The 278,601-nt window shown below is 47.6% G+C and overlaps 2 protein-coding genes across 2 annotated transcripts in view; both read right to left on the reverse strand.

The window, feature by feature from the left end:
- Positions 1-19,243: 19,243 nt before the first annotated feature.
- LOC121286889 (angiopoietin-1-like) lies at positions 19,244-174,200 on the reverse strand. Its single transcript, XM_041204112.1, has 9 exons — positions 173,907-174,200; positions 84,946-85,101; positions 70,051-70,172; positions 61,676-61,908; positions 44,358-44,473; positions 38,573-38,674; positions 30,290-30,456; positions 26,439-26,569; positions 19,244-19,404 (listed from the first exon to the last, which is right to left on the reverse strand). Exons 1-9 carry the CDS (start codon positions 174,198-174,200, stop codon positions 19,244-19,246), a joined length of 1,482 nt encoding a protein of 493 aa, XP_041060046.1.
- Positions 174,201-201,641: 27,441 nt separating this feature from the next.
- The window catches only part of LOC121287011 (R-spondin-2-like), a 144,625-nt gene continuing 67,665 nt past the window's right edge, over positions 201,642-278,601 (reverse strand). The window contains exons 2-5 of the mRNA XM_041204430.1: positions 236,616-236,804; positions 228,842-228,985; positions 219,095-219,283; positions 201,642-201,733 (exon numbers count right to left, since the gene is read on the reverse strand). Coding sequence (XP_041060364.1) covers positions 201,642-201,733; positions 219,095-219,283; positions 228,842-228,985; positions 236,616-236,804 — 614 coding nt within the window. The remainder of the gene's footprint in view (positions 201,734-219,094; positions 219,284-228,841; positions 228,986-236,615; positions 236,805-278,601) is intronic.

Consider the following 278,601-nt stretch of genomic DNA (forward strand, 5'->3'; position numbering starts at 1 on the left):
GGGGCCGGAGTAGGACTGGAACAAGGAATGTTCCACATACCCCATAAAGAGACAGGCATAGCTGGGGCCCATGCGGGTACCCTTAGCCACACCTTTTATTTGGAGGAAGTGAGAGGAGTTTAAGGAGAAATTGTTCAGTGAGAGAACAAGTTCAGCCAGACAGAGGTGAGTAGTGGTGGATGGGGATTGTTCGGGCCTATGTTCGAGGAAGAAGCTAAGGGCCCTCAGACCATCCTGGTGGGGGAATGGGTTTTTGTTCTCTAATTCCATGTTTATCGTCTCACCTATTCCTTCTGTTCACCTTCTCCCTTACCATCCTCTTTCAATATATTTGTAAAAACTTCTACTGCTTTGACAATACTTGCAAGTTTTTAGTTTGCTCTCCCTTCTTGTACCTCTTACTCTCTCTGCGCTGGATCACTTTATTGCTTTTAATAGTTCTTGCAGTTCAGAGAAGAAATGTTGGAAGTGCAGCAGAATTGGGTTAACTGGGACAAAAACAGAATTACCTGGAAAAACTCAGCAGGTCTGGCAGCATCGGCGGAGAAGAAAAGAGTTGACGTTTCGAGTCCTCATGACCCTTCGACAGAACTGTTCTGTCGAAGAGTCATGAGGACTCGAAACGTCAACTCTTTTCTTCTCCGCCGATGCTGCCAGACCTGCTGAGTTTTTCCAGGTAATTCTGTTTTTGTTTTGGATTTCCAGCATCCGCAGTTTTTTTGTTTTTATCTTTGGGTTAACTGGGCACTGGAAGGATTATTGCCTAACGAGTAAGCAAAATATAACGCATATCTTATCATTTGATTGAGGTAAATGTAGTCATTTTGTTCTGCAGATCTCCGTGGGGAAAAACAAAAGTGAATTTAATCGGAATGGATTTTTTGACTTCACTGTGTGTGCACTAATTTCACAAAAGCAGAATTCCTGCCCATCACTGAGCTCAATGGAATCTAAACTGGGCTGGCCCCACAAAGACAAGCGACCTGTGTCTTCAGATCATTACCAGGTTACCCTTAGATCACTGCCAGGTTACTACGAGGTTACCCTTAGATCACTGCCAGGTTACTGCCAGTTACCCTTAGATCACTGCCAGGTTACTGCCAGTTACCCTTAGATCACTGCCAGGTTACTGCCAGTTACCCTTAGATCACTGCCAGGTTACTGCCAGGTCACTGCCAGGTTAGTGCCAGGTTACTGCCAGGTTAGCGCCATGTTAGTGCCGGATTACCACTAGGTTACTCCTGGGTTACCACCAGGTGCAGAAGACAAATTTAACCCTCTTCAATTTAAACAAATTAATTCATTGCAAGAAAAGAGAGATTGAAGTGATTGAAGTGATTGGTACAGAGTGAGATTGATGCCTTTGGGAGGAATATTTGAAGCTTTTGATAGGTGTCCATTGTTAATATCTTTGTGGTTGCCATTGACATTTACTAACCTCCTGCATCCTGTAGATTTTATTCTGGGAATATTTGCATTGCTTTTTTACAGGGACTGAAAGATTTATATTTAATGAAAGTTTATTTTAATGACCTTTTCAAAAACGATGTTGTCATGGGTGCTGAGCTTTACCTGTTGCTGATTGGAAGCAAGAAATATAATTTACATCCAGCTTTCTTACTAAATTCAAAGAAAAACAAAATTAAACTTTTATGTGAATTATCTTTTGAGGAGTTTGTCCTTTGGCTGATTCCATTGCCTTTGTTAATTCATTATTTGCCCCCACTGTTTGTGTCATGCTGTTCTCACCAAGCTGGGCTTCACCTGAAGTCTTGAGTGAATGAATATTCCACTCCCTGGTCTCCATCGATGCTGGTTTTGATCCAACTGTCCAGACAGTGCCCAGCGGTCAAGTTCTCCTTGGATTTTTCTCTCTCTCTCTCACTGGGTAGAATTTACTGACCTCCACTCAACTCCCAACCCAATGGAAGGTAAACAGAGCAGGGCCAGGATTTTTCAATCAGCTTGCTGGGGCGGACACGCTGGTGTCTAAAATGACGCGCGATGATGTCGGGCGTGCGTCTGACCTCATGGTGGTGAGCAGGCAAAAAGGCCAAGCGGCCTTCACGATTTTTTAGGAAACCTCATCCCAAAGCTTAAACAAATTGAATAAAATATTTTTCTGAAAAATAAAAACGTGTCCCATCCCATGTGGCACAGTCACACGAGGGGAACGTGTTTCATTAAACTTTTATTCCATTTATTTATTTACTTCAAAAGCACTTCAATCTCCCTGAGGCTGCTTAATGCCTCGGTTCTTCAATCAATCCCACCCGACACAGGAAAATCTCAGGCCCAGGATTTAAACAGCAACAACATGCATTTATATTTCAAATTTCCACCATTGGCGGCTGTGTCATCAGCTCCCCAGACCCTGGGCTCCAGGATTTCCTCCTTGCACCTCTCTGATTGGCTAGCTCTCTCTTCCTCATTTAAAACTGACCCCTTTGATGGGGCTGCAGCTGTGATTAAATGTATTCCTGGAGGTTGCATCGTATGATTTACCCCCACCTTCCAGCCATTCATCGGCCAACACATCCATCTTGCATTTGAACATTGAATTAAACTAAAGCGTTTGTGATCTGGAATTTACTGCCAGGAAATGTGAAAGGAAAGCATTTGCAGGGCTGTGGGGAAAGGACCGGGAAGTGGGATTAGCTTGCTTGCTCTTGATTCTATTACATTTTTTTCATAGTTTCAGGATGTCTCAAAGCGCCAATGAGTTACTTCTCAAAAGTGCAGCCGTTCTCATTTTGTCGGCCGACACAGCAGCCAATCTGTGCACAGCAAGATCCCATGGACAGGAATGTCATAATGACCAGATGTTGATTGAGAGATAAATGTTGGTCAGGACACCATGGAGGTCTCCCCTTTCCCCTCTTCAAAATAGCGCCCTGGGATCTTTTACATCCAGAGGGAGACAGCTCCATGCATTAATTTTGAAAGAGCGACAGTACCTCCGGCAGTGAAGCACTCACTCAGTATTGCACTGGGAGCTTCAGCTTAGGTTCAGTGCTCAAATATCTGGAACAGGCTCTCACAAGACTTCCTATCCACTGTATGCCACTTTGCTTACAGCTGAAGAAGGTAGGAACAGGGGTATTTTTGTCTGGAGGAGGGATTCCATGTCCATGTTGATGAATGTGGACACAATGAACCTAACACCACCAACCCCCCCCACCACCACCTGCCCACCCCCCCCCCCCCCCCACCCCCAGAGAACTGAATGCCCAAACTGAATTCCCATATGGTTGAGAGATCGGGGGGGCTACACTCTGGTGAGGTTGCAAGGCCCCAGCCAGGAGTGGATTAATGCACAGGCCTGTGGGGTTCATGCTCCAGGGCCCTAGTCGAATATAGGCCCCAATGCAAGGGTAGTGCACATTTGTGTTTTTATTGGATCATAGGCGTGGGTGCTGTGGTTGTACAGGGATCACCGAGGAACCTCGAAAGTTCTTGATCCCCAGGGATCTGAGAATTCTTAACCTGGCTCCAGCCACATCAGCTCCTATTTAGCATCAAACCAACAGCCAGGTAGAGCAGAACCTCTCAAATTGTACCAGGAGACACAGTGTCAGCAAATATTGTTTATTTTTTGATGATTAATTATAAACACCTATAAAAACAATTCCATTCATCATTCTATTTTCAACCAGTCAGTTCAATGAAAGAAAGCAAATCTTACACATGCAATGTCATGACAGCTCGGAAATGTTAATGGGAAGGGCCCAGCATGATAGGAATCTGCCCAAAACCCTACACGTTCCTCACGTTAGGGGGCATTCCATAGGGCAGGGGGTGTGCCTGATCAATGCCCCAGATGTTGAACACCATTTCCAATGGCTGTTTCTAGATAGACCCACTTCAAAAAAGATATATTTTACTGCTGAAGAAAGAGACAGGTCAAAACTTTTTTGACTCATTCCTCAGGGCAATGCCTTGACCAATCAGGATCAAGCTGCCTGGTTTAAATTTCAGACAATGCTTGGCAGTTGACTGTCAGTCACCATCACTGGTGCATTCTCCATGGCAATGCCTCTATCAGAGTCCACTTGCCAACCAATCAGCACTCTCCTCACATACAGTATAAATTGTTGTTTTCCCCTTATATTGGTATTCTTGCGAAGTGTGCTGATGAGTGCAAGATGAAAAGCTTTGGCATGTCTCTTCTTTCAGCAACACTCAAGTTCTGTACTACCAAACGACTATTTATATTTTTAATTCCTGCAGTCATCTCCTAGTGTTAGGGCCAAAACTTTGCTTCTCAGTTTACAGTAGATAATTCTTCAGAGACTTATGTGCGTACGGCATTGCAATAAATAAAACAGCGACACTTAAAGAGCCGACAGCTCTTTACTGACTGTTTCCATTTGGTCTCTGAGCTCCCAACATACAAACCATGAGCACACACGGAAGCAACACAAGAATATTTAATTAAGCTGCCTGTGACGACTGTGTTGGGTGAGATGGTCTTAGTTGTGTGCAACTCGGGTTAATGGATAGCTCCCTGTCAGCTTGAGTCTGTTGCACTGAACCTACATTATAACCAGACAAGGTTGTCAACTCTCAGTTGCAAACAGTCCTGGGGTGGGGTGGGGGCTGGCGGTGCGGCAGGGGGGTGTCATCACATGACCACCACCTTCCAACTGCCACACCCCCTCCACTCTCCACCATTGGTCACCTGACGTGTCAATCAACAAGATGTCCTGTCTTCCCATGACCAATTGGAAATTGAACAGACTCCGTCTTCCTTGATTGGATGATTTCAACAGCCTATTTTTTTCTCCATGTCCATTATTTTGATAACAGGCAAACAAAAGCGTTAAAAAAATACACAAGGTTATTTAATGCCCCTATGACTTTCTCTTGGGATTGCTCACAGCAGTTTCCAGGATAATCTTTAATTCCGGGAGACTCCAGGGTGATCCTGGAGAGCTGGCCACCCTACATCAGGTGAAAGTTCAGCACGGAGTAGCTGCTGAGTGTAGTTGCCTCCACACTCTCTCATCCATTCTTAGCCTCATCCTTCTGAACCAGTGCCATTTGATTCACCCACCCTGCAATCTATCTGAGTATAACTGCCAATTCAATACCAATTTAAATCGCTACTGTACTGCGAACCCACTGAATATCAGGCAGGTTCTATACAGGCAGAAGGGACCATTGCACCAGATTAGCAGCTGGGCTGTGAAGACCACCCAAGTGTCACTGGGAATTAGGAACAGGAGGAGGCCATTCAGCCACTACTATGGCGTTTTTGTAATTGAATTATATCATGGCCAATCTGTACCTCGACTTGTTGACCTGCCTTGGTTCCATAACCCTGAGTAACCTCATCTAATAAAAAATTATCAATCTCAGTTTTGGAACCTTCAATTCAGTTCCAGTTTCAACAGCTTTTTTGTAGAGAGAGTTCTAGATTTTGAGTTCCAGTAATACCAAAGCTGTGAAGTTTCATGCTGGGTGATGCCAGCAGGTGGTGCCAGAGCATTGTGATGTGGCAACTCTTGACAAAGTGAAAATCCAAACAAGACACAAGTCAGGAGTGTGATGGAATACTCCCCACTTGCCTGGATGGGTGCAGCTCCAACAACACTCAAGAAGCTTGACACCGTCCAGGTCAAAGCAGCCCCGCTTGATTGGCACCACATCCACAAACATTCACTCCCTCCACCACCGACGCACAGTAGCAGCAGTGTGTGTGTACCATCTACAAGATGCACTGCAACAACTCACTAAGTCTCCTCAGACAGCACCTTCCAAACCCACGACCACTACCATCTAGAAGGACAAGGGCAGCAGATAGATGGGAACACCACCACCTGGAAGTTCCCCTCCAAGCCACTTACCATCCTGACTTGGAAATATATCGCCGTTCCTTCACTGTCGCTGGGTCAAAATCCTGGAACTCCCTCCCTAACAGCACTGTGGGTGTACCTACATCACAGGGACTGCAGCGGTTCGAGAAGGCAGCTCACCACCACCTTCTCTTGTACAACTAGAGATGGGCAATAAATGCTGGTCTGGCCAGTGAAGCCCATATCCCTTGAGAGAATTAAAAAAAAATAAACATTGGCCAACTATGAAATATTAAAAGTATTTAAAAAATAATTAGAAACTTTCGTTTCAAGTGTAAAAAATTCAAAAATTTCCAGTGGGATCACTCCCACTGCCAAAATATTTCTGTCTTCAGCGTTTGCCATTCTTTTCTCAGACTTCACTTTCTGATTGTATTTTCTCCTGAGCGATTGCACCCACAGTTTGAGCTAGAAAACCTCATGTGCCAGGGTTAGGATCGGGGCTGTGCTGGAGCAGTTGTCTCGTGTTGCTGCTCTATGTTGGTGTATTGGCTGGCTCAGCCTGGGGCTATCAGCTTACCTTGGAAAACCTCCCTCCAACAAAGGGCCAAAGTAGCAAAACGCCCTAGGAGGCTAGAATTGAACAACAGCATTTAGATTCCGTGAGGACACAATGTGGGAAACAGGAGCAACCCAGGGGACCCACTCTTATGAAATAAGATAAGGGACATATTGACCGTGGGACTGGGTGGGGTTGTGGGAGGTGCTGGTGAGAGCGGGGCTGTGGGGGGTGGGGGAAGAGGGAGGAGTTTCAACATGAGAGCGGGTAGAGAGGGGGTGTTCTTGAGACCATATTAGCGGGGGAGGGGAGGGGTGTTAAAATCAACTGAATCTCGCAACTTCTCTTAATTTGAAGGAGAGTCATATAGACTGGAAACTTATTCTCTGTCTCTCTCTCTCTCTCCACAGATGCTGTCGGACTTGCTGAGCTTTTCCAGCATTTTTTGTTTTCTTTTCAGATTTCCAGCATCTGCAGTATTTTGCCTTTATTTACTTGCAACTTAACCTGCTGAGTCACTACATTATCAACTCTCTGCTGGCTGAGTCACTCACCTACAGTCTCACCCAAGTCACAGACTCGCCCTAGAGACGACCAGGATCGGATTCCCATAAGGTGACCCAGAAATATGGGACAAAATCCCTCCCTTAAGGAACACAGGAAACCAGTCAAAATAAGGGACAGTCCCTTAAAATACGGGACAGTTGATGACCATGGGGCTGACGAAGGGTGGCACAACAATCTTACAGAATATTAGCAGGGTGAAGGGCCCTCAGAAAAGAACAGCGACAGGATGTCCCATGGTGCCTTACAACCAATTTGCACAGAGCATGGGATTGTTTACAGCCAGCTGAGAGCTCAGGCAGGAGTCCAATTTACTGAAAAATGTTACCTCTGACAGTGCAGCACTCCCCCTGTACCCCAGATTTTGTGCTCAAGTCTCAGGTGGGACTTGAACTCACAACCTTCTGACTCAGAGGGAAAGAGATCTACCAGCTTGAGGCACAGTTGTTACCGAACTTAAAATGCCCTCACTACTTCCTCCAGATGCCCTTAGCCCTCCCAGTGTCAGTATACAGAGCGAAAGGATCTGAGAGAAAGGAAAGATAAATGGAGACGTCAAATGCAATCACACTAAATCTCAGTCACCTGTCACCCCAATCCCTGGCATTCTCACTGACACCTGATAGCTCCTCGTCCCCCAACAAATTAATTTCTTGTCCTTGTCTTTAACCCCCCAGTGCGCTTTCTCCGCGTTTTACTCTGCCACATTTTCCAGCCTTAAATCCCCCTCAGTCCTCTTCAGCCCTTTGACCTCGGCCCTTGCTGTGTTCCTCTTTCCCTATTGGCAGCCGCCTGGCCCCTCAGTATCCTACACTATTTAATCCCACCCCCCCTCCCCATCGCTTCCTTTATAAACCTTCTTTATAACTATTCAGTCAGTCTGCTGCTCAGATCTGCCAATCTCTCTTTTACCAGTTTGATCCTCATTTTCCCATTTATATTTCCAGCTTTTAAGTCCATTGGGATGTATTTTTTTTTTACATTTAAGATACTACAAAAATGTAAGTCATCAGAACTGACGCTATTCAGTCAGTCGATTCTGTGCGGCTTCTTTGCTGGAGCGTTCCAAAATTAATCCTCCTGCCCTGCTCACTCCCACAGCCCTGGGCCAATTGTTTCCTCTCTTTTCACATACGGTGTAAGGGACAGAAACAGGCCATGCTGGTGTTTATGCTCCACCTTGAGAAACAAAAGATGTGAAAGGATTACAGAAAAATAGAACCAGGCAGATAGCTATTTCAAAAGGCCAGAACATAGGCAAGGGGCCAAGTGACCTTCCTCTGTATCGAGAAATTCTATGTTGCGATAAATGTCCCGATTTATTTATCTGCTAAAGCAGAGCAGGTTATTCCACTACCCTCAGCTTTACTGCTCTCCCACTCACTCCCTCCACCACCGACGCACAGTAGCAGCAGTGTGTACCATCTACAAGATGCACTGCAGGTTTGTTTCCCCTGTGAGTCACCCTTTTCATTTATTTATTTATTCTTTCACAGGTTGCGGGCACTGTCGGCTAGGCCAGCATTTATTGCCCATCCCTAATTACCCTTTGAGAAGGTGGTGGTGAGCCGCTTTCTTGAACCGCTGCAGTCCATGTGGTGTAGGTACACCCACAGTGCTGTTAGGGAGGGAGTTCCAGGATTTTGACCCAGCGACAGTGAAGGAATGTCCATATATTTCCAAGTCAGGATGGTGAGTGGCCTGGTGGGGAACTTCCAGGTGGTGGTGTTCCCATGTGTCTGCTACCCATGTCCATCTAGATGGTAGTGGTCATGGGTTTGGAAGGTGCTGTCTAAGGAGCCTTGGTGAATTCCTGCAGTGCATCTTGTAGATGGTACACACTGCTGCTACTGTGCATCGGTGGTGGAGGGAGTGAGTGGGAGAGCAGTAAAGCTGAGGGTAGTGGAATAACCTGCTCTGCTTTAGCAGATAAATAAATCGGGACATTTATCGCAACATAGAATTTCTCGATACAGAGGAAGGTCACTTGGCCCCTTGCCTATGTTCTGGCCCTTTGAAATAGCTATCTGCCTGGTTCTATTTTCCTGTAATCCTTTCACATCTTTTGTTTCTCAAGGTGGTGAATTTCTGAGCTGATTCTCAAACCCGCTCGCTGCAACTTTGGCAAAAGACTTGTAAAAATCTCACAAAAGACTACCTTGGTGCTCCATTTCCCAGAGTTCCCACAGCTCTAAGTCATGACAGACGATTGGGAGAACGCCAGTGGGTATTCACTCCCAAATATTTAACCGCTCCCTTTCCAAAAACTATGACGGGTTAATCTTCCAAAATTGATGCTGATTGGGCAAGTCATGCCCTCAAAAGCCTTGAAAAACATTGGGCCGCAGTCCATTGAGTTCATTGTCCACCACACCAGCAGCCAACTAATATACAGATAATGGAGTTCTTACTAATCCTAGCAATCACTCTCAATCAATGAGTCTACAACAGACCCAGATGTGAGGTGAGGAAAACCTCAGTGCCAAAAGATCTCATAAATTTGAATTCCTCTATTAGATTTCCTCTTCAGTTTGTATGTCCCTGGTCTTTCTTCTAAGGGATGAGGACCTTCAGCTATAGATGTGGAGAGACTGAAGAAGCTGGGATTGTTCTCCTTACAGCAGAGAAGGTTAAGGGGAGGTTCAATAGAAGTGTTCAAATGATAAAGTAAAGGCTGAGGGGGGAGCTCATAGAGGTAGACAAAATGATGAGGAGCATAGATAGGGTAGATAGGAAGAAACTTTTCCCCTTAGCGGAGGAGTCAATAACCAGGGGGCATAGATTTAAGGTAAGGGCCAGGAGGTTTAGAGAGAATTTGTGGAAACATTTTTTCACCCAGGGGGTGGTTGGAATCTGGAACACACTGTCTGAGGGGGTGATAGAGGCAGGAACCCTCACAACATTTAAGAAGTATTTAGTTGAGCACTTGAAACACAATAGCATACAGGGCTATGGGCCATGTGCTGGAAAATGGGATTAGAATAGATAGGTGCTTGATGGCCGGCACAAACACGATGGGCCGAAGGGCCTGTTTCTGTGCTGTATAACTCTATGACTCTATGACAAGTGTGAGCTGATTAATAAGAATGTAAGAAATTGGATCAGGGATAGGGAATTCGGCCCCTCAAGCCTTCTCCACCATTCAATAATGTAAACAATCCTGAACGTAAGGAAGCTATTTTATTAAATTTTGGATTGGTGGAGCAGTGAAGGGGGAGCACCACAGGCTCTCTGGGGGAGGGTCCAGCCTTGCAAAGTATCTCCTGGTAGCTTGGGACAATGGAGATGTTATAATGGGGAACTTTAAATATGCAAATATAGGCTGGGATAGTGGTGGTGTAAAGGGCAGAGAGGGGCAAGAGTTCCTACAATGAATTCCGGAGAATTTTTTACAGCAGTATTTTTCCAGTCCAACAAGAAGGGAGACATTGCTGGACCTGGCTCTTGGAAATGAGGTGGGTCAAGTGGAACAAGTGTCAGTAGGGGAACATTTAGGGAACAGTGATCATTGTATCGTAAGGTTTAGGTTGGCTATGGAAAAGGACAAGGAATAACCCAGGGTAAGAATAATTAACTGGAGGAAAGCCAACTTCAGTGGGGTAAGAATGGTCTGACCAAATAGATCGGTGTTCACATGGTGACGTAGTGGTAGTGTCACTGGACCAGTAATCCGGAGGCCTAGGCTAATGCTCTGGGGACATGGGTTCAAATCCCACCACGGCAGCTGGTGGAATTCGAATTCAGTTACTGAATCTGGAATATAAAGCCAGGCAGCTGCCTGCCTTCAGGGAGCTTTCTTGCAGTGTTCATCCACGCCCACAGAAACATCATCGCCCGCCCTCTGCCACCCACCACCGCCCCCCCCCCAACTCTGGCAGCACTGAGATTTACGGGGTGCGTTTCACGCTAGCTGGCCGTTAATTGGCGATCGAGGGTCTGCTTCCTGACCGCTCCCAGGCCTGCGGATAGTGCCCACCTGACGAGCTGAAAATTCAGACCCATGAAACTGCCAGGTTGTTGTAAAAATCCATCTGGTTCACTCATGCCCTTTAGGGGAAGAGAATCCGCCGGCCTTTCCTGCTCTGGCCGGCATGTGACTCCAGACCCACGGCAATGTGGCTGACTCTTAACTGCCCCCTGAAACGGCCCCGGCAAGCCACTTAGTTCAAGGGCAAATAGGGATGGGCAACAATTACTGGCCTTGAAAGAATATGGAAAAAAAGTACCCAGATGAATTGAAGTGAAAGGTTGGCACACAAAACTGTAACTGAGCAGTGAGCTGTCTTTAACGGAGAGGCAGTCAAGGCATGTTCCCACCAAGGCAAAAGGCTGGGCAGCAAATCCAGAGCTTCCTGGATGTCAGAGATTAAGATGACGACAGATATCAAGTGAGATACAGTTGAAAACCAGGCTGAACTTAGAAGGTTCAGAGGGAAACTGAGAAGGCAAATAAGAGAAGCAAAGAGAGACTATGAAAAGATACCGGCAGCTAACATAAAAAAAATCCAAAAGTCTTCTTTAGGCATATACATAGTGAAAGGGTGATAAAATGAAAGTGGGGCTGATTAGGGGTAAAAGGAAGATTTACACAAGGTGACAGGGAGCATGGTTGAGGTATTAAATTAATATTTTGCATCTCTCTTTACCAAGGAAGAAGATGCTGCCCAGGCCATGGTGAAGGAGGAGGTCAGTTAAACATTTCAATGGTTTAAAGTTGATAAGGAAACGCCAGATAGGCTGCCTGTATTTAAAGTGGATAAGAAACCAGGACCGGATGAGATTCATCCACAGATACTGAGGGAAGTGAGAATGGAAATTGCAGGGGCACTGGCCATAATTTTTCAGTCTTCCTTAGACTCAAGGGTGGTGCCAGAGGACTGGAGAATTTCAGACATTATGCCGTTATTCAAAAAGGGTGTAAAGATAAGCCCAGCAACGACAGGCCAGTCAGTTTAACCTCAGAGCCGGGGAATAAGTCAGACCAAAATTAATTGTGACTTGGGCAAATGCAGGTTAATTAAGGAAAGCCATCATGGGTATGTTAATGGCAAATCACTTCCAACTAACTTGTTAGGGATTTTTGATGGGTTGATGTAGATATTGCTGTCGATGTGGGTAATGCTGTCCATGTGGGTAATGCTGTCCATGTGGGTAATGCTATCGATGTGGGTAATGCTGTACATGTGGGTAATGCTGTCCATGTGGGTAATGCTGTTGATGTGTGTAATGCTGTCCATGTGAGTAATGCTGTACATGTGGGTAATGTTGTCGATGTGGGTAATGCTGTACATGTGGGTAATGCTGTCGATGTGGGTAATGCTGTCCATGTGGGTAATGCTGTATATGCGAGTAATGCTGTACATGTGGGTAATGCTGTCGATGTGGGTAATGCTCTCCATGTGGGTAATGCTGTCCATGTGGGTAATACTGTCGATGTGGGTAATGCTGTCGATGTGGGTAATGCTGTCCATGTGGGTAATGCTGTCGATGTGGGTAATGCTGTCGATGTGGGTAATGCTGTCGATGTGGGTAATGCTGTCCATGTGGGTAATGCTGTACATGTAGGTAATGCTGTCATTGAGGGTAATGCTGTCGATGTGGGTAATGCTGTACATGTGGGTAATGCTGTACATGTAGGTAATGCTGTCATTGAGGGTAATGCTGTCGATGTGGGTAATGCTGTCCATTTGGGTAATGCTGTCAATGAGGGTAATGCTGTCGATGAGGGTAATGCTGTCGATGAGGGTAATTTTGTCGATGTGGGCAATGCTGTCCATGTGGGTAATGCTGTCCATGTGGGTAATGCTGTCGATGAGGGTAATGCTGTCCATGTGGGTAATGCTGTCCATGTGGGTAATGCTGTCGATGTGGGTAATGCTGTCAATGAGGGAAATGCTGTACGTGTGAGTAATGCTGTCGATGTGGGTAATGCTGTACATGTGGGTAATGCTGTAAATGAGGGTAATGCTATCGGTGTGGGTAATGCTGTCATTGAGGGCAGTGCTGTTTTTTGTGGGTAATGCTGTACATGTGGGTAATGCTGTCGATGTGGGTAATGCTGTCGATGTGGGTAATGCTATCGATGTGGGTAACGCTGTCGATGTGGGTAATGCTGTCGATGTGGGTAATGCTATCGATGTGGGTAACGCTGTCGATGTGGGTAATGCTGTCGATGTGGGTATTGCTATATATGTGAGTAATGCTGTCCATGTGGGTAATGCTATCGATGTGGATATTGCTATCGATGTGGGTAATGCTGTAAATGAGGGTAATGCTATCGGTGTGGGTAATGCTGTCATTGAGGGCAGTGCTGTTTTTTGTGGGTAATGCTGTCCATATGGGTAATGCTGTCCATGTGGGTAATGCTGTCGATGAGGGTAATGCTGTCGATGTGAGCAATGCTGTCCATGTGGGTAATGCTGTCGCTGTGGGTAATGCTGTCGATGAAGGTAATGCTGTACATGTGGGTAATGCTGTCAATGTGGGTAATGCTGTCGATGTGGGTAATGCTGTTGATGTGGGTAATGCTGTACGTGTGGGTAATGCTGTACATTTGGGTAATACTGACGATGTGGGTAATGGTGTCCATGTGGGTAATGCTGTACATGTGGGTAATGCCGTATATGTGAGTAATGCTGTCGATGTGGGTAATGCTGTCCATGTGGGTAATGCTGTCAATGTGGGTAATGCTGTCGATGTGGGTAATGCTGTCGATGTGGGTAATGCCGTATATGTGAGTAATGCTGTCGATGTGGGTAATGCTGTCCAGGTGGGTAATGCTGTCGATGTGCGTAATGCTGTCCATGTGAGTAATGCTGTACATGTGAGTAATGCTGTCAATGTGGGTAATGCTGTCGATGTGGGTAATGCTGTACATGTGGGTAATGCTGTCCATTTGGGTAATGCTGTCAATGAGGGTAATGCTGTCGATGAGGGTAATGCTGTCGATGTGGGCAATGCTGTCAATGAGAGTAATGCTGTCCATGTGGGTAATGCTGTCCATGTGGGTAATGCTGTCGATGAGGGTAATGCTGTCGATGTGGGTAATGCTGTCAATGAGGGAAATGCTGTACATGTGAGTAATGCTGTCGATGTGGGTAATGCTGTCGATGTGGGTATTGCTGTACATGTGAGTAATGCTGTCCATGTGGGTAATGCTATCGATGTGGGTAATGCTGTCGATGTGGGTAATGCTGTACATGTGGGTAATGCTGTAAATGAGGGTAATGCTGTCGATGTGGGTAATGTTGTCGATGTGGGTAATGCTGTACATGTGGGTAATGCTGTCATTGAGGGCAATGCTGTTTTTTGTGGGTAATGCTATCGATGTGGGTAATGCTGTCGATGTGGGTAATGCTATCGATGTGGGTAATGCTATCGATGTGGGTAATGCTGTTGATGTGGGTATTGCTGTACATGTGAGTAATGCTGTCCATGTGGGTAATGCTATCGATGTGGATAATGCTATCGATGTGGGTAATGCTATCGATGTGGGTAATGCTGTACATGTGGGTAATGCTGTTGATGTGGGTAATGCTGTCCATGTGGGTAATGCTGTCGATGTGCGTAATGCTGTACATGTGGGTAATGCTGTACATGTGGGTAATGCTGTCGATGTGGCTAATGCTGTCGATGTAGCTAATGCTGTCCATGTGGGTAATGCTGTCGATGTGCGTAATGCTGTTGATGTGGGTAATGTTGTACATGTGGGTAATGCTGTACATGTGGGTAATACTGACGATGTGGGTAATGGTGTCCATGTGGGTAATACGGTCGATGTGGGTAATGCTGTCGATGTGGGTAATGCTGTACATGTGGGTAATGCTGTCAATGAGGGTAATGCTGTCAATGAGGGTAATGCTCTTGCTGTGGGTAATGCTGTCAATGAGGGTAATGCTGTCAATGAGGGTAATGCTCTTGATGTGGGTAATGCTGTCAATGAGGGTAATGCTGTACATGTGAGTAATGCTGTCCATGTGGGTAATGCTAACGATGTGGATAATGCTATCGATGTGGGTAATGTTGTCGATGTGGGTAATGCTGTACATGTGGGTAATGCTGTTGATGTGGGTAATGTTATCGATGTGGGTAATGCTGTCAATGAGGGTAATGCTGTCCATGTGGGTAATGCTGTCACTGTGGGTAATGTTATCGATGTGGGTAATGCTGTCGATGTGGGTAATGCTGTCGCTGTGGGTAATGTTATCGATGTGGGTAATGCTGTCACTGTGGGTAATGCTGTCCATGTGGGTAATGTTATCGATGTGGGTAATGCTGTCACTGTGGGTAATGCTGTCCATGTGGGTAATGCTATCGATGTGGGTAATGCTGTCGATGTGGGTAATGCTGTCGCTGTGGGTAATGTTATCGATGTGGGTAATGCTATCGATGTGGGTAATGCTGTCGATGTGGGTAATGCTGTTGCTGTGGGTAATGTTATCGATGTGGGTAATGCTGTTGATGTGGGTAATGCTGTTGATGTGGGTAATGTTATCGATGTGGGTAATGTTATCGATGTGGGTAATGCTGTACATGTGGGTAATGCTATCGATGTGGGTAATGCTGTTGATGTGGGTAATGTTGTTGATGTGGGTAATGTTATCGATGTGGGTAATGCTGTTGCTGTGGGTAATGTTATCGATGTGGGTAATGCTGTTGATGTGGGTTATGTTGTTGATGTGGGTAATGTTATTGATGTGGGTAATGCTGTCGCTGTGGGTAATGTTATCGATGTGGGTAATGCTGTTGATGTGGGTAATGTTGTTGATGTGGGTAATGCTGTCGCTGTGGGTAATGCTGTTGATGTGGGTAATGTTGTTGATGTGGGTAATGCTGTATGTGTGGGTAATGCTGTCAATGTGGGTAATGTTATCGATGTGGGTAATGCTGTTGATGTGGGTAATGTTGTTGATGTGGGTAATGCTGTAAATGAGGGTAATGCTGTCATTGAGGGCAATGCTGTTTTTGTGGGCAATGCTGTACATGTGGGTAATGCTATCGATGTGGGTAATGCTGTCGATGTGGGTAATGCTGTCGCTGTGGGTAATGTTATCGATGTGGGTAATGCTGTTGATGTGGGTAATGTTGTTGATGTGGGTAATGCAGTACATGTGGGTAATGCTGTCATTGAGGGCAATGCTGTTTTTGTGGGCAATGCTGTACATGTGGGTAATGCTGTTCATGTGGGTAATGCTGTCATTGAGGGTAATGCTGTCGATGTGGGTAATGCTGTCGTTGTGGATAATGCTGTTGGTGTGAGTAATACTGTCCATGTGGGTAGTCATTGTGTGTAATGCTGTCTTTGTGGGTAATGCTATCGATGTGGGCAGTCGATGTGGATAATGTTGTACATGGACCTTCCAAAAGGCTTTGGAGAAAATGGACAGAATGAACATGGATACAAAATTGGCTGAGTGATAGGAAACAAGGAGTTGTGGTTAATGGTTGCTTTTTGGACAGGAGGAATGTTCATAGTGATGATCCACAGGATCAGTGTTAGAACCCCTGCTCTTCCTGAGCAAGGAAGTTGAATTAAATTGGTCTAAAACTCTGGTTTGACCTTGTCTGGTATATTGCATCTAGTTCTGGGCACCACCCTTTAGGAAAGATGTGAAGGCATTAGAGAGAATGTAGGAAAGATTCACAAGAATGGTTTCAGGAATGAGGAACTTCCATCATGAAGATAGATTGGAGAAGTTGGGACTGTTTTTCTTGGAGAAGAGGTTGAGAGGAGATTTGATAGAGGTGTTCAAAATCATGAGGGGTCTGGAAAGAGTGGATAGAGGGAGAAACTGTTCCCAATCATGGAAGGATCGAAAACCAGGGGACATAGAGGGAGAAACTGTTCCCAATCATGGAAGGATCGAGAACCAGAGGGCACAGATTTAAGGTAATTAGCAAAAGAAACAACGGTGACATGAGGAGAAACATTTTCACACAGCGAGTGGTTGGGATCTGGAGTGTGCTGCCTGACAATGTGGTGGTGGAGGTAGGTTTCAACTGAGGCATTTAGGAGGGAAATGGATTATTATCTGAAAAGGAAGATGTGTCGGGCTATGGGAGAAGGCAGGGGGACAGGAACTGGGGGAATTTCTCCTTTTAAGAACCAGTACGGACATGTCACCTAAGTGGCCTCCTTCTGTGCTGTACCCATTCTGTGAGTCTGTGAAAACTGAATAGGACATCTTACACAGAGGTTACTGCACTGGAAACAGGCCATTCCACCCATCTAGTCCCTGTCAGTGTTTACCCGCCACCCAAGGGAATAGTCCTAATCGAGTTTACCCAATACTTATCCAATTCCCTTCGATCCCCATTTCCTTCAACATCCTGTTCAATCTGAATTAAACAGAAAATACAACCAGCTTCAATTCGGAATCATCAGTGACTGTTCAGAATATTGGTGGGGGTGGGAGGGCGGTGGGGAGGGTGGGTGGTTGTGGAGAGAGAGAGAGAGACACCTCTTAATACTCAAAATATACGTTTTACACACATACGCTCTCATACACACATATTCACTCATGCACTCATTCACTCACTCACACACACACTCATTCACTCACTCACTCACACACTCATTCACTGACTCACACTCACTCACTCACACTCACTCAATCATGCACTCATTCACTCACTCACTCACTCTTTTGCTCAGTCTCACACCCATTCACTCACACTCACTCACTCACACACTCATCCACACACACTCACTCACACACACACACATTCACTCACACTCACTCACTCACACACACTCATCCACACACACTCACTCACACACACACACATTCACTCACACTCACTCACTCACACACTCATTCACTCACACTCATTCACTCACACACACATTCACTCACAAATTCATTCAATCACCTACTCCTTCATTCATTCACTCACTCACATGCTCATTCACTCACATGCTCATTCACTCACTCACACTCACTCACTCACTCACTCATTCACTTGCAGACTCATTCACTTACACACTCTCACTCAGTTTTAAACAGCAGGGAACTCGCACAGTTTTTCACATATTGAGAGGATCACAAACTGCACTGGGGGCTGGGGCTGGGGCTGGGGGGGCGGCAAAGAGAATCAGTATGAGGGATTACGACAGTTCACAAAGCAGTAATTGTTTGCTGAGTGACTGTGTACGTTATGACAGCATCAGTGACAGGTACAGAACCTTAAGAGGTGATGCACAGTCAGGGAGAGTGAGTCCAGCTCTCTGAATGCAGAGTTTGCATTTGGGACATGCGTTGGTAGGCTTATATTCCTTCGTCTATGGAAGATTAAGGGGTGATGGAATTCAGATGTTTAATATTATTAAAGGATTTGATAGGGTAGATCAGAATGAAATTACTTCCACTGTGGGGGAACGTCTGGAACAAGGGAACATAACTTAAAATGAAATCTTGGCCATTCAGGAGGTGATATCAGGAAGCAATTCTTCACACAAAGAGTCGTGGAAACCTGGATCTTTCTCCCTTGAAAACTGCTGAAGCTGGGGTTCAATTGGAAATTCCAAAACTGAGGTTGTTAGCTTGTTGTTAGATAAGGGTATTAAGGGATAAGGAGTTAAGGTACACATCAGCCGTCATGATGGTGAAAAAGGCTCAAGGAGATAAAAGGCCTCCCCCTGTTCCCAGAATCAGGACTAAAGTGTTGTAACCCACACTCCCTGAAAGCACAGCGTTCCCTGCGTGCTCTGTGAGATCACGGAATTTAAGCAGCTGCGTTCTGGAGAGAGAAGGGGAAGAGGGAGATGGTGAGAAATGGTGATTTCACAAGGGGCTGATTTACTAATCGTGACCATCTCAAAGGCTCTTTGTACAGGTAACTGGGCCAGAAATCTCCCTGTTACTTCCCGCAGTTCCACTTCATGATCTAAATTATAGTTGACATTTTAAATTAAAAAGGGATGTAACTGTTCCTAATATCTTATACACATTTACACTGCTTAAATGTATTTAAAAAGAAACATGCCCATTAGTATTCAGAACTAGTCGTTAACGATCTTTGCAGAAGTGGTTCAGAAGCTTCTGAAGTGAATTAGTTCTCAGCAGGGGATTCTCTGCAGTTGATTATCAAAACCTTTTAGCCCTCATAATTTTTTGGCCAACCTATGTAAATTCCTTACAGCAAAGATTCCCCTCTCAGCCTCCTCCGCAGCACAACAATGCCAAACTCTTCGCTTGCTCGGGCTTAGGCCCTCGTCTGTGCTAGTTCCCCCCACCACCCCCCCAACCCCCCAAAAGAAAGGGCTAGTGTCACAGCTCGTCCGAGCTCCCCAACGAGGATCGCCCTCCACCGCTGGCTGTTGTCAGAAGTCCAAGGGCCTGATCATCATGCTGGTCGCCCGCAGCGAGTAACTGGGGCCCCTGAAGTAATGCCACTTGATGCCATTGAGTTTCCGTATGTTGTTGCCAGCTGTGTAGTACATCCCGTTCAGGTTGGACAGTCCACAGGCATCAAACCACCATCCTGCAAGGAGAGAGTGGGGGTAAAATAATCAGTGGCGACTGGAGCAATTCCACACTAACTAAAGACGACAGGGCTGACTTAACAAGAGCCAAACATTTTATGAATCAGTTTCTGCACATGTTAGGAAGAATTTGCATGCTGTAGCTCCTTTATCATATTTAAATGCCCCCAAGACATATCACAAGAACGGGATATCAGCAAAAAAATAGATGCCAAGCCACATCAGGAGCTAGGACAGGTAACCAAGATCTTGGTCAAAGAGGTTTAAGGAGTGTATTTATGGAAGAGAAAGAGGCAGAGAGGTTTAGGGAGAGAATTCCAGAGCTTAGGATTCAGGCAGCTGAAGGCACAACGCCAGTGGTAGCGTGTTGAAAACCTGAGATCTGCAAGATGCCAGAATTGAAGGAGTGCAGAAATCTCAGAGGCTTGCAGGTCTCAGCTGGATTTGAACTCAAGGTTGAAAATACACAAGAACACAAGAAATACAAGCAGTGGAAAACCTTAAGGCCCATTGAGGCTGCTCCACCATTCAACACGAACATAAGGACATAAGAAACAGGAGAAGGTGTGGATCATTTGGCTCCGCAAGCCATTCAATAAGATTATGGCTGACCTACTTGTGTTTCGATTTCCACATTCCCATCCAACCCCGATAGCCTTTGATTCCCTTGCCTGATGACTGATCTTGACTGATCTTGGGATTCAATTCCACTTTCCAACCCACTCCCCTGTGGCCTGATTCCCTAAGAGACCAAAAGTCTGTCTATCTGATTCTTAAATGTATTCAACAATGGAGCATCCATGAATGTTAATGTTTTGGGGGTAGATGGGGTATAGGTGGTAATGTCATTGGACTAGTAAAGCAGAGACCCAGGTTAAAGCTCTGACAAAGAGTCATATGGACTCAAAACGTTAACTCTGTTTCTCTCTCCACAGATGCTGCCAGACCTGCTGCATTTCTCCTGCGTTTGCTGTCTTTGTTTCAGATTTCCAGCATCCGCAGTATTTTGCTTATACCCGGGTAAAACCCCTGGAGATATGGGTTCAAATCCCACCTTGGTAGCTGGTGGAATTTAAATTCAATTAATTAATTTTTAAAAAGCCTGGAATTTAAAGCTAGTCTCAGTAATGATGCTAATGAAGCTACCAGCAATTGCTGTAAAAACTCATCTGGTTCACTAATGCCCTTTAGGGAAGGAAATCTGCTGTCCTTACCTGGTCTGGCCTACATGTGACTCCAGACCCACAGCAATGTGGTTGACTCTTAACTGCCCTCTGAAATGGCCGAGCAAAGCCACTCAGGGGCAATTAGGGATGGGCAACAAATGCTGGCCTAGCCAGTGGCACCCACATCCCCTTAAAGATTAAAAAAAAATCAAGGCATTGATGATCAGGAGCCAGTGTGGATCAGGGAGAACTTCTGGTAAACATCTGGGCTGGCACCAGGAAAATGACCATGGAAGCTGTCTGAACTTGTACAAACCACTGGTTCGTTAGTGCCCTTTAAGAGAGGGAACCCATCACCCTGACTCAGGCTGACCTACGTGTGATATAACCTCAATCGATCTAGTGGACTCCCCATTCCCCTTCGAGTGTCTCTCTTTTATATAAATACCACTGCAGCAGCAACATTGTCACCATGATGCAGCGGTTCGAGAAAAAGTTACCACCTCCCCTGCCCCCTGCCCCCTGCCCCCTGCCCCACCAGACCACACCAACACTTTTCGGGGTAATCCTGTTGCCTACATTGTCCACATATCCTGCAAGCAAAGTGAAGAGAAGGTACGTCAGTGTTACCTCTGAATGCCTGTAAACACTCAGACGTGACACAAGGTCAAACCTGTCACCTCCACCACCCAGAAGGGTAAGGGTGGAAGGTGAATGGGAACACCGCCAGCTGCAAGTTCTCCTCCTTGAGTATCGCTGATAAAAGACATTTTGTCGAAGCTTTTCGTCTTGCACTCATCAGGACAATCGCAAGAATACCAATGTCAGGGGAAGCAACAACTTTATACTGGATGAGAAGAGACTGCTGATTGGATGGTAAGTGGACTCTGATTGGTAGAGGCGTTGCCATGGAGGATGCACCAGTTAATGGTGACTGACAGTTAACTGCCAAGGCATTAGTATTCTTGCGATTGTCCTGATGAGTGCAAGATGAAAAGCTTGGACAAGAAGTCTTTTTTCGGCAATACTCAAGTTCTGTAGAATCGAACGACCACCTATGAATATATCACCACTGCTTATCATTGCACTTGGGTCAAAACCCTGGAACTCTCTTTAATGCAGGCTGGTGGGAGCACCTACACCGCACAGACTGCTGTGGTTCAAAAATGTGACCCGTTTGAGCGCAGAATCTGAGCAGGGACACCCAGTGACAGCGGGGAGGGGCTGCTGCACTCGCAGATGTGCCATTTCTCTGAGGAGACATTAAACCCAGACCCCAGCTGCCCTATCAGCTGGATGTAAAAGACCCCATGGCACTGTACCGAAGGAGAGCAGAGGAGCAGGGCAGTTTCCAGGCCAATATTTATCCTTCAACCAACTTCACTATAACGGATTATTTGGTCATGGATCTCATTGCTGCTTGAGGGGCCTTGCTGTGTGCTAATTGGCTGCCATGATTCCTCCATTACAGCAATGACTCGACTTCAGAAATGACTCCATTGGTTGCAAAGCACTTTGGCGCGTCCTAAAGTTGTGGATGGCGCCATATGAATGCAAATCCTTTCTTCCTTCTTTCTCAAGGGCACCAGGGACAGGCAATAAATACCAGCCTAGTCAGAGACACTCACGCCCCAAATAAAGTGACAGGCAGCTCAGAGCAGGACCCCAGTATGAGGCACAAGGGCCAACACACTCTCTGCACCAGCAAGGGAAAGATTTGAAGCAAAGTAACAGACGGGTTTGAGGTGATGACGATTTGGACACAGCTGCAATGAATATTTTACAGGGGCGAATGTTCCGAATATTTAGCCTGTTAGTCTGGCTGGTGAAAGCTGTCAAACTGACTAACTCTGCTGTCTGCACTCATTAAACACGGCAAACATGATGAAATATTAGCTCTCCTGTGGTGAAATTTGCCACTTTATTCCCTTTACTCATGACCTTTGCTCTCCGTTCAAACATTTTGCATGAAATCTTTCCCACATTTCAAATAAAGTTCCCTGGTGAAGTTTGCAGCCTCTCACAACAAACCCAGCTATACATTTACTGTGTGCAAGGAGCTGGATGGACTCAGGTTGTGATGCCGTGAGTTGTGAGATTGTGAGGGAAAAGGAAGAATTCTTTGCAGGACATGTGGGAATAGCCAACAAGAAAAGAGTTTACATAGTATTTACAGTACAGACATCTGGTCTATCAGGCCATGTTGAACTTCCATTTATATAGCACCTTTCACATTCCCAGCTCATCACAAAGTGCTTTGTAGCCAACAAATTACTTTTGAAGCGCAGTCCTCATTGTAACTTAGAAAAAAAAGGCATCCAATTTGTACACAGCAAGATCCCACAAACATCAATGCGATAATGACATGGTGACCTGCTTTAGTGATGTTAGTTGAGGGATAGACATTGGCCAGGACACCGGGAATAACTACCCTGTTCTGCTTTGAAATCATGCCAGGGAATCTTTGACGTCCACCTGAGAGGGATGACAGAGCCTCGATTTATCAGCTCATCCATAAAGGTGACCCCTCCGATCGTGCAGCCCTCCCACGGCACTAGCACTGGAATGTCAAGCCGGGTTACGTGCTGAAGTGCAGGGAGTGGAGCTTGGCCTTTTCAATGGGGGTGAGAGCGTCAACATTATGTCAAGGATGTCAAGATATGAGGAAAGTGGAACACTGAGGTGTGAGGAATCTGAAGGGTCCGAAGGATTATGTAGAATTTATAGCACAGCAATAGGTCGTTCAGGTCAACCAGTGAGTGCCAACATTTTATACTCCATTGGAGAAATGAGGTGGTTATTGAAGAAAACTGGGTTTATGAGATCCAGCGGAGATCTGGGTTTCTGCCAAGTGATGGGGACAGCAGGATGCGAGGGATTGGCTGATCTGAGGATCTGAGGGATTTATTGGGGAAGATAAGAAGCTCATAATGATTTTAGGGTGTGTGGATTCTGGAGATTTCTGGGTGTGAGATGATGTTTAGATGATGTGGGCATTATGTGGAACGTCTAGGGCAGAACTGTCTGCCTGTCGGGTGGGTGGGGATCGCCAGAGAAGCAGGCCCTGTTGCCATTTTGCGTGGGTGGGCCAATTAAGGCCCACCCAGCGTGATGCCCAGTGGGAAGTGCTATGCGCTCCCTGTGCGGGCGGTGGGGGGTGGGGGGGGTGGGGGATATCCCTGAAATTGAGAGTGCGCTCTTTCACACATGCACACGAAAGAGCGCACATCTCCCTGAGGCTAAGTGCAGCCTCGGGGAGATCACATCGATTTTTAAAAGTATTAAAAATAGAGAAAAGAAAAATCCCTTACACATTCCCCCTCATATGACAATGTCACCTGAGTTTGGACATGTTCATAATTTACAGAACAACTTTATTACAATTTTTAAAACCCTACATGAAACCTCAACCCTCCGGTGGATGAGGTTTCATGTTTTTTCTATTACCCGCCGGAGCTCCTGGCCTGCCCAAGAACCATAAGTTTGGATGGGCAGGTCCTTTAATTGTTTAAACGATCCTGTCGATGGCCTCAGTTGGCCATTGACAGGTTGGTGGGCCCACAGCTGATTTGGCTGCGCCCCCGCCTTCCTGAAAATTTAAAGGGGGGCGGGATGACATCAGGGGTTCCACCCGATATTCTCCCACGTCATTTTACATGTCAGCGAGCAGGCCCCGCCCCCTCTCTCGCCGACGGCAAAATTCTGCCCCCAGTCACCAAAGCAGCAAAATCCGCACCTTCGAGATTGTGACATTATCGTTCAGGTATTTCCTGGATGAGCCGCCTGATTGGCCAATGTAACTTTGGCAGAATGCCTGTTTACAAGTGGCGGCAGGACTCTGCTCCCAAGTTACAGCTGAGAAGCTCCCAGCCCTGACTGCAGAGGAACCTTACAACAATAAGACAGATCAAGGAACGATTGATAAGGAACAGAATTTTGAAATGAATGAACCAATATCCCGATAGTCACATGGTCTCAGTGCAACAGGCAACATCGTTCAGGGTAACTGCAGGAGAATCGGGAGATTTTTAATAACCGCAAACATTATTTTGATCGGTTTGCTGCCTCTCGCTCTGGATATTTCTCTCCCGCTGTATATTGTTCAATCTGTCCAATTTATTTAGTGATGAATAAACGTTTATAATGTCAAATAGAGTGGTCACATTCATATAAATGCTATGGTTGCAAGAGAGGTGAGATGCTGGGAATCCTGTGACGAGTAACTCACCTCCTGACTCCCCAAAGCCTGTCCACCATCTACAAGGCACAAGCCAGGATTGTGATGGACTACTCCCCACTCACCATGAGCACAGCTCCAACAACACTTGAGAAGCCATCCAGGGCAAAGCAGCCCATTTGATTGATACCCCATTCACAAATATTCACTCCCTCCTCCACCACACAGTGGCAGTAGTGTGAAATATATACAATATAGGAAACAGGAGCAGGAGTAGGTCATTTGACTCCTTGAGCTGGCTCTGGCTGATCTTTATCCTCTACGCCATTTTCCTATGCTATCCTCATATCCCTTCATATCTTTAATATCTAGAAATCAATCTCTCTCTGGTCTTGAGCATACTCACTGACTGAGCCTCTATTATCCTCTGGGTAGAGAATTCCAAAGATTCACCCACCTTCTGAATGAAGAAATTCCTCCTCATCTCAGTTCTAAATGGCCTACCCCTTATTCTAAGACTGTGTCCCTGGTTCTAGACCACCACCCCCCTCTCCAACAGCCAGGGGTAACATCCCTCCTGCATCTACCCTGTCGAGCCCTGTAAGAACTCTGTAGGCTTCATTGAAATCACCCCTCATTCTTCTAAACTCCAGAGAATACAGGCCCAGTCTCCTCAATCCCTCCTCACAGGACAATCCAGCCATCCCAGGGATTAGTGCAAGATGCACTGCAGTAACTTGGCAAGCCTCCTTCGACAGCACTTTCCAAACCTGTGATATCTACCACCTAAAAGGACAAGGGCAAGGGCAGCAGATAGATGGGAACACCATCTCCTGCAAGTTCCTCTCCAAGCCACTCACCATCCTGACTTGGAAAATATATCGGCTGTTCCTTCACTGTCACTGGGTCAAAATCCTGGAACTCTCTCCCTAACAGCACTGTGGGTGTACCTATGCCACATGGACTGCAGCAGTTCAAGAAGGCAGCTCACCACCACCTTCTCAAGGGTAATTAGGGATGGGCATAAATGCTGGCCCAGCCAGCGATGACCACCTCATGTGAAAGAGTTAAAAAAGAATCCTAGGAGTTAGGGACAGGGGGAAATGGAAAAAGGGCCTTACAAGGAGGGCGCATGGTGGATACAGTGACTGTACCTTTCAGGATGTGACTCACATGCATTAAAGGACAGGAATAAAGGTTGAGAGTTTCCTTGTGACGTTGGAACTTCACTGGAAGTGAGGTGACTTGTCCTAGAATATTCATAAGATCAAGAAGAGGCCATTCAGCCCCTTCAACAGCTCATGGCAGATCTGTGCTCCATCCCACCTTTAGCTGCATTTGCTCTGGATCTCTTCAGTTCTGAGGCAAAAACTTATAAAGATACGATAATCCAGGCATTCCACCTGCTCAATTGGTTGAGCCGGGAATTTTCTGGGGTGGACACGGTCATGAAATTTTGGGGGGAACCCTGTTTCTGCAGCTTATCCAGGAGTTTTTCTCTGTTGTGACAGTGGACTGAATCTGGAGCGTGTGCCACTTCCTTTCCCCAAAGGACATTCCAGGTGCATATGTAAGATTGAAGGGCTTCCTAAAACCTCTCAGCTCCAATCTTAAACATGCAACCTAAATGTGGAGTGTCGTCATCAATGGTAAAGGGCGCAAGAGCAGCAACTGCCCCCTCTCCTCATACCTCCGGTTAACATCAGTGCACACTTGCAGTGACAGTTGTCATTGTCCGCATCCCTTGTGCTGAAACTTGCTCCGTGAACAGACAGGCTGCTCTGGCGTCCAGCTGTTCCACTGTATCCTTTCAGAAAAAGCCTGTTGGAGAGAAGGTAGAATTATAAGCCGCTGTAGCCATTATTTCTGTGCCGTTGTAGGATGGCCATTCAGGCATGGGGAGTATCATTACCAAGGGTGCTCCTATCTCCACCGGACACAGACTCTAACCAAGCTAGCTGCATCCTGATAGAAGGCCAGGCATTTTAAAAAGGCTCAAGCTATAATTCTGCAGGAGGGTTCTTTCATCAGGATAACCAGAAACTTTACAAACACAATCTGTAAAAACAGTTGTCTGGTATTACAGGTTATTGCTGAAAATAGAGACATGTTGCTGAAGCTTTTTGTCTCGTACTCATCAGGAGGAATGCAAGAATGCCAAGTTTCAAACGATCACAACAATTTATATTACAGGAGAAAAGAGTGCTGATTGGTTGGTAAGTAGATTCTGATTGGCCGAGGTGTTGCCACGGAGAAAACAAAGGAGAACTATAGGCTCCCAAAGCTCCTGGGTAATTTAGAAAAGGTGCAAGGCTTGAAAATATTTCTTTAGTCTGCTCAAAACTCAACCTCACTCAGCCAGCCCGCGTTTGCAAAACTCAAAATATAACATCCATGTTAGTGTGATCCTGTGATTGGGCAGCACTTGCTGAACAATCCTAAGTGTGTTAATAGCTACACTAACAACCAATTTAAGATAACCAGTCAAACTCGTTATATGGCTCATTTTTGCTTGCTAGTAGCAGCATACATTTGTACTCAGGGACCCATTCTCTGCAAGCAAAAAGGATATGTTCAAGCCTTGTGCTTTTTTTGACTTACTCAGGAGCTTGGGGAGTCTTTTGTTCCCTGTTGCTCTATCAATGGTAATGCCTTAGCCAATCAGATTCGACTTGCCAACCAATCAGCACCCTTTTCTCCTGTAGTATAGATTGTTGAGATTGTTTGAAATTAGGCATTCTTGCATTTGTCCTGATGAGTGCAAGGAAGAAAGCTTCAGCAACATGCCTCTCTTTTTTAGCAATTATTTAAAAAAAACTGGCACCAACTTTTCTAACGAACAAAAGCTGATTTCTTTTCCAGCTCCTCGTCCCTCAGTTGTATCAATGTTGTTCTGACTCGTACTTCACCAGCAGAGGGGCAAGTATAAATAAATCAGTTAAGGACCATCCAATCAGGCATTGAGGAGCCTCTCTGCTTTCCAATTGTTGGGGGAAGATCTTAAGCCTCAAGGCTTTAGACAACCAAAGGCAGGAGCGTGGGGACAGGGCAGTCAGAGGGAGAAGGTCACGTGATGAAACCTTCAGGAATCCATCCAATCATTGTTGGCAAGCTGAGCGGTCAGGCTTAATGGATGGGACTAGAAGAGAGGGCGGGTGGGGGGTGGGGGTTTGGACAGGGCTGGAAGAGGTTTAGTGTTGATAAAGCTGCAGCCTCTAGGGCATAAGGAATAGAAGCTGGAGTGGCCATTTGATCCCTTGTCCTGTTCTGCCATTCAATAAGATCATAGCCGATCTCCTACCTCAACCCCGGCTGCCTGCACTGTCCCCATATCCCTTAAAGCCCTTAGTAATAAAAAATCTATCAACCACTGTCTTAAATAAGCTGCACCCCTGAGCATCCTCAGCTGTCTGGAGTGGAGAATTCCGAAGATTGACAACCTTCTGAGTGAAGAAATTTCCTCCCATCTCAGTCCTACATGGCTGACACATTATTCTGGAGACCATGACCCTTTGTTCTAGATTCCCCATAGAGGAAATATTTTCTCAGCATCTACCCTATCAAGACCCTTGAGGATTTTGTAAGTTTCAATCAGATCAACCTCCCATGCTTCGAAACTCCACGGAATATAGTCTCCTCAATCTCTCCTCGTGGGACAATCCCCTCATCTCAGGGCACTTGCAACACTCGATATGGTTTGTGAGATCATTGTACGCTGTGTGGTGCCCAAGTGAACGTGTAGAGGGAGAGGGAGAAAGAGAGAAAGAGAGAGAGAGAATGTTCTGTAGTTTGAAATTTTGCCAAAACTACATATGAAAAAGATGTTGGGAAGAATCATGAGGTGACAGAGAGAGTGACATGACTGAGATTGAGCTAGTGAAAAAACTTTTATCTGGAGAGTTTTATTGCACTGGATAAACAGTCAGTTTGACAAGAGAGCGATCTAGTTACATTCTTTCAGGTTACTCCACTGACTGAAGTACAGAACTGTGAGCAAACAGTCTGTCCCAGTAGAAACCATCTTAGAAAAACACATGACTGTTTGCATTGGCAACAAGATTTATTCCATCTCATTTGTGAAAATTCAATCTCTGATCTTATTACCATTTCAGACTTTTTGTGCTTCTGGATGGGTCCCTTGTCTCTCTCTCTTTCACACCTCCATCTCCAGTGAGAATCTCTTTCTCTCTCTCTCTCTGTCCCTCTTTCTCTCGGTGTTTTTCAATTTCTATCTGTTCCTCTATCTCTCGCCGTCTCTTTCTCGCTTTCTATCTGCCTCACTCTGTTTGTCCTCTCTCACTGAGGATGGTGGAGGTGGGGGGGTGGGGGGGGTGGTCAGGGTGGGGTGGGGGGTGTTGGCGGGGGGTAGGGGTCAATTTTATGGGGCTTCCAAAAGTGGGAAATGCGTTGGTGACTTAATTAAGTGGGAGCTGAAATTTCACCCAGAGTACATTCTGTGCCTTTGCCACCCTCAGTACTTCTTCCAACTGGAGTTCAGGATCAGCTGAGGGGTGCTGGTGTGGTGGAGGGGTGGTGGGCAGTGGGGTGGGGGTGGGGGGTGGGGTGACAATGGTATGTGGTAATCAGCAGGAGGTTTCCTTGCCCATGTTTGACCTGATGCCATGAGACTTCGTGGGGTCCGGAGTCGATGTTGCGGATTCCCAGGGCAACTCCCTCCTGACTGTATACCACTGTGCCCCCACCTCTGCTGGGTCTGACCTGCCGGTGGGACAGGACATACCCAGGGATGGTGATGGTGGTTTCGGGGACATCATCTGTAAGGTATGATCCCGTGAGGATGACTATGTTGCTTGACTAGTCTGTGAGACAGCTCCCCCAGTTGGGCACTAGCCCCCCCAGATATTATGGAGGAGGACTTTGCAGGGTTGTGTGTGCCGTTGTTGTCCCTGGTGCGTGGGTCAATGGTGGGAGATCTGTCCTTTTAGACTTCATAGCGGTATGATACAAGTGAGTGGCTTGCTGAAGTCACAGGTAGGCCAGACTGGGTAAGAATGACAGATTTCCATTCCATTTACGACGATCATTTCATGGTCACTATGACTGAGACTAGCTTTTAATTCCAGCTTTATTATTTGAATTTAAATTCCAGGGAAGTCATGTCCCCTAGTCCATTGGCCGAGCCCTCTGGAATACTTGTCCTGTGTCATTACCAAGGCACCACCACCTCCCTCGATTGTCCTTGGCAGGATTTATCTTCCAGTTGTCGCACACAGCATTCCGGGACGTTATTTGACAATGAATAGGTGCAAGCAAGTTCTAATCATTTACCAACTATCCATTTGACAGCGTTTTTGAAATTAATTATTATCAAAACAATAATTTTATCTGTGTGATCTGTCTTATACTGGACACGCTTGCAAAGCAATAAAATCTTGTATGCCAAGTTCAATGACTTCATGAGCCACGGGAGTTCTGGAAAGTTTGTAGTATGATATTTTAGTTTGGAAATCATTCATTTTACTGTGGGTGACTTTTACTGGTCCCCCAGTGACCGTTTTCAAACAAAAATAAACCCCGTACCTGTAACTCTGCTTCTCGCTCCCCAAGTGGAATTTCTCATACAAGGAATAGACCTGGTTTCCGTCCCAGTCCCTCAGCTCAATCCGGAGCGAATAGACCCGTTGACTGGTCAGCTGGTAGATGGCCTCATTCCCCAGCCAGTACTCACCTGCTCCGTCTCCAAAACCCTGCCAGAGAAACACAGAGATGGGTGAGACGGGCTCAGCCCCAGGGCAACACTCCAATGCAAACCAGAAGAAAGGGCAAATTTCAATTTTCCATAGCACCTTTCACATCACAGAATCACAGAAATACACAGTGCAGAAGAGGCCCTTCGGCCCATCGAGTCTGCGCCGACACGTGAGAAACACCTGACCTACCCACCTAACCCCATTGACCAGCACTTGGCCCAAAGCCTTGAATGTTATGATGTGCCAAGTGCTCACCCAGATACTTTTTAAAGGATGTGAGGCAACCCGCCTCCACCACCCTCCCAGGCAGCGCATTCCAGACTGTCACCACCCTCTGGGTAAAAAACTTTTTCCTTACATCCCCCCTAAACCTCCTGCCCCTCACCTTGAACTTATGTCCCCTTGTGACTGACCCTTCAACTAAGGGGAACAGCTGCTCCCTATCCACCCTGCCCATGCCCCTCATAATCTTGTCAGGTTGCTGCAGAGCATTTCAAGGGCAATTTGTACTTAATGTAAGAAAATTATAGAAAATTCCTTCAGACTTATCGTGATTTGCAAACATATTCCTTTTTAAAAAAAGCAGTCGGGAAGTGAATCAATGCTTAGCCTGCGTCCTGCATGTGCTGTTATTTATATATTTATTGTTTCAGCAGTGACCACTCCTCCCACTGCACATTTCTCCAAGATTCACCCACACAACCGAGAAATGAACTTAACAATCAACTGGATCACAGCGCACACCATCGCCTGCCAAAGGACACTATGCAGCGCCACCAGCATCAAAACAAGGTGCTGGATAATTTCAGTAAGGTTCAGGGGCTGATCGAAGGAGAAACAGAACAGCAATCCGCTCCAGTCCTACCCTTAAAATCATCGGAGTGTTGACAAGAGCTGGTGCGGTGGGGGGGAAGGGGGGGAGAGAGGAAGCAGGTGGGGGAAGGGAAGGCGAAGAGGCAGCAAGAGATGACAGATTTGAAAATGAATCTGATAACTCTTCAGTAAACTTGCAGGTGGTGGGTAAAAATAATATTTGCACAAAATGCCAGGATGAATTGTATCATAATTGACACTTTGGATGGAATGTTCCGCTCCCATTGGCGTCCGGCCTGTTTGGCGGGGCGATCGGACAATGTGGCAAGAAGGCCAAAGATTGGTTTTATGCCGTTGTGAAACCAGTTTGCGATCGTCCGCTCCACCCATCAATGGTGGGACACGTTCCTGCTTCCGCACATCAGGAACCTAATTTCAATACTTTAACCCTTCGTTTTAAGCCGAGCTCACAAAAACCATCCCCCCCCACGCTGGATCATCCAGGCACATCGGTGTGATTGCACACTAACGTGTTTCACAACTGTACATAAGAGATGTGCACCTGGTGAGCTGCACTTCACTCGGGACTTTGAGGTTTGTTTGCCCACCTTGCTTCAGCTCTCACACTCATCAGTGCCAGGCTTCACAGGCAGCACCACATCACTGTTAGGGGGGCTCACGGGCAGGTCTCTACCCACCAGACCAGGTGTAAGGCGGGGGTGGCTTTTCAATGGCTGCAGGGCTAGGGCTCGCTTGGGGAAGGGGGAGAAGTGGCCTCAGGCAAGGGAAGAGGCTGCAGGGCGAGGGCTGTACTGGGGAAGGAGGGTATCCCAGGGTGTGTGTGGGGGGGCACATGCTGATCTGTGCAAGTGGCCTCAAGATGGTGAGGGCTGAGGAGGCAGTCTCCAGAGGAGATGAGGCCAGATGGAGATGTGAGGGTGTGTGTGTGAGAGAGTGAGTGGTGATGTCCCTTGAGCTGGCAGTGAGTGAGATGCCAGTGAATGTGTGATGGGTTTGTGAGTGTGAGAGCTTGGAGAGATGAGATGGTTGCCTTACCCTGGCGGCATGGATGAGATCATTCATCCTCTTTGTGCACTGGATGACCAACCTCTTCTGTGCAGTGTTGGCAGTGACCACCACTGCCACTGCCACCCAAGCCGGAGTGTTGAGATTGCTGGACCTGCGGCCAGAGCTGGGGTGAAGGATATCACAGCGGGCCTCCCAAAGGCATTCCAGTGACAGGTCACTGAACTCTTCTCGGCTTTCAGGGCCGTGTCTTCACTGGAGCAGTCCTGGGCTGCAAACATTGAGAACTGTGTGTGTGACTGTGGTTTAGATATGGCACCCGGAGTGAGGAAACGGTGAGGTAACGGTGTGGTGGGTGATTCAGAGGCCGCCCGTCAGCGAGACAGCGTGTTTCCTGTGGCTGCATATTTAATGAGGTGGAAAACAGATGATAAGGCGCAAAAACCCACCATTGTGGGCAGCGGGTAAAATGTCGTTTTTCACACCCATTACTGCAGTTAGTGCAATTCTGGGACCATTCTGCCCTTTGACTCTAATAAGAAACAAAAAAAGACTCACGGCCAATTAACCTGCGCAGTCATTTGGAGGAACAGAACTACAGAACTGGGGGAAGGAGTTTGGAACAGCCGGAGCTCATGTTGTGAGCACTATGCGTACCTCACAGCTAAAAGCCAACACCAAGGATATCATACATGACAACAGGCTTGACACAAACATGACTCAGGTCGTAAGTGTGACAAACAGAAATATATTTTAGATTCAAGTCTTTTGGTATGTTATATATGTTTCTAGTAATACTTCCTCTACATGTTTGCTCTTGTACACCTGCAGTAACTTTCCTATCCTCCTTGTTAACCAAAACTAGCAGGACTGTACCTTTAGGTTGACTACTTTGTTCTTTCACTTATCATATCAATGGTTCAGTCGGTAGCACTCTTATTTCTGAGTCAGAAGGCTGTGGGCTCAGATTTAGGATCATTGAATGTTACAGCACTGAAGACGGCTATTCAGAGCACCATACCTGTGCCAGCTCTTTGGTGAAGTTGTAAAATTAGTCTCATTCCACAACTCTTTCGAAAGTCCCCATTGAATCAGCTTCCACCATACTTTCAGGCAGCATGTTCCAGATCACAACAACTGGCTATGTTAAAAAAAAGCTTCTTCACATTTACCTCTGGTTCTTTTGCCCATTACCTTAAATCTGTGTCCTGTGGTTTCTCCCTATTCACTCTATCAAAGCCAATCATGATTATGAACGCCTTAATTAAATCTCCCCTTAACCTCTCCCATGCTATGAAAAATAATCCCAGCTTGTCCAGTCTCTCCGAGTAACAGAAGCTCCACGACCCTGGCACCATTCTGGTTAATCTCCTCTGGATCGTCACCACAGCCTGAAGTGTGGTGTCTAGGACTGGACTCAATACTCCAACTGAGGCCTAGCCCCTGTTGAGCGCCCAATATAGGCTGACACTCCCAGTCCAGTACTGAGGGAGTGCTGCACTGTTGGATGTGCCGCTGAGACATTCAATCGTGAATCAGATCCCTCTCAGGTGGGTGTAAAAGATCCCACTGCCTCATTATGCAGAAAAGCAGGGGAGTTTTTCCCGATGCCATCCTGGTACCAGGTCAATCTCCTCTGCACCCTCTCCACAGCCAATGTTTATTCCTCAACCAACATCATTAATACAGGTATCTGGTCATTAGCACAGTGCTGTTTGTGGGAGCTTGCTGCATGTAAATTGGCTGCTGTGTTTCCTACATCACAACATTCTCTCCCTTCATCTGCCAAACTGGAGGATTTGGTAGCCCACAACACAAAATGAATGATATAATTAGATAGTGAGCAAACGCAAGAGTTGTAAATATGGCTGATAAATAGAGATGGGGGTGTAGAGGGGAAGGAGGATGAGTGAGGAACATAAATAGGGGGATAAAGAGAGAGAGAGAGGCAAGGAGTTAGAGAGTGGCTGACATGTAGAGAAACAGTCACAGGCAGATGGAGAGATTTCTTTTCTCTGCAGACATATGAACTTGCAGCGGGAGTAGGATGCCGACTGTGATCCAGCTTGATCCAGATTGGGTCAGCTTCAGAAGTGGATTTGCAGACTCCTGTAAGATGACGTTTTGCTGTGTGTGTAGAAGCAGTTTTCCCAGCTTGTGAGTTGTTTTTGTTTTCGGTCCATAAGGCTTTCTGCCAATTACATTTTTTTGTTTCGGAATGTTAACAATATTGGCACAATGAGCTGCCTCATGGGAAATCTCTTGTCTTTCTTTAAGGGAAGAAGATAAGGACGCTATGCTCAGCCAGGCCCTCCTTACCACAGCAAGGAGATCAAAGCATTGGGGGGGGGGAAAAGTTGCAAAAGGAGACTTAGAAGGACAAAACCAATTCTGAGAGGTTCCAGCTCTCAAGAATAACTGAACAGGCCGGGGTCCTTTTCTCTGGTAAGAGAAAGGCTGGAGGTGGCTGAATAAAGGTTTTTAAAATGATGAAAGTGTTTGAGGATAGGCATCATAGAGAAGATGTTTCCGCTTGCAGGACAGGAGAAAACCAGGGGCCATAAGTATATGAGAGTCACTAATAAATCCAACCGAGGATTCAGATGCAATTTCTTTACCTAAAGAGGGACATCATTTCTCTGTATGTTCAGTTACTTCCATTCCCTTAATTCACCAAGAGAGCAATTCTCAGAGGGTTACATACTTAATGTTTTGTTCTGACAGTGCTCACTGCATTCAATAAAACTCTGAGTTCAATGCTATTTTTAAACTCATTCTTGTGGGCCTTTAGCTTTCTGTGTAATCAGAGATCTTTCCCACACAATCAGCATTTTTAAAACTGGGCTGGTCACTCTAGGCCAGAAGCGCAGAGGGCTCCGGGTCTAGAATGGAAAACTCCAATTTAAAGACACATTGAATCACGTCAGTCTGGGCTAGTCCTCCAGGAGCAAACCCGAGCTTTTGAGAGGCCAAGGTAGTCATTGGCTTCAAACTCCGCAAAAGCGAATCCTTGTCTCATTTTATGATGGAGGATCTTTGCAGATTTCCTCCCGACTTTCTCTGCTCCTTTCCCGATGGGATCGACTTCTCCAGGAGCGCAGTGTCGTGGGAACCCTTCGCTCTTCAGGCTTCTGTCCAGGGGTTTGGGCTGCAAGGGCTGAACTTTCCTCCTAAGATATTGGGCGGAATGACATTAGAAAAGGGGCAAAATCGGTCTCTTTATCTCCTCTCAGCAGCTGTCTATTGAATTCTTTGTTGGTCAAGGGTTGTAAATATAAAATGGACACGAATAAATCCATTAGGGAATTGAGGAGAAACTTCCTACCCAGGGAGTGATTCGACTGTGGAACCCACTACCACAGGGAATAGCTGACACGAAGGGTTTGGATACATTTAAGGGGATGTTAGATAAACACATGAGAGAGGCAGGAATAGAGGGATATTCTGAAAGGGTGAGATGAAGTAGGATGGTAGGCAGCTCATGTGGGGCATGGACCAGTTGAGTTGCACCCTGTGCCGTAAACTCCAGGAAATTGGGTGGGATGATAGTTGAAAAGGGAGCAGATTGGATGAGTCTCTGCCCCCTCATCTTCTTCCTCTTTCCCCTCCCCTGCTTGGAAACTTAATAGAGATTCAAAGGTTCTGAGATTGAAAAGCGCTGACAGTGGGTATGGCAAAAAAACTGTTTCCTTTGTTTCAGCCTCAGTGACAAGAGCTAATCAATTGAAAACTGATAGGCAGGGCTGCGTTTTGTGGAGCCTGTTGGAGCGAGCAAGATGGTGGGTTGGAGTCTGAGGTAAGAAGTGACTAATCCTAACGTGTTAGTTCAAAAGTTTAAGGGACAGCGCAGAGCCAAGGAGCAGAGGGCCCACTCATGAAGGAGGTATTACACATCTGAGTGCCTGAGGGAAGGGACTTCAGAGGCTGCCTTGAAAGAAAGAGAGAGGGTGTTGCACAATGAGAATCATTCACCCTGTACTCCTTCATCCTCGAGAGCTGGAGGGGATCAGTGCAGCACAGGAACCAGCACAGGCAGCCCAGCAGCAGCAACAGGAGGCAGAATAAAGATCTTTCAAATTATGAAAGCATTTGAGGATAGGCATCATAGAGAAGATGTTTCCACTTGTGGGAGAGAACAAAAAGTAGGGGCCATAAGTCTAAGGTAGTCACTAATAAATCCAACAGAGGATTCAGATGCGACTTTTTTACCTAAAGAGGGACATCATTTCTCGGTATGTTCAGTTACTTCCATTCCCTTAAGTCACCAAGAGATCAATTCTCAAAGGGTTACATACAACAGGAAGCCATGCAGCAAGGCAGAGGGCCTGTGCTCCTACAGGGCCTGGATGATGCACCTACAAACATTGGACAGAGAGTGCCTGAGGAGACTCCACCTCTCTCTGGAGACCATCACAGAGCTAAGAGCCCTAATGCAGGACAACCTGTGTCCAAAATGATACTGTGGGCACCCTGTGGCTATGGAATTGGAGGTCACGGGAGCCCTTAGTTTCCATGCGAGGGATTGCTTCGAGCACTCCTCAGGTGGCATCTGCGGCATCTTCCAAGCAGCTACTCACCGCTGCATCGAGGAGGTGACAAATGCGCCGTCCAAGAGGGCTGGAGAATTCACAAGATCCTGGAACGATGAGGACAGTCAGGCGGAGAGGGCAATGGGATTCGCAGCCATGGCCGGCTTTCCAGATGTTCAGGGTGTAATAGGCTGCACCCATGTTGCCATCAAGGTATCATCTGCCTCTGCCAGTGAATGAATCTCCAGCACTGCACCCCCCCTGGTCTTGGAGCGCTCCTTGGCCCTCCAGCACGAGGGGAGGTTTGCAGTCACACGGAGGAGAATCCCTCACTGATGGATTTCCACCTGGTCCCATCATCTATCAGGTTTCCCCGCTGTCCTTCCAATCCTCACACTCTCAGGGAATCTCGAGGCAATTCATTCGCAAAGTTCCCCAGATCCTGAGAAAGCCCCATCAGATTGGAAAATAGCAAATGTGAATCCTCTACTCAAAGAAGGAGGGAGATGGAAAGCAGGAAACCGCAGGCCAGTTAGTCTAACATCTGTCATAGGGAAAATGCTGGAATCTATTATTAAGGAGGTTATGTGGGGCATTTAGAAAAGTTTAAGGCAATCAAGCAGAGGTAACATGGTTTTATGAAAGGGAAGTCGGTGTTTGACAGTATGAAACTCAAACTCACTCTTGCAGTGCAGAGGAAGAGTTCATTCACCCTCTATCGGCACCGGACCCTTTCCCTCAGACAGAGCTCATGGCCATTCACCTCTGTGGTGACCTACATCCACGCTGCTTTGGTCATTCCTGATGTCCTTTTGCAATCAGCTGGAAAGGGAATATCTCCATGTTCCCGAATGGCTCGGACGAGGTCAGGCAGACAGCTCTTGCCGAACTGGGAGCTGATGCGCTGGTGGATTGTGACACCTCTGAACACAGCTGGATCCATTGATGATGCCGAACATTTACTGCGTTGGAGGTTTCTTTTACCTGGACCCCTAAAAGTTTTCCGTTGTTATATTTACACAACTGACAGCGCTGACCAATTCAATTGCTGTCCTTCCCCAGAAGGACTCTAGATGGAATTTCAGAATTTAAACAGGGCTTTCTACCCTTTCAATTCGGCACCTTCTCCTGCGAGGCGATCAGGTGACACAGGTTTCCCGACATCAGAGCCGACCCCACCACGTGTTCTGGCGGTAAGCCCACATTAAACAAATTCAGGAGCTTTCCGGCATATGATTGGGTTCAGGTGGCTGCATCCTTCCTGCACCATATTCCTGATTTCTTCCAGGTCCACCGGCAGACTCAGTGATGGTCAGGCAGAATCCGGCCCTAAGGGTGTGAGGAAGGTGTCAGGAGAAGCTCCTTTCACGCACAGAGAGTGGTGAATGCATGGCTCGGAGGGAATGCTGCGTTGTTGAAGGTACCCTCTTTAAACTGACAGCCCGCCTGCCCTCTCAGGCGCATGCAGACGATCCAGAGCAGAAGGAGGGCAGGGGAGTTCTCCCCGGAATTCTGGCCCAATATGTATCCCTCAACCAACATCACTAAAACAGATTAACTGTAAATTTATCTCATTGCTGTTTTTTGGGATCTTGCTGTGTTAAATTGGCTACCTTTCTTCCTACATTACAACAGTGACTGCATTTCACAAAAATACTTCATTAGTTGTAAGCTGCTTCGGATTGACCTGAGGTTGTGAAAGGCGCTATATAAATGCAAATACTTTCTGTTTTCCTTTGACTCACCGTCTTATATTCCCTCCAATTCCTCTGGAAGTCTGTGCTGCCGTTAACTCTCCTCTGTATAACAGTCCAGCCCCCACCACTGGTCTCCATGTCACAGTAAACCTGCAGAGTAAAGGAGGCAAGATAGACGCTGACTGAAGCCATAACGGTGCAAAGTTCAACAACATTGGAATACCCGCTATCAAAATGGAGGGCCGATAAAGTTGTCGACAGGTATGACCAGTATGAGAGGTATGATCAATGACTACTCGATGGTGTGACAACGAAATGGGTTATTTTCTTTCTGGCACATTCTTCCATTATGATATAATTGGACGATGTAAGAGTGGACCCCACGGTGTCATTTCTGCAGTATGTTTGCGCTCCATCAGAGGACATGTGGTACTTGATTAACTGTGTCCACTGGAGCTCAGAAGAATGAGAGATGATCTTATTGAAACATTTATGACCCCGAGGGGACTTGACCAGGTGGATACTGAGAGGATGTTTCCCCTTGTGGGAATCTAGAACTAGGGGACACGGTTTAAAAATAAGGGGTCACCCATTTAAGACGGAGACAAAGAAAAATTTATTCTCTCAGAGGTTCGTTCATCTGTAGAATTCATTTCCCCAAAGGGAAATCGAGGCAGGGTGTTGTAGGGTGGCTGAGTTGTGCTATTAATGATAGAGTTAATCTGCAGACACTTCTTGGATGGGAACAATAAGTTTATTTACAATATACTCAGCAGTAACTACACGTGTGCTTTCAACTCTAACTCTCTCTACACTGACTGCTGAGGTAGCCCATGCTACTCTCCTATTGGTTACTATATGTGATCTTGCCTAACAAGTATTATTTTTACAGGTACATTACGCATTAAATAAAACCATAATTACCACATTCCTCCCCCTTTAACTCAGCTGTACATGTTATATTTACAAGTGCATATTTTTCAAGACAACATAATATTTACACTGGGTAAGGAATTTACAGGTGGTTTCCTGGTGTGTGTGGAATGTCTCAGCTCCACAACTTCAGATTCTTTATCAGGAACCTCCTTTTCCAGAGTTGCCCGAACATCAGGTGTTTCGGTGGCACTTGCAGCTCTGTATCCTCAACTCTTACAGGAATATCAGACATGTCAGTCCTGGGCTGTGTATCTTCAACAGGAAACGCAGACCCGGTCATGATCACTGGTGGAACCAAATCTTGGTAATTTGTCCCTCTCTTCCTTAAATGGTCCACATGTTTCCAGATGATCTGGCCTTCCACCTCCACGTGGTAAGATTGAGGTCCAGTCACCGCACTTATTTCACCCGGTAACCACCTTGGTCCTTCCCCGAAGTTCATCATACATACCGTCTCTCCCACAGTAAACTTCCTCTCATGCCTATGCCAGTCATGACTAGCTTTCTGGCTTCCCTGACACCTTTCCACCTCCCCCTCTAAATTCGGCATTATTAACCTCAATTTCATAGAATCACAGAATCACACAGTGCAGAAGAGGCTCTTTGGCCCATCGAGTCTACACCGACACGTGAGAAACACCTGGCCTACCTACTTAATCCCATTTACCAGCACTTGGCCCATAGCCTTGAATGTTATGATGTGCCAAGTGCTCATCCAGATACTTTTTAAAGGATGTGAGGCAACCCGCCTCCACCACCCTCCCAGGCAGTGCATTCCAGACCGTCACCACCCTCTGGGTAAAAAAGTTTTCCCTCACATCCCTCCTAAACCTTCTGCCCTTCAACTTGAACTTATGCCCCCTTGTGACTGACCCTTCAACTAAGGGGAACAGCTGCTCCCTATCCACCCTGCCCATGCCCCTCATAATCTTGTACACCTCGATCAGGTTGCCCCTCAGTCTTCTCTGCTCCAACAAAAACAACCCAAGTCTATCCAACCTCTCTTCATAACTTAAATGTTTCATCCCAGGCAACATCCTGGTGAATCTCCTCTGCACCCCCTCCAGTGCAATCACATCCTTCCTATAATGTGGCGACCAGAACTGCCCACAGTACTCCAGCTGTGGCCTCACCAACGTTCTATACAACTCCAACATGACCTCCCTACTTTTGTAACCTACGCCTCAATTGATAAAGGCAAGTGTCCCATATGCTTTTTTCACCACCCCACTAACATGCCCCTCCGCCTTCAGAGATCTATGGACACACACATCAAGGTCCCTTTGTTCCTCAGAATTTCCTAGTGTCATGCCATTCATTGAATACTTCCTGGTCAAATTCCTCCTTCCAAAGTGTCCTGAGATGGCTTTTCAACAATAACTCCGCAGGTGTGACACTTGTTGCTGTGTGAGGGGTAGTCCTGTAATGGAAACAAAAACGTGCTAGCTTAGTTGCCAAGAGATCGCCAGTTAGCTTTCATGCCAGCCTCCCTTTGGGCCAGTCCATTTGAGGAAGGGTGGGTACGGTGCAGTTTTCAAATGAGCGATACTGTTGAGGCTGATAAACCGCTGAAACTCAGCATTCGTAATCGGAAACGACTGCTTCTGGTAGACCGTGAATGGCAGAACTCTCATGTAGTTTCTCAATTGTAGCAGCCGACATCGGTGACTTCACCTCATATACATCCAACCATTTTGAATGGACATCGACAATGAGCAGAAACATTGTTCCCAGGAAAGGTCCAACGTAGTCAATGTGTAACCGCAACCCGGGTCTACCTGGCCACTCCCATGGGTGTAACAGAGCTGCCACTGGCAACTTTTGCAACTGCTGACATTGCACACAGTGCTTTACTAAACTCTCTATTTCACCATCCATCCCAGGCCACCATAGATAGCTGTGTGCTATGGTCTTCATTCGGAATATTCCTGGATGGGCATTGTGTAGTTCAATTAAAAGTGGCTCCCTTCCCTTTGGAGGAACTATCACTCGTGCTCCCCACAATAAGATGCCACCCTGACTGGTTATTTCATGTCTTCTGTTGAAATACGGTTTCATTTAATCAGATAAGGGCTCCTGTAACCAACCATGTAGCACTTGTTCTCGTACCTCAGATAGGACTGGGTCCCAACTTGTCCAGACTCTGATCTGTTGAGCACAAACCGGCAAGGAATCTAAGAAATTTAACAATAAAACAAGTTCCTGTGGAACTGGGACATGCTCATCATTTTCTTGTAAAGACAAACGACTAAGGACATCGGCGTTTGTGATTTGACTGCTAGGCTGTTGTATGAAAGTATACTCGTGTGCTGCCAAGCTTAAAGCCCTATTATTATTGCAGTATCTTATTTCTATGTGTCTTTGTCTTTCTCGTACAGACTTTAATCTCAGCTTTCTTTTTGACTTCAATGTTGGCCAGACTGCGCTCAGGTATCAGCTCAGTGGCTGAGCCTCCCAAAATTTTACCATTTGTCTGCTTCTTGGGAAATTCTGCGACTTTTGCTTCCAAAGCCTCTTTGGCTTCATTTGGCTGATTCTTCAGCTCTTCCATCTCTTTTTTGTACATGTTTGCTTCCTCCTGGAAAATTGAACATTGTTGTGTCTTCTCTGCCAGCTCATCCTTCAGTTTATTCAGAGAAGTGCTGAATTCTTTCTATTTCTCTTCACGCTTTTCCAGAGGTACAAACCTTGACCTGTGGGAACCTTTTAGTGTGTGAAACTCTTTCACCAAGTTTTCTTTTTCCCTGTGAAGGTTGCTCACTTCGCCTCGAACTCTGTCACCAAGCAGGGTCTCTTCGAATTCCTTCTGCTGTTCTTCCAGATTTGGCTTAAGACAGCCTGCTTTTCTCCAGGTTGTTGAATCTTTACACACTCCTTTTCCAAAGCAGAAACGCCTCCTGTTTCCTTTTGGAGTCTCAGTGGCCAATCAAGGTTGATTTCCCTTAGCCAATTTCACCCTAACAGGCTTGGCCCTCTGCCTCTCAATACCAACACTGGTAGCTTTGCTGATTGGCATCCATAATGGACAGTTATGCTGCTTATGCCTTTCACTTCAATGTCTTCACCCATATATGTTTTTAGCTTGGTGGCTGTTTCTTCTAAACATAATTGATGTTCACCATTATTCAAATATCTGAAGATATGTTCCCCAATTACTGTAGAGGAAGATCCTGTGTCCACTTCCATTCTAACAGATTTGCCATTTACTTTCACTGTGACCAATATTGGTTCTGTCTTTCCAATTTTCAGATTAAACAACGAGTAAATGTCTGAATTCGTTGTTTCAGACTCTTCTACATTATAGATTTCATTGGGCTTCTACATTTATTTACAAGCCTGCTTGAATCTTTCCTTGCACTGCCTCACTGTATGTCCATTTCTGTGACAATAGCAGCATTTGATTTTTTTTAACTGCCAATCGCTAAATTGGTTTCGCTGATTGTTTCCACCTCTATTAAAAGTATTCTTCACTGTCACTGCTAAGTCATTTTTCTTTATTCCTCAGCTAGCGGGGGCTGTTTCCCACTTCTCAGCGGAGTCTCACTTTTATGCACCTCTTTCGGTTGAGGTTTCTCACCCGATGTGGAGGATGGCTCCATTTTGCACACCCTGTATTGCTTTTGAATCTCATACTGCACTTTCCATGGCCAGCGCTATCTGTAGTGCCTTCTTGAAATCCAGACTCACTTCAGACAATAATCTTTTCTGAATAGTGTCCTCTTTCACACCCACACTAAACGATCTCTGAGCATGTCGTTCAGAGTCATACCGAACTCACGATGTTCTGTTAGCTGCTTAGATTTGCCGTGTAGCATGCACTTGTCTCACCCGGGGCTCTGTTTCGCGAATTAAAGCTGAAACTGCATCGTTACTGAGGACTTGGGTTGAAAATGGCCCTTCATGAGGTCCACCAACTCATTGAAATTCTTCACATCTGGGGCACTGGGTGCTGTCAAACTTTGAATCGAGCTGTAGGTTTTGCTCCCACAAGTACTCAAGAGGATCGCTCACCTCTTCTCTTCCCCTGTAATCTCATTCGCTTGAAAAAAGAATGTGAGGCGTTCTATGTATCGAGTCCAATCACCTGTGGCAGGTTCAAAAGGATCAATTCTCCCAAATTGTGGCATTCTGAGGTCCATTGAGATCTATCAATTCTACCGGAGCTTGCTACTTACAATCACTGGGCGAGGTACAGTGCCAATTTCTTTTTAACCTGATTTCTTCTGTTCAATCCTATCCCATCCTTGTCATCAGTTTGTTGTAGGGTGGCCGGGTTGTGCTACTAATGATAGAGTGAGAGTGAATCCCTCATCCATTACAGAGCGCACCTCACTTCCAGCTACACTGACCCTTTAGTGTTACCAACTCTAGTTGGACTCATTCCAGGAGTGTCATCACATGACCTCCTGCCTCAAACCACACCCACCCACAACACTCTGGCCATTGGTCACCCAATGTGTCCATCCTCATAATGCTTCACTTTCTTTCCTCCAATTGGAAAGCAACCAGACTCTTCGATATCCATTGAATGACCATTGACTGCCAAAGTGCCATATTTCCCATATCTAGTCTTTTTTATAACAAATAGATTAAAGTGTTTAAAGAAATTTGTTGTTATTACTTCCAAGGATGTTTCTCCATAGTATCCTGGAGATTATTCTTCAATTCCTGGAGACTCCAGAGCACTCATGTAGCCTATGCATTTCTGACCATTAAAATGATGTAGGAGTAAGATTTACATAGGAGTGAAAGATGGGAATGTTTAAAAGGATAGAGAGTGTATAATGTGGACATTAATGACACCCATTAGTACCTGACACAAAGTAATCTGTTACTGAATGGCTTGAATTACTTTTGGCATGGAGGTTAAGCCAGAGGTAAGCGAGTGGTTGATTACCTTGCGAGGGTTTGTCATGTTCTCAACGTGGATCGTGTAGATCCCACTCATGTTGGCCCCAGACTCCAAGGCATCCATGCAATCCCTGAAGATCTTTTCTTCCTTCTTAACCACTGCTGTTTGACAAAAGAGGAACAGGTCAATGAACTGGCAGAACTGAACAACAAGGAAAATGACACGTTTTAGAAATCTGGAGTTAATTTCGGAACATAGCTGAAAATAAACAGAAGGACATAAGAAATAGGAGCAGGAGCAGGCCATTCAGCCCCTCAAGCCTGCTCTGCCATTTGCAAGATCATGACTGATCTTCTACTTCAACTCCACCTTCTTGCACTATCCACACATGCCCTGATTCCCTACCAGTCTGAAAATCTATCAATCTGAGTCTCAAGTGTGCTAACAACTGAGCGTCCACAACCCGCTGGGGTAGAGGATTCCAAAGATTTAAAACCCTCTGAGTGAAGTAATTTCTCTTCATCTCAGTCCAAAATGGCTGCCTCTGCTATGGCACAGCTGATGGTAAATGCTGAGCTGTTCAAATCCTAAAGGGAAACAATGGCCACACTGTTTTGCAATTTGTATAAATTTTGAGATTCGTGCCTTGAATTCAGCAGTGATAAGACCACCAAGTCTTATAGGTTTTTACAAACCTAAATTAAACATTTATGAACAAGAAAAATGATTTTTAAGCACATACATAGGTCTACAAATTATTACCATGATAACTACTAAATCCTCTAATCAATCTAACTCCCAGTTACACTTTTGTTAAGGCAACAGTACGACACGTAGATTTTAAAAGACGCAAACAAGGTGACACCCGATACCCTGAACCAATCGAATTCAAACTGAGTTTTCTTAACTTTAGTTTTTTGAAGACAGCAGCTTGAGGCTCAGATGCTGAAGACCTTTCACACTTGCTAGATCTTAAAAAGCCTACCCTTACACACATCCCTCGCTCCTTTATACAGATTTTCCCCTTTGAATGCAAATTCCCATTGGGCAGAATTTTCTGCCTGTCGGGCGGGCGTGGAGCCGATCGCTGCCAGCGAAGTGGGCCTCACCGCCATTTTATGTGGGCGGGCCAATTAAGGCCCACCCAGCGTGACGTCCTCAGGGAGGTGCTATGCGCTCCCTGTGTGAGGGGGAGGGGGGGGAAGTCCCTGAAATCGAGAGTGCGCTCTTTTATACATGTGCATGAAAGAGCTCAGATCTCCCTGAGGCTAAGTGCAGCCTCAGGGAGATTGCTGACACTTTGAAATGTATTTAAAAAATTTTTTTAAATCCCTTACATGTCCCCTCATATGGTAATTTCAAGTGGCCACTGACAGGTCGGCGGGCCCACAGCTGATTTTGCTGAGCCCCCGCCTTCCTGAAAATTTAAATGGGGTGCAATGACGTTCGGGGTTCCACCCGATGTCATTCCGTGTCGTTTTACCCGTCAGCAAGTGGGCCCCGCCCCCTGCTCACCGACGGCAAGATTCTGCTCATTGTTTCACTGTGTCTTTGGCCTTTATCTTTCTGTTAATTAAAATCTCTCATTGCACCAAGTTTTACCAGTAATCTTTGGGAAAAATAAACACACTGTTTCTGAACTTCACCTGGCTGGGTGACACATTTCACCCCTCCTTTGATACCAATCTAGTCGGGTTTATTTAAAAATACAAATGTTCCCTTGACACCTATCTTTACCTATTTAACATTTCAAACCCAGCTTATCTCCTACCACATCAAAGCCTTTAGACCAGCTGCCTTTAATCCAATTAAGTCTCTCTCACACACACACACACACACACACATATAGACACAGATACCACTATTTTACAATAAATTCCAATAACATTATGAAAATTATTATATCTTCCTGACAACCCCTTATCCTGAGATTGTGACCCTGTGTTCTAGATTCCTTGGCCCGATGAAGGATTGGTCCAGAACTTCCAATCTCCAGAGGGTCGTACCCGGGGGACATCCCTGGGGGCACTGGGGGCTCCCAGAATTCCCTGTGCATGGGCTGCAAGGCATTTGTCCGGGAAGTTCAAACTCCCAATGGGTAATTACCCTGCACCGGGAACCATCCGATCCTCCAATTTAAATCGGAGACTTCGGATGGTTCCAACTGTCTTACAGAAATAGTTAATAGGCAGAGTTAGAAGAATTAAAACCACTTCTAACTCCTGGGTAACTATAGCACTGACTCCCCCAAATCCCCACTGGACCCCCAGGCTGCACCCCCCAACCCAACTGACTACTCACTGACTGTCCAACTAATGCCCACCCCCACTACACCCCCAATGTCCCAACTACCCCTGGCTACTTTCCCAATCCCTGACTGTCTTCCAAGTACCCCCCCACACTGGTACCAACCACCCCCTGCAACTGCCACACGACTACCCCTCACCCCTGACCACCTTCCCGATACCCCGAGTACCCCCCACTCCTCGATTACTCTCCTGACCCCTCAGCTATCCCCCTGACTGACCAGCCAATCCCCTTGACCCATCCCACCCTCCAAACTGACCACCTGTCAAGGCCCCATCCCACCCCCTCTTCCCCATCCCCTCCCCCCCCTCCCCCCCACCCCCACCCACCCCTTCCCCCCCCACCACCGCCCCAATCTTACCCACTTACCTTCTCCCTGGCTTCTCAAAGTGGCTGGGCTTTTAAACTTACCTGGCTTCACACAAAGGGTGGTTAAAAGGGTTGCTGGCCTCACTTCTTTCGACACTGCGGCCCTGCACAACAGAGTCCCAGAAGCCAAGAGGCTGCACATTTCACAATGGGGCCTGAGCTGGAAGGTTGGGTGAGACATGTGCAGCATCGCTCCAGTGTAAGTGAACAGGAGCTGAGCGGTAATCCGACTGGGATAGCTACTCCCCGCAAGCCCTGGCCCCTTTCCTCACTGCTGCCTTGTCAAAGCCCTGAAACATCATCTAATCTTCAACTGGATCACCTCTCTTCTAAACCCCAGGAAATAAAGGCCTAAGCAGACGGCCAGTATAAGGAGGGCCGGTTATCCTTCCAGATGTCGGGGTCTCCCCCTTTATCAGTTCAATTCCAGTGAGCGGATACAATCCTGGAATAATAATTGGGAATTTTCCTCTGAGATGCTTCTGCTCCAGCACTATTTCTGGCACAATTCTGCCAAAGGATGGGGCTGGCACTTAGGAAACCCCGGGCTTTATAATTTGTCCCTTCTCTTTACAAGTGCTGAGAAAGGGAGCTGGAATAAGAATGGTCGAGGTCTTAGGCAAGAGTAGTTGTGTTCAGTTCTGGACACGGGTCGTCAGATGGAACATATTGGTCCTGCAGGTGGGGTGGGGGGGTCGGTGGGGGGGCGGGGAGTGTGGGAGGCCGGGGGTTGGGGGGCCGGGGGGGCGGGGGGCGTTGGGGGGGGTGGTGGGGGGTGGGTGAGGGCACAGCACAGATTCAGCAAAACGAAACCAGGGTTGAAAGGGTTAAATTACAGAGACAGATTACATGAACGTGGTTTGTATTTCATTGAGCTTAAAATGAGAAAAAGGTTTAATATGTTAGACTATAGGGCAAGTATTTCCTCTGGTGGGGGATCTAGAACAAGGGGAACCATCTTGGAATAAGAACAAGGAATCTAGAACAATGGATCTAGAACAAGGGAAACCATCTTAGAATTTGAGGCTGGCTCTTCAGCATTGAAATCAGGAAGCACTTTTTTACACAAAGGGTAGTGGGAATCCAGAACTTTCTCCGGCAAAATGCTGTGGTTGCTGAGGGTCAAGGTTTAGGGGTAGATTTTGGTTGGGTAAGAGTGTTGAAGGGTATGGAGCAAAAGTGAGTGGAAAAAGGGAATTGAGGTGCAGGTTTTTTACGATCTAATCCAATAATACAATGCCCTCCTTCAGTTCCTGCTGGCCGAACTAAAAATCCGGCGCTATTTTGGAAAGCTTGTGGCAAAAACACCATGCATTTAAGAAGGAACTTTATTGTACAATGGGGGAGCTGTGGTGTGCTCCAACGATAGATGAATTAACATGCTTCAAATAGAATCTATAACTGTAATTAAATGTAATTAAAATGGAGAGAGATTGCAGAATTCGGTGGTACAGAGGGATCTGGGTGTCCTGGTGCATGAATCACCAAAATTTACTATGCAGATACAGCAAGTGATTCGGGAGTTAAGTGGAATGTTGCTGTTTATTGCAAGAGGAATGGAATATAAATGTAAGGCAGTTTTACTGCAGCTGTACAGGGCCTTGGTGAGACCACATCTGGAATACTGTGTAAAGTTTGGTCTCCTTATTTGAAAAAATATATATAATTGAGTTAGAAGCAGTTCAGAGAAGGTTTCCTTGACTCATTCCTGGGATGAGGGCCTTACCTTATGAAGAATTGTTGAGCAGGTTGGGTCTATACCCATTGGAGTTTAGAAGAATGAGAGGTGATCTTTTTGAAACGTATAAGATATCGAGGGATAAAAGCAAAAAACTGCAGATGCTGGAAATCCAAAACAAAAACAAAAATACCTGGAAAAACTCAGCAGCATCTGCAGAGAGGAACACAGTTAACGTTTCGAGTCCGAATGACCCTTCAATAGATCGGACTCGAAACATTAAAGATATTGAGGGAACTGGATAAGGTTGTTACTGGGAGAATGTGGGGGAGGCTAGAGCTAGGGGACATGGTTTAAGAATAACAGGTCTACCATTTAAAATGGAGATAGGGAGAAACTTTTTCTCTCAAAGGGTCATTAGTATGTGGAGTTCTCTTCCCCAGGAAGCAGTGGAAGCTGGGTCATTGAATTTATTCAAGGCTGAGTTGGACAGATTTTTGATAGACAAGGGAATCGAGGGTAATGGGAAAAGTGGTGAGACCACTGCTGGATCAGCCATGATCATATAGAATGGTGGAGTAGGCTCGATGGGCTGAATAGCCTACTCCTACTCCTAAATCCTATATGCCTAATTTTATAAAAAGATTTTTTCTCCCTGGATTAATGAAGGGAGCAAAAAGAGTTGACCCACAATCTCCTGGGAGGTTCACTCAAGAAATGATTGTTTTTTTTTTGCTATTTTGGTCTCTCAGATTTTCATTTCTACAAAGCACACAGATCTGGAGCAGGGGCAATGTTGTGGACTTTTCAGCCAGTCATGGAAATTTGAGACATTAATAAATCTCTGAGCGTGTATCAGAAATCTCCAAACAAGTGGTTGGAAACAAAGAGAACTCCAAGAGTCCATCACTCTCCTACCCACCATTTCACAAACGCATTAAACTGCTTTCCCTCAGTAACACTTGCCAAGTTGACCCATGGGAGAGCTCAAATTGGACATATTTTTATAGTGAATTTAAGCCAGGAATCCAATTTCATCACCATTCACCCTGTGATAATGCTAAATATTTGGACACATTTTACATTCAACTCTTCTCTTTTCTGTGTCTTGAGCTCTTGTGTGACAGGAATGAGCATGAAAGACGAGGTGGTTATTTTATGGGTGTGCAATGAATTACCCAACCCTCTGTAGGTCAAGTGGTGGACCTGGAGATTATTTTTGTAGTGATCAATATAAATAGTTGGAATGCTGAAATAATTTATTAAGGAATTCTCTGTTTGGATCAAGTATCAAGTGGCAAATGATATTGATAAAACAAAATTCTAAACCACTTGGTCAATGATTCATAGAAACATAGAAAATTTATGGTACAGAAGGGGGCCATTCAGCCCCTCATATCTGTGCTGGCCACAAAAGAGCCATCCAGTTTAATCCCACTTTTTGGCTCTTGGTCTGTAGCCCTGTAGGTTTTACACCACTTCAGGTTCATATCCAAGTGTCTTTTAAATGTGATGAGTTTTTCTGCCTCTACCAGAGTTCCAGATTTTCACCAGTCTCTGGGTGAAATAATTACTTCTCAAATCCCTTCCGACTCTTTCACCAATTACTTTAAATCTCTGCCCCCTGGTTGTTGATCTCTTGGCTGAGTGAAATAGGCCTTTCTTATCCAGTCTCTCCAGGCCCTTCATAAATTTTATATATCTCAATTAAATCTCCCCTCAGCCTCCTTTGTTCCAAAGAAAACAACCCCAGCCTATCCAATCTTTCCTCAAATCAATTCAATCCAGATTTCTCAGAATCGACTCTACTGGTGTGGAAAATCACCAGGGGATTGGCCTGACTGAGAGGTTCAAGGTCAGTGCGAAATATAGGCATTGTTCAGACATTCCAGGCTTTGCACAGAAATAAACGTCAGGCCGCCTGCCTCACCAGCAGTTGCCCTCAGGTAGGTGCCGAGTGCAAGCGGGGTGGGGTGGGGTGGGGTGGGGGAGGGAGGGAGGAAGGAGGGCAGGATGAGGGCCAGTTGGTGGCCAGAGTCTGGAGCGGCCACTGTGAAATCAGAAGGACAATTCCCACCTCAGGTTGCCAGCAATCCAGGATTGTCCTGGAGTCACGTGGAATGAGTGATAAATCTCTAAGACGCTGCTGGGAGGAAAACTATTGGGGCATTAACATGAATTGTGGCATTATTCTTCATGTTACTTTAACCCTCATTTATCAGTAATAAATAAAATGGGCACAGAAGGAAAGAACTGGAAACAGTCAGGCGCTGTCCAATCGGGTAATAAAGAGATTGGACACTTTCCGATTGGCGATGGAAAGGCGGGGCACTGTGGGGATGGACACATTGGGCCACCAATGATGTGAGTGTTGGGGCAGAGCATTGTGGGAATGGACTAGCTGAGTGACCAATGGCTGAAGAGTGGAAGACAGGCCAGTTGGAATGCTGGAAGTGTATATGACGCTGGTTAGGCTACAGCTGGAATTTTGTGTACCACATTACAGGAAGGACAGAATTGCTCTGGAGAGAGGACAGGGAAGATTTACAAGAAGATTGCCCAGGCCTTGAAAATTGCAGCCAAGAGAATAGACCGCTTAGGCTGGGGTTGTTTTCCTTGGAACTGAGGAGGCTAAGGGGTGACCTAATTAAGGTGTACAAGATTGGGAGGCTCCTCAATAGACTTGTTTCCCCTAGATGAGGGGTCAATTGCCAGGGGGCACAGACTTAAGATGATTGGGAGAAGGATTAGAGGGGACATGAAGAAAAACCTTTTTCACCCAGAGGGTGGTGGGTGTCTGGGATTCACGGCCTAAGTTGGTGGTTGAGGCTGAAACGCTCAACTCATTTAAAAGGTACCTGGATCTGCACCTGAAGTGCTGTAACCTGCAGGGCTACGGACCAGGGGCTGGGAAGTGGGATTAAAAATGAGCAGCTAGATTCTGTTTTTTCTCTTTTTTGGCTGGTGCAGCCAAAATGGGCTGAATGGGCCTCTTTCTGCACCATAATTTTTCTATGGTTCAATACTTACCCCTCAACCAACATCACTAAGAGCAGAAATAGCTGGAAAAACTCAGCAGGTCTGACAGCATCTGTGGAGACTAACACAGTTAACGTTTCGAGTCCGTATGACTCTTCATCAGAAGAGTGTTCCTCTCCGCAGAGGTTGTCAGACCTGCTGAGTTTTTCCAGCTATTTTTGTTTTTGTTTCAGATTTCCAGCATCCGCAGTATTTTGCTTTTATCACTAAGAACAGTACCTGGTCATTATCACATTACTGTCTGTTGGAGCCTCCTGTGTGCAAATTGGCTGCTGCATTTCCAAAGTTCCAATGGTGATCACACTTTAAAAGGTATTTCATTGACTGTGACGTGTGTTGGGACATACTGAGGCCGTGAAAGGCGCTATAGAAATACAGGTCTTTTTCTGAATTTCTTTTCTACAAACATGTCATTTTCAGCATTAGTTCTTTGACAAAGGGCACCAGGATGATTATGAGGCCTAGTTTTTACAGTGAGGATGGGCACAGAGGATGTTATATGGTTTGTTTAAAAGGGGAACATTAGAGCTTCAGGCACGTGTAATAAAAGTTTGTGTACGATGGACCAACAGCCTTGGAGAGCTGCAACCTTCTTAAAGAAAGACAAAGGGTGATAAGATGGTCATCTTTGCTAGAAGGTGAAATGTCATACACATGGAACCTGGCAGTTGAAGAGCATCTGATAAATTCTCAAGGAATATGTCCCGCCAGAGTTGTCAACACTGTTCCCGCCCCTGCTACAAAAAAAAGACTTGCATTTACATAGCGCTTTTCATGACCACCAGACATCTCAAAGTGCTTTAAAGCCAATTAAGTACTTTTGAAGTGTAGTCACTTTTGTAAAGTAGAAAATGCATCTGCCAATTTGCACACAGCAAGCTCCCACAAACAGCGATGTGATTACTGGCCAGATAACCTGTTTTGTGAGGTTAATTTGAGGGATAAATCTTGGCCAGGACACTGAGTGTAGCTCACCTGCTCTTCAAAATAGAGCTATGGGATCTTTCACGCCCACACAAGCAGGCAGATGGAGTCCAGTTTAATGTCTCATCTGAAAGATGACACCTCTGACAGTGTAGCACTCCTTCAGTACTGCAGTGGAGCGTAGGCCTTGATTTGTGTGCTCTTAGTTCCACATAATTTTTCAAAAAATTATAACTTTTCAGTGGAGAATTGCTAGGCCCCACCCACAGCTCGAAAGCCTGGTTGGTGTAGGCCAGATGCCTTGTCCTCTCAGGGCCTCACATAGGCAGTAGGGCCTTTATCAGCAAATAAAGGGGGCCTGACACCTACTTTAGTTGTCTGCTTGAAAAATCGTCCCGAGCGCCAGGGTAAAGTTTTGAAGACATTAAAGGAATGTAGATTGGGAGGAACTATTTCTGCCAGCTGGGGCACCAGGGACTAGGAGACACAGTCAACAAACTCGAGCCAAACCTTTCAGGAGTGAAATTAGGAAACATTTATGCAGATAAAGGGTGATCGAGCTTCGGAACTCTCTCCTCAAATGGCAATTCATGTCAGATCAAGTGTTAATTTTCAATCTGCGATTAATAGATTTTTCTCATCCAAAGATATTTAACAATATTGGGCCAAGGTGCATTTATGGAGTTAGGTCACAGATCAGCCATGATCTCATTGAAAGGGTGGAACAGGTACGAAGGGCTGAATGGCCTACTATTCTTATGTTTTTCAGGCATCTGAGACCAGGGCTAGTTGGCCATTGTTGCCCCTGATCAATATTTACCTCTACGTATTCAAGAAGGGTTTAGGACACAAACCTAGGGCTGGATTTTAAGGGTGGGGGGCGGTGAGAGGGGTAGAAGTCCCACACTGAGCTTGTTAAGGCCGCCTGAGGGTATAATCACTGCTGGGCAGCCTTGAGCAATCACATCACCCCCCACCACCCTCCACACTGGAAGGAAGTCCTGCCCTCAGGAGCTGGAGACCAATCTGATTGGCTGGCAGATCTTGCAGTCCCAGCAGCGCCAGAACTCAGTAGTGGGCACTGCTGGAACTGCAAACAGCCCCATGAAGATGGCAACATGGACACTGGACGAAGGTAAAATCTGGGCTTTTTCGGGTGAGAAGGGATTGGGCAACCTAGGGAGGGGGGGTTTGGGGTCAGTTTGGAGGCCGGTGGGGAGGCGCAAAGGGGGGATGTACCATTTTTGGTGGGGGGGGGGGGTTGCCCCTGATGCACACCAGGCACCCCCAGAGGAGGTAACCACCCCCCCCCAACTTCCTTCTTGCCTCGCCTGCCAACCATGTAAGGGGGTGGAGACGGAATTATGCGCTTAACTTAATTGGTCAGTTAAGGGCCTCAATAGGTCACAGGACAGGCTGGCTAGTGGCACCTTACTATGTCAGTTTTATGGGGAATGAGTCAGGGGTGGGTGGGGATGCAGTGGGTTAGCCACTTGTCATATTTTACATTCGTCCCTGTGTGGTGGAGTCTGTAATTCCGAGCTTATAAAATAAAGATTTCGAGCGTTTCCGGGGTGTGGGGGCATTTCCCCTCTTCCATCCCTGACCATCTCTCATGCACTCACCCAAATTCCACTAGTTATAGGCCTACGGCTATAAAAAGCAGCACCCTTTAGCGAGTCAGTGTTACCAGATCGACACCGCACTGAAATTCCCTGAAACATTCTAGCAGCTAGGCTGGAGACAAGCAACTGACAGACACGTCAGTCACACAGCTCTGAGACAGCTCCGAGAGAGACAGCTCTGAGAGAGACAGCAGGGAGTGTTCCTGAAGGTGAGACAGGAATGTTATTGCGACTCTTCCATTTCCAAACCTGGAGCCGTCAAAAGTAGCGTAACAGTCTGCTTCCTGTCTGATTTTGACTCCCACATCTGTCCAAATAAGAGCAGGGGAGTAGTGTCCTGGTTCAGTACTTACCCCTCAAGCAACACCACTAAAACAGATGATCTGGTCATTATTGTTGCCTGTGGGAGCTTGCTGTGTGTAAATTGGCTGTTACTTGTCCTACATTATGGCAGTGACTTCATTGGTTGGAAAGTTCTTTGGGATGTTCTGAGGTGGTAAAAGGTGTCACAGAAAAACAAGTCAGTCTGTCTTTCCTTCCTTTCTCTATCTTTCTCAGTTGGGAATCCGTGTTCCTGTCATCTCATACATTTTGCACCTTTTGGAAGATGCAGTTGATAAAAAGCATATTGTCCATTATTTCCCAGGATGTCAGTCACCTCAACCATGTAACAAAATGCCTAGGGTTAAATCTCTGTTGTATCATTAGAGGAGAAGGACATATTGATAAGAGTGAAAGAGCAATTTGTCAAGAAAGTTTACTCCAAGTGGTTGATTTCACCGCTGCTGACATTTACTTACTGGATCAATAACTGCCTCTAACTAGAAACTGGAACATGCATTTCTAACTTAAGTACTTGGGAGTAGCTGCAACATTTGAAACAGTGGTGTTCTCAATCAGTTATAGTTCCCTATGGTCGACAAGCTGCAGCAGACGATATGTGGGGACCTTCTTTTAAATCTGTTCTGGAGATGTTGGCATCACCGACAGGACCATGTTTATTGGCCAGCATTAGTTCCCCTGGGAGGGCAGTGGTGGACATCATTTATGCTCACTGCTGTTACACATAAATGGGCCACTTTGGAGGACATTGAGAGTCAAGCACATGGGATGGGACTGGAGACACGTGTAGACCAGACCAGGTAAAGTTAAGGGAAAATCTGCATTTATATAGGCTCAGGCTTTGTTTCTCTCTCTGATGTTGCCTGAACTTCTGAGTATTTCCAGCATTTTCTGTATTTATTGCACATTTCTATGTTCAGCCAACATATGAATACACAAAAGAGATAAATTAGCCAGCCCATCAAGCCTGACCCACACTGATAATGGCTGGAGTATCACAGCTCGACACTTGCTATCACTTATCACACCCCACCGCGCACCCCAACCCCTCCTGACCCCCACACATCTCCTCGGAAAGGTTAAAAAACCTGGGGCTAATATCTGAAAAAAATACATGGAAAAATTTCTTCCCGACCCCCTCAGGCAATCAGAATCAATCTAGGAGATCACATGAGCCCAGAATGATGTGTCTCCAAGAGCGCTTTACCTTCCAAAGGGAAAATGGAAGGAAGTTCACTTTTGGCAATCAGACCACATTACCTCAACTTTCTCTAATCCCTTTGATCTTCAGGAGAATGAACCTTGACTTTTATGAAGTTCATCACCAACCTGGACTTGGGAAAAACATGTCACCCTAACAAACAGGCTCATGAGGGTCAAACTATGGCTGCAGCAGCTGAACTCCAGGCTGTCTTATAGCAATGATTTCGATAAGATAATGCATCATGTCAGAAACCTAGGAGTGAGCGTCAACAGGGTGAGCATGTGGTAATAAATACAAGCTGTTGAAGTTTATATGTTCTGGCTTTTTGTTATTTATCTTGCAATCGTTGCTCAGGAATTCTTTCTAATTTAATTTCTTTCTTGAGCCAAACCGTAAGACACACACTGAGTGCAAGTTGGGACTTGGCCCCCTGACTAGCTAAAACATTCTTGTTCAAAAAGAAATAACAAGAGTTTCAGCTCCATTTTCGGTAGAACACTCTCTTACAGTGTTCTGCACAACACGTCTATGATGGATTATCCTGTTGCTTCAACAGATGAGTGTTCAGCAAGTGAAAAATGAAAGATCGGTTTACAGTCTAGGTTGATGTCATGTCGTGTGACGTTAGCCCAAGTGTCGATTTGCATAACCGATTGCAAACACTGCACATGAAGTCAGTATTGGGGGGTGTGGATGGAGGAAATGGCTTGATGCTGTGCTTAGCTGTCCTGAAGGTACTTGACTCTGTTCCCCTCAAATGTCCAAATTGCTTGATGGCAGAGACTTCTCCATTTGAGTCTGTCCAAGATTGTTTTCTCTCATGTATTGGGATCCAGCTCGCAAGATGGACACCCTGCGGTGTGGGCTCCTATGTGCTCAGCCTGCTGTAGGGTACTGCCTTTGGTATGTGACCCACATGACCGACCTAACAAAACTCAGCCCTTGGTGAGCGTGATCCCGGTGCTGGTGTGCAGCACTTTGCAAGAACCTCGGTGTTGGGGATTTTGTCCAGCTCCTAGATGTTGCGAATAGATCTCAGACAGTGAAGGTGGAATGTTCTAGTTGCTTCATGTGATGCCAGTAGGTTGTCTAAGACTCCCATCCATAAAGAAGTGATATAAGAGCCACTGCTTGGTAAGTTTTGATCTTCGTTCTGAGACAAACTCCATGCTCTTTCCAAAGTCTGTGAGTGAGCCTGCCAAACGCAGAGATTGCTTTTGCCAGGCCATGGTGACTTCAATGTCTGAGTGGGCATGGACTGTAATACATGGAGAGGGGCACTAGGAGACCACAGGACTGGCAGAGCAAACCCCGATGGCCACCTCCTTCTCTCTGAGTGCAGCGAATTTGACCGAACCATCACAAACACAGTCTTCCAGCCAGCGGGCCAACTGAAAACAATACGGATTCATCCCAGATCCAAACAGTGACACATGACGTTATTGTCCGACAGAGAGATTTCAAGGACACGTACTTTACCCGCTCCATTAGAGGTGCAGAATGCTGGTTTGACCATCGGCTTGTCAGGAATATTGTATCATTGAAGATAAAATCCAAGGTGCTTTGGCACAGAGTGAAGCCACAAAGGAAGCTTGATGTAACTGTTCTTAACGAAATGGCCAAGAGACAAGAACTGGAACACAAACTAGCCACAGGAATAGCTGATATCCCTGAGGACAGTATTACCAGTGAAGATTCTTGGAAAAAGTGAAACGTTGTTACTTAGAGCACAGCATTTGAGGTCCTGGGATGTCTCAAATGGAAGCACCAAGACTGGTCCAACAACAATGACTAAAACACAGGCGGGCGGAGACAAAGTACCCGGCGCTCACAGATCTTACAAATTTGACAAGAAATCACCAGGAAAACACAGGCTGCAGGCCTGACTAAGAGAGAAAGAAAGAATAGTCGTTTGGTGTTACAGAACTTGAGTATTGCTTAAAAAAAGAGACATGCTGTTGAAGCTCTTCATCTTGCACTCATCAGGATAGATTGCAAGATAAACCTACAGTAAAGGGGACAACAATTTATACTGCGCAAGAAAAGAGTGCTGATTGGTTGGCAAGTGGACTCTGATGGGTAGAGGCATTCTGCCTGTCACACAAATGAGTGACGTGGTATATGAATTCCAGTGCTGGTGTGATGCGAGGTATGTATGCCATCCATTAATGACCGGCAGATCGTATCAAACAGTCTGTCCCTTTGGCTGTCTGCAACACGAGTAGTACAGACTGTACCTAACCAGCCCAGGCTTAAAAAACTCAAATCACAGTGTCCAACACTAGATGTGATTCAGTGATTGGATAACACTTAGTTAACAACCCTGACTGTACCAAGAATTACACTGAAAGCCAAGTCAAGATTATCAGTTAGGCTCATGCTGTGTCTCACTTACGCATGCTAAAAGCCCCCACATATATTCACACACAGGGCCCTGTCCTTTGTACGCAGGAGGAGCACGTCCAGATATTCTGAAGAAGATTCTTACGGACTCAAAATGTTAACTTTGTTTTTTTTCTCCACAGATGCAATTAGACCTGCTGAGTTTTTCCAGCATTTTCTGTTTTTAATTCCACATATTACATCTTTTCCAACTAAACATAAGCTTGGGGAACCGCCATTCCCTGGTTTATTCCCCATAGCAATGCCTTGACCAATCAGAGTCGACCTGTCTGGTTTGAGTTTGAAACAAAGGCTTGGCAGTTAACAGTTAATTGTTCTCTGCTGCATTCTCCGTGGCAACAACTCTACTCATCAGAGTCCACTTGCCGACCAATTCTCTTCACATGCAGTATAAATTGTTGTTCCCTTTGCTGTTGGTTTTTCTTGCATAGCCGTCCTGATGAGTGCAAGTGGTGAAGAACCAACTGTGGAAAAACCAGGCCAATGAGCTTCAAGCAGCTGCCGATAAAAATGACCCGAAGGCTCCACATGAATGTCCATGCGATCAGTCCATGACCCCAAAACCAATGGAGCGACACCCAGATAAAAGCAAAACACTGCGGATGCTGGAAATCTGAAACAAAAACAGAAAATGCTGGAAAAACTCAGCAGGTCTAACAGCATCTATGGAGAGAAAGACAGAGTTAACGTTTCGAGTCCATTGACTCTTTTTTTTATTATTTAAAAAAAATGGAATCCTGCTGTCCTGACCTGGTCTGGACTACATGTGACTCCAGACCCTCAGCAATGTGGTTGACTCTTAAGTGGCCTAGCAAGTTACTCAGAGCCATAATTAAGGATGGCCAATAGTAAAATATTTATTTTTTAAATTTGCAGATCTCCAATGCTCTGGCACCTTGTCTGTATCTAGTGAGGGTTGGAAAATGACCCTCAGAGTCTCCACTATTTCCCTTCTTCAGAGCTAAAGAGATGTAAAAAAATTGCTGAAATTTATAGCGTTTAAGGAGGGGGTTGGAGCAGGTGAAGCTGGATAGAAGGCCAGCGATAGGTGGGGGCAAAGGAGAGGTTGACAAAGATGTCATGGACAAAAGGACAAAGAGGTGTTAATGGTAATGCTACTGGCTAAAGGAGGTGCTGATGGTGGCATTAAGGTCAGAGAGCAGAATGTGGTAATAGCAGGACAAGGGTAAGCACTCTGGACAGAAGAACATGAACAAATGACAGATGCCCCTAGTGGGGGTGGGGTGGGGAGAGGGGACGGTAGTGGGTAAAAAGATTGAAAATAGGATAAAAGGTGAGGATAAAACAATGAATAAAAATGAAAAATAGTAAAAATAAGTGGATAAAAAATAAAAATGAAAAATAAAAATGAATTTTGAGAAAAGGGGATTAAAAAGGGGTGAAACCAGAGGAGAGAGTTCATGATCTGAAGTTGTTGAACTCAATATTCAGTCCGGAAGGCTGTAAAATGCCTAGTCAGAAGATGAGGTGCTGTTCCTCCAGTTTGCGTTGAGCTTCACTGGAACAAAGCAGCAGGCCAAGGACGGACATGTGGGCATGAGAGCAGGGTGGTGTGTTGAAATGGCAAGCGACAGGGAGGTCTGGGTAATGCTTGTGGACAGACCGAAGGTGTTCTGCAAAGTGGTCACCCAGTCTGCGTTTAGTCTCTCCAATGTAGAGGAAACCGCATTGGGAGCAGCGAATACAATAGACTAAATTGAAGGAGGTGCAAGTGAAGCGATGCTTCACCTGAAGAAGAACCATACGGACCCGAAACGGTAACTCTGCCTTTCTCTCCGTGGATGCTGTCAGACCTGCTGAGTTTTCCCAGCATTTTCTGTTTTTGTGTGTGAGAGTGACACCCATCCTCTTAGCCAATGGCAATCAGCTCCTAGCAAATAGGCATGAGGTTGTGTCTCTTTGGGCCTATGGGAGGTTCCGTACAAATGTGGCTGACCTGAAAAGACAGTCAGCGTCATTCACGTGTTTGACCATAGCCTGATGGCCAGCGTGGTACAACATGGTGAGCCATCAGATGCCTTTCCGTTCGCCAACAGCACCACCTCTGTTTGCCGTATATTTCTCGGCCATGCGCCAGTATGCGCTCAAAGACCTTGATACAGGAGTACTCATTCAGTTCAGGACAGGCAGCAACCTCTTCAATTTGCAAAGGTTGAAGGCTTGCACAAAGGTTGCCGAGCAGCTAGTGAGTGAACGCTTGTTGGTGTTGTGCAGAAGCTCCCCATTGTCAGTCCTCTCACTGGAAGGCTCAGAGGGAAGGGAAGGAGTTAAGGTTTAGAAACATTCAGAAGAAAAACAAAGGATTCCATTGTTTCCTCAATGTCACCCTGTAGGGAAAAAGATCACAAAAGCTGCTGGGTCAGAGTTTCAGGCCGAGTAAATCGCGGCTTTTTTACTGAAATCACATTGAATTTTATCAAATATTAGGTTTTAATCAAGGTCTGAGTCTTGCCCAAACCTTCTACCATGATACTTCTTTACTGCAACTGACTATACGCATTAGCCTATCCAGTCCCTCCTTGTGGTTTTTTTATGAGCACAGCTCTGTTTGGTCTTTAATATTAAACCAAGACCCAGTCAGTCTTCTGAGGTCGATGCACAAGATTCTATTGCACTATAGTTCAGGCAAGCAGGACTGATTTCCCTGGTGTCCTAGTTATCCCTCAACCAACATTAAAAAAGCAGATTATCTGGTCATTAATAGCATTGCTGTTTGTGGGAGCTTGCTGTGCGTAAATTGGCTGCTTCATTTCCCGACACTGCAATTGTGACTACACTTCAAGGAAGTGCTTCATTGGCTGTGAAGCTCTTTGGGATGTCCTGAGGCACTAAAAGGTGCTATTGAAATGCAAGTTCTTTTTCTTTATTTCACCCTGCAATCGTGCTATTTGTGGGATCTGGCTGTGCACACATAGGCTGCTGCGTTTCCTACATTGCAGCAGTGGCTACATGTTGAAATATTTAATTGGATGTGAAGTAATTTGAGATGTTCAAGGACATAAATGTTGCTACGTATACGAGAGTTAATTCTTTGTGGCAATTTTATAGGTCTGGAGGGTGCCCTCATAAAGTGTCTCAGTGCTATAGCCTCGGAGCGTGTGTCCAGTTAGGACTGAGAAAAGGAGAAATTTCTTTAGTCAGAGGATTGTGAAACTTTGGAATTCTCTACCACAGAGAGCTGTGGATGCTCAGTCAATGAGCACGTTCAAGACAGAGGTCGATAGATTTTTTGACACTAAGGGAATCAAGGGATATGCATAAAATGTGGGAAAGTGGAGTTGAAGTATATCAACCATGATCTTATTGGCAGAACAGGCTGGAGTGGCCAAATGGCCTACTTCAGCCCCTATTTCTTATGTTCTCAAATATTTGATAGATCACAAGAGAACTCAAGGATAACTTGCAGGACAATGACAGCGCGTCATGTTCTGCCTGCCCCCCTGTCCCTTACCTTTGCCCTGGGAGACCAGGTTGATGAGGCGGCGGACAGTCTCGACTAGCTGAACCTGCTGGAGCTGCAGGCTGCTGTTGTTGCTGCTGGCTGTGTGCAGGCGTTTCTCCAGCTCCCTGATGGTGTTGATCTGGTGGGTCACCAGCTGCTGGAGCAGCTCCTTCTCCTTCCTGATGGATCCCAGCTCAGTCCGGTGCTTAGCCTCGATGTCGGAGATCTTCCTTTCCAAAAGACTGAGGAAAGCATTGCAATTAAAATCGCCTGTTTAAACCGATCAGATTCCACTGCATTTGTGTATTTAATACACATTGAGCTTTAATAGCGGGAAAATGTATAATAAATTTCACATTAAATATATTTTTTACATTAAAATTGAAATATCCTTAGTATCCTTAGTAGCAACTGAGTCTCTTAATTTCTGCTTCTGGTTTGGTTGTGTTGGTGTCACAGACTAACATCTGTATTCCACCAACACCTGTATGGTTAGCACTAGCAAAACCAGGCATGACCTACTGAGATGGTAGTCCTGGTAATGAAAAAAGTATAAATGGAAATAATCTGGAGATGGGTCTTGAAGGTTTCAAGTGATGGGGCGGTGACTACTCCCTTTTGCAGCTTGTTCCATTGTGGGATTGTCCTCAGGATGAAAGATTGTTAACACACTGTCTTAGATAGCATGGGTTAGTTACTCCCTCTACACTGGCCCATGAACAGGTCAGATATAGCACAGGTCAGTTGCTGAGCAAGGCTTTCGCTCCATTGACCCCATTAAGAAAAGCTTGAAAGAGTTATTTTATTATAATGAACAGCCAACAGGTTTGATAAATGTTAAAATGCACAGTCCCATTACTAAGTCCTGAGTGGAACCCAGAACAACCTCAGTCACATGGAAAAGCAAACGTGACCACAGACATTGTTTGATTTGATAATGGAGTTGGAGCCAGATATCAGGGGCAGAATTTTACGACAGTGGGATTTTACCTTCCCGCTGAAGTCAGGGGGGTTTATAATGACCCGCTGCATTTTATAGCCCTGTCCCCATCGAAACAGGGCTGTAAAATTCTACCCCAGCAGAAGCTCATGGCCCCAGAGTAATGGTATAAATGCAACATTCAAAAAACATTTAAGAGGCTATGTGTTTTTTAAGGCATTCTCAGATGGCTAAGAGGAGATTTAATTGAGGTGCTCATTGACACATAAGTTTCTTAGAGGGCTTTACAGGTTGGAAGCTGATAGGCTGTTTCCCCCTGGCTGGAGAGTCTAGAACTAGTAAGAACAGACTCAGGATAAAGAGGCAGCCATTGTGGACTGAGATGAGGGACATTTCTTCACTCAGAGGGGGTTATGAATCTTTGGAAAGCTCCACCCCAGAGGGATGTAGATGCTTAGTCTTTGAATACATTCAAGACTGAGATCAACAGATTTTTGAATTCTGAGCGATATGGGGCAGGTGGAATTGAGCTCGATCATCCACGATCGTATTGAATGGTGGAACAGGCTGATGGGACCATATGGCCTATTCCTGCTGCTGTCTCCGAAGCTCAAAATGATGAGGGCTTAGATGGAGAAAGCAGGAGAAACTGTTTCCAACCAGAAGGTACAAATGTAAGATAATTGGCTAAAGAATCAGATGGGTGATGAGGAGATTTTGGTTTTATGCAGCGAGTTGTTATAACCTCAATACACACAGCCTGAAAGTGCAGAGGAAGCAGATTCAAAAATAACTTTCGAAAAGAAATTGGATATATACTGGAAAGGGAAAAACGTGCAGGGCTATGAGGAAGGAGGAGGGAGAGTGGGACTAATTGGTCAATTCTTTCAAAGAATTGGCACAGGCGCAATGGGCCGAATGGGCTCCTGTGATGCGTCATTCTATGGTATGACCAGCTTGATATTGTTTTACCTATTAAGTCCTCATTGTGAGCCACTGGGTCTTACCTTACACACAAATAATAACAGATTGCACTAACTGTTAGAAATATCGACAAATGGATCACGTTTCAGCCTTATATCAGATCCTTGGTTCAAATCGCAACCCCATGATCTTTGGGGATATGTAACTCCCAGGGATAACTTGGCAGCAATTCTGGTTAATTGGGTTTGACAGCTTGCCCCAGAGCAGTCACAGATACAGCTCCCTCATTAATCAAACTCCTTTTGCTTCCACTCCTCGGATTGATCCTTACAGCATTGGCAGCCATTTAAGGACATTAAAATGTTAAGAGGGTTCATGGACATCGAGATGATGGATGGGTTTTCACTTTCCCTCTGGAGCAGCACTGATTGAAATCAAGAGTTTTCATTAGATATTATCTGCTAAAGTACAAATTGAATCATTTTGACCCTCGTTTGTTATAAGTCTCATTGTATTCAGATTTTTCACACCAAACAAGGCTCAAAGGTTTCTGTCAATATGCGCGAGATCTAACAGATGTAGACTGCAGGTCGAATTCAGAAATATGCAGCTTGCCTAGACCCCGGGCGACATGCTGAGAACAAACTGCATAATCGAGAGACGCCGTCCTCAAACACATACACACGCAAATGCACACGCAGACACACACACACACACACACACACATGTGTATGCACACGTTTAGAACAAACTGCATAATCGAGTGACGCCATCCTCAAACACATACACACGCAAACGCACACGCAGACACACACACACACACACACACACACACACACACACACACATGTATGCACACGGTTAGAACAAACTGCATAATCGAGAGACGCCGTCCTCAAACACATACACACGCAAAAGCACACGCAGACACACACACACACACACACACACACGTGTACACATATATGTAAACACACACTTACATTCAAACATGCTAATATTTACACACACACATGCATATACACACATACGCACAGGAACATGGGCACTCATATACACACTCACATTGACTCATCCAAACAGCAATTTCACACTTCACTCTCCCCCACAAACAAAACTCAATGACTGGTCAAGTTGAGAAAAGGCATCAATACAACTCCCTAATAAAACTTCCAATAAACAGGGAGAGAATTGCATCATTTTTAATGAAAGGGACCTCAGCAAAATCTCAATCACACCAAGGCACAAGCGTTTTTTTAAAGAGCGAAGCTACATTTAATGTGAATATGAGAAGCTCATTTTTTCAGTGAGAAATTTGCTCGGTGTCCTATTAACATGGGGACATATTTATGGGCCTGATTTTAACTCATTCAAAATCCACTCACGTAGACAGAGTTAAAATTGTGTGCAGATACTGGTGTAACCAAGTTGCCTGTATGCAAGAATTGGTTTGGTTTCAGGTTGAGAATTGCTGGCCTGAAGGTGTCAGCAGCAAAAGCCTCGGAAACAGAAACAAGTCCAAGGTTCTGGCTCTCAGCTCCTGTTTCAATCACTCCTTCCCTCCCCATTTTCCTGTCTCTGCCACCTGAACACAGACACCGTGGAATTTTTCTTGTGAATTCTTCCCAATTCCCGCTACAGCTTTGGCTCAGAGTTTAACATCCTCTTAACATCGTCCTCACCACTCACATTCCCACCTAGTTTTGTGTCTTCAGCAAACTTGGAAATATCATATTTTGTTTCCTGATCCAAATCATTGATATAGATGTTAAAAAGCTGGGGCCCATGCACTGATCCCTGCGCTACCCCACCAGTCACTGCCTCTTACTCTGAAAAAGACCCATTTAGTCCTACTCTCAGTTTCCACGCCAATGTTTCAAAGCAGAGCGTAAGAGTTCTTGTCATATAAAAGATTAACAAAATGGATATGCTAATGTATGATGTAAATGAAGATATATCAGTGATATCAGTCAGTCATGTGGTTAGTCTCTCTCTCTCTCTTGAGTGAGAGAGAGATTGGAACACTAGTTCAGGAGCTATGAGCCTACTCTGTAACCTGTTTAGATGTAGTATTAATAAACAAGTGTTAAGCAAGTACCAGCGTATGATTACTGTCCAACCAGTAACCAAGAACCACATCTAGAGTCCACAGATCAGAAGGACCATCACAAAACATGGTAGCAGCAGTGGAGGCAGTGATCTAACAAATACATTGGTGCCATTGAAGGAAACACAGAACGAAGAAAGGCTTGATAGCAGCTCGTATTAACAACTCGACAAAAAGAGGAGGCAAACTGGTGATCGTACCCAGTGAGTAGGCCCTGCCCCTACCCTGCCTGTTTGCCTGTTTGAAGGGCCCACAGGGAGGCCACCAGTGGAGTTAGGGAAGCAGCATTTCCTTCGATATTGAGCAGCATTGGGCCTTCATGCTAAAGAGCAGAAGCATCAATCAGTTCCTTTCTTTATGTTGTCAGACGACGTTCTCCTGAGGCGGGGTCGACCATGACTTTGAGGTCGTTTTCAAAGCCTTTGACACATATTTTAGCCCAAAGCGAAACTTAGCCATAGAACAAGCACGTTTTAACCAGAGGTCGCAATGACCTGGGGAATTGATTGAGTTATTTCTCACTGACCTATATGGCCTAGCTATTTTTTGCGGATATGGGTCACTGAAGGATGATCGCATAGTCGTGGGTGTCTGGGATGAAAAACCCTCCCACTTTCTGCAGACCAAAGATGACCTTACTTTAGACAAAATCGTCCACTTTGCGAAGCAGGCCAAGGTTAGAGCATTTAATCGAGCTATAGTTTGGCACAAGTCCAAGGCTTGGACTATGTAGGCTCACGGGCAGTAGCCCCACTGACAAGAAAGCCCACCAAACTGGGCGAAATGGTGGGAAACGCTACACCAGCAGCCATTTTGAGATGCTTGCGTTGTGGTCCGAGGAACTAACAGACATGAGAGGACTACCCAGCAGGGGGGTGTGGAGTGCTTCCTGTGTGGATAAACTGGACATTTCAAGCAATTCTGCAAATCCAACAACTCCAGCTAAGGTAGAAGACAAGAACATATTTATGAAACAGTCAAGAAATTGAAAATCAAGACAAAGCCAAAATGACAGAGTTCCTGGGGGAAGTTCACGGTCTTAGTCCAGACTATTGGTCAGTTACAATGCAAGGTAAAATTTCAATATCACCTTTAAAATTGATGGTGGAGCTGACGTTAATAGACTAGCAGATGATCTAGACTAGCTTCAGCCAATATCCCTTCATCCATCAGATGTTAACTTACAAGGTCCAGGCAGCACGGATCTTCCAATTAAAAGTGGGATTATTGCTCCTCTTTGTTACAAGATGTGACAAATCATTGATTCTCTCTATGTTGTCCACAATCAACATACATCCTTTTCAGTGGAGATATAACTGTACCAGGAATTCTGGAAAAACCGGATTATGCCCAGCATTTGAACAACTCAACATTGTTCATGGAACAATCTTCAACCTTTTATTCAGAACCAGCAGAACCTCAGCCTACAGCAGTTGAGGAGGTTTATTCAATCAGCAGTGAGCTCCTTTCTTTCACAGAGACACCATCTACTAGACCCAGGGTGGCGATTGAAGTTATGAGTCTCCCAGTTCGTCCTGAAGTCAGGCCAGAGGTGGGGGATACAGACAGCACTGCAGCAGATGGTGACCATCCCCGTGAGGAGCTGCTGTGCCTGAATTGGCTCTTTCCTGAAGGAGGTGATGAGGGAGAAGCCCTTGTAGCACCTGAGTGACCTGTTGGAGGATGAGGTCCTAGAGGTTGGTCTGTCTTTCCCTTTGATTGAAACACATTATGAAGTCTCTGGAGCCTTTCTGGAGGACTCAGCTGTGTTTCTAGAGGCTGAGCAGCATTCAGAGCTTTGTTCCACTGAACCTACCAACATATTGCCTAGTCTATCTCTCATTGTCCATGAAGAGTCTTCCAGAGAGGATCCTTTGCCTGAGTCCTGGTCAGAGTCCATAGAGGATCACACTGTTAAAGAGCTGGTAGATTCCAAGGGTGAAAGTCAATTGAGGCCCATACTTCCATCCCAGCTGAAAGTATTCCCTCCAGAGCTGGAAGTCAGCACAGAATCTATGGCAGAAACCTTAGCACTTCTGAAGCTGCAGAATCCTGTACAGCGATCTTGCCTCCTGCAGTACGTGTGGCTCTCTTACCACTGCCTCCAGAACGTTGACAGTCCTGCTGAAATTTCACTGGGAAAGCATCTCTTCTTCTTTTCCTGAAGGACTTACAGGAATTTTCTTTTTCTTCTTCATCGTCCAGATTCATTGGAATCTCGGCTCTTCAGTGGCTGTTCAGTCTTCGATGCAGCAATGGATGACATGGCTGTGACAATCTTCCCTGGAGTTGAAGATCATTCGTTGTCTGAAGCTCTTTCCCTGTTTGCTTTGAGAGAGCAAATTGTTCCACCGAGGCCTGATTTCTTCTTTTCTAGTCCCAGAGAGTCCAAGGATCGATGCCCTTCAGTCTTGTCCCTTGGATCGGTCTTCCGTTGAAAAATCCTCATCGTCCTTGCAGTTGAGTCATCCCGAAGCCTACACTCTGCTTCCAGCAATGCTGCAAAATTGCTGTCCCATTCTGCTGATGACGATGCCCTCGGAGACAAAGAAGAAACTACTCATGTCTCCAAAAAATTCCTTAAGGGCTGAGAATACTGTGGGAGATTGAATCCCTCAGGACTGTGACTTAGGGAGCAGAAAGAGGGGGAGTTGGAGTTTGGTAGAAGCTGTGGTTGCAAAAAAGGACATTACAGAAATGCAATGTAAATAGTTAAAGATATGGTTTCATATTATTGTTAAATTGTAGATGGCATACATAGGGGAGGTGTAGTATAAAGGGTTAACAGAATTGATACGCTAATCTATGATGTAGATAATGAATTATCATTGACGTCAGTCAATCATGTGCCAGACTCTCAAGAAAGAGGCTGGAACACCATGCTCAGAAGCATCATACCCACTCTGTAACCTCTTTAGGTGTAGAACTAATAAACAAGTGTTAAGCAAGTACTAGTCTACAGCTTGTCCAGTAACTGAGCACCGCGCCTAGAGTCCACAGATCAGAAGGACCATCACAAAACAGTTCTCGCTGGTGTCCAGGCTGACACCACTTTAAAACCTGGTTTTTTAAATAATCTGGTCACTACCACAGTGTGGGAGCTTGCTGTGCACATATTTTCTGTTGGAAATCCAGCCCAGTGATTCCAGTAGAGAAGGGCAAGAAATTCTGGGCAATTTCTTATGAGGGAGATTTGAGAGACTAGCTAGAACAAGTCAAAATAATCCCAGTTTATCTGTTGTGTGTGTGAACTTTGGCATTTATAAAACTGACCACTCTTCAGTCTTTATTCCCTCAATAAGTAAAAGCCATCACTACCTCAATGTCTTGGTCCTGGTGCTTGCTGGTATGGTCTTGCCCCTTGCACTGTATGTTTGGCTTTGTTTGTGTTTGTTCAACTAATGGTTATTTTTATTCAGTGAGCCCTGAATGATACTTTCACTCCCTAACTGACTAATGATTTTCAGGCTGCTATAACAAAATAATACAGTCGTGAACTATCACCTAGTCACTGGCAGCTGAGAGCAGGGTGGGTTTAATTTTAAAGCTGTGCTAATATTTGAAATACCCTCTATGCATACCACAGTCTAAACAGGAAATCTCACTGGCGACATGAGCATGAGTTATCCTGTGAGAATGGACTGTTGCCAACTGGTTTCCCAGGTAGTGTTAACAATGCAGAGTGTATGTGTCGTGTTGCCAACCCTCCAGTATTGTCCTGGAGTCTCCAGGAATTGAAGATTAAACCCCAGGACACTGCTGTGGGTAATCCCCTGACTAGCACATTTTTCTACACTATAACACAAGAAGAACAAGGGCATAAGCGCATGGGAACAACCATCACCTCAAGTTTCCCTCCAAGTCACACACCATCCTAGTCTGGAGCTATATCGCCATCCCTTCACTGTCGCTGGGTCAAAATCCTGGAACCTCCTACCTAACAGCACTGTGGGTGTACCTACACCACTTGGACTGCAGCAGCTCATGAAGGCAGCTCACCACCACCTTCTCAAGGGCAATGAAGGATGGGCAATAAATGCTGGGCCCAGCCAACAAAGCCCACACCTCATGGATCAATAAAAAAATCTAAAAGGTATTTCATTGGCTCTAAAGCACCTTGGGACACCTTGAGGTTGAGAAAGGGGTTATAGGGGTTCTTTCTAGACAGAAAGGTGGAGGCAGAGCGATGGGTTTGCAAGTTATGAGCTGAATGTCAGCCTCATTGGCAAGGTCCCTTAGTGACCCTCTGTTTCTGTGTTGCGAAAGCTTTGGATTTAACCTGCCTGTGGATTTACACATCCTCCAGCACAGCTCATCAGTTCAGGATCTCTCCTTACCAATAAAGCGTCAAACTGTCGACTTGCACGTGGTGTGACTGAGAAACAATCCCGAGACGGGAGCAGGAGGTCTTACCGATTCCTCTCATGTATTCTGCTGATCTCGTTGGTTTGCAACATCAGCTGTTTCTCCAGTTTGTTGGTGGAGAGGAAATTTTCCAACAGTTGAACTTCAATTCTTGAGGTCTGGTTTAAAACCTGTGAATCGAATGACACAGTTTGTGATTTCACTTCCTGTGGTGGGGGTGTTGGGAGGAACAGGCCTTGCGTTGTTTTACTTCAGTTAACAATCTGTTCACCTGTTTCCCTCCCTCGCCCCATCACGCTCATCTCCGCTATGACCCTTGTCCTGCACAACGGGAGGAATGATTCAGTTAGATTCACGTTTGACACTAATATTGTCCCTTGGCAAAGATTGGCCAGAACTTGGATGAACTCAAGTTTCTAGAAGGTGCAAGGGAGGATTAGGAAGGGCAGTGCTGGAACAACCTGGATCCAGTGCTAACAGCGTCATGGTGGTTTGCAGCAGCTGAAGGAGAGGTGGGGATGAGCGAGATGGACATTTTACTCCATTAAAAGTTGCTATCTCAATACAAGCTTCTGTTCAAATAATAATCTTTTGCTTTAATGGGTCCCACTTTTCCCTGATTGAATCTTAACTGTATGTGAATGGGGGGAACAATGCCCCCTAACAGGAATCACTGACACACAGCATCGAAAGAGATGTTGATTGTACTCTCCCCTTGAAGCCAAAAGATTGTGGGTTCAAGTCCCACTCCAGAGACTTGAGCACAAAAATCCAGACTGTCACCCCAGTTCAGTACTGAGGGGGCAGGAGCACAACACTCTCTGAAGATATTCCGAACCCGTCTGGGCTCTCAGGTGGAAGTAAGTGGTACTAGTTTGAAAAGAGTTAGGGGGGTTTTTGCAGGTGCCCTGGCTGATATTTATCCCACAATCAAAATTACTAAAACAAAGATTACCTGGTCATTGTCATGGACTGCAGCAGTTCAAGAAGGCAGCTCACCACCACCTTCTCAAGGTCAATTAGGGATGGGCAATAAATGCTGGACCCAGCCTGGAACATCCACAGCCGTGAAAATAATTTTAAAAAATCACATTGCTGTTTGAGGGAGCTTGCTGTGTGCAAATTGGCTGCTGCATTTCCTGCATTACAACAGTGACTGCACTGCAAAACTCCTTCATTGGCCATAAAGTACTGAAGTCATATTAAGTACTATATAAATGCAAGGCTTTCCTTCAGTAAAATGGTGGTGAATATGGCGGGGGGAGGCAGGGCTATAGCGCTGCCAGAGCGCTGCTCCTGCACCTCCAACCTGTGGCCGGGAGACGGGGGTATAGATGGTTCCCAAACACTGGGGTCTGGGACCAGGGGGTGCTCTGGCTCTGTGTATTAGACACTGGGGTCTGGGACCAGGGGGTGCTCTGGCTCTGTGTATTAGACACTGGAGTCTGGGACGAGGGGTGCTCTGGCTCTGTGTATTAGACACTGGGGTCTGGGACGAGGGGGTGCTCTGGCTCTGTGTATTAGACACTGGAGTCTGGGACCAGGGGGTGCTCTGGCTCTGTGTATTAGACACTGGAGTCTGGGACCAGGGGGTGCTCTGGCTCTGTGTATTAGACACTGGGGTCTGGGACCAGGGGGTGCTCTGGCTCTGTGTATTAGACACTGGGGTCTGGGACCAGGGGGTGCTCTGGCTCTGTGTATTAGACACTGGGGTCTGGGACCAGGGGGTGCTCTGGCTCTGTGTATTAGACACTGGGGTCTGGGACCAGGGGGTGCTCTGGCTCTGTGTATTAGACACTGGGGTCTGGGACCAGGGGGTGCTCTGGCTCTGTGTATTAGACACTGGGGTCTGGGACCAGGGGGTGCTCTGGCTCTGTGTATTAGACACTGGGGTCTGGGACCAGGGGGTGCTCTGGCTCTGTGTATTAGACACTGGGGTCTGGGACCAGGGGGTGCTCTGGCTCTGTGTATTAGACACTGGGGTCTGGGACCAGGGGGTGCTCTGGCTCTGTGTATTAGACACTGGGGTCTGGGACGAGGGGGTGCTCTGGCTCTGTGTATTAGACACTGGGGTCTGGGACGAGGGGGTGCTCTGGCTCTGTGTATTAGACACTGGGGTCTGGGACCAGGGGGTGCTCTGGCTCTGTGTATTAGACAGAGTTCTCGTCACCCACACTGAGCAGTTGGACCTTAGGAGCTGACAGGCCAGCTCTCAGGCTGAGTGTCCTGACTTTTTGAAGCTAGTCCTCCAGGTTAACTTCACTTGTTGCTGCATTGCTGCTGGGGAGTTTTGGTGGCGGGGAGGGGGGTTAAGGAGTTCAGGGAGTGGTGGGGGGGCAGGGGTTGGAAGGAGGGCAGTGGGGAAGTTGGGGGAAGAGAGGGGAGGAGGTTGAGGGGTTTGGGGTGGAGGGGGTGGGGGGGCATGTTGGGAGTGGGGGAGGTTGTTGGAGGGAGGGTTGAGAAAGAGGTTGGTGGCAGTGGGGACACTATTATGTGAGATGAGAGTGACTACCCTTGACATCGAGGCAGCATTTGACCCAGTGTGGCATCAAGGAGCCCCAGCAAAACTGGAGTCAATGGGAATCAGGAGGAAAACTCTCCGCTGGTTAGAGTCATACCTAGCACAAAGGAAGATGGTTGTAGTTGTTGGAGGTCAATCATCTCAGCTCCAGGACATCACTTCAGGAGTTCCTCAGGGTGTTGTCCTCGGCCCAACCATCTTCAGCTGCTTCTGACCTTCCTTCCATCATAAGGTCAGAAATGGGGATTTTTGCTGATGATTGCACAATGTTCAGCACCATTTATGACTTCTCAGATACTGAAGCAGTCCATGTCCAAATGCAGCAAGACCTCGACAATATCCAGGCTTGGGCTGACAAGTGGCAAGTAACATTTGTGCCATACAAGTGTCAGGCACTGACCATCTCTAACAAGAGAGAATCAAACCATCGCCCCTTGATGTTCAATGGCATTATCATCACTGAATCCCCCACTATCAACATCCTGGGGGTTACCATTAACCAGAAACTGAACTGGACTAGCCATATAAATACTGTGGCTACAAGAGCAGGTCAGAGACGAGGAATAGTGTGGCAAGTAACTCACCTCCTGACTCCCCAAAGCCTGTCCACCATCCACAAGGCACAAGTCAGGAGTGTGATGGAATACTCCCCACTTGCCTGGATGAGTGCAGCTCCCACAACACTCAAGAAGCTTGACACCATCCAGGACAAAGCAGCTTGCTTGATTGGCACCACATCCACAAACATTCACTCCCTGCACCACTGCTGCTCAGTAGCAGCAGTGTGTACCATCTACAAGATGCACTGCAGCAACTCAGCAAGTCTCCTTAGACAGCTCCTTCCAAACCCACGATCACTACCATCTAGAAGGACAAGGGCAGCAGATAGATGGGAACATCACCACCTGGAAGTTCCCCTCCAAGTCACTCACTCCTGGAACTCCCTCCCTAACAGCACTGTGGGTGTACCTACACCACATAGACTGCAGCGGCTCAAGAAGGCAGCTCCCCACCACCTTCTCAAGGGCAATTAGGGATGGGCAATAAATACTGGGCCTAGCCAGTGACACCCACAGCCCATGAATAAATAAAAAAAGATTCATTTAAAAATCATAATTTTATTGACTTTTGGAGACTCAAATGATTATAACACAAGAAAACAACATAATGGTAGAGATGACATGGCCAACTCTTAGCACTTAGAGCTCTGGCACCTCAAAATCTCGCCCTAGAGGCAGGAGTGTGTTGTGGGAGATGTGGTGGAGCAAATCACCTGAAGATTATGCGGCTTTGACCTGATCCACTTTCCCACAAACCAGCCTTTGCTTCCCCATGTAACTAACATTAGGCTGCTTCTTCCTCCTGCTTCACACTCTGCCCTGGAGGGGGAGGTGGTGGTGCAGTGGTATTGTCACTTGACTAGTAGTCCAGGGGCCCAGGGTAATGCCCTGGGGACCTGGGTTTGAATCCCACAGCAGATGGTGAAATTAGACTCTAGAATTACAAATGTCCACTGACAAGCATAAAACCATTGTCAATTGTTGTAAAAACCCATCTGGTTCACTAATGTCCCATTAGGGAAGGAAATCTGCCCTCCTTACCTGGCCTCCAGGTTACTCTGGACCCACAGCAATGTGGTTGACCCTTAAACAGCCTCTGAACAAGGGCAGTTAGGGATGGGCAATAAACAGTGGCCCAGCCAGCGACACCCACATCCCGTGAATGAAATGAAAAAATAATCTCTTCCCAGATGCTGTGAATTTGAAGTAGGGGCCAAGCTGTTGCCCAGAGGCTCTCAGGAGCTACAGAGTATTTTCCTGGAGCTGCTGTTACCGTTTTGTGTGAGTTTTCAAGCTGCGTGGGAGCAAGCCTGGCTCACACCAGGAGAATGGGGACAAGAAGGCAAAGTGGAAAGCAGCATTCTGCATTGTGGTCGGAATCTATATAGAGTGTTTGCCTAGGTGCTAATCTTAGCTAGACTTCTAACTTAGAACAAATAAGCAAAGACAGTAACAGAGATTAGCAGCCTGCAATGTGCTATGATTTTTACTTATGATAACCCTCACTCCCTGGGACCTCAGTTGTTAAAGGTTTTGTGCGTACCGGCAGCAATCCCACTTCACCCCCAGATTGGAACGAGTTAGCTAATCTCAGCTGGGCATAAGAACGGGAGGAGGGAGGCCATTCAGCCCCTTGAGCCTGCTCCACCATTCTATCAGATGTTTCTCATCAGCCTCTCACCTTCATTTTTCTACATGTTCCCTGATGCCCTTATCTAAGGTCTGTCTCTCTTGGTGTTGAAAGCTCCCCCAGCATCTACAGCCTGTTGGAGTGAGAGAGTTCCAGATTTCCACTAGACTTTGTGAAAAAGTGCATCTTGATTTCATTCTTGAATAGCCCAGCACTGTTGTTAATATTGAGCCCTCAACCTGAATTTTTGCGCGTACGGACGCTGGAAGTCTCACCCCTGAATGTGGCTCCCGCCTTTATCACAGGCCTGAATGGGGGTGGGTTCTAAATTGCACATCTGTGGTTCACAGAGGCAGCTGCTCATATAAATCAGCAACTGCCTCCTCTCGTGGGAGTTTGGTGAGGTAGGTGTCTGAAACCCAAAGTGTGCAGATTAGACCTGGTAGGAGCAGGTCTGAACCTTATGGATTTGTTTGGATAGTCAGAGGTAAGGTACCCCTTTGGATATGGTCCAGGGACACCCTTGGGACAGGCCAGGTTCCCTTTGGGAGAGGTCAGGTGCCCTTTGGGATTTCTAAAAGTAGACATGAATGTGCACAAAAAAGTGAATAAACTCATTGGAACTGAGAAAGCGGCCAGAGAACCGTCAAAGCTGTCAAAGAACTGTCAAGATGTCAAAGAACTGTTAAGCTGTCAAAAACTTATCAAGGTGCCATAAAACTGTCAAAGCTGCCAAAGAAATGTCAGGGTTTCAAAGAACTGGCAAGCAGTCAAAGAACTGTCAAAACTCATTGGAACTCTCAAAGCTCTGTGGAACTGTCAAAGCTGTCAAGGGATTTCACTCTGCTGGGCTTTAAATTTAAAAAAAACATATGGAGTTTAAAAACATCAGTGCTTGTTATTTCACTTTGTTGACTTAAGCCTGAGGGCTATCATTATATGCTTTGTGCTGCATTACTGATTTTACAACCTACCATTATCATAGCGGGGTGCCTGTTAAATGAGCAGTTTGATTTACAGCTCCAAGTGTCATAAAACAGAGATGGTGGGTAGAGGGACAAAGGGTGGCATAGGGGGTAGGAGGGGCCATAGGAGTGGGTACAGGGGAATAGGTTGGCATGGAGGCTATGGAGGGTAATGGAGGTGGGTACAGGGGCATGAAGTGGCATGGATGAGGCGTGGGGACATACGAACATACGAACAAAGAGCAGGAGCAGCCCCTTGAGCCCACTCTGCCACCCAATAATCTGATAGCCACCTGAAATCGGCATCCCACCTGCCCCCGATAACCTAGCACCCGCTTGCTTATCAGGAATCTATCCACACCACCCCTGCCTTAAAGATATTCAAAGGCTCTGCTTCCACCACCTTTTCAGGAAGAGTGTTCCAATGTCTCAGATGGAGCGTGAGGGGTGAGGGCTGGAGCCATCTTTTCTGTTTCGATATTTTTTCAATCCTTTACTCAGTGTCGGTGTCCAGGGGCAGGCCTTCTGTCCATCCCATCTCCGCACCCAGAACGTTCTGCGCTCGTTCTGGGGGTGGTGGACACGACTTCTAGTCCAGACTGCGCCCCCTGAAACAAGAACCCCAACTCCCTGGCCCCCTTTTCCCCGGTGGGAGCTGGGAAATGCCCCAACTCTGTGCACCCGACCCATGAGCAAACGTCTGGGTCCTCGTTTTCGATTTGCCAACGAGGGAAGTAGGTCGTCTATATACATCCTATCAAATTGCTTTAACATTTTACGCACCTCGGGCAGGTCACCTTTCTATCTTCTAAGCCCAAGAGAATATCCTCATCGAATAGAATCGTAAGGATGAATATTACAGGGGGGTGGGGGTGAATGACTTGTGCACCAACTGGAAGCAAAACTGGCGCAGAGCCGACTCACTCCATGCTTGCCCACCCCTCACCCATAAAGCACCCTGGGTGGGCTTAACAGGGCCAGTGAGGGGCTTCTGCCCCTCGTTGGGGGGATGGTGGGGGGGAAGACCCGCCCTCGGGAGCTGCTGGCCAATCTGATTGGCTGGCAGCTCCATCAGTCCCGGTAGCACCGAGAACGTGTTTCCAGGTGCTGCCAGGACTGCAGGAAGAGGAGGAAGATGACCCACGGATCCTCAGAGCCAGGTCGTGTGCAGGTACAGCACGTAATAAGGAAGGTAAGTGGAATTTTGGCATTTATTGCTAAAGGAATAGAGTATAAAATTGGGAAGTGTTGTTGCACCTGTACAAGGCATTGGTGAGACTGCACCTGGAGTAATGTGCACAGTTTTGGTCCCCTTACTTGAGGAAGGATGTAGTTGCACTGGAGGCGGTTCAGAGGTGGTTCACTAGATTGATTCCAGAGATATGGGGCTTGTCTTATGAGGAGAGATTGAGCAGTTTAGGCCTATACTCACTAGAGTTTAGAAGTATGAGAGGAAATCTAATTGAGGTATATAAGATGCTAAAGGGAATAGACAAAGTAGACGTGGAGCGGATGTTTCCCCTTGTGGGTCATTCTAGACTGAGAGGCCATAGTTTTAGGCTAAGGGGTGGTAGATTTAAATCAGAGATGAGGAGGAATTACTTTTCTCAAAGGGTCATGAACTTGTGGAATTCACTACCTCAGGGTGCAGTGGATGCCAGGACGCTGAATAAATTTAAGGAGGAGATAGACAGATTTTTAATTACTAACGGGTTGAAAGGTTATGCGGAGAGGATGAGAAATTGGAGTTGAGGCTGAAATGAGATCAGGCATGATCGTATTGAATGGTGGGGCAGGCTCGAGGGGCTGAATTGCCCACTCCTGCTCTTAGTTCTTATGTTCTTATGTAAGTCCGGGGTCTTGGGCGAGGAGGGTTTGGGCCAGTCAGGGAGGGGAGAGAGGGGGTTGGGGGTCTTAGGTTTAAGGCTGTGGGCGGTTAGAAAGAAAAAGGGGGGTTCTATCTTCAGGAGGCCTGTCCCGATTGGCAAAGTGCAACCCCTAAAGTCCATCATGTTCATGCAAGAGTCGCTCAGCTCATCCCATTCCATGGGTTGAATTTTACTGCCTCTGGCAGGTATGTTTCCCACAGTGGGCATGTAAAATAAGGCTGTTCACCTCTTAAAATGTTTGGCATTCGTAGCTGGGTGGGAGCTGGAAGTCCGATTTTTTAACTCAGATGCTTAAAGGGTGGGAATGAAGTGAGGGGGTGTCGTTCTTTGGGGACTGTCCCTGGCTAATTGCGTAGTGACCCCCACCCTTTAGGTCAAACCCCCTTCCTTCCATCCCTTAAACCCACCTCTTCCCCCCCACACTCTGACTAACCTACCCAAACACCACCGGCCAAAGACTCCAAACTTACCTGCTCCAGGGTCCATGGGCCTTGATCTTCCTCCTTTCCTGTTGACCAGCAGCTGCCACTGGTGCCTTGCTGGTGCTGCTGGGATTGATTGAGCTGCCGGATTGGCCAATAGCTCCAAAGGGCGGGAGTTCCTCCTCAATGAGGGACGGAGGTCCCACTCGGCCCTCATTAGTCTTTCTGTCTTTCTGGCTGCATAGTGGGTCAGTGTGGTGCATGCCAGCTCCACCCCAACATGGTTTCCCCTTGCGTTTCCCCCCCCCCCACTCCACCCCAGTATTCTTCAGCCCGTATATTAAATCTCACTTGCCTGCATTAAATTGCATCTACCACATGTCCGCCCATCCCACCAGCCTGTCTATGTCTTCTTGAAATGTATCATAGAGTCATAGAGGTCCACAGCACAGAAAAAGGCCCTTCGGCCCATCAAGTCTGCGCCGGTCAAACAGGTACCTGACTATTCTAATCCCATTTTCCAGCACTAGGCCCATAGTCTTGTATGCCATGGCATCGCAAGTCAACATCCAAGTACTTCTTAAATGTTATGAGTATCATTCTCATCCTCCTCATGGTTCACAACCCTTCCAAGTTTTGTGTCATCTGTAACCCTCTGTTAACCCTCTAAGTCCAGGTCTCATCCTGATTCCTGCTACAGTTGTATAATGTGTCAATATTCGCAGACCAGATTCACACATTGAACCATGGAGGTTTACAGCAATGAAGAAGGCCATTCAATCCTTTGTGTCGGTGCCAGCTCTTTGCTGGAACAATCCAAACTATCCAGCTCTCTCCTCATAACCTTGTATCACCTTCAGCTTCAAATACTTATCACCACCCCCATTTAAAAGGTAACAATGGTCCTGGTCCCGCAATCTCTGGCTGCAGTCTTTCTATATAATGATAGATTGGAGAAGCTGGAACTGTCTCCTCAGAGAAGAGAAGGTTGAGAGGAGATTTGATCCAGGTATTCAAAATCAGGAGGGGTCTGGATAGAATAGATGGGGAGAAACTGTTCCCATTGGTGGAAGGATCGAGAACCAGGGGGCACAAATTTGAGATAATTGGCAAAAGGAGCAATGGTGACTTGAGAAAAACCTTTTCACACAGCGAGTGAGGATCTAGAATGCACTGCCTGAGCGTGTGGGGAGGCCAGGGGCAATCGAGGCTTTTGGGAGGGAACTGGATTATTATTTGAAAAGGAAGAATGTGCAGGGCTACTAGGTGAAGGCAGCGATGTGGCACTAGGTGAATTGCTCCTTCAGAGAGCCAGCACAAACACAATGGGCTGAATGGCCTCATTCTGTACGGTAATGACTCTGTGATTCTGCGGAAGTGAACTTTTTCCTTTTAAATGTGTGGGACATTTGCCGAATTAAGAGATGAATTAAGATAGTTGTGTTATTCGTCCCCTGCATTGACTGTCAGTTGTTGCCTGTCCAGAGTCACCCGAGTTTGGGGTGATTATATTGTGACTGTTAATCCTTCGATGCAGGAACTCAGCAGCGCATCTGCCCTTGCCACAGCATTGACTGCAGTCCAGACAGTGCTGCTCCATCACCATGAACCTTCCTCCTGCATGAAGAGCATTGCCAGGGGAATAAAACAGATCAAGGGAATTTGGAATGAAGTTAATAAAATATAACACTTAGCCTGGAGTACCATCAAGGCTCTGATCTGATCCTTGGCAACAGAGTGCACTTAAAAAAATACTTTGAGCTCTGTTCCCCTCGTAACACTTTTAAGGTTCAGAAGGACGTCAGTAAGACAAAGAACAAAGTAATAAAATGGAAAGCAAAGGCTGATTTTAAGGGGGTGAGAATGGAACCAGGGGAAATAAACTGGAAGAGATCACTGACGAGCAGAAAACTAGAATATCGGTGGGAACCATTTAAAACAATAATCAGGAGAGTCCCGGAGAACCCTATGCCACTAAAGTACCAGAACAAACTAGCCAGTAATGACAAACCATGGATTAATAAGGAAGGGTAACACTGAAGCTAAAGAAAAGGTATACACTAAACATAGAGACAAGGATTGACCAAATGGAATACAGAATGGCTAGAACGGAAGTAAAAAAAATGGAAGGCAAAGAGAAACTACAAAATTAAATGACAGAAGATATAAAAAGAAAGAACAAAAGAAAGTATTCTACAGCACATAAATGACAAAAAAAATAATCAGGATAGCGATAGGATCACTAAAGGACACAGACAATAGACTTCCAGCTAAAGACAGAAAAATGGCAGAAATATGAAATAATTACTTTGCTTCAGTATTTACCAGGGAGGCTAACGTGGTGACATTTGAACAGGAGTCAACAATGATATAAAACTATTTAAGACAGAAAGAGGAAGTAATTGATCAACCAATCAGACAATGAGTGCTGGAACAGATTCAGGCAGCTAAACAGCCTTATCCTGTTCCTATGCTCCTAGGAGAAACTCCTTTACTGTCAGGAAGATATAGTAATGTTATTGGAATCTATTGTAAAATAGTGGTATCTGTGTCCATATGTGTGTGTGTGTGTGTGTGTGTGTGTGTGTGTGTGTGTGTGTGTGTGTGACTTAGTTGGATTAAAGGCAGTTGGTCTGGAGGCTTTGATGTATTGGAAGATGAGTTAGGTTTGAAATGTTAAGTCAGTAAACAAGGGGGAAGTTTAGAATGTAAGGTGTAAAAGGACATTTGCATTTTCAAATAAACCCGACTAGATTGTTTTCAAAGGGGGGTGAAATGTGTCACCTAGCCAGGTGAAGTTCAGAAACAGTGGGCAGAATTATCCCCCCATTTGGGGGGGGGTTGGGGGGGGTGTTGAGGGTGGGGGGGGATGTTAATGGGCGCACGTGCAGGCGCTCTTCCCATCAGAGGCACGGCGCTATTTTACGTGGGCGGGCCCCCATTTGGGGGGGGGTTGGGGGGGGGTGTTGAGGGTGGGGGGGGATGTTAATGGGCGCACGTGCAGGCGCTCTTCCCATCAGAGGCACGGCGCTATTTTACGTGGGCGGGCCAATTAAGGCCCACCCAGCGTAAAGTCCACACCGAAGTGCTATGCACTCCCTGTGCGGGCGAGGGAATCCCAAAATCGAGAGTGCACTCCTCTGCACATACGCACAAAAGAGCGCACTCATCTCCCTGAGGCTAAGTGCAGCCTCAGGGAGATTGGCTCTACTTTTAAAAATATTAAAAATAGAAAATAAAATTCCCTTACATGTCCCCTCATGTAACAATGTCACATGAGTTGGGATATGTTATTAATTTTCAAAAAAAACTTTATTAAATCCCATATGAAACCTCATCCCGCCAGTGAATGAGGTTTCATGTTTTTTCTACTTCCCGCTGGGGCTCTTGGCCTGGCCGCTGACCTTAAGGTTGGACGGGCAGATCCACTAATGACTTTAATTGCTCTGTCAATGGCCTCAATTGGCCATTGACAGGTCAGTGGGCGCATGGATGATTTTGCTGAGCCTCTGCCTTCCTGAAAATTTAAATGGAGCGGGATGACGTTGGGAGTTCCGCCCGACATCATCCTGCATCATTTTATGTGTCAGTGAGTGGGCCCAGCCCTCGCTCGCTGATGGCAAAATCCTGCCCAGTGTGTTTATTTTTCTCAAAGATTACTGGTAAAATTGGTACTATGATAATTTTTTATGATCAGGAAGGTAAAGTCCAAAGACACAGTGAAACAATGGAAATTTGCATTCAAAGGGGAAAATATGTATAAAGGAGTGAAGGCTGTGCATAAGGGCAGGAATTCTAAGATTTAACAAGTATGAAACACCTTCAGCATCTAAGCCTCAAGCTGCTGTCTACAAAGAACTGAAGTTAAGGAAACTCACTTTGAATTGGATTGTTCAGGGTATCATGTTTTTTTGGCTGGGTCTTTTAAAATCTACGTGTCGCACTGTTGCCTTAACAAAAGTGTAACTGGGAGTTAGATTAATTAGGAGATTTAGAAGTTATCATAGTAGTAATTTGTAGATCTATGTATGTATTTAAAATCATTTCTTCTATTAATAAAGGTTTAATTTAGTTTTGTAAGAAACCTATAAGACTCAGTGGTCTTATTACTACTGAATTCAAGGCGCACATCTTGAAATTTATACAAATTGCAAAGCAAGTTGTGGCAGTTGTTTCAAGTTTCCCTTTGGGACTTGAGCAGCTCAGCATTTACCATCGGCTGTGTCGTAACATTTAACCAGGGAGTGGTTTGAATAAGGAACTTGCTACAAGAAGGGATTGAGATGAATTAATAGATGCATTTAAGGGGAAACTAGATAAACATGTGAAAGAGACAGGAATGGCAGGATATATTGAGGGGGTTAGATGATGAGGGGTGGGAGGAGGCTTGTGGGGCACATAAATCTGTTGGGCTAAGTGCTCCGTGTACAAACTATAAATACTTTGTAGTGCTTCATAATTACATAGAACTTACAGCACTTAACAGACCATTCAGCCAAATGGTTCACACAGATGTTTATGTTCCAAATAATCTTCCTCCAGCCCTCTTCATCTCACCTCCTCAACATTTCCTTTAATTCATAAGAATATAAGAAATAGGAGCAGGGAGTAGGCCATTCGGCCCATCAAGCCTGCTCCGCCATTCAATTAGATTGCGACTGATCTGATTGGTGAGTTTAACTCCCCTTCCCTGCCTGCCCCCCTAACCCTTTACTACTTTGTAACATTGATACATTTGTCTAACCCAGCCTTGAATATGTTGAATGACCCAGCTCCTGCTTTTCTCTGGGGTAGAGAGTTCCAAAGATTAAACACTCTCTGAAAGAAGAAATTCCCCTCATCTCCGTCTTAATAAGGGAGACCTCTTACTTTGAATCGATGTCTGGTCTGGATAGATTGCAGCCCTAGTTTGAAAAAGAATCTAGGAAAGAGAGATTTTAATAATTCATTAGAACAAGGTGTATTGCCAGAGGACTGGCAGATAGCCGGTGGAATCCCTATATTTAAGGAGGAGGACAGAACATGTCCAGAGAATTATAGACCAGCCAACTTAACATTGGTGTAAGGAAAAATAATGGAATCCCTACGAAAGGAGAGAATAGAAGAACATCTAGAAACGACGAATACAATAATGAATAGTCAGCATTGAATTCAAAATGGAAAATCTTGCTTGACTGACCTTACTGCTTTTTTTGCGGAGGTAACAGAGAGCCTAGACAATGGTAATGCAGTTGATGGAATTTTTCTGGATTTTCAAAAGACCTTCGATAAGGTGCCCCATAATAGACCAATGAAGATGATCAGAGAATGTGGAATCAGAGGATAAGTGGCAGAATGGATTTCTAGCTGACCTCAAGAGAGACAGCACAGAGTGGTAGTGGAGAGTAGTTATTCGGAGTGAAAGAGGGTGGGAAGTGGTATACCTCAGGTATTATTATTGTTTAGGCCTGAATGGGTTGCAGGGGAGGTACCCTTTTGTATTTGGTTTATCTGTATGTTTTCTCACCGACATAGACAACAGAGTGAGCGAGAAAGCTGCTAACGGTGGGCGCTTGAAAGCAGCTGAGAACAGTCATGGAGCAAGAAGGTAGTGAGGCCCATGCTTGAGCTGAGGTGTCCACAATTGTCAGGTGCTTAAAGAGATATGGAGGGTCACCTGGCCAAATGCTAATGGAAGGATTCCAAGAAATCTCATACCTCGGAGAATAACGGGAACACTGAGGAGAATCGAAGTGAATTCCTGAGAGCTGTGGCACACTTTGGCTTGGCCCCTGAAGAAGTAAAGGAACCCTCAAGATCCTGTTAAGTCTCGGGCAATACTTGGGTGGGAATAAAAGTAGACCAGGAAATGGACTGTTGAGATTTTCAGGTCTAAACAATAAGTGTTTACAAAATAAATTGTTAAATTAGTTGTATTTGCTTTGTGTAACTCTTGCACAGTAAAAGTTTTAGTTTAAAATGTGAACTGTGGTGGCATAATTCTTTCAGTTAATAACTGGGAGTTCGAATTCCTTTTTAAAAATTGCTGGGGTCTCCATTGAGATCACAGCGCTGATCTGATTGTATTCTTAACTCCACTTTCCTGCATGTCCACTCTAACCCTTGACTCCCTTGTCAATCAAAAACCTCAGCACAGCCCAAAACATTTTGCAGTCATTCAAGCTCTTTCCAACTGCAGTCATTTTGTAAAGTATGGAATCAATTCTTGTCCTCATCAGAAGCAGATTCAATAGTAACTTTCAAAGAAGGAATTAGACAAATACAGAATGGAAACATTTTGAACAGTATGAAGCCCTGAGAGCAGGGAAGCGGTACGCACTGGACAGCTGTTACCAACAGCTCTTTGACTGAACCAGGTTAACACTTCATATGCATGTTATGGACAAAACCTGACACTGAGCCACGTAAGGTTGTACGAGGGCAGGTGGAAGAAGTAGGTTTTAAGAAGTGCCTTAAATGAGAAGCGAGAGGTAGCGAGGTGGAGAGGTTTAGGGAAGGAATCCAGAGGTTAGGGCCTGGAGAGCTAACAGCTCAGCCACCAATGGTTGAGTGATGGACCTGAGGCCCACATTGGAGAAGATCAGAGGGTTGGAGGGTGGCGGAGGATACGGGGATAGGGAGGGTTGAGGCCGTGAAGGATTTTAGGAAAAGGTTTTTAAAATCAAGCTGTTTCTGGATTTGGAGCTAATGTAGGTGACAAAGGGAAGGAGAAATTTGGGCTCTCTCCCCGACAGGCTATGGATGCTGGCTTAGTGAAATTTTCAAGACAGAGATTGATTTTTGTTGGTTAAGGGCACCAAGGGAAATGTGGTTAATAGTGGTCAAATGGTAAGCCTGGACCGGAAGCCAGTGTAGGTTGACAAGTGTGGAGCTGATGGGTGAATGGGATTGGCTGTGAATTAGAATCTGGGCGGCAGATTCGTGCAGAGAGCGGTGAGTGTGAGGAGATAATTTACCTGTGCTTCAACATGGGTGAGTTTGCGAGTCTGTTCAGCTGTCTGGCTCAGGAGGTTAGTGCCAATCTCCAGCATGGTCACCGTGTGGTTCTGTACAGCGTTCTGCTGTATCTGAGCCATCTCTGATTTGATGTTATCCTGGATGTAACTTTCAAGCTGTCAGAGAATAAAAAAGGAAAATTGGAGTAAGCATCTAAGGAGCTTGCAGAAAACTCTGCTGTTGTGTTCCAGTGGATAGCGCTCTCACCTCTGAGCTCAAGCCCCACTCCAGCAACTTGAGCATGTAATGTAGGCTGACACTTTAGCATGGGACTGAGGGAGTGCTGCACTGCCAGCGGTGCTGTCTTTTGGAGGAGATATTAAACCAAGGCTCCATTTGCCCCTCAGATGCGCAGCAACATTTGTTTATATCACAACTTTAACAAAATAAAACATCCCAAGGCCCTTCACAAGTACATAATAAAGCAAAACTTGACACTGAGCTGCATAGGGAGATATTAGGACAGATCACCCAAAGCCTGGTCAACGAGATAGTTTTTAAGGAATGTTTTAAAGGAGGGGAGAGGGGTGGAGAGGTTTAGAGAGGGAATTCTGGGATATAAATGATCCCATACACTTTTCGGAGAAGAGCATTGGAGCCCTTCTTGTCTTGAGCAATGTCTATCCTTCAACAAACATCAGTAAGACGGTTTATCTGGCCATTATCTCACTGCTATTTGAGGGAGTTTGCTGTGTGCATATTGGCTGCCACATTTCCAACATTACAACGGTGACGACACTTCAAAAGTACTTTGTTGGCTGTAATGCATTTTAGGACAAGCTGGAATCATGAAAGGCACTATATAAATGCAACTTCTTTCTTTATTATGTGGATCAGTTACCGCATTGCCATTTGTGGGATCTTGCTGTGCACAAATTAGCTTCTGCGTCTCCTACAGTGCAACAGTGAGTATGTTTTGAAAATACTTAGTTCACAGTGAAGCACTTTAGCATGTCCCGTATACTTAAAAGACTGTGTATACCTGGCTGTTTATTTTTAAGACCCTTTCCTAGATTTGGGGGGTGATCTCTTCAAAGCAGCTCTGTGCTGTTTTTGCCTTGGTGTATGTGTCTAAACTTTTGATAGCTCACAAGAGAACTCGGGGTAGCTTGTGTCTTTGTTGAGTGGGGTTGGCTGAGCGTTAAGAGACACAGCACTGCAGGAGGCAGGAAGTCATAGGATTAGGGCTCATGGGAAAAGCAGCCAGTGTTTCACAGAGTGGGAATAGGCGAGAATATAATAATAGATTAACATCGCTTTTAAAATAGCGGAGTAAAAAAAACATCACATTAAGTACATATTACCTTACATTACTAGGCTGCATTCTGCAGAATGATCTACATTGAAAATATTTCTTTCAAAAGGAAGAACTTTTCAGAGCAGGAGATAAATATTTTCCAAGTACCACAGCTTCTTTCCGATGGGAAGAAATAACTTTCATTTGTAGAAGAGAGAATGGAAGGAAGAATTTCCTTGATAAACTCAATAAAAGCACTCACAATGATCCTTTTCAAACACCTTGATCTCCACCTAGAGGAGTGAGGGTCATTGTTTTGAGCAGGGAGTTCAGGTGGTTCAGTTACTCTCCCATTCTGTAGCCAGTAACCAATTCAGTATCCAGTAATCTAATCCATCCCGAGCTACTCCCAAGGGCATCAAGAGTCAACCATGTTATCTGGAACTGGAGTCATACATAGTTCAGATGAATAGGGTGGCAGGTTCCCTTCTCTGAAGGACATAAGTGAATGATAGGAACATAGGAAGATAAGACTTAGGAGCAGGAGTTGGCCATTCAGCCCTTTGAGCCTGCTCCACCATTCAATAAGATCATGGCTGATCTGCTTGTGTTCTCAACTCCACTTTGCCATGTTACCCCCCAACCCCCCTGCCCCCGTCCCCCCCATAACCCTTGACTCCCTTGTCCATCAAAAATCTGCCTAACTATGCCTTCAATAAATTCAGTGACCCAGCCCCCACTGCTTCCTGGGGAGGGGAATTTCTAACGACCCTCTGAGAGAAAAGATTTCTCCTCACCTCCATCTTAAACAGTGGACCCCTTATTCTTAAACTGTGTCCCCTGGTTCTAGTCTCTCCCTCAAGTGGAAACAACCTCCCAGTGTGCACCCTATCAAACCCCCTCAGGGTCTTGATGTTGGCTAGATCTAATGAATTGACTTTCCCAACTTGTACCTGCTAGAGTTTGAACTCAGAGGGCAGGGAGGTCAGAGGTGGGCAGCTGAGTCATTTGGTTTGCTGACACCATCTTCCTCCAGCCCCCGAGGCCATTTCCAGGAGGCCAGAGTGGGGCAGAATGGCTACTTGCCCACAAGTGACAAGTAACGATTTAAGGCCAAGGGGCCAGCTGGAATTTTCCAGTCAGCCTGCAAATTCCCGGTGCAGGGAAACGCAACAGTTGCCTGGAGGCAGCCACCCAGTGTCAAACCAGGGGATGGGGGGGTTTGGTGGGGGTGGGGGGGTGCGGGCTAGCGCTTCAGAGAGATTTTGAGGCGTTCCCTGCCTGTCTGGCTACAGCTGTAGACACGGAGGTCCAGAGGTTTCCCCTCCACAATGGTGGCCTGGCGGCCAGGTTTATTTCAGATTGTTTAAGTTGCTGAGGGGGCACCTCAAGATGGAGGCCTGTTGTTGGTGCTGCAGCTTTCAGGGCCTCCTCGCCGCCCTTAGTTGGATAGTGAATGCACCATCTGGACACTAATTAGCCAATCAAGGCACAATCATTGTCGGGTGACTGTTCCCGAGACAAGGTGAGTCGGGACCCACATTTGACCCCGACACAAAACTCAGGACCCTGCCCAGAATCTCTCAATTTGCTTGAGCAGTTACATAACCTCTAGGCTACCATACCCTGGCTTGAGGCTTAAAATCCCATGGATTTTTCCGCGGATCTCATGACAATTAATACTTCTAGATTTTATAGCGAGTGAACTATAAGCGATGAAGTTGATTCAAAAGCTACCAATGAAAGTTCAACTGTTGTTCCCAAAAATAACACATTTCTGGAGATTGAATTAAATTGCTCACGGCTTCGTTTACAGATTTGGTGGGTGTTTGGGGGTGGGCAAGGCAGTGACACACTCTGAAATCTGATCCAGAAGTCTTTGGATGAAAACATAGAAAAGCTTCCATTGCTACTGCAATCACTTTGACAATTCAGGTCAATAAAAGTGGTCGGGAATGGTGTGTAGATCTCCCAATGTAATTATTTCAGGATAACTCAACTTCAACTCCTGGTTACAATGGAATAGCCAGCTTGAGTTGGCGAAACGCTGTATTTGTTCGCCTGAGAGCCACATTAACCTCCACCAGGATGATCTTGGATAGTGATATTGCATCCAATTAGAAGCACTAAGAACCGGAGGAGTCAATTTAACCCTTTTATCCTGCTCCACCTTTGAATTAAACCATGGCTGGTCTGCCCCTCTGATTTGCCTGCCTCACCTCCATATCCATTGTGGCTTGATTGGCATCTCACTCAGCACTTCAAAACCACTGGCACACCCTGGCTACCATTGGTACCACCTTCAAGATGCAATGCAGGAACTTACCAAGGCTCCTTCAACAGCACCTTCCAAACTGGCAACCTCTCCACCATCTAGAAGGACAAGGGCAGCAGGCACATGGGAACACCACCACCCGGAAGTTCCCCTCCAAGCCACACACCATCCAGACTTGGAAATATATCGGCCGTTCCTTCACTGTCGCTGAGTCAAAATCCTGGAACTCCCTTCCTAACAGCAATGTGGGTGTACCTACACCACATGGACTGCAGCAGTTCAAGGAGGCAGCTCACCATCAGCTGGTAATGACAGAGTTTACTGATAGAATGGAGGTGGACTGCAGGTTTGTGGCTGTGAGACGGAGCCTCCCTGTATGCCCAGGAGGGTCTTCCACAGCCCACCCATCCCTGCTGCATTGTCAGCTGATAGTGGGTACCGCCAATGAATAGCTGCCCCTGCCACATCGCAAGTGTCTCCCACGCCTGCTGCCGGCCCTTTAAGTTTTAATTATAATTGCGTGTGCTCTGGCTCCCTGCACACAAGCGAAAGCGGCGTCCACTTCTGATTCCACTGCCAAGACCTGTGTTCCTCTCATTGAATTCTGCCCCGTTTCTCTGTCCACTCTTTTGAATACTCGTAGCGTTTTAAACAGTTCAACAATATCACATCACAATCTTCATTACCATGTTAAAGAATAAACTATTACTGCTGACCGGATGCAATTCCATCTTGTGTTTTGATAACCCCAAGTTTTGCTTTTAAAGAGCATGAAATTTGAAGAAACACTTGCAGAATGATATTTTTATTGTAACTGGATCCAGATGGTCGGCTGGTCTCAAATCAAATCTGACCATTTCTGTTTTCTCCTAAATTAATTTGAATGACTCATTTAAAACAGGGTTTGTGTAATAACAGAACAAAAAGCAATCATGGAACAATCTAGCAAACTAACAAATGAAGAGAGCTGACAGGAAAGCCCACAAGTTGCCAAATTGATAAATGTTGAGAATTTCTTTGTACATTGCGAGGGAGAAGCCATGTGAAACAACACACATTGCAGAATGAGGTGGAATCCACAGGACAGAAACAGGCCATTCAACCCAGTTAGGCTATGCTTGTGTTTATTCTCTACACGAACCTCCTCCCAACAACACCCCCCACCGCCCCCCTCTTCATCTCAACCCATCAGCGTATCCTTCTATTCCTTTCTCCCTCATATGTTTATCTAGGTTTCCCTTAAATGTGTCAGTACGATTCACCACTGAAACAGCCTGTGTCCATATGCAGCAAGACCTGGACAATATTCAGGCTTGGGCTGATGAGTTACACTTGCGCCACACAAGTACCAGGCAATGACCATCTCCAACAAGAGAGAATCTAACCCAAAACAAAAATAAAAATACCTGGAAAAACTCAGCAAGTCTGACAGCATCTGCGGAGAGGAACACAGTTAACGTTTCGAGTCCGTATGACTCTTCAACAGGACTAAGGAAACATAGAAAAGAGGTGAAATATAAGCTGGTTCGGGGGGGTGGGACAAGTAGAGCTGGTTAGAGGGCCAGTGATAGGTGGAGATAACCAAAAGGTGTCATAGACAAAAGGACAAAGAGGTGTTGAAGGTGATGATATTATCTAAGGAATGTGCTAATAGGTGACATTAAGGGTAGAAAGCAGGATGAGCAAGGTACAGATAGCCCTAGTGGGGGTGGGGTGGGGTGAAGGGATCGAAATAGGTGAAAAGGTAGAGATAAAACAATGGATGGAAATACATTTAAAAATAATGGAAATAGGTGGGAAAAGAAAAATTTATATAAATTATTGGAAAAAAGGGGGATCGGAAAGGGGGTGGGGATGGAGGAGAGAATTCATGATCTAAAGTTGTTGAACACAATATTCAGTCCGGGAGGCTGTAATGTGCCTAGTCGGAAGATGAGGTGCTGTTCCTTCCAGAGAATCTAACCATCACTCCTTGACATTCAATGGCTGAATCCCCCACTATCAACATCCTGAGGGTGAACACTGACCAGAATCTGAACTGGACTAGTCATACAAATACTGTGGCTACAAGAGCAGGTCAGAGGCTAGGAATTCTGCAGAGAGTAACTCACTTCTTAATTCCTCAAAGCCTTTGAGGCACAAATCAGGAATGTGATGGAATACTCTCCACTTGCCTGGATGAGTGCATCTTCAACAATACTCAGGAAACTTGATACCATCCAGGACAAAGCAGCCCAATTAATTGGCACCACATCTACAAACATTCACTCCCTCCACCACTGACGCACAGTGGCAGCAGTGTGTGTACCATCTACAAGATGCACTGCAGGAACTCACCAAGGCTCCTTAGACAATACCTTCCAAACAAGCAACCACTATCATCTAGAAGGACAAGGGCAGCAGATAGATGGGAACATCACCAACTGTAAGTTCCACTCCAAGTCACTCACGACCCTGACTTGGAAAAAAACACCGTTCCTTCACTGCCGCTGGGTCAAAATCCTGGAACTCCTTCCCTAACAGCACTGTGGGTGTACCTACACCCATAGGAGGTGATTGTGCAGTGGTATTGTCACTAGACCAGAGACCCAGGGTAATCCTCTGGGGACCCGGGTTTGAATCCCACCACTGCAGATGGTAGAATTTGAATTGAATAAAAGCCAAATGATGACCATTGTTGTAAAAACCCATCTGGTTCACTAACGTCCGTTAGGGAAGGAAATCAGCCATCCTTACCTGGTCTGGCCTACATGTGACTCCAGACCCACAGCAATGAGGCTGACTCTTAAATGCCTTCTGAGCAAGGGCAGTTAGGGGTGGGCAACAAATACCCACATCCCATGAAAGAATATAAAATAAATCACTCCCTGTTCCACATGCTCACTACTTCTGAACTTTTATTTATCTTGAATAAGCTAAAAAAAATACCCCAACATAGAGATTTGCTGTTAGTTATGAATCACCACAAGGAGATGGATGATTTTCATCTATCACAGGATCACAGAATCATTACAGAGCTGAAGTGGGGCCCCTCGAGTCTGCACTGACTCTCTGAAAGAGCATTCTACCTAGTCCCACTCCCCTGCCTTATCCCCATAACCTTGCACATTCTCTCTTTTCAGGTAGCAACCCGATTCCCTTTTGAATACCTCGATCGAACCTGCCTCCACCACCCTCTCAGGAAGTTTGTTCCAAACTCCAACCACCCTCTGAATGAAACAGTTTTTCCTCACATCACATTTACTCCTTTTGCCAATTATTTTGAATCTGTGCCCTCTAGCTTTTGATGTTCTCTTGATTGGGAACAGTTTCTCACTATTTACCCTGTCCAGAAACCTCAGGATCTTGAATACCTCTGACAAGTCTCCTCTCAGCCTTCTTTTCTCCAAGGTAAACAGTCCCAATCTCTCCAATCTTTCCTCATAGCCACAGATCTTCATCCCAGGAATGATTCTTATGAATCTCTTCTGCACTCTACCCAGTGCCTTCACATCCTTCCTCAAGAATGGTGCCCAGAACTGCACACAGTACTCCAGGCGATGCTTAACTAGTGTCTTATAAGTTCAACATGACCTCCTTACTCTTGTACTCAATGTCCCTATTAATAAAGTCTAAGATACTATAGCTTTATTAAATGCTCTCTCAACATGCCCTGCCATCTTCAATGACCTATGTACATATACGCTGTCACAAAAGTATAATAATTCTCATAATATTATTGTGATTTATTGTAAAAGTAGGTTAATAGTGGGGTCTGGATAGTTTGCCTGTGTGTGTGAGGGATTTAACTGAATTGGAGAGAGCTGGTGTGGAGGCTTTGACTCATCAAATGAAGCTAGGTTTGAAATGCTAAATACATAAACATGGCTGAAGTTTTAGAATGTGAGGTGAGGAGAATTTGCATTTTTAGATGAATCAAGGTAGTTCGAATTTCAAAGAGATGGTAGGATGTTACACATAGCCAGAGAAGCTAGGACAAGCAGTGTGTTTATTTTTCCCAAAGGTTACTGACAATATTAGCACCATGAATAGATTTATATTATAAGGAAAGTAAAGTTCCAAAGACATATGGGAACAATGGAATTTGCATTAAAAGGGAGAAACATGTATAAAGGAGAAGAGGTTATGTGTCAGGGAAGGCATTGTAAAATCTACCAGAAGTGTGAAAACCCCCAGTATTTGTGCATTAAGCTGCTGTCTACAGAAACCGAAGCTGGGAAAAGCCATTCTGAATTCTACAGTCCAGGGTGTTGTGGTGACTTGCCTGGATCTATCTAAATCTTTTTTTTTTTACTGTTGCCTTAACAGGGGTGTAACTGGAAGCCAGATTAATTAGGGGTTTTAAGACTTATTATGGTAGTAATGTGTTGACCTATACATGTGCTTAAAATCTTTTCGTTTGTTAATAAATGTTTAATTTAGTTTTCTAAAAAAAAATCTCTAAAATTTAGTGGACTTGTTACTACTGAATTCAGGGCGTGCGTCTCAAAATAAATACAAATTGTAAAATCGTTGTAACAGCGGGATCGAGTTTCCCTTGTGGATTCGATCTGCCTGAGCACACATCATTTGCTGCACCATAACAGTACTGTGGTCCCTCTGTTCCTGTACCTCCTTTAGAGACTCTCCCTTTATATTATACCGTCTCACCATATCCCTCCTGCTAAAACTCCGCTGTTAGCCTTGGAAAAGAAGCAGCTCACCCTCAACCTCCCACTGAGTTTTCAGGAATTGGTGGATTTGCTTTGTGAATATGAATTAAACTCACTGCAGAAATTTAGGGCTGGGATTTCATTTCTGAGGTCTCTGTTAATGAGGTGATTATTATTCTTGAAAAGCCACACAACAGGCAGGGCTTTTTTTCACACATCACCCGGGTTCCCCAGCTCCCAAAGAAAATGTGGACAGTGAACCCACCCCGCTCCAGTGGACTTGGGGGGGAGGGGAAACCTATGGTCAGGGGACAACCTTTGGGGGAGCCTTGGATGGGCCATAAAGGAGGAATTACCCTCTCCCTTCCCATCAGTAACCCAAGGAGTGGGACCTGGAAGGCTACAAAGTAGGCCTGCTCCAAAGCCCACCGTGGGAAAATCGCGGAGGGCCCGAGAATCAGCCCAAAATCGAGTAGGCCTTCCCCCACCCCACTACCAACCCACCCCTAGGGGGCTGTAAAGTTCTGCCCAAGCTCTCTGTCACAGAAAGGCCAATTTCACTCGGCTTTAGCCAAAATGTAGTCACTGTTGTAATGCAGCAGCCAATTTCGTCACAGCAAGATCCCACAAACAGCAATGTCACGATAGAAACATAGGGGGGGAATTTTCTCCCTGTCGGGCAGGCTGGGTGGGAGCGGGCGTGGACCCAATCGCTGGCCGCGATCGGCTGCGTGCGTGCCGCCATTTTATGTGGACGGGCCAGTTAAGGTCTACCCCGCGTGACTCACACCTGGAAGCGCTGAGCGCTCCCTGTGCAGACCTGGGGCGGGGGGGGGGAGGCGTTGGGGGTGGGGGTGGGTGGGGGGCTGGAGGGAGAGTCGGGGCCTGCAGCCTTTCCCACATGCGCTGCCTCAGGGAGATCACTTGGCTTATAAAGAATTGAAATAAAGATTTTTAAAAGTTCAGACGTATCCCCTCATGTGACAGCGCCACACGAGCTGGGACATGTCAATGAACTTTAATAAAATTTTTTATTACATTTATAAACACTTCAGGAAACCTCGTCCCACTCGTGGATGAGGTTCCATGAAAAATGCGAAGGCCACCTGGGATCTTCGCCTGCACCTCCCCCCACCCCCCCCCACCTCCCCCACCCCCACCCACCCACCACCACCACCGCCCCCCCCACCCCCCCACCCACACCGACAACCTTAAGGTTGGACGGGCAGCCCTGTTAATTATGTCAATCGCTATTCAAATGGCCCTAACAGGCCTTTGACAGAGTGGTGGGCGCGTAGCCGATTCCGGTGCGTGCCCACCATACTGAAGGTCACAATGACACATGGTGACATCAGGACACACGCCAGACATCACCGCGCATCACTTTATGCGTCGGCGAGCAGGACCCCGCCCCCCCACACAGTGACCACAAGGTTCAGGCCAAAGAAACATGGGAAATAGGGACTCGGTCATCCAGCCCTTCGAGCCTGCTCCGCCATTCAATATGACCATACCTGATCCTCTATCTCAACCCCATACTCCTGCACCCTCCCCATACCCCTTGATGCCTTTAAAGTCTAGAAATCTGTCTATTTCCTTCTTAAATCTACTCAGTAACTTGGCCTCCACAGTCCTCTGTGGTAGAGAATTCCACAGGTTCACCACCCTCTGAGTGAAGAAGTTTCTCTTCATCTCAGTCCTAAATGGTCTACCCCGTATCCTGAGTCTGTGACCCCTTGTTCTAGACCCCCCCCCAGCCAGAGGAAAGATCATCCCTGTATCCAGTCTGTCCGGCCCTGTCAGAGTTTTATATGTTTCGATGAGATCTCTTCTCATTTTTCTAAACTCCGGTGAATACAGGCCTAGTCAGCCCAATCTCTCCTCATACGACAATCCTGCCATCCCAGGAATCAGTCTGGTGAACCTTCGCTGCACTCCCTCTATGGCAAGTATATCCTTTCTTAGGTAAGGAGATCAAAACTGCACACAGTACTCCAGATGTGGCCTCACCAAGGCCTTGTACAGCTGCAGTAAGACATCCCTGCTCCTGTACTCAAGTCCTCTCACAATAAAGGCCAACACACCTTAACTGCTTGCTGCATCTGCCTGCTGGCTTTCAGTGATTGGTGTACAAGGACACCCAGGTCCCTTTGTACATCAACAGTTCCCAACCTGTCACCATTTAAATAATACACTGCCATTCTGATTTTCCTACCAAACTGGATAACTTCACACTTACCCACGTTATCCTGCATCTGCCATGTATTTGGCCACTCACTCAACCTGTCTAACTTGCCTTGAAGCCTCTTATCATCTTCCTCACCACTCACATTCCCACCAAGTTGCATGTTGTCAGCAAACTTGGAAATATTACATTCAGTTCCCTCATCCAAATCATTGATATATATTGTGAATAGCTGGGGCCCAAGCACTGATCCCACTAGTCACTGCCTGCCATTCCAAACAGGACCCACTTATCCCTACTCTCTGTTTCCTGTCTGCTAACCAATTCTCAATCCATGCCAATATATTACCCCCAACCCCATGTGCTTTAATTTTACACACAAACCTCTTCTGTGGGATTTTATCAAAAGCTTTCTGAAAATCCAAATAATGACCAGATAATCTGTTTTGCTGATGTTGATAAGTATTGGCCAGGATAGTGGGGAGAACTTTTGTCTTGTTAATTTATGGGATGTGGGCTTCACTGGCTGGGCCAGCATTTATTGCCCATCCCTACTTGCCCTTGAGAAGGTGGAAGTGAGCTGCCTTCTTGAACCGCTGCAGTCCCTGTGCTGTAATAGTGTCATGGGTTGCGTTATGCCCACCAGACGATTTTCACACCTCATCTGAAAGATGAGACCATTTGGGAGTGTAGAACTTCCTCAGCACCAGCACTGGGAGCATCAGATTCACAGTTATCTTTAGAGCGCAGAACGAGGCCACTCGGCCCATTGAGTCTGCACTGGCTCTCTGAAGGACCATTCCACCTCGTCCCGCTCCCCTGCCTTAGATTATGTTGCTTCTGGACAGGGAACAATTTGGGTGTAGGAATTGACAGTAAACGTATCCAGTAACTGTGCCTTCTCAAGGGCAATTAGGGATGGGCAACACACAGTGACACACACAACCCATGAACAAATAACAAAATGTTGAAAATGGTCAGCCTGGCATTGCTATATCTCTTGCCTGGAGCTATTTCAGCTGTGGAGGATCAGGATTGTATCACAAAGACCTGGAAACAAACTGTATCCTAAAATAGACAGCTTTATGTATTGAGCCTGTCTGTGTGGTACAGATTCCCCCTGTTAAGCAGAGACAGTCCAATGCAAATTGAGATGAATGATGACAGCTCGCAGGCTGTGTTCTCCTCCCCCTCCCCCTCCAACAGAACAGCCACTTAGACAGCTGGACAGGCTAGACACTGAGAGGTTGTTTCTCCGGCTGGAGAGTCTAGAACCAGGGGCCACAGTCTCGGGATAAAGAGTTGGCCATTTAGGGCTGAGATGAGGAGACATTTCATCAAACAAAAAGTTGTGAATCTTGCAAATTCTTGACCCAGAGGGTGTTGGATGTTCAGTTGTTGAGTATATTCAAGACTGGGATCGATAGATTTACAGACATGAAGCGAATCAAGAGATTATGGGCATGGGGCAGGAAAGTGGAGGTGGGGTAGAAATTCAACCATGATCGTATTGAAAGGAGAAGCAGGCTCCCATTTCTTATGTTCTTATAGTCCATTCTATCTTTCAACACCAAAATAGGATTCAATTAAGCACGACGAGAGAGTCAAGGGTTATGGGGGAAAGGCAGCAAAGTGGAGTTGCTACAATCAGATCAGCCATGGCACAGCAGGCTCGATGGGCTGAATGGTCTTCTCCTGCTACTATTTCTTACGATCACAGCGTGACCAATGTTATATTAAATAAATCCTAAGCTTCCTAATCATATCCATCTGCAACATGAAAACCCCCTCGAGAAACATGAGATTCCTGACATTGGCCGGAAGCCAAGAAACAATATCAATTATTGCCAACATTATGTCTGCTTTTCTTTCATATCCATCTACATGTGAGGCAGAATGTGACAGAACTTATTCCTTCACGCATGTTGCAGGAATTGCTCCTTTGTAAAATTACGTTTGATGCAACTGATGAATTCTAAGGTTAAAAGGCAGGGTTAAAGACAGAAATTATCAGGGGCCTGTTTCATGAAGATCTTTGAGCACAACAGTTAATTTATGTCATCAACAACAACTCACATTTATATAGAACCTTTAACGTGGTTATATTGTCTCAAGGGGCTTCACTGGAGTAATTATTAAATAAAGATTTGAATCTGGGTCACATGAGGAACTATTAGGACAGATGACCAAGAGTTTGACCAAGGATATAAGTTTTAGGGAGCAGCTTAAAGGATATAGAGAAGCGGAGGAGTTTACTGAGGCAATCCCAGAGTTTGAGATCTAGACATTTGAAACAAAACACGCTCGCCAATGGTGGGATGATTAAAATTGGAGATCAGTCAGAAGTCAGAATTAGATAAGTGCAGAGATCTCAGAAAGCTGGGGAATTGAAGTAGGTTACAGAGAACATGAAGGGTTAAGGGCCTGAAAGAGGTTACAGAGATACTGTGGGGGAAGGGCCTGAAGGAGGTTACAGAGATCCTGGGGAGTTAAGGGCCTGAAGGAGGTTAGAGAGATCCTGGGAGGTTAAGGACCTGAAGGAGGTTACTGAGATCCTGGGGAGTTAAGGGCCTGAAGGCGGTTACAGAGATCGTGGGGAGTTAAGGACATGAAGGAGGTTAGAGAGATCCTGCGGGTTTAAGGCCCTAAAGAAGGTAACAGAGATCCAGGGGTGTTAAGGGCCAGAAGGAGGTTACAGAGATCCAGTGAGTTGAGGGCCTGAAAGAGGTTACAGAGATGCTGTGAGTTAAGGGCCTGCAGGTGGTTACATAGATCCTGTGGAGTAAAGGGCATGAAAGAGGTTACAGAGATCCTGGGGGGGGCGGGGGGGGGGGTGGGTTAAGTGACTGAAAGAGGTCACAGAGATCCTCAGGGGTTAAGGGCCTGAAGGAGGTTACAGAGATCCTGCGGGGTTAAGGGCCTGAAGGAGGTTACAGAGATCCTGGGGAGTTAAGGGCCTGAAGGAGGTTACAGAGATCCTGGGGAGTTAAGGGCCTGAAAGAGGTTACAGAGATTCTGGGGAGTTAAGGGCCTGAAGGAGGTTACAGAGATCCTGCGGGGTTAAGGGCCTGAAGGAGGTTACAGAGATCCTGGGGAGTTAAGGGCCTGAAGGAGGTTACAGAGATCCTGGGGAGTTAAGGGCCTGAAGAAGGTTACAGAGATCCTGGAGAGTTAAGAGCCTGAAGGAGGTTACAGAGATCCTGCGGGGTTAAGGGCCTGAAGGAGGTTACAGAGAACCTGCGGGGTTAAGGGCCTGAAAGTGGTTATACAGAACCTTGGGGGCTAACGGCCTGAAGGAGGGTACAGAGAATCTTGGTGGGTATAAAGGCCTGAGGCAGGTTACAGAGATCCTAGGGAGTTAAGGGCCTGATGTAGGTTACAGAGATCCTGTGGGGTTAAGGGCCTGAGGGAGGTTACAAAGATCCTGGGGGTTTAAGGTCCTGAAGTAGTTTACAGAGATCCTGTGGAGTTAAGGGCCTGAAGGAGGTTACAGAGATCCTGCGGGGTTAAGTGCCTGAAGGAGGCTACAGAGATCCTGGGGAGTTAAGGGCCTGAAGGCGGTTACAGAGATCCTGGGGAGTAAAGGGCCTGAAGCAGGTTACAGAGATCCTGCGGGGTTAAGGGCCTGAAGGAGGTTACAGAGATCCTGGGGAGTTAAGGGCCTGAAGGAGGTTACAGAGATCCTGCGGGGTTAAGGGCCTGAAGGAGGTTACAGAGATCCTGGGGAGTTAAGGGCCTGAAGGAGGTTACAGAGATCCTGCGGGGTTAAGGGCCTGAAGGAGGTTACAGAGATCCTGGGGAGTTAATGGCCTGAAGCAGGTTACAGAGATCCTGCAGGGTTAAGGGCCTGAAGGAGGTTACAGAGAAGCTGCGGGGTTAAGGGCCTGAAGTTGGTTATACAGAACCTGGGGAGTTAACGGCCTAAAGGAGGGTACAGAGATCTTGGTGGGTTTAAGGGCCTGAGGGAGGTTACAGAGATCCTGGGGAGTTAAGGGCCTGCAGAAGGTTACAGAGATCCTGTGGGGTTAAGGGCCTGAAGGAGGTTACAGAGATCCTAGGGAGTTAAGGGCCTGAAGGTGGTAACAGGGATCCTGGGGGTTTAATGGCCTGATGTAGATTACAGAGATCCTGTGGGGTTAAGGGCCTGAAGGAGGTTACAGAGATCCTGGGGAGTTAAGGGCCTGTAGGAGGTTACAGAGATCCTGGGGAGTTAAGGGCCTGAAGGAGGTTACAGAGATCCTGTGGAGTTAAGGGCCTGAAGGAGGTTACAGAGATCCTAGGGAGTTAAGGACCTAAAGGAGGTTACAGAGATCCTGGGGAGTTAAGGGCCTGAAGCAGGTTACAGAGATCCTGCGGGGTTAAGGGCCTGAAGGAGGTTACAGAGAAGCTGCGGGGTTAAGGGCCTGAAATTGGTTATACAGATCCTGGGGGGTTAACGGCCTAAAGGAGGGTACAGAGATCTTGGTGGGTTTAAGGGCCTGAGGGAGGTTACAGAGATCCTGGGGAGTTAAGGGCCTGAAGAAGGTTACAGAGATCCTGTGGGGTTCAGGGCCTGAAGGAGGTTACAGAGATCCTAGGGAGTTAAGGGCCTGAAGGTGGTAACAGGGATCCTGGGGGTTTAATGGCCTGATGTAGATTACAGAGATCCTGTGGGGTTAAGGGCCTGAGGGTGGTTACAAAGATCCTGGGGGTTTAAGGGCCTGAAGTAGTTTACAGAGATCCTGTGGGGTTAAGGGCCTGAAGGAGGTTACAGACATCTAGGGGGTTTAAGGGCCTGCAGGAGGTTACAGAGATCCTGCGGGGTTAAGGGCCTGAAGGAGGTTACGGAGATCCTGCGGAGTTAAGGGCCTGAAGGTGGTTACAGAGATCCTGGGGGTTTAATGGCCTGACGTAGGTTACAGAGATCCTGTGGGGTTAAGGGCCTGAAGGAGATTACAGATATACTAGGGAGTTAAGGACCTGAAGGAGGTTACAGAGATCCTGGGGAGTTAAGGGCCTGAAAGAGATTACAGATATACTAGGGAGTTAAGGACCTGAATGAGGTTACAGAGATCCTGGGGAGTTAAGGGCCTGAAGGAGGTTACAGAGATCCTGGGGAGTTAAGGGCCTAAAGGAGGTTACAGAGATCCTGGGGAGTTAAGGGCCTAAAGGAGGTTACAGAGATCCTAGGGACTTAAGGGCCTGAAGGAGGTTGCAGAGATCCTGGGAGTTAAGGGCCTGAAGGAGGTTACAGAGATCCTGGGGAGTTAAGGGCCTGAAGGAGGTTACAGAGATCCTGGGAGGTTAAGGGCCTGAAGGAGGCTACAGACATCCTGGGGAGTTAAGGGCATGAAGGAGGTTACAAAGATCCTAGGGAGTTAAGGGCCTGAAAGAGGTTACAGAAATCCTGGGGAGTTAAGGGACTGAAAGAGTTTACGGAGATCCTCAGGGTGGGGTTAAGGGCCAAAAGGAGGTTACAGAGATACTGGGAGTTTCGGGCCTGAAGGAGGTTACAGTGATCCTGGAGAGTTAAGGGCCTGAAAGAGGATATAGAGATACCTGGGGCTTAAGGGCCTGAAGGAGGTTACAGAGATCCTGGGGCATTAAGGGCCTGAAAGAGGATATAGAGATACCTGGGGCTTAAGGGCCTGAAGGAGGTTACAGAGATCCTGGGGATTTACGGGCCTGAAGGAGGTTACAGAGATCCTGTGGAGTTAAGGGACTGAAGGTGGTTACAGAGATCATGGGTGTGTTAAGGGCCTCAAAGAGGTTACAGAGATACTGTGCGGTTTAGGGCCTGAAGGAGGTTACAGAGATCCAGGGCAGTTAAGGGCCGGTAGGAGATAACAGAGATCCTGTGAGTTGAGGGCCTGAAAGAGGTTACAGAGATCATGGGGGATTAATGGAATGAAGGAGGTTACAGAGATCCTGGGGAGTTAAGGGCCGGAAGGAGGTTACAGAGATCCTGAGAGTTGAGGGCCTGAAAGAGGTTACAGAGATCGTGGGGGATTAATGGCCTGAAGGAGGTTACAGAGATCCTGCGGTGATAAGGGCCTGAAGGAGGTTACAGAGAACCTGTGGGATTAAGGGCCTGAAAGTCGTTATACAGATCCTGGGGGGTGAACAGCCTGAAGGAGGGTACAGAGATCCTCCAGGGGTTAAGTGCATGGAGGAGGTTACAGAGATCCTGGGGAGTTAAGGGCCTGAAGGAGGTTACAGAGATCCTGGAGATTAAGGGCCTGAAGGAGGTCATAGAGATCCTGGGGAGTTAATGACGTGAAGGAGGTTACAGAGATCCTTGGGGTTCAATGGCCTGACGTAGGTTACAGAGATCCTGTGGGATTACGGGCAAGAAAGAGCTTACAGAGATCGTGGGGAGTAAAGGGCTTGAAGGAGGTTACAGAGATCCTGGGGAGTTAAGGGCCTGACGGAGGTTACAGAGATCCTGGGGAGTTCAGGGCCTGAAGGAGGTTATAGAGATCCTGGGGGTTTAAGAGCCTGAAAGTGGTTATAGAGATCCTGGGCAGTTCAGGGCGTGAAGGAGGTTACAGAGATCCTGGGGGATTAAGGGCCAGAGGGAGGTTACAGAGCTCCTGGGAGTTAAAGACCTGAACGAGTTTACAGAGATCCTAGGGAGTTAAGGGCCTGAAGGAGGTTACAGAGATCCTGGGGGTTTAAGGGCCTGAAAGTGGTTATAGAGATCCTAGACAGTTATTGGCCTGAAGGAGGTTACAGAGATCCTGGGGATTTAAGGACCGGAAGTTGATTACAGAGATCCTAGGGAGTTAAGGGCCTGAAGGAGGTTACAGAGATTCTGTGAGTTTAGGGCCTGAAGGAGGTTACAGAGATCCTGGAGCGTTAAGGGCCTGAAAGAGGTTATAGATATGCCTGGGGGTTTAATGGCCTGACGTAGGTTACAGGGATCCTGTGGGGTTAAGGGCCTGAAGGAGGTTACAGAGATTCTGTGGGGTTAAGGGTCTGAAGGATGTTACAGATTTCCTGGGGGGTTAAGGGCCTGAAGGAGGTTGCAGAAATCCTGGGGAGTTAAGGGACTGAAAGAGTTTACGGAGATCCTCAGGGTGGGGTTAAGGGCCAAAAGGAGGTTACAGAGATACTGGGAGTTTCGGGCCTGAAGGAGGTTACAGTGATCCTGGAGAGTTAAGGGCCTGAAAGAGGATATAGAGATACCTGGGGCTTAAGGGCCTGAAGGAGGTTACAGAGATCCTGGGGTGTTAAGGGCCTGAAAGAGGATATAGAGATACCTGGGGCTTAAGGGCCTGAAGGAGGTTACAGAGATCCTGGGGATTTACGGGCCTGAAGAAGGTTACAGAGATCCTGTGGAGTTAAGGGACTGAAGGTGGTTACAGAGATCATGGGTGTGTTAAGGGCCTCAAAGAGGTTACAGAGATACTGTGCAGTTTAGGGCCTGAAGGAGGTTACAGAGATCCAGGGCAGTTAAGGGCCGGTAGGAGATAACAGAGATCCTGTGAGTTGAGGGCCTGAAAGAGGTTACAGAGATCATGGGGGATTAATGGAATGAAGGAGGTTACAGAGATCCTGGGGAGTTAAGGGCCGGAAGGAGGTTACAGAGATCCTGAGAGTTGAGGGCCTGAAAGAGGTTACAGAGATCATGGGGGATTAATGACCTGAAGGAGGTTACAGAGATCCTGTGGTGATAAGGGCCTGAAGGAGGTTACAGAGAACCTGCGGGATTAAGGGCCTGAAAGTCGTTATACAGATCCTGGGGGGTGAATGGCCTGAAGGAGGGTACAGAGATCCTGGGGAGATAAGGGCCTGAAGAAGGTTACAGAGATCCTCCAGGGGTTAAGTGCATGGAGGAGGTTACAGAGATCCTGGGGAGTTAAGGGCCTGAAGGAGGTTACAGAGATCCTGGAGATTAAGGGCCTGAAGGAGGTCATAGAGATCCTGGGGAGTTAATGACGTGAAGGAGGTTACAGAGATCCTTGGGGTTCAATGGCCTGACGTAGGTTACAGAGATCCTGTGGGGTTATGGGCAAGAAAGAGCTTACAGAGATCGTGGGGAGTTAAGGGCAAGAAAGAGGTTACAGAGATGCTGTGCAGTTTAGGGCCTGAAGTAGGTTACAGAGATCCAGGGGAGTTAAGGGCCGGAAGGAGATAACAGAGATACTGTGAGTTGAGGGCCTGAAAGAGGTAATAGAGATTGTGTGGGATTAATGACATGAAGGAGGTTACAGAGATCCAGGGGAGTAAAGGGCCGGAAAGAGGTTACAGAGATGCTGAGTTAAGGTCTTGCGGGAGGTTACATAGATCCTGCTGAGTTAAGGGCATGAAAGAGGTTACAGAGAACCTGCAGGGTTAAGGGCCTGAAAGTGGTTATACAGATCCTGGGGAGTTAACAGCCTGAAGGAGGGTACAGAGATCCTGGGGAGTTAAGGGCCTGAAGAAGTTTACAGAGATCCTCCAGGGGTTAAGGGCTTGAAGGAGGTTACAGAGATCCTGGGGGGTTAAGGGCCTGAAGGAGGTCATAGAGATCTTTGTGAGTTAAGGGCCTGAAAGAGGTCATAGAGATTCTGGGGAGTTAAGGGCCTGAAGGAGGTCATAGAGATCCTGGGGAGTTAAGGGCCTGAAGGAGGTCATAGAGATCCTGCGGATTTAAGGACCTGAATGAGGTTACAGAGATCCTGTGGAGTTAAGGGCCTAAGGAGGTTATAGAGATCCAGGGGGTTAAGGGACTGAACTAGGTCACAGAGATCCTGGGTAGTTAAAGGCTTGATGGAGGTTACAGAGATCCTGGGGTGTTAAAGGCCTGAAGGAGGTTACAGAGATGCTGGGGTGTTAAGGGCCTGAAGGAGGTTACAGAGATCCTGGGGTGTTAAAGGCTTGAAGGAGGTTACAGAGATGCTGGGGTGTTAAGGGCCTGAAGGAGGTTACAGAGATCCTGTGGGGTTAACGGCCTAAAGGAGGTAATAGAGATCCTGGAGAGTTAAGGACCTGAAAAAGGTTAAAGAGATCCATGGGATTTAAGGGCCTGAAGGAGGTTACAGATATCCAGTGAGTTGAGGGCCTGAAAGAGGTTACAGAGATGCTGTGAGTTAAGGGCCTGCGAGTGGTTACATAGATCCTGCGGAGTAAAGGGCATGAAAGTGATTACCGAGATCCTGGGGAGCAAAGGGCCTGAAGGAGGTTACAGAGAGATCCTGGGGGCGGGGGTTAAGTGCCTGAAAGAGGTCACAGAGACCCTCAGGGGTTAAGGGCCTGAGGGAGGTTACAGAGATCCTGGAAGTTAAAGGCTTGAAGGAGGTTACAGAGATTCTGGGGAGTTAAGGGCCTGAAGGAGTTTACAGAGAACCTGGGGGGTTAAGGGCCTAAAGGAGGTTACAGAGATCCTGAGGGGTTAAGGGCATGAAGGAGGTTACAGAGATCCTGAGGGGTTAAGGGCATGAAGGAGGTTACAGAGATCCTGGGGAGTTAAGGACATGAAGAAGGTTACAGAGATCCTTGGGATTTAAGGGCCTGATGGAGGTTACAGATATACTAGGGAGTTAAGGACCTTAATGAGGTTACAGACATCCTGGAGATTGAGGGCCTGTAGGAGGTTAGAGAGATCCTGCGCGGTTAAAGACCTGAAAGAGGTTACAGAGATCCTGGGCGTTAAGTGGCCTGACGTAGGTTACAGACTTTCTGGGGCGTTAAGGGCCTGAGGGACGTTACAGAGATCCTGGGGATTTAAAGGCCTGAAGGAGGTTACTGAGATCCTGGGGAGTTAAGGGCCAGAAGGAGGTTACAGAGATCCAGTGAGTTGAGGGCCTGAAAGAGGTTACAGAGATGCTGTGAGTTAAGGGCCTGCGGGTGGTTACATAGATCCTGCGGAGTTAAGGGCATGAAAGAGGTCACAGAGATCCTCAGGGGTTAAGGGCCTGAGGGAGGTTACAGAGATCATGGGAGTTAACGGCCTGAAGGAGGTTACAGAGATCCTGGGGGATCAAGGGCTGGAAAGAGGTTACAGAGATCCTGGGGGGTTAACGGCCTGAAGGAGTTTACAGAGATCCTGGGGAGTTAAGGGCCTGAAGGAGGTTACAGAGATCCTGGTGAGTTAAGGGCATGAAGGAAGTTACAGTGATCCTGCGGGGTTAAGGGCATGAAGGAGGTTACAGAGATCATGGGGAGCTAAGGGCCTGAAGGAGGTTACAGAGATCCTGGGGAGTTAAGGGCCTGAAAGAGGTTACAGAGATCCTGGGGGTTTAATGGCCTGACATGGGTTACAGATATACTAGGAAGTTAAGGACCTGAAGGAGGTTACAGAGATCCTGGAGATTAAGGGCCTGAAGGAGGTTACAGAGATCGGGGGGAGTAAAGGGCCTGAAGGAGGTTATAGAGATCCTGGGGAGTTAAGGACCTGAAGGACGTTATAGAGGGCCTGGGGAGTTAAGGACCTGAAGGAGGTTACAGAGATCCTGGGGAGTTAAAGGCCTGAGGGACATTACAGAGATCCTGGGGAGTTAAAGGCCTGAGGGACGTTACAGAGATCCTGGGGAGTTAAAGGCCTGAGGGACGTTAAAGAGATCCTGGGGATTAACGGCTAGAAGGAGGTTACAGAGATCCTAGGGAGTTAAGGACGTGAAGGAGGTTAGAGAGATCCTGGGGAGTTCAGTGCCTGAAGGAGGTTACAGAGATCATGGGGAGTTAAGGGCCTGAAGGAAGTTACAGAGATCCTGTGGGGTTAAGGGCCTGAAGGAGGTTATAGAGATCCTGGGGAGTTAAGGGATTGAAGGAGGTTATAGAGATCCTGGGGAGTTAAGGACCTGAAAAAGGTTACAGAGATCCAGGGGAGTTAAGGGCCTGAAGTAGGTTGCAGAGATCCAGTGAGTTGAGGGCCTGAAAGAGGTTACAGAGATGCTGTGAGTTAAGGGCCTGCGGGTGGTTACAGAGATCCTGTGGAGTAAAGGGCATGAAAGAGATTACAGAGATCCTGGGGGGGGAGGGGGCGGGTGGGGGTGGGGGGGTGGGGGGGTGGGGGTAAGTGCCTGAAAGAGGTTACAGAGATCCTCAGGGGTTAAGTGCCTGAGGGAGGTTACAGAGATCCTGGGAGTTAAGGGCTAGAAAGAGGTTACAGAGATCCTGGGGGTTTAACGGCCTGAAGGAGTTTACAGAGATCCTGGGGAGTTAAGGGATTGAAGGAGGTTATAGAGATCCTGGGGAGTTAAGTACCTGAAAAAGGTTACAGAGATCCAGGGGAGTTAAGGGCCTGAAGTAGGTTACAGAGATACAGTGAGTTGAGGGCCTGAAAGAGGTTACAGAGATGCTGTGAGTTAAGGGCCTGCGGGTGGTTACAGAGATCCTGCGGAGTTAAGGGCATGAAAGAGATTACAGAGATCCTGGGGAGCAAAGGGCCTGAAGGAGGTTACAGAGAGATCCTGGGAGGGGGATAAGTGCCTGAAAGATGTCACAGAGATGCTCAGGGGTTAAAGGCCTGAAGGAGATTACAGAGATCCTGGGGAGTTAAAGGCTTGAGGGAGGTTACAGAGAGATCCTGGGGGGCGGGGTTAAGTGCCTGAAAGAGGTAACAGAGATCCTGGGCATTTAATAGCCTGACGTAGGTTACAGACTTCCTGGGGCGTTAAGGGCCTGATGGAGGTTAGAGAGATCCTGGGGAGTTAAGGGCCTGAAGGAGGTTACAGAGATCGTTGCGAGTTAAGGACATGAAGGAGGTTACAGAGATCCTGCGGGTTTAAGGGCCTGAAGAAAGTTACAGAGATCCTGTGAGTTGAGGGCCTGAAAGAGGTTACAGAGATGCTGTGAGTTAAGGGCCTGCGGGTGGTTACATAGATCCTGTGGAGTTAAGGGCACTAAAGAGGTTACAGAGATCCTGGCTGGGAGGGTGGGGGGGGGTTAAGGGCCTGAAAGAGGTCACAGAGATCCTCGGGAGTTAAGGGCCTGAGGGAGGTTACAGAGATCCTGGGGGGTCAAGGGCTGGAAAGAGGTTACAGAGATCCTGGGGGTTTAACGGCCTGAAGGAGTTTACAGAGATCCTGGGGAGTTAAGGGCCTGAAGGATGTTACAGAGATCCTGGAGAGTTAAGGGCCTGAAGGAGGTTATAGAGATCCTGGGGAGTTAAGGACCTGAAGGAGGTTATAGAGATCCTGGGGAGTTAAGGACGTGAAGGACGTTATAGAGATCCTGGGGAGTTAAGTTCCTGAAGGAGGTTATAGAGATCCTGGGGAGTTAAGGACCTGAAGGAGGTAACAGAGATCCTGGAGAGTTAAGGGCCTGAAAGAGGTTACAGAGATCTGGGGAGTTAAGGAACTGAAGGAGGTTAAAGAGATCCTGGCAGTTTAATGGCCTGACGTAGGTTACAGAGATCCTGCGGGGTTAAGGGCCTGAAGGCGGTTGCAGAGATCGTGGGGAGTTAAGGACATGAAGGAGGTTACAGAGCGACTGCGGGTTTAAGGGCCTGAAGAAGGTTACAGAGATCCAGGGGTGTTAAGGGCCAGAAGGAGGTTACAGAGATCCAGTGAGTTCAGGGCCTGAAAGAGGTTACAGAGATGCTGTGAGTTAAGGGCCTGTGGGTGGTTACATAGATCCTGTGGGGTTAAGGGCATTAAATTGGTTATAGAGATCCGTGGGGGGATGGTAAGGGCCTGAAAGAGGTCACAGAGATCCTCAGGGGTTAAGGGCCTGAGGTAGGTTACAGAGATCCTGGGGAGTTAAGGACGTGAAGGAGTTTACAGAGCTCTTGGGGAGTTAAGAGCCTGAAGGAGGTTACAGAGATCCTGGGGAGTTAAGGGCCTGAAGGAGTTTACAGAGATCCTGGGGAGTTAAGGACGTGAAGGAGGTTAGAGAGTTCCTGGGGAGTTCAGTGCCTGAAGGAGTTTACAGAGATCCAGTGAGTTGAGGGCCTGAAAGAGGTTACAGAGATGCTGTGAGTTAAGGGCCTGCAGGTGGTTACATTGATCCTGCGGAGTTAAGGGCATGTAAGAGGTTACAGAGATCCTGGGGAGCAAAGGGCCTGAAGGAGGATACAGAGAGATCCTCGGGCGGGGGGGGGTTAAGTGCCTGAAAGAGATCACAGAGTTCCTGGAGTGTTAAGAGCCTGAGGGAGGTTACAGAGATCCTGGGAGTTAAGTGCATGAAGGAGGTTACAGAGATCCTGGGAGTTAAGGGCCTGAAGGAGGTTACAGAGATCCTGGGAGTTAAGGGCCTGAAGGAGGTTACAGAGATCCTGGGGGCTCAAGGGCTGGAAAGAGGTTACAGAGATCCTGGGGGGTTAACGGCCTGAAGGAGTTTACAGAGATCCTGGGGAGTGAAGGGCCGGAAGGAGGTTACAAAGATCCTGGGGAGTTAAGGGCCTGAAGGAGGTTATAGAGATCTTGGGGAGTTAAGGACCTGAAGGAGGTTACAGAGATGCTGGGGGGTTAAGGACCTGAAGGAGGTTCTGGAGATGCTGGGGAGTTAAGGACCTGAAGGAGGTTACAGAGATCCTGGGGAGTTAAGGACCTGAAGGAGGTTACAGAGATCCTGGGGGGTCAAGGGCTCTAAAGAGGTTACAGAGATCCTGGGGGGTTAACGGCCTGAAGGAGTTTACAGAGATCCTGGGGAGTGAAGGGCCGGAAGGAGGTTACAGAGATCCTGGTGTTTAAGGGTCTGAAGGAGGTTATAGAGATCCTGAGGGGTTAAGGGCCTGAAGGAGGTTACAGAGAACCTGGTGTTTAAGGGCCTGAAGGAGGTTACAGAGATCCTGGGGATTTAAAATCCAGAAGGAGGTTACAGAGATCCTAGGGAGTTAAGGGCGTGAAGGATGTAACAGAGATCCTGGGGAGCTAAGGGCCTGAAGGAGGTTACAGAGATCCAGTGAGTTGAGGGCCTGCAGGTGGTTACATAGATCCTGTGGAGTTAAGGGCATGAAAGAATTTACAGAGATCCTGGGTGGCAAAGGGCCTGAAGGAGGTTACAGATATACTAGGGAGTTAAGGACCTGAAGGAGGTTACAGAGATCCTGGGGAGTTAAGGGCCTGAAAGAGGTCACAGAGATCCTCAGGGGTTAAGGGCCTGAGGTAGGTTACAGAGATCCTGGGGAGTTAAGGACGTGAAGGAGTTTACAGAGATCTTGGGGAGTTAAGAGCCTGAAGGAGGTTACAGAGATCCTGGGGAGTTAAGGGCCTGAAGGAGTTTACAGAGATCCTGGGGAGTTAAGGACGTGAAGGAGGTTAGAGAGTTCCTGGGGAGTTCAGTGCCTGAAGGAGGTTACAGAGATCCAGTGAGTTGAGGGCCTGAAAGAGGTTACAGAGATGCTGTGAGTTAACGTCCTGCGGGTGGTTACATAGATCCTGCGGAGTTAAGGGCATGAAAGAGGTTACAGAGATCCTGGGGAGCAAAGGGCCTGAAGGAGGATACAGAGAGATCCTCGGGCGGGGGGGGTTAAGTGCCTGAAAGAGATCACAGAGTTCCTGGAGTGTTAAGAGCCTGAGGGAGGTTACAGAGATCCTGGGAGTTAAGGGCATGAAGGAGTTTACAGAGATCCTGGGGAGTTAAGGGCCTGAAGGAGGTTACAGAGATCCTGCGGGGTAAAGGGCCAGAAGGTGGTTACAGAGATCCTGTTGAGTTAAGGGCCTGAAGGAGGTTACAGAGATCCTGCAGGGTTAAGGGCCTGAAAGAGGTTACAGAGATCCTGCAGGGTTAAGGGCCTGAAGGAGGTTAATGAGATCCTGAGGGGTTATGGTCCTGAAGGAGGTTACAGAGAACCTGGTGTTTAAGGGCCTGAAGGAGGTTACAGAGATCCTGAGGGGTTAAGGGCATGAAGGAGGTTACAGAGATCCTGGGGATTTAAGGGCCTGATGGAGGTTACAGATATACTAGGGAGTTAAGGACCTGAATGAGGTTACAGAGATCCTGGAGATTAAGCGCCTGAAGGAAGTTAGAGAGATCCTGGGTGGTTAAGGACCTGAAAGAGGTTACAGAGATCCTGGGCTTTTAATGGCCTGACGTAGGTTACAGACTTCCTGGGGAGTTAAGGGCCTGATGGAGGTTAGAGAGATCCTGGGCGGTTAAGGGCCTGAAGGAGGTTATTGAGATCCTGGGGAGTTAAGGGCCTGAAGGAGGTTACAGAGTTCGTGGGGAGTTAAGGACATGAAGCAGGTTACAGAGATCCTGCGTGTTTAAGGGCATGAAGAAGGTAACAGAGATCCAGGGTTGTTAATGGCCAGAAGGAGGTTATAGAGATCCAGTGACTTGAGGGCCTGAAAGAGGTTAGAGAGATGCTGTGAGTTAAGGGCCTGCGGGTGGTTACATAGATCCTGTGGAGTAAAGGGCATGAAAGAGGTTACAGAGATCCTGGGGCGGGGGGGTGGGGTTAAGTGCCTGAAAGACGTCACAGAATTCCTGAGGGGTTAACGGCCTGAAGGAGTTTACAGAGATCCTGAGAGGTTAAGGGCCTGAAGGAGGTTACAGAGATCCTGGGCGTTTAATGGCCTGACGTCGGTTACAGACTTCCTGGGGCGTTAAGAGCCTGCGGGACGTTACAGAGATCCTGGGGATTTAAAGGCCTGAAGGTGGTTACATAGATCCTGTGGAGTTAAGGGCATGAAAGAGGTTACAGAGATCCTGGGGGGCGGTTTCAGGGCCTGAAAGAGGTTACAGTGATCCTGGGGTGTTAAGGGCCTGAAGGAGGTTACAGAGGTCCAGGGGAGTTAAGGGCCTGAAGGATGTTACAGAGATCCTGTGGGATTAAGGGCCTGAAGAAGGTTACAGAGATCCTGGGGAGTTAAGGACCTGAAAAAGGTTACAGAGATCCAGTGAGTTGAGGGCCTGAAAGAGGTTACAGAGATGCGGTGAGTTAAGGGCCTGCGGGTGGTTACATAGATCCTGCGGAGTTAAGGGCATGAAAGAGGTTACAGAGATCCTGGCAAGCAAAGGGCCTGAAGGAGGTTACAGAGAGATCCTCGTTGGGGATGGGTTAAGTGCCTGAAAGAGGTCACAGAGATCCTCAGGGTTTAAGAGCCTGAGGGAGGTTACAGAGATCCAACTAGTTAACGGCCTGAAAGAGGTTACAGAGATCCTGAGGGGTTAACAGCCTGAAGGAGTTTACAGAGATCCTGGGGAGTTAAGGGCCTGAAGGAGTTTACAGAGATCCTGGGGATTTAAGGGCCTGAAGGAGTTTACAGAGATCGTGGGGAGTTAAGGACCTGAAGGAGGTTACAGAGAGATGCTGGCGGGGGGGGTTAAGAGCCTGAAAGAGGTCACAGAGATCCTCAGGGGTTAAGGGCCTGAGGTAGGTTACAGAGATCCTGAGAGTTAAGGGCCTGAAGGAGGTTACAGAGATCCTGAGAGTTAAGGGCCTGAAGGAGGTTACAGAGATCCTGGCGGGTCAAGGGCTGGAAAAAGGTTACAGAGATCCTGGGGGGTTAAAGTCCTGAAGGAGTTTACAAAGATCCTGGGGAGTTAAGGGCCTGAAGCAGGTTGCAGTGATCCTGGTGAGTTAAGGGCCTGAAGGAGTTTGCAGAGATTCTGCGGGGTAAAGGGCCTGAAGGAGGGTACAGAGATCCTGGGGAGTTAAGGGCCTGAAAGAGGTTACAGAGATCCTGCGGGGTTAAGGGCCTGAAGGAGGTTACAGAGATCCTGCGGGGTTAAGGGCCGGAAGGAGGTTACAGAGATCCTGGGGAGCTAAGGGCCTGAAGGAGGTTACATAGATCCTGTGGAGTTAAGGGCATGAAAGAGGTCACAGAGATCCTCAGGGGTTAAGGGCCTGAGGGAGGTTACAGAGATCCTGGGGAGTTAAGGGCCTGAAGGAAGTTACTGAGATCCTGGGGGCTTAAGGGCCTGAAGGAGGTTACAGAGATCCTGGGGAGTTAAGGGCCTGAAGGAGGTTACAGAGATCCTGCGGGGTTAAGGGCCTGAAGGAGGTTACAGAGATCATGGGGAGTTAAGGACATGAAGGAGGTTACAGAGATCCTGCGGGTTTAAAGGCCTAAAGAAGGTTACAGAGATCCAGGGGTGTTAAGGGCCAGAAGGAGGTTACAGAGATCCAGTGAGTTGAGGGCCTGAAAGAGGTTAGAGAGATGCTGTGAGTTAAGGGCCTGCGGGTGGTTACATAGATCCTGTGGAGTTAAGGGCATGAAAGAGGTTACAGAGATCCTAGGGGGGGTGGGGTTTAAGAGCCTGAAAGAGGTCACAGGGATCCACATGTGTTAAGGGCCTGAGGGAGGTTACAGAGATCCTGGGAGTTAAGGGCCTGATGGAGGTTACAGAGATCCTGGGAGTTAAGGGCCTGATGGAGGTTACAGAGATCCTGGCGGGTCAAGGGCTGGAAAGGGGTTACAGAGATCCTCAGGGGTTAACGTCCTGAAGGAGTTTACAAAGATCCTGGGGAGTAAAGGTCCTGAAGGAGGTTATAGAGATCCTGGTGAGTTAAGGGCATGAAGGAGCTTACAGAGATCCTGGTGAATTAAGGGCCTGAACGAGGTTACAGAGATCCTGCGGGTTTTAAGGGCCTGAAGGAGGTTACAGAGATCCTGGGGGTTTAATGGCCTGACATAGGTTACAGAATATACTAGGGAGTTAAGGGCCTGAAGGATGTTACAGAGATCGTGGGGAGTTAAGGGCCTGAAGGGGTTACAGAGATCCTGCGGGGCGAAGGGCCTGAAGGAGGTTACAGAGATCCAGGGGAGTTAAGTGCCTGAAGGAGGTTACAGAGATCGTGGGGATTTAAGGACATGAAGGAGGTTACAGAGATCCTGGGGAGTTAAGGTCCTGAAGGAGGTTACAGAGATCGTGGAAAGTTAAGGGCCTGAAGGAGGTTACAGAGATCCTGGGGAGTTAAGGACCTGAAGGAGGTTACAGAGATCCTGGGGGGTCAAGGGCTCTAAAGAGGTTACAGAGATCCTGGGGGGTTAACGGCCTGAAGGAGTTTACAGAGATCCTGGGGAGTGAAGGGCCGGAAGGAGGTTACAGAGATCCTGGTGTTTAAGGGCCTGAAGGAGGTTATAGAGATCCTGAGGGGTTAAGGGCCTGAAGGAGGTTACAGAGAACCTGTTGATTTAAAATCCAGAAGGAGGTTACAGAGATCCTAGGGAGTTAAGGGCGTGAAGGATGTAACAGAGATCCTGGGGAGCTAAGGGCCTGAAGGAGGTTACAGAGATCCAGTGAGTTGAGGGCCTGCGGGTGGTTACATAGATCCTGTGGAGTTAAGGGCATGAAAGAATTTACAGAGATCCTGGGTGGCAAAGGGCCTGAAGGAGGTTACAGATATATTAGGGAGTTAAGGACCTGAAGGAGGTTACAGAGATCCTGGGGAGTTAAGGGCCTGAAAGAGGTCACAGAGATCCTCAGGGGTTAAGGGCCTGAGGTAGGTTACAGAGATCTTGGGGAGTTAAGAGCCTGAAGGAGGTTACAGAGATCCTGGGGAGTTAAGGGCCTGAAGGAGTTTACAGAGATCCTGGGGAGTTAAGGACGTGAAGGAGGTTAGAGAGTTCCTGGGGAGTTCAGTGCCTGAAGGAGGTTACAGAGATCCAGTGAGTTGGCGGCCTGAAAGAGGTTACAGAGATGCTGTGAGTTAACGTCCTGCGGGTGGTTACACAGATCCTGCGGAGTTAAGGGCATGAAAGAGGTTACAGAGATCCTGGGGAGCAAAGGGCCTGAAGGAGGATACAGAGAGATCCTCGGGTGGGGGGGGTTAAGTGCCTGAAAGAGATCACAGAGTTCCTGGAGTGTTAAGAGCCTGAGGGAGGTTACAGAGATCCTGGGAGTTAAGGGCATGAAGGAGGTTACAGAGATCCTGGGGAGTTAAGGGCCTGAAGGAGGTTACAGAGATCCTGCTGGGTAAAGGGCCAGAAGGTGGTTACAGAGATCCTGTTGAGTTAAGGGCCTGAAGGAGGTTACAGAGATCCTGCAGGGTTAAGGGCCTGAAGGAGGTTAATGAGATCCTGAGGGGTTATGGTCCTGAAGGAGGTTACAGAGAACCTGGTGTTTAAGGGCCTGAAGGAGGTTACAGAGATCCTGAGGGGTTAAGGGCATGAAGGAGGTTACAGAGATCCTGGGGATTTAAGGGCCTGATGGAGGTTACAGATATACTAGGGAGTTAAGGACCTGAATGAGGTTACAGAGGTCCTGGAGATTAAGCGCCTGAAGGAAGTTAGAGAGATCCTGGGTGGTTAAGGACCTGAAAGAGGTTACAGAGATCCTGGGCTTTTAATGGCCTGACGTAGGTTACAGACTTCCTGGGGAGTTAAGGGCCTGATGGAGATTAGAGAGATCCTGGGCGGTTAAGGGCCTGAAGAAGGTTATTGAGATCCTGGGGTGTTAAGGGCCTGAAGGAGGTTACAGAGATCGTGGGGAGTTAAGGACATGAAGCAGGTTACAGAGATCCTGTGTGTTTAAGGGCATGAAGAAGGTAACAGAGATCCAGGGTTGTTAATGGCCAGAAGGAGGTTATAGAGATCCAGTGACTTGAGGGCCTGAAAGAGGTTAGAGAGATGCTGTGAGTTAAGGGCCTGCGGGTGGTTACATAGATCCTGTGGAGTAAAGGGCATGAAAGAGGTTACAGAGATCCTGGGGCGGGGGGGGGGGTTAAGTGCCTGAAAGACGTCACAGAATTCCTGAGGGGTTAACGGCCTGAAAGAGTTTACAGAGATCCTGAGAGGTTAAGGGCCTGAAGGAGGTTACAGAGATCCTGGGGATTTAAGGGCCTGATGGAGGTTACTGATATACTAGGGAGTTAAGGACCTGAATGAGGTAAATGAGATCCTGGAGAATAAGGGCCTGAAGGAGGTTAGAGAGATCCTGGGCGGTAAAGGACCTGAAAGAGGTTACAGAGATCCTGGGTGTTTAATGGCCTGACGTCGGTTACAGACTTCCTGGGGCGTTAAGAGCCTGCGGGACGTTACAGAGATCCTGGGGATTTAAAGGCCTGAAGGTGGTTACATAGATCCTGTGGAGTTAAGGGCATGAAAGAGGTTACAGAGATCCTGGGGGGCGGTTTCAGGGCCTGAAAGAGGTTACAGTGATCCTGGGGTGTTAAGGGCCTGAAGGAGGTTACAGAGGTCCAGGGGAGTTAAGGGCCTGAAGGATGTTACAGAGATCCTGTGGGATTAAGGGCCTGAAGAAGGTTACAGAGATCCTGGGGAGTTAAGGACCTGAAAAAGGTTACAGAGATCCAGTGAGTTGAGGGCCTGAAAGAGGTTACAGAGATGCGGTGAGTTAAGGGCCTGCGGGTGGTTACATAGATCCTGCGGAGTTAAGGGCATGAAAGAGGTTACAGAGATCCTGGCGAGCAAAGGGCCTGAAGGAGGTTACAGAGAGATCCTCGTTGGGGATGGGTTAAGTGCCTGAAAGAGGTCACAGAGATCCTCAGGGTTTAAGAGCCTGAGGGAGGTTACAGAGATCCGACTAGTTAACGGCCTGAAAGAGGTTACAGAGATCCTGAGGGGTTAACAGCCTGAAGGAGTTTACAGAGATCCTGGGGAGTTAAGGGCCTGAAGGAGTTTACAGAGATCCTGGGGAGTTAAGGGCCTGAAGGAGTTTACAGAGATCGTGGGGAATTAAGGACATGAAGGAGGTTACAGAGAGATGCTGGCGGGGGGGTTAAGAGCCTGAAAGAGGTCACAGAGATCCTCAGGGGTTAAGGGCCTGAGGTAGGTTACAGAGATCCTGAGAGTTAAGGGCCTGACGGAGGTTACAGAGATCCTGAGAGTTAAGGGCCTGAAGGAGGTTACAGAGATCCTGGCGGGTCAAGGGCTGGAAAAAGGTTACAGAGATCCTGGGGGGTTAAAGTCCTGAAGGAGTTTACAAAGATCCTGGGGAGTTAAGGGCCTGAAGCAGGTTGCAGTGATCCTGGTGAGTTAAGGGCCTGAAGGAGTTTGCAGAGATTCTGCGGGGTAAAGGGCCTGAAGGAGGGTACAGAGATCCTGGGGAGTTAAGGGCCTGAAAGAGGTTACAGAGATCCTGCGGGGTTAAGGGCCTGAAGGAGGTTACAGAGATCATGGGGAGTTAAGGACATGAAGGAGGTTACAGAGATCCTGCGGGTTTAAAGGCCTAAAGAAGGTTACAGAGATCCAGGGGTGTTAAGGGCCAGAAGGAGGTTACAGAGATCCAGTGAGTTGAGGGCCTGAAAGAGGTTAGAGAGATGCTGTGAGTTAAGGGCCTGCGGGTGGTTACATAGATCCTGTGGAGTTAAGGGCATGAAAGAGGTTACAGAGATCCTAGGGGGGGTGGGGTTTAAGAGCCTGAAAGAGGTCACAGGGATCCACATGTGTTAAGGGCCTGAGGGAGGTTACAGAGATCCTGGGAGTTAAGGGCCTGATGGAGGTTACAGAGATCCTGGGAGTTAAGGGCCTGATGGAGGTTACAGAGATCCTGGCGGGTCAAGGGCTGGAAAGGGGTTACAGAGATCCTGGGGAGCAAAGGGCCTGAAGGAGATTTCAGAGAGATCCTGGGGGGGGGTTAAGTGCCTGAAAGAGGTCACAGAGATCCTCAGGGATTAACGGCCTGAAGGAGGTTACAGAGATCCTGAGGGGTTAAGGGCATGAAGGAGGTTACAGAGATCCTGGGGAGTTAAGGACCTGAAGAAGGTTATAGAGACCCTGGGGATTTTAGGGCCTGATGGAGTTTACAGATATACTAGGGAGTTAAGGACCTGAAAGAGGTTACAGAGATCCTGGGCATTTAATGGCCTGACGTAGGTTACAGACTTCCTGGGGCATTAAGAGCCTGAGGGACTTTACAGAGATCCTGGGGATTTAAAGGCCTGAAGGAGGTTCCGGAGATCCTGGAGAGTTCAGGGCCTGAAGGCGGTTACAGCGATCCTGGGGAGTTAAGGGCCTGAAGGAGGTTAGAGAGATCTTGGGCGGTTAAGGGCCTGAAGGAAGTTCCTGTGATCCTGGGGAGTTACGGGCCTGAAGGAGGTTACAGAGATGGTTGCGAGTTAAGGACATGAAGGAGGTTACAGAGATCATGGGGTGTTAAGGACATGAAGGAGGTTACAGAGATCCAGGGGAGTTAAGGGCCAGAAGAATGTTACAGAGATCCTGTGAGTTGAGGGCCTGAAAGAGGTTACAGAGATGCTGTGAGTTAAGGGCCTGCGGGTGGTTACATAGATCATGCGGAGTTAAGGGCATGAAAGAGGTTACAGAGATTCTGGGGGTTAAGGGCCTGAAGGAGGTTACAGAGATCCTGGGGGCTCAAGGGCTGGAAAGAGGTTACAGAGATCCTGGGGGTTAACGGCCTGAAGGAGGTTACGGAGATCCTGGGCGGTTAAGGATGTGAAGGAGGTTACAGAGATCCTGGGGAGTTAAGGGCCTGAAGGAGGTTACAGAGATCCTGGGCGGTTAAGGGTGTGAAGGAGGTTACAGAGACTCCGAGGGGTTAAGGGCCTGAAGGAGGTTACAGAGATCCTGGGCGGTTAAGGGCCTGAAGGAGGTCATAGAGATCCTGGGGAGTTAAGGGCCTGAAGGAGGTTACAGAGATCCTGGGCGGTTAAGGGCCTGAAGGAGATCATAGAGATCTTGGGGGGTTAAGGGTGTGAAGGAGGTTACAGAGATCCCGAGGGGTTAAGGGCCTGAAGGAGGTTACAGAGATCCTGGGGAGTTAAGGGCCAGAAGGAGTTTACAGTGATCCAGTGAGTTGAGGGCCTCAAAGAGGTCACAGAGATCCTCAGGGGTTAAGGGCCTGAGGGAGGTTACAGACATCCTGGGGAGTTAAGGGCCTGAAGGAGGTTACAGAGATCCTGGAGAGTTAAGGGCCTGAAAGAGGTAATAGAGATACCTGGGGGTTTAATGGCCTGACGTATGTTACAGAGATCCTGGGGCGTTAATGGCCTGAGGGACGTTACAGAGATCCTGGGCATTTAAAGGCCTGAAGGAGGTTACAGAGATCCTGTGGGGTTAAGGGCCTGAAGGTGTTTACAGAGATCATGGGGGTGTTAAGGGCCTCAAAGAGATTACAGAGATCCTGGGAGGTTAAGGGCCTGAAGGAGGCTACAGATTTCCTGGGCGGTTAAGGGCTTGAAGGAGTTAGCAGAGATCGTGGGGAGTTAAGGGCAAAGAAGAGGTTACAGAGATCCTGAACGGATTAGGGCTGGAAGGAGGTTACAGAGATCCTGGGGGCTCAAGGGCTGGAAAGAGGTTACAGAGATCCTGGGGGTTAACGGCCTGAAGGAGGTTACGGAGATCCTGAGGGGTTAAGGGCCTGAAGGAGGTTACAGAGATCCTGGGCGGTTAAGGGTGTGAAGGAGGTTACAGAGATCCTAGGGAGTTAAGTGCCTGAAGGAGGTTACAGACATCCTGGGGAGTTAAGGGCCTGAAGGAGGTTACAGAGATCCTGGAGAGTTAAGGGCCTGAAAGAGGTAATAGAGATACCTGGGGGTTTAATGGCCTGACGTATGTTACAAAGATCCTGGGGCGTTAATGGCCTGAGGGACGTTACAGAGATCCTGGGCATTTAAAGGCCTGAAGGAGGTTACAGAGATCCTGTGGGGTTAAGGGCCTGAAGGAGGTTACAGAGATCCTGGTGGGTTAAGGGCCTGAAGGTGGTTACAGAGATTATGGGGGTGTTAAGGGCCTCAAAGAGGTTGCAGAGATCCAGGGAGGTTAAGGGCCTGAAGGAGGCTACAGATTTCCTGGGCGGTTAAGGGCTTGAAGGAGTTAGCAGAGATCGTGGGGAGTTAAGGGCAAAAAAGAGGTTACAGAGATCCTGAGCGGATTAGGGCTGGAAGGAGGTTACAGAGATCCAGGGGAGTTAAGGGCCAGAAGGAGGGTACAGAGATCCTGGGCGGTTAAGGGTGTGAAGGAGGTTACAGAGACTCTGAGGGGTTAAGGGCCTGAAGGAGGTTACAGAGATCCTGGGCAGTTAAGGGCCTGAAGGAGGTCATAGAGATCCTGGGGAGTTAAGGGCCTGAAGGAGGTTACAGAGATCCTGGGCGGTTAAGGGCCTGAAGGAGGTCATAGAGATCCTGGGGGGTTAAGGGTGTGAAGGAGGTTACAGAGATCCCGAGGGGTTAAGGGCCTGAAGGAAGTTACAGAGATCCTGGGGAGTTAAGGGCCAGAAGGAGTTTACAGTGATCCAGTGAGTTGAGGGCCTCAAAGAGGTCACAGAGATCCTCAGGAGTTAAGGGCCTGAGGGAGGTTACAGACATCCTGGGGAGTTAAGGGCCTGAAGGAGGTTACAGAGATCCTGGAGAGTTAAGGGCCTGAAAGAGGTAATAGAGATACCTGGGGGTTTAATGGCCTGACGTATGTTACAGAGATCCTGGGGCGTTAATGGCCTGAGGGACGTTACAGAGATCCTGGGCATTTAAAGGCCTGAAGGAGGTTACAGAGATCCTGTGGGGTTAAGGGCCTGAAGGTGTTTACAGAGATCATGGGGGTGTTAAGGGCCTCAAAGAGATTACAGAGATCCTGGGAGGTTAAGGGCCTGAAGGAGGCTACAGATTTCCTGGGCGGTTAAGGGCTTGAAGGAGTTAGCAGAAATCGTGGGGAGTTAAGGGCAAAGAAGAGGTTACAGAGATCCTGAGCGGATTAGGGCTGGAAGGAGGTTACAGACATCCAGGGGAGTTAAGGGCCAGAAGAAGGTTACAGAGATCCTGTGAGTTGAGGGCCTGAAAGAGGTTACAGAGATGCTGTGAGTTAAGGGCCTGCGGGTGGTTACATAGATCATGTGGAGTTAAGGGCATGAAGGAGCTTACAGAGATCCTGCGGGGTTAAGGGCCTGAATGAGGTTACAGAGATCCTTGGGAGTTAAGGGCCTGAAGGAGGTTACAGATATACTAGGGAGTTAAGGGCCTGAAGGAGGTTACAGAGATCCTGGGGAGTTAAGGGCCTGAAGGAGGTTATAGAGATCCTGGGGAGTTAAGGACCTGAAGGAGGTTATAGAGATCCTGGGGAGTTAAGGACCTGAAGGAGGTTATAGAGATCCTGGAGAGTTAAGGACCTGAAGGAGGTTACAGAGATCCTGGGGAGTTAAGGGCCTGTGGGACGTTAGAGAGATCCTGGGGAGTTAAGGGCGTGAAGGAGGTTACGGAGATCCTGGGGAGTTCAGGGCCTGAAGGAGGTAACAGAGATCATTGGGAGTTAAGGGCCTGAAGGAGGTTAAAGAGATCTGGGGCTTTAAGGGCCTGAAGGAGGTTACAGAGATCCTGGGGAGGGGTTTAAGTGCCTCAAAGAGGTCACAGAGAACCTCAGGGGTTAAGCGCCTGAGGGAGGTTACAGAGATCCTGGGCTGTTAAGGATGTGAAGGAGGTTACAGAGATCCTGGGGGATTAAGGGCCTGTGGGAGTTTACAGAGATCCTGGGGAGTTAAGGGCCTTAATGATTTTACAGAGATCCTGTGGGGTTAAGGGCCTGAGGGAGGTTACAGAGATCCTGGGGTTTATGGGCCTGAAAGAGGTTATAGAGATCCTGGGGGTTTTGTGGCCTGACGTAGGTTACAGAGATCCTGGGGCGTTGAGGGCCTGAAGGAGGTTACAGAGATTCTGTGGGGTTAAGGGCCTGAAAGAGGTTACAGAGATCCTGGGAGGTTAAGGGTCTGAAGGAGGTTACAGATTTCCTGGGGTTTTAAGGGCCTGAAGGAGGTTGCAGAGATCGTGGTGAGTTAAGGGCAAGAAAGAGGTTACAGAGATCCTGTGCGGTTTAGGGCCTGCGGGTGGTTACATAGATCCTGCGGAGTTATGGGCATGAAAGAGTTTACAGAGATCCTGGGGAGCAAAGGGCCTGAAGGAGGATACAAAGATCCTTGGGAGGTTTAAGTGCCTGAAAGAGGTCACAGAGATCCTCAGGGGTTAAGGGCCTGAAGGAGGTTACAGAGATCCTGCGGCTTTTAAGGGCCTGAAGGAGGTTATAGAGATCCTGGGGAGTTAAGGGCCTGAAGGATGTTACAGAGATCGTGGGGAGTTAAGGGCCTGAAGGAGGTTACAGAGATCGTGGGGATTTAAGGACATGAAGGAGGTTACAGAAATCCTGCGGGTTTAAGGGCCTGAAGAAGGTTACAGAGGTCCAGGGGTATTAAGGGCCAGAAGGAGGTTACAGAGATCCAGTGAGTTGAGGGCCTGAAAGAGGTTACAGAGATGCTGTGAGTTAAGGGCCTGCGGGCGGTTACATAGATCCTGTGGAGTTAAGGGCATGAAAGAGGTTACAGAGATCCTGGGGAGCAAAGGGCCTGAAGGAGGATACAGAGAGATCCTGGGGGGGCGGTTAAGTGCCTGAAAGAGGTCACAGAGATGCTCAGGGGTTAACGGCCTGAAGGAGGTTACTGAGATCCTGAGGGGTTAAGGGCATGAAGGAGGTTACAGAGATCCTGGGGAGTTAAGGACCTGAAGAAGGTTATAGAGACCCTGGGGATTTTAGGGCCTGATGGAGTTTACAGATATACTAGGAAGTTAAGGACCTGAAAGAGGTTACAGAGATCCTGGGCGTTTAATGGCCTGACGTAGGTTACAGACTTCCTGGGGCGTTAAGAGCCTGAGGGACTTTACAGAGATCCTGGGGATTTAAAGGCCTGAAGGAGGTTACAGAGATCTTGGAGAGTTCAGGGCCTGAAGGCTGTTACAGCGATCCTGGGGAGTTAAGGGCCTGAAGGAGGTTACAGAGATCTAGGGGAGTTAAGGGCCTGAAGGAGGTTACAGAGATCATTGCGAGTTCAGGACATGAAGGAGGTTACAGAGATCCTGCGGGTTTAAGGGCCTGAAGAAGGCTACAGAGATCCAGGGGTGTTAAGGGCCAGAAGGAGGTTACAGAGATCCAGTGAGTTGAGGGCCTGAAAGAGGTTACAGAGATGCTGTGAGTTAAGGGCCTGCGGGTGGTTACATAGATCCTGTGGAGTAAAGGGCATGAAAGAGGTTACAGAGATCCTGGGGGGTGGGGTAAACTGCCTGAAAGAGGTCACAGAGATCCTCATGGGTTAAGGGCCTGAGGGAGGTTACAGAGATCCTGGGAGTTAAGGGCCTGAAGGAGGTTACTGAGATCCTGGGGGGTCACGGGCTGGAAAGTGGTTGCAGAGATCCTGGGGGGTTAACGGCCTGAAGGAGTTTACAGAGATCCTGGGGAGTTAAGAGCATGAAGGAGCTTACAGTGATCCTGGGGAGTTAAGGGCTTGAAGGAGGTTACAGAGATCCTGGGGAGTTAAGTATCTGAAGGAGGTTACAGAGATCCTGGGAGTTAAGGGCCTGAAGGAGGTTACTGAGATCCTGGGGGGTCACGGGCTGGAAAGTGGTTACAGAGATCCTGGGGGGTTAACGGCCTGAAGGAGCTTACAGTGATCCTGGGGAGTTAAGGGCCTGAAGGAGGTTACAGAGATCCTGGGGAGTTAAGTATCTGAAGGAGGTTACAGAGATCCTGGGAGTTTAATGGCCTGACGTAGGTTACAGAGATCCTTGGGCATTAAGGGCCTGAGGGACGTTACAGAGATCCTGGGAGTTAAGGGCATGAAGGAGGTTACAGAGATCGTGGGGAGTTAAGGGCATGAAGGAGCTTACAGAGATCGTGGGGAGTTAAGGGCCTGAATGAGATAACAGAGATCCTTGGGAGTTAAGGGCCTGAAGGAGGATACAGAGATCGTGGGGAGTTAAGGGCCTGAAGGTGGTTATAGAGATCCTGGGGAGTTAAGGACCTGAAGGAGGTTACAGAGATCCTGGGGAGTTCAGGGCATGAAGGAGGTTACGGAGATCCTGGGGAGTTCAGGGCCTGAAGGAGGTTACAGAGATCATGGGGAGTTAAGGGCCTGAAGGAGGTTAAAGAGATCTGGGGGTTTAAGGGCCTGAAAGTGGTTATAAAGATCCTGGGCTGTTAAGGGGGTGAAGGAGGTTACAGAGATCCTGGGGGATTAAGGGCCTGTGGGAGGTTACAGAGATCCTGGGGAGTTAAGGGCCTTACTGATTTTACAGAGATCCTGGGTGGTTAAGGGCCTGAGGGAGGTTACAGAGATCCTGGGGGGTTATGGGCCTGAAAGAGGTTACAGAGACCCTGCAGGGTTAAGGGCCTGAAGGAGGGTACAGAGATCCTGGGGAGTTAAGGGCCTGAAGGAGGTTACAGAGATCCTGCGGGGTTAAGGGCCTGAAGGAGGTTACAGAGATCCTGCGGGGTTAAGGGCCGGAAGGAGGTTACAGAGATCCTGGGGAGCTTAGGGCCTGAAGGAGGTTACAGAGATCCTGGGGAGCTTAGGGCCTGAAGGAGGTTACAGAGATCCTGGGGTGTTAAGGGCCTGAAAGAGGTTACAGAGATCCTGGAGGTTTAATGGCCTGAAGGAGGTTACAGAGATCCTGTGCGATTAAGGGCCTGAAGAAGGTTACAGAGATCCTGGGGAGTTAAGGACATGAAAAAGGTTACAGAGATCCAGTGAGTTGAGGGCCTGAAAGAGGTTACAGAGATGCTGTGAGTTAAGGGCCTGTGGGTGGTTACATAGATCCTGCGGAGTTAAGGGCATGAAAGAGGTTACAGAGATCCTGGGGAGCAAAGGGCCTGAAGGAGGTTACAGAGAGATCCTCGGGTGGGGGGGTTAAGTGCCTGAAAGAGGTCACAGAGATCCTCAGGGTTTAAAAGCCTGAGGGAGGTTACAGAGATCCGACTAGTTAACGGCCTGAAAGAGGTTACAGAGATCCTGAGGGGTTAAAAGCCTGAAGGAGTTTACAGAGATCCTGGGGAGTTAAGTGCATGAAGGGGTTTATGGAGATCCTGGGGAGTTTAGGGCATGAAGGATGTTACAGAGAACCTGGGGAGTTAAAGGCTTGAAGGAGGTTACAGAGATTCTGGGGAGTTCAGGTCCTGAAGGAGTTTACAGAGATCCTGAGGGGTTAAGGGCATGAAGGAGGTTACAGAGATTCTGGGGAGTTAAGGACCTGAAGAAGATTTAAGAGATCCTGGGGATTTAAGGGCCTGAAGGAGGTTACACAGATATACTAGGGAGTTAAGGACCTGAAGGAGGTTACAGAGATCCTGGGGAGTTAAGGGCCTGAAGGAGGTTATAGAGATCCTGGGGAGTTAAGGACCTGAAGGAGGTTATAGAGATCCTGGGGAGTTAAGGACCTGAAGGAGGTTATAGAGATCCTGGAGAGTTAAGGACCTGAAGGAGGTTACAGAGATCCTGGGGAGTTAAGGGCCTGTGGGACGTTAGAGAGATCCTGGGGAGTTAAGGGCATGAAGGAGGTTACGGAGATCCTGGGGAGTTCAGGGCCTGAAGGAGGTAACAGAGATCATTGGGAGTTAAGGGCCTGAAGGAGGTTAAAGAGATCTGGGGCTTTAAGGGCCTGAAGGAGGTTACAGAGATCCTGGGGAGGGGTTTAAGTGCCTCAAAGAGGTCACAGAGAACCTCAGGGGTTAAGCGCCTGAGGGAGGTTACAGAGATCCTGGGCTGTTAAGGATGTGAAGGAGGTTACAGAGATCCTGGGGGATTAAGGGCCTGTGGGAGTTTACAGAGATCCTGGGGAGTTAAGGGCCTTAATGATTTTACAGAGATCCTGTGGGGTTAAGGGCCTGAGGGAGGTTACAGAGATCCTGGGGTTTATGGGCCTGAAAGAGGTTATAGAGATCCTGGGGGTTTTGTGGCCTGACGTAGGTTACAGAGATCCTGGGGCGTTGAGGGCCTGAAGGAGGTTACAGAGATTCTGTGGGGTTAAGGGCCTGAAAGAGGTTACAGAGATCCTGGGAGGTTAAGGGTCTGAAGGAGGTTACAGATTTCCTGGGGTTTTAAGGGCCTGAAGGAGGTTGCAGAGATCGTGGTGAGTTAAGGGCAAGAAAGAGGTTACAGAGATCCTGTGCGGTTTAGGGCCTGCGGGTGGTTACATAGATCCTGTGGAGTTAAGGGCATGAAAGAGTTTACAGAGATCCTGGGGAGCAAAGGGCCTGAAGGAGGATACAAAGATCCTTGGGAGGTTTAAGTGCCTGAAAGAGGTCACAGAGATCCTCAGGGGTTAAGGGCCTGAAGGAGGTTACAGAGATCCTGCGGCTTTTAAGGGCCTGAAGGAGGTTACAGAGATCCTGGGGGTTTAATGGCCTGACATAGCTTACAGATATACTAGGGAGTTAAGGGCCTGAAGGATGTTACAGAGATCGTGGGGAGTTAAGGGCCTGAAGGAGGTTACAGAGATCGTGGGGAGTTAAGGACATGAAGGAGGTTACAGAAATCCTGCGGGTTTAAGGGCCTGAAGAAGGTTACAGAGGTCCAGGGGTGTTAAGGGCCAGAAGGAGGTTACAGAGATCCAGTGAGTTGAGGGCCTGAAAGAGGTTACAGAGATGCTGTGAGTTAAGGGCCTGCGGGTGGTTACATAGATCCTGTGGAGTTAAGGGCATGAAGGAGGTTACAGAGATCCTGGGGAGTTAAGGACCTGAAGAAGGTTATAGAGATCCTGGGGATTTTAGGGCCTGATGGAGTTTACAGATATACTAGGAAGTTAAGGACCTGAAAGAGGTTACAGAGATCCTGGGCGTTTAATGGCCTGACGTAGGTTACAGACTTCCTGGGGCGTTAAGAGCCTGAGGGACTTTACAGAGATCCTGGGGATTTAAAGGCCTGAAGGAGGTTACAGAGATCTTGGAGAGTTCAGGGCCTGAAGGCTGTTACAGCGATCCTGGGGAGTTAAGGGCCTGAAGGAGGTTACTGTGATCCTGGGGAGTTAAGGGCCTGAAGGAGGTTACAGAGATCTAGGGGAGTTAAGGGCCTGAAGGAGGTTACAGAGATCGTTGCGAGTTAAGGACATGAAGGAGGTTACAGAGATCCTGCGGGTTTAAGGGCCTGAAGAAGGTTACAGAGATCCAGGGGTGTTAAGGGCCAGAAGGAGGTTACAGAGATCCAGTGAGTTGAGGGCCTGAAAGAGGTTACAGAGATGCTGGGGGGTGGGGTAAACTGCCTGAAAGAGGTCACAGAGATCCTCATGGGTTAAGGACCTGAAGGAAGTTACAGAGATCCTGGGGAGTTCAGGGCGTGAAGGAGGTTACGGAGATCCTGGGGAGTTCAGGGCCTGAAGGAGGTTACAGAGATCATGGGGAGTTAAGGGCCTGAAGGAGGTTAAAGAGATCTGGGGGTTTAAGGGCCTGAAAGTGGTTATAAAGATCCTGGGCTTTTAAGGGGGTGAAGGAGGTTACAGAGATCCTGGGGGATTAAGGGCCTGTGGGAGGTTACAGAGATCCTGGGGAGTTAAGGGCCTTACTGATTTTACAGAGATCCTGGGTGGTTAAGGGCCTGAGGGAGGTTACAAAGATCCTGGGGGGTTATGGGCCTGAAAGAGGTTACAGAGACCCTGCAGGGTTAAGGGCCTGAAGGAGGGTACAGAGATCCTGGGGAGTTAAGGGCCTGAAGGAGGTTACAGAGATCCTGCGGGGTTAAGGGCCGGAAGGAGTTTACAGAGATCCTGGGGAGCTTAGGGCCTGAAGGAGGTTACAGAGATCCTGGGGAGCTTAGGGCCTGAAAGAGGTTACAGAGATCCTGGGGGTTTAATGGCCTGAAGGAGGTTACAGAGATCCTGTGGGATTAAGGGCCTGAAGAAGGTTACAGAGATCCTGGGGAGTTAAGGACATGAAAAAGGTTACAGAGATCCAGTGAGTTGAGGGCCTGAAAGAGGTTACAGAGATGCTGTGAGTTAAGGGCCTGTGGGTGGTTACATAGATCCTGCGGAGTTAAGGGCATGAAAGAGGTTACAGAGATCCTGGGGAGCAAAGGGCCTGAAGGAGGTTACAGAGAGATCCTCGGGTGGGGGGGTTAAGTGCCTGAAAGAGTTCACAGAGATCATCAGGGTTTAAAAGCCTGAGGGAGGTTACAGAGATCCGACTAGTTAACGGCCTGAAAGAGGTTACAGAGATCCTGAGGGGTTAACAGCCTGAAGGAGTTTACAGAGATCCTGGGGAGTTAAGGGCATGAAGGGGTTTATGGAGTTCCTGGGGAGTTTAGGGCATGAAGGATGTTACAGAGAACCTGGGGAGTTAAAGGCTTGAAGGAGGTTACAGAGATTCTGGGGAGTTCAGGTCCTGAAGGAGTTTACAGAGATCCTGAGGGGTTAAGGGCCTGAAGCAGGTTACAGAGAACCTGGTGTTTAAGGGCCTAAGGGAGGTTACAGAGATCCTGAGGGGTTAAGGGCATGAAGGAGGTTACAGAGATTCTGGGGAGTTAAGGACCTGAAGAAGATTTAAGAGATCCTGGGGATTTAAGGGCCTGAAGGAGGTTACACAGATCCTGAGCGGTTAAGGGCCTGAAGCAGTTTACAGAGATCCTGGGAAGTTAAGGGCCTGAACGAGGTTACAGAGATCCTGGTGAGTTAAGGGCCTGAAGGACGTTACAGAAATCCTGCGGGGTTAAGGGCCTGAAGGAGGTTACAGAGATCCTGGGAGTTAAGGGCCCGAAAGAGGTTACAGAGATCCCGAGGGGTTAACGGCCTGAAGGAGTTTACTGAGATCCTGGGGAGTTAAGGGCCTGAAGGAGTTTACAGAGATCCTGGGGAATTAAGGGCATGAAGGAGGTTAAAGAGATCCTGGGGAGTTAAAGGCTTGAAGGAGGTTACAGAGATTCTGGGGAGTTAAGGGCCTGAAGGAGTTTACAGAGATTCTGAGGGGTTATGGTCCTGAAGGAGGTTACAGAGAACCTGGTGTTTAAGGGCCTGAAGGAGGTTACAGAGATCCTGGAGATTAAGGGCCTGAAGGAAGTTAGAGAGATCCTGGGCGGTTAAGGACCTGCAAGAGGTTGCAGAGATCCTGGGCGTTTAATGGCCTGACGTAGGTTACAGACTTCCTGGTGCTTTAAGGGCCTGAGGGACGTTAAAGAGATCCTGGGGATTTAAAGGCCTGAAGGAGGTTACAGAGATCCTGGGGAGTTAAGGGCCTGATGGAGGTTAGAGAGATCCTGGGCGGTTAAGGGCATGAAGGAGGTTACAGAGATCCTGGGTGGTTAATGGCGTGAAGGAGGTTACTGAGATCCTGGGGAGTTATGGGCCTGAAGGAGGTTACAGAGATCCTGCGGGGTTAAGGGCCTGAAGGAGGTTACAGAGATCGTAGGGAGTTATGGGCCTGAAGGAGGTTACAGAGATCCCGCGGGGTTAAGGGCTTGAAGGAGGTTACAGAGATCGTGGGGAGTTAAGGGCCTGAAGGAGGTTACAGAGATCGTAGGGAGTTATGGGCCTGAAGGAGGTTACAGAGATCCTGCGGGGTTAAGGGCCTGAAGGAGGTTACAGAGATCCTGGGGGGTCAAGGGCTGGAAAAAGGTTACAGAGATCCTGGGGAGTTAACGTCCTGAAGGAGTTTACAAAGATCCTGGGGAGTTAAGGGCCTGAAGCAGGTTGCAGTGATCCTGGTGAGTTAAGGGCCTGAAGGAGTTTGCAGAGATCCTGCAGGGTTAAGGGCCTGAAGGAGGTTACAGAGATCCTGTGGAGTTAAGGGCCTGAAGGAGGTTACAGAGATCCTGGGGGTTTAATGGCCTGACATATGTTACAGGTATACTAGGGAGTTAAGGGCCTGAAGGAGGTTACAGAGATACTGTGGGTTTAAGGGCCTGAAGAAGGTTACAGAGATCCAGGGGTGTTAAGGGCCAGAAGGAGGTTACAGAGATCCAGTGAGTTGAGGGCCTGAAAGAGGTTACAGAGATGCTGTGAGTTAAGGGCCTGCGGGTGGTTACATAGATCCTGTGGAGATAAGGGCATGAAAGAAGTTACAGAGATCCTGGGGAACAAAGGGCCTGAAGGAGGTTACAGAGATCTTGGAGAGTTCAGGGCCTGAAGGCTGTTACAGCGATCCTGGGGAGTTAAGGGCCTGAAGGAGGTTACTGTGATCCTGGGGAGTTAAGGGCCTGAAGGAGGTTACAGAGATCTAGGGGAGTTAAGGGCCTGAAGGAGGTTACAGAGATCGTTGCGAGTTAAGGACATGAAGGAGGTTACAGAGATCCTGCGGGTTTAAGGGCCTGAAGAAGGTTACAGAGGTCCAGGGGTGTTAAGGGCCAGAAGGAGGTTACAGAGATCCAGTGAGTTGAGGGCCTGAAAGAGGTTACAGAGATGCTGTGAGTTAAGGGCCTGCGGGTGGTTACATAGATCCTGTGGAGTTAAGGGCATGAAAGAAGTTACAGAGATCCTGGGGAACAAAGGGCCTGAAGGAGGTTACAGAGATCCTGGGGAGCAAAGGGCCTGAAAGAGGTCACAGAGATGCTCAGGGGTTAAGGGCCTGAAGGAGGTTCCAGAGATCCTGGGGAGTTAAGGGCCTGAAGGAGCTTACAGAGATCCTGGGGGCTCAAGGGCTGGAAAGAGGTTACAGAGATCCTGGGGGTTAACGGCCTGAAGGAGGTTACAGAGATCCTGAGGGGTTTAGGGCCTGAGGGAGGTTACAGAGCTCCTGGGAGTTACAGGCCTGAAGGAGGTTACAAGATCCTGGGGAGTTAAAGGCCTGAAGGAGGTTACAGAGATCCTGGGGAGTTAAGGGCCTGAAGGAGGTTACAGAGACCCTGAGGGGTTAAGGGCCTGAAGGGGTTTCAGAGATCCTGGGGGTTTAAGGGCCTGAAAGTGGTTATAGAGATCCTGGGCGGTTAAGGGTGTGAAGGAGGTTACAGAGATCCTAGGGAATTAAGGGCCTGAGAGAAGTTAGAGAGATCCTGGGGAGTCAAGGACCTGAAGGAGGTTACAGAGATCCTGTGAGGTTAAGGGCCTGAAGGAGGTTACAGAGATCTTGCGGGGTTTATGGGCCTGAAAGAGGTTACAGAGATACTGGGGATTTAAGAGCCGGAAGTGGATTACAGAGATCCTAGGGAGTTAAGTGCCTGAAGGAGGTTACAGACATCCTGGAGAGTTAAGGGCCTGAAAGAGGTAATAGAGATACCTGGGGGTTTAATGGCCTGACGTATGTTACAGAGATCCTGGGGCGTTAATGGCCTGAGGGACGTTACAGAGATCCTGGGCATTTAAAGGCCTGAAGGAGGTTACAGAGATCCTGTGGGGTTAAGGGCCTCAAAGAGGTTACAGAGATCCTGGGAGGTTAAGGGCCTGAAGGAGGCTACAGATTTCCTGGGCGGTTAAGGGCCTGAAGGAGGTTACAGAGATCCCGAGGGGTTAAGGGCCTGAAGGAGGTTACAGAGATCCTGGGGACTTAAGGGCCTGAAGGAGGTTAGTGAGATCCTGGGTAGTTAAGGGCCTGAAGGAGGTTACAGAGATCCTGTGGGGTTAAGGGCCTGAAGGAGGTTACAGAGATCAAGGGGAGTTAAGGGCCAGAAGGAGTTTACAGTGATCCAGTGAGTTGAGGGCCTCAAAGAGGTTACAGAGAGATCCTGCGGTGGGGGGAGGGGGGGGTTAAGTGCCTGAAAGAGGTCACAGAGATCCTCAGGGGTTAAGGGCCTGATGGAGGTTACAGAGATCCTGGGGGTTAAGGGCCTGAGGGAGGTTACAGATATCCTGGGAGTTTAGGACCTGAAAGAGGTTTCAGAGATCCTCGCGGTTAAGGGCTTGAAGTAGGTCACAGAGATCCTGGGGAGTTAAGGGCCTGAAGGAGGTTACAGAGATACTGCGGGGGTTATGGGCCTGAAAGAGGTTACAGAGATCCTGGGGATTTAAGGGCCGGAAGTGGATTACAGAGATCCTAGGGAGTTAAGTGCCTGAAGGAGGTTACAGACATCCTGGGGAGTTAAGGGCCTGAAGGAGGTTACAGAGATCCTGGAGAGTTAAGGGCCTGAAAGAGGTAATAGAGATACCTGGGGGTTTAATGGCCTGACGTATGTTACAGAGATCCTGGGGCGTTAATGGCCTGAGGGATGTTACAGAAATCCTGGGCATTTAAAGGCCTGAAGGAGGTTACAGAGATCCTGTGGGGTTAAGGGCCTGAAGGAGGTTACAGAGATCCTGGTGGGTTAAGGGCCTGAAGGTGGTTACAGAGATTATGGGGGTGTTAAGGGCCTCAAAGAGGTTGCAGAGATCCAGGGAGGTTAAGGGCCTGAAGGAGGCTACAGATTTCCTGGGGGGTTAAGGGCCTGAATGAGGTTTCAGAGATCGAGGGGATTTAAGGGCCTGAAGGAGGCTACAGATTTCCTGGGCGGTTAAGGGCTTGAAGGAGTTAGCAGAGATCGTGGGGAGTTAAGGGCAAAAAAGAGGTTACAGAGATCCTGAGCGGATTAGGGCTGGAAGGAGGTTACAGAGATCCAGGGGAGTTAAGGGCCAGAAGGACACGTCACTGTGACCCACTCATACGCCCGTCACTGTGACCCACCCTCACACGCACGTCACTGTGACCCCTCTCTGTCTCACAGAGATGCTGTGAGTTAAGGGCCTGCGGGTGGTTACATAGATCCTGCGGAGTTAAGGGCATGAAAGAGGTTATAGAGATGCTGGGGAGCAAAGGGCCTGAAGGAGGATACAGAGATCCTTGGGGGGGGGGGGTAAGTGCCTGAAAGAGGTTACAGAGATCCTCAGGGGTTAAGGGCCTGAAGGAGGTGATGGAGATCCTGAGGAGTTAAGGGCCTGAAGGAGGTTACAGAGATCCCGAGGGGTTAAGGGCCTGAAGGAGGTTACAGAGATCCTGGGGAGTTAAGGGCCTGAAGAAGGTTAGAGAGATCCTGGGGAGTTAAGGGCCTGAAGGAGTTTACAGAGATCCTGTGAGGTTAAGTGCCTGAAGGAGGTTACAGACATCCTGGAGAGTTAAGGGCCTGAAGGAGGTTACAGAGATCTTGCGGTGTTTATGGGCCTGAAAGAGGTTACAGAGATACTGGGGATTTAAGAGCCGGAAGTGGATTACAGAGATCCTAGGGAGTTAAGTGCCTGAAGGAGGTTACAGACATCCTGGAGAGTTAAGGGCCTGAAAGAGGTAATAGAGATACCTGGGGGTTTAATGGCCTGACGTATGTTACAGAGGTCCTGGGGCGTTAATGGCCTGAGGGACGTTACAGAGATCCTGGGCATTTAAAGGCCTGAAGGAGGTTACAGAGATCCTGTGGGGTTAAGGGCCTGAAGGTGTTTGCAGAGATCATGGGGGTGTTAAGGGCCTCAAAGAGATTACAGAGATCCTGGGAGGTTAAGGGCTTGAAGGAGGCTACAGATTTCCTGGGCGGTTAAGGGCTTGAAGGAGTTAGCAGAGATCGTGGGGAGTTAAGGGCAAAGAAGAGGTTACAGAGATCCTGAACGGATTAGGGCTGGAAGGAGGTTACAGAGATCCAGGGGAGTTAAGGGCCAGAAGATGGTTACAGAGATCCTGTGAGTTGAGGGCCTGAAAGAGGTTACAGAGATGCTGTGAGTTAAGGGCCTGCGGGTGGTTACATAGATCATGCGGAGTTAAGGGCATGAAAGAGGTTACAGAGATTCTTGGGAGCAAAGGGCCTGAAAGAGGTTACAGAGATCCTGGGGGTTAAGGGCCTGAAGGAGGATACAGAGATCCTGGGGAGCTAAGGGACTGAAGGAGGTTACAGAGATCCTGGGGGCTCAAGGGCTGGAAAGAGGTTACAGAGATCCTGGGGGTTAACGGCCTGAAGGAGGTTACGGAGATCCTGAGGGGTTAAGGGCCTGAAGGAGGTTACAGAGATCCTGGGCGGTTAAGGGTGTGAAGGAGGTTACAGAGATCCTGGGGAGTTAAGGGCCTGAAGGAGGTTACAGAGATCCTGGGCGGTTAAGGGTGTGAAGGAGGTTACAGAGACTCCGAGGGGTTAAGGGCCTGAAGGAGGTTACAGAGATCCTGGGCGGTTAAGGGCCTGAAGGAGGTCATAGAGATCCTGGGGAGTTAAGGGCCTGAAGGAGGTTACAGATATCCTGGGCGGTTAAGGGCCTGAAGGAGGTCATAGAGATCCTGGGGGGTTAAGGGTGTGAAGGAGGTTACAGAGATCCCGAGGGGTTAAGGGCCTGAAGGAGGTTACAGAGATCCTGGCGAGTTAAGGGCCAGAAGGAGTTTACAGTGATCCAGTGAGTTGAGGGCCTCAAAGAAGTCACAGAGATCCTCAGGGGTTAAGGGCCTGAGGGAGGTTACAGACATCATGGGGAGTTAAGGGCCTGAAGGAGGTTACAGAGATCCTGGAGAGTTAAGGGCCTGAAAGAGGTAATAGAGATACCTGGGGGTTTAATGGCCTGACGTATGTTACAGAGATCCTGGGGCGTTAATGGCCTGAGGGACGTTACAGAGATCCTGGGAGTTAAGGGCCTGAAGGAGGTTACAGAGATCCTGGTGGGTTAAGGGCCTGAAGGTGGTTACAGAGATTATGGGGGTGTTAAGGGCCTCAAAGAGGTTGCAGAGATCCAGGGAGGTTAAGGGCCTGAAGGAGGCTACAGATTTCCTGGGGGGTTAAGGGCCTGAATGAGGTTTCAGAGATCGAGGGGATTTAAGGGCGAAAAAGAGGTTACAGAGATCCTGTGCGGATTAGGGCCGGAAGGAGGTTACATAGATCCAGGGGAGTTAAGGGCCAGAAGGAGGTTACAGAGATCCAGTGAGTTGACGGACTGAAAGAGGTTACAGAGATGCTGTGAGTTAAGGGCCTACGGGTGGTTACATAGATCCTGTGGAGTTAAGGGCATGAAAGAGGTTACAGAGATCCTGGGGAGCAAAGGGCCTGAAGGAGGTTACAGAGATCCTGTGGGGGTTAAGGACCTGAAGGAGGTTACAGAGATCATGGGAGTTAAGGGCCTGAAGGAGGTTACAGAGATGCGGGGGAGTTAAGGTCCTGAAGGAGGTTACAGAGATCCTGGGGGTCAAGGGCTGGTAAGAGGTTATAGACATCTAGGTGGTTAAGGGACTGAAGTAGTTCACAGAGATCATGGGGAGTTAAGGGCCTGAAGGAGGTTACAGAGTTCCTAGGGAAATAAGCGCCTGAAGAAGGTCATAGAGTTCCTGGGGAATTAAGGGCCTGAAGGAGGTTATAGAGATCCTGGGGATTTAAAGGCCAGAAGGAGGTTTACAGAGATCCTAGGTAGTTAATGACCTGAAGGATGTTACAAAGATTCTGTGAGTTAAGGGCCTGATGGAGATTACAGAGATCTTGCGGGGTTAAGGGCCTGAAGGAGTTTAGGAGGTTACAGAGATCCTGGGGAGTTAAGGACCTGAAGAATGTTACAGAGATCCAGGGGAGTTAAGGGCCAGAAGGAGGTTACAGAGATCCAGTGAGTTGGGGGCCTGAAAGAGGTTTCAGAGATGCTGTGAGTTAAGGGCCTGCGGGTGGTTACATAGATCCTGCGGAGTTAAGGGCATGAAAGAGGTTACAGAGATCCTGGGGAGTTAAGGGCCAGAAGGAGTTTACAGTGATCCAGTGAGTTGAGGGCCTCAAAGAGGTCACAGAGATCCTCAGGGGTAAGGGCCTGAGGGAGGTTACAGACATCCTGGGGAGTTAAGGGCCAGAAGGAGGTTACAGAGATCCTGGAGAGTTAAGGGCCTGAAAGAGGTAATAGAGATACCTGGGGGTTTAATGGCCTGACGTATGTTACAGAGATCCTGGGGCGTTAATGGCCTGAGGGACGTTACAGAGATCCTGGGCATTTAAAGGCCTGAAGGAGGTTACAGAGATCCTGTGGGGTTAAGGGCCTGAAGGTGTTTACAGAGATCATGGGGGTGTTAAGGGCCTCAAAGAGATTACAGAGATCCTGGGAGGTTAAGGGCCTGAAGGAGGCTACAGATTTCCTGGGCGGTTAAGGGCTTGAAGGAGTTAGCAGAGATCGTGGGGAGTTAAGGGCAAAGAAGAGGTTACAGAGATCCTGAGCGGATTAGGGCTGGAAGGAGGTTACAGACATCCAGGGGAGTTAAGGGCCAGAAGAAGGTTACAGAGATCCTGTGAGTTGAGGGCCTGAAAGAGGTTACAGAGATGCTGTGAGTTAAGGGCCTGCGGGTGGTTATATAGATCATGCGGAGTTAAGGGCATGAAAGAGGTTACAGAGATTCTTGGGAGCAAAGGGCCTGAAAGAGAATACAGAGAGATCTGGGGGGAGGCTTAAGTGCCTGAAAGAGATCACAGAGATCCTCAGGTGTTAAGGGCCTGAGGGAGGTTACAGAGATCCTGGGGAGTTAAGGGCATGAAGGAGGTTACACAGATCCTGGGGAATTAACGGCTTGATCGAGGTTACAGGGATCCTGGGGAGTTAAGGGCCTGAAGGAGGTTACAGAGATCCAGGGGAGTTAAGGTCCTGAAGGAGGTTACAGAGATCCTGAGGGGTTAAGGGTCTCAAGGAGGTTACAGAGATCGTGGGGAGTTAAGGGCAAGAAAGAGGTTACAGAGATCCTGGGGAGTTAAGGGCCTGAAGGAGGTTACAGAGATCCAGGGGAGTTAAGGTCCTGAAGGAGGTTAGAGAGATCCTGAGGGGTTAAGGGTCTGAAGGAGGTTACAGGGATCCTGGGGAGTTAAGGGCCTGAAGGAGGTTACAGAGATCGTGGGGAGTTAAGGGCAAGAAAGAGGTTACAGAGATCCTGGGGAGTTAAGGGCCTGAAAGAGGTCACAAAGACCCTAGGGAGTTAATGGCCTGACGTAGGTTACAGAGATCATGGGGAGGTAAGGGCCTGAAGGAGGTTATAGAGATCCTGGTGGTTTAAGGGCCTGAAAGTGGTTATAGAGATCCTGGGCGGTTAAGGGTGTGAAGGAGGTTACAGAGATTCTGGGGCATTAAGGGCCTGAGGGAGGTTACAGAGATCCTGGAGAGTTAAGGGCCTGAGGGAGGTTACAGAGATCCTGGGGAGTTAAGGGCCTGAAGGAGGTTACAGAGATCTTGCGGGGTTTATGTGCCTGAAAGAGGTTACAGAGATCCTGGGGATTTAAGGGCCGGAAATTGATTACAGAGATCCTAGGGAGTTAAGTGCCTGAAGGAGGTTACAGACATCCTGGGGAGTTAAGGGCCTGAAAGACTTTACAGAGATCCTGTGAGTTTAGGGCCTGAAGGAGGTTACAGAGATCCTGGAGAGTTAAGGGCCTGAAAGAGATTATAGAGATACCTGGGGGTTAAGGGCCTGAAGGAGGTTACAGAGATCCTAGGGGTTTAAGGTCCTGTAGGTGGTTACAGAAATCATGGGTGTGTTATGGGCCTCAAAGAGGTTACAGAAATCCTGGGAGGTTATGGGCCTGCAGGGGTTTGCAGAGTTCGTGGGGAGTTAAGGGCAAGGAAGAATTTACAGAGATCCTGTGCGGTTTAGGTCCTGAAGGAGTTTACAGAGATCCATTGGAGTTAAGGGCCGGAAGGAGGTTACAGAGATCCTGTGAGTTGAGGGCCTGAAAGAGGTTACAGAGATCGTGGGGGATTAATGGCCTGAAGGAGGTTACAGAGATCCTGGGGGGGGGGTTAAGTGCCTGAAAGAGGTCACAGAGATCCTCAGGGGTTATGGGCCTGAAGGAGGTTACAGAGATCCTGGGGAGTTAAGGGCCTGAAGGAGGTTACAGAGATCCTGGGGAGTTAAGGGCCGGAAAGAGGTCACAGAGATCCTTGGGTGTTAAGGGTCTGAAGGAGGTTACAGAGATCCTGGGGAGTTAAGGGCGTGAAAGAGTTTACAGAGAGATCCTCGGGAGTTAAGGTTCGGAAGGAAATTACAGATATACTAGGGAGTTAAAGACCTGAATGAGGTTACAGAGATCCTGGAAATTAAGGGCCTGAATGAGGTTACAGAGATCCTGAGGGGTTAAGGGCCTGAAAGAGGTCACAGAGATCCTGAGAGGTTAAGGGCCTGAAGGAGGTTACAGGGATCCTGGGGTGTTAAGGGCCTGAATGAGGTTACAGAGATCCTGAGAGTTTAAGGGCCTGAAAGAGGTTACAGGGATCCTGTGGTGTTAAGGGCCTGAAAGAGGTTACAGAGATTCTAGGGAGTTAAGGGCCTGAAGAAAGTTACAGAGATCCTGGGGTGTTTAGGGCCTGAAGGAGGTTACAGAGATTCTGGGAGTTAAGGGCCTGAAGGAAGTTACAGGGATCCCGGGATGTAAAGGGCCTGAAAGAGCTTACAGTAATCCTGAGGAGTTAAGGTCCTGAAGGAGGTTACAGAGATCCTGGGGAGTTAATTGCCTGACATAGGTTACAGAGATCCTGGGTGGTTAATTGCCTGACAGAGGTTACAGAGATCCTGGGGGGGTTAAGGGCCTGAAGGAGGTTACAGAGATCCTGCGGGTATAAGGGCCTGAAGAAGGTTACAGAGATCCTGGGGTGTTAAGGGCCAGAAAGAGGTTTCAGAGATGCTGTGAGGTAAGGGCCTGCGGGTGGTTACATAGATCCTGCGGAGTTAAGGGCATGAAAGAGGTTACAGAGATCCTGGGGAGCAAAGGGCCTGAAGGAGGATACAGAGAGATCTGGGGGGAGGCTTAAGTGCCTGAAAGAGATCACAGAGATCCTCAGGAGTTAAGGTCCTGAAGGAGGTTACAGAGATCCTGGGGGGGTTAAGGGCCTAAAGGAGGTTACAGACACCATGGGGGTTTAATTGCCTGACATAGGTTACAGAGATCCTGGGGGGTTAATTGCCTGACATAGGTTACAGAGATCCTGGGGATCTAAGGGCCTGAAGGAGGTTACAGTGGTCCTGGGTGGTTAAGGGCCTGAAGGAGGTTACAGAGATCCTGGGGATCTAAGGGCTTGAAGGAGGTTACAGAGATCCTGGGGGGTTAACGGCCTGAAGGAGGTTACAGTGATCCTGGGGGGTTAAGGGCCTGAACGAGGTTACAGTGATCCTGGGCGGTTAAGGGCCTGAAGGAGGTTACAGTGATCCTGGGGGGTTAAGGGCCTGAAGGAGGTTACAGTGATCCTGGGGGGTTAAGTGCCTGAAGGAGGTTACAGAGATCCTGGGGGGTTAAGGGCCTGAAGGAGGTTACAGAGATCGTGGGGATCTAAGGGCCTGAAGGAGGTTACAGTGATCCTGGGGAGTTAAGGGCCTGAAGGAGGTTACAGTGATCCTGGGGGGTTAAGGGCCTGAACGAGGTTACAGAGATCCTGGGGGGTTAAGGGCCTGAAGGAGGTTACAGTGATCCTGGGGGGTTAAGGGCCTGAAGGAGGTTACAGAGATCCTGGGGGGTTAAGGGCCTGAACGAGGTTACAGAGATCCTGGGGGGTTAAGGGCCTGAAGGAGGTTACAGTGATCCTGGGGGGTTAAGGGCCTGAAGGAGGTTACAGAGATCCTGGGGAGTTAAGGGCCGGAAAGAGGTCACAGAGATCCTTGGGTGTTAAGGGTCTGAAGGAGGTTACAGAGATCCTGGGGAGTTAAGGGCGTGAAAGAGTTTACAGAGAGATCCTCGGGAGTTAAGGTTCGGAAGGAAATTACAGATATACTAGGGAGTTAAAGACCTGAATGAGGTTACAGAGATCCTGGAGATTAAGGGCCTGAATGAGGTTACAGAGATCCTGAGGGGTTAAGGGCCTGAAAGAGGTCACAGAGATCCTGAGAGGTTAAGCGCCTGAAGGAGGTTACAGGGATCCTGGGGTGTTAAGGGCCTGAATGAGGTTACAGAGATCCTGAGAGTTTAAGGGCCTGAAAGAGGTTACAGGGATCCTGGGGTGTTAAGGGCCTGAAAGAGGTTACAGAGATTCTAGGGAGTTAAGGGCCTGAAGAAAGTTACAGAGATCCTGGGGTGTTTAGGGCCTGAAGGAGGTTACAGAGATTCTGGGAGTTAAGGGCCTGAAGGAAGTTACAGGGATCCCGGGATGTAAAGGGCCTGAAAGAGCTTACAGTAATCCTGAGGAGTTAAGGTCCTGAAGGAGGTTACAGAGATCCTGGGGAGTTAATTGCCTGACATAGGTTACAGAGATCCTGGGTGGTTAATTGCCTGACAGAGGTTACAGAGATCCTGGGGGGGTTAAGGGCCTGAAGGAGGTTACAGAGATCCTGCGGGTATAAGGGCCTGAAGAAGGTTACAGAGATCCAGGGGTGTTAAGGGCCAGAAAGAGGTTTCAGAGATGCTGTGAGGTAAGGGCCTGCGGGTGGTTACATAGATCCTGCGGAGTTAAGGGCATGAAAGAGGTTACAGAGATCCTGGGGAGCAAAGGGCCTGAAGGAGGATACAGAGAGATCTGGGGGGAGGCTTAAGTGCCTGAAAGAGATCACAGAGATCCTCAGGAGTTAAGGTCCTGAAGGAGGTTACAGAGATCCTGGGGGGGTTAAGGGCCTAAAGGAGGTTACAGACACCATGGGGGTTTAATTGCCTGACATAGGTTACAGAGATCCTGGGGGGTTAATTGCCTGACATAGGTTACAGAGATCCTGGGGATCTAAGGGCCTGAAGGAGGTTACAGTGATCCTGGGTGGTTAAGGGCCTGAAGGAGGTTACAGAGATCCTGGGGATCTAAGGGCTTGAAGGAGGTTACAGAGATCCTGGGGGGTTAACGGCCTGAAGGAGGTTACAGTGATCCTGGGGGGTTAAGGGCCTGAACGAGGTTACAGTGATCCTGGGCGGTTAAGGGCCTGAAGGAGGTTACAGTGATCCTGGGGGGTTAAGGGCCTGAAGGAGGTTACAGTGATCCTGGGGGGTTAAGTGCCTGAAGGAGGTTACAGAGATCCTGGGGGGTTAAGGGCCTGAAGGAGGTTACAGAGATCGTGGGGATCTAAGGGCCTGAAGGAGGTTACAGTGATCCTGGGGAGTTAAGGGCCTGAAGGAGGTTACAGTGATCCTGGGGGGTTAAGGGCCTGAACGAGGTTACAGAGATCCTGGGGGGTTAAGGGCCTGAAGGAGGTTACAGTGATCCTGGGGGGTTAAGGGCCTGAAGGAGGTTACAGAGATCCTGGGGGGTTAAGGGCCTGAACGAGGTTACAGAGATCCTGGGGGGTTAAGGGCCTGAAGGAGGTTACAGTGATCCTGGGGGGTTAAGGGCCTGAAGGAGGTTACAGAGATCCTGGGGAGTTAAGGGCCGGAAAGAGGTCACAGAGATCCTTGGGTGTTAAGGGTCTGAAGGAGGTTACAGAGATCCTGGGGAGTTAAGGGCGTGAAAGAGTTTACAGAGAGATCCTCGGGAGTTAAGGTTCGGAAGGAAATTACAGATATACTAGGGAGTTAAAGACCTGAATGAGGTTACAGAGATCCTGGAGATTAAGGGCCTGAATGAGGTTACAGAGATCCTGAGGGGTTAAGGGCCTGAAAGAGGTCACAGAGATCCTGAGAGGTTAAGCGCCTGAAGGAGGTTACAGGGATCCTGGGGTGTTAAGGGCCTGAATGAGGTTACAGAGATCCTGAGAGTTTAAGGGCCTGAAAGAGGTTACAGGGATCCTGGGGTGTTAAGGGCCTGAAAGAGGTTACAGAGATTCTAGGGAGTTAAGGGCCTGAAGAAAGTTACAGAGATCCTGGGGTGTTTAGGGCCTGAAGGAGGTTACAGAGATTCTGGGAGTTAAGGGCCTGAAGGAAGTTACAGGGATCCCGGGATGTAAAGGGCCTGAAAGAGCTTACAGTAATCCTGAGGAGTTAAGGTCCTGAAGGAGGTTACAGAGATCCTGGGGAGTTAATTGCCTGACATAGGTTACAGAGATCCTGGGTGGTTAATTGCCTGACAGAGGTTACAGAGATCCTGGGGGGGTTAAGGGCCTGAAGGAGGTTACAGAGATCCTGCGGGTATAAGGGCCTGAAGAAGGTTACAGAGATCCAGGGGTGTTAAGGGCCAGAAAGAGGTTTCAGAGATGCTGTGAGGTAAGGGCCTGCGGGTGGTTACATAGATCCTGCGGAGTTAAGGGCATGAAAGAGGTTACAGAGATCCTGGGGAGCAAAGGGCCTGAAGGAGGATACAGAGAGATCTGGGGGGAGGCTTAAGTGCCTGAAAGAGATCACAGAGATCCTCAGGAGTTAAGGTCCTGAAGGAGGTTACAGAGATCCTGGGGGGGTTAAGGGCCTAAAGGAGGTTACAGACACCATGGGGGTTTAATTGCCTGACATAGGTTACAGAGATCCTGGGGGGTTAATTGCCTGACATAGGTTACAGAGATCCTGGGGATCTAAGGGCCTGAAGGAGGTTACAGTGATCCTGGGTGGTTAAGGGCCTGAAGGAGGTTACAGAGATCCTGGGGATCTAAGGGCTTGAAGGAGGTTACAGAGATCCTGGGGGGTTAACGGCCTGAAGGAGGTTACAGTGATCCTGGGGGGTTAAGGGCCTGAACGAGGTTACAGTGATCCTGGGCGGTTAAGGGCCTGAAGGAGGTTACAGTGATCCTGGGGGGTTAAGGGCCTGAAGGAGGTTACAGTGATCCTGGGGGGTTAAGTGCCTGAAGGAGGTTACAGAGATCCTGGGGGGTTAAGGGCCTGAAGGAGGTTACAGAGATCGTGGGGATCTAAGGGCCTGAAGGAGGTTACAGTGATCCTGGGGAGTTAAGGGCCTGAAGGAGGTTACAGTGATCCTGGGGGGTTAAGGGCCTGAACGAGGTTACAGAGATCCTGGGGGGTTAAGGGCCTGAAGGAGGTTACAGTGATCCTGGGGGGTTAAGGGCCTGAAGGAGGTTACAGAGATCCTGGGGGGTTAAGGGCCTGAACGAGGTTACAGAGATCCTGGGGGGTTAAGGGCCTGAACGAGGTTACAGAGATCCTGGGGGGGTTAAGGGCCTGAAGGAGGTTACAGTGATCCTGGGGGGTTAAGGGCCTGAACGAGGTTACAGTGATCCTGGGGGGTTAAGGGCCTGAAGGAGGTTACAGAGATCCTGGGGGGTTAAGGGCCTGAAGGAGGTTACAGTGATCCTGGGGGGTTAAGGGCCTGAACGAGGTTACAGAGATCCTGGGGGGTTAAGGGCCTGAACGAGGTTACAGTAATCCTGGGTGGTTAAGGGCCTGAAGGAGGTTACAGAGATCCTGGGTGGTTAAGGGCCTGAAGGAGGTTACAGTGATCCTGGGTGGTTAAGGGCCTGAAGGAGGTTACAGTGATCCTGGGGGGTTAAGGGCCTGAACGAGGTTACAGTGATCCTGGGGGGTTAAGGGCCTGAAGGAGGTTACAGTGATCCTGGGGGGTTAAGGGCCTGAAGGAGGTTACAGTGATCCTGGGGGGTTAAGGGCCTGAACGAGGTTACAGTGATCCTGGGGATCTAAGGGCCTGAAAGATGGAGAGATTGAAATGGGTGATGCCTTGCAGGATTTGAAAGCAAGATGAAGAATTCTAAAATTGAGATGCAAGTGTAGTGGGAGCCAAAGTAAAATAGGCGAACGAGACTTGGTGTGATACAAGCAGGAGAGTTAAGGAAGAGTTCAAGTTTCTGGAAGGTGGAAGAAGAGGGGCTGGCTGGAAAAGCATTGGAATAGTCTAGTCCAGAGGTAGCAACGGCATTGAAGGTATCGCATAGATGGAGACTATTCAGCACCTCTCGTCTGTGCCAGCAGTCTGAAAGAGCTGTTTTATTAATGTTGCTTCCTTTTACAAATTTACATTTTGGGATATATTTTGAATTGGCACTAGAGGTTTTGTTGTGCAATGAATGGTGTCCACTCCACTGAACCAGAATTTCAGGGTTCAAGTCCCACTCCAGGACTTGGTGGCCAAGGAATGTGTGTTTATGATGTGGCCAAACAGGTTGAGTATCAATCTGCAAACCCTTCCAACACACGCCAATGGCAGGCAGTAAGAGTGGAAGAGATTCCTGGTTGACTATGCGATGGAAAGAGATTGGACCCTCTACCACCGCTATCCTTAGCTCCAGGATACAACATGAATGTAGAGTGTGTATTGCCACAACAGCTTGGACTCCCTGAGCGCTGCCAACTGACTCATGGTTGGTGTGGATCAGGTCGGTGCCAACAGCACAGGGTTCGATCCCCGCTCCAGCTGGAGTGGATTTAGGAACTACCTCCTTGTCTTACCCATGGTGGAGATCACTGCGCTGTGGGTCAGACCTGCCTTCAGGCAGAGAACTCGAGAAGAAGATTGTGAATTGGATGGGGATTCAAGCTGGCAGCTTAAAGGTGTGGCAAAGTGTTTTCAGCAATTTGATTGGGTGAATTTGCAGTGGATGCTGGATGTTCATTGGCTGTATTACAATGAATGGGAAACTAAAGACAAAACCACTAACTATTTTCTTATTAAGAGACCTGGGAATGATCGAACTCTGTAGTCAAACATTTTCTTGTGCTATTTGATGTTCTGTGGTCCATAGTCATGTCAGGTCCAAGACTACGGTCAATTGATAAACAGGAAAATCTGAGATGTAAGATGATGATGGAGTTGGGACATCAACTTTAGACTCTACAGAGCCACCGAGTGGCCAGGGCCAGCAACTACATTGTGGCAGAAAATAGAAAATGCTGGAAAAACTCAGCAGGTCTGGCAGCATCTGTGGAGAGAGAGAAAAGCGGTGTTAATACTCTGAAGAGCCGTACCGAGTGGAAGCGTTAACTCTGTTTCTCTCCCCACAGATACTGCCAGGACCTGCTGAGTTTTTCCAGCATTTTTTGTTTTTGTTTCAGACTTCCTGAATGTGCAGCATTGTAGCATTTAACAGGGCAAAATTCAGGGGGAAGCTTTGGCAGTAAAGTGCCTCTAAAAACAGGGACCAAGAATTGTGGACAGAAAGTGCAGATTCTGTGCAATACATTTTAATAACATATCAATAAACATAAGCATCATAGCCAGTTTGTTATTACACTCCCCACCATGTCGAATATCCCTGTTGAAAACAGCCAACATTGCTTATTTGCATTAGGGATTAGTTGTTCAGTTGTGGTTATATTGTCTTTGCTGCTCTGTTGTTGGCAGAACCAGACATTCCTACCCATTGGCTTGTATCTAGTTAGGGTGCACAGAATGGAGGAACAACGATAAGTAAATAATCTCTTGTTAAAGCTCAGTTACTTTTTGTTTAGCTAAATCCTTCTAATCCCTGCTAAATGGTTTGACCGCAGTTTAAGTAAAGCTCCAGGTCAGAGTGGGGCAGGAAAGAACTGGGTTAAAGGGTCACTGGACTAAAATCATAGTCTTGTGATTTAGTAGAATCCGGCAACCGTGTTGACCTATTATACAATACCCCGTGCAACCCCCGGGCCAATCACCTTCCCACATGCCCGACTAGCGATGGAGATTGTATCCACAGAGCGCTGTACCCAGCGAAAGGCACCGGGGTTCCCACACATTCTTACTGGTGATGTGGGAGGTATGGTCCTTGGACACCCAGACTACAAGTGCTGTGCAGCCTGGCTGTCCTAGCTTAATGCAGAGAGTTGGCATTGCCCGCACACCCCCTATTGGCGCTGGAGGAAGTTGCTGAGGGGCAATATTGGCGCTAAGCTGTGCTATAAATGAGTTCCATATGGAGCGAGTATTACACACACACATGCAAATCAGGGAAAGTAATGATCCAATGAATAGACAAAGTCAAAGCAAACTCTCGGAGTGGAAATTCTTGAAACTTCCTGGAGAAACCGAACTTGGTTTGCGATTTGGGTTTGAGTGAGGGAGGCGTGGGTTTGTGGGGGAATTAAATTCAAACCCACCGTTTTGTTGCATGATCTATAAACAGGGATGAAAGTTTATTAAAGGCCAGAGTACCCCTAGATAAATGTGGACAGCATTTCAGCCAGGCAGCTTTTAACACCATTTATTTTTCTGCTATCTCTGCTTGACAATTTCCACTGGGGGGGGGGGGCGGGTTCATTTTTGTGCACAGCAAGATCCCACAAACTGAGACAAATGACTGTTTCATTTCATTCCCTTTCCTCAGGGGTGGGGGGCGGGGGGGGAGATGTTAGCTGGCATATTAAGAGGAGCAACAAGGGATCTTTAATAAACCTGAACCGATAGGAGAATCACTTTGGCCCTTTGCTTGAAATGTCATGCACAGGATTGTCAGTAAATGGTTAACGCTAAGCTGTGCAATTTGTTGGGCTACGCACACTTGTGATGCAAAGCTGTAGGAAGTGTTTTTTGCAATTGTGTGTTGAGTTAGTATGGCTGGGAACCATTATCCCCCCACCACCGCCCCCCCCCCACCCCCCACTCCTGCATCACTGACACTCTCTAAGTTTGTTATTAGTTTCTTTCATGAATGGTACAGCTCTTGCTGGTGGCAGCTGAACCGATTGCTCCTTCTGGTGGGATTTTGCTGGCTCCAAGATTTCATTTTTCTCAATCTTCTATTGCACAAACACGCAGAGGATTGGGAGGGGGGGGGTGAAAGGTCGGGGCACAATGGGAAGACCCAGATGTCTTGGCTCAAGTCTTACTCTGACAGATGTAATGACATCGCAGCTTCACCCTTCCTGGTTGATTATTTGTGATTAATGGGCAGCCCTGCAGAATTCTGCCCTGCGCTGCCAAACAGGGGGAGAAATATCCGTTCAAAAGCAGACAGAATTTCCCAGATAGCTCAGTCTCAGAATGAAACAAAATCCAAGGAGCCATTTATACACTTTAACTGGTTTATCTCCCACACAAAAGCAAAATACTGCAGATGCTGGAAATCTGAAATAAAAATAAAACAGAAAATGCTGGAAATACTCAGCGGGTCTGACGGCGTCAGTGGAGAGAGAAACAGAGTTAGCATTCCAGGTCGATGGTCACCTTCTGTCTCTTCCTGAAGGTGGTGATATACTGGGGATACAGTTCCAAGCCAGAGTTGCCAACTTGGGGGAATATTCCGGGGATTTTCATCACGTGATCTCTTGCCTCCAAGCACTCCACTCTCCCGCCATTGGTTGTCCAACATGTGCATCATCACTCTGCCCCACCTTCTCACAACCAGTTGAAACTCGGGTAGGCTCTTCGCTGCCCAGTTGGATGCCTTTTGACTCTTAGTCAAAAGCATTTCTCCAATTTGATGACAGCGTTGAAAGGTTTTTTTCAAGAACAGTATTTTATTACCTCTATAATGTTTCTCCAGGGACATTGCTCATAGCTGTGACTTGGAGATTAATTCAACTCCTGGAGGATCCAGGGTAATCCTGGAGAGTTGGCAAATCTACTACTAGGTCAAAGGTGCTATACAAATGCAGGTTGTTGTTAACATCCCTCCTGAACACCATTGGGAAGGGGTGTGATTTATAAAAACATTGGGACATTTATTGTCTGATTTCCTTTCACATGGAACCTTTTTTTTCTAATGAAGTAACAGAAAAAAAATGCGAACAGACTGTAGTAACTGAGGAGACAGTGCCCTGTCATGTTGACTCTCCTGCATCCCCATCAGACTATTTTAACACCCAAGGGCTAAAGAATATTTTAGCCTCGCTTTCAGCCTAGGATCCTGAACGGCTTTGGGTGGATATTTAGCGCAGGGTGTCCTTAGTCAGACTAACAGTAATGAAATCAATTTGCAGCATGGACACCTGCCTTAGCCCTGCACAGAGCAACTGTAAAAGGAAGGATGCTCTGTAAAGGGCATCCCAGGGCTCTTAATACTGAGCTACCCTGGCAACCTGGAGTCCCAAAAGAAGAAAAGTAAATATTGAGCGCAATCAAATCAGCACAGGGAGACTCCGAAAGGATCTGAGAGTTGTAATGGACTCCTCATTACGCTGAGGTAATGTGGAGAAGCAATTAGAAAGGAAAGATGAACTCTACGTCTAGTTGAGCACAGGCCCACAGAGACTGTGTTAAAATTTGATGAATTGCAGTTGGTACTAATTTCAGAGTATTGAATTCATCAAATGATTAAAAATACTGAACACATTCATGTAAGTCAAACTCTAGGCTAATAGTCCAGTGCAGCACTGAAGGAGTGCTGCATTGTCAGATGTTCTTTTCATTCATTCACAGGACGTGGTCGCCACTGACTAGGCCAGCATTTATTGCCCATCCCTAATTGCCCTTGAGAAGGTGGTGGTGAGCTGCCTTCTTGAACCGCTGCAGTCCCTGTGGTGTAGGAACACCTACAGTGCTGTTAGGGAGGGAGTTCCAGGATTTGACCCAGTGACAGTGAAGGAACGGTGATATATTTCCAAGTCAGGATGGTGTGCAGCTTGGAGGGGAACTTGCAGGTGGTGGTGTTCCCCTCTATCTGCTGCCCTTGTCTTTCCTGGTGGCAGAGTTCACAGGTTTGGGAGGTGCTGATGAAGGAGCCTTGGGGAGTTGCTGCAGTGCATCTTGTAGATGGTACACGCTGTCGGTGGTGAAGGGAGTGAAATGTTGAATATGGTGGATGCGGTGCCAGTTAAGCGGGATGGTGTTGAGCTTAAGTGTTGTGGGAGCTGCACTCATCCAGGCAAGTGGGGAGTATTCCATCACACTCCTGACTTGTGCCTTGTGGATGGTGGACAGAGGTGATGTCTTTCATTTTAAGATGTAAAACCGAGGCCTCGTTTGCTCCCTCAGGTGGGCATAAAAGATCCCCTGGCAATATTTTGAAGAGCAGGGGAGCACTGAGTGTTCTGGTCAGTATTATTCCCATAGCCACATGACTAAAAGTGATTATCTAATTGTTTATCTCAGTGCTGTTTGTGGGAGCTTGCTGTGCACAAAAATTGGCTGCTACATTTCCTATAATTATAACAGTGACTACACTTCAAAAAGCACTTCATTGGCCGCAGAGCATTTTGAGATGCCTGAGGTTGTGAAAGATGCTATAGAAATGCAAGTCTTCCTTTCCTTCCTAAAGAGCACAAGTGAATCACTGGGTTTCTACCAGAAAACAACGCAATGTAGTGTAGGTACACCCACCGTGCTGTTAGGGAGGGAGTTCCAGGACTTTGACCCAGTGACAGTGAAGGAACGGTGATGTATTTCCAAGTCAGGATGGTGAGTGACTTGGAGGGGAACTTCCAGGTGGTGGTGTTCCCATCTATCTGCTGCCCTGGTCCTTCCAGGTGGCAGAGTTTGCAGGTTTAGTGTAGTGCACCCGTGCCCCTAGCCAAGCTGTTCCAGTACAGCTACAACACTGGCATCTACTTGGCTATGTGGAAAATTGCCCAGGTATGTCCTGTACACAAAAAGCTGGACAAATCCAAACCCGCCAATTACTGCTCCATCAGTCTACTCTCGATCGTCAGTAAAGTAATGGAAGTGGTCATCAACAGTGCTATCAAGCGGCACTTGCTTAGCAATAACCTGCTCAATGATGCCCAGTTTGAGTTCCGCTAGGGCCACTCAGCTCCTGACCTCATTACAGCCTTGGTTCAAACATTGACAAAAGAGCTGAACTCCCGAGGTGAGGTGAGAGTGACTGCCCTTGACATCAAGGCAGCTTTTGACCGAGTGTGGCATGAAGGAGCCCTAGCAAAACTGGAGTAATTGGGAATTGGGGGGATAACTCTCCGCTGGTTGGAGTCATATCCAGCACAAAGGAAGGTGGTTGTGGTTGTTGGGGGTCAGTCATCTCAGCTCCGGAACATCACTGCAGGAGTTCCTCAGGGTAGTGTCCTCGGCCCAACCATCTTCAGCTGCTTCATCAATGACCTTCCTTCCATCATAAGGTCAGAAGTGGCGATGTTCACTGATGATTGCACAATGTTCAGCACCATTCTCAACTCCTCAGATACTGAAACAGTCCATGTCCAAATGCAGCAAGATCTGGACAATATCCAGGCTTGGGCTGACAAGCGGCAAGTAACATTCGCGCCACACAAGTGTCAGACAATGACCATCTCCAACAAGACACAATCCAACCATTGCCCCTTGATGTTCAATGGCATTACCATCACTGAATCCCCCATTATCAACATCCTGGGGGTTACCATTGACCAGAAACTGCACTCGACCAGCCAGTTAAATACTGTGGCTATAAGAACAGGTCAGAGGCTAGGAATCCAATGGCGAGTAACTCATCTCCTGACTCCCGAAAGCTTGTCCACCATCTACAAGGCACAAGTCAGGATTGTGATGGAATACTCCCCACTTGCCTGGATGAGTGCAGCTCCCACAACACTCAAGAAGCTTGACACCATCCAGGACAAAGGAGCCGGCTGGTTTGGCATCACATCCACAAACATTCACTCCCTCCACCACCGACGCACAGTAGCAGCAGTGTATACCATCTACAAGATGCACTGCAGGAATTCACCAAGGCTCCTTAAACAGCACCTTCCAAACCCACGACCACTACCATCTAGAAGGACAAGGGCAGCAGATACATGGGAACACCACCAACTGGAAGTTCCCCTCCAATTCACTCACCATCCTGACTTGGAAATATATCGCCATTCCTTCACTGTCACTGGGTCAAAATCCTGGAACTCCCTCCCTAACAGCACTGTGGGTGTACCTACCACCACATGGACTGCAGCGGTTCAAGAAGGCAGCTCACCACCACCTTCTCAAGGGCAACTAGGGATGGGCAATAAATACTGGCCCAGCCAGCGAAGTCCATATCCCGTGAATGAATAAAAAAAATCTTCCATGACTTCTGTTTCCCTGGTCTCTGGTTCACCATCCACCATTGTGAAACTCCAGCTCTTGATATTAAGAGTAGCACAGTTTACCATGAACTCTCCTTGCATCCTGGCAATGAGATTTCAGTTCAGATTCAGAACAAATGTTGTGTGGAGTGTACAAGACAGAAACAGGCCATGCAGCCTCACAGTAAGATGCCAATGTTTATGATCCATACAAGTCTCTTCCCACCCTATTTCATCTCACTTCATCAACATACCCTTCTATTCCTTTGTCCCTCACGTATTCATCCATCTTCCCCTTAAATGCATCCATACTATTTAGCCCAGCCACTTGCTGTGGTGGTGAATTCCACATTCTCAACATTCTCCAAGTAAAGAAGTTTCTCCTATTCCCTGTTGGATTTATTACTGACTGCCTTATATTTATGGATCTCTAGTTTCCAACTCCCCAACAAGTGGAAACAAATGGTCCTGGGTGCCTTTTAGGCTTCAGAATGCTAGACTTCTGCATGATTTCAGAGTTAGTTATAAATTGTGGCTTGACTATGAGGGGAGTCTAATGCCTCATATTTGACTGAAGTTTCCATTCAAACTTTATCCCAGATCCTACTGTTGATAAATTCTTGCTTACTTTAGGAATGCCTGAGTTGGAAATGATGACCCCTTTATATCCTGTTTCTGCTACTCTGGACCTTGATAGGTCAATGAGGTAACTGACCTCAGGTCATAGGTGGCCAGAGATGCCATTCGTCAGGGATTAGAACCAGTAACTAATGACTGATGACCTTTATCTAAAATTAAACAAACAGGGCAAGTTGTAAATGCTGTAGGAACTTAGCAGCTGGTTCACAGTGGAAATCTGATGGGGCATCAAAAAATATTATGGAACATGTAAGGAACACTCTCTTTACTCAGTTAATAAAGCATATAGTATCCGAGGCTTTATTAATAGGACAGGGAGGTTATGCTGAATTTATATAAGACACTCGTTAGACCTCAGCTGGAGTATGGTGTACAGTTCTGGGCGCCACATTATAGGAAGGATGTGAATACATTGGAGAGAGTCCTGAAGAGGTTTACAAGAATGGTTCCAGGGATGAGATTGGAGAGGTTGGGACTGTTCTCCTTGGAGAGAAGAAGGCTGAGAGGAGATTTGATAGAGATGTTCAAAATCATAAGGGGGCTGGACAGAGCAGATAGGGAGAAGCTGCTCCCGCTCGTAAAAGGATCAAGAACGAGAGGGCACAGATTTAAAGTGATTTGCATAAGAAGCAAATGTGATGTGAGGGAAAACTTTTTCACACAACGATGGTTCGGGTCTGGAATGCGCTTCCTGGAGGTCTGGTGGAGGCAGGTTCAATCGGGGAATTCAAGAGGGCATTAGATGATTATTTGAATAGAAACAATGTGCAGGGGTATGGGGAATAGGCAGGGCAATGGCACTAGGTTATAACGCTCTTTTGGAGAGCTGGTGCAGACATGATGGACTGAATGGCCTCCTTCAGTGATGTTAAAATTCTGTGATGCTGTGAACTAACCACCAACACCACCTCACCTTAAACTCAAACCCAGACCCTAAACTCCAAACCCAACCACTCCTCCAAAAATAATCCTGCCAAACATCACTGAAAACCTGCTGGAAACTTACAAGAAATAACATTAACCATTCGGTGCCCAAGATGTTCAGATTCCGTGTACCTGATCAAAATGTCAATGGAGGTATTATGGCTAAACAGGATAACAAAAAGTTAACAGCTCCGTTAAAATAGTCAGAAAATCTTGACATCACCAACTCCTAAGTCTAAGTCATTTCTGTTATGATTAACAGGATCCTAACACTAACCTCTACGGTATGACACACCACTCTAACAATCAGTATACGAAGAATACTCCAGCCAGGAGGTGGGTGATCGAAATGTTAAATGCAACTGTATAGTGTTTCCAAAATTAATAAAATAATTCCTACTTTGTTCAGTGATATGTTTTAATAAAACCTTGGGATCTTTCCCTCTGTGTTTGTCCCTCTGACCCTCTGGCCCCTTCCTCTAGGTCTGCTGCTCAAGGTCTCTCTCTCTCTGCATCCATCCCTCTCGATCTGTCCCTCTGAGTTTGTTTCTCTCTCTCTCTCTCTCTCTCTCTCTGTCTCATTGGGTGTGTGTGATGTGTGTGTCTGTGTGTGTGTCCCTCTCTCTCTCTGCGTGACCCTCTGTATCTGGCCCTCTGGGTTTCTCTCTCATACTCTCTCTCTCCCACTCTGATGTCCCTTTATGCCTGTCTCTCTGGATCCCTCGCTCTGATTTCCAGCTATATTTCAATAAAGATGTTTATGTTTTGGGGGTTTGATGCTTTAAACCCATCTCGATTTGGTCTAAAGATTAAATATAATCTCCATGTTCCCCAAAAACAGCCAAACATAGCCAGAACATTATTTTTATCACTGGATTTTATTGAAATTATTATATCTGGAGTTTTGGATCAGGTTTTTGAGTTTATTGCAATGGCCACATTTAATTTTAATATTAATATTAAAAGTGATATTAAAAGCTGATATTAAAACTTAGCCAGCGTGTGTATAAAATGGAGAAAAAGCAGTAAAAGGTAACGTCGGAACATTCATTCCCCTAGTTTAAACCAGCTGTTCCATGTTTGCAAAAGATCATTAAACCCCCTGCTCAGTCTTTAAACCTCCCCAGATGACTCGTATCAAACTGCACAATCTACTTTGCTGAGTTCATTACATCAGTGCAATAGTTCCAAAACAGTGTAATAGGACTTGCTAAGAGAAGAAATAATGAAGAATTAAGTGGCTTAAATTTACGAGAAGTGTGATTTCAAGCAGCAGCTAGTTAAACTGCTGGAGCCCAGGTTGTGGTTATAGCTGAGACCAGTCCCAGCAGATGAGAGGAAAATGCTCACAGAGACTGCTCTGTATGTATGTGAGAGGGAGAGAGCGGGAGAGAGAGAGAGAGCGGGAGAGAGAGAGAGTCGGAGAGAGAGAGAGAGCAAGTGAGTGAGTGACAGACGGTCAGAGGGTGTGTGTGTGACTGAGAGGGATTGTGAGAGAGGGTGTGATTGAGAGAATGTGTGTGAGAGATGGAGAAAGTGAAGATGAGTGAGAGAATTTGTGAGACATTGAGACAGTGAAGGTGAGAGAGAGAATATGAGGGAGCAAAATTGTGAGATCTGTGAATTGTGGAGTGAGTCAGAAAATATGAGAGAGTGCACATGAGTATGAGTATAGAGGTGTGTGAATGTGGGTGTGTGTGTGGGTGGGGGAGTGTGTGGGTGGGGGAGTATGTGTGTGAGCGGGTGGGTGAGTGTGTGGGGGGAGTGTGTGTGTGAGTAGGTGGAGGAGTGTGTGGGTGGGGGAGTATGTGTGTGTGTGTGGGTGGGGGAGTGTGTGGGTGGCCGAGTATGTGTGTGAGTGGCTGGGGGAATGTGTGTGGCTGGGGGAATGTGTGTGGGTGGGGGAGTGTATGGGTCGGGGGAGTATGTGTGTGAGTGGATGGGGGAGTGTGTGGGTGGGAGGAGTTTGTGGGTGGGGGAGAGTGTGGGTGGGGAGAGTGTGTGTGTGTGTGGGTGGGGGAGTGTGTGTGTGAGCATGTGGGGGAGTGTGTGTGGGTGGGGGAGCGTGCATGTGTGTGGGTGGGGGAGTGTGTGGGTGGGGGTATGTGCGTGAGTGGGTGGGGGAGTGTGTGTGTGTGGGGGAGTGAGTGTGTGTGTGGGTGGGGGAGTGTGTGTGGGTGGGGGAATGTGTGGGTGGGGGAGTGTGTGGGTGGGGGAGTGTGTGGGTGGGGGAGTGTGTGTGGGTGGGGGAATGTGTGGGTGGGGGAGTGTGTGGGTGGGGGAGTGTGTGTGGGTGGGGGAATGTGTGGGTGGGGGAGTGTGTGGGTGGGGGTGTGTGTGTGTGAGTGGGTGGGGGAGAGTGTGAGTGGGGGAGTGTGTGAGTGGGGGTGTGGGGGAGTGTGTGAGTGGGGTGTGGGGTGTGGGGGAGTGGGGGAGTGTGTGAGTGGGGGAGTGTGTGAGTGGGGGAGTGTGTGTGGGTGGGGGAGTGTGTGGGTGGGGGAGTGTGTGAGTGGGGGAGTGTGTGAGTGGAGGAGTGTGTGGGTGGGGGAGTGTGTGAGTGGGGGAGTGTGTGAGTGGGGGAGTGTGTGGTTGGGGGAGTGTGTGAGTGGGGGAGTGTGTGGGTGGGGGAGTGTGTGTGAGTGGGTGGGGGAGTGTGTGAGTGGGGGAGTGTGTGGGTGGGGGAGTGTGTGTGGGTGAGTGGGTGGGGGAGTGTGTGGGTGGGGGAGTGTGTGGGTGAGTGGGTGGGGGAGTGTGTGAGTGGGGGAGTGTGTGAGTGGGGGAGTGTGTGGGTGGGGGAGTGTGTGAGTGGGGGAGTGTGTGGGTGGGGGAGTGTGTGTGAGTGGGTGGGGGAGTGTGTGAGTGGGGGAGTGTGTGGGTGGGGGAGTGTGTGGGTGGGGGAGTGTGTGGGTGAGTGGGTGGGGGAGTGTGTGGGTGGGGGAGTGTGTGGGTGAGTGGGTGGGGGAGTGTGAGAGTGGGGGAGTGTGTGGGTGGGGGAGTGTGTGGGTGGGGGAGTGTGTGGGTGGGGGAGTGTGTGTGTGAGTGGGTGGGGGAGTGTGTGGGTGGGGGAGTGTGTGGGTGGGGTGTATGTGTGTGAGTGGGTGGGGCAGTGTGTGGTTGGGGGAGTGTGTGGGTGGGGGAGTGTGTGTGAGTGGGTTGGGGAGTGTGTGGTTGGGGGAGTGTGTGTGGGTGGGGGAGTGTGTGGGTGGGGGAGTGTGTGTGTGGGGGAGTGTGTGGGTGGAGTGTGTGTGTGGGGGAGTGTGTGGGTGGAGTGTGTGTGTGGGGGAGTGTGTGGGTGGAGTGTGTGGGTGTGTGTGGGTGGGGGAGTGTGTGTGTGGGGGAGTGTGTGGGTGGGGGAGTGTGTGTGTGTGGGTGGGTGAGTGTGTGGGTGGGGAATGTGAGTGGGTGGGGTGTGTGTGTGTGAGTGGGTGGGGGAGTGTGTGTGGGTGGGGGAGTGTGTGGGTGGGGGAGTGTGTGTGGGTTGGGGATTGTGTGGTTGGGGGAATGTGTGGGTGGGGTGTGTGTGTGTGAGTGGGTGGGGGAGTGTGTGTGTGGGGGAGTGTGTGGGTGGGGGAGTGTGTGTGTGTGGGTTGGGGGAGTGTGTGTGGATGGGGGAGTGTGTGGGTGGGGTGTGTGTGTGTGAGTGGGTGGGGGAGTGTGTGGGTGGGGGAGTGTGTGTGGGTTGGGGAGTGTGTGTGTGGGGGAGTGTGTGGGTGGAGTGTATGTGTGTGAGTGGGTGGGGGAGTGTGTGGGTGGGGTGTGTGTGTGTGTGTGGGTGTTGGGGAGTGTGTGGGTGGGGGAGTGTGTGGGTGGGGGAGTGTGTGTGGGTGGGGGAGTGTGTGGGTGGGGGAGTGTGTGTGTGGGGGAGTGTGTGTGTGGAGTGTATGTGTGTGAGTGGGTGTGGGGGAGTGTGTGGGTGGAGTGTGTGTGTGTGTGTGTGGGTGGGGGAGTGTGTGAGTGGGGGAGTGTGTGGGTGGGGGAGTGTGTGTGTGTGGGTGGGGGAGTGTGTGGGTGGGGGAGTGTGTGTGAGTGGGTGGGGGAGTGTGTGTGGGTGGGGGAGTGTGTGGGTGGGGGAGTGTGTGTGGGTTGGGGATTGTGTGGTTGGGGGAGTGTGTGGGTGGGGTGTGTGTGTGTGAGTGGGTGGGGGAGTGTGTGTGTGGGGGAGTGTGTGGGTGGGGGATTGTGTGTGTGTGGGTTGGGGGAGTGTGTGTGGCTGTGGGAGTGTGTGGGTGGGGTGTGTGTGTGTGAGTGGGTGGGGGAGTGTGTGGGTGTGGGAGTGTGTGTGGGTTGGGGAGTGTGTGTGTGGGGGAGTGTGTGGGTGGAGTGTATGTGTGTGAGTGGGTGGGGGAGTGTGTGGGTGGGGTGTGTGTGTGTGTGTGGGTGTTGGGGAGTGTGTGGGTGGGGGAGTGTGTGGGTGGGGGAGTGTGTGTGGGTGGGGGAGTGTGTGGGTGGGGGAGTGTGTGGGTGGGGGAGTGTGTGTGTGGGGGAGTGTGTGGGTGGGGGAGTGTGTGTGTGTGGGTGGGGGAGTGTGTGGGTGGGGGAGTGTGTGTGAGTGGGTGGGGGAGTGTGTGGGTGGGGGAGTGTGTGGGTTGGGGAGTGTGTGTGGGTGGGGGAGTGTGTGGGTGGGGGAGTGTGTGTGTGGGGGAGTGTGTGGGTGGGGGAGTGTGTGTGTGTGGGTGGGGGAGTGTGTGGGTGGGGGAGTGTGTGTGTGGGGGAGTGTGTGGGTGGGGGAGTGTGTGTGAGTGGGTGGGGGAGTGTGTGGGTGGGGGAGTGTGTGGGTTGGGGAGTGTGTGTGGGTGGGGAAGTGTGTGGGTGGGGGAGTGTGTGTGTGGGGGAGTGTGTGGGTGGGGGAGTGTGTGTGTGTGGGTGGGGGAGTGTGTGGGTGGGGTAGTGTGTGGGTGGGGGAGTGTGTGTGAGTGGGTGGGGGAGTGTGTGGGTGGGGGAGTGTGTGGGTGAGTGGGTGGGGGAGTGTGTGGGTGGGGTGTGTGTGTGAGTGGTTGGGGGAGTGTGTGGGTGGGGGAGTGTGTGTGTGTGGGTGGGGGAGTGTGTGGGTGGGGGAGTGTGTGTGTGAGTGGGTGGGGGAGTGTGTGGGTGGGGTGTGTGTGTAAGTGTGTGGGGGAGTGTGTGGGTGGAGTGTGTGTGGGTGGGGGAGTGTGTGGGGGAGTGTGTGTGTGTGGGTGGGGGAGTGTGTGGGTGGGGGTGTGTGTGGGTGGGGGAGTGTGTGGGGGAGTGTGTGGGTGGGGGAGTGTGTGGGTGGAGTGTGTGTGTGTGTGTGGGTGGGGGAGTGTGTGGGTGGGGGAGTGTGTGGGTGGGGGAGTGTGTGTGAGTGGGTGGGGGAGTGTGTGGGTGGGGGAGTGTGTGTGAGTGGGTGGGGGAGTGTGTGGTTGGGGGAGTGTGTGTGGGTGGGGGAGTGTGTGGGTGGGGGTGTGTGTGGGTGGGGGAGTGTGTGGGTGGGGGATTGTGTGTGTGGGTGGGTTGTGTGTGTGTGTGGGTGGAGGAGTGTGTGGGTGGGGGAGTGTGTGTGGGTGGAGGAGTGTATGGGTGGGGTGTGTGTGTGGGTGGGTGGGGGTGTGTGTGTGTGAGCAGGTGGGGGAGTGTGTGGGTGGGGGAGTGTGTGGGTGGGGTGTGTGTGTGTGAGTGGGTGGCGGAGTGTGTGTGGGTGGGGGAGTGTGTGGGTGGCGTGTGTGTGTGAGTGGGTGGGGCAGTGTGTGGGTGGGGGAGTGTGTGGGTGGGGTGTGTGTGTGTGAGTGGGTGGGGAAGTGTGTGTGGGTGGGGGAGTGTGTGTGTGTGGGTGGGGGAGTGTGTGTGGGTGGGGGAGTGTGTGGGTGGGGGAGTTTGTGTGTGGGTGGGGGAGTGTGTGGGTGGGGGAGTGTGTGGGTGGGGGTTTGTGTGTGAGTGGGTGGGGTGTGTGTGTGTGAGTGGGTGGGGGAGTGTGAGTGGGTGGGGGAGTGTGAGTGGGTGTGGGTGGGGGAGTGTGTGTGTGTGTGGGTGGGGTGTGTGTGTGAGTGGGTGGGGGAGTGTGTGGGTGGTGTGTGTGTGTGTGTGTGTGGGTGGGGTGTGTGTGTGTGAGTGGGTGGGGGAGTGTGAGTGGGTGGGGGAGTGTTTGTGAGTGGGTGGGGGAGTGTGAGTGTTTGTGTGTGGGTGGGGGAGTGTGTGTGTGTGTGGGTGGGGTGTGTGTGTGTGTGAGTGGGTGGGGGAGTGTGTGGGTGGGGTGTGTGTGTGTGAGTGGGTGGGGGAGTGTGTGGGTGGGGGAGTGTGTGGGTGGGGGAGTGTGTGTGGGTGGGGGAGTGTGTGGGTGGGGGAGTGTGTGTGTGTGGGGGAGTGTGTGGGTGGGGTGTGTGTGTGTGAGTGGGTGGGGGAGTGTGTGGGTGGAGGAGTGTGTAGGTGGGGGAGTGTGTGTGGGTGGGGGAGTGTGTGGGTGGGGTGTGTGTGTGTGTGTGTGGTGGGGGAGTGTGTGGGTGGGGTGTGTGTGTGAGTGGGTGGGGCAGTGTGTGGGTGGGGGAGTGTGTGGGTGGTGGTGTGTGTGTGAGTGGGTGGGGGAGTGTGAGTGGGTGGGGGAGTGTGAGTGGGTGTATGTGGGTGGGGGAGTGTGTGTGTGTGGGTGGGGTGTGTGTGTGTGTGAGTGGATGGGGGAGTGTGTGGGTGGGGTGTGTGTGTGTGAGTGGGTGGGGGAGTGTGAGTGGGTGGGGAAGTGTGTGTGTGTGTGGGTGGGGGAGTGTGTGTGTGTGTGGGTGGGGTGTGTGTGTGTGAGTGGGTGGGGGAGTGTGTGGGTGGGGTGTGTGTGTGTGAGTGGGTGGGGGAGTGTGTGGGTGGGGGAGTGTGTGGGTGGGGGAGTGTGTGTGGGTGGGGGAGTGTGTGGGTGGGGGAGTGTGTGTGGGTGTGGGAGTGTGTGGGTGGGGGAGTGTGTGTGGGTGGGGGAGTGTGTGGGTGGGGGAGTGTGTGTGGGTTGGGGAGTGTATGGTTGGGGGAGTGTGTAGGTGGGGTGTGTGTGTGTGAGTGGGTGGGGGAGTGTGTGGGTGGGGGAGTGTGTGGGTGAGTGGGTGGGGGAGTGTGAGTGGGTGGGGGAGTGTGTGGGTGAGTGGTTGGGGGAGTGTGAGTGGGTGGGGAATGTGAGTGGGTGGGGTGTGTGTGTGTGTGAGTGGGTGGGGGAGTGTGTGTGGGTGGGGGAGTGTGTGGGTGGGGGAGTGTGTGTGGGTTGGGGAGTGTGTGGGTGGGGGAGTGTGTGTGGGTGGGGGAGTGTGTGTGGATGGGGGAGTGTGTGTGGGTGGGGGAGTGTGTGGGTGGGGGAGTGTGTGGGTGGGGGAGTGTGTGTGGGTGGGGGAGTGTGTGGGTGGGGGAGTGTGTGTGGGTTAGGGAGTGTGTGGGTGGGGTGTGTGTGTGTGAGTGGGTGGGGAGTGTGTGGGTGGGGAGTGTGTGTGGGTGGGGAGTGTGTGGTTGGGGAGTGTGTGGGTGGGTGTGTGTGTGTGAGTGGGTGGGGGAGTGTGTGGGTGGGGGAGTGTGTGTGGGTTGGGGAGTGTGTGGTTGGGGGAGTGTGTGGGTGGAGTGTGTGTGTGTGAGTGGGTGGGGGAGTGTGTGGGTGGGGGAGTGTGTGTGTGTGGGTGGGGGAGTGTGTGTGGGTGGGGGAGTGTATGGGTGGGGGTGTGTGTGTGTGAGTGGGTGGGGATGTGGATGAGGAGACACTGAGCTATCTTTTCTCAATCTGCTCAGCCCATCTAATGTAAATGGGTTGATTCCCTCTTCCCACCCATCACCAACCTCTTACCTGGGCACAGGTCTGGCAGCAGTGCCCAACTGTAATCTCAGCAGGCTGGGCTCAACATTTCCCTGACAAATATCCCATCCAAGGCTCTGAAGCAGGGGAGGCAATTTGTCCACCACTTCAGGGAATGTTTGCTGCCTCTGGGGCCTTTCTGTGTTTCTGCTGAGGTCCAGAAGGACCCTTACTGTCTGCCCCTCTCAGCCCCTCTGAGGTTTGTTTGTCCTGGACATTAGGGATTTGGGGCAGGACAGGGGGTTGGGGAAGCTGGTTGAGGAGAATCGGCTTCCTGTATTATGCCTCGTCCAATAGGAATGTAAACCAAAGAGGCAGCCAATCCGCCAACATCATAGCTAAACCAGCTCCTAACATATGTATGAATGTATCCATTTCCTGTCACCTCTGCAAGTGAAACTCAGCCTCAATCATTCAATCTACGATTGGGGTTCCCCAGAATAACAGCTCAATACAAAGGGGACTACAATCCCACAAGCCTTTGAGACCTCCGCCCTCGTCCAATTCTGGCCTTTGAAGCATCCACGATTTTTATTGTCCTACGTTGGTGACCATGTATCCAGCTGTCTGGGCCCTAAGCTTTAGAATTCTCCCCCTCTGCCTCTGTACCTCTCTTTCCTCCTTCAAAACATTCTTTAAAATCTGTCTCTTTGAGCAACCTTTTGTTCCACCAAGGGACTCGGTTTTTATTCCTTCTGGCAATGTAAGCGATGTTGGCTGGGCCAGCATGTGTTGCCCATCCCTAGTTGCCCTTGAGAAGGTGGTGGTGAGCTGCCTTCTTGAACCGCTGCAGCCCATGTGGTGTAGGTTCACCCACAGTGCTGTTAGGGAGGGAGTTCTAGGATTTTGACCCAGCGACAGTGAAGGAATGGAGATATATTTCCAAATCAGGATGGTGAGTGACTTGGAGGGGAACTTCCAGGTGGTGGTAATTGAGGAACACCCAATCACAGAAGATGGTTCATCTTCAAGGGCTAAGAACATTCTGGAAGAATTTGTGTTTAAAAAAAACACTGTTTCTTAAAGGGTTAATGCAAAAACTCCAATTGCCTTTCTTGGAAGAGACATCCATCTACAGGAAAAGGTAATTAAGCAGTTGTAAAGAAATTGGAAACCTCTTGATCCTGGTGGACTGTTTATAAAAGGGGGCACATGGTAGTTTATGGCTTGAGAAAGATAAAAAAACAGTGCCTGGAAGTGTGTTTAAAAGTTGGTTTCGATTTTGCTTTGAGAAGAGGGACCAACTGCTTGTGAAGGAAGACAGCAGCCTTTTTGCAGCCCAGAGCCAGCCCACAGTCGGAAGTGAATATAAGCCGCTCCTAAGTTGCACTAGGTGCTGGAATAGAGTGTGTACAGGTGTTCCTCAAGTCCGCCTGAAAAGCAGTGCAAGAGCCATCGATTATTTCGCAGATCAGCCCTGAGACACCAACCGCGTAACCCGGGTGCCATTGCAAGGACTCTACCATCCTTTCTTTTCCCTTGAACCATTGACTTTTAACCTTTGGCAGAGCTCCTGTATTTTTATCGTGTGTGCGCGTGTGTCCTATGGTATGTCAAAAGTGTAATTGGTATAATTTCATATTCCACACTATAGTAATAAGCTTTGTCTTTCTGTTTGGTAAGACTGGTTTTATAATAAACTAATAAGTTTGGTGTTTATTGAAAGAAGCCTGGTTAAAGTCTCTCTCATTCTGGGTAACAGTAGTGAAGGTAAACAATTGGCCATTTTGGTCAGTCAATCAAACTTTTAAACGAATGGTACAGCCTGTGGAGCAGTTGGGCTAATCTAACTGTGCACTCCTCCCATCCCGGTAGTAACATTATTCCAAAACATCTGATGCCCCTGTCCTTCTAGATGGTAGAGGTCACGGATTTGGAAGGTGCTGTGGAAGGAGCCTTGATGAGTTCTTGAAGTGCATCTTATCGATGATAAATACTGCTGCCACTGTGCGTCAGTGGAGGAGAGAGTGAATGTTTACAGTGGTAGATGGGGTGCCAATCAAGCAGGCTGCTTGTCCTGGATGGTGTCGAGCTTCTTGAGTGTTGTTGGAGCTGCATTCATCCAGGCAAGTGGGGAGTATTCCATCGCACTGACTTGTGCCTTGTAGATGGTGGACTGGTTTTTGGGGAGTCAGGAGGTGGGTTACTCATTAAAGAATTTCCAAATCCTGACCTCAGCATTTATATGGATGGCCCAGTTCTTGTCAATGGTAACCCCCAGGTTGTTGACAGTGGGGGATTCAGTGATGATAATGCCATTGAATATCAAGGGGAGATGGTTAGATTTTCTCTTGCTGAAGATGTTTATTGCCTGACACTTGTTACTGTTAATTTTTCTTGGATAATTGCTCCTGTGAAGAACAATGGCAAGTTTTTATTTCTAAAAAAGCTGAAAAAAGAGACATGCTGTTGAAGCTTTTCATCTTGCACTCATCAGGACAGATGCAAGAATGCCAAATTTCAAAAGGAGCAACAATTTATACTACATGAGAAAAGGGTGCTGATTGGTTGGCAAGTTGACTCTGGTTAAGGTGTTGCCATGGAGGTGCAGCGGGGAGCTGTTGTCTGGCATGCTGATGCTCCAGGTGTAAGTTAGGAAGGCAAGTGTTATGCTGAATTTTGTTACAAAGAGATTGGGTAAGAGAGTAAAGAAGTCTTATTGCAATAATACAGGGCGTGGGGAGACCACACATGGAGTACTGTGTACAATTTAGTTCTCTTTACCTAAGGAAGGACATACTTACCTTAGAGGGAATATAACAAAGGTTGACTAAACCTGTTCCTGGGAGGAGGGGATTGTCCTATGAGGAGAGAGAGAGATTATACAAGGTTGAGTTTAACAGAATGAGATGTGGTCTAACTGAAGCATGTAAAATTCTTAGGGGGCTTTGACAGGATAGATGCTGGAAGATGTTTCCCCTTGCTGGAAAATCTAAGGTTCAATCTCAAGATAAAGGTTTGGCCATTTAAGAATGAGATGGGGAGAAATGTCTTCTCTCAGAGAGTTGTGAGTCTCTACCCCAGAGACCTGTGGATGCTCAGTCATTGGGCATATTCAAGGGGGAGACCAATTAGATTTATAGATTAGTAAGGGAATCCAAGGATAGGGGGTGGAGTGGGAAATTGGAGTTTAGGTAGAAGATCAACCATGACTTTGTTGAATGGTGGAGTAGACTCGAAGGGCCGAATGGCCTTCTCCTGCTCCTATTCCTTATGTTCTCGTGAATTATCCCAGAACTACTAGGATAACTGAAGCCATTCTCCATCACGTTGCACTATTGGGTATGATTAGCAAATCAACTGGTAATGGCAGATTCCTGATACATAATTCATCAGGAAATAACCCTGCTTCTATTTAGTCTGTGGGATGGGAGGAGCCCGGCAGGGCTGGAGGCTGTCTTCCCACCAATCAAACTGATTTGCGCTGTCTGAAGCAGCTTGATTGGACGCAGTGCAGGAAGCAGAGCAAACAGCGACGAACATTAAATGCAAACAAGGACCGGAATCCGTGCCTGAAATATGTCTTCCCAAGCATGTTCTCCTTTCAAACAGAGCAGGACCCCTTCCTTTCCCAGGAATAAGATTAGAGAATTACCATCCGACTGAGGTCTGGGTGAGAGCCTTTTATCTGATGTTCAACTTAAGGATGCCATTTAACTGAAAGATTAGATTTAAATTATAATCAGCAAACTTTAAAAATCCATGGTTAAAACAAGCAGTGGCTTAAATTGGCAAGAAGTCAATAACCATTAAACATTTGCATTAACAACGTGGGTTGTGGCATTTTAAGGCCTCGGTATACTTTGGGGAGAGAAGGCAAAGCTTGTGAGTGAAGCTTACGTGAAAGTATATTTATAAATTTTCTCCATTATATTTTTTATGTACACTGTAAATTAAAGAGTCAAGGAACTACACAGAGGGTAAACACTGTACTCCCTTCACTGCACCTGATTTATAACATAAAATCATAGAATGAAACAGCACATCGGCCCATCGTGCCTGTGCCAACTATTTGTAACAGCCATCTGATTAGTCCCTCTCTCCTGCTCTCTCTCCACATTTATAATTTATTTTTCAAGCATTCTCTTTTGAAAGTTATTATTCCACCATCATTTGAGACAGAGCATTCCAGATCATTAAAATTAAAAAAAAACTGTTTCCTCATGTCATTTCTGACTCTTTTGCCAAAAACATTAAATCTGCATCTCCCAGTTACCAGCCCTTCTGTCACTGGAGACAATTCCTTCTGATTTGCTCTACCAAAAAGGTTCAAGATTTTGAACACTATGAAATCCACCCTCTTCACCTCCCTTATTGTAAGGGGAACAACTCCTGTTTCTCTGTTTCCTCTGTGTAACTGAGATTATTCATCCCTGGAAGCATTCTAGTAATAGTAATTAAGTCGTTCAAAGGAGCATTGAAAACCTCTCTCTAGTGTCCAATCTGTTGCCATGCCCACTGATGATGTAATTCTGTTCCTCCACTCTGGGGAAAGATGTGTTACTATTCATACAAGAGAAAAAAAAAAGATTTGCTTTTCCAAAGCACCTTTCAGGACCTCAGGAAGCCCCAAAGCATTTCACAGCCAATGAAATACTTTTGAAGTGTGGTCACTGGTGTAATGTTGGAAATGTAACAGCCAATTTGTGCACAGCCAGCTCCTACAAATAGTTTTGCTGATGAAAGCCCTGATGCTTAGTGCCATGGGATCTCTTTTGTTTACATCCATTTGAGGGGTTTAACACCTCACCTGAAAGACCCTCAGTGTGAAGCAGAACATCAGCCCAGTTGAGGAGCTCCAGACAGTGGCGATATTAAACGTACAGCTCTCTGACTTGGAGGCACTTGTATGGCTAACCAAGCATTGAAACCCAAGGAGCTGCAAAGGACTTTTAATAAACAAATTTGATACTGAGCAACATTAGGACAAAAACCGAAAGCTTAGCCAAAGAGGTTGATGTAATGGGGTGTCTTAAAGGATGAAAAAGAGGGGGAGAGGCTTAGGGAGGGAATTTGAAAGCTTAGTCCCAGATAGCTGAGGGCATGGCTGCCAATAATGGAGGGAAAGTAATCGGGGATACACTAGAGGTTAGTACTGGAAGAACACAGGGATCTCAGGTTTATTAATGATTATCATATTCATGACCTCTAGTTTTAGCCTCCCCTGCAAGCCGAAGAAATGTGACTGATCAGCACTATTTCACTGAGGAACCAGGGCCCCTCAGCAATGCCTGTATGGATGCTGTTGATCACATAGAATTACATTGAGTTTATTGCTCAGAAGCAGACCATTCAGCCCAACTGGCTCATGTTGCGCATATGCTCCCCCCATGAACCTCCTCCCACCCTGCTTCATCTCACCCCATCAACAGATCCTCTATTTCTTTCTCGCTCATGTGTTCATCTCACTTCTCCTTTAATAGTATCTATGCTATTCACCTTAGCCACTCCCTGTGCTAGCAAGTTCCACATTCTAACCAATCCCCAAGTAAAGGAGCTCCTCCTGAATTCCCTATTGGATTTATTAGCGACTACTTTATATTTATGAGCCCTGGTTTCGGTCTCCGTCACAAGTGGAAACAAGTGGCAATGTTTGGTTTTAATATTTCTGCTGCCCATTAAAGGGTTAAGTGTCAGTTGTCAACTGGTTGAATCTGAGCAGTAGGAAAACCTAACACCTGTCTCACATCAGGCCTGGTGAATACCATGTGTTATTATCTAGCTTCCCTATAAATGTGTCAAACTATGTTTGTTATCTACATCTTGATGGTATCAGTGCCAAAAGACAATGATCTGAGCGCCAAAGCAGGTCAGTTATTTGTTGTAACAGGTTCAATTCACCACTGACAGCTCTTATCACAGACAGGACAAAGCAGCCCCGCTTGATTGGCACCACATCCACAAACATTCACTCCCTCCACCACCAACGCACAGTAGCAGCAGGGTGTGTACTATCTACAAGATGCACTGCAGCAACTCACCAAGGCTCCTTCGTCAGCACCTTCCAAATATATGACCACTACCATCTAGGAGTACAAGGGCAGCAGATAGATGGGAACACCACCACCTGGAAGTTCCCCTCCAAATCACTCACCATCCTGACTTGGAAATATATCGCTGTTCCTTCACTGTCACTGGGTCAAAATCCTGGAACTCCCTTCCTAACAGCACTGTGGGTGTACCTACACCACATGGACTGCAGCAGTTCAAGAAGGCAGCTCACCACCAAGGGCAATTGGGGATGGGCAATAAATGCTGGCCTAGCCAGCAATGCCCACATCCAATGAATGAATGAAACAAATTGATGCAGGAACAGATCCCAGGGCCAGATGCTGCATTATTCCCCGTCAGAGTCTGATCCACTTGCTTCTATCTTCTTTTTCCTCCCTTCCCTATCCTCTTCTGCTTCATCTTCTTTTTCACCTCTTTCGTTTCTTCTCTTTCCCTCTGCTTAGAATATCAAAGGTTAAGTGATGATTTGATTGAGGTTTTTAAGATCTTAAAAGCGATTGACAACAGAGATAGAGAGAAACATTTCCCACTGATTGGGGAGTCTGGGACAAAAGGTCACTACATTAAAATCACAGTCCAGCCATTCCAGAGAGAATTTTGGAAACATTTTCTTCACACAAAGAGTGGTAAAAATATGAAACTCTCTCCCACAAGAATCAGTAGATGCCAGCGCTCAATTAATAATTTTAAATCTGAGATTGATGCTTTTGCCAGACTCGGGTAAGAAAGAATATGGGGATAATGCAGGTGAATGGAGTTAAGATACAGATCAGCCCTATTGAATGGCGTTACAGACTCGAGGGGTTCAATGGTCTCCCCATGTTAAGTCTCATTCTCCGTGGCCTTGCACACACAGTTGCTCATTGCGTCTTTCCAGTTTGCAGTCTCAGAATTGAAAGTTTCATGAGCGACTTGCAAACCATTTTTAAAAACTGAGCCTGTGTCAGTCCGGATATTACACACATCATGAGCGGAATACAAACTACAGGCTCTTGGAGCTGTTTAACACTCTGGTTAAGCCCTCAGATTGGGTGTTGATCTTGTTTTGGATCAATCAGTATCGCAAAGTGAAGCTCACAGAGCGGACACAACACCAGTCAGGTTGCTTAACCCACTCGCATCTCACAGTGCAAAGCCTCTCCATGTAACTGCCCTCGCACTCTCTGATGTGGTGTACCTCCCTCATCACAAACCTCTCCTACTCCTGCCTGAAAACACGAGCTGGTCAAAAATTTTCCTCTCATTGGAAGGCAACTAATAAAGAGGCCAGAAAAAGCACTGAGTGGACCTCTTCCTGATAACATGTGGGGCCTGGGAAGAAACTTTCTCCGCCCATTATCTGCAATTGCCTATGACAACGACACTTCAAAACTCATTCATCTTTTTCCGAGATTAGGGTAAGGAGGGTTAAGAACCAATTGAGTTTAGTCACAGATCAGCCATGACCTAATCGAATTGCAGAGCAGGCTCGAGGGGCTGAATGGCCTCCTCCTGTTCCTCTGTTCATTCGCTGTGAAATGCTAAGGATGTGAAAGGTGTTAACAGGAATGCAAGATCTTTCCATCCTCGAGTGACATACTGGAGGATTGGGTAAAGTACAGTAACTAAATGCAGTGCTTTCAGGCAGTAGAGAGAGCAACTGGGGAGACGAAAGGACCCAAACAGACCTGAACCCACCAGAAGAGACCCATCGCCTCCTCAACTTTTACCCCTATGCACCTGGTTGTGGCCTTGGAGGGCATCTCTGAAAGGTCAATTAATCTGCCTCTGGCTTCTTACCCTAAGACTAAGACTTCTCTCACTTCCTATTTTCAAGTATTATGTTGCACTTGTGTCAGCAGTGACTCAGTTGGTGGTGTTGTCACCTCCGAGTCAGAAAGCTTAGAGTGAGCTGAGGCTCTCCGTGCAGTATGAGGGAGTGCAGCACTGCCAGAGGTGCCATTTTTGAGTTGAGAATAGTAAACCCTGGTCCTGCCTGCCCCCTCAGGTGGATATTAAAGATCCTCTGCAGTGCTAGAAGAGCAGAGGAGTTCTCCCTCCTATCTACACTAATATTTATCTCTAAAAGAGGTTGTCTGGCCCTTTATCTCAATGCTGTTTGTGGGACCTGTCTGTGTGCAAATTGGCTGCCACATTTCCTACATTACTCAGTGACTAGTTTCACCATTTCATGAGTTGTAAAGTGGCTTGGGATGATGTGAGGTCCTGAGAGGTGCTATAGAAATGTAAATTCTTTCTTGACATATTAGTTTCCCTCTTTCACAGACTGTCGGTTTGTTTCTCATTTACATCAGTGCTTTTTAACAAACAACTACTCTCGAGGTGAATGTGACGCTGTCCTTCCCAACCTAAACACCCAATCCCAATCCCTGCCACCCTCCCCCACTACTCCCACCACCGCTCCCCCCGCCCCCCTCTCCTCACCCCCCACCCCGGCACCCTCTCCCCGCACCCCACACGTTCCTTTTGCTGTTTTTCCAGTGGAACCTCATGGGGGACAGGGTACGAGGATCAGGTAGTTTGATGATTGGCTGGAGGGGTTCCTGGATTCAGAAATCCCTGTAAATCTCCAGTTTGATGGTCCTTACTGTAATCTTCTTTCTTTGTGTGTGTGTGTGTGCTTACAGTTGAAGGATTTTATTGTTCTTAAAAACGTCTCCATTTATATTTAGAATTGGCAAGGTATTTTGTGAAGATTCCAGCTCAGTACTTTTGACACTGTTCTGTATCCCAGTGTGGAGCTGTCTCTGGTTCCCATTAAACAGCACATCTGACCCTTCCGCAGGCCAACTCTTTTCCCCATTAATTTAGATCAGTGTAATTTCTCAAACTGCCACACACTGCTTAACCAAGGCAGGCCTGTGTGATATTCTCAGGGATCCTGAGCTGGTTTGAGCAGAGTTGAGCAGACACTCCCATCCAGCGCCCTTCAGTGTGAGAGGTGATTCCTGACTGAGAGGAGTCCCCATCCTGAGTTTGAGCTCCCCTTGAGCAGGCTCCTGGGTTTCCACAGGACAAAATAATTACAACTGAAAGTCCGTGCCTGCATGCACACTGTCACATATTCTCTCACATTCTACAAATACTTAGTATGAGAATTCTGCAACTTCTGAACCCAGATCAAAGACTGTCAGCAGGAGCTTTCTGTGTCTAATACTAGGCGTTCATACAAATACAAACACATCTCTGGCTACACATTTGGCCAGGCAATTTTAAAAGTTTGCAATTATCATCCTTGTTTTCAAATCCCACTATGCCATGGCCTTGGTCCTCTATATCTTGGTAATCTCTATCTCTGTAATCACTATCTCTGTAATCTCTCTATCTCTGTACTCTCCTATCTCTGTAATCTCTCTATCTCTGTAATCTCTATCTCTGTAATCTCTCTATCTCTGCAATCTCCTATCTCTGTAATCTCTCTATCTCTGTAATCTCTATCTCTGTAATCTCCTATCCCTGTAATCTCTCTAATCTCTATATCGCTGTAATCTCCTATCTCTGTAATCTCTCTATCTCTGTAATCTCTCTATCTCTGTAATCGCTATCTCTGTAATCTCTCTATCTCTGTAATCTCTATCTCTGTAATCTCTCTATCTCTGCAATCTCCTATCCCTGTAATCTCTGTAATCTCCTATCTCTGTAATCTCTCTATCTCTGTAATCTCTCTATCTCTGTAATCTCTATCTCTGTAATCTCCTATCCCTGTAATCTCTCTAATCTCTATATCTCTGCAATCTCCTATCTCTGTAATCTCTCTATCTCTGTAATCTCTCTATCTCTGTAATCTCTCTATCTCTGCAATCTCCTATCTCTGTAATCTCTCTATCTCTGTAATCTCTCTTTCTCTGTAATCTCCTATCTCTGTAATCTCTATCTCTGTAATCTCTCTATCTCTGTAATCTCTATCTCTGTAATCTCTCTATCTCTGTAATCTCCTATCTCTGTAATCTCCTATCTCTGGTAATCTCTATCTCTGTAATCTCTCTATCTCTGTAATCTCTATCTCTGTAATCTCTCTATCTCTGTAATCTCTCTATCTCTGTAATCTCCTCCAGCTCTTTAACCCTCTGAGATTTCTGAGCTCATCGAATTCTGACCTCTTGAGCATCCCTGATTTTAATCACTCCACCATTGCTTTAGGCTATTTGGGCCCTAAACTCTGGAATTCCCTCCCTATACCTCTCGTGTCTCTCTACCTCTCTCTTCCCCTTTAAGACATTCTTTAAAACCTGCCTTTCTGATCAAGCCTTTGGTCATCAGCCCTAATAGCTCCTTGTGTGGCTCAGTGGTCAAATTCTGTTTGATAATGCTCCTGCGAATCTCCATGGGATATTTTACTACATTAAAGGTGCTAGATAAACATAAGTTGTTGTTGTTATGTTGGTGTTCAAGTCTCAATCAGGGTCAGTATTTAATCAATTCCACTATCGGTTGCGGAATTAAGCATCTCCCCCACCTACTCCGCCCATTCCTAATCCTTTAGATGGTCCATTCCTACACTTCTGTCTGCCCCTCAATCTTCAGCTGTTAGGCTCTCTCGATCCATCTGCAACCCCCCCCCCCTTCATTCACCGCCCCCATGTCTGAGGCACAGTGGCCGTCTTTCTGTCCCTGGCACACTCTGCACAGTGGGGGGGGGGGGGGTGACCATGGAGTAGTGGGTGGGGGTGTGTGATTCAGGAAGGTGTGTTTAAAGTAGATGCTGGATCTAACAGACCATTGGGAAGGATGCGACCTGCAGAGAGTAAGTAACATCCACACGGACACTTGAGAAGCCGGGGAGCTTCAGCTAAGTTTAGGCACAAATGATGAGGAATGTGTCATTTTGCACCACTTGTTTTTATCTCAACAGCCCATAAAAAACATATTCTCCCAATGCTTCTTACCCCCATGTTCTCTGGTCACCAATTTACTGGTGGACTAAAGCAGAAAGCTTCTTCCTCCTTGTACCTTTCGCAAAGGATCACCTAGGCCGAGGGGCTGATTGTGGGTGGCAGCCAGTGATCGCCCTCTGCCTAAACCTCCTATTGCTAGGCCCCTGGTACAGATTTAGGCCAGAAAGATTGGCTGATACCTCCGGGTGGAGGAGGGAAAATTGGCCTTTTGCCATCGAGGTTTTTCTGTGAATATTTCTCAGACAGAACCTTGAGGCCAAACTGAGCAGACTAGGTTCAGGCGCCAGGGGTTAGGAGAATGAGAGGTGACCTCACCGAAACATTCCTCAAGGGTTTGACAGGGTGAACACAGAAATGGCTCCCCCCTTTGGGTGGGAGATCTAGAATACGGGGGCACATCTCAGTTAGGACTGAGATGAGAAATTCCTTCCCTCAAAATGCTCTGAATCTTTGGGCGGAATGTTCTGGCTGACGTGTGGGTGCTGGAGCCCACACCTCAGTGCTTAAAATGTCACGCGAGCGTCCCGATGTCAGTGCGCGGCATCGCGATGTTTAGGTTGGCGTGCAAGCGCTATGCAGCACGATGCACGCCTGCCATTAATTAAAGGCCTTGTTAAGGCCAGTAAATCAGCAATTGATGACGCTTTTGAGGAGCCCGTGCGGACTCTGGCTCGATGCACAGGCCCAATGTGTAGGTGGGTAGGTGATTTTTTTTCAACAAACCTCATCCAGTGACGGGATGAGGTTTGAGTTCGGATTTAAAAAAAGTTTCGTAAAGTTTCTGTGTACTTTATTAACACGTCCCATCTCGTGTGACATTTTCGCATGAGGGGGACATGTTAATGATTTTTTTTTATTTTTCTAGTGTTGAACTTTCACAGCCTTTCAGCGACCTCCCTGAGGCTGCACTTAGCCGCAGTGAGATGTGTGCTTTTTCGCGTGCATGTGTGAAAGAGCGCACTCTCACAGTTGGGGAATCCCTCCCCCACCCCCCCTCACAGGGAGCACATAGCGCTTCCCGCTGGGTATCACACTGGGTGGGCCTTAACTGGCCCGCCCACTTAAAGGCCCACCCATTTCGGCGGCGGCGATTGGCTCCCTGCCACCCGCCGAGTCGGTCAGCCCCGCCCACCCGTCAAGGGCAAAATTCAGCCCTTTGGAATTCTCTTCCCCCAGAGAAGATGTGGCTGCTCCATCGTTGAATATTTGCAGGACAGAGACTGATAGATTTTTTGGGAATTACGGGAATCGAGGGATGTGGGGATAATGCAGGAAGATGGAGTTGTGGCAGAAGATCAGACGTGATGGTATTGTGTGGTGGAGTAGGCTCGAGGGGCCCAGGGATCTAAACCAGGAGGAATCAAATGAGAAAGATTGGGTTTATCCAGGGAAGCGGGGATTTAACCGTAGGGTAACGTTACAACAGGCGGGGTATTTAATCGGGACGGCATTAAGCAGAGCGATAATTAACCAGGAGGGCAAGAAAAAAACAGCAAAAAGAGAAAACTCTTCATGATCTCAACTGGTGTTCTGCAACTTTCCTTTTCAGTGACATTGGTTATTGGATAAATGGTGGCTGAGGGAACCAGGGAGTTCTCCCCCGCACTTCTCCCAGATAGTGCCATGGGGTCTTTTCCATCCACCTGAGAGGGCAGATGGGACCTCGTTTTAACATCTTTTCTGAGGAACGGCACCTCTGACAATGCAGCACCCCCTCAGCTCTGCACTCGGGAGTGTCAGCCCCAGGTTTTGGTGTGAAAGTCTCTTGAGTGGGACGTGAACGGTTGGTGACCGGAGGCAAGATGCTACAGGACTCCTGGGACACTGGGGACAAGAAGCTCAGAATATGGTCCCAATAAGCTGCGTAACGAGGCTTATGCCTCACATCAGAAAGACAGGCTTCGCGGTTTGGGTTGATTTTAACTCCCTGTGTGGTGTTGAAGACTGAAGCCTTTGCCTTGAGAACACTTGGCTTCTGGTTCTGTGCTGAGCTGTGAGATGTGAAATTTCCCAACTAAAGATTTTATCCGTTTAAAAATATTAACTCCCTACTGGAAAAATCAAACCGAAAGGTATTTGGTTGTAACTGCTGCAGGTCGGCAATCGCAGCTAGATTGTCACTCCGCTCCTAGTTACTTACCTCGAAATATAGCTGCACCTTTCTCACCCAACATCCCAACTTGGGCCAGTGAGAGAGATGCCCCGCAACCTTTTATCGAGCAGAGCAGAGTCGGAGGTATGAAAGCCACATGCCTTTATTTTATGGACCAGCTGCTGTGAAGCAGGTAGGTTTAAAGCTCCAGCCACTTTGAGAAGACAGGGAGAAGGTAAGTGTATTGGGTAAGTAGGCAGGATTGGTGCGGGGGGCAGGGTGGTCTGGCAGTCGGGGCTGGACACTGGGGGTTAGAGGAGGGGTGGGGTGCGGTCAGCACGGAGGAGGACCGAGTGGTTAGTGGGGGGGGTGGGGGGGGCTCGGTTAGTGGGGGTGCTGGTCAGTTCGGGGTGGTTGGTTGGTCAGTGAGGCAGGTGGTCAGTTGGGGGGGGAGGTTGGGTGGTCAATGAGGGGGGTTGGGTGGTCAGTGGGGGGGGGGTGCGGGGAGGGTAGTCAGGGGTGGGTGGGGTAAGTCGGGGTGGGTGGGGGATAGTCGGGGGGAGAGTGTTGTGGGGGGAGGTGGGGGTGTAGTCGGTGTGGGGGGGGTGCATGGAGGAGTAGTCAGGGGTATTGTGAGGGGTCAAGGGTGTGAGGGACAGACAGTCAGGGGTCCCATGGGGTATTGGGGGGGTGGTTGGGAGGCCTGGGAGGGTAGTGTTGTTGGGGGGAGATTGGGGGGGATGGGGGTGAGGGGATTCCAGTAGGGGGTTGGGGGGCAGGGTGGGTCAGGACTAGTGTTACCCAGAAGTTAGAAGTGGTTTTAACTCTTCTGGTTGGTTACAGTGTAAAACAGTCAGAACCGCACGCCATCTGTGATTGAAATCGGAGATTCGGATGGTTCCCAGCGCAGGTCAAGTACCCAGCGGAAGTTTGAACATCCCAGGCTATTGCTGTGCTGTCTTCACTTGGGGACCTCCATTGGGAGGGGTAAGGGGGAGGTGAGGGGTAGGAGTGCATCGTTGGAGCACCACCACCTCCCACCCCCCAGCCCACCAACGCCTCCCCCCCACCACCCTCTCCGGGGGTATCCCCCAGAATGGATGTTACGGACCATAAACAGGATTCAGAGAGAGACAAGGACCGACTAATCTCCCCCGTAACTGTCGCCTTAAATAGGTTCTCCAGAAGGAGCAGTCCGGGAAATCCCTGAGAGCAGAGTTATGATGCCAGCTAGACTCAGGGTGGATCTGAAACACATCTCTCCCTCCCTGGAGTGAGCTGGGAGTGACACACTGACACATATTCCCCACCGAACCCCCACATCGAGAGACAGCATCAATTTCCCTCCTCAAACTCACCCCGAGTACCTCCCTTTCTGCACCATTTAGTGAAGCCCCAGGCGCCCTAATATTCCAATCGGACAGTCACTGGCTGGTCTCACAGCCCCTGGGTTTGCTGCTACAGTCGGTTATGTTGCTGGGTTAATAATCCATCACCAATTCAATCCCAGCACAACAGGCTTGACAATTTGAATTTAGTTTCTTTTTAAAAAAAACCATGTCAGTAAAAGTGGCCATGAAGCTTACTCAAAAGCCCAAAGGATTCACCAAAGAAAGACTTGCATTTATGCAGCACCTTTCACGACCACCAGACCTCCCGAAATGTTTTACAGACAATGAAGTAACTTTAAAGCGTTGTCACTGTTGGGATGTAGGAAACACAGCAGCCAATTTTTTGCACAGCAAGATCCCACAAACAACACCATGGGAATGAGCAGCAAGTCCTTTACCGACGTTGATTGAGGGATAAATATTGGCCAGGGCACTGGGGAGAAAACCTCGAAACTCTCCCAAATAGCACCATGGGATCGTTCATGACTGAGAAGACAGAGGGGGCCTCAGGTAAACATCTCGCCTGACAGTGCAGCGCTCGGTCAGTACCGCAGTGGAGTGCACCACCCTTACCCAGTCTGGGTTTATATGTGACTCCAGTCCCACACCAACATGATTAACTCTTAACTGTCCAGCAAACCACTTGGATGTACCAAATCGCCACAAAGAGTATCAAGACCATCGCCACACAGACAGCAGCCGTTCAAGAAGAAAACCAACCAGCACCTTCTCAGGGCAGCTGTGGATGAATGATAAACGGAGACCCTGCCAGTGATACACACTTGCCAGGAGAGAATGAAACAAGAAATGCTGGATGTGAATCTTACCTTCTGAAGCCACTGAGTGTTGTTCTCTGTGGCTGTCTCCAGATGGCGGAGTTTCTGGAGGGAGGTATTGGGCTCACTGGGTGGGGCATCCCGCTGGAGGGCATTGGTGTCACGCTGCTCCCCACTGGCTCTACAGTGGCCCGGGTCCGGAAGTACAAAGGTGTAGCTGCACTGTCCATGCTGGACACGGTGGTAGTGCCCACGTGGACTGTCTGCTCCTCGCCACTGGCTGTTGGGGCCCATCAGGCTGACTGGAGCCCACAGTAAATTCAGAGTGAGAGCTAGCATCCACATTCTGCCCACCCGTCCACCCACTCACCCACCCACTCACCTACCACCCACCCACCCACCCACCCACCCACTCACCCACCCACTCACCCACCCACTCACCTACCACCCACCACCCACCCACTCACCCACCCACTCACCCACCCACTCACCTACCCACTCACCCACCCACTCACCTACCCACTCACCTACCACCCACCACTCACCCACCCACCCACCCACCCACTCACCTACCACCCACCCACCCACTCACTCTCACCCACCCACTCACCTACCACTCACCTACTACTCACCCACCCACTCACCCACCCACTCACCTACCACTCACCCACCCACTCACCCACCCACTCACCCACCCACACACCCACCCACTCACCTACCACTCACCTACCACTCACCTACCATTCACTCACCCACTCACCCACTCACCCACCCACTCACCTACCACTCACCCACCCACTACTCACCCACGCACTCCCCCACCCACTCCCCCACCCACTCGTCCACCCACTCACCTACCACTCCCCCACCCACTCCCCCGCCCACTCGCCTGCCCACTCCCACTTGCCCAATCACTTCCCAGCCTGTCTGTCCTCTTGCCCCTGCACAAGGGCCCTATTTGAATGCTGCGTCTATCTCTGCTCTACCTCCACCTGTGCTCTCCCAAACACCTTCACGTGGAACACTGAGCTGGTCGTGGACACCGAGGCTCCCTCCCTGGTATTGCAGCAGCTGGTCCAGACTGTCATCAAACCCCTTTTAATTCAGTTTGCATTGCATTTAATCTCTCTCTCCGTCTCTGCTTCCCTCTGTCTATCTCTGTGTCACTCTCTCTGTCACTGTCTCTCCTTCTCAGCCTTTAGCTCTTTGTCTCTCTTTCACTTTTCCTTTATCTGTCTGTCTCTCACTCTGTCTTTCTTTGCCTCTCTTACTACCACCACCCCACCCACCCTTCTCTGTCTCCTTCTCTCTCTCTGACTCTCTCTCTTATTCTGGCTCTCTCTTTCCCTTCTCTGTTTCTATTACTCCCCCTTGCCTGTCTCTCACTCTTTACTTCCCTCTGTTCCCTCTCACTGTCTCTCTCTCTCACTCTCACATTCTCTCTGTCTCTCTCACTCTCACACTCCTTCTGTCTGTCTCTCTGTCCTTCTGTCTGTGTCTGTCTCTCTCTCTCTCTCTGTAACAGTCACAGCCAATCCTCAAGTGAAACTGAGAAAAGCCAGTCTGTGAGCAACATAAAACGCTCCCAATGATTTTTCAAAGTTTCCTCCTGCTGCCAGTGAAGTGGGAGTCGAGTTACAAGATTGATTGGACGCATGAACGAAAGAATGCAGAATTCCCTATCACATCCCAACCCACAAACAAGGCAAAGTGCACACAGGACAGGGATAACATCACAATCTGCTGCTTATTTGTCAATCAAAAGTTCAACAAGAGAAGAGAAAGTTACATCACATAAACTCCTGAAGCTCAGCACAGAGAGAGGGTTTTCCCAAAGATAACTCATCCTGATAAATCACAGACACAGGAGCAGTGATTAGGAAAGTGAAATTAATGGCTGTTTGACATCTTTGTATAGTTCAATCCTTTTCAACTGACACTTAACTCCAGATTTTTAGTTTTACACATTAATTGCCTGCCAACAATACAGCATTGGCGATCTTCTCTTAAAGTTTACGTGTTCAGGATTAAAGACTCTAGTTGTGGTCAAAGACCAGTCCTATCCCATCGGACTGTGTGAGTGAATTGGTGAGGGAATCGGGTTCTGGGGCTGAGGGTGAAGGTCTGCACAGTCACATCAGCTCAGTTGCTTCCAGTCATTAGCTGTTTCCTTGGCCAGTTCAGGTGAAGTTGGAAGGAAACATATGCATTTATATAGCACCATTCATGATCTCAGGACATCCCAAAGTGCTTTACAGGCAATTAAATAATTTTGCAATACATAAAATGAGGCAGCAAATTTGCAGACAGCAAGACCTCACAAACAGCCATGTGATAATGTCCAGATGATCTGTTTGAGTGATGTTGGCCGAGCAATGAATATTGGCCAGTTCACGGGGATAACTCTCATGATCTTCTTCAAAATACTCAAAGGGATCTTTTAAGCCCAAATCAGAGGGTAGATGGGCCTTGGTTCAATGTCTCTTTCCAAAAGACAGCACCTCTGACATTGCCACACTCTCTCAGTACTGACCCTCCGACAGTGCAGCACTCCCTCAGTACTGACCCTCTGACAGTGCCGCACTCTCTCAGTACTGACCCTCCGACAGTGCAGCACTCCCTCAGTACTGACCCTCTGACAGTGCAGCACTCCCTCAGTACTGACCCTCTGACAGTGCAGCACTCCCTCAGTACTGACCCTCTGACAGTGCCGCACTCTCTCAGTACTGACCCTCTTACAGTGCCGCACTCTCTCAGTACTGACCCTCTTACAGTGCAGCGCTCCCTCAGTACTGACCCTCCGACAGTGCAGCACTCCCTCAGTACTGACCCTCTGACAGTGCCGCACTCTCTCAGTACTGACCCTCTTGCAGTGCAGCACTCCCTCAGTACTGACCCTCTGACAGTGCAGCACTCCCTCAGTACTGACCCTCTGACAGTGCAGCACTCCCTCAGTACTGAACCTCTGACAGTGCAGCACTCCCTCAGTACTGACCCTCTGACAGTGCAGCACTCCCTCAGTATTAACCGTCTGGAATGTCAGCCTAGATTTTGTGTTCATTTGCCTGTATTTCATTTTCTACAAAGAGATTCTAACTTTTGGATGTGATGTTAAACTGAGGCCCTGAAGAGCTTCCAATTATCTTCTTCATTCTCTTTTTCAGATGCTCCCTTTGATCTTCAGTTTGAAATTACCATAGAATCATCAAAGTTTACAGCACTGAAGGAGGCCATTCAGCCTCAACAACAGAGAGGGCCAGTATATCGGAGAGAGTGGTGCCAACTGATCTACTCAAAAGTTTTGCAGTGGGGTAGTTAGGAGCTGAGGGAAGTGTTGAAGATAAAGTCAATGTGTGCTGGTGTGTGAGAGACATGGAGCAGCCAAACTGGGCCGAACAGGGTAAAGATAATTCCAATCCCATGTTATGTAGTTGTTGTGTTGCTTTGGATTCTTCCACCTTTCAAAAGAGAAAGAATCTGCATTTATATAGTGCCTTTCATGTTCTGCAAGGAAAGCGTTTTACAGGGAATGAAGTATCCTTGAAGTGCAGAAACCGAGGTGATGTAGAAAACACGGCAGTCAATGTGCACACAGCAAGATCCCACCAAACAGAAAATGACATAAAGGACTAGTTAGTCTAGTTTGATGGCCTATGGTTGAGTTCAACATGTTATCCAAGAGATTGGATGAACTGCCTTGGTCTTCTTCAATATGGGATTTTTAACAAGAATCTGATGATGATCAGATAATCTGTTGATCAAGAGTTAGAGTTTGAATGAGTGCCTCAAAGCTGGGCTTGGGAGAAGATGCTGCCTTTGGACCGTCTTGGATTTGGAGGATCTTGCAAAGGCACCGCTGGTAATGCTTCTCCAGTGCTTTGAGGTGCCTGCTGTAGATTGTCCAAGGCCGGGATCAGACCATCCCAGTGTCAGGTGGGGCTATGAAACCCTGCCCCAAGTCTCTGAAGCATATGGGAGTGCGGGGGTCACTGATGTTGGGTAAACCATGGCCCGGGTGTGGGGGAGAGGGGGTGGTACCAGGGATGCTGTCAAGAAGGGACAGAAGCCTGATTGCATAATCTACAGAGGAGCCGTCCGACTCTCTGTCACAGGGCAGATCATTGCAAGGATCCTCCCCCAGTGCCTCCTCCTAGTGGCCAAGGAACCCCTGAGAGAGTCACAGGGCATCAAGAGGCATCACAGCACAATTGTCACTGCAGGGCCAATTCAAGAAAAGCCCAATGCTCAGCACCAGCCACTCTGCCTGGCCTTTTATGACCTCGCGAAAGCCTTTGGAATGCACAAACTCTTAGGGTGCTCAGCAGGGTGGATGTTGATAGCCTGCTTTTCATGGCTGGTGTGTCTAGAACTAGGGGCTGTAGTCTCAGGATATTTCTCCATTCATTCATAGTGAGGATAAAGGGTCAGCCATTTAGGACTGAGGTGAGGAGAAACTTCTCACTCAGAGGGTTGTGAGCCTTTGGAAATCTTTATCCTAGAGGATTGTGTCATTGTGTATATTCACAATTAAGATCACGCAATGTCTGAGCACCTTGGGAAACAAGGGGATGAGGGAATGTGGGGTTAGGACAGGTAAGCGGAATTGGTGTGGATGATCATCCATGATCTTAGTGAATGGCAGAACAGACTAGAGGGACTGAATGGCCTTCTCCTACTGATTATTTCTCAGTAAGGGTGGCAGTGATCCTGATCAAGGCTGAAATAACTGAGCTAAGGCCACCCTGTTTTAAGGTTTCTGTTTGTATTTGAATGTGAGGGTCCTGTTAAATCAAACCAAGTTGAAGCTACAGTGGATTCCTACTCCTATAAATCCTGTCCTCTGTTGTCATGGGGTCACTGGGGAACTCCCTCCACATCAATGTTCAGGGTTGTTAGTTTGCATAACACTCCATCACCCCCCACCCCCCACCCACACACAACCACCCACCCCCCCCCACCACCCACCCACCCACACACAACCACCCACCCGCCCCCACACCACTCACACACACACAACCACTCACCCCCCCACCCTACCCACCCACACACAACCACTCACCCCCCCACCCTACCCACCCACACACAACCACCCCCCCCCACCCCACCCACACACAACCACTCACCCCCCCCACCCCACCCACACGCAACCACTCACCCCCCCCACCCCACCCACCCACACACAACCACTCACCCCCCCACCCCACCCACACACAACCACACACCCCCCCCCACCCCACCCACCCACACACAACCACCCCCCCCACCCTACCCACCCACACACAACCACTCACCCCCCCACCCCACCCACCCACACACAACCACTCACCCCCCCACCCCACCCACACACAACCACTCACCCCCCCCCACCCCACCCACACACAACCACTCACCCCCCCACCCCACCCACACACAACCACTCACCCCCCCACCCCACCCACACACAACCACTCACCCCCCCCACCCCACCCACACACACACAACCACTCACCCCCCCACCCCACCCACCCACACACAACCACTCACCCCCCCACCCCACCCACACACAACCACTCACCCCCCCCCACCCCACCCACACACAACCACTCACCCCCCCACCCCACCCACACACACACACACAACCACTCACCCCCCCCCACCCCACCCACACACAACCACTCACCCCCCCCACCCACACACACACACACAACCACTCACCCCCCCCCACCCCACCCACACACAACCACTCACCCCCCCAACCTACCCACCCACACACAACCACCCCCCCACCCTACCCACGCACACACAACCACTCACCCCCCCACCCTACCCACCCACACACAACCACCCCCCCCCCACCCCACCCACCCACACACAACCACTCACCCCCCCCCACCCCACCCACCCACACACACACAACCACTCACCCCCCCCACCCCACCCACCCACACACAACCACTCACCCCCCCACCCTACCCACCCACACACAACCACCCCCCCACCCCACCCACCCACACACAACCACTCACCCCCCCACCCTACCCACCCACACACAACCACTCACCCCCCCACCCCACCCACACACACACAACCACTCACCCCCCCACCCCACCCACACACACACAACCACCCCCCCACCCCACCCACCCACACACAACCACTCACCCCCCCCACCCCACCCACACACACACAACCACTCACCCCCCCCACCCCACCCACACACAACCACTCACCCCCCCCCACCCCACCCACCCACACACAACCACTCACCCCCCCCCACCCCACCCACACACACACAACCACTCACCCCCCCCCACCCTACCCACACACACACAACCACTCACCCCCCCACCCTACCCACCCACACACAACCACTCACCCCCCCACCCCACCCACCCACACACAACCACTCACCCCCCCACCCCACCCACCCACACACAACCACTCACCCCCCCCACCCCACCCACACACACACAACCACTCACCCCCCCCACCCCACCCACACACAGCCACTCACCCCCCCCACCCCACCCACCCACCCACACACACACAACCACCCACCCAATTTTGCCTCTGGCTTGAGCAGTGAGTTATGGAGGCAATCTGCAATGGTTTGAAGTCCCCTCCTTAGGGGTACTGCTGTGTTTCTCTTCATTTTGTTCAGTAATATAAATAAAATAACAGCAAGGAACATAAAGAACAGGTAAGCAGGTAGAGTCAAATCCCTGAACCTTTGCTCGAGTAGCGTCTGTTCTGATACCCAGTGAGGTTCCAGCTTGGTTCAGCTGTTGACACTCCCCCTCTCTCTGTCTGTGCGGATAGGTTGTCTGAGTCAGATCAGAGAGGAGACCACGGAACTTATAAGAAGTATAGGAACAGGAGGAGGCCATTCAGCCCATCAAACCGGTCGTGCCATTCAGTTAGATCACGACCGGTCTATTCAACTCCATTTACCTACCATGTCTCCCCGTCACTTGATACCCTCATCCACTAAAAATCAGTCTTCAAAGCTCCAAGGGACCCACGGCATCCACAACCTTTTTGAGGGAGGGAGTTCCAGATTTCCACCGCCCCTAGTGTGAAGAAGTGTTTCCTGAGTTCACTCTCAGGTGGCCTAGATCTGATTTTAGGATTCTGTCCCCTTGTCCTGAATTGCTCCTACCTGAGCAAATAGTTCCCCCCCCCCCCCTTATCTATCAACTCCTTTAACCAGCTGGGGTTAACCAGCTGCCTGGAGTCCGCCTCTTCCCAGAGGGAGGTCAGACTTTGGACTGAGTTGCTTGCTGGCGTGGACACTGGGAGTTGCTGAAAGGCATTGAGATGAGTCACTGGCAGAGGCTCGAATGAAGGGTAGGTGGAACAGGATGTCAAGTAACATTCCCAGTGGTCTGGAACTCATTGTAACCACCTTTGAAGGTCCGAGAGGAATTTCCCAGAATTCTTCCCCCCCCACCAAGTTGACCCGAGGTTTACCTTGATCTGGTTTTGCCTCTCCCAGGAGATTGTGTAGCTTCAGATGGAAGGCTGGGGGAACTGTGGAGTCATGAAGATTGATTCTGTCTCCGTGGGGCCAGACTCAGTGACCAAATGGACCATCCCTGCCCATTAGATTCCGATGTTCGATGCCCTTCCCCGTGTGCTCAACAACAACAACAATCTGCATTTATATAGTGCCTGTAATGTAATAAAACATCCAAAGGTGCTCCTCAGGGGCATTATAAAATACAAGGAGATGTTAGGTCAGAGCAACAAAGGCTTGGTCAATGAGGTAGGTCTTAAGGAGTGTCTTAAGGGAAGAAAGTGAGGGAGAGAGGGGGAGTGGTTTAAGGAGGGAATCCCGGTGCTAAGGGCCCAGGCAAGTGAAGGTGCAGCCACCCATGGTGGAGCGATTAAAATGAGAGATTCTCAAGAGGCCAGAATTAGACCAGAACAAATATTTCAGAAGGTTGTTGATTTAGAGGAGGTTACAGAGATACAAAGAGTCTGGGCTATGGGTGGATTTCACAAAAAAATTGATAATTTAAAAATCAAGACAATGCTGGGAGGTACGCAGGTCAGTGAGCACAGGAGGCGATAGGGGAATGGGACATGATGTGAATTAAGACCCAGGCAGCAGAGTTTTGGATGACCCCAAGTTTAGGGAGGGTAGAACGAGGAAGATCAGCCAGGAGTGCATTGCAGTGGACAAGTCTAGGGTAAGAATGGCATGAGTGAGTGTTTCAGCAGCAGATGAGCTGAGACAAGGGTGATGTTGTGGAGGTGGAAATAGGTGGTCTTAGTGATGGCCTGAATCTGTGGTCAGAAGCTGATTCCAGGGCCAAATACAACACTGAGGTTCAAGCCCTTTTCTCTTAATATTGTTTCTTGAATCCCTAAAAGGACCTGCTCCCTCATTGGAACACATCTCCATGTGTTAAAGTTTTTCAACAAATGCTGCCTCTTTGTTTTATTCATTCACAGGATGTGAGCTTCGCTGGCATTTATTGCCCATCCCTAATTGCCCCTTGAGAAGGTGGCGGTGAGCTGCCTCCTTGAACCGCTGCAGACCATGTGGTGTAGGTACACCCACCGTGCTGTTAGGGAGGGGGTTGCCCCAGCGACAGTGAAGTAACTTGGAGGGGAACTTCCAGGTAGTGCCGTTCTCATCTATCTGCTGCCCTTGTCCTTTGGTAGTGGTCATGGGTTTGGGAGGAGGCTCGGTGAGTTGCTGCAGTGCATCTTGGAGATGGTACACACACTGCAGCTGTGGCTGCTGCTGCAGCTGTGGCTGCATTCCAGATTTTTATTGAATTCAAATTCCACCATCTGTCCTGATGGGATTCAAACCCAGGCCCCCGGAACATTACCCTGGTTTTCTGAATTACTAATCCAGCCACAGTACCACTACATCCCCACCCCCGGCCCCCCCCGCCGAACCCTAAATGTCCACATCTGGCTCACTCCCCTTGACTCTCTGCAGCTGGGTATGACCAGGACAGGGTTAGAATCTTGTGTCGATGTTATATTTGATATTTTGATAATTGAGTCACTTCTGTTCATATTTGATATTTTCACAACCTGGAGCCTGATATCACTTAAGCTTATTTTCACTGAATAAGTGAACATCCAAAGTAATTAATGCCAGACCTCAGCTTGTAACCCCTCTCAGTATCAATTTAACAGCATTGGAAAGATTAATAGAAAGTTATAATAGGCCAGAAATGAAATATCAAAATCCTCCACTTACTGAGCTGCCCATATTAAGCGCATCAGCTAACAAAAAAAATGTTTAAATTTATTTTTGCCATGTATATTGCTTGATATTATTTATATAATGTATTTATTAAAAGCCATCTTATACATTAAATATATTTACAATCCTGTTCAGGGCGCACCATGCCTTTGGAGTGTATAATATTCTGAGAATTAATGTTATAATTTAAGATTCTCCATCCTTGTTTTGTGCATGCATGCGTGTGGGTGCATCTGTGTGTGTGCATGCGTCTGTGTGTGTGTACGTCTGTGCATGCGTCTGTGTGTGCGTGCGTGCGTGTGTGTGTGTGTGTGCGCTTGCGTGTGTGCATGCGTGTGTGTGTGTGTGTGCGTGCATGTGTGTGTGTGCTTGAGTGCATGCGTGTGTGCATGCGTGCGTGTGTGTGCGCGTGTGTGTGCATGCGTGCGTGTGTGTGTGTGTGTGTGTGTGCATGCATGTGTGCGTGTGTGTGTGCATGCATGTGTGCGTGTGTGTGTGTGTGTGTGCGTGTGCGTGTGTGTGCGTGCATGCGTGTGTGTGCGTGCGTGTGTGTGGGTGTGTGTGTGTGTGTGTGTGCATGTGTGTGCATGCGTGGTATGTGTGTGTGTGTGCATGTGTGTGCGTGCGTGTGTGTGCGTGCATCTGTGTGTGTGTGCATGCGTGCGTGCGTCTGTGCGCGTGCATGCATGTGTGTGTGTGTGTGCGTGCATCTGTGTGTGTGTGCATGCGTGCGTGCTTCTGTGTGCGTGCGTGCATGTGTGTGTGTGTGTGTGTGCGCATCTGTGTGTGTGTGTGTGCATGCGTGCGTGCGTGCGTCTGTGCGCGTGCGTACTTCTGTGTGCGTGCTTGCATGTGTGTGTGTGTGCGTGTGTGTGCGTGTTTCACAAGTGTTCTGGGCTCACTCCATGGTCTGACAATCAGGAAATGAAAGGCCTGCAACTGTGATTTTCCCATCCATCTGCTTGATTGGCACCACATCCACAAACATTCACTCCCTCCACCACCGACACACAGTGGCAGCAGTGTGTGTACCATCTACAAGATGCACTGCATCAACTCACCAAGGCTCCTTAGACAGCAGCTTCCAAATCCGTGACCACTACCACTTAGAAGGACAAGGGCAGCAGATAGATGGGAACACCACCAACTGGAAGTTCCCCTCCAAGTCACTCACCATCCTGACTTAGAAATATATCGCCTTTCCTTCACTGTCACTGGGTCAAAATCCTGGAACTCCCTCCCTAACAACACTGTGGGTGTACCTACACCACAGGGACTGCAGCGGTTCAAGAAGGCAGCTCACCACCACCTTCTCAAGGGGCAATTAGGGATGGGCAATAAATGCTGGCCTAGTCAGTGATGTTCACATCCCGTGAATGAATAATAACAAATATTCTGACCTCTGTTGAGTAAAGTCTTGCTGGGATGGAGTGCAGTTTGATTGAACGAAAGTGCAGTGTCTGGATTTCAGATGGGGTAACACTGCCACTAGGTGGGCAATACTGGGAAATGATGTGATACATACATTGTACAAACTGGTGCCGGATAGAGTCAGCAAGAGGGAGAGTGGGCAGCGCTTTCAGAATAAAAAAGAAGGTAAAAGAACAAGGCAAAGTAAGAAAAATAGAAAGAGAAAGAGAGTTGGATAGAATCATGAAACCTTATAACACAGAAGGAGGCTATTTGCCTATTGCATTGTTGGTAGCCAGTTAGTCTCACTTCCCTACTCATTCCTCATGGCCCTGCATAATTTGTACTTGTCACATATTTAATACAATTACCTTTCAGGCAGCACAGTCCAGGTCACAACAACTTACTGTGCAACACCTTTCTCCTCAGCTCTCCTCTGCTGCTTTTTCCAACGACCTTCAACCTGTTTCCTCTGCTCACTGACCCTCCCACTAGTGGAAACAGTTTCTCCTTCACTCATAAATCCAATCGGGAATTCAGGAGGAGCCCCTTCACCCAGAGAGTGGTGACAATGCGGAACCCGCTATCACATGGAGTGGCTGAGCTGAATACTATAGACGCATTCAGGAGGCAACCAGGTAAACACATGAGGGCGAAAGGAATAGAAGGATATGTTGGTAGGGTGAGAGAGGAAGAGGGGCCGGGTGACGTTTTTGCATTGGGAATACTTTGTAAAGGAATAGAAGTAAAAGAAATATCTTCCTTCATTCGTGTTGGATTCATTCCACGGTTCTAGATGGGAAAGATCGAATATGATCACAATGTGACCATGTTGAGTTTCATTCATATTTCACAGGAACAATTGTCTCCTCTCGCTCACCCTCAGAGGCCCAAAGCGCCGGTGACATTGAGTTAAAAACGTTCCCATCACCTGGCATTATACTTCCAGACCCAAGCAGCAGCAGTGTTCAATGAATGTTGAATATTGACCTGATTATTGAAGAGTATGTGACATTTAGGAAGGACAGGAAGTTAGGAAAAGGCGGAGGGGTCACACTGTTAATTAATGATGGGGGTATTAGCTCATTAGAGAGGGATGACCTAAGTTCAGGAAATTTAGGGTGTAGAAGCGGTTTGAGTAGAGATGAGAAATGATAAAGGCAAGAAATCACTTGTGGGAGTAGTGTACAGGCTCCCTAACAGTAACCACATAGTAGGGCAAAGTATGAAGGAAGAAATAATGGGAGCTTATTAGTATGGTTTGCGATAATCATGGGGGCATTTAATCTACATATGGACTGGGAAAATCAGAGCGAAAAGGTAGCCTAGATGAGGAGTGCATAGAGTGTTTTAGGGATAGTTTCTTAGAACAGCATGTTCTAGCGCCAGAGAGCAGGAGATACTGGACCTGGTATTGTGGAGCGAGATAGGATTAATTAACGATCTCGTAGTGAAGCTGCCCCCTAGGTAGCAGCGACCATAATATGATTGAGTTTTACATTCGGTTTGAGGCAGAGGAGAATGGTTCCAATTCTAGTATTTTAAACTTAAATAAGGGCAATTATGACATGAAGGGATATGTCGATAGAGCTGCAGTGGCAGACGTTTGAGGAGATATTTTAGAATATTCGGAATAGGTAAATTCCAATGAGAAAGAAAAATTCCAAGGGGCGGAACCATGGTTAATTAGAAAGTTAAAGATGGTTTCAAACTTCAAGGAAAAGCATATAATTATGCAAGGGTGGGTAGCAGGTCAGAGACTGGACAGAGTAATTTTTCCCTCCTGTAGCCTTTGCTGTTCTTTATAGAGTACGAGAGAAAGTTAGCTAGTAATATAAAAACAGACAGTAATGGTTTCTATAGATATTTTTTAAAAGAGTTAACAGAGTTGGTCCTATAGAAAGTGAGTCTGGGGAATTAATAATGGAAAATAAGGAGATGGCAGATGAATTGAACGGGTATTTTGCATTGGCCTTCACTGTGGGGGATACAAGTAACATCCCAGAAATAGCTGTAAATCAGGAATTGGAAGGGAAGGACTCGGGGAAATTACAATCACCGGGGAAGTGGTACTTAGCAAATTGTTGGAGCTGTGGGCTGACAAACCCCTGGGTCCTGATGGACCTCATCCTAGAGTCTTAAAAGAAGTGACTAGTGAGAGAGTTGATGTGTTAATTTTAATTTTCCAAAATACCCTAGATTTGGGGAAGGCACCATTAGATTGGAAAATAGTGTCTGTAACTCCTTTATTCAAAAAAGAGGGAGAGACAGGAAGCCGGGAACTACAGGCCAGTTAGCTTAACATCTGTCATAGGATAACTGTTTGAACCTATCATTTTAGATGTTATGGCAGAGCATTCAGAAGAATCAAGGCAAAGAGGCAGAGCCAACATGGTTTTGTGGAAGGGAAATCATGTTTAACCAATTTATTGGAGTTCTTTGAAAGAGTCACATGTGTTGTGGATGAAGGGGAACTGGTGGATGTACTGTACTTAGACTTCAAGAAAGCATTTGATTAGGTGCCACATCAAAAGTTATTGTGGAAAATAAAAGCTCATGGAGTAGGGGGTAATATATTGTCCTGGATAAAAGATTGGCTTGCTAACAGGAAGCAAAGAGTATGCATAAACGGGTCTTTTTCTGGCCGGCAGGATATGACGAGTGGAATGCTACAGGGATCAGTGCTGGGACCTCAACTGTTTACAATTTATATAAATGACTAATAGAGTCATAGAGTCACTGAGGTCTACAGCACAGAAAAAGGCCCTTCGGCCCATCGAGTCTGCGCCGGTCAAACAAGTACCTAACTATTCTAATCCTATTTTCCAGCACTAGGCCCATTGCCTTGTATGCCATGGCATTGCAAGTGCACATCCAAACACTTCTTAAATGTTATGAGGGTTTCTGCCTCTCCTACCCTTTCAGGCCGTGAGTTCCAGATTCCCAACACCCTCTGGGTGAAAAAATTCTTCCTCACATCCCCTCTAAACCTCCTGCCCCTTACCTTAAATCTATGCCCTCTGGTTATTGATCCCTCCACCAAGGGGAAAAGTTCCTTCCTGTCTACCCTATCTATGCCCCTCATAATTTTATACACCTCAATCATGTCCCCCCTCAATCTCCTCTGCTCCAAGGAAAATAGCCCCAGTCTATCCAATCTCTCCTCATAACTAAAACTCTCCAGCCCAGACAACATCTCCTCTACACTCTCTCTAGTGCAATCATATCCTTCCTATAATGTGGATTCCAGAACTGCATGCAATACTCTAGCTGTGGCCTAACCAGCATTTTATACACTTCCAGCATAACCTCCCTGCTCTTATATTCTATGCCTTGGCTAATAAAGGCAAAAATCCCATATGTCTTCTTAACCACGTTATCTACCTGTCCTGCTACCTTAAGGGTCCGGTGGACATGCACACCAAGGTCCCTCTGATCCTCGGTACTTCCCAGGGTCCTACCATTCATCGTGTATTCCCATATCTTGTTTGTCCTGCCCAAGTGCATCACCTCACACTTATCCTGAATAAATTCCATTTGCCACGGTTCAGCCCATCTGACCAGCCCGTCTATACCCTCCTGTAATCGAAGGCTATCCTCCTCACTATTTACCACCCCACCAATTTTCGTGTCACCCGCAAACTTACTGATCAACCCTCCTACATTCAAGTCTAAATTGTTTATATATACCACAAACAGCAAGGGACCCAACACTAATCCCTGTGGAACCCCACTAGACACAGGCATCCAGTCACAAAAACCCCTCAACCATCACCCCTCGAACATCACCCCTCGACCATCACCCTGCCACTCAGCCAATTCTGGATCCAATTTGCCAAATTGCCTTGGATCCCATGGGCTCTTACCTTCGTTATCTGTCTCCCATGTGGGACCTTATCAAAAGCCTTGCTGAAGTCCAAGTAGACCACATCAAATGCATTGCCCTCATCTACACACCTGGTCACCTCTTCGAAAAATTCAATCAAATTGGTCAGACACGACCTCCCCTTAAAACCATGCTGACTGTCCTTGATTAATCCCTGCCTCACCAAGTGTAGATTAATTCTGTCCCTCAGAATTGCTTCCAGTAGTTTTGGATGAAGGGACTGAAGGTATGGTTGATAAATTTGCTGATAGTACAAAGATAAGTAGGAAAGTAAGTTGTGAATGGACATAAGGAGGCTGCGAAGGGATGTAGGTAGGTTAAGTGAGTGGGCAAAGGTCTGACAAATGGAGTATGACTTGGCCAAATGTGAAATTGTTCATTCTGGCAGGAAGAATAAAAAGGTTATTACTTAAATGGTGGGAGATTGCAGAGATCTGAGATTCACAGGGATCTGGATGTCCTAGTGCATGAATCACAAGAGGTTAGTATGCAGGTACAGCAGGTAATTAGGAAAGCTAATAGAATGGTATCAGGCGGAATTGTCCCAGAATTGCACTAACTGCAGTAATGGGTATGAAAACAATGTTTTACCCGCTGCCCACAATGGTGGGTTTTCACACCGTATCGCCTGCTTCCCATCTCATTAATTATGCAGCCACAGGAAACACACCACCTCGCTGCTGGACAGCATCTGAATCAGCCACCACATCATTACCTCACTGTTTCCTCGCTCTCGGTGCCACATCTAAACACAGTTCTCAATGCTTTCAGCCCAGGACTGCTCCAGTGAAGACATGGGTCTGAAATCCAAGTCACCGGAATGCCTTTGGGAGGCCCACTGTGATGTCCACAACCCCCTGCTCTGGCCACAGGAGGTCCAGCAATCTCACCACTCTGGCTTGAGAGGTGATGGCAGTGGTGCTTAGGCCAACGTTGCACAGAAGATGTTGGCCAGTGCAGAAAGAGATTGAATGATCTCATCTGTGTTGATAAGGTAAGGCAGCCATCTCATCACTCTAAACTCTCACACTCACAAGCCCATCACACACTCGCTGGCATCTCACTCACTGCCAGCTCAAGGGACATCACCACTCACTCTCTCTCACACACACCCCCACATCTCCATCTGGCCTCATCTCCTCTGGAGGCTGCCTCCTCAGCCCTCACCCTCTTGAAGCCACTTGCACAGATCAACATGTGCCTCCCCACACACACCCTGGGATACCCTCCTTCCCCAGTACAGCCCTCGCCCTGCAGCCTCTTCCCTTGCCTGAGGCCATTTCTCCCCCTTCCCCAAGCAGCCCTAGCCCTGCAGCCATTGAAAAGCCACCCCCGCCTTATGGCTGTTCTGGTGGGTGGAGATCTGTTCATGAGCCCCCCTAACAGTGATGTGGTGCTGCCTGTGAAGCCTGGTGCTGATGACTGTGAGAGCTGCCTGAAGCAAGGTCGGCAACAAACCTCAAAGTCCTGAGTGAAGTGCAGCTCACCAGGTGCACGTCTCTTATGTACAGTTGTGAAACACGTCGACGTTGTGCCTGGACAATTCAGCGTGGGGGGTGGGGGAGGGGGATGATTCCGGTGAGCAGGGCTTATAATGAGATGCTAAAGTATTGACCTTAGGTTCCTGAAGTGTGGCAATGGGAAATGTGGCCCTGCCATTGACGGGTGCAGCGGACAATCACAAACTGGTTTTACAATGACCTAAAACTGAATTTTGTGATCTCCCAATATTTTCCACTCCCAACCGCTATGACACTCACCAGAGCAGGAGTGACAATTTCACCTATCATTTATTGTGAGGAGGGATTGAATACAAAAGTAGGGAGGTTATGCTTCAGTTAAACAGGGCACTGGTGAGACCACATCTGGAGTACTGTGTACAGTGTTGGTCTCCTTATTTAAGGAAGGATGTAAATGATTTAGGAGCAGTTCAGAGAAGGTTTACTAGATTAATGCCTGGAATAGGCGAGTTGCTTTATGAGGAAAGGCTGGACAGGTTAGGATTGTATCCACTGGAGCTTAGGAGAGTAAGAGGTAACTTTTTTGAAACCTTTAAGATTCTGAGGGGTCTTGACAGAGTGGGTGTGGTTTCCTCTTGTGGGAGAATCTAGAACTGTTTTAAAATAAAAAGTCATCCATTTAAGATAGAGATGAGGGAAACATTTTTCTCTCAGAAGGTCGTGAGTTTTGAGAACTCTCTTCCTCAAAAGGTGGTGGATGCAGAGACTTTGAATATTTTGAAGGCCGAGCTAGATAGATTCTTGATAAATGGTGGGGGGGGGGGTGTGAAATGTTATCGGGGGTAGGCTGGAGGTTACAATCAGGATCAGCCATGATCTTATTGAATGACGGGGCAGGTTCAAGGGGCCGAGTGGCCTATTCCTGCTCCTAATATGTAATGAACCATAGACCCACTGGAGCCTCAAAATTACTCCTCAAAAATTAAAATATCAAAATTCGAATTGGCAGCATGTGGGGAGAGAGTCATATTCAACAGGAAACTGGTTTTCTCTCTCCACAGAGGCTTCCTGACTTGCTGAGTATTTCCAGCACTTTCTGTTTTTATTTCAGATTTCCAGCATCTGCAGTATTTGGCTTTGATCACAGAATCACAACATTGTTACAGAACAAGAGGCCATTCAGCCTGTCATCTCGGCACAAACTCCCTGAGTGAGTAATTCACCTTGTGCCATTCCCCCACCTTCTCCCTGTAAACCTGCACATTCTTCCTTGTCAGACAAGAGTCTAATTCCCCCTTGAATGCCTCGATTGAACCTCTCCCCCGCACTCTCAAGCAGTGCGTTCCAGATCCTAACCACTCACTGCGTGAAATAGTTTCTCCTCATGTCTCCATTGCTTCTTTCGCCAATTACTTTAAACCTGTGCCCTCTCGTTCTCAATCCTTCCACCAATGGGAACAGTTTCTCCATATCCACTCTGTCCGGACCTCTCATGACTTTATATACCTCTAACAAATCTCCTCTTAACCTTCCCTTCTCAAAAGAAAATGGTCCCAACATTTCCAATCTAACTTCATAACTGAAGTTCCTTACCTCTGGAACCATTCTCGTGAATCTTTTCTGCACCCTCTCCAATGCCTTCACACTTTACATAAAATGCATCACCTCCAGAATTGGATGCAACACTCCAGCTGAGGCCCAACCAGTGTTCTACACAAGTTAAACATAACCTCCTTGCCCTTGTACTCTATGGCCCTATTAATAAAGCCCAGGATACTGTACTCTTTATTAACCACACTCTCAACTTGTCCTGCCTCCATCAATGATTCATACACATGTACACCCAGGTCCCTCTGCTCCTGCACACACTATAGAATTGCACTTGATGTTGCCTCTCCATGTTCATCCAATCAAAATGTAGCAGGAAGGAGAGGCAGTGCTGTCGTGGGATTGTCACTAGACCTAGTACTCCAGAGACCTAGGGGAATGCTCTGCAGATGGTGAAATTTGAATTCAGTAAAAATCTGGAATTAAAAGCCTAATGAAGACCACGAAACCATTGTCGATTGTTGTAAAAACCCAGATAAAGGCAAAATACTGCGGATGCCGGAAATCTGAAACAAAAACAAAATAGCTGGAAAAGCTCAGCAGGTCTGACAGCATCTGTGGAGAGAGAAACAGAGTTAACGTTTCGAGTCCGTATGACTCTTCTTCTGAGCTAAAGATAAGTAGAAATGTGGTGAAATATATACTGTTTAAGGGGGATGGGACAGGTGGAGCTGGGTAGAAGGCCAGTGATAGGTGGAGGTGAAGGAGAGATTGCAAAAGATGTCATAAACAAAAGGTCAAAGGGGTGTTGATGGTGGTGATACTGGCTAAGCGGACACCCAGTCTGCGTCTGCAAACATGACCCAGACCTCCCTGTCGCTTGCCATTTCAACACCCTACCCTGCTCTCGTGCCCACATGTCTGTCCTTGGCCTGCTGCATTGTTCCAGTGAAGCTCAACGCAAACTGGAGGAACAGCGCCTCATCTTCCGACTAGGCACTTTACAGCCTTCCAGACTGAATATTAAGTTCAACAACTTCAGATCATGAACTCCCTCCTCCATCCTCACCCCCTTTCTGATCCCCCTTTTTCCTATACTCATTTTTATTTTTTTAAATTTTTACTTATTTATTTTTTCTACTTATTTTCATTATTATTATTTTTTAAATTTATTTCTATTTTATTCATTGTTTTATCCCCAGCTTTTAGCCTATTTTCGATCTTTTTTTCCACCACCATCCCCTCCCCCCATGCCCCCACCCCCACCCCACCCTGGTCACCTTTCAATCTCCAGAGCACTTACCCTAGTCCTGCCATTATCACATTCTGCTTTCTATTCTAATGTCTCCTTTAGCCAGTATCACCATCACTATTAACAAGCCTTTGACCTTTTGTTTATGACACCTTTCGCAATCTCCCCTTTGCCTCCACCTATCGCTGGCCTTCTATCCAGCTTCACATGTTCCACTGCCCTTAAACAGTATATATTTCACCACATTTCTACTGCTCTTTAGCTCTGAAGAAGAGTCATACGGACAGGAAACGTTAACTCTGTCTTTCTCTCCACAGAGGCTGTCAGACCTGCTGAGCTTTTCCAGCATTTTCTGTTTTTGTTGTGTAGTAAAGACCTTCTGGTTCACTAACACCCATTAGGGAAGGAAATCGGCTGTCCTTACCTGGTCTGGCCTACACATGACTCCAGACCCACAGAAATGCGTTGACTCTTTAATTCCCTCTGAAATAGCCTAACAAGCCATTCAGTTCTCAAGGGCAATAAATGCTAGCTCAGCAAGCGATGCACACATCCCATCAGTGAATATTTAAAGCACAGCACATCTCTCTGCATTGAATTTCGTTTGACACTTGTCCGCCCATTCCATCAACTTCTCTATCTCCTTTCGAAGCTCTACACTATCCTCCTTCCAGTTCACAATGCTTCCAAATTTTGCATCATCTGCTCATTTTGAAATTGCATGTACACCAAAGGCTAGGTCATTAATACAGATCATGAAGAGCAAGGGACCCTCACCGATCCCTGCGAAACTCCACTAAAACCTTCCTTCAGTCTGAAAAACAATCATATACCACGACTCTGTTTCCATTCACTCAGCCAATTCCGGACCCATGATGCTGCTGAGACTTTCATTCCATGAGCTGTAACTTTGCTCACATTTCTGTTGTGTGGCACCTAATCAAATGCCTTCTGGAAGTCCACGTACACCACACCAACAGCATTGCCTTCATCAACCCTAAGATAAAAGCAAAATACTGCGGACGCTGGGAATCTGAAATAATAACATGAAATTCTGGAAAAACCCAGCATGTCTGACAGCACTTGTGGAGCGAGGAACAGAGTTAACGTTTCAAGTCCATATGACTTCATCAAACCTAAAGAGAGGTAGAAATGTGATGGATTTTATACTGTTTAAGAGGGAGTGGAGCAGGTGGAGCAAGGTCAGCAATAGGTGACAGCTAAAGAGAGATTTGACAAGGGTGTCATGGACACAGGACAAAGGGATTGTTAATGGTAGTGCTAAAGACGAAAGAAGGTGCTGATAGTGGCATAAAGGTAAGATAGCAGAACGTGTTAATAGCAGAACAAGGGTCAGCACTCTGTGAAAGAACAACTTGGATACATGTGACAGATGGTCCTGTGAGGTTGGGGGAAAAGGATAAAAAAGGATTTTAAAAATAATAAACAAAAGTTTAAAAAATTGGATTTAAAAAGTGGTAAAGATGGAGGAGAAAGTTCATGATCTGATGTTGTTGAACTCAATACTCAGTCTGGAAGGCTGTAAAGTGCCTAGTCGGAAGATGCGGTGCTGTTCCTCCAGTTTGCGTTGGGCTTCACTGGAACATTGCAGCAAGCCAAGGACAGACATGTGGGCATGAGAGCAGGGTGGAGTGTTAAAATGGCAAGCGACAGGGAGGTCTGGGTTATGTTTGCGGACAGACCGAAGCTGTTCTGCAAAGCGGTCACCCAGTCTGCGTTTGGTCTCTCCAATGTAGAGGAGACCACATTGGGAGCAGTGAATGCAGTAGACTAAATTGAAGGAGGTGCAAGTGAAACGCTGCTTCACCTGAAAGGAGTGTTTAGGCCCTTGGACGGTGAGGAGGGAGGAGGTTAGGGGACAGGTGTTGCACCTTCTGCGATTGCATGGGAAGGTGCTGTGGGATGAGGATGAGGAGTTGGCATTGATGGAGGAGTGGACTAGGGCATCCTGGAAAGAACAGTCCTTATGGAATTATTATCTTCATCAACCCTCTCTGTTACCTCTTCAAAAAACTCCAGCAAGTTAAACATGATTTGCCCTTAACAAATCAGCACTGCCTTCCCATAAGTAACCTGCATTTGTCCAGGTGACTATTAATCTTGTCCCAAATTATTGTTTCTAGAAGTTTCCCCACCACCAAGGTTAAACTGACTGGCCGGTTGATTTCCTGGAATGGCTGAGATGCAAGGGAAGGAAGGGGGGAATGCAAGGGTGGGGTAGAATTTGGGGGGATTGGGAGGGATTGGTGAATGGAGAGGGAATTGGAAAACTGGATGAATGGCCTCTTAATGCGTGGTGTGAATTCCATAACTCTTGCACTGGAATCCAGTGTCGCTCAGCAGTGATGAAAGGGTTAACCCTAGAGGGTATCTTTCCCCCTGGATCCACCAAAGGGCATCTTCTAAGATTTCAGTTTAAAGTTTGCCTTCTTGTATTTTAAGATGGGGAATCTTACACTCCGGGTGTCGAGACTTTTAGCAATTCAGCAAATCTGAAATCTGTGAATTACAGTGAGTTGGAATCATCCAATCAGAATCTTCTCATTTCCTCGGCTGCTGTCCCCGGATTGGTCCATCTCCTTGTGAAACAATCGGGTTCAAAATCGCTTCCTTCGGATCGGCCAACCAGCTTCATTCTGTTAGAACAGTCAGAAAACAGTTGGGAAGGAGAGAGAGAGAGAGAGAGAGAGAGAACGAGGTAAAAGACGGAGAAAGGAATATAGTCCCATTAAAGTATAAACTGTACGTTTGATTTAATCCAGTGTTTGCGGCTGAATCCGTGCACTCAAATTCAGAAATTTCCAGTTCTCCCTGTGCTCTGATTCATTGTTCACAGCCTTGTCTGTGTGCCCTACATCAATGTGAACAAGAGCAGACTCAATAGTTCATTGTTTAGAGAGATCTTTATTGTCTTATAACTATTGGTTAAATATAAAACATCGGAATGTTCGGTCTCAGTGCAAAAGCTCAGAGAAGCATATTTTACATTAAATTTTAGCAAACGTCAGATGAGAATTAGCCCAAACCTCCAAAAGTCGCAAACATTGTTTTATTTAAAAGAACAGGAGGAGGCCATTCTGCCCCTTGAGCCTGTTCTGCCGTTCAATTCCATCATTAGGGTAATTTTGTTTCCCTGGCTCTGCTCCATATTCCTGATATCCTGAGCCAATATCTGAGTCCCGATCTGAACCTTGAACATTTTCAATTGTCCCTCTGTACCCACATTAGTGACCTGACAACTCTTACTCTGCGCTTACTGGGATGTGCCGAATTTACGTTAGTTCCTGCCTGGGCAGAGAGGCAGCTGAGAGCTGGGTTGCCTGCGCACACCTCCTCTGGGCTAATCAGTGTAGCTCAGGGCAGAGCCCTGTCTCCTGCAAGTGCCTCTTGAATGCAGCACATTGAATGACCTCAGCACCACAAGGCACAGCGTGTCACACTGCGGTGAAAGCTGTTGTGTCTTTGATGGTCGACAGAAGGTCAGGAGATTGGTATTACTGGGCAGACATAACTGACAAGATTCACCATCGCCTCCAATGTGCCAGCTCAACCTTCGGCTGATTGAGGAAAAGAGTATTTGAGGAGCAGGATCTCGAACACAAGACTGAGGCCGTGGTTTACTGGGCAGCAGTGATCCCCATGCTCCTATGTACTTCGGAGACTTGGAAAACCTCCAGCAGGCACCTCAAAGCACTGGAGAAGTATCATCTTTGGTGCCTTTGCAAGATCCTCCAAATACGGTGCAGGAAAGACAGTCCAACAGCAGCACCTTCTTCCAGGCCAACTTGCCCACCATTGAAACGATAATGACTCAAAACCAGCTTGAAAGGGTGTTCATATGCTTGACACCAGCCTCCCAAACCATTGTTCCACACGGAGCTTGGTGGCCGCAGGAGACTCCCAGGAGGACAGTGGAAATGCTTTAGTGATGTTCTCAAAGCATCTCTGAAGAGGGCAGACGTACCCAACCCTTCAAGCAGGACCTGCCTCACACGTGGCAGAGTCTGCAGATTGCGCAATGGACATCTCAGCTACCTCAGAACCCATTGGACCGGAGTGGAAGTGAGTCATCCTCGAACTAAGGGACTGCTTCAGGATTACTGCAGCACAACTTTAAACTGGAAGTATCAAATATGCCCAGACACAGAAACTGGAAAACCAACTCTTGACAGTTTATAAATACATTGCTTAAAATTTCATATTACATCCTGTCACATTATACATGAGAAAGATGGACCATCACTAAAAAGGGATTATATCTACATCATAAACAAACTTTAAGGGAAGAATATTTGCACAAGGATATATAAAGCTGAGCAATACATTAATTGCACCAGGAATAACAACTTGTACATAACTTTAGCTGAAAAATTTCTCTTTCATATGGAATCTCTTATTCCACAGGCTGGGGAGTTAGGAGTCTGCCTGCTACTAGTTAGTAAAACTACTCACTGTGCAAAATAGTTTGCTTTTCAAATCGATTTACAATCGCAGATGTGATGGCTGATCACTTAAGTGAAAATAACAGCATTGTCTACTGGAAACATTCCGTTCCAATGGGATTCATTTGCACAGAGCAGATTTGGACACAGTGCCTGAATTATTTATGAAGAAACAAGCCAGAGGGGAATTGTTGCTACCTGATAGAGAATAGGGAATTCAGAAGAAATGTCTTTACCCAAAGAGTGGTGAGAATGTGGGACCTGCCACTACATGGAATATTTGAGGGAAGTGGAATAGATGCAGTTAAGGGGAAACTAGACACATATTTGAGGCAGAAGGGAATAGAGGGTTACCATGGTAGATTTAGATGAGATAAGATGGGAATAGGCTTAAGTGGAGCATGAACATGGGCTGGTTGGGCCAAATGGCCTGTTTCTGTGCCATAAACCCAATGACAGGATCTCCCAAAAAAAATTGAACTTGGCACTTGCCCTTGAAATAGGTGCCTCAACGTGCTGTACCTGGTGTCCATCCTCTGGAATTTTCCTGCCCTATGAAGTGCTTTGCCTGGATTTTCCCATCAGCGATGAAGGAGCAGCACTCCCTGTTCATCCCGCTGGCAGCCGACCCCAGAGTTTTCACCACCTTCTGACCAAAGACTTACACTAGTTGGGCACATTCTCCAGAGGATCTGGGGTGTCTGTCAGCAGAGCAAACAGCAGCCAGGCTATTCAACTAATCAGATTGAAGAATCTTCACCGAGACTCGCAGAGTGCATACCAGCAAGTTTAAAACAGGAAGTATAAATTAGATTTAAATTATGTACAGGGAAAGGAATAACGATCGGGAAATTCAGAAGGGGTTAAATGAGAAGTGAAAGCAACAGAAAGAAAAAGTAAAACAAAACAGCTTTTTAAATTGCCAACAATAATTAACTTCTGAATGAATGAGACTACACACTTATAAAATTGAACTTTCAGGGGCAGAGAGTCTATGTGGGAGCACCGTTAAAAATGTTCCTTTTTCTGAATGCACCACATTAACTTTTTCTGGTCTGTTTAGTGAAAATTAATGGGTAAGTACCCCAATTTCATGGAGTTGCATTGATTTCAGTGCCAAAGACTGTTCCAACACAGATGTGGAGGAGCAGTGCTGCTCTGGACTTTAGCATTTAACTGCACATGTGCAGGCACCGGAAGTTACTGTCTGATTTATTTAACAGCAGAGAGCGCTGTTAGCCTCTTTTTTGCTCCCATCCCAAAGCCAGGCCATTGTATGTTTGACACCTGCTTTAAGGAGATGGATGAGCAACAAAATAACACAGGAATCCAAACTCGGGAGAATTTTCTAGTTTGTTACCAGCAACCAATGTCCCCTTTAAGCTGTGCAATATTATGCAGAAATCAGGAACATGCCACACAGGGGAACAGGCTGCACACAGGATATGTTCCCTTTGAGATATATGCATGCATGTGTAAGTCAATCATAAAAAGACCATGCAGTGCAACAAGCACTGAAAAACAAAAGCTAGAGGGAAATCTTTAGCAAGATCACCAACTTGCAATTATATAGCATTTTTAGTGCAATTAAAGATGCTTCAAAGGACTGTATTCAGGCAAAAAAGAGCTCCACCAAGTCAAAAAAGGAGATATTAGGACAGATGAACAAAGGCTTGGTCAAAACAGTTGGGCTTTAAGAAGGATCTTCTCGGAGGAGAGAGAGGTGGAGGAGTTTAGGGAGGGAACTCCGAAGCTTAGGACCTCGCCACCTGAAAGCACGGCTGACAAGGGTGGAGCGGTGGAAGTGAGAATTGTTATTGATTGAAGCTGCCAAACATTACTTACCAATGTTTCAATGTCCTAATCTCTGCCAAACATTACTTACCAATGTTTCAATGTCCTAATCTCTGCCAAACATCACTTACCAATGTTTCAATGCCCTAATCTCTGCCAAAAATTACTTACCAATGTTTCAATGTCCTAATCTCTGCCAAACATTACTTACCAATGTTTCAGTGTACTAATCTCTGCCAAAAATTACTTACCAATGTTTCAATGTACTAATCTGTGCCAAACATTACATACCAATGTTTCAATGTCCTAATCTGTGCCAAACATCTCTGTATGGCCACTTAAGAAGTGGGACCAGAAAATCACTCATTTATCAGGCATTCCCTGTCCCACCACAAAAATCATCACCTTCCACTGCATTTTAAATATTTTTTTTAATAAACTAAAAAATGACTGCAGAATGATGGAGATTGAAGAAGTTTCAAAATGACCATCCTCCTATGTTTGCAAGATATCAGGAGACTAAGGTTAACATTTTTGTTCTAATTAAAGAATTACTATATTAAAAATAATACTCATCAGTTAACAGATTTCGGATATAAAGTGAGTAAAGATTTTAATGATATTGTATAAACTCAATAAAAGAGACAATTATTTTGAGAAAAAATCTTTTAAAGTGGGGTGGCACATTACAGTATAGAACAAAAATTCTAGGGCAGAATTATCTATTGAGTAACTTACACACAATCAGCTACACCCAACTTTGTTAAATAACGAATAATAGGCGATAAATATATCAGATAAAAAGGAGGAAGAAAGGAAGGAAAACAAGTGAGGATAGATAGCTAAATAAAAAGATAGAAAATAAAGAAGGTGCATTTATGTAGTGCCATTCCCTACCTTCGGATGTCTCAAAGGTCTTTTGTGTTAGAATGGAACCTCAATGATTGGGCTTATTATAAGAGACGATGGGGTTGTAGGGGAGACAAAGCAAGAAAGGATTAAACCCAACCACAGTTAAAATCCTGCCCAGTCTTGAGCGCAAGGGTCAGTAAGATGTTTGACCATGAGGGGCATCACAACAGATTCTGATCCTGAACAAAAACAGAATTACCTGGAAAAACTCAGCGGGTCTGGCAGCATCTGATGCTTCCAGACCTGCTGAGTTTTTCCAGGTAATTCTGTTTTTGTTTTGGATTTCCAGCATCCGCAGTTTTTTTGTTTTTATATTAGAGTCTGATCCTGTCCTCGTTGAATGCCCAAAGCATGTGTACTTTACAGCAGAAGTTACTGTAAAGGGATGACTGTAATTCAGCCCTTCTCCTCCACTAACCCTCACACCCAGTGCAGAGACGGTGAAGCCAATTGCAACGTTCCCGAACCATTGTCCTGGGGTGAGAATGTCCAATTCGGGACACAGTCCAGGGACAGGGTCTGGGACTGGTACTTGACTTGGACTGAGCCAGTTTCTGAGTTCCACTCCCCCTGCAGCTGACACCCCCTTGAAGCAGCACATACATTAGTTTGCAGAGTTGGGAATGGAATTCTCCAAACCAAAGAAACAGGGATTCGGGAAAATGCAAATCAGTTTACGGAGAGAGGGCTTATGTTGTTTTTTTTTAAAAATCGATCTGAGTTTGTTGATGGAAGTAACATATAGCTTTCTCATTGTGCCTGACCATTTGAACAGTATTTCTGATCATCTCTCCTGCTGTTGCTTGCCCTTTTCACCTCTGTGATACGCTGCTGGGAAACTCGCCATTGTCTTAATTGGTATATGACATGGGAAAGATTTTCATTCCTTTGGTCTGTCTGTTAGTTTTAACTGGCCCTGTAATTTAGCTTTGACAAGTGTCTCCTGCTGGGGATTAACTCGCACTGCGGGTTGATCTGTTGGCTTCCTAACAGCTTGGAGGATGATGGGCGGCTGTGGGTGGAGTGGACAAGGCGTGTGTCTCAGTTCAGTCACTGTTTGTTGAAAATAAAACAACACAACTCCCACACAAAGACGGAGTAATGCAGATACATTATTCCTCAGAGATACACTGCATAGCACTGAGACAGGAGGAGTCCATTCAGCCTCTCACACCTGCTCTGACATTCAATCAGATCATGTCTGATCGGTACCTCAACTCTATTTTCCTTGCTATCCTTACCCAGTAACATCTTGCATTTATGTAGCACCTTTAACTTAGTAAAACATCCCAAGGTGTTTCACAGGAGCATTATCAAGCTAAATTTGACACAAAACTACACAAGGTGATATGAGAACAGGTGCCAAAAAATTTCGTTAAAGGGGTAGATTTTAATGTGTGTCTTAGAGGAGGAGAGAGATGTAGAGAGGTGGAGGCATTTAGGGAGGGAACGCTAGAGTTTAGGGCCTTGCCAGATGATGGCACAGACGCCAATGATGGAATGTTTAAAATCAGGGTCAAGGGGCCGGAATTAGGTTTCTGTTGGGTGACAAAACGATTGATCAGAGTCTTGATAATTCCAGTTGACCTCCAGCGTCCACAGCATTGGGGAGGGGGGTAGGGGGAGAAAGTTCCACATTCTTGATCTATTTACAGCAATCAATAAAAAAGTAGGAGCTCCACCTGTGACGTTGACATGCTACCCCTGCTGGTTTTCAGTCTGAGTCTGTTGAGTTCTGGGGTTCTCGGGTTGATATCTTCAGTCATTGACATTGGTGCCCTCCATCGCTGCCCCTCACCCTATCCCCCCACTCTTTCCCCAACCTCCCCATTCCTATTAACTGACTGTAGACTTTACGAGGAGAAATCCCCCTCCTCCGATCCCAGTTCGACTTCCAGCTTCTTTTTATGCTTGTTTCTTCTGGTTTTATTCATCTTCCTTTTCTCTGTAAAACAGTAAAAGTGGTTGAATCGATTTTGTGAATATTTTTTTTTGGATAACCTGAAGTCTGACGTTTTACTGAAAACCCATCACATTCCATCCCTCCCAATTTTAACTCTACCTAGCCCAGCAGAAACCAGGGAGAGAGTTGGGAATGAGACGGGAGCGTTAAAATGGAGCTGGGGACTAAGCCAGACTCCTTACCTGTCCCCAGTGACACAGCATCACCATGGCCCGCATGAAATATTGGGGTTTTTTTATTCAAAGCGTGATACAAAAGACCTAATTTATAAATCTAAGAATGAAAATGAGTAGAAAGATTGAAGGATGAATAATGTTTAACTGAAGACCACTTCTATGAGTTTCTACAGTGTCGATCGGAGCGAGAAACCTCAAGGCATTTCCAATGACGTTTTTCAATATTGTTGGATCAAAGTTTCGTACAATTTTGAGATTTTTTTTTAGAACGCACTGCCAGTTATAAAAATAAGAAATAAAACTCGTACAATCCACCGACTCCCACACCCCTCCACTGAAGGCCAGTGCCAGTAACAGAAGGCTCAGTCCTCTGGGAGAAGTATCAAGACTGCCCAGATTCTGCAGCAAGACGTGTCATACAGCAGCACAGCTCACAGGCTGATGTGAGTTCCCAGTTCCTGTATCGACATAAAATTGCCAGGAATACTCAGCAGGTCAGGCAGCACCTGTGGAGAGAAACAGAGTGAACGCTTGTTATGGAGCCCGGACTTAGCTCGTCGGCAATCGGGAACCTCAACTCCCAACGATCCTCGGAGCTTTTGCACATGTGCAGACTGGCATTCTTACCATCTTCTTTTTGGGTCCAGTGCACATAGGCAATAGGAAATGGCTCGAAAACCTGGGTCAGGCGATAGGGGGTGGAGCATCATCACAGGCATGAGGTCCATTCAGGGGACAGGGATAGGGGGGGGTGTGGGGATAGGTCCCAAAAGGGGAGAGGAGGCAGAGAGGGGTCCCGAAAGAAGAGGCCCAGGGAGGTGACAGGAGCAGGAAAAGGTCCCAGTTCATTTTTTTAAAAAGAGGAGCAGAGACAAAGGCCTCCAAATAGGAAAAAGGGCTGCAGAGAGCAGACTTTTAATGAAGGGGGCTCAAGGGATGCTCTGAAGACCTGAGAAGGCAGGCGTAGGTGGGTGACTCTGCGCTGCAGGCCGTAGGGGCAAAGGTCCCCCCCCCCCCACTTTGGTGCAGTGGGTGCTGCTTAGCACGGCTGGTGAGCTGAAATGGTGCTTGTGAGTTGGTGCTTGAGTAGAGACTCGGGAACCCGGGGTAACCGAATCTCGGGAGACGAGGTGGAAACCCTGCAAAGTGGGCTGTCCTTGATGCCATTCAAGTTGGAGTCACTTCTGGAGGGAATTCCATCTTCGGAGGTGAAGACTGGAATTCCTCATGGGACAAACTAACTTCCAGTGAGATTGGTCCACTCACAATGTTACTCACATCTGGGTGGCTGTTGAAAAATCCATGGAATCTGTTTTGGTTACATCTGTCATTTATTATGCAGAGTGGTGTGTTCGGCCACAGTTTGCCTGTTAATTCACATGTACCCCATAGTAATCCTGAATGTGAGTATATAAAATAGATAACGTAAATTCTTTTATCTTTCTGACCTTGTACAGTAATTTTTATTTTTGTTTGTTCAAAATCCTGTGGTTTTCTTCACTGAACAAGTGCCTTGTATCTCAAACTTTGTCTACTTTAAACAAAATGCTGAATCTTTCCAAAGACTTGGGGGTCTGGTCAAATGTCATAACATGTTTCAGTTCGAGATGATCTTTCATCACGATGGTTCTGTCCAAGTAACTGAAGTTTCTTATCCCCGGAGCCATTCTCATGAATCTTTTCTGCACCTTCTATAATGCCTTCACATCCTTCCTTAAGTGCGGCACTCAGAACTGGATACGATATTCCAGTTGAGGCTGTGCCAGTGTTTTATACAGGTTTAACATAAGTTCAACGATTTTGCATTCTTTGCCTCTGTTAATAAAGCCGAGGATACTGGATGCTTTATTAACCTTTCTCTGAACCTATCTTGCCACCTTCAATGATTTATGCACATATACACCCAGGTCCCTCAGCTACTGCAACCCCTTTAGAATTGTGCCCTTTATTTTAGATTGTCTTTCTGTGTTATTCCTACCAAAATGAAATTCTTCACATTTCTCTGCATGAAATTTCATCTGCCGCATGCCCACCCATTCCACCCACTTGTCTAGGTCCGTTTGAAGTTCCATACTATCCTCCTCATGGTCACAATACCTCCAAGTTTTGTATTGTCTGCAAATTTTAAAATTGTTCCCTGTAAACCAAGGTCTAGGTCATTAATATATATTAGGAAGAGTAGAGGCCTTAACACCGATCCCTGGGAAACTCCACTATAAACGTTCCTCCAGTCCGAAAAACAACTGTTCAATGCTACTCTCTGTTTCCTGTCACTCAGTCAATTTCATATCTATGTTGTTTCTGTCCCTTTTATTCCATGAGCTATAATTGTGCTCACAAGTCCATTGTGTGGCACTTTACCAAATCACTTCTGTTAAGTCCATGTATACCACATCAACAGTATTACCCTCATCAACCCTCTTTGTTACCTCACCAAAATATCATATAAGTAGGTTAAACACTATTTGCCTTAAACAAATTCATGCTGGCTTTCCTTAATAACCCATATTTACCCAAGTGACAATTCATTTTGTCCCAAATTATTGTTCCTGGAAGCTTCCCCGCTACTGAAACTAAACTGACTGGCCTGTAATTGCTAAACTTATCTTTACATCCTTTTTTGAACAAGGGTGTAACATTCGCAATTCCCCAGTCCTCTTGAACCACCCCTGAGCCTAAGAAAGGTTGTAAAATTACGGCCAGTGCCTCCCCAATTTCTACTCCCACTTTCTCCTCTTAAATAATATTTTGTTTTCCTATCCTCCCTGCCAACGTGGATAACCTCACATTTTGCCACTTTATACTCTACCTGCCAAATTTTTGTCCACTCAGTTAACCTATCTCGATCACCTTGCAGGCTTTTCATTCCTCCTCACAACTTGCTGTCCCACCTGTCCTTGTATCATCCACAAATTTGGCTGCAAAACACTCAGTCCCTTCATCCAAGTCATTAACATGGATCTTAAATAGTTTGAGGTCCTGGCACTGATCCCTGTCGCACTCCACTGGTTACAGTTTGCCAACCTGAAAATGACCAATTTATCCCAACTCTGTTTTCTGTTACTCACTCCAGTATCCAATGCTAATATATCACCCCCGATGGCCGGAGCTCCTACTCTGTTTTTTTATTCATTCACGGGATGTGGGCGTCGCTGGCTGGGCCAGTATTTATTGCCCATCCCTAACTGCCCCTTGAGAAGGTGGGGGTGAGCTGCCTTCTTGAACCGCTGCAGTCCATGTGGTGTAGGTACACCCACAGTGCTGTTAGGGAGGGAGTTCCAGGATTTTGACCCAGCGACAGTGAAGGAATGGCCAATATATTTCCAAGTCATGATGTTGAGTGACTTGGAGGGGAACATCCAGGTGGTGGTGTTCCCATCTATCTGCTGCCCTTGTCCTTCTAAATGGTAGCAGCCCTGCATTTGGAAGGTGCTATCTAAGGAACCTTGGTGAATTCCTGCAGTGCATCTTGTAGATGGTACACACTGCTGACACTGTGCATCGGTGGTGAAGGGAGTGAATGTTTGTGGATAAGGTGCTAACCAAGTGGGCTGCTTTGTCCTGAACTGTGTCAAGCTTCTTTCATGTTGTTGGAGCTGCTGCGGACCCAGTCTAGCAGCTATGTCCTTTAGGACTCGGCCAGCTCAGTCTGCAGTTGTGCTACTGAAGCTCCCCACTGAAAGTACATTCTGCACCCTTGCCACACTCAGTGCTTCCTCCAAGTAGTGTTCACCATGCAGGGGCACCGATTCATCAGCTGAGGGGGGTTGGTACATGGCAATCAGCAGGAGGATTCCTTGCCCATGTTTTATTTGATGCCATGAGACTTCATGGGGTCCAGAGTCGAGTGCAGTAACCTTTAATGTGGCATCTTATTGAATTCCTTTTAGAAATCCAAATAGACCACATCTACTGGTTCCCCTTTATACATGTTGCTTGTTACAACCTCAAAGAACTCTAATAAATTTTTCAAACACGGTTTGCCTTTCACATGTTGACTCTGCCTGATTGTATTATGATTTTCTAAAACTCCTGTTACTACTTCCTTAATAATGGATCCCACTATTTTCCCAATAGCAGGTGTTAGACTAGTTGGTCTACCATTTCCTGTCCCCTTTCTTGAATAGGGGCTTTAGATTTATGGTGTTCCAAACTGCTGGAACCTTCCCAGAATCTAGGGAAATTTGGAAGGTTACAACCAATTTATCCACTAATCTCTGCAGCCACTTCCTTTAAGATCCAAGGATGCAGGTCTTCAGGAGTAGAGGACTTGTTAGTTTTTAGTCCTAGTAGTTGTTCTCTGGCATTAGTAATTGTTTTGGTGACTATTCTTTATTCCCTTGTTCAATATGACCACACTGAGCATTGCAATTAGGGAGATATTATGCAATAGGAAACTGGAGTGTTTGGCTTTGGCTTTTCTCAGTGGTGAGACACACTCTTCTAAGTATCTCATTCAGCTCTTTCACAAACATCTTAGATATTCCAGCACAAGTAACATTTGTTTCCTCTGAGACAGTGGAGCGATTTCAAACCCTTTCCATCCAGACAGAAGATCTATTGACGTATTTTTATCATTAAAGAAGGAATAGAGGTTGCAGTTGGTTGCTGGGACCTTCTATTGGAGATAGCTAGGGCCAAATTTAATCCGTGAGGTTCAATCCCAACTGTGGAGCTGAAGTGTGTCCCGCTACCGCTTGCAGGTTAGCAGCTGGCACACACAGAATTTAATGTTAATTGTAAAAGGGCAGGTGGGGTTCACAGGGGGTACGACAAATCATGTGGCCGGTACGAGGTGGCCACACTCACCCTCAGGTGATTGCAGATGGCTTCGGGTGGGTTGTATAAGAGCCCCCCAGGGCAAGCAAGCAGGCCCGACAGGCAGGTAGAAGCTCAGCTCGGGGACAAGCAGTACAGATGTGGAAGGATGACATATGGAGGTCGGTCTTTATCTCTCTTTGCAGCTTCTACCCGCATCGTTCATCCCTCATAATTCCATATCATCTCGGGGGACCCTCCACCGCCTTTCAATCTAGTCACCTCCTGGGAGCACCGACCCCCTCATCCCTTCTCTTCCACCCCCACCAACCCCCCCAGCCCCTACGCTTTGCCCTTGCTGCTACTGACAGTCTGGTACCGTGACTATTCCCCTGCTCCCATCCCCTCTTCCTCACTGTTCAAAGGCAATTGCTCAACAATGATGTGAAATGACCACCTCCCCTGGTGCACACCACCTTTGACCAGTCATAAATCAAAGAGGCGTGAGCCTCCCATTCGCCACTGACTTAATCTGGAAGGTCTGGCTTAGTTTGGAGACATTGTGATTTAATGAGTATTCGGGACATGCAAACGTAGGGAAAAGAGGTTCCTGCCACTGGACTCCATGATGCCTGACCCATGCTGACTTCATCCACTAAACTCAACTGCGATCGGGAAGCCGAGATTTCATCTCCCGCCTGATTAAATCAGCCCGGCCGCCAAGATTCCTGCTCCCTGTGACTCCATTAAATTACACCCAGAGAGAGAGAGAGACAGATAGAAAGAGAGGGAAAGACAGAGACAGACAGAGAGAAAGAGAAGACAGAAGCAAGGCACAGCTATTCCTTCCAGACCTCACAACAGAAACAATTTGACCTCACAAGAATGTAACCACACAAACTAAACCCATAAGAATTCAATACAATGACCACAAACATGAAGTTTTATTACAAACAGGCAGAAAACAAAATTACACTTCAGAAGAAAGTTGCTCCCAAGCCTACACACAATTTATTCAAGAGACACATACTTTTCTAAACTGAGCCCTATTAGACTATAAAATAAACACTTCAGTTAAACCACCAAACTCAGCTTTAGACAGAGTGTCTTGAGGAGAAATATGAAACGATAGGAATCTTCATCAAATGTGATAGGTTCACTCTGAGCTCTTGGGTTTGCTGTCCAGCGGAGAGAACTGGGTAGTTAGGCGCTAAAGGGCAAGCAGCTCAAACTGAAAGTCAATCCCACACTTTCATCTCTCACTTTCAGATCCTAATGGATCTGCTCACCCTCCCATCCAGAGACACACACTCTGTCTCACTCTGACTTTCTCCAGCTCTCTCTGACACACTCTGACTCTCACTGACATCCCCTGAGATAAGCCTCTTTCATCATGATACGTACTCACTCGCCTTGAGTCACCCTCACTCTCTTACTCACTCTAACTCGCTCTCACACTCTGTCTGACTCACTCTCACACCCTCACTCGCCCTGACTCACTCTCTCACCCTCACTCACTCTGACTCACTCTCACACCCTCACTCACTCTAACTCGCTCTCACACTCTGTCTGACTCACTCTCACACCCTCACTCACTCTGACTCACTCTCTCACCCTCAGTCACCCTGACTCACTCTCACACCCTCACTCGCCCTGACTCACTCTCACACCCTCACTCGCCCTGACTCACTCTCACACCCTCACTCACTCCTCCACTCTCTCATGCCCACAGTTTAAACTGAAAATATGTCCAAGTAATTGCTGCTGCTAAACAAATATTGGTGTCAATCAGCCACAGGACTCATGTCCCAAGGGCAGTTCAACTGATTGAATTGGAACTCGTTTAACTTGAAACGTTAAATAACTGTGGTCTCAGTTTGAGAAACAGACCTGAGTGAGGCTGTTCCTGACGATTGTTAACTGCAGTCCCACAGCTTTCTTGTTGGGTTTATTTGACCAATGGGTGCCTGTGATCCTGGGTTTCAATGGTCAATATGATAAACATCCACCCCAACCAGAGGCAGTTGGCTGAAGTCCGCCAAGTTGACCTGAGAGCTTGGTCAGTTTTGCGTGTGGGGTTGGCTTTGAGCTTCTGAACCAGCACAAGCGATTGTGGAAACCCTAGGGTGAAGTGGTTCTGGGTGCAGTCACTTACACATAAATTTCCATCAACATTTGTCCTGTTTATCTCCATTGGCCTCAGATTCCAATGTTATCCAGGCGGGAATCAGGTCAAAGACTCGGAACCCTGCAATGAGTAACTCACCTCCTGAATGCCCAAACCCTGACCACCATCTACACGGCACAAGTCAGGAGTGTGGTGGAACACTCTTTACTTGCCTGGATGAGTGCAGCTCCCACAACACTCAAGAAGCTTGACACCACCCAGGACAAAGCAGCCCACTTGATTGGCACCACATCCACAAACATTCACTCCCTCCACCACCAACGCACAGTAGCAGCAGTGTGTGTACCATCTACAAGATGCACTCAGGAATTCACCAAGGCTCCTGTGACAGCACCTTCCAAACCCATGACCACTACCATCTAGAAGGACAAGGGCAGCAGATAGATGGGAACACAACCACCCGGAAGTTCCCCTCCAAGTCACTGACCATCCTGACTTGGAAATGTATCACCGTTCCTTCACTGTCGCTGTGTCAAAATCCTGGAACTCCCTCCCTAACAGCACTGTGGGTGTACCTGCACCACACAGACTGAAGAGGTTAAAAAAGGCAGCTCACCACCACCTTCTCAAGGATGATTAGGGATGGGCAATAAATGTTGGCCCAGCCAGTGATATCCACATCCCATGAATGAATAAAAATATCATGCAGAAACTTCACATTGCAATATTTTGCTCTTCATCTTATTCACTACCCGTGTTCGGTAACAGAGCAGCAATTGCAATTTATCAGAATGATACCAGAGCTTACAGGTTAATTTATGAGATCAGACTGATTAAATATGGTCTGTGTTCCTTCAAGCAAGGACAAGGGGTAAACTAATCAAAGTGTTTCAAATGGTAAAGTGATTCAATAGGGTAAATTCACAAAATATTTCCACTAACAGGGGTGGAACCTTGATTAGATCTGTGATGTTTCAAAGACAAATTAGGGAGCATTGTTTTACACAAAAGATAGTGGCAACTCGGAACTTTCTCCCTCAGAAAAGCTGTAGATTCTGGGAGTCAACTGAAGATTTCAAGACTGAAATTGGTTTTGATTTTCCAAAATTCCCTAGATTTGAGGAAGATTCTATTAGATTGGAAAGTAGCAAATGTAACTCCTTGATTCAAAAAGGGAGGGAGACAGAAAGCAGGAAACTATCGGCCAGTTAGCTTAACATCTGTCATAGGGAAAATGTTAGAAGCTATTATTAAAGATGTTATAGCAGAGCACTTAGAAAAATTCAAGGCAATCAGGCAGAATCAACATGGTTTTGTGAAAGGGAAATCAGGTTTAACCAATTTATTGGATTCTTTGAAGGAGTCACATGTCCTGTGGATAAAGGGGAACTGGCGGATGTGCTGTACTTAGATTTCCAGAAGGCATTTGATAAGGTGCCACACCAAAGGTTATTGCAGAAAATAAAAGCTCATAGTGTAGGGAGTAACATATTGGCATGGGTAGAAGATTGCCTAGCTAACAGGGGGCAGAGAGTTGGCATAAATGGATCTTTTTCTGATTGGCAGGATGTGACGAGTAGTATGCCACAAGGAATCAGGGCTGGGGCCTCAATATTTTACAATTGATATAAGTGACTTGGATGAAGGGACTGAAGGAATGGTGGCTAAATTTGCTGATGACACAAAGATAGGTGGGAAAGTAAATTGTGAAGAGGATATAAGGAGGTTACAAAAGTGATATAGATAGGTTGAGTGGGCAAAGTTCTGGCAAATGTGAAATCGTTCATTCTGGCGGGAAGAATAAAAAATAAGCTTATTATCTAAATGGTGGGAGATTGATGAGATCTGAGATTCAGAGGGATCTGGGTGTCCCAGTGCATGAATCACAAAAGGTTAGTGTGCAGGTACAGCAGGTAATTAGGAAAGCTAATCGAATGTTATCATTTATTGTGAGGGGAATTGAATACAAAAGTTGGGAGGTTATGCTTCAGTTGTACAGGGCATTTGTGAGACCACATCTAGAGTAATGTGTACAGTATTGGTCTCTTTATTTAAAAAAAGGATGTAAATGTGTTAAGAAGCAGTTCAGAGAAGGTTTTCTGCACTAAAACCAGGAATGGGTGGGCTGATTTATGAGGAGAGGCTGGACAGGTTAGGCTTGTATCTGCTGGAGTTTAGAAGAGTAAGAGGCAACTTAATTTAAACCTTTAAGATCCTGAGGGGTCTTGACAGGATGGATGTGGGGAGGATGTTTCCTCTTGTGGGCGAATCTAGAACTAGAGGGTCACTGTTTAAAAATAAGGGGTCGGCCATTTAGGGCAGAGATGAGAATTTCTTTCTCTCAGAAGGTTGTGAGTCTTTGGAACTCTCTTCCTCAAAAGGTGGTGGAAGCAGGGCCTTTGAATATTTTTAAGGCAGAGGTAGATAGATTCTTGATAAGCAAGGGGGTGAAAGGTTATCGGGGATAGGCAGGAATGTGGGGTTGAGGTTACATTCAGGTCAGCCATGATCTTATTGAATGGTGGAGCAGGCTCAAGGGGCTGAGTGACCTACTCCTGTTCCTAATTCATGTGTTTGTGTGTATATTTTTGTCAGGTAAGGGTATTGAGGAGGTCCTGTGACAAAATGGGTCGTGTCCCTGTTCCCTGTCCCACGTAGGCTCCGGGATCGGGCCTCACCTCAGGAGTGGGACCATCTGCTCCTGCCAGCAGTGGGAATGGTGGTGGGCAGGAGCACTTAACTTGACGTGATTCCAAAAATCAGCTTCCCGATGGTAGGTCAATAGTTTGGAATTTTGTTTTCCTGACTTTCGAAGCGGGTCGAGTTCCCCGCTGAGTAATGTCGGGAACCCCATTTGCATTCATTAGCATGTCATGGATGCTCATTAAAAGGCCAACTCACCGGAATCACGCTCCCCCTCCAAATCAAGTCCCCCACCAGCCGTTACAATGTTCTGTTTTACAATTCTATATAAATGGCACACACCTGGAGAGCTTCACCTCATCCACAACTTGGAGGTCAGTAGACACTGTTCTTGCCTCCCTTCCGCACCATCACTGATACATATTGTAGCACAAGCTGCATTGAGACTGGGCACAGGAGGCACGACCAGCGGGGAGGGGGTGAGACTGGGGCAGGATGAGGTGGGGAAAGGTGAGGGGGGAAGGGTGAAATGGAGGCATGACGTGGTGGGGGTGGGTGGGTTAGAGAAGGAACAGAGGGGAAGGGTGAAGACTATCTGGGGGGCAGGTACTTACCAGCGGGTCCTTCCGGGGCTCCACTAGGGACCTTTGTGTCACCTCCCAACCGACAACACACGAAGGCAGACATAGGTGACAGGTGCCCTGTTCACCAGACCTCACCTGTATGCCCAGTTCCGCATTGGTGCTGGAAGCCAGGTTGCCAGAGCTGTGGGATTCACAGCGAGATCTGGTTTCCCATAAATGCATCTCATAATCAACTGCACACATCTGGCCTTGAGAGTTCCCTGGCAGCAGCCAGTGAGATTCATCAACTGAAAAGGGAAATCCTGTGTGTCTATGCTGGGTACCCAGGGAGCTCTCATGACTCTTACATCTTGACACACTTGCAGGTGACAGATATTTGAGGAGCCTTGGTGCTTACAGGGCTGGCTCCTCAGGGACAAGGCATACCTCCAGAAGACATGACTCATGACACCTGTTCACCGTCCATATAGTGTTGCTGAAGAGAGGTACAATGCAGCACATTCCATCACCAGGTCCTTGATAGAGCAGACACAGGCCTCCTGAAGATGCATTTCCAATGCTCAGATCACTCAGGCAGGGCTCACCAATACTCACCACAGGGTGTCGAATCATCGTTGTCTGCTGCACCCTGCACAATCTTACGCTGCAAAGGAGGGATGTGTTGCCTGAGGGAGAAATAGGGGATCGAGGAGCCTCCACCGATGAGGAGAACGTTGAAGAGGATGGTTCTGATGAGCCACTTGAAGAGGCCATCACATGGGCACATTGCTGCAGATGTGCCGATGACAATCTAATAGCTGCAAGATTCCAGGAGGAGTGAAGTGCAGACACGTTCTCACAATCATCTGTATCTCTCACCATTGCAGCATCTTATCCATCAGAAAGAAGTTCTATGGAACGTTTGATGCTTTCTTAATGATTGTGGAAATATCAGTACTCCCTGTCTGCCCTCATGATGGGTTCATCCTTGGAAAGATTTAAACCACGGCTAAATGAGTAGCCTTAGCAACATAAGGCCGCTCCAGAACCTGAACGGCACTCCCCTCTCGCATGTCCTTAGGCAACTTTACCAAGTACAGTACTTTCACCCATCCCCTCAGCAAGTCAGTGTGCATGGCAGCCTATAAGCGGATCTCCCTTTTACCCAGTGATACACTCATGTCAGTCTGACAACTGCTCAGTAAGACAGCCCGGCCACACATATCACTCTTTCAGGCATAACCAGTGAGCAGCATCATGGGAGCACCAGATGTCCCATTGCCAGCTCTCCTCAATGGAGAACGATGAGGCATCATCTCCCTAATGCTAGGGGATCACCACTGGGACATCTTGAAACAATAACCATTAACATCTAGACCATGCAGCTAAGTTTTAAGGTTCCTTGGCATTGTCATCACTGGGAGTGCCTCACTAGGACAATGGTCTTCTGAGGTGCAACCACTTGGGAGCCTGAAAAGTCTCTGTCCCAGGTGGTCTTTGTGCTGGGGCAATGCCTTGAGCTGTCATTTTGGACACACCAGCCAATGAGTAATTGTTTCCTGTATAGAGCCTTCAGAGAACTGGCTTTGCATTGCATTGAGAGCATTACAGTTGTTAAGGTAGTACAGCACACGAGGCCATTCCTGTCTCTCTGTCCTTAGTCACTGAGAGCCCCTGACATGTAATAATTTCCACATCGAGTCGCGTGCTGTGCCTTTACCCAAGGACCCTTACCAAGGATGTGTGCAGCTCCAACTAAAAATCATGTAAGCTTAGGAAACAGCTTCATCAATATAAACACACACCTCTTAAATCATACATTCCAATTCCTCTTGCAGTCATGTCTAAGGTGGCCGTTGTAATCTTATCTGCCTAGTTCAATGTCGTGCTCACAGAGAGTGACAGGTCACCAAGGAAGGACATTCAGCCTTAAAGGTGGACATTACATCGTCCTCCAGGCATGCACAGAACCCTATGGGCCTTGAAGGCTAACATTGCAGTGCTTCAAAACAGTCTCTCACACCTGAAAAGTCATTCTAAATGACACTTTGGACAGACGATTCTCACTTGAGTCCACACGACTACTCGGGCCATCCACAAACAACTGACATCAGTGCAACAGCAGCAGTAAAAACAATAAGCTCGCTGGGCACTTCTCCCACGGCTGACTCATGGTTACAGGCGGTAATTGGCTGCCGTGTGTACTGACCAAGCAGCACAGTCAAAGCGATGTGCATCGCCTGATGCTGCTGCTGTGGGATTACAGACTATTCACTCTGGTGAAGATGTGGGAGAACTGAAGCAATCGAAGTTCCTGATGGGATTACGCTGGGGGCAACAATTGGGACCCATGAATAATTGTGAAGCTTTGATGCAAATCGAATAAAACTGGAAGCCTTGGAGATGAATAGACATATATTAACAAAAGCGAAAACCATATACAATGAGTGAACTCCTGTGCCACCAATGTGCTTTCAATACCTTTTACTTTGTTCTAACCCGGCCGCCATGTCCAGGTGCAGCCCTGACGTCTGCAGCTGAGGTGGAGGCCGTCTTCTGACTGCTACATCCTGGTGTCTGAGATGACTTTGGCAGGCCCGAGGCCTAGAGGCTTCGGCCTTCTAAGGGTCTCCTCCTCAGGTGCAGGTGCACCCTCCTCAGCCTGACCTGCTGGGGTCACTGGCAGAGGGGGGGGGGGGGGGGTTGGAGCATCAGGAGTGTCCTGGGTGGCACTCCTCCTCCCTGTGGGTGCCCGATGGCCCCTCTCTGACTCCTTGAAGGGAAGGGGCACCTGGAGAGTGGTCGAGGTGCCTGTCCCCCTCTTGCGTAGCCACTGCTGAAACGCACCCATGGCTAGAGCGATGATGCACAGGCCTGAGCGCAATCCCGTCAGAATCTGCTGGACCTGGGTTTCCGAGCTGGCTGTCACCTTTCTAATCGATGCACTCGCGTGTCGCAGCCATGACGTCGTACAGAACGTGGACAGACTCCTCCAGCCTCTGGTCCACTCTGCCGATGCCCTCCAGAACTCTGTTCACCTGCCTGTCTCTGCATCTCCCGGAGGTCTCTTAGGGCCAGGTCCAGAGGCTCGTCATTGGTTTTGGACTCGTCAGGGCCCTGGTCTCCATCAGTCAGAGACCTCGGCTGTCACTGCCTCCACCAGCGGTGGGCTCTGCACGCCTGTACAGTGCTCACCGGATTGTGAACCCGAGCCTACTCTGGAACGAGAACCCAGCGAGGTGTGTGTGTGTCTGTGCTGGTGGAGGGAGCAGGTGAACGCAGTAACAATGCTTCCTCACAGCATACTGCAGCCTCCTCCTCCGGGGCGGCTCTGGGATTGTGGCATGAGGAGGATGATTTGCTCCCCCTCTTCTTGCTGGTACCTGGAATAGAGAAGGGAGGGTTAGCGACTGAATAAGCAGGCTCGTACATTAAAGTTGATTCACGGCCAATACTCAGATATTGGAGGGTGGAGACTGGACGCATCCTCACTGGGGGTTGTTGGGAGAGGCTGGTCTCACCTCCCACACGGTCGTGGTCTCTCTCCTCTCCTGCTAGCTCTGAAGCTTGTTCCTCCCGGGTATTGAGGGGACGGGTTTCCAGGGTACCACCTTTGCACCTTCTCTCCGTTATGGGGTATCTTGTCCTGCAGAGAGACAGAAGGATTGATTTGTGAGGTCAGTGGGTGAATGAGCAGTTTAGAAGCGGCCTGCCTATTGGAGCTGGTCCCTCCACAGTAAGTGATTAAGAAGCCCTTTGTCTAGGCACTAAAATGAGAGCTTAAAGTGGCGGTCACACATTCAGTGCTGATGTCCCATCTGCTGGTCATGTGTGGCATCCCTGTGCACAGATACCCTTAGATGCCCTTATGAGAGTGTGAGTTTGCAATGAACGGATGTTTCATTCACCCTGACAGAGCGCAGCAGATTATTCACTCCCTTCCTGCATTGCAGGCTGCTCCTTTCTTGGGCCTCACAGGCTCTAAGCACCCCAATAGCCTCCTCTGGGGTCAGGAGGGAGAGCCTCCTGCCGCTGTCCGGAGGAAACAGCGCCTCCTGTCTTTCCGAAGGAGAATCCCAGGCGAGTTGTTAACTGAGCTGTGGAGCTGAAGGCTGCTTCCTTCTCCTGGACGCCCCGAGCGATGCCGAATCTGGAGCTCCCGGCCTGTAGTGAGCGAATAGGCAGTCTGGGCGCCAGGACCTTCGACCCCGTGAGGTAATGGTGTGCCAGGCAACTTCCTGACTGCCCCAAGATTCGCCGAGTTCCTCACAGATGCATAATTGATTAGTTCAAAATCTGAAGATGGCGCCGGCTCAGCCATCCCACCGTCCAGCGGGAATATCACCGACTTTCCCGCCCATCACCGGATTTAGTCTCCAGAGCGGTAGATTCCACCCCAGGACTTGATGGCCAAGGGAAGGTGCATTCATAATGTAGCCAAACAGGTTAAGTATCAAACTGCAAATCCTTCCAACGCACACCAGTAGCAGGCGGTAAGAGCAACAGCTGGAATTCTATGGCATCTCTGAAAGCATAAGTACAAATTCTCTCTAGCTGAATGTCACATGAGGCTGATACAAGAGGCTTTCAGTGCAGTGACTTTGCAAGACATTCCATTGCTCCACTTCCAGTCTCCTGAACCAAGGGCTCAGAGAAGGCAGCAAAAAAAAATTCAAGAATTAAATACCGACGATCCTTAAAGACTTTACCAAAAGCAGATGCTTGCAACTCCAGCTGGTTCTAATTTGAATGTCAGTCACATAAACAGGGCCCGGATAATCATAAAAATAAACCCATTAATGAGGTGTGGGCAAAAGCAGCAATGTTAAGGGAACAATAAGATCAAAGCAAAAAACTGCGGATGCTGGAAATCCAAAACAAAAATAAAAATACCTGGAAAAACTCAGCAGGTCTGGCAGCATCTGCAGAGAGGAGCACAGTTAACGTTTCGAGTCCGTATGACTCTCCACCAGAGTTCTCAACAGAGAACTATTTATGTTAAGAGAACAACCTCATTGACAAGCTCCCCTCCAAGTCACATACTATTCCGAGTTACACGTCTGTCACCGTTCCTTCACTGTCACTGAGTCAGAATCCTGGGACTCCCTCCCTAACAGCACTGTGGGTGTACCTACACCACATGGACTGCAGCAGTTCAAGAAGGCAGATCTCCACCACCTTCTCAAGGGCAGCTAGGGATGGGCAATAAATACCAGCATCACTAGGGTTGTCAACATCCCATAATAATAAAATGCGGAACACCCAAAGTTCTGCACAAATAAATCTCCTTTGCTGCAGGGTTCTCTGCCAATGGTTCATGATATATATAAATGGTCCGAATGAGGGAAATGAAGATAGGGGTAACCTTTTAGGCAGGAAACAGAACTGAAGGGTTTGGACAGAATTTCACAGAAATCTGGAGTGGATCAAGCAACGTCTTGTTCCGTTCAGACAGGAGTTTTTTGTAGACCCCATCCTCTGAGAAAGATCCTCTAATGGAACCGGATAAACAAGCAAAGCAGTGATTCCAAAAATGATCGCATATTGACCACATTCTGGTTTTAACCTGCAATATTTTGAAATTCAGGTCAGGAACTGTGAGTTCATCACAGTTAAAACATTCAGGGAATTTTCCCACTCAATCACTTGGATAGAGTGCCCATTAAAAGTAGCCACGATCTCGTCTGCATCTAACTGTAAATTACACACAATTTAAATCTGGTGCTTGGTTATTAAATGGATGTAAACAAAAAATCATCTTTCTGCTGGAAGATAAACTATTTAGAAATTTCTCCTGAGTTTGTAAAAACATGCATGTTCTTCTTTGGGCCTAGTAACACAGGCTTCTCAAAGCTACTTGCCATTGTCTAGTTCCAGGATATACTACATCTCATCCCAAAGTAAATTCGAAGCAATGAAATATTTTTTGCTGCTTGGTCAGTGTTATAACTATAGGAAACAAAGCAGGCAATTTGCACACAGATAATCTGCTTTAGGTTCCGATGGAAGGTCATTGATCTGAAACATTAACTCTGTTTCCCTCTACAGGCGCTGCCAGACCTGCTGAGTGTTTCCAGCGTTTTCTGGTTTCGTATATATATTTTTTAATCCTGTCGATTGCAGGACAATCACTGTCCAGGATATTGGGGAGAATTCTGCTGCTCTCCTTCAAAAGAAGAGTACGTGGGATCTTTTACATCCACCTGAGAGGGTAAATGGGGGCTCAGACTAATGAGAAAGACAGCAGTTACAACCCTGCGCTACTGAGGGAGGACTACGCTGACGTGTTGGCCTGGATTATATACTCCAGTCTGTGGACTGGGACGTGAATCCATATACTTACGATGTGAGAGTGCTGCCCATTGACTAATGCAGGGGAAGTTAACCTAGAATAAAGCTAAGTATATAAAAACAGAAAATGCTGTAAATACTCAGTAGGTCAGGCAACAGCTGTGGAGAGGGAAACAGAATTAACATTTCAAGGCAGCCATCCTTCATTTAGAAAATAGAAGGCTGGGGGTTGAGAGGGAGATTCAATAGAGCGAAGGCAGAGAAAATGTATTGACTTGTAGGGGAGACGGGAACTAGGATCATAAACATTAAAATAGTCGCTAATAAATCAAATAAAGAATTCAGGAGAAACTTCTTAATCCAGGGAGTGGTTAGAACTCACTATCACATGGAATAGTGGAGGTGACCAGCGTAGATCCTTTTAAGGGGAAGCTACATAAGTACATGAGGTAAACCCTGGAAATAGGAACTGAGGGACACATCTCAAACTAGCAAAAGGTAACCTTAGGATTAAAATTAGGAATTTCCTCTTTACAATTAGAGTGATCAGGCTGTGAAATTAATTTCCAGATAAAGCAATGGTGGGAAAGAACTTTGAAATGATTTAATGGCTGGATGCTACAGTAGTGAGGGTGAATTAGGATCTGCCTGGTTGGACAAACTAAGGTGGGCCTAATGGTCTTTCTCATCCATTAAGATCTTGCGCCTTGTGATTTTTCACTGAGGAATCTTTCTGAACACACTGCTCTAGCTCTCCCATGAGGTATCTACAGACCTCTCTTACCTCCGGGACAGTGTCTCTCCTTCATCCTGCACTTCCTTGACATCGACAGCGCAACGCACGGCTCCGAGTCCTTTGTTGAAGGTGTAAGGATGTGCCGTGTCCTGGTCTCAGACCCCCACTTGAAGCCACACGTCTGCTGGTTCTTCAGGCAGGGTCCCCACTCACTCCAGGGGCCAACCTCACACCCGTCTGCAAAAAGGACAGAAAACCATCAAAAGCACCAGCGACATCAACATTCATCGGAAGAGGTTATTCGCCATCTCAAGAGAACTCCACTGTTGTGGAAGGTGGAAGGGCAGGTGTTAGAAGTCGTTTAATTCCAACCAGCTCTTGGAGGGTCTGGAACAAAAGGTTCAGCTGAACTCTCTTTCTTACCAAAAAGAAAAGAACAAATGTGCATTTATATAGCACCTTTCACAGTGTCCCAAAAGACTTTACAGCCATTGAAGCACTTTCAAGATGTACTCACTGTTGTAATGTAGGACATGCGGTAGTCAATTTGTACATAGCAAGATCCCATGAACAAGTTTATTAAAATGACGAGACAATTCATCCAAAAGCCAGCACCTCTGATGTTGCGGTGACCCTTCGGTACTGCACTGGAAAGTCAGCCGACATTTTGGAATGAGAGTCGAGCTCAGTGCCCTTCTGACTCAAGGGGCAAGATTGCTGCCCAGTGAGACAGGGCTGACACAAAACTTTGAATATGATGGTCAGTCTGACCCAAGACTGAAATCGTTTTTACGCAGTGAGTTGTTCAGATGCGCTGTCTGAAAGGGCGGTTCAAGCAGATTCAGTAATAACAATTAAAAGGCAATCAGGTAAACACATGAATGGGAAAAACAATTGGAGGCGATGGGGGAAGAGAAGTGGAGAGGGGCTAACTGAATAGCTCTTTCAAAGATTCAAAGGTGGGCCGAATGGCCTCCTTCTGTGCTGTATTATTCTATAGTTCTATGATTTAGGACCTCCTCAATCCAAGTTGAGCACTTGAGGCCATATAATCTACTGAGAGGATGTGGCACATCAACATTAAGGGAAGGGTGAAAAGTTTAGCTGAGATGATGCTATGGGCTTGATGGGATCATATGTTTATGAGGGACAATCACCCAACCACATTTTTCTTCTAATCATGGGGGCACTCTTATTGGCTAGATTAAACTCACTGATTATCCAACAACAACTTAAATCTATATAGCACTTTTAACATAGCAAAAAAAAAAAGACTTGAGTATTGTTAAACACATGAATAGAACAGACGCATTTAAGGGGAAGCTAGATAAGTACATGAAGGGGAAGGGTAGAGCAGGATATTCTGATAGGGTGAGATAAAGTAGAATGGGAGGAGGCACTGGGGGAGTATCTGTGCTGGAAATTCGACTAAATTCAATGTAAAATGTTCTAATCAGTGTAAACAGCCTTAAATTCATCTGAAATCTAGAATGATCAACCATCCAGAATCCCCCAACACTGTCCAGGAATTGACATCATCACCTTTAGCGCACTTGGGCCCAACTTTCACAAAATGTCCAAAAGCCTTTCACTCTGGCTTTGTGCTCCCTTCCCCCGAGATGAATTTCCAGAACTTGTGTTCATTGGAATTGCTAGCTCAAGGCACAATCATCTCCCATATTACCTAAAAATACAAAATAATTGTCAGCCCCGAGTACAGAATTAAAAATCTGTATCCCTGGCTACTCAGGGAGAATGACTGAAATGTGTCACCTTGATCTGTAAATTCCTCTGGATGGTTCCTTCTATATCACATGGTATATGACATGATTTAAACTCACCAATCCAGGGCTAATTTTAATCCTTGGGTTACAGGGTAGTTTAGGTCTATGAATTAAACTCAAATCCAACACAATCTCATGGGTTTAATATCTGATGGATGGAACAATTGCAAAAGATTTCTAATGGTTTAATGGGTAGTCAGTAGCCAGTTGTACCCAGCTGCCAATAACCCACAGGGTAAAACAATCCCAATTCCAACACAGACTGATATTATATTGATCAGGGGAGTAACAGATGAAGGAAATTAAGTGCTCTTTTGAAGTCAAATTTAAAACATAGCATTGAAGCAGTGTAGAGGGAGCTTTACTCTGTATCTAACCCCGTGCTGTACCTGTCCTGGGAGTGTTTGATGGGGAAAGTGTAGAGGGAAGTTTACTCTGTATCTAACCCCGTGCTGTACCTATCCTGGGAGTGTTTGATGGGGAAAGTGTAGAGGGAGCTTTACTCTGTATCTAACCCCGTGCTGTACCTGTCCTGGGAGTGTTTGATGGGGACAGCATAGAGGAAGCTTTACTCTGTATCTAACCCCGTGCTGTACCTGTCCTGGGAGTGTTTGATGGGGACAGTGTAGAGGAAGCTTTACTCTGTATCTAACCCCGTGCTGTACCTGTCCTGGGAGTGTTTGATGGGGACAGTGTAGAGGGAGCTTTACTCTGTATCTAACCCCGTGCTGTACCTGCCCTGGGAGTGTTTGATGGGGACGGTGTAGAGGGAGATTAACTCTCTATCTAACCCCGTGCTGTACCTGCCCTGGGAGTGTTTGATGGGGACAGTGTAGAGGAAGCTTTACTCTGTATCTAACCCCGTGCTGTACCTGTCCTGGGAGTGTTTGATGGGGACAGTGTAGAGGAAGCTTTACTCTGTATCTAACCCCGTGCTGTACCTGTCCTGGGAGTGTTTGATGGGGACAGTGTAGAGGGAGCTTTACTCTGTATCTAACCCCGTGCTGTACCTGTCCTGGGAGTGTTTGATGGGGACAGTGTAGAGGGAGCTTTACTCTGTATCTAACCCCGTGCTGTACCTGTCCTGGGAGTGTTTGTCATGAAGTTATTAGTGTATATAATATTATTGGAAAATATTTTCTTTTAAAATAGAGTTTTAATCTGTGGGTATGTCTTAATTAGATTAAAGCCAGCTGGTCTGGGTGCTTTGATTTGTATTAGTTTTGAGATGTAAACGGAGAGGTAGAGTGCATTTGCATTTTCTGAATAGAACATTCAAGAAATGGGGTGAAATCCGGCACCTAGCTAGCAGTGACCAAGCAATATGTTTATATAACTAATAAAATTGGTACTGTGAAGGGGGTTTATTTTTTATAAGAGGTGGAGATCAAAGTGATACAATGAGAATTTATATTCAATGAGCCGTGCTGAATATAACCGACAGTAGTTTTTGTGTGTGCAGGGCAGAGGCAATGTAAGATCAAAGTAGCTGTAAGCCTCCAGCTGTCTCCACAGAAACCAAAGTGAAAAGAGCCTCATTTTGAATTTGTAAGGTGAAAATGCTTTGCCTGGTGTGTGGTTAAGTCTATGGGCTGCTGTTGCCTTAATGGGGATTAGTTTATGATAGTTGTAATTTGTAGCCATGTGTATATATTTAACTTGTGTAAATTAATAACATTTTTCATTTAGTTAAATATATAAATCCTCACAAGAACTCTTGGTCTGATTCCTGAATTTAGAGTTGCATCTCAAACATACCACTTAAAAATATAGGTAAGGACAGTTGCTTAAAGTTTCCCTGTGGAATTTTTAAAGAACTCGCCTTTACTACAAGCAAAATCCTGAGTGTTCTTGCCAGGATAAAAAATATTTCTAATTCCTTGATTGGTTTGGAATTGGTGAATCTTATCGTTACGAGTACAAGAGGTACTTTGAATTCAGGAGTTGGTGAGGTATTTTAAAAGTAGTGAGACTGTATGATGGCTTTGGCAATTGCTAAGATTTGTCTGGGAGTAGAAGAGATAACTCTGATTGGGTTGGAGAAGATAACCAAAAGTAACTTAACAAAGTTGGCAGATAAGTTAAAATTGGGGTTACCTGAGGGTGCTAGGAAATCAGATATAATTAAAAATATAGCACAGCATCTACAGTTGGAAGTGAAACCAGACACTGGTGAGTCACAGCTGGAGGTAGTGAGACTTCAGTTGCAAATGAAAAAGCTTGAATTAGAAGCAAAGGACAGAGAAATGGCTTTAAAAAGGGAATTAAGAAAGTATGAAGATAGAGGAGGAGAAAAGGGAAAAAGGGAAAGAGAATTCCAACTGAAAATGTTGGCAGTTAGAAAAGAGATGCCAATAGGTGAGGAAGGATTTATCTCTAGAGTAGGACCCAGTGGGGAGATGTTTAAATTTGTACAAGATCTTCCAAAGTCTGAGGGAAAGATATTGAAGCATTCTTTATTTCATTTGAGAAGCTAGCTAAACAGATAAAATGGACACAAGACAACTGGATGTTATTATTACAGTCTAAATTGTTAGGTAGGGCACTTGAGGTATACGCTACACTATCAGAAGAAATGTGGGTGAATTATGATATAGTGAAAAAGGCTATTTTGAGCGCATATGAGTTGGTACCTGAAGCGAACAGACAAAAATTTAGAAATACAAGAGAACAGCTTGGGCAAACTTATACTGAGTTTGAAAGAGTAAAACAAAGTAACTTTGACCATTGGATACGAGCGTTAAAATGGAAACAACCTATGTAGCTCTTAGGGAAGTAATTCTTCTGGAAGAATTTTTAAAGATTCAATCCCTTCAGTAGTGAGAACTCAGGTGGAGAAACAGAGGGTTAGTTCTGTAAGACAAGCAGCAGAGATAGCTGATGATTTTGAGTTAGTTCATAGAGTGAAACGTTTTGTCCATCACCCTTTCAAATTTGAAAAGGATAAGAAGTGGGAAGGTGAAAGGAAGGTAGGTAGTCAGGGAAGAGAAGGAGTAGCTGAAAGTTCCCAGGAAGTTTTTTCTCAGAATAAAAAGGAAGATGCTGGAGGTAGAAGTGACTTTCAAAAATTGAGATGTTTTCATTGTAATAAAGTGGTGCACACAAAGTCAGTGTGTTGGAGGTTGCAGAAAAAATCTGTTGGAATTATTGGGGTACAGAAAACCTCTGGAAGTAAAAGTACTGTGGGTTCTGAGATTCAGGCACAGGAGAAACCAATGGTTTGTGTACAGGTGAAACAGGGAGAATCAGTGAAAGGTCAAAAAAGGGGAATGTGTTCACAGTGTACTCAAGAGAATTCTGAGGAGCAGGTTGTAGAAATGTTTAGAGATTTTGTGTGTGAAGGGAAAGTCTTTCCATGTGTACAGGGCGGAGTAGGTAAAGATGTTAAAATTTTAAGAGAGACAGGGGCTAGTCAATCCTTAATGTTGTGGGATAATGTTCAAAAGGAGCATTGCAGGAGAAGGTGGGGTTCATGGAGATGCTAAATCTATTTCATTGTGGAAGGTAAATTTAAAGAGCAAATGGAAGACGGGTGAAGTTCTAGTTGGAGTTGTGTAAAAATTGCCCATTGCAGGGGTTCAATTTATTCTGGGTAATGATACAGCCGGATCGCAAAGGTGGGTGATGCCTGTGGTAGTTGAGCAGCCTGTAGAAGTGTTTTCAACAGAGGTGCTACAGAAGGAACATCCTGGATTGTTTCCTGATTGTGTTATAATGAGGTCAAAGGCCCACAGAGAAGAACAAGATGAGCAGGCAGTTCAAAGGCAAGAAGCAGGTGTCGAAATGCAATGAGCTGACACTGTGTTTGATAACATTGTTCAGGAGGAAGGATTGCAGGACAGTTCAGATAAAATGTTTAACTCAAAGAAGTTAGTGGAGTTACAGAAAAATGATTTGCAATTAAAACAGTTATAGCAGAAAGCTTATTCAGTAACAGAAGCAAAATGTACTCCAGTATGTTATTATCTTCAGGAAGGTATTTTAATGAGAAAATGGAGATCGGATCATGTCTCAGCAAATGAAAGCTGGAGGGAGGTGTATCAGATTGTTATCCCATTAGGGTATAGAAATGAGATTGCTCATGTAATTCCAATGGGAGGGCATTTAGGAATTAGGAAAACACAGGAAAAGATACAGAAGTGTTTTTTGTTTGGCCAGGAGGATTGCATAGAGATGTAGTCAAATGCTGTAGAACCTGTTATACATGTCAAATAACAGGAAAAGCACAAGCAGTGATTAAACCGGTGTCTTTAATCCCAATACCAGCATTTGAAGAACTTTTTACCAGGGTCATGGCTGATTGTGTAGGCCCCTCCCTAAAAGTGGAAATCAGTATTTATTGACAATAATGGATTTGTCTACCAGGTTTCCTGAAGTGATTCCTTTAAAAGATTATTACAACTAAGAAGATTGTGGAGGAATTAGCTACATTTTTCACAAGATATGGTTTACCTAGGGAAATACAATCAGGTCAGGGGTCAAATTTCATGTCACAGCTGTTTAAGGAAGTAATGAATAGTTTGGGGATAAAACAGTTTAAGTCCACAGCTTATCATCCGGAGTCACAAGGAGCTTTGGAAAGATGGTGTCAAACTTTAAAAACTATGATAAGAGCATACTGCCAGAATTATGCGCAGGATTGGGATGCAGGAATTCCCTTTTTGTTATTTGCTATTAGAGACACTCCTAATGCATCAACTGATTTCAGCTCTTTTGAACGAGTTTATGGTCATGGTCACTGAAATTGATTTATGAGAAATTGGCGGGTCAAAATTCAGAAACTATTCTCCTGGATTACGTAACAAGTTTCAGGGAAAGAATGAACAGAGCATGTGAGCTGGCTAGGGAACATTTAAAGATCTCACAGCAAGTGATGAAAGTGAAAACAGATAAGGCAGCTAAAATTCGCAGTTTTGTTTCTGGGGAGAAAGTATTAGTTTTGTTACCAGTGTGAGGTGATTCATTAAATGAAAGATTTAATGGGCCCTACAGGATTGAAAAGAAATTGAGTGAAGTAAATTATTTAATAAATACTCCAGATAGAAGAAAGAAGCAGAGGGTGTGTCATGTAACTATGCTTAAAAGGTACTTTGACAGGGAAGAGGAACAAAAAGGTATCAGTAATGGTGATTGATGAGAAAGAAGTGGAAGTTCAGGATTCTGAAACTGATTTTCCTTTAATTAAATTGGATAATGAGGGGGTGCTTGAAAATTTAAATGAAATATTGATTTACCTTCCAAGCAAGTGTCAAAGTGATTTGGAAAAGCTATTGCAGTCACACAAACCTATTTGTGGAAATTAGTTCAGAAAGACGCATTTAGCTTTATATGATGTATGTATAGAAATGTCATCTTCAATAAGGCAACATCCTTATAGATTAAATCTGGCAAAGTTATCACAAGTACAAAGAAATTGATTTCATGCTTCAAAATGATATCACTGAGTCTAGTAACAGTAACTGGAGTTCATCTATTGTACTGGTACTGAAACCAGATGGAAGACAAAGACTGTGTGTGGACTATTGAAAGGTGAATGTGGTGAACAAAGTGAATTCATATCCCATACCATGATTGGAAGATTGCTTTGAGAAAGTGGGACAATTGAAATTTATGACAAAGATTGACTTGCTAAAAAGATATTGGCAGGTACCATTGTTGGAGAGGGCAAAGGAGCTATCAGCTTTTGTAACGCCAGGTGGACTATATCAGTTTTAAGTCGTGCCATTTGGCATGAAAAATGCACCTGCGACATTTCAAAGACTGACAAAGTAATTGTGGGTCTAAGGGATTGTGCTGTTTATATTGATGATCTAATTGTTTTCACTCAGATGTGGGAGGAGCATTTACAGCATCTGGAAGAATTATTTACTCAACTACAAAAAGCTAATTTGGTGATGAACTTGGCTAAAAGTGAATTTTCAAAAGTGCAAGTTAGTATCTAGGCCATACCATTGGACATGGTAAGGTGGCTCTGAGAGATGTGAAAGTCAAGGCTATCATGGATTTCCCAGTGCCTACAACAAAATGAGGAGTTTTGAGATTTCTGGGCATGAGTGGGTTTTACTGGAAATTTGTACCAAATTTTAGCCAAGTGGTTGCTCCGGTGACTGAACTATTAAAAAAAAACAAGAAGGTTCAATGGACACTGGAGTTTCAGAAGTCAGTCAATAGTTTGAGAACAGTATTAACTATGACATCAGTTTTGTCAGTACCCAATTACGCCAAGTAATTCAAGTTGGCCGTTGATGCAAGCGATATAGGCATTGGGGCCGTACTGGTACAAGAAGATGACACTGGAATTGAAAAACCAATAGAGTATTTTTCATGGAAGCTGAATGTACAACAGAGAAGACATTCAACGATCGAAAAAGAGACTTTGAGTTTGGTGTCAGCATTGCAGCATTTTGAAATTTATCAGAAAATTCATCAGAAACAATTATTTATACAGATCATAACCCTTTGAAGTTTTTGGACAAATTTCGAGACGGAAGTGCAAAGCTTTTCAGGTGAAGTCTACTATAACAACCATTTAATCTATGGATTATACATATTGCTGGAAGAGAAAGTCCATTCGCAGATGCATTATCAAGAGTTTGAAGCTTAAAGGAAAATGGGAGATCTGGTAATGTCATAGTGTAATAAGTATAGGAGATAGTGTGAGATGGGTTATTAAAATGAAGCCGTCTTTTTTAGAATTATGATAGTTCTTTTTTTGATAGGGTGGGAGATGTCATAAGCTATTAATGTATATAATATTTTTCTTTTAAAATTGAGGTTTAGTCTGTGGGTGTGTCTTACTTGGATTAAAGCCAGCTAGTCTGGGTGCTATGATATGTACTAGTTTTGATATGTAACCAGCGAGGTGGAGTGCATTTGCATTTTTTTGAATGGAACATTCAAGAAGTGGGGTGAAACCTGGCATCCAGCTAGCAGATACCAAGCTATATGTTTATATTACTAATGAAATTGGTACTATGAAAAGGGTTTTATTGCTAGAAGAGGTGGAGTTAAAAGTGGATGGTGGTACAATGAGAATTTATATTCAATGAGCTGTGTTGGATATAACCGATAGCAGTTTTTGTGTGTGGGGGCAGAGGTAATGTAAGATCAAAGCAGCTGTAAGCCCCCAATTGTTTTCACAGAAACCAAAGTGAAAGGAACCTCATTTTGAATTCATAAGGTGAAAATGCTTTGCCTGGTGTTTTGGTTAAGTCTCTGGGATGCTGTCACCTTAATGGAGATTAGTTTGAGAATTTGTTAAAAGTTATGATCGTCGCAATTTGAAGCCATGTGTATATATTTAACTTGTGTAAATGAATAAAATGTTTCATTTAGTTTAATATAAAACCTTTCAAGAACTGGTGGTCTGATTCCTGAATTTAGAATTGTATCTCAAAGGTACCACTTAAAATTATAGATAATGACAGTTGTTTAAAGTTTCCATCTGAGGTTTTTAAAGAATCAGCTTTACCGTAAGGCTGTCTCATAACACAGGGACAATCCAGAGGGCACTTTACACTGTATATGTTATACTCACCCTGCCTGTGTTTGATGGGGACAGTGCAAAGGGAGCTTTACTCTGTATCTAACCCCGTGCTGTACCTGCCCTGGGAGTGTTTGATGCGGACAGTATAGAGGGAGCTTTACTCTGTATCTAACCCCATGCTGTACCTGCCCTGGGAGTATTTGATGGGGACAGTGTAGAGGGAGCTTTACTCTGTATCTAACCCCATGCTGTACCTGCCCTGGGAGTGTTTGATGCGGACAGTGTAGAGGGAGTTTGACTCTGTATCGAACCCTGTGCTGAACCTGCCCTGGGAGTGTTTGATGGGACATTATAGAGTGGGTTTATTCTATCCGAAGCAAGTGGTGAGGAACATATTTTTCAACTCTTGCAAGTTCACAATTACATTGCAGTTTGGAATTTGACCTTTCGGGCTGTGAAATATTAAGTTTTAATGTCATGATTACACTAAACCAACATTGAAAGGATCACAGATGAATCACATACCCACACATTCCATCAGTCTGGCATGTGGAGCTGACCCTTTGGGACATATATTGTAACATGTCCCCTTCAGCAGGTAGTGTTCAGATTTACACTTGATGCAGAATTCTCGGCTAAAGCAGCTTTCACAATTCGTTGTCTTACATCCTAGGACAAGGAGAAACAAACATTTATTATTTCATTTCAGCTCATGTTCTCATCTCAAAAGGATATTAAAGCAACGGATGGTGCAAAAAAAAATTCACAAGAATGATACCAGAACTGAGAGTTTACAGGCTTGTCAGGAAAGGCTATCAGTTTTCTCTGGACAGAAGAAGATTGATAGAGGTCTCCAAAATGATGAAGAGGTTTGATAGGGTGAATGTAAAGGGGATGTTTCTGCTTATAGGGGGAGTCCAAACTGGGGATCTTAAGTATGCAAAAGTCGCTAAAGAATCCAACAGAGAATTCAGGAGAAACTTCTTTAGCCAGAAAGTGGTTTTCTGTGGACCTCATTACCACATGGAGTAATATCTTTACTCATTCACGGGGTTTGGGCATTGCTGGCTGGGCCAGCATTTGTTGACCATCCCTAATTGACCCTTGAGAAGGTGGTGGTGAGCTGCCTTCTTGAACCGCTGCAGTCCATGTGGTGTAGGTACACCCACAGTGCTGTTAGGGAGGGAGTTCCAGGATTTTGACCCAGCCACAGTGAAGAGGTGGTGGTATATTTCCAAGCCAGGATGGTGTGTGACTTGGATGGGAGATTGCAGTGGAGGTGTTCCTGTGTGTTCGCTGATCTGGTTCTACTGGGTGTTAGATGTCGTGGGTGTGCAAATTGGTGTTGAAGATGTTAAGCTTCTTGAGTGTTGTTGGAGCCACACTCATCCTGGTAAGTTGGGAGTATTCATTCACACTCCTGACTTATGCCATATGGATGGTGGACAGGCTTTGGGGAGTCAGGAGGTGAGTTACTCGACACAGGATTCCAAGTCTCTGACATGCCCTTGTCACCACAGTATTTATATGGCTAGTCTACTTCAGTTTCTGGTCAATAGTAACCCCCAGGATGTTGATTGTGAGAGATTCAGTGATAGTAATGCCATTGAACATCAAGGGGAGATGGTTAGTGTCTCTGTTGTTAGAAATTGCCATTGTCTGGTGCTTTTATGGTGTGAATGTTACTTGCCACTTGTCAGTCCAAGCCTGGATATTGTCCAGGTCTTGCTGCATTTTGACACGGGCTGCTTCAGTATCCGAGGAATCATGACTGGTGCTGAACATTGTGCAATCATCAACCAACATCCCCACTTCTGACCTTATGATGGAAGGAAGGTCATTGATGAAGCAGCTGAAGATGGTTGGGCCGAGGACACTACCCTGAGGAACTCCTGCAGTGATGTCCTGGAGCTGAGATGATTGACCTCCAACAACCACAACTATCTCCCTTTGTGCTAGGTATGACTCCAACCAGTGGAGAATTTTCCCCATGATTCCCATTGACTCCAGTTTTGCTAGGGCTCCTTGATGCCACACTCAGTCAAATGCTGCCTTGATGTCAAGGGCAGTCACTCTCCCCTCACCTCAGAAGTTCAGGTCTTTTGTCCATGTTTGAACCAAGGCTGTAATGAGGTCAGGAGCTGAGTGGCTCTGGCAGAACCCAAACTGGGCATCAGTGAGCAGGCTGTTGCTAAGCAAGTGCTGCTTGATAGCACTGTTGATGACTTCTTCCAGCAATTTACTGATGATTGAGAGTAGACTGATGGGGTGGTAATTGGTCAGGTTGGATTTGTGCTGCTTTTTGTGTACAGGAAATACCTGGGCAATTTTCCACATAGCCGGGTAGATGCCAGTGTTGTAGTTGTACTGGAACAGCTTGGCTAGGGGTGCGGCAAGTTCTGCAGCACAAGTCTTCAGTACTATTGCCAGAATGTTGTCAGGGCCCATAGACTTTGCAGTATCCAGTGCCTTCAGCCGTTTCTTGATATCACGTAGAGTGAATCAAATTGGCTGAAGACTGGTATCTGTGATGCTGGGGACCTCCGGAGGAGGCTGAGATGGATCATCCACTTCTGGCTGCAGTTTGTTGCAAATTCTTCAGCCTTATCTTTTGAACTGATGTGCTGGGCTCCTCCTTCTCAGGGGATGGGGATATTTGTGGAGCCTCCTCCTCCAGTGAGTTCTTTAATTGCCCACCAACATTCACGACTGGATGTGGCAGGACTGCAGAGCTTAGATCTGATCTGTTGGTTGGTGGGATCACTCAGCTCTGTATCAGTTGCTGCTTATTCTATCCAGCATGCAGCTTCACCAGGTTGACACCTCATTTTTAGGTATGCCTGCTGTTGCTCCTGGCATGCCCTCCTGCACCTTTTATTGAACTATAGTTGATCCTCTGGCTTGATGGTAATGGTAGAGTGGGGGATATGCTGGGCCATGAGGTTACACATTGTGGTTGAGTACAATTCTGCTGCTGCTGATGGCCCACAGTGCCTCATGGATGCCCAGTCTTGAGTTGCTAGATCTGTTTGAAATCTATCCCATTTAGCACGGTGGTAGTGCCACACAACATGATGGAAAGTATCCTCAATGTTAAGATGGGACTTTGTCTCCACAACAATTGTGCGGTGATCACTCCTACCGATACTCTCATGGACAGATACATCTGTAGCAGGCAGGTTGGTGAGGATGAGGTCAAGTATGTTTTTCCCTCTTGTTGGTTCCATCACCACCTGCTGCAGACCCAGTCTAGCAGCTCTGTCCTTAAGGACCCGGCCAGCTCTTCCTTTGGTGGTAATACTGAGCCACTCTTGTAATGGACATTGAAGTCCCCACCCAGAGTACATCCTGTGCACTTGCCGCCCTCAGTCACCATAACAATCATATACAAGATGAAAGTTTTGTGCAAACATTTTTATTTTTTAAAATTAATATCGAAAACCTCATCCTGCCCACATGCTGAGCGAGAAATGCTGCTGATTATCATTTGTCTTTGTCAAAATATCACCAGAATTTACATCATAGAAGCCCAGCAAGTTAATTCTGAGTTTCTCCTGCATTCCCTAATGGATTTGTTGGTAACTATCTTATATCGATAGCCCCTTCAAAGAGAAGGGGAATAAGATCTATCATTGAGTTTAACGTTATCCAGGAAGATTGTGATGCCAATGAAATTTTGAAACATGCCTTGGGAATGGTTGAGATGTTACTGGAGGCTCATGGAGTGATGTGTCCTTTTAATCCCAGTATACAGTATTAGAAAATTAGTTTTCAATGTGAAGGCAAATCTCATGGCCAAATATAATAATCAAGATGCAGAGATAAGGTTAAAAGTCCTGAAGTCAGTCAAATGGATTATGAGAAGAATTCTGTTGACATAATTTGTTTGGGAGCCAAGACATTGCAATGGGAATTCTGAAACAAACTCTGAAAATATTGGGTCTTGACAACTATTTTTTTGCGATCTTTAGTTCAATCAGCTGTTTCATATTGAGGTGTTTTCTCTGCACAGATTAAATATTGCTGAGTGAACATCACTCATTCTTGAAATTACACTTTTTATGATGCAGATCATCAGTGTGAAATATGAAATGAATTGAACCTTGAGGTAGATGCACAAAGCAAATTAAAAGCCTATGATTTTTATTCTTTCACAAGATGTGGGCGTCACTGGCTGGGCCAGCATTTATTGCCCATCCCTAATTGCCCTTGAGAAGGTGGTGGTGAGCTGCCTTCTTGAACCGCTGCAGTCCATGTGGTGTAGGTACACCCACAGTGCTGATAGGGAGGGATTGCAGGATTTTGATCCAGCTACAGTGAAGGAACAGCAGTATATTTCCAAGTCAGGATAGTACATGACTTAGAGGGGAACTTGCAGTTGGTGGTGTTAACATGCATTTGCTGCCCTTGTCCTCTGAGATGCTAGAAGTTGCAGGTTTGGAAGATGCTGTCGAAGGAGCTTTGGTGAGTTGCTGCAGTGCATCTTGTGGATGATGCACACTGCTGCTACTGTGCGTCAGTGGTGGAGGAACTGAATGTTTAAGGTGGTGGATGGGGTGTTGATCAAGTGGGCTGCTTTGTCCTGGATGGTATCGAGCTGCACTCATCCTGGCAAGTGGAGAGTATTCCATCACATTCCTGACTTGTGCCTTGTAGATGGTGGACAGGATTTGGGGAGTCAGAAAGTGAGTTACTCATCACAGGATTCCTAGCCTCTGACCTGCTCTTGTAGCCACAGTATTTATATGGCTGGCCCAGTTTTTGGTCAATGGTAACCCCCAGGATGTTGATAGTGGGGGATTCAGCAATGACAATGCCATTGAACATCAAGGCAAGATGGTTGGTTTTTCTCATTGGTAATTGCCTGGCACTTGTGTGGCACGAATATTACTTGCGACTTATCAGCCAAAGCCTGAACGTTGTCCAGGTTTTGCTGCATATGGACATGGTCTGAGGGGTCGCAAATGGCGCTGAACATTGTGCAATCATCAGCGAACATCCCCACTTCTGACCTTATGATGGATGAAAGGTCATTGATGTAGTAGCTGAAGATGGTTGGGTCTCAGACACTATCCTGCGGAATTCCTGCAGTGATGAGCTGAGACTGAGGTGATTGACCTCCAACAACCACAACCATCTTCATCACAACCTTTGTGCTAGGTAGGCCTGCTGAAGTCACAGCTACTAATGGAGAAGCGATGTAAATAGGAGATGCTTGAAGCCAGAATTTGAGGCCAGAATTGGAGGAGCATGGAGTGTTCAGAAGGCTGTGGTGCTGGAGGAGGTTACAGGGACTGGGACTGGGAATGGGGCAAGGCAAGAGAGGGGTTTGAAAATGAGTTTGTGGTTTTTAAAATGGAGGCCTTGGTATGAGTTAGGGCACAAGAAGTAGAATTTTGGATGAGCTTATAACCTTCGATCATACACTTGCTTCCTTCCTACCACCTAATGATCTAATTCAGACTGATCACTGTATTTTATTCTCTCAAATTGTCGAACTCCTCAACTCCCTCACTTTATTTTTCCTCTGATAAATCTAATCTAATCTAGACATTACCCCCTGATTCACCTCATCTTCTCATCTGTTTATTTTCAGCCTTGTGATGTCCTTTGACTTTTGACTTTGCTCTTTCTGTTGGTAGAAAAATTAGAAAAACTTTAAATACTTCCTTAAAAAATATTAGCCTTAATTTCTGGCTGCAATTTAGGTGTGGTCCATTTTTTTATATATGATGCATCCTCTCACCAAACCCTCACAATCTCTCCAACCACAATGTCAAGGTAGTTACCTTCCTGATCATTCTGCCACCACCAGAAAGCACCAGAAGACACCCAGAAAGCTTTAGTTGCACATTGTTAGACAGCGCCTTCCAAACCCAAGGCCACTACCATCTAGAAGGACAAGGGCAGCAGACACATGGGAACACCACCACCTGGTAGTTCCCCTCCAAGTCACTCACCGTCCTGACTTGGAAATATATCACCATTCCTTCACACTCCCTGGGTCAAAATCCTGGAACTCCCTCCCTAACAGCACTGTGGGTGTACCTACACCACATGGACTGCAGCGGTTCAAGAAGGCAGCTCACCCCCACCTTCTCAAGGGCAATTGGGGATGGGCAATAAATACTGTCCCAGCCAACGATGCCCACATCCCGTGAATGATTAAAAAAACAGAGTAGGAGCTCCAGCCATCGGGGGTGATATATTAGCATTGGATAATGGAGTGAGTAACAGAAAACAGAGTTGGGATAAATTGATCATTTTCAGGTTGGCAAACTGTAACCAGTGGAGTGCCACAGGGATCAATGCCAGGACCTCAAACTATTTAAGATCCGTGTTAATGACTTGGATGAAGGGACTAAGTGTTTTGCAGCCAAATTTGTGGATGATGCAAGGACAGGTGGGACAGCAAATTGTGAGGAGGAATGAAAAGCCTGCAAGGTGATCGAGATAGGTTAACTAAGTGGACAGTCTATCACCAGATATCCTTGACCTCTCTGTCTCAATTTCTACCGACTCCCACAGCTACCTCGACTACAGCTCCTCACACCCCGCTTCCTGTAAGGACTCCATCCCATTCTCTCAATTCCTTCTCCTCCGTCGCATCTGTTCTGATGATGCTACCTTCAAAAACAGTTCCTCTGACATGTCCTCCTTCTTCCTTAACTGAGGTTTTCCACCCACGGCCCTCAACCGTGTCCAGCCCATCTCCCGCGCATCCACCCTCACACCTTCCTCTCCACCCCAGAATCATGATAAGGTCCCCCTTGTCCTCACTTATCACCCCACCAGCCTCCGCATTCAAATGAACATCCTCCGCCATTTCTGCCAACTCCAGCATGATGCCACCACCAAACACCCTTCACCCCCCCGGCGGCATTCGGCAGGGATCGTTCTCTCCGTGACACCCTGGTCCATTCCTCCATCACCCCCTACACCTCAACCTCCTCCCACAGCACCTTCCCATGTAATCGCAGAAGGTGCAACACCTGCCCCTTTACTTTCCCCCTCCTCACTGTCCAAGGGCCCAAACACTCCTTTCAAGTGAAGCAGCATTTCACTTGCACTTCCCTCAATTTAATCTACTGCATTCGTTGCTCCCAATGTGGTTTCCTCTACATTGGAGAGACCAAACGCAGACTGGGTGACCGCTTTGCAGAACACCTTCGGTCTGTCCGCAAGAATGACCCAAACCTACCTGTCGCTTGCCATTTTAACACTCCACCCTGCTCTCTTGCCCACATGTCGGTCCTTGGCTTTCTGTATTGTTCCAGTGAAGCTCAACACAAACTGGAGGAACAGAGCCTCATCTTCTGACCAGGCACTTTACAGCCTTCCGGACTGAATATTGAGTTCAACAATTTTAGATCATGAACTCCCTCCTCCATCCCCACCCCCTTTCTGTTTCTTCCCCCTTCCTTTTTGTTTTTTCCAATAATTTATATAGATTTTTCTTTTCCCACCTATTTCCATTATTTTTAAATGTATTTCCACCTATCATTTATCTATACCTTTTATCCCCTTTCAGTCATTTTTCACTCCACCCCCGCTAGAGCTACCTTGCTTGTCCTGCTCTCCACTCTTAATTAGCTCATTCTTTTAGATAATATCACCTCCTTCAACACCTCTTTGTTCTTTTGTCTGTGATACCTTTTGGTTATCTCCTCCTGGCTGCTTGTCCCAACAAACCGCACCCCTCCCCCCCAACACCGCCCCCACACCACCACCCCCCCCCCACCACCCCCACCCAACCCCATCCCCCCTACCCACTTAAACCAGTTTATATTTCACCCCTCTCCTACTTTTACTTAGTTCTGTTGAAGGGTCATGAGGACTCGAAACGTCAACTGTGTTCTTCTCTGCCGATGCTGCCAGACCGGCTGAGTTTTTCCAGGTATTTCTGTTTCTGTTTTTGTTTTGCATCATAGGAATATTATCAAGAAAGACGTTACCAACGGACCACGTAAGGAGACATTAGGGCAGGTAACCAAATGCTGGGGCAAAGAGGTTGGTGTCAAGGAGTGTCTTAAAGGAGGGCAGAGAGGCAGAGATGTATAGGGAGGGATTTCTGGAATTTGGGGCCTAGGCAGCTGGAGGCTCAGCTGCCAAAAGTGGAGCCATTAAAATCTGGGATGGAGGAGAGGCCAGAATTTGGAGGAATGCAGGGAACTTGGAGGGTTGGGGTGCTGCCGGAGATTACAGAGAAAGGGAAGAGGAGATTTTGAACAGGATGAGAACTTTAAACTTGCAGCCGACCAGGAGTTTTATGAAAACTTGACATTTTGCAGTGACTTACTCAGACATCTGTTTGCATCCTGTCCGCGGAGGCTATAGTGTCCCACAGGACATGCGTGCACACATTCTCCTTGCTGTCGGATCCCCTCTCTTCTAATCAAGAGGAAGAGTCTCTGTTGACAGGTCAAACAACCATTGTCAGGCGAGCAATCCTGGCAACTTCTGCAGTTCTGGAGAGAGTCTGTGTTACCTGCAGGGAAAGATCCACAAAGAAAGGGTTAAATCAGGAAGACTCTCAACTTCAATGAGGTTCTCGGAGTCAAAGGCAGCGGGTCCATACATTTACCAATTTCACAGTTCAAAAGACTTTGCTGAAACTCCACTGAGTGGGATACTTGCCTTTATTAGCCAAGGAATAAAATACAAGATCAGGGAGGTTATGCTGGAACTGTATAAAACACTGGTTAGGCCACAACTGGAGTACTGTGTGCACACTATAGGGAGGAGATGATTGCACTGGAGAGGGTGCAGAGGAGATTCACCAGGATGTTGCCTGGGCTGGAGAGTCTGAGCTATGAGGAAAGATTGGATAGGCTGGGGTTGTTTTCCTTGGAGCAGCGAGGGCTGCGAGGGGACCTGATAGAGGTGCTTAAGATGGGGGGGCATAGATAGGGTGGATAGGAGGGTGGATAGGATTAGTAGAGGGGTCAATAACCAGGGGGCATAGATTTAAGGTAAGAGGTAGAAGGTTAAGAGGGGACCTGAGAATTTCTTTCACCCAGAGGGTGGTGGGAGTCTGGAACTCACTGCCTGAAAGGGTGGTTGAGTCAGAAACTCTTGTAACATTTAAGAAGTATTTACTTAGTCACTTGCATTGCCATAGCTCCAGGGAGGAGGCCAAGCACTGGAAAATGGGATTAGTGCAGTCAGATCTTTGTTGACCAGCGCAGACACAATGGGCTGAATGGTCTCCTCCTGAGCAGTAAATGTCTGTGAGTCTATGAGACAGGGGAGGCTCAGAGAGTAAATCTCATTCGTGCTGGAAGAGGAGACCAAACATTCTTTGCACTTTCCCCCAATCAGCACCTTTTACCTCATAAATCTGACCTCAGGGGGAAGGCAGATGCCTGAAATATGTCCCTATTGATCACAGGAAAGTTATTTGCTCCTCAGACATGAGGAAGGATAATAGAATTTTCTAAACCACACAAACTTTCCCATTCCAACACAGAGAATCCCGAATCAACACATATTTCCAACCCCAAACTGATATTCCCAGCACCACGCAGTGAGCAGGACCTTATTGAAGGCCATGGGGGCACCAGGAGTGAAGTTTCAAAGGTTCACATCGAATCTCAACCCCCTGACACATTCTGGCATCCAAGCGACCTCCCTGGTGTTGGAGCAGACCCCCATGAAGTGCCAGGTCTTGGTGGGGGGCATCAGAAATAAAGACTCCCCAGTGATGGCGCCACAGGGGTGAAAGGTCACACCCATAGCTGAAACCAATCTCCCAGAGAGCTTTACCCTCCACCCCGATGACCCTACTGGCTTTGGACCTCTTTATTTTGAGCATTTTATTCACATTTCCGACTGCACCTCTATGTTGAGACACCCTTGCGATCCATTGCCTGCCTCCACTGTGCCTAGCTCTCCCGGTGAGACAGCCAGCCATCCACAGCTATGGTGCCCTGGTAAGACCAGGAAAGAGGACCTGTTTGGGGATTATCAGGAACAAGGAACTAAATTAAAGAACAGGTCCTCAAGGGTTATAATCTCGGGATTACTACCCGAGCCACGTGCAAATTGGCATAGGGACGTGAGAATAAGGGAAGTAAACGCATGGCTAAAGGAGTGGTGTGGGAAAGAGGGGTTCCATTACATGGGGCACTGGCATCAGTATTGGAACAGGAGGGATCTGTACCGTTGGGACAGTCTCCACCTGAACTGATCTGGGACCAATGTTCTAGCGAAAAGGGTAAATAGGGTGGTCAACAGGACTTTAAACTAGAAAGTTGGGGGGAAGGGAAGGATAAAAATCCAAGAAGTATGACTAATGGGAAACAAAGCAGCAGGTTAGTGTGTGGGGGGGTGGATTCAACTTAATGAGAAATTATGAAAAAACTGAAAAGAAAGGAGAGCCCAGGAGAGGCTATTAAAGTCTCCAGAACACAAAATAGGACAGAGTGTTTGGAAAGGGCTAGGAATCTAACCTCAAGCACATCAGATAAAGGGATGACAATGAGAAGGGGGAAGGGAAATACAGGACTGAAGGTGTTGTATCTGAATGCACGCAGTATACGAAATAAGGTAAATGAGCTTGTGGCGCAGATTGAAATTGGCAGGTATGATGTGGCGGGCATCACGGAGACATGGCTGCAAGGGGATCAGGACTGAGAGCTAAATATCCAAGGATATACATCCTAGCGAAAAGATAGGCAGGTTGGCAGAGGGGGTGGGGTTGCTTTGTTAGTAAGAAATGAAATTAAATCGATAACAAGAAATGACGTAGGGTCAGATGATGTAGAATCTGTGTGGGTAGAGTTGAGGAACCACAAAGGTACAAAACCATAATGGGAGTTATGTACAGACCTCCGAACAGTAGTCAGGATGTGGGGCACAAGATACACCAGGAGATAGAAAAGGTGTGTAAGAAAGGCAAGGTTACAGTGATCATGGGGGATTTCAATATGCAGGTAGACTGGGAAAATCAGGTTGGTAGTGGATCCCAAGAAAAGGAATTTGTGGAATGTCTATGAGATGGCTTTTTGGAGCAGCTTGTGGTGGAGCCACTAGGGAACAGGCAATTCTAGATTTAGTGATGTGTAATGAGGCAGATTTGATAAGGGAGCCTAAGGTGAAGGAACCCTTAGGAGGAAGTGACCATAATATCATAGAATTTATCCTGCAATTTGAGAGGAAAAAGCTGGAATCAGATGTAACGGTATTACAGTTGAATAAAGGCAACTACAGAGGCATGAGGGAGGAGCTGGCCAGAAATGACTGGGAGATGAGCCTAGCAGGAAAGACAGAGGAACAGCAATGGCAGGAGTTTCTGGGAGTAATTTGGGAGACACAGCAAAAATTCATCCCTAGGAAGAAGAAGCATACTAAAGGGAGGACGAGGCAACCATGGCTGACAAGGGAAGCCAGGGACAGCATAAAAGCTAAAGAGAAAGCATACAATGCAGCGAAGAGCAGTGGGAATCCAGGGGATTGGGAAGCTTACAAAGACCAACAGAGAACAACTAAAAAAGAAATAAGGAGGGAGAAGATTAACTATGAGGGTAAACCAGCCAGTAATATAAAAGAAAATTGCAAGAGTTTTTTTAAATATATACAGGGTGAGAGAGAGTCAAAAGTGGACATTGGGCCGCTGGAAAATGATGCTGGAGAAGTAAAAGTGGGGAACAAAGAAATGGCGGAGGAACTGAATAGGTACTTTGCGTCAGTCTTCACAGTGGAAGACACGAGTAACATCCCCAAAGTTCAAGAGAGTCGGGGGGTAGAGGTGAGTACGGTGGCCATTACCAAGGAGAAGGTGCTAGGAAAACTGAAAGGTCTGAAGGTGGATAAATCACCTGGACCAGATGCATTACACCCCAGAGTTCTGAAGGAGATAGCTGAAGAGATAGTGAAGGCGTTAGTGGTGATCTTTCAGAAATCACTGGAATCAGGGAGGGTCCCAGAGGACTGGAAAATTGCTAATGTAACCCCCCTGTTTAAGAAGGGAGTGAGGCAAAAGACGGGAAATTACAGGCCGATTAGCCTGACCTCGGTCATTGTTAAGATTTTAGAGTCCATTATTAAGGATGAGATTCCAGAATACTTGGAAGTGCATGGTAAAATAGGGCAAAGTCAGCATGGTTTCATCAAGGGGAGGTCATGCCTGACAAATCTGTTAGAATTCTTTGAGGAGGTAACGAGTAGGTTAGACAAAGGAGAGCCAACGGATGTTATCTACTTGGACTTCCAGAAGGCCTTTGACAAGGTGCCACACAGGAGGCTGCTCAGTAAGATAAGAGCCCATGGTTTTAGAGGCAAGGTACTAGCATGGATAGAAGACTGGCTGTCTGGCAGGAGGCAGAGAGTGGGGATAAGGGGATCCTTCTCAGGATAGCGGCCGGTGACTAGTGGAGTTCCACAGAGGTCAGTGTTGGGACCACAACTTTTCACTTTATACATTAATGATCTAGATGAAGGAACTGAGGGCATCCTGGCTAAGTTTGCAGATGATACAAAGATAGGTGGAGGGACAGGTAGTATTGAGGAGGCGGGGAGGCTGCAGAAGGATTTGGACAGGTTAGGAGAATGGGCAAAGAAGTGGCAGATGGAATACAACGTGGGCAAGTGTGAGGTCATGCACTTTGGTAGGAAGAATAGAGGCATAGACTATTTTCTAAATGGAGAGAGAATTCAGAAATCTGGAGTGCAAAGGGACTTGGGAGTCCTAGTCCAGGATTCTCTTAAGGTTAACTTGCAGGTTGAGTCGGTAGTTAGGAAGGCAAATGCAATGTTGGCATTTATTTCAAGACGACTAGATTATAAAAGCAGGGATGTGCTGCTGAGGCTTTATAAGGCTCTGGTCAGACCACATTTAGAATATTGTGAGCAATTTTGGGCCCCGTATCTCAGGAAGGATATACTGGCCCTGGAGAGGGTCCAGAGGAGGTTCACGAGAATGATCCCAGGAATGAAAGGCTTAACATATGAGGAACGTTTGAGGACTCTGGGTCTATACTCAATGGAGTTTAGAAGGATGAGGGGGGATCTGACTGAAACTTACAGAATACTGAAAGGCCTGGATAGAGTGGACGTGGGGAAGATGGTTCCATTAGTAGGAGAGACTAGGACCCGAGGGCACAGCCTCAGAGTAAAGGGAAGACCTTTTAGAACAGAGATGAGGAGAAACTTCTTTAGCCAGAGAGTGGTGAATCTATGGAATTCATTGCCACAGAAGGCTGTGGAGGCCAGGTCATTGAGTGTATTTAAGAGCGAGATCGATAGGTTCTTGATTGGTAAGGGGATCAAAGGTTACGGGGAGAAGGTGGGAGAATGGGGTTGAGAAACTTATCAGTCATGATTGAATGGCGGAGCAGACTCGATGGGCCGAATGGCCTAACTTCTGCTCCTATGTCTTATGGTTTTATGGTTGGGCCAAAAGCCTCAGGAATGCTCCCACCCTCCTTAATTGAACAGCCAATTAGGAGACAGCCTCCTGCATAATCTCACATGAGGGGCCCTGGCTGACCCGTGTGGGACTGAGGCCTGGAAATGGTCCAGCTCCCTGCATGACTTCAGAGAGTGACAGGAAGTTCCAGTCTGACAGGGTTTCCCCCCCTCCCCACCCCCAGCCCCATGTCTGGCCTGAGTGAGCGCTGCACAGTGTCTGAATAGAAATGGCATTCAGCATTTCCTTTACATCACAGGAACCCCATTCTCATTCTGAAGTGGCCTGAAATGGGTGGGCACTTTGGACACCCAGTGGGAGAGGCCCTGTTACCCCTGCTAATACCACTCAAAGGAGGTTCACATTAACCCCACCTTCTCCAACTCATCCCAGTTCATAAAGGTTTGGGAGCCAAAACGCACCTGGGGTGTTACCCAAATTGGGTGTTATTGCCCTGGAACCATCCTCTGCCATAACCTCACCGTAAATTAATATCGGGCAAGGCAGGGGAGGGTGGCATAGAGAAATCACCCATTGTGGACCAGCGCCCATAGACGTGTCTCGCATAACCATCTCCCATCAGGGGGATGATGTCAGACGGCTTGTGCAATGGGAGGATGATCCATTTTGACAGAATACCACTGTCACTCGTCCATCTCGCTGCCCTTTGCCCACTGTCTGTGCCTCACCCCAACGTTCCTTCCAGCCTACGAGCACATCAGCACTGAACATCTGCACCTCGCCTGGTGCATTTCAGAGCCGGATCACATGTGGGAGAAACGTGGAAGCAAAATCACCTCCAGTCAGTTTAATTAAGACCAGGCTTTCTCTTTTCTAAACCAGATGCAGGAAGTTGCAGTGTCCACAGCAAAATAAATGAATTTAACTTTTCGAAACGAACCATTTAAATTCTGGACTGATCCAATTGGTGATGTTTACTTGTCAGAATGTAATTCCACACTTTCCATGGGAATAACATGTGATCTTATTCCTTGTTAATGTGTATTTGTTTATGAAGCAAAGCGGAACCCCATTCAGCTGCTTCTGTATTCAACATCATGCAGTAAATACTAGAGAAGGAACGTCAAACATCCACTCAACACTTCAAATCAAAGTGAGGTAACACTGCTTGTCCATGATTTTTCTGTTCTTGAGAAAGTGGTAAGAACAGAAGAATGAGATGAGAATGAGGACATGACATTAATTTGGCTAAATAGTGCCATTTTTAAATTATGGAGCTCATTTTATACCAGTGAGTAAAGTATAAAATAAAGAAATATCGAGACATATCGAATATTTAGGATGTGGAATGCGCTGCCTGAGCATGGAGTGAAAGGGAGATGGTGGCGTAGTGATAATATTACTGGACTAGTAATCCACAGGGCCAGGCTAACGATCATGGGTTCAAATCCCACTACAGCTGCTGATGGCATTTCAATTCAATAAAAAATAAACTACAATTTAAAAAATAAAGCTGGCCTCAGTAGTGGTGACCATGGGTAGAAGAAGCCAACCACTGCCAGCGATTGGCACTGTGCTGTGATTTCACACTGGTGGGCCAGACATGAGTGGGAGAGCTGCCTGTGTGTGTGTTGGCGGGGGGGTGTGGAGTGTGAGCTGGCTGAGTGTGAACCTCACACAGGCGTGCGAGTGAGGGCTGCGTAATTGCTCTGAGGTACGGAGCTACCTCAGGGAGATGAAGAGATATAAAAAAAATGGAAATGTAGTAAAAGATGTCTCCACGTGTGACTCTGTCACACCAGCAAGGACATGTTATTAATGAAAAATGGACGTTTTTATTTTATTTTGATTTGATTTTGGAAACCTCATCCCACCCATGGATGAAGGTTTCCAAATAAATGTAAAGGCTGCTTGGCCTTTTTGTGGAAATGTGATGAGATTTACTCTGTTGAATGGGAATGGGACAGGTGGAGTTGGATAGAAGGTCGGTGATAGATGGGGACAGAGGGGGGGGATTGACCAGGGTGACGTGAACTAAAGGACAAAGGGGCGTTAATGGTAGTGGTGAGGGCTAAAGGAGGTGCTGATAGTGGCATCAAGGTAAGAAAGCAGAATGTGATAATAGCAGAAGAAGGGTAGCATTGTGTGAAAGAACAACATGGAACAAGTAACCGATGGCCCTTGTGGGGGGGTGGGGGGGGGGGGGGGGGGGTGGGGTGCCGGTGGTGGTGGGGTGGGGTAGGGGGAGGGGTGGTGGTTGGAGAAAAAGGGATAAAAGCGGGTTAAAAAGGGGGATGAACTATTGAATCATGAATAAAAATAAAGGTAAAAATGGATAAAAAAAATAAGAATGAATGTTGAAAAAAGGGGATTAAAGAAGGAGGGTAAGGATAGAGGAAACAGTTCATGGTCTGAAGTCATTGAATTCAAAGAAAACCCAAAAAAATGCTGAATAACTCATCAGGTCTAGCAGCATCTCTGGAAAGAGGAACCGAGTTAACGTTTATTCAAGCGCACAGCAACAAGGGCACAGTAACAAGGGCAGGGTAACAGGTTTACAATAACAGGGGCACAGTCACAGGGGTACAGTCACAGGGGTACAGTCACAGGGGTACAGTCACAGGGGTACAGTCACAGGGATACAGTCACAGGGATACAGTCACAGGGATACAGTCACAGGGGTACAGTCACAGGCGCATGGTAACAGGTGAGCTCTAACAGATGCATAGCAACAGGGGCACATCAACACGGGGACATCAACAGGTGTACTGTAACAGGGGCACAGTAATATGTGCAGAGTAACTGGCACACATAAACAGGGACACAGTAACAGGGACGCAGTAAAAGATTCACAATAACTGGGACACAGTAACATGCACATAGTAACAGGGGCATAGTTCAGCGGCACAGTAACAGCTACATAGTAACAAGGGTACAGCAACAGGGGCACAGTAAGAAGTGCACTGTAACACGTGGACAGTAACAGGCACCCAGTAAAACATGCACAGTAACAGGGCTCAGTAATGGGGCACAGTAAGAGGACACAGTAACGGGACACAGTAACTGGTGCATAGTAACCGGTGCATAGTAACCGGTGCATACTAATAGATGCCTCGTTACAGGGGCACAATAACAGGGGCACAGCAAATGGGCACAGTAACCAGCATATAGTAACTGGTGCAAGGTAATGGGCACAGAAACAGGTGCATTGCAACAAGTGCATAGTAGCAGGTGCATACTAACTGCTACAAAGCACTAGGGCAAAGTAACAGTGACACAGTAACAGGGGCACAGTAACAGGTGCACGGTAACAGGTGGGTAGTTACATGCGCATAGTAACAGGGGCATAGTTCAGGTGCACAGAAACAGGTGAACAGTAAAAGGCACATAGAAACAGGCACACAGAAACAGTGGCACAGTAACAGGTGCACAGTAACAGGGGCACAGGTAAAGGGGCACAGGTAAAGGGGCACAGTAACAGGTGCATAGTAACAGGGGCACAGTAACAGGTTCATAGTAACAAACGCTTGGTAACAGGGGCACAGTAAGGGGGTATACTAACAGGGGCATGGTAACAAGCACATAGTAACATGTGCATAGAAACAAGAGCATAGTTCAGGCACACTGCAACAGGTGAACAGTAACAGGTGCACTGAAACAGCTGCACAGCAACAGGGCCACAGTGACAGGTGCATAGAACAGGTGTATAGTAACAGGTGCATAGTGAGGTGCATTACTAGTAGATGGCCCATAACAGGGGCACAGTAACAGGTGCATAGTAACAGTGGCATAGCATCAGGTGGACAGTTACTGGTGGACAGTAACGGGACACAGAAAGAGGTGCACAGTAACAGGGGCACTGTAACAGGTGCATATTAACAGGTGCATAGTATCAGGTGCATAGTATCAGGTGCACAGTAACAGGGGCACAGTAAAAAGTGGATGGGTACCAGGCGCTCAGTAACAGGGACACATTAAGAGGCGCTCAGTATCAGGTGCACAGTAACAGGTACACAGTAACAAGGGCACACTAATGGGTAGGTACACAGCAACAGGGGCACAGTAACAAATGCACAGTAACAGGTTCCCAGTAACATGTGCATAGTAATAACAAGTGTATAGTAACAGGTGCACACTAACAAGGGTACACTTATAGGTAGGTGCACAGGAACATGTGCACAAGAACAGGAGCATTGCAACAGGGGCATAGTAACAGGGGCATAGTAACAGGGGCACAGTAACAGGAGCCCAGAAACAGATACACAATAACCCTAAAAGGTGCACAGTAACAGTGGCTCATTAACAAGTGCATGGTAACAGTTGCATAGTAATAGGTGCACAATAACAGATGCATAGAAACAAGTGCATGATGACAGGTGCACAGGAACAGGTGCATAGTAATAGGGGCATTGTCACAGCGGCACGGTAACAGGTGCATGTTCACAGGTTCATAGTAAAAGGAGCACAGTGACAGATGCAAAATAACAGCTGCACGGTAACTGATGTGCAGTAACAGGTGAATGGTAAGTGGTGGACAGTAGCAGGGGCACAGTAAGAGGTGTACAGTAATAAGTGCACAGCAACAAGGGCACAGTGACAGATGTGCAATAGTAGGGGCATCGTAACAGGTGCACAGTAAGAGAGGAAGGTAATAGGTGCTCAGTAACAAGTGCACAGTAACAGGTGCCCAGTAATGGGGGCAAACTAAGGTGCACAGTAAAAGGGGCACAGTGACAGGTGCACAGTAAGAGGAGGAAGGTAATAGGTGCTCAGTAACAAGCGCACAGTAACAGGTGCCCAGTAACAGGGGCACATTAAGAGGCATACAGTGACATATGAACAGCAATAGGGGCACAGTTGCCAGTGTACAGAAACAGGTGCACAGTAACAGATGCAAAGTAACATGCATGTAGTAACAGGGGCATAGTTCAGGGGCACAGTAACAGGTGCACTGTAACAGATGGACATTAACAGGCGCAAACTAGGATGCACAGTAACAGGGCATAGTGACAGGTGCACAGTAACAGAAGAACAGTAACAGATGCACAGTAACAGGGGCACACTAAGAGGCGCACAGTAACAGGTGCACAGTAACAGGTGCACGGTAACAGGTGCATAATAACAAGTGTATAGTAATAGATGCATAGTAACAAATGAATGGCAATAGATGCACCATAACAGGCACAGTAACAGGTGCACTTCTTCCACCTCTTACTGTGCACCTGTTACTGTGCCCCTGTTACTGTGCACCTGTTACTGTGCCCCTGTTAATATGCTCCCTTTACTGTCCCCCTGTTACTGTGCACCTGTCATTATGCCCTGTTACTGTGCACCTCTTAGTTTGCGCCTGTTGATGTCCACCTGTCACAGTTCACCTCTTACTGTGCCCCTGTTACTGTGCCCTTGTTACTATGCAGCTGTCACCATGACCCTGTTACTGTGCCCTTGAACTATGCCCCTGTTACTATGTGCATGTTACTATGCATCTGTAACTGTTATCTGCAGTAACAAGGGGACACTAATAGGTAGGTGCACAAGAACACATACACAGGAACAGGTAGACAGGAACAGGTGCACAGTAACAGGTGCACAACAACAGGGGCACAGTAACAGGTGCACAATAACAGGGGCACAGTAACAAGGGCACATTAACAGGTGCATGCTAATAAGCACATAGTAACAGGGGCATAGTAACAGGGGCACATAACAGTGGCACAGTAACAGTGGCACAGTAACAGGGGACATAGTAACAGGGCCACCGTAACAATGGTATACTAACAGGCGCATGGTTAAAAGTGCACAGTAAAAGGTGCATAGCAACATACACATAGTAACAGAGGCATAGTTCAGGTGGACAGAAACAGGTGAGCAGTAACAGGCACACAGAAACAGGGGCACAGTGACAGGCGCATAGTGACAGGTGCATAACTGGTAGGTGCCTAATAACAGGGCACATGAACAGGGTCACAGTAAGAGGTACATTGTAACAGGTGGACAGCAACAGACACACACTAAGAGGTGCACAGTAACAGGGCACAGTGACAGGTGCACAGTGACAGGTGCACAGTAACAGGGACACATTAAAAGTCGCACAGTAACATGGGCACAATAAAAGCAGCATAGTAACAGGAGCACAGTAACAGATGCATAGTGACAGGTGCACAGTAACAGGTGGACAGTAATAGGGGCACAATAAAAGGAGCATAGTAACAGGGGAACAATAACAGGTGCACAGTAAGAGGGGCACAGTGACAGGTGCACAGTAACAGGGGCACAATAAAAGGTGCATAGTAACAGGTGCACAGTAAGAGGGGCACAGGGACAGATGCACAGTAACAGGTGCATTGTGAATAGTAGCAGTTGTACAGTAACAAGTGCACAGTAACAGGTGTACAGCAGTAGTGGAATGGTAACAGGTACACACTAACAGGTGGACAGTAACGGACAGAGTGAAAGGTGCACAGTAGCAAGGGCACAGTGACAGGTGCATGGTGACATGTGCGTAGTGACAGGTGCATAATAAGTGATTGCAACAGGTGCACAGTAACAGGTGGAAGGTAATGGGGCACATTGACAGGTGTGCGCTGACAGGGGCACAGTGACAGATGGACAGTAAGAGGTGCATGGTAACAGATGGAAGTAACAAGTGCATAGTAACAGTGGCAGAATAATGGGTGCACAGTAACACAGTAACTGCAAGTCACACAGTGACAGGTGCACAGTGACAGATGCACAGTAACAGTGGCAAAGTAACAGATCCACAGTAAAAGGTGGACAGTAACAGGTGTACAATATCAACTGGATGATAATAAGTGCACGGTAAAAGGCACACAGTAACAGATGCATAGTAACAGGTACACAGTAACAGGTTCATATTAACAGGGTCAGAGTAACGGGGCAGAGTAACAGGTGCACAGTGCCAGGTGCATAGTAACAGGGGCACAGTAACTGGGGCATAGTAAGAGGGGCACAGTAAGAGGGGCATAATAAGAGGGGCATAGTAACAGGTGCATAGTATCAGGTGCACAGTAACAGGTGCATAGTAACAGGGGCATATTAACAAGGGCACAGAAGCAGGTGTGCAGTAACAGGGGCACAGTAATAGATGAACAATACAGGGCACAGTAACAGGAGCACAGAAACGGGAGCATGCTAACAGATGAAAGCAACAGCTGAAATTAAGAGGTGCACAGTAACAGGAACACAGTAACAGGTGTACAATACAGGGGCATAGTAACAGATGCACTAGAACAAGTGCAGTAAGAGGGGCACATTGATAGGTGCACATTGACAGGTGCATGGTGACAGATGAACAGTAAGAGGCGCATGTGACAGGTGCACAGTAACAGGTCCATGATAGCAGGTGCATATTAACAGGTGAACAGTAAGGGGTGCATAGTAACAGGGGCACAGTAAAAGCTGCATAGTTACAGGTGCACAGTTACAAGTGCATAGTAACAGTGGCAGAGTAAAAGCTGCACAGTGACAGATGCACAGTAACAGATCCACAGTAAAAGGTGGACAGTAACAGATCCACAGTAAAAGGTGAACAGGAACAGGTGTACAATAGTAGGTGGATGATAACAGGTGCACAGTAACAGGTGCATATTAACAAAAGCACAGTGGCAGGTGCACAGTAACAGGTGGACAACAAAGGGGCACAGTAGTAGGGAATAGTACCAGATACACAGTAACGGGTGCATAGTAACTGGAGCACAGTAACAGATGCACAGCAACAGGTGGCAGTAACAGGTGTACAATATCAGGAGAAAAGTAACAGATGCACAGTAACTCTTTCGAGTACAAACACATTTCCATCTGTTCCTATTCAGATGAGGTTACATTGTTTCATAGTTTGCCATTGTGAGATTTGAACTCTTGATCTTGGGGTTACAAACCCAGTACCATAACCACCTGGCTATTTAGGCCAAGCCAGAATGCACAGTAACAGGTACACGGTAACAGCTGCTTAGTAACAAGAGCGCATTAACAGATACACATTAACAGCGGCAGAATAACAGGGGCACAGTATCAGGTGCTCAGCAACAGGGGCACAGTAACAGGCAGGCAGTAACAGTTGTACAATAGGAGGGGCACAGTCACGGGTGCATGGTAACTTCTGCATGGTAAGAGGTGCATGGTAACAAGTGCACAGTAACAGGTGGACAGAAAGGGGCACAGTAACAGGCGCACAATAACAGCTGCACAGTAGCAAGGGCATAGTGACAGGTGCGCTGTAAGAGGGGCACAGTAACAGTCCATAGTGACACATGCATAGTGACAGGTGCATAATAGCAGGTGATAGCAACCATGGCCACTGAAAAAGGCGTAACAGGTGCCAGATAATAGAGACACTATAACAGGTGGACAGTAAAAGATGGACAATCCAGGGGCACAGTAACAGGTGTATAGTAAGAGGGGCATAGTAACAGGTGCATATTGATAAGGGCACAGTAGCAGGTGCACAGTAACAGGTGTAAAGTAATAGGGGCACAGTAACGGGGCACAGTGAAAGGTGGACAATACAGGGGCACAGTAACAGGAGCACAGAAATGGACGCACAATAACAGGTGAAAGCAACAGGTGGGAGTAGCATGTGCACAGTAACAGGAGCACACTAACAGGTGGACAATACAGGGCACAGTAACAGGTGCACTGGAACAGGTGCACATTAACAGGTGCAAACTAACAAGCACACGGTAATAGGTGGACAATGACAGGAACACAGTGACAGGTGCACAGCAACAGTGGCACAGTAACAGATCAACAGTAAAAGGTGAACAATAACAGGTGTACAGTTGCAGGTGGATGGTAATAGGTGCACAGTAAAAGGTGCACAGTAACAGATGCATAGAAACAGGTACAGTAACAGGTGCATGGTAACAGGGGCATGTTAACAGGTGGAAGTAACAGGTGCACAGTAACAGAAGCACAGTAACAGGACCAGAGTGTCAGGAGCACAGTGACAGGGGCATAGTGACAGGAGCATAGTGACAGGAGCACAGTGACAGGTGCACAGTAACAGGTGCATGGTGACAAGTGTATACTAACAAGTGCATAGTAACAGGGGCACAGTAACAGCAGCACAGTCAAAGGTGGATGGTAACAGGTGCACAGTAGCAGGGGCACAGTAACAGGTACACAGTAACAGGGTCAGAGTAACAAGGGCACAGTAACAGATGCACAGTAACAGGGGTGCACAATAACAGGTGCACAGTAACAGGTGCATAATAACAGGTGCAAGTAGCAGGTGCATAGTAGCAGCACACTAACAGGTACATGGCAACAGGGGCAGAGTGACAGGTGCACAGTAACAGGTGTACAGTAACATTGTACAGTGACAAGTGCATAGTAACAAGTGCTTAGTAACAGAGGCACAGTAACAGGGGCACAGTCAAAGGTGAATAGTAACAGGTGTGCAATTGCAGGTGAATGATAATAGGTGCACAGTAAAAGGTGCACAGTGACAGGTGCACAGTAGCAGGATCAGAGTAACAGGGTCAGACTAACAAGGTCAGAGTAACAAGGGCGCAGTAACAGATGCACAGTAACAGGTGTACAATAGCAGGTACACAGTAACAGGTGCACAGTAGCAGGTGCATAGTAGCAGCACGCTAACAGGTGCATGGCAACAGGGGCGGAGTGACAGGTAAACAATAAAAGGTGCATAGCAACAGGTTCATGGTAACAGGTGCACAGTAACAGGTGTACAGTAACAGGTGCGCCATAATAGGGGCACGTTAACAGGGGCACATTAACAAGGGCACAGTCACAGGTGGAAGGTAATAGGGGCACAGTAACAGGTGTACAATAAAAGGTGGACAATATAGGGCACAGTAACAGGGGCACGGTATGAGGGGCACATTGACAGGTGCACACTGACAGGTGGACAGTAACAGGTGCATGTAACAGATGCACAGTGACAGGTGTGCAGTAACAGGTGCATAGTAACAGGTGCACAGTAGCAGGTGTATAGTAGCAGCACACTAACAGGTGCACGGCAACAGGGGCAGAGTGACAGGTGCACAGTAACAGGTGCATAGCAACAGGTGCACAGTAACAGGTGCACAGTAACAGGTGTACAGTAACAGGTGCGCCATAATAGGGGCACATTAACAAGGGCACATTAACAGGGGCACAGTCACAGGTGGAAGGTAATAGGGGCACAGTAACAGGTGGACAGTAAAAGGTGGACAACATAGGGTATTAGGTACATGGTATGAGGGGCACATTGACAGGTGCACAGTGACAGGTGTGCAGTAACAGCTGCATAGTAACAGGTGCATATTAACAAGGGCACAGTAGCAGGTGCACAGTAAGAGGGGCATGTTTACAGGTGGACAATACAGGGGCACAGTAAGAGATTAACAGATGGGGGCATGGTAACAAGTGAAAGCAAAAGGTGGAAGTAACAGGTGCACAGTAACAGGTGCAATGGAACAGGTGCACAAGTAAGAGGGGCACACGGATAGGTGCATGCTTATAGATGCACAGTGACAGGTGGAAAGTGACAGGTGCACAGTGACAGGGGCACAAATAAGAGAGGTATACTGATAGGTGCACAGTGACAGGTGGACAGTGACAGGCGGACAGTGACAGGTAGACAGTGACAGGCGGACAGTGACGGGGCATGACAATAAGTGCATAGTAACAGGGGCACAAGTAAGAGGGGCACAATGATAGGTGCATACTGATAGTTACACGGTGACAGGTGGACAGTGACAGGTGCAGGGTGACAGGTGCGCAGTAACAGGAGCACAGTGACAGATCCACAGTAAAAGATGAACAGTATCAAAAGTATAAATGCAGGTGGATGGTAACAGGTGCACTGTAAAAGGTGGACAGTAACATGTGCCTAGTAACAGGGCATAGTAACAGGTGCACAGTAACTGGTGCATCATAACAGGGATATAATAACAGGTGCATTGTGACAGGTGCATATTAGCAGGTGATAGCAACAGGGACACTGAAACAGACATGTAGTAACAGGTGGAAGGTAATAGGGGAACAGTAACAGGTGGACAGTAAATGGTGAACAATATAGGTGCACAGGTGCAGAGTAAGAGGGGAACATTGACAGCTGCGCAGTGACAGGTGCACAGTGTTAGATGGACAGTAAGAGGTGCATGCGACAGGTGCACAGCAACAAGTGGATAGTAACAGGTACATAGTTCCAGGTGCACAGTAACAGGTGCATGGTAACAGGGGCAGAGTAACAGGTGCACAGGGACAGGTGCATGACAACAAGTGCACGTTAACAAGAGCACAGTAGCAGGTGTACTGTAATGGGGCATAGTAACAGGTGGACAATACATGGGCACAGTAACAGGTGCACTGAAATGGGTGCGTGGTAACAGGTGTAAGTAACAGATGGAAGTAACAGGTGCACAGTAATAGGATAACAGCAACTGGTGGACAATACGGGGGCACAGTAACAGGTGCACTGGAACAGGTGCACAGTAAGAGGGGAAGATTGACAGGTACATACTGACAGGTGCATGGTGATAGGTGGACAGTGACAGGTGGACAATTACAGGCACATAGTGACAGGGGCATAGTAACAGGGGCATAGTAACAGGGACACAGTAACAGGTGAATATTAACAGGGGCAGTGTAACAGGTGCACACTGACAGGGTCAGAATACAGGGAAACAGTAACAGGTGCAGAGTAAAAGTTGGACAGTGACAGGTGTACAATAGCAGGTGCACGGTAACAGGTCACAGTACTGGGCATAGTAACAGGTGGATAGTAACAGGTACTTAGTGACAGATGCACAGTAACAGGTGTACGGCAAGAGGATAACAGTGGCAGGGGTATAGTAACAGGTGTGTGGTAACAAGTGCATGGTACCAGGGGCACAGTAGCTGGTGCATAGTAATGGGGCAGAGTAGCAGGTGCACAGTAACTGTGGCACAGTAGCAGGAGCACAGAAACAGGTACAAGATGGTAGGTGCAAAGCAACAGTTGCATAGTAACAGGTGCACAGTAACAGCTGGATTGTAGCAAGAGCACAGTAACAGGTGCACGGTAGCAGGTGGTGCTAACAAGTGCATACTAACAGGTGCACAGTAACAGATGCACGGTACTAGGTGGACAGTAATAGGTGTATAGTAACAGGTGCACAGTAACAGGGGCATGGTAACAGGGGCATAGTAACAGGTGCACAGTAACAGGTGCATGGTAACAGGAGGAAGTAACATGTGGAAGTAACAGGTGAACGGTAACAGGTGCATAGTAACAGGGGCACAGTAACAGGTGTGTTGTTACAGGTGCACAATAACAAGTGCATAGTAACAGGGGCAGAGTAACAGGTGCACTCTGACAGGTGCACAGTAACAGGGGCACAGTTACAAGGACACAGTAAAGGGTGGACAGTAACAGGCGTACAATAGCAGGTCGATGATAATAGGTGCACAGTAAAAGGTAAACAGTAACTGGCTGCATAGTAACGGGACACAGTAACAGGCGCATAATAACAGGGTCAGAGTAACAGGGACACAGTAACAGATGGACAGTAAAAGCTGGACAGTAACAGGTGTTCAACAGCAGGTGCACAATAACAGGGGTAGAGTAACAGGTGTACAGTGACAGGTGCATATTAACAGGAGCACAGTAACAGGTGCACAGTAACAGCGCACAATAACAGGTGCACAATAGCAGCTGCACACTGACAAATGCACTGTGACAGCTGCACAGTGACAAGTTAACAGTAACAGGGTCACAGCAAAAGGTGGACAGTAACAGGTGTACAATAGCAGGTAGATGATAACAGGTGCACTGTAACAAGTGCGTAGTAACAGGGCCAGAGTAACAGATGCACAGTAACAGGTGCATATTAACAGGGGTGCAGTAACAGGTGCACAGTAAGAGGTGGATTGTAACAGGTGCACGGTAACAGGGGCACAGTAACAACTGCACATTGACAGGTGCACAGTGACCAGTGCACAGTAATAGGAGCACAGTAACAGATCCACAGTAAAAGGTGAACACTAACAAGTGTACAATAGCAGGTCGATGATGACAGGTGCACCATAAAAGGTAAACAGTAATAGGTGCATATTAACAGGGGCACAATAATAGGTGCACTGGGACAGGTGAAAAGCAAGAGGGGCAGATAGACAGGTGCACACTGACAGGTGCATAGTGACAGGTGGACAGTGACAGGTGCACCGCGACAGGTGCACAGTGACAGTAGCAAAGCAGCATATCCACAGTAAAAGGTGAACAGTAACAGGTGTACAATAGCAGGCACACTGTAAAAGGTGCACAGTAACAGGTGCATGGTAACAGGAGCACGGCAACAGGAGCACGGCAACAGGAGCACGGCAACAGGAGCACAGTAACAGGGGCACAGTAACAGGGGCACAGTAACAGGGGCACAGTAACAGATGCACATTAACAAGCAGACTGTAACAGGTGAATGGTAACAGGTGCACGGTGACATTTGCACGGCAACAGAAGCATGGTAACAGAAGCATGGCAACAAGCATGGTAACAGGTGTGCAGCAATTGGACAGTACCAGGGACAGAGTAACAGTGCACAGCACCAAGGGCACAGTGACAGGTGTGCAGTAACAGGACACAGGTGTATAGTCTCCAGTGACAAGTGCAAAGTAACAGGTAGACAGTAATAGGGACAAAGTAAAAGGGCACAGTAGCAGGGGCACAGTAACAGGTGGACAGTAAAAGGTGGACAATACAGGGGCACAGTAGCAGGTGCACAGGAACAAGTGCATAGTAAGAGGGGCACAGTAACAGATCCGCAGTAACAGGAGCACAGTAACAGATGTGCAGGAACAGGTGGGCAGTAACAGGTGTACAATAGCAGGGGCAGAGTTACAGGTACAGATTAAAGGGGCATGGTAACAGGTGCATAGTAACAAAGTTACAGTAACAGGTGCACAGTGACAGGAGCATGGTAACAGGTGTATAGTAACGTCCACAGTAACAGCTGGGTAGTAACACAGGGACAGTAACAGGTGTATACTAAGAGGGGCACAGTAACAGCGGCACCTTAACAGGTGGGTAGTAACAGGTACATAGTAATATATGCATAGTCACAAATGCATAAGAACAGGTCCATAGTAATGGGAGCAGGGGCATAGTAATGGGTGCATGATAACAAGTGCATAGTAATAGGGGCACAGTAACAGGTGCATGGTAACAAGTGCATAGTATTAGGGGCACAGTAACAGGTGCATGGTAATGAGGCAGAGTAACAGGTCTACAGTAAATGTGTCACAGTAGCAGGGGCACAATAACAGGCGCACAATTACAGGTGCACAGTAACAGCTGGATAGTAACAAGGGCTCATTAAAGGTGCTTCGTAGCAGGTACATGCTTACAGGTGTGTAGTAACAGGTGCACAGTAAAAGGGCACAGTAACAGATGCGCAGTAATAGCTGGACAGTAACAGGTCTAGGATAACAGGTGCATAGTAACAATGTCACATTAACAGGTACACAGTAAAAGAAGCATGGTAACAGATGCATAGTAACAGCTGCATGGTAATAGGTGCATGGTGATTGGTGCATGGTAACAGGGGCACAATAACTGGTGCATAGTAACAAGGGCCCAGTAACAGGTACATGGTAGCAGGTGCATTGCAACAGGTGCACAGTAACAGGGGCACAGTGACAAACACACAGTAACAGATGCACATTAACCAGCAGACTGCAACAGGTGAATGGTAACAGGTGGGCAGTGACAGGTGGGCAGTGACAGGTGGGCAATAATGGGGCACAGTAACAGGGGCACAGTGTCATGTGCATAGTAACAGGTACACAGTGACAGGTGGACAGTAAAAGGCGTACAAGAAAGGGGCACAGTAACGGTGCATAGGAACAGGTGCATAGTAAGAGTGGCACAGCAACTGATGCACAGTAGCAGGAACACAATAACAGATGCACAGGAACAGGTGGACAGTAACAGGTGTACAATAACAGGGGCACAGCAATAGGTGCATGGTAGCAGGTGCATAGTAACAGGGGTAAAGTAACAGTTGCACGGCAACAGGTGCATAGTAACAGAGGCACAGTAACAGCTGCACAGTAAAGAAGTGGACAGTAACAGGTGCACGGTAACAAGGGCACATTGACAGGTACATTGAACATGTGCATAGTAATAGGTGATTGTAATAGGGGCACTGTAACAGATGCACAGTGACAGGTGCACAACAACAGATGCACAAGAACAGGTCAACAGTAACAGGTGTACAATAGCAGAGGCATTGTAACAGGTGCACAATGAACGGTGCACAGTAACAGGTGAACAGTAATAGGGGCACAGTAAAAGGGCACAGTAACAGATGCACAGGAACAGGTCGGCAGTAACAGGTGTACAATAGCAGAGGCACTGTAACAGGTGCTGGTAGCAGGTGCATAGTAACAGGTGCACAATTACAGGTGCACAGCAAAAGTGGATAGCAACGAGGGCACAGTAACAGGTGCATGGTAGCAGCTGCACAGTAACAGGTGCATAGTAACAGGGGGATAGAAAGAGATGCACAGTAAAGGGGTAGACAGTGATAGGTGTACATTAGCTGGTGCACAGCAACTGATGCACGGTAACAGGTGCACGTTAACAGGTTCATGGTAACAAGTGTACATTAACAAGCGTTCTGTAACAAGGGAACATTAATAGGTGCATAGAACATTTGCATAGCAATAGGTGATAGTAACAGGGGCACCGAAACAGGTGCACAGTGCCAGGTGCACAGTAACATGTGAACAGTAATAGGTGCACCATACCAGGGGCACAGTAACAGGTGAACAGTAATAGGTGCACCATACCAGGGGCACAGTAACAGGTGAACAGTAATAGGTGCACCATACCAGGGGCACAGTAACAGGTGAACAGTAATAGGTGCACCATAACAGGGGCACAGTAACAGGTGCAGAGTTAGAGGGGCACAGCAACAGGGGCACAGTATCAGTTGCTCAGTAATAGGTGCATAGTGACAGATGCATGGTAACAGGTGCATACTGACAGCAGCACAATAACAGGTGCATGGTAATGCCATTGAACACCAAGGGGCGAAGGTTGGATTCTCTCTTGTTGGAGATTGTCATTGCCTGACACTTGTGTGGTGTGAATGTCACTTGTCACTTGTCAGCCCAAGCCTGGATATTGTCGAGGTCTTGCTGCATTTGGACATGGACTGCTTCTGTGTATGAGGAGTCACAAATGGTGTTAAATATTGTGCAATCATCAGTGAACATCCCCACTTCTGACCTTATGGTGGAAGGAAGGTCATTGATGAAACAGCTGAAGATGGTTGGGCCGAGGACACTACCCTGAGGAACTCCTGCACTGATGTCCTAGAACTGAGATGACTGACCCCCAACAATCACAACCATCTTCCTTTGTGCTAGGTATGACTCCAACCAGCAGAGAGTTTGCTCCCTGATCCCCATTGACTCCAGTGTTGCTAGTGCTCCTTGATGCCACACTCAGTCAAATGCAGTCTTGATGTCAAGGGCAGTCACTCTCACCTCACCTCGGGAGTCCAGCTCTTTTGTCCATGTTTGAACCAAGGCTGTAATGAGGTCAGGAGCTGAGTGGTCCTGGCAGAACCCAAACTGAGCATCAGTGAGCAGGTTATTGCTAAGCAAGTGCCGCTTGATAACACTGTTGACGATCCCTTCCATTACTTTACTGACAATGGAGAGAAGACTGATGGGGAGGTAATTAGTTGGGTTGGGTTTGTCCTGCTTTTTGTGTACAGGACATACCTGGGCAATTTTCCACATAGCCTGGCAGATGCCAGTGTTGTAGCTGTACTGGAACAGCTTGGCTAGGGGTGCGGCAAGTTCTGGAGCACAAGTGTTCAGTACTATTGCCGGAATATTGTCAGGTCCCATAGCCTTTGCAGTATCCAGTGCCTTCAGCCGTTTCTTGACATCATGTGGAGTGAATCGAATTGGCTGAAGACTGGCATCCATGATGCTGGGGACCTTTGGAGGAGACCGAGATGGATCATCCACTTGGCACTTCTGGCTGAAGATTGTTGCGAATGCTTCAGCCTTATCTTTTGCACTGATGTGCTGGGCTCCCCCATCATTGAGGATGGGGATATTTGTGAAGCCTCCTCCTCCAGTGAGTTGTTTAATTGTCCACCACCATTCACAACTGGATGTTGCAGGACTGCAGAGCTTAGATCTGATCTGTTGGTTATGGGATCGCTTAGCTCTGTCTATCACTTGCTGCTTATGCTGTTTGGCACGCAAGTAGTCCTGTGTTATAGCTTCACCAGGTTGAAACCTCATTTTTAGGTATGCGTGGTGCTGCTCCTGACATGTCCTCCTGCACTCTTCATTGAACCAGGGTTGATCCCCTGGCTTGATGGTAATGGTAGAGTGGGGGATATGCTGGGCCATGAGGTTACAGATTGTGTTCGAGTACAATTCTGCTGCTGCTGCTGGCCCACAGCGCCTCATGGATGCCCAGTCTTGAGTTACTAGGTCTGTTTGAAATCTATCCCATTTAGCACAGTGGTAGTGCCATACAACGTGATGGAGGATATCCTCAATGTGAAGGCGAGACATCATCTCCACAGTGACTGTGTGGTGATCACTCCTACCAATACTGTCATGGACAGATGCATCTGCCACAGGCAGATTGGTGAGGATGAGCTCAAGCATTTTTCTTCCCTCTTGTTGGTTCCCTCACCACCTGCCGCTGACCCAGTCTAGCAGCTATGTCCTTTAGGACTTGGCCAGCTCAGTCAGTAGTGGCGCTACCGAGTCGCTCATGGTGATGGACATTGAAGTCCCCCACCCAGAGCACATTCGGTGCCCTTGCCATCGTTAATGCTTCCTCCAAATGGTGTTCAACATGGAAGAGCACTGATTCATCAGCTGAGGGAGGGCGGTATATGGTAATCAGCAGGAGGGCTCCTTGCCAATGTTTGACCTGGTGCCATGAAACTTCATAGGGTCCAAAGTCGATGTTGAGGACTCCCAGGGCAACTCCCTCCCGACAGTATACCACTGTGTCACCACCTCTGCTGGGTCTGTCCTGCCGGTGGGACAGGACATACCCAGGGATGGTGGTGGTGGTGTCTGGGACATTATCTGTAAGTTATGATTCCGTGAGGATGACTATGTCAGGCTGTTGCTTGACTAGTCTGTGAGACAGCTCTCCCAATTCTGGCACGAGCCCCCGGATGTTAGTAAGAAGGACTTTGCAGGGTTGACAGGGCTGCAATTGCCATTGTCGTTTCCGGTATCTAGATCGATGCTGGGAGGTCTGTCCAGTTTCTTTCCTTTTATAATGCATAGTAACAGGGACAGAGTAACATGGGCACAGAAACAGATGTAAGATAACGGGGGCTCAGTAATAGGTGCAACATAACAGGTGCACGGTGACAGGTGCAAAACAACAGGAGCACAGTAACAGCAGCACAGCAACAGGAGCACAGTAACAGGAGCACAGTAACAGGAGCACAGTAACAACAGCACAGCAACAGGTGGACAGTAACAGGAGCACAGTAACAGGAGCACAGTAACAGGAGCACAGTAACAGCAGCACAGCAACAGGTGGACAGTAACAGGAGCACAGTAACAGGTGGACAGTAACAGCAGCACAGCAACAGGAGCACAGTAACAGGAGCACAGCAACAGGTGGACAGTAACAGGAGCACAGCAACAGGAGCACAGTAACAGGAGCACAGTAACAGCAGCACAGCAACAGGTGGACAGTAACAGGAGCACAGTAACAGGTGGACAGTAACAGCAGCACAGCAACAGGTGCACAGTAACAGGAGCACAGTAACAGGAGCACAGTAACAGGTGGACAGTAACAGGAGCACAGCAACAGGAGCACAGTAACAGGTGGACAGTAACAGCAGCACAGCAACAGGAGCACAGTAACAGGTGGACAGTAACAGCAGCACAGCAACAGGAGCACAGTAACAGGTGGACAGTAACAGGAGCACAGTAACAGGTGGACAGTAAGAGGAGCACAGCAACAGGAGCACAGTAACAGGAGCACAGTAACAGGTGGACAGTAACAGGAGCACAGCAACAGGAGCACAGTAACAGGTGGACAGTAACAGGAGCACAGCAACAGGAGCACAGTAACAGGTGGACAGTAACAGCAGCACAGCAACAGGAGCACAGTAACAGGTGGACAGTAACAGGAGCACAGTAACAGGAGCACAGCAACAGGTGGACAGTAACAGGAGCACAGCAAGAGGTGGACAGTAACAGGAGCACAGCAACAGGAGCACAGTAACAGGAGCACAACAACGGGTGGACAGTAACAGGTCGACAGTAACAGGCGCACAGGACATGGGCACAGTAACAGGTGCATAGTAACAGGTGGAGAGCGACATATGCATAGACACAGGTGCATAGGAACAGATGATAGTGACAGGGCAAAGTAACAGATGCACAGTAACAGGTGCGCAAGAGCAGGTGTGAAGTAGCAGGGGCATAGTAACAAGTGAATGGTAACAAGTGCATTATAAAAGAGGCAGAGTAACAGGTGCACAGTGACTGTGGCACAGTAAGAGGGGAAAAGTAACAGGGACACAGCAAGAGGGACAGAGTAAGAGGGACACAGTAACAGGGACACAGTAAGAGGGACACGGGAACAGGGACACAGTAACAGGGACACAGTAACATAGACACAGTAACAGGGACACGGTAAGAGACACACAGTAAGAGGGACACTATAACAGGGAAACAGTAACAGGGACACAGTAACAGGGACACAGTAACAGGGACACAGTAACAGGGACACAGTAACAGGGGCACAGTAACAGGGGCACAGTAACAGGAACACAGTAACAGGGGCAGGGTAACAGGGACACGGTACAGGGACACAGTAAGAGGGGCACAGTAACAGGGACACAGTAACAGGGACACAGTAACAGGGACACAATAACAGGGACACAGTAACAGAGACACAGTAATAGGGACACAGTAACAGGGACACAGTAATAGGGACACAGTAACAGGGACACAGTAACAGGGACAAAGTAACAGGGACACAGTAAGAGGGACACAGTAACAGGGACACAGTAAGAAGGACACAGTAACAGGGGCACAGGAAGAGGGACACAGTAACAGGGACACAGTAATAGGGACACAGTAACAGGGGCACAGCAAGAGGGACACAGTAACAGGGACACAGTAACAGGGACACAGTAACAGGGGCACAGTAACAGGGACACGGTAACAGGGACACAGTAAGAGGAAAACACTAAGAGGGACACAGTAAGAGGGGTACAGTAAGAGGGACACAGGAACAGGGACACGGTAACAGGGACACAGTAACAGGGACACAGTAACATAGACACAGTAACAGGGACACAGTAACAGGGACACAGTAACAGGGACATGGTAACAGTGACACATTAACAGGGACACAGTAACAGGGGCACATAAACAGGGAGACGGTAACAGGGACACAGTAAGAGCGGCACAGAAACAGGGACACAGTAAGAGGAAACCAGTAAGAGGGACACAGTAAGAGGAAAACAGTAAGAGGGACACAGTAAGAGGGGTACAGTAAGAGGGACAGAGGAACAGGTGCATAGTAACAGGGAAACAGTAAGAGGGGAGCCGTAACAGGAACACAGTAACAGGGACATAGTAAGAGGGACAGAGTAACAGGGACACAGTAACAGGGACACAGTAAGTGGGTCACAGTAACAGCGACACAGTAACAGGGACACAGTAAGTGGGTCACAGTAACTGGGACACAGTAACAGGGACACAGTAACAGGGACACAGTAACTGGGACACAGTAAGAGGGGAGCAGTAACAGGGACACAGTAACAGGGACAGAGTAACAGGGACACAGTAACAGGGACACAGTAACTGGGACACAGTAAGAGGGGAGCAGTAACAGGGACACAGTAACAGGGACAGAGTAACAGGGACACAGTAACAGGGACACAGTAACAGGGACACAGAATCTGGGGCACAATAACAGGGACACAGTAACAGGGACACAGTAACAGGGACACAGTAACAGGGACACAGTAAGAGGGACACAGTAAGAGGGACACAGTAACAGGGACACAGTAACAGGGACAAAGTAAGAGGGACACAGTAACAGGGACACAGTAACAGGGACACAGTAACAGGGACACAGTAACAGGGACACAGTATCTGGGGCACAGTAAAAGAGAAACAGTAACAGGTGCACAGTAACAGGGACAAACTAACAGGGACACAGTAAGAGGGACACAGTAACAGGGACACAGTAACAGGGACACAGTAACAGGGACACAGTAAGAGGGACACAGTAAGAGGGACACAGTAACAGGGACACAGTAACAGGGACACAGTAAGAGGGACACAGTAACAGGGACACAGTAACAGGGACACAGTAACAGGGACACAGAAAGAGGGACACAGTAAGAGGGACACAGTAACAGAGACACAGTAAGAGGGACACAGTAACAGGGGCACAGTAACAGGGACACAGTAACAGGGGCACAGTAACAGGGGCACAGTAACAGGGACACAGTAAGAGGGGCACAGTATCTGGGAAACAGTAACGGGGACACAGTAACAGGGGCACAGTAACAGGGACACAGTAACAGGGACACAGTAACAGGGACACAGTAACAGGGACACAGTAACAGGTACACAGTAACAGGGACACAGTAACAGGGACACAGTAACAGGGACAAACTAACAGGGACACGGTAACAGGGACACAGTAAGAGGGGCACAGTATCTGGGAAACAGTAACGGGGACACAGTAAGAGGTACACAGTAACAGGTACACAGTAACAGGGACACAGTAACTGGGACACAGTAACAGGGACACAGTAACTGGGACACAGTAAGAGGGAAACTGTAACAGGGACACAGTAACTGGGACACAGTAACTGGGACACAGTAAGAGGGAAACTGTAACAGGGGCACAGTAACTGGGACACAGTAACAGGGACACAGTAACTGGGACACAGTAAGAGGGAAACTGTAACAGAGACACAGTAACGGGGACACAGTAAGAGGTACACAGTAACAGGGACACAGTAACAGGTACACAGTAACAGGGACACAGTAACAGGGACACAGTAACAGGTACACAGTAACAGGGACACAGTAACAGGGACACAGTAACAGGGACAAACTAACAGGGACACAGTAACAGGGACACAGTAACAGGGACACAGTAACAGGGACAAACTAACAGGGACACGGTAACAGGGACACAGTAAGAGGGGCACAGTATCTGGGAAACAGTAACGGGGACACAGTAACAGGGACACAGTAACTGGGACACAGTAACAGGGGCACAGTATCTGGGAAACAGTAACGGGGACACAGTAAGAGGTACACAGTAACAGGGACACAGTAACTGGGACACAGTAAGAGGGAAACTGTAACAGGGACACAGTAACTGGGACACAGTAACAGGGGCACAGTATCTGGGAAACAGTAACTGGGACACAGTAAGAGGTACACAGTAACAGGAACACAGTAAAAGGGACACAATAACAGGGACACAGTAACAGCGACACAGTAAGAGGGACAGAGTAAAAGGGACACAGTAACAGGGACACAGTAACAGGGGCACAGTAACAGGGGCACAGTAACAGGGACACAGTAACAGGGGCACAGTAACTGGGACACAGTAACAGGGGCACAGTAACAGGGACACAGTAACAGGGGCACAGTAACAGGGGCACAGTAACAGGGGCACAGTAACAGGGGCACAGTAACAGAGACACAGTAACAGGGACACAGTAACAGGGACACAGTAACAGGGGCACAGTAACAGGGGCACAGTAACTGAGACACAGTAACAGGGACACAGTAACAGGGACACAGTAACAGGGGCACAGTAACAGGGACACAGTAACAGGGACACAGTAACAGGGGCACAGTAACAGGGACACAGTAACAGGGGCACAGTAAGTGGGACACAGTAACAGGGACACAGTAACAGGGACACAGTAAGAGGGACAGAGTAAAAGGGACACAGTAACAGGGGCACAGTAACAGGGGCACAGTAACAGAGACACAGTAACAGGGGCACAGTAACAGGGGCACAGTAACAGAGACACAGTAACAGGGACACAGTAACAGGGGCACAGTAACAGGGTCACAGTAACAGGGACACAGTAACAGGGACACAGTAACAGGGACACAGTAACAGGGGCACAGTAACAGGGACACAGTAACAGGGGCACAGTAAGTGGGACACAGTAACAGGGACACAGTAACAGGGACACAGTAAGTGGGACACAGTAACATGGGCACAGTAACAGGGACACAGTAACAGGGACACAGTAAGTGGGACACAGTAACATGGGCACAGTAACAGGAACACAGTAAGTGGGACACAGTAACAGGGACACAGTAAGAGGGACAGAGTAAAAGGGAAACAGTAACAGGGGCACAGTAACAGGGGCACAGTAACAGAGACACAGTAACAGGGGCACAGTAACAGGGGCACAGTAACAGGGGCACAGTAACAGGGACACAGTAAGCGGGACACAGTAACAGGGACACAGTAACAGGGTCAAAGTAAGAGGGACACAGTAACAGGGACACAGTAACAAGGACACGGTAACAGGGACACAGTATCTGGGGCTCAGTAAAAGGGAAACAGTAACAGGTGCACAGTAACAGGGACAAACTAACAGGGACACGGTAACAGGGACACAGTAAGAGGGGCACAGTATCTGGGAAACAGTAACGGGGACACAGTAACAGGGACACAGTAACTGGGACACAGTAACAGGGGCACAGTATCTGGGAAACAGTAACGGGGACACAGTAAGAGGTACACAGTAACAGGGACACAGTAACTGGGACACAGTAAGAGGGAAACTGTAACAGGGACACAGTAACTGGGACACAGTAACAGGGGCACAGTATCTGGGAAACAGTAACGGGGACACAGTAAGAGGTACACAGTAACAGGAACACAGTAAAAGGGACACAATAACAGGGACACAGTAACAGCGACACAGTAAGAGGGACAGAGTAAAAGGGACACAGTAACAGGGACACAGTAACAGGGGCACAGTAACAGGGGCACAGTAACAGGGACACAGTAACAGGGACACAGTAACAGGGGCACAGTAACTGGGACACAGTAACAGGGGCACAGTAACAGGGACACAGTAACAGGGGCACAGTAACAGGGGCACAGTAACAGGGGCACAGTAACAGGGGCACAGTAACAGAGACACAGTAACAGGGACACAGTAACAGGGACACAGTAACAGGGGCACAGTAACAGGGGCACAGTAACTGAGACACAGTAACAGGGACACAGTAACAGGGACACAGTAACAGGGGCACAGTAACAGGGACACAGTAACAGGGGCACAGTAACAGGGGCACAGTAACAGGGACACAGTAACAGGGGCACAGTAACAGGGACACAGTAACAGGGACACAGTAACAGGGACACAGTAAGAGGGACAGAGTAAAAGGGACACAGTAACAGGGGCACAGTAACAGGGGCACAGTAACAGAGACACAGTAACAGGGGCACAGTAACAGGGGCACAGTAACAGAGACACAGTAACAGGGACACAGTAACAGGGGCACAGTAACAGGGTCACAGTAACAGAGACACAGTAACAGGGACACAGTAACAGGGACACAGTAACAGGGGCACAGTAACAGGGACACAGTAACAGGGGCACAGTAAGTGGGACACAGTAACAGGGACACAGTAACAGGGACACAGTAAGTGGGACACAGTAACATGGGCACAGTAACAGGGACACAGTAACAGGGACACAGTAAGTGGGACACAGTAACATGGGCACAGTAACAGGAACACAGTAAGTGGGACACAGTAACAGGGACACAGTAAGAGGGACAGAGTAAAAGGGAAACAGTAACAGGGGCACAGTAACAGGGGCACAGTAACAGAGACACAGTAACAGGGGCACAGTAACAGGGGCACAGTAACAGAGACACAGTAACAGGGACACAGTAACAGGGGCACAGTAACAGGGGCACAGTAACAGGGACACAGTAACAGGGACACAGTAACAGGGACACAGTAACAGGGGCACAGTAACAGGGACAGAGTAACAGGGGCACAGTAAGTGGGACACAGTAACAGGGACACAGTAACAGGGACACAGTAAGTGGGACACAGTAACATGGGCACAGTAACAGGGACACAGTAACAGGGACACAGTAAGTGGGACACAGTAACATGGGCACAGTAACAGGAACACATTAAGCGGGACACAGTAACAGCGACACAGTAACAGGAACACAGTAAGAGGGACAGAGTAAAAGGGACACAGTAACAGGGGCACAGTAACAGGGACACAGTAACAGGGACACAGTAAGAGGGACACAGTAACAGCGACACAGTAACAGGGACACGGTAACAGGGACACAGTAACAGGGACACAGTAACAGGTACACAGTAACAGGGACACGGTAACAGGGACACAGTAACAGGGACACAGTAACAGTGACACAGTAATATGGGCACAGAGTAACAGGGGCAAATTAACAGGGACACAGTAACAGGGACACAGTAAGAGGGGCACAGTAACAGGGGCACAGTAACAGGGACACAATAACAGGGTCACAGTAACAGGGTCACTGAAAGAGGGTCACAATAACAGGGGCACAGTAAGAGGGGCACAGTAACAGGGAAACAGTAAGAGCGAAACAGTAAGAGGGACACAGTAAAAGGGACAAGTAAATGGGACACAGTAACAGGGACACAGTAAGAGCGGCACAGAAAGAGGGACACAGTAAGAGGCGCACAGTAACAGGGACACAGAAACAGGGACACAGTGAGAGGGTCACAGTAAGGGTGACAGAGTAACACGGGCACAGTAACAGTGCCACAGTAACAAGGACACAGTAACAGGGGCACAGTAACAGGGGCACTGTAACAGGGACACAGTAAGTGGGACACAGTAACAGGGGCACAGTAACAGGGACACAGTAAGAGGGACAGAGTAACAGGGACACAGTAACAGGGACAAAGTATCTGGGGCACAGTAAAAGGGAAACAGTAACAGGTGCACAGTAACAGGGACAAACTAACAGGGACACGGTAACAGGGACACAGTAAGAGGGACACAGTAACAGGGGCAAAGTAAGAGGGACACAGTGACAGGGGCAAAGTAAGAGGGACATGGTAACAGGGACACAGTAACAGGGGCACAGTAACAGGGACACAGTAACAGGGACACAGTGACAGGGGCAAAGTAAGAGGGACACAGTAACAGGGACACAGTAACAGGGGCACAGTAACAGGGACACAGTAACAGGGACACAGTAACAGGGACACAGTAACAGGGGCACAGTAACAGGGACACAGTAACAGGGACACAGTAACAGGGACACAGTAACACGGACACAGTAAGAGGGAAACTGTAACAGGGGCACAGTAACAGGGACACAGTAACGGGGCACAGTAATAGGGACACAGTAAGCGGGACACAGTAACATGGGCACAGTAACAGGGACACAGTAAGCGGGACACAGTAACAGGGACACAGTAACAGGGACACAGTAAGAGGGACAGAGTAACAGGGACACAGTAACAGGGACACAGTAAGAGGGACAGAGTGAAAGGGACACAGTAACAGGGACACAGTAACAGGGACACAGTAAGTGGGACACAGTAACATGGGCACAGTAACAGGGACACAGTAAGCGGGACACAGTAACAGCGACACAGTAACAGGGACACAGTAAGAGGGACAGAGTAAAAGGGACACAGTAACAGGGCACAGTAACAGGGACACAGTAAGAGGGACACAGTAGCAGTGACACAGTAACAGGGACACGGTATCTGGGACACAGTAACAGGGACACAGTAAAAGGTACACGGTAACGGGGACACGGTAACAGGGGCACAGTAACAGGAACACTGTAAAAGGGACACAGTAAGTGGGACACAGTAAGAGGGACACAGTAACAGGGACACAGTAACAGGGACACAGTAACTGGGACACAGTAAGAGGGAAACTGTAACAGGGGCACAGTAACAGGGGCACAGTAACAGGGACACAGTAACTGGGACACAGTAAGAGGGAAACTGTAACAGGTACACAGTAACAGGGACACAGTAACAGGGACACAGTAACTGGGACACAGTAAGAGGGAAACTGTAACAGGGGCACAGTAACAGGGACACAGTAACAGGGACAAAGTAACAGGGGCACAGTAACAGGGACAAAGTAACAGGGACACAGTAACAGGGACACAGTAAGTGGGACACAGTAACATGGGCACAGTAACAGGAACACAGTAAGCGGGACACAGTACAGCGACACAGTAACAGGAACACAGTAAGAGGGACAGAGTAAAAGGGACACAGTAACAGGGGCACAGTAACAGGGACACAGTAACAGGGACACAGTAAGAGGGACACAGTAACAGCGACACAGTAACAGGGACACGGTAACAGGGACACAGTAACAGGGACACAGTAACAGGTACACAGTAACAGGGACACGGTAACAGGGACACAGTAACAGGGACACAGTAACAGTGACACAGTAATATGGGCACAGAGTAACAGGGGCAAATTAACAGGGACACAGTAACAGGGACACAGTAAGAGGGGCACAGTAACAGGGGCACAGTAACAGGGACACAATAACAGGGTCACAGTAACAGGGTCACTGAAAGAGGGTCACAATAACAGGGGCACAGTAAGAGGGGCACAGTAACAGGGAAACAGTAAGAGCGACACAGTAAGAGGGACACAGTAACAGGGACAGAGTAACAGGGACAGAGTAAGAGGGAAACAGTAATAGGGGCACACTAAGAGTGACACAGTAAGAGGGGCACAGTAACAGGGAAACAGTAAGAGCGAAACAGTAAGAGGGACACAGTAACAGGGACAGAGTAACAGGGACAGAGTAAGAGGGAAACAGTAACAGGGGCACACTAAGAGTGACACAGTAAGAGGGGCACAGTAACAGGGAAACAGTAAGAGCGAAACAGTAAGAGGGACACAGTAACAGGGACAGAGTAACAGGGACAGAGTAAGAGGGAAACAGTAACAGGGGCACACTAAGAGTGACACAGTAAGAGGGACACAGTAACAGGAACAAGTAACTGGGACACAGTAACAGGGACACAGTAAGAGGCGCACAGTAACAGGGACACAGAAACAGGGACACAGTGAGAGGGGCACAGTAACAGGGACACAGTAAGCGGGACACAGTAACAGCGACACAGTAACAGGGGCACTGTAACAGGGACAAAGTAAGTGGGACACAGTAACAGGGGCACAGTAACAGGGACACAGTGACAAGGACACAGTAACAGGGGCACAGTAACAGGGGCACAGTAAGAGGGACACAGTAACAGGGACACAGTAAGCGGGACACAGTAACAGGGGCACAGTAACAGGGACACAGTAAGAGGGACACAGTGACAGGGACACAGTAACAGGGACACAGTAACATGGGCACAGTAACAGGGACACAGTAAGCGGGACACAATAACAGGGACACAGTAACAGGGACACAGTAAGAGGGACAGAGTAACAGGGACACAGTAACAGGGACACAGTAAGAGGGACAGAGTAAAAGGGACACAGTAACAGGGACACAGTAACAGGGACACAGTAACAGGGACACAGTAAGTGGGACACAGTAACATGGGCACAGTAACAGGGACACAGTAAGCGGGACACAGTAACAGCGACACAGTAACAGGGACACAGTAGGAGGGACAGAGTAAAAGGGACACAGTAACAGGGGCACAGTAACAGGGACACAGTAAGAGGGACACAGTAACAGGGACGAAGTAACAGGGACACAGTATCTGGGACACAGTAACAGGGACACAGTAAAAGGTACACGGTAACGGGGACACGGTAACAGGGACACAGTAACAGGGACACAGTAACAGGGACACAGTAACAGGGACACAGTAAGTGGGACACAGTAACATGGGCACAGTAACAGGGACACAGTAAGCGGGACACAGTAACAGCGACACAGTAACAGGGACACAGTAAGAGGGACAGAGTAAAAGGGACACAGTAACAGGGGCACAGTAACAGGGACACAGTAAGAGGGACACAGTAACAGCGACACAGTAACAGGGACACAGTATCTGGGACACAGTAACAGGGACACAGTAAAAGGTACACGGTAACGGGGACACGGTAACAGGGACACAGTAACAGGGACACAGTAACAGGGACACAGTAACAGGGACACAATAACAGGGACACAGTAACAGAGACACAGTAATAGGGACACAGTAACAGGGACACAGTAATAGGGACACAGTAACAGGGACACAGTAACAGGGACAAAGTAACAGGGACACAGTAAGAGGGACACAGTAACAGGGACACAGTAAGAAGGACACAGTAACAGGGGCACAGGAAGAGGGACACAGTAACAGGGACACAGTAACAGGGGCACAGGAAGAAGGACACAGTAACAGGGACACAGTAATAGGGACACAGTAACAGGGGCACAGGAAGAGGGACACAGTAACAGGGACACAGTAACAGGGACACAGTAACAGGGGCACAGTAACAGGGACACAGTAACAAGGACACAGTAACAGGGGCACAGTAACAGGGGCACAGTAAGAGGGACACAGTAACAGGGACACAGTAAGCGGGACACAGTAACAGGGGCACAGTAACAGGGACACAGTAAGAGGGACACAGTGACAGGGACACAGTAACAGGGACACAGTAACAGGGACACAGTAACAGGGGCACAGTAACAGGGACACAGTAACAGGGACACAGTAACAGGGACACAGTAAGAGGGAAACTGTAACAGGGGCACAGTAACAGGGACACAGTAACGGGGCACAGTAATAGGGACACAATAACAGGGACACAGTAACATGGGCACAGTAACAGGGACACAGTAAGCGGGACACAGTAACAGGGACACAGTAACAGGGACACAGTAAGAGGGACAGAGTAACAGGGACACAGTAACAGGGACACAGTAAGAGGGACAGAGTAAAAGGGACACAGTAACAGGGACACAGTAACAGGGACACAGTAAGTGGGACACAGTAACATGGGCACAGTAACAGGGACACAGTAAGCGGGACACAGTAACAGCGACACAGTAACAGGGACACAGTAGGAGGGACAGAGTAAAAGGGACACAGTAACAGGGGCACAGTAACAGGGACACAGTAAGAGGGACACAGTAACAGGGACGAAGTAACAGGGACACAGTATCTGGGACATAGTAACAGGGACACAGTAAAAGGTACACGGTAACGGGGACACGGTAACAGGGACACAGTAACAGGGACACAGTAACAGGGACACAGTAACAGGGGCACAGTAACAGGGACACAGTAAGTGGGACACAGTAACAGGGACACAGTAACAGGGACACAGTAAGTGGGACACAGTAACATGGGCACAGTAACAGGGACACAGTAAGCGGGACACAGTAACAGCGACACAGTAACAGGGACACAGTAAGAGGGACAGAGTAAAAGGGACACAGTAACAGGGGCACAGTAACAGGGACACAGTAAGAGGGACACAGTAACAGCGACACAGTAACAGGGACACAGTATCTGGGACACAGTAACAGGGACACAGTAAAAGGTACACGGTAACGGGGACACGGTAACAGGGACACAGTAACAGGGACACAGTAACAGGGACACAATAACAGGGACACAGTAACAGAGACACAGTAATAGGGACACAGTAACAGGGACACAGTAATAGGGACACAGTAACAGGGACACAGTAACAGGGACAAAGTAACAGGGACACAGTAAGAGGGACACAGTAACAGGGACACAGTAAGAAGGACACAGTAACAGGGGCACAGGAAGAGGGACACAGTAACAGGGACACAGTAACAGGGACACAGTAACAGGGGCACAGGAAGAAGGACACAGTAACAGGGACACAGTAATAGGGACACAGTAACAGGGGCACAGGAAGAGGGACACAGTAACAGGGACACAGTAACAGGGACACAGTAACAGGGGCACAGTAACAGGGACACGGTAACAGGGACACAGTAAGAGCGGCACAGTAACAGGGACACAGTAAGAGGAAAACAGTAAGAGGGACACAGTAAGAGGGGTACAGTAAGAGGGACACAGGAACAGGGACACGGTAACAGGGACACAGTAACAGGGACACGGTAACATGGACACAGTAACAGGGACACAGTAACAGGGACACAGTAACAGAGACATGGTAACATTGACACATTAACAGGGACACAGTAACAGGGGCACATAAACAGGGAGACGGTAACAGGGACACGGTAAGAGCGGCACAGAAACAGGGACACAGTAAGAGGAAACCATTAAGAGGGACACAGTAAGAGGAAAACAGTAAGAGGGACACAGTAAGAGGGGTACAGTAAGAGGGACAGAGGAACAGGTGCATAGTGACAGGGACACAGTAAGAGGGGAGCCGTAACAAGGACACAGTAACAGGGACATAGTAAGAGGGACAGAGTAACAGGGACACAGTAACAGGGACACAGTAAGAGGGACACAGTAAGAGGGACACAGTAACAGGGACACGGTAAGTGGGTCACAGTAACTGGGACACAGTAACAGGGACACAGTAACAGGGACACAGTAAGAGGGGAGCAGTAACAGGGACACAGTAACAGGGACAGAGTAACAGGGACACAGTAACAGGGACACAGTAAGAGGGACAGAGTAACAGGGACACAGTAACAGGGACACAGAATCTGGGGCACAATAACAGGGACACAGTAACAGGGGCACAGTAACAGGGACACAGTAAGCGGGACACAGTAACAGGGACACAGTAACAGGGACAAAGTAAGAGGGACACAGTAACAGGGACACAGTAACAAGGACACGGTAACAGGGACACAGTATCTGGGGCTCAGTAAAAGGGAAACAGTAACAGGTGCACAGTAACAGGGACAAACTAACAGGGACACGGTAACAGGGACACAGTAAGAGGGACACAGTAACAGGGACACAGTAACAGGGACACAGTAACAGGGACACAGTAAGAGGGACACAGTAACAGGGACACAGTAACAGGGACACAGTAAGAGGGACACAGTAACAGGGACACAGTAACAGGGACACAGTAACAGGGACACAGTAACAGGGGCACAGTAACAGGGACACAGTAACAGGGACACAGTAACAGAGACACAGTAACAGGGACACAGTAAGAGGGGCACAGTATCTGGGAAACAGTAACGGGGACACAGTAACAGGGGCACAGTAACAGGGACACAGTAACAGGGACACAGTAACAGGGGCACAGTATCTGGGAAACAGTAACGGGGACACAGTAAGAGGTACACAGTAACAGGCGCACAGTAACAGGGACACCATAACAGGGACACACTAACATGGGCACAGTAACAGGGACACAGTAAGCGGGACACAGTAACAGGGACACAGTAACAGGGACACAGTAAGAGGGACAGAGTAACAGGGACACAGTAACAGGGACACAGTAAGAGGGACAGAGTAAAAGGGACACAGTAACAGGGACACAGTAACAGGTACACAGTAACAGGGACACAGTAAGTGGGACACAGTAACATGGGCACAGTAACAGGGACACAGTAAGCGGGACACAGTAACAGCGACACAGTAACAGGGACACAGTAGGAGGGACAGAGTAAAAGGGACACAGTAACAGGGGCACAGTAACAGGGACACAGTAAGAGGGACACAGTAACAGGGACGAAGTAACAGGGACACAGTATCTGGGACACAGTAACAGGGACACAGTAAAAGGTACACGGTAACGGGGACACGGTAACAGGGACACAGTAACAGGGACACAGTAACAGGGACACGGTAACAGGGACACAGTAACAGGGACACAGTAACAGGAACACAGTAAGTGGGACACAGTAACATGGGCACAGTAACAGGGACACAGTAATCGGGACACAGTAACAGCGACACAGTAACAGGGACACAGTAAGAGGGACAGAGTAAAAGGGACACAGTAACAGGGGCACAGTAACAGGGACACAGTAAGAGGGACACAGTAAAAGCGACACAGTAACAGGGACACAGTATCTGGGACACAGTAACAGGGACACAGTAAAAGGTACACGGTAACGGGGACACGGTAACAGGGACACAGTAAGAGGGACACAGTAACAGGGACACAGTAACAGGGACAAACTAACAGGGACACAGTAAGAGGGACACAGTAACAGGGGCACAGTAACAGGGACACAGAAACAGGGACACAGTAACAGGGACACAGTAACAGGGACACAATAACAGGGACACAGTAACAGAGACACAGTAATAGGGACACAGTAACAGGGACACAGTAATAGGGACACAGTAACAGGGACACAGTAACAGGGACAAAGTAACAGGGACACAGTAAGAGGGACACAGTAACAGGGACACAGTAAGAAGGACACAGTAACAGGGGCACAGGAAGAGGGACACAGTAACAGGGACACAGTAACAGGGGCACAGGAAGAGGGACACAGTAACAGGGACACAGTAATAGGGACACAGTAACAGGGGCACAGGAAGAGGGACACAGTAACAGGGACACAGTAACAGGGACACAGTAACAGGGGCACAGTAACAGGGACACGGTAACAGGGACACAGTAAGAGCGGCACAGTAACAGGGACACAGTAAGAGGAAAACAGTAAGAGGGACACAGTAAGAGGGGTACAGTAAGAGGGACACAGGAACAGGGACACGGTAACAGGGACACAGTAACAGGGACACGGTAACAGGGACACAGTAACAGGGACACGGTAACAGGGACACAGTAACAGGGACACAGTAACAGGGACACAGTAACAGGGACACAGTAACAGGGGCACAGTACCAGGGACACAGTAAGAGGGACACAGTAACAGGGACACAGTAAGAGGGGCATAGTATCTGGGTCACAGTAATGGGGACACGGTAAGAGGGGCACAGTAACAGAGACACAGTAACAGGGACACAGTAACAGGGACACAGTAAGAGGGACACAGTAACAGGGACACAGTAACAGGGACACAGTAACAGGGGTACAGTAAGAGGGACACAGTAACTGGGACACTGTAACAGGGGCACAGTACCAGGGACACAGTAAGAGGGGCATAGTATCTGGGACACAGTAATGGGGACACGGTAAGAGGGGCACAGTAACAGAGACACAGTAACAGGGACACAGTAACAGGGGCACAGTACCAGGGACACAGTAAGAGGGGCACAGTATCTGGGACACAGTAATGGGGACACAGTAAGTGGGACACAGTAACAGGGACACAGTAATGGGGACACAGTAAGAGGGACAGAGTAACTGGGACACAGTAACAGGGACACAGTAAGAGGGACACAGTAACAGAGACACAGTAAGAGGGACACAGTAACAGGGGCACAGTAACTGGGACACAGTAACAGAGACACAGTAAGAGGAACACAGTAACAGGGGCACAGTAACTGGGACACAGTAACAGGGACACAGTAAGAGGGGCACAGTAACAGTGACACAGTAAGAGGGGCACAGTAACAGGGACACAGTAACAGGGGCACAGTAACAGGGGCACAGTAACTGGGACACAGTAACAGGGACACAGTAAGAGGGGCACAGTAACAGTGACACAGTAAGAGGGGCACAGTAACAGGGACACAGTAACAGGGGCACATTAACTGGGACACAGTAACAGGGACACAGTAAGAGGGGCACAGTAACAGTGACACAGTAAGAGGGGCACAGTAACAGGGACACAGTAACAGGGGCACAGTAACTGGGACACAGTAAGAGGGACACAGTAAGAGGGGCACAGTAACAGTGACACAGTAAGAGGGGCACAGTAACAGGGACACAGTAACAGGGGCACAGTAAGAGGGACACAGTAAGAGGGGCACAGTAAGAGGGACAAAGTAACAGGGGCACAGTAACGGGGCATAGTAAGAGGGACACAGTAATGGGGCACAGTAACAGGGACACAGTAAGACGGGCACATTAACAGGGACACAGTAAGTGGGACACAGTAACAGGGGCACAGTAACAGGGACACAGTAAGTGGGTCACAGTAACAGGGACAAAGTAACAGGGACACGGTAACAGGGACACAGTAAGAGGGGCACAGTAACAGGGACACAGTAACAGGGACACAGTAACAGGGACACAGTAACAGGTACACAGTAACAGGGACACGGTAACAGGGACACAGTAACAGGGACACAGTAACAGTGACACAGTAATATGGGCACAGAGTAACAGGGGCAAATTAACAGGGACACAGTAACAGGGACACAGTAAGGGGCACAGTAACAGGGGCACAGTAACAGGGACACAATAACAGGGTCACAGTAACAGGGTCACTGAAAGAGTGTCACAATAACAGGGGCACAGTAAGAGGGGCACAGTAACAGGGAAACAGTAAAAGCGACACAGTAAGCGGGACACAGTAACAGGGGCACAGTAACAGGGACACAGTAAGAGGGACAGAGTAACAGGGACACAGTAACAGGGACACAGTATCTGGGGCACAGTAAAAGGGAAACAGTAACAGGTGCACAGTAACAGGGACACGGTAACAGGGACACAGTAAGAGGGACATAGTAACAGGGGCAAAGTAAGAGGGACACAGTGACAGGGGCAAAGTAAGAGGGACACAGTGACAGGGACACAGTAACAGGGACACAGTAACAGGGACACAGTAACAGGGGCACAGTAACAGGGACACAGTAACACGGACACAGTAAGAGGGAAACTGTAACTGGGGCACAGTAACAGGGACACAGTAAGTGGGTCACAGTAACAGGGACAAAGTAACAGGGACACGGTAACAGGGACACAGTAAGAGGGGCACAGTAACAGGGACACAGTAACAGGGACACAGTAACAGGGACACAGTAACAGGTACACAGTAACAGGGACACGGTAACAGGGACACAGTAACAGGGACACAGTAACAGTGACACAGTAATATGGGCACAGAGTAACAGGGGCAAATTAACAGGGACACAGTAACAGGGACACAGTAAGGGGCACAGTAACAGGGGCACAGTAACAGGGACACAATAACAGGGTCACAGTAACAGGGTCACTGAAAGAGTGTCACAATAACAGGGGCACTGTAAGAGGGGCACAGTAACAGGGAAACAGTAAAAGCGACACAGTAAGAGGGACACAGTAACAGGGACAGAGTAACAGGGACAGAGTAAGAGGGAAACAGTAACAGGGGCACACTAAGAGTGACACAGTAAGAGGGACACAGTAACAGGGACAGAGTAAAAGGGACACAGTAACAGGGGCACAGTAACAGGAACAAGTAACTGGGACACAGTAACAGGGACACAGTAAGAGCGGCACAGAAAGAGGGACACAGTAAGAGGCGCACAGTAACAGGGACACAGAAACAGGGACACAGTGAGAGGGGCACAGTAACAGGGACACAGTAAGCGGGACACAGTAACAGCGACACAGTAACAGGGGCACTGTAACAGGGACACAGTAAGTGGGACACAGTAACAGGGGCACAGTAACAGGGACACAGTAACAAGGACACAGTAACAGGGGCACAGTAACAGGGGCACAGTAAGAGGGACACAGTAACAGGGACACAGTAACAGGGACACAGTAAGCGGGACACAGTAACAGGGGCACAGTAACAGGGACACAGTAAGAGGGACACAGTAACAGGGACACAGTAAGCGGGACACAGTAACAGGGGCACAGTAACAGGGACACAGTAAGAGGGACACAGTAACAGGGACACAGTAAGCGGGACACAGTAACAGCGACACAGTAACAGGGACAGAGTAAAAGGGACACAGTAACAGGGGCACAGTAACAGGGACACAGTAAGAGGGACACAGTAACAGGGACACAGTAACAGGGACAGAGTAAAAGGGACACAGTAACAGGGGCACAGTAACAGGGACACAGTAAGAGGGACACAGTAACAGGGACACAGTAACAGGGACACAGTAAGCGGGACACAGTAACAGGGGCACAGTAACAGGGACACAGTAAGAGGGA

The sequence above is a fragment of the Carcharodon carcharias genome, chromosome 14 (genome assembly GCF_017639515.1).
Source record: "Carcharodon carcharias isolate sCarCar2 chromosome 14, sCarCar2.pri, whole genome shotgun sequence".
NCBI classification, from domain to species: domain Eukaryota; kingdom Metazoa; phylum Chordata; class Chondrichthyes; order Lamniformes; family Lamnidae; genus Carcharodon; species Carcharodon carcharias.

What these genes read in the sequence shown, in the direction of transcription:
- LOC121286889 (XM_041204112.1), bottom strand. Translation starts at nt 174,200, where the DNA reads ATGTGGATGCTAGCTCTCACTCTGAATTTACTGTGGGCTCCAGTCAGC. An exon ending in ACACTCAGTGGCTTCAGAAG is followed by an intron (nt 85,102 to 173,906) that starts GTAAGATTCACA and finishes ATTCTCTGACAG; the next exon opens with CTTGAAAGTTACATCCAGGA. An exon ending in ATTGGAGGGAATATAAGACG is followed by an intron (nt 30,457 to 38,572) that starts GTGAGTCAAAGG and finishes TTTCTCTGGCAG; the next exon opens with GGTTTTGGAGACGGAGCAGG.